The 288358-nt window shown below is 40.3% G+C and overlaps 3 protein-coding genes across 4 annotated transcripts in view; 1 reads left to right on the forward strand and 2 right to left on the reverse strand.

Moving 5' to 3' along the window:
* STARD4 (StAR related lipid transfer domain containing 4) overlaps positions 1 to 281 on the forward strand; it is a 9405-nt gene extending 9124 nt beyond the window's left edge. Inside the window, exon 6 of the mRNA XM_032984069.2 lies at positions 1 to 281. This exon is cut by the window's left edge and continues 3756 nt beyond it. The gene's annotated coding sequence lies outside the window, so the exon portion shown is untranslated.
* Positions 282 to 12679: 12398 nt separating this feature from the next.
* On the reverse strand, positions 12680 to 200388 carry CAMK4 (calcium/calmodulin dependent protein kinase IV). 2 transcript variants are annotated; one of them, XM_042787655.1, is made up of 12 exons: positions 200286 to 200388; positions 198245 to 198446; positions 121237 to 121315; positions 97517 to 97579; positions 96791 to 96873; positions 80984 to 81056; positions 36348 to 36438; positions 34360 to 34434; positions 28196 to 28271; positions 19671 to 19797; positions 17079 to 17231; positions 12680 to 14206 (listed from the first exon to the last, which is right to left on the reverse strand). In XM_042787655.1, the coding sequence occupies exons 2-12, from the start codon at positions 198403 to 198405 to the stop codon at positions 14042 to 14044; spliced, it is 1146 nt and encodes a 381-aa protein (XP_042643589.1). In that variant the 5' UTR covers positions 198406 to 198446; positions 200286 to 200388; the 3' UTR covers positions 12680 to 14041. The 2 variants fall into 2 exon arrangements, with proteins under 2 accessions (XP_042643589.1, XP_032839940.2); XM_032984049.2 differs by lacking the exon at positions 200286 to 200388 and having other exon boundaries at positions 198245 to 198484.
* Positions 200389 to 229833: 29445 nt separating this feature from the next.
* WDR36 (WD repeat domain 36) lies at positions 229834 to 264565 on the reverse strand. Its single transcript, XM_042787752.1, has 23 exons — positions 264363 to 264565; positions 263137 to 263164; positions 259272 to 259372; positions 258693 to 258810; positions 257668 to 257800; positions 255924 to 255978; positions 254961 to 255093; positions 253096 to 253271; positions 252405 to 252525; positions 250342 to 250407; positions 249334 to 249417; positions 247725 to 247879; positions 246504 to 246618; positions 245078 to 245243; positions 244687 to 244795; positions 243852 to 243931; positions 239169 to 239276; positions 237916 to 238013; positions 236309 to 236451; positions 235532 to 235648; positions 235210 to 235291; positions 232105 to 232292; positions 229834 to 230401 (listed from the first exon to the last, which is right to left on the reverse strand). Exons 1-23 carry the CDS (start codon positions 264507 to 264509, stop codon positions 230252 to 230254), a joined length of 2673 nt encoding a protein of 890 aa, XP_042643686.1. The 5' UTR covers positions 264510 to 264565; the 3' UTR covers positions 229834 to 230251.
* Between the last annotated feature and the right edge of the window lie 23793 nt (positions 264566 to 288358).

Consider the following 288358-nt stretch of genomic DNA (forward strand, 5'->3'; position numbering starts at 1 on the left):
TGTTCCTCATCTAAAACCTCCATCATTAAACCTTGTAGTTGTGCACCTTATTTTACATATGTGTAAGATAGAGACTGGGCTAAGTTTAATTTGGGGGCAGTCCAGGGAACCCTAGCAGCCTACTAGGTGGTGAACTAGACGGATACTCAGGGAATGATACAAGCCCTGATCTCAGATTTGATGAATTTATACATGTGAAACATGATGAATTTATGAAACATTAAAAGGGTATGTAATTCCTCCAGTAATCAAAAATAAACAGAACTGTTCTGATGGTGTGAGCTGGTGATTTGACCTAGGAGATTCACTGCTATAAATACAGCCATAGTTCTAGTGAAACGAGTCAAGTTGTGCCTGTGTTCAGGAAGTCAAAGTCAGTCTATCTTAACAGTGGTTTTACCTGACAATGGTCCGCGCTTAAGAGATTGTATTTATGTTTTCAGTGCAATTGCAGAATAAATTAAAACATGGATTCCAACAGACTCATAATGTAGCTTTTTCAATAATTGTGCAGGCAGATGTAGCATTCAGTTACTTTTTGGGGGGTTATGTCTGATCGTGTAGTCCATCTTCAGCTGCATGGTGATCTCTAATGCTATCAATTCGTCTCCTTAAATTTGAAAGCCAAAAAGCCTGTCTTTACTTAGAAACTTGATTTAGATCAAGGAAGATGCACCGCTCAGATTTCTGCTAAACAGAAATCTCTTGCAAACTGTACAAACAGGATTTTATCAAATCTTAAATTCTAAAAATTGATATTTTTTTTGTCATGACCCCATTATTGCAGTGGAAGAACTTTATTTTGTCTTAGTGTTACCTACCTTTTAGCATGTTTAAGAAATAGTTTATTAATTAACAATAAAGATTAAGTTAATCCAAAACACGTGAGCATGTAGCACCTTGAAAAGGGTATATAGATGTACATTAGTGTTATAAAGCATGCTGCAACATGTGTTTTGACATGTATTTAACTAGCTCCTACAGAAACAAAGGAAGAAAATACATGTATCTTTTCTAGAGCATGCATTAAGGCAGGAGAGTTCTGCTGCATTTGACTTCAGAGCAGAGTTGCAGCCCTGTTCTCTCACTGAGAAAAGGAAATGTGACCTCTGAGATACAGCACGCTCTTATAGGGCATATCGTGTCATCCTCTGCAAAGTGGGGTAGGAATAGGATACAGAGGCCACCTCAGATCTTTGGAAAATGCTTAAGGACATTAATTAGAATTCTTAAAAAAAATACGTTTAAACCCATTTCCTAGTGAAAAAGAATATGAAGATGGGAGAGATAATAATAAATCTATGCTAAAATTTAAGTGCTCTTTAGGAGAGAATATATCCTGAAGTCCTAGATCACAATTTAAACTGTCATACATTCTGCCTTTTCCAGTACTCACGGAGCTCTGGTGGTGACTAGGTCTTACAGTACAGGTAGGGACTGATTATTGCAGGGTTAGCCTTCCTTGGGATTGTTCCACTAGCAGTGAGAAAACAGGCACAGTGATAACAACACGTGACAGCAGATACCTGTGCGCGTTTCACAGCTGACCCACATAATAAGAGATGTCACATCTGGGTTAGCATGCAGCGAATCCCAACACATTATCCAGAACTGTCTCTTTGAAAGAGATTTTCTTTAAAATTTCTTCCAGTGAGTCAAGTCAGTATGACTACCTAATGATCCTTGAAAACATTTCTTTGATACAGGCAGCATAGATGGAACTGTTAGAAGATCAGTTGCTGTCCAAAGTGTAATCAGAAACTGACCTTGCTCAGGCCTTCTGTGGAGCAGTCTGGCTGTGCTCTGGGTTGCCTGATCAAAAGCATCTCCTGAGCTCTGTATCTGGACCAGCTGACCCGCCTGCCAGCACAGACGTAGCTCTGAGGCAGGCTATGAACCTGGAGAGCAAATTACTATCCTAAGCAAGATTCCGTTTCTCAGGGTGTCAGTCTGGGTGCTGCCTCTAATTTGGGATCCAATCAGATGGCATTAGAGCTAGGATGTTGGTGTTTCTAATTCAAGCTCCAAGGCTCACTGAGGATGCAGGGCAATGCTCAAGGGGGTGTATCTGAGCAGTTGCAAACATACTTTGTTATTTGGGTACCATACAACCCCTCCTCGTCTGTATGCCTAACAGGATTTTGAGCTCCTCACAGTTCGGAGGAAGAAGGAAAGAAATCTCAGCATGCCTGTTCACTAAAGCATGAGGAATGTCCCTACAAATCAACATCTCTTATGCATACTGGATTAAACATGGAGCCCTTATGTGCTCAACCATCTCTGCTCAATTTTGTGGTCTCCATGTCTCAACCAATCAGGCTAATTTAAAAGATACAATTCAAATAATGAATGTCTGTAGAGAAGCACAGCCCATTATAGTTGAGATGCCGAAAGTTTCCCAAGACCAGCAGGTGTAGTAATCTTCACCAGAAGACTGTGGTACATTGAGGAGTTAGTGACCCACACAGCAGATAACCTGAGCTGGGCCAGGTCCATGCTGCGCTGTGCATGTTCCCTGGCTGAAAGATAAGTTTGCCCAGCTAGTGACAGCAGAGGAGCCTGCAGGCAGTTGTCCTGGCAATTACATCCCCTGCCTGGCCTTCCTTGTACCTGACAGTACAGCAAGCAGTTCTTGTGTGGACATCCTTCCTGCTTGATAGTAGAAATGGTAAGTGGATGATGAACAAAATGATTAACTGTTTAAGAAAATCCCGTAATAGCTTGAATAACAAAAAAGGGGGTAACCCTTCAATGGCCAGGATCTGCACAGCATCCAGTGCCAGAGGCCTGTTGGATGCCTCACAATTCAAAGTTCCCAGCATTTGAAGGGATGCAAAATTTTCCATACTATCCTCTCTTCCTTTATTGTGTTAGCTCTAATAAATAGCACTTTAAATGATACTTTACAGAGGTTGATTGCCTTTTCACTAGACTCATAAGGAACCAGCACTTCCTCCTGCACAACAGTAGGCAAGGCAGAGAATCAAGTTTTGTGTGTGCTCTACATGGGCGAAACATCTTTCTGTTCTGCCTGTGTGCCTTCTAGCCCATACCATAGTAACTGAGCATTTGTGGAAGAGAGATCAAGGAAACCTGATGCCCATCACATGTTTTACCCACTACATGCCTCTTGCCTGAAGAAATGGAAGTATGATAATGAAAATGAAAGAAGCAAGGAAGAGGACTTTTAGACAAAACATTTTTCTTAAATGTCAAATAAAAGTATAGAGAACTCACAATGCATGTAAAAATATTGAATCATTTTCCAAACCATCTGCATCCTTGGATATTTTAGACAAAAAGTACTTGCACATGTACATGTTGAAGGAAAAAGGTGTTTTAACTAGTCAGAAGGACATCAGAACTTAAAAACCCAGGGCTTTATAAAGAAGTAGACTGCATCGGCAATCAGCAAAAATGCAGATTTTTGTTAGTTATGAGGCAGGATGGCTTTATTTAACTCCCCATCAACCCTAATTTATGGACAGTCCCTCTGAGTAGTTCTGTCAGGTTACAGACTTGTCAGTACATTCTTATGTCCCATTGTTTGTCTCAAGCTTGCTATAAAACCAGTGAAATCTTATGTTGTAACACAAGCTTCCACACCACTGTTTGATATGATATTTTTAACAGGTCAGTCCAAAGCCCCAAAATTTTGAGCTCTAGGGGGAACTCAAATGCTGTAAGATCCAGCAGGAATACATGACCTCTTCTTTCCTTTTGACTTGCCACTGCCCTTCTCCAATCTGTTATGGAGATAGGGAGAAGATGATTTAGTGAAACTGTAGTAAGAACCTATGTCTCACCTCAGCTTGGGAAAAGAGTCAGCAGCATCCATGGAAATGACAAATTATACAGTTTTTCTGGAGCACTGTTACCATGCAGAACATCTTGCAGATCTTATAATAATTTTTTTTATATACCCCTCAGGGGTTTTGAAAAATCATCTCTCACAAAGGGGTGTGAAGGGATTCTGCATTCTAGCAGTTTGCAAAGCTAAGGAGTTGTGGGTGGCAGGAATAACAAGCTGCTCCATTACACGTCAGTGGTCAACTAGCCAAGCAGCTGTTCTGCAGACCCATGACAGTTGCAAGCCATGAAAAACTGCGCCAGAGGGAGCACCACGGAGCGTGCTAAATGACAGATAAGGAAACAGAGCAGAGAAACAAAAAAATAGTCCTTCCAACACCTCAGTCTTGCCAAGGCCTCCACCCAGGTACCACATGCAGTTTTGGGCTACATAGCTTTTGGCTACATAGTTCAAGACAGAGAGCACTCAACTGCAGGCAGAAAATCCATATACAAACAAGAAGAGTAGTTCAAGACCTAGGGCATGTGACCTGTGGGGAAGGACTTGGTTTGTGCTGCTGAGAGAGGAGGATGCTAAACAAAGAAGCGTTTTGTCTATAAAACTGGAACTTTATAAAATAATTTCCAGTTGTAAGAGTAGCAAAATGTTTTGGTAGATTGCACAAAGAAGTGGCAGTGTCTTCATTGCTGTAGGTCTTTAAGAACAAGTGAGATGAGCATCTATCTCTCATAACCCTCCCTGGGGCACAGTGATAACCTGGACAACTTTACAAAGGTCTTTCCAGCCCCCTGGCTCTGTACTTTACCACTAAAACCAGATTTAGTTTGCTATCCAACTGCTAAGCTTCTGAGGGAAGAGGAGAAGGGGAAACGCTATGCCAGGTGGGTATTAGTTCAAGACTGTGCTATATAAACAGTTAACACCCATCATTATACCTCCCTATAATAATGACTATTGTCCCTTATCGCACACTGAATATTAGCTGTCAGCAAATAATAGATGTAAGCATTTATAGATTTACTAGTTTATTTAGCATCAGATCAGTCATGCAAGCCACTTATTAAAAATAGACTTTCCACCATCAAAACATATTCTTATGGCTTATAAGCATTTCCATGCAAGCACATGAGCAGGTACATTGGTCCCAAATACAATACACTGAAACAACAAAACTGTAAATTTTTTCTGGTTCCAATTTCTCTCTGGTTCATTTGCACAGTATTAGAAAAGTTACTACACAAACAGGCTTAGTCTGGAGTAAAAGTGTAAACTTAAACAAGCAGTTCGTAGACTTCTATTTAGTTGCTAACATCTTTGTTAGTACAAGCAAACAGTGTTGACAGTACAGGATTTCTTACACAATAAGCAGTAAAAGAAGGTGTAGAGTACACAAGACATGGAGCTGATTTGAGAAAGACTAATAGATATATGACATTTTTCACTGTTATTAAGAATTCAGCCACCATTTCTCTGAGATCAATGAGCTTCTGTAACAGGCTTATAAAATACTTTGTGTTACAAGTCAATAGCACCATTTGTCTGTCTTGGACACATCAGTACATACCATAACCATGCAGCATATGCTCCTCTTGAATTAACAGAAGCACATAATTCCCTGCTTACAGTCTGGTCCTCATCCAGCCTCAAAGCCAAGAGCCACCAGGAGCTTCCAAACTAAGGCCAAGCCAGGCACAAGCCCTTAATTTATCACATTTCTCCAGGTTAAAACAAGCTTAAACTGATGAGCACCTTACTGTGGGTCTGGAGCAGCCAGCCAAATTCTGCTTGGTGCCTCTCAGGCTTGCAAGGGCATGGTGGTATTGCTGCTTGGGACTAACAAAATGCTTCCCCCTAGCTGAGACAGATTCAGTGACTCTTCCCCTCTTCTCTGGCTCCCTCATAAACTGGATCAGCCGCCCCTGATGTTCTGGAAGACCATCCTATTTATCTTAATCTTAGGGACTAGGGTTCACCCTCCCCCTCTCCATCTTTCCTTTTCCCTGAGCACCTAATCATTTCAGAGTTAATTTTCTCATAGGCATAGATCTCTCAACATGGTGTATGCTGAAAAAAAACAAACTCAGCCAAACCCCTAAACAATGTCCCTTATGGACCATTAAATGAAATTTCCACTATTTAATCAGAAACATTAGCATGCCTTCTCATGAGCATGTAGTGTGAACAAGGAAATGGTTCCTGTTGTGCATAATATGAAGACACAGCTGGGGTTAGTTCTCAGCAATTAGTAGTTTAACTGTTCTTGTTTCTAATGACTTTAAGTAAAAAATCTCTTAGTTTGTAATTACTGTTTTCCTGCAGCCAAGATGGTAAAGATATGAGCAGAGCAAACATGGCACCCACCACTACACTGAGGGCAGTAGGTTGATGGTGGCACCAGCCTGGGTCCCATGGATCACTGTCATTACCAAGGAAGATACTTATCAAGGAGGACACTGCTGCAGCAGGGTTTAGAAAATTCTTCAAAGATCCTTTTTTCTAAGTATGCATGTAGTCCACTTGTTTAGTTTCATGAAATGTTTCTTGACAAACTGCTGTTCACCATAAAGATCATTCCAGGCCCCATAGCAAGCTGAGGAAGAGACTGAGAGCCATTTTAATAGTACAAACAAAACAGCTTTGATGTCTTACAAATTAAAAGTGGGGTCAGTGGTGAGGTTTTTCCATCTAGAGGAGGCTGGTGCTGGATAAGTTTGCGCTACTTTCATAAACATGGATGATGGTGATGTCTGGAAAATAACAGAATCAAGGAGTCTGAGACCTTGGAGGAAACACTGACAGACACTTCTCACCTCATTCCTCATCCAGACAAATCTAAGAAGGAGCTGTTTCTGGTGTGCTCTGTAGAAGAATCCTCTGGTGTTTTTGTTGTGGGCGTTTATTGTTTAGTGGTACTTACGGATTTGTGGTGGTGGTTGTGCTCATTCATGTAAAGTTAGCATTTGTAAGTAACACAATCATGCCTTGGGATATTTTTTTTCCTAGATACCCTGGTTCTTGCAGGTATGGTAACTAATTTCTCACAGTGCAGTGCAGCTATTTGGAGCTAACAGGTTTTGTGGCTAATGTTTGTAAAAACTGTGCCTTAATCTGCAAAGGTATTCTGACACAGGTGCCTTTATTGCTGTGACTATTCCAATTAATTTAAAGGAGCCTAGTCATTTTGGTTATCTTCAAGCAAAAGTGTAAGATGGAGCTTAACAGCAATGTCTCAGATATATGGTGGTTAAACAGCCATGGATCTTTGCAATTTACTCTTCATACACCCTGTTCTGTCAGTTAAGTGTGTTACTTTGATCAGGTAATGAGATCACTGGACACGTGCAAAACCTACAGCTCCTCTGGCTTGTCCAGGGGGGAAAGAGAGAATTCCTTGGGCAGGATTAAAACATTACCTCATCACAACTAATGTGGTGCCCAACACTATTGCTTTGACAGGGATTGGAAGAGAGCCTCTCTCGGGGCTGCAGTGTCAGGGAGACGTAGATGAACAACTGTTGACTTTGTGCACAATTAGTTTAAATTTCCTAGATAAATGAAGAACCTTATTTTGGAAGGAGTAGCTCAAAAGGACATGGCAGATGATACTGAGGGCTGGTATGATAGAGCAGACTACTATGCAGAGTTCTGTGGATGAATAAATATGACTCAGTGGCTATTGGAGCATATTGTCTCTGGGATAGGTCACATACCCAATGGCTTGCCTCAGCTTCTGAGTTACCAATATAACTGCCTGAAGTCTATAACACAGTAATTTCAATTAGGAGAGACATCCCAGATCCACCCAACATGGGAATTAGAATTACAGTCCTTTTTCTCTTTGATAGACTTTCCATGTGTTTACATATGCAGACGCAATGATTCGCTCCACACAGTTTTGTATTATAAAGCAGATCATTATTTACAGTTCCAGACAACAAATGGGACCAAGTACTATGAACTGACTGCATTGTTTCTTTTGCTAACATTGGCAGATTTGCCACTAACTAGTGGTAATGCTGCATAAAATACAAGACCAAGTATATCAACCAGTTTTAAGTAAATGATATGAAGATCACTGATCCTAGCACACATGATATTTTTCAGAGTTCCTAAGCCTGACGTGCTTCTTTGGATTGACCTAAACCACATCTTCTCCACAGAAGAAAAAAGGTGCTGTTAACAAAGGAGCTTTCTGGTGATGAGGAGCAGAAGCTGGTATGATGCTGTTCTTGTGCCACTTTGCTCTGATCCCCTAACCCTGAGCGTTAGCAGCTCATAAAGCCAAAGCATCTACACCAGCTCAGGTACCTTCATTTTCTATTGGGAAACTAGGAATTTAATTATTTTCTGGTTCTCTCTGGCATTTGTTGCACAGAACTGGGCTATTTCTGTCAGCCAGGTATAGGCTCTTGAAAAAGGAAACAGAAGGTGTCAAAAAACAGCATGAGCCTAGGAAATGGGGAGGGAAAGGAGAAACATCTCTCCCTGGGTACTAACTGGCAATTACAAATCACACAAAGGGTGACTCACAGAGGAATATATTTATACTTGACCAGTAAAACCCAAACTCTTTTGGGAGCACAAGCAACTCAAAGAGCAGGAATGCAACCACCTGACAGATCCAAGGGCAACAGCAGATTTGTCAGGGCAGTGCAGCTGAAACCTGCCAAGCGTCAGATGACTCTTCTCCCACTGACTGGCAGCTGACAGCTCTTCCTGGATGCCCCAGGGGGTCCAGGACCAGGAAAAAAGATGAAGCATAAATGGGAAGAAAAACAGCAAGCCTTTTGGCCATGTATGCATGTTAACACTTGTTCTTAAAACCAGAATTTCAAATGGAAAACCAAAAAAGATCCCTTTCTTTTAATCTTTACTCTTTGTGTATTGTCATATAATCCTCTGGAATGCTGCAGTTTCTCAGGTGAACAGAAAAAGGCAGCTGATACTATGGGAGGAGCAATATGCTACTTAATAGGAGTGAGCACGTGCTGTTTAATATACCTTGTCCAGTAAACATCTTCCTGGTATACAAGTTAAGGGTTAGATTGTCAGTTCTCGGTCACACGTGCTGTGGATGGAGCATCACTTGGCAGGGACCTCTGGTGCAGTTTACGGCAGCTCTAACCCATCACAAAATGCTGTGCTTGTGTTGTCACCCCACTTCGGCCCATGTCCCGAGTATGCAGAAGGACAAGGGCACTGAAGCACTCATTTCCCAGCTGTGTCTTGGTATGAAGGAACCAGAGCCGGAGAAAACTCTGTGCCACTGTATATATTAATCTTTCATACCTTGATATCCATTACACTGAATTTCATCCAGCGATGATCCATGTAAACTAGAATGTTAAACGCTGTGGTTTCAGTTCCAGCTGAGTAATGTTGGCAAAGGGCAAAAGACGGCTTAAAAGTTGACTGCAACTGTTAATGCAGACATGGCTCTTAGAGACTATTCAGCAGTTTCTGCCTCAGTTTGATAAATTTACATATTTGTGTGTTCATGTACATATATATATTTTAATATATATCTATAATGTTATTGATAAGTTCAAAATTGGGCCACTTTGATTATTCCATTCTGTTCCTACTTCTGTACTACACCTATCTCCACATTATCTCAATGTCTTTTAATAATGACTAAGTTCATGACTGTATTCATGTTCTCTGTTCCACTCTGGAGGTCCAGAAGAGTGCAGTGCAACGCATGTACATCATTCCATCCTTACATAAGTTAGAGGATTCACACTCAAAGGGGTGCTTTCCATATTTGCATTGACCCTCCATAAATCTTCACTGAATTACTCTGGCCAGAGGTTTTACCTCCCAGACATAAAGCAAAATTTTGCTTAGGTGGAGAATCTAGAGTCTTACCAGTAAAAGTTTGTAGATGTTCTGGAAATAAGATCTTTACACTCCAGATATAACTACACTAGGCAATTATTTTATTCCTATTTTTCTCTTAATTCCTTTTCTTTTTACTTTCTTATTTTGCAGTGCAGCTGATGGTTTTTGTTCAATACAACATGGTATTGTGTAGGGGCTTATCAGGGAAGCTAAATTTCTTTACACAAAAGCAGAATTAACTCTCACTGTTGTGGTAGTATGTTCTAACTGAAACTACTCTGAAATGGAGGAAAGGACATTCTTTGAGCTATTATTATTTTATAAAGTAAATTTAAGGATGTTCTGAGCTTTCTCTTAGTTTATCTTTGGTATCTTCAGGACTGGCTTGTATCACTGCCATTGTGCTCTAGGTCTAACTGTGCATCTTGTTTGGCCAGCCTCATTCCTGCTTTTCTCCCATATAAGAAGATAATTTCTGTTATTTTTGTTACTTGAATGCCATGCCTACATAAACTATATATTTTTAACCTGAGCAGCAACAAGGTAGATCCAGCTACACAAAATTTGAGTTCTTCACCAAGAGAAAAACACACCCTCTGCACAAGTCAGGGATCAAGGCACTGTGCTGAGACCCGTGAGCATCCATCACTTTGTAAGCTGGCAGGGTGCAGGACACTGTGCAAGGATCTGCTGGGAGTCCTCCACCCCTACACTTTCATATGCCACTCTCAAAAACCCCCTGAGAGCTTCACTGCAGGACTCTGCATAACAGCATGCCCCAGGATGTGTACGGGAGCCGAGGGACCGTTGCAATTGTTATTTGGAAATGGATGTTTATTCTCCAGAGTCCTCCTGCATTTGGTGCTTAGCAGGCACTGCTATCCATCTGCTATGTTGGACTCTGACAACTCCTAGCTTCTTCTTCCCTTTCCCTGCTGCTGGGCTGCAGAATATGCATTGTTCTCACTTCCTCAACAGCTGCCAACTGTGTCTGGGTTTCACTCGCAGCACAAGTTGTAGGAGAAGGATCTCTATTTGGGAAGTGCTGAGGCCCAGTCAACAATGAGCCGCAGCCTCTTCCTACCTGGGACACCTTGCTGATCTAAGCCCCTTCCAAAAACATATTGGTTGATGGTTTATCCCACCTCTAGTACCACATGACCTTTCAGAGCACTTTGCTTAACTCACCAAGGCATGGGGTCCTGTGCAAAAGGTGTGCTGGGCAGTTTTTGCTACAACACATGCCCAACAGCCAGCTTGCTCAGGGGGACAGAGCTCTTTGTACCTGTCTTCATAAACTTTTGCCTTGATGCTCTTTTGCATTCAAAAGTTTGCTTATGATGTGTCTGAATCTTTAAAACATGCTTGCACAACGTAATGTACAATCTTCAGCTAAAAAAACAGCACTAGGCTCATACAGTGCAATCTACTGTGTCATCCACAAAATTGCAATCAAAAGTGTTTGAAATGACAGGAAATCTGTTCCATTTTGGAGTGAATCTTTCTGAACTTGTAAAAAACCCTGCTGTTGTGCAAAGGCAGGACATTGTTAGCCATTTAACAGCCATCAGATCCTCAGCCTAGCTCTCAAATATTAGACTTTAATTGGTTAATACTACTGCCTCTAAAGCAAAAATTTTCCTAAGTTCACATGCTTCAAAAAGATGGGAAGGTACTTTTGTACTTGAAGGACTTTGCTAATACATTGAACATTTCAAAAACTTAAAGCTTAGGATTTCAAGAGAAAAGAGAATCAGTAATTTTCTACCTATTTTACAACCACAGATGTGGAACTGGTCCACCTCCAGTAGTTTTCAGGTGTGTTCATATTTTTCAGCTGCAGTAAGACACTGGTGTTGCACTCCCAAGTCTGAATTAAGGCAGATAACACCGGGAGGTGATTTTTCAGACAAAACTAATGCACACAACACTCCAGAAAGTTACATGCATACAGCCTAGCATTGGTCTTCCTTCTGTATAGTAGTCTCATACATAAGCCAGGCATACTACTTTACTGAGTCATATCAGTAATTCATTCAGCACAGACATCCTGATTGTTTCATACTGAGCAAAATAGAAGAAAACTAAGCAAAACCAACTGAAGCCCCAGAGCCTTTATGCAAAAGATTGAGCCGCCCCTGCGATCATGTTTTCACAAACAGGACTCTGGTTGCATGGAATCAGTTCATATTTATGATATACTATGGTATAATTTAGCAAAGGATGACTCTAAGAATCAGATGGGACTACTTTTCAGCTCAACAAACCATGCCTCAGATGAAGATATTGCTGCTCAAGCACTCATAGATGCACAATGACTGTGCAGCTGGCTCCACTTCCGCAGACCATAAGCAACTATCACAAATGAAGGAGGAAACTTTACAGAAATTGACCTCTCCCATCAAACCTCCCCACCGACCAAACTCAGATGGCTTCAACACTGTAACCAGGGAGGAGACCTGTGGCTGAGAAATGCATTTGTCCTGCAGTCACCTTCAGGAGATAAGAAAGATAGTAAAAAGTGAGACAGGTGGATGTACTTATCACCTTCTTCAAAGTGATTAGTCTTACTGTACTTGTTCTCAAATGAAAATCTGCAAAAGTGTCTTGTTGGCCTGTTCACGGCTGCCATGCCCCCACCAGCTGTTTCAGCTGACCTCAAAGTGTGTCACCTGGGAAAAGGATGGATGCACGTACTTTAAATTTCAACCGTGCTTAATTAGCAAACCTTTTTGTACAAGTTCAAAGACTTACAAGAAATGGATTAAAAAAATCTCAAGCACAGTACATTCATTAGCATGCATTCTCACCTAGTAAAGACAGTGTCTTTAATCTTCCTTTCTATATTGATCTAGATTACATTTTATTTATCAAACCTATCATGTGAATAACATTGTAGTACCCTTTAGTTTCATCAGGAAATGTAGCTACTGAATGTTTTATTAATGACTTGTTTTTTCAGTAGCTGATATATTTTTTCAAGGCAAGTTGTGCAAGGCCTAACTTAACATAAAAACAAACAAAGCAAAAGAGGAATGTTGAGTGTATTGGGTGTTAGGTAACTATCAGCGTTAAGAAGTTTAACAAACACAAAATGACATTGTTGTACATCAGGTTCTTTTTGCCATTTCTGTAATATATCAATGACATTACGAAATTCATGTGCTATCAAAGTGATAACAAACAAATGTACATGGTCATACATACTGATGCATGTTAGTTTTCCAATTCCTATCAATTACATTCAACAAAAAAATCAAGACAGCTGAAGAGCCTGACCCTAATTTTGCAAGCTGATCCATGCACACAGCTTTTAACTTAAGACACAGGAGCTCTGGGTGGATGCAAGATCTGTGCTGGTGGATCACTTCACAGGAGTGGTCCTTTGTTAGGAAAATCTGAACTAATGATGCTGGCAAGTGGAAACTGGTTACTCATGAGGTTAAACTATCTGGGAAGCAACTAGATTATACTAGTTGCTCCCAGAACCTGTATAAGAGTGTCTCCCCAGAGCAAAATGATTAAGTTGTGGAATAGCTTCCTTCAAGCATTTACAACTTGTATAATTGCAGATTGTTCCCTTAGGACCTATAAAAATGTTTTCTAGCTGCACAGTTTAGAAATTAATGAGTGAATAGAACGGTATTTCAAAAATTTGCATCTACACTAATCCTCTTTTAGTCTATCATTTTGTTTAGCTAACACTTTACTAGAGAATGAAATGGCAGAAATCTGTGTAATTTTGGTTGTCATTAAAATACTGTATATAAACAGGAAAACTCAGAATAAGGCATTCTCAACACAAGCTTGAGGAACGTACATTTTCATGCCCAGTGGAACTAACATTTCAATTTCTTCCCAGAAGTAGTGGAATGTTTTTTGCATATAAATCCCCAAATACTTTTTGAATTTTACAGATAAAAAGCATTGTTTCATACATCAGTTTTAAAAGCATTGGCTTGGTATTTCCTTCCATTTCGTCTGCTGCAGGACTATGAAACTGGAAGGAAGCAGTTCAAAGAAACTCACAACATACAGAGGACACCTACATCCATAAAATCAAATTAAATAGTATTTTGTTTCATATGCCATCTAGAAACACTGGATAGATGTCTATGAAGTATACACATTATGGTAGGTAGTTATTCATCCCCATGTTTTTACCTGCCGGTATTACTGCAAATAACACTGTTTCCATGACATGCCTTATGGAACAGTTTACTATTTTCATAAGCAGTCACATGCATTGAAGGTAGGATCACCAGCCAGTGCATTTGGCACCCCAAAGCAGAACCAGAGAGGCCAAGCTTACGAATCTCTCTTGTTGAATGACAATTTAGCTGGTGTATGAAATGACAGATCTCAGCTGAAACAAGGAAGCACATTGACCTAAGACATTTCTTCTGGAGCTGCTTCTGCTTCCTGAGTGGGTTTCTCTTCAGGTTTGCTGTCATGGATGGGAGACGGGTTACGGCTGGGCTTGTTGCTGTCATGCGTGCTGTGACCGCTGGCACTGCCGAGGCGAGTTGATGCCACCACAGCTTTTACTGCAGCCTGAGAAAGAGAGGATCAAGCAAATATTCCTTAAAGGACATGGTCTGTCAGCACTGCAGCCTTAGCATCATCCTCTTAGGGAATGTAACAGCGTTTAGTCTTCATGGTATGTCACATTCAGGTACCTGCCTGGGCCTGGACAGATTTAGAAGGCCACCCGCAGTACTGGATTGAGATTTAAAAATGCTGCTTTCACAAGGTTACAAGCTGGCCAACATGAACAGAATTTTTTTTTTCAGCTGCACATGCTGCAATTTTTTTTAGAAACTACTTCAGATATCCCATGTTGAAGTTAGATGGCAAAAAGAAAGTTATCTTCTGCAATAACAATAACAATATTATCACTGATTATTCCATGAAAAGTCCACAAGGGGAACTACTGTGCTATTGGATATGCCAAGCACAATAGTGCACAGCATACTGGCAACTTCCTATGTATACATATAAATACACATTGGGGATTGGCTCTCATATCACGTAAAATGTCACAAAACGAAGACATGCATTAAGGGAGTTATCTTAGCCCTTGCCTTTAAGAATTTTATTGCCTCAAAAAACAAACATACAGAGGTGAGGAAAAGAAATACTGATCTCTCTGTGTGATAACTCCAGCTATTTTTAACTTGGCTAGCTTTTTGCTCAGGCATCACAGAAGAAGCAGGTTGGCAGGAAAGGATGAAGAGTATAGCAAGTTTTGTGGATGGTATGGAGATGTAACCATGAAAAAAAAAAGAAAAACAAACCTGAAAAAGAGGATGCTAATGAAAAAACAGACTATATAAACTTTGGCAAGAAAGAAGATTCAGTTAATACAGAATACAAAGTCAATGTACAATGTATGAGCCAATAAAATTGGCAGTAATTTTGAAAGTGAGAGTCTAGACCTCTTGAAGAAAAAATCACAGACATCCACATTAGTGGTGAGTGAACTTGGACAACGGATTACAAACAGAACAGGCCACTCAATGATATTATAATGTATAATGACACTTTTAATGTAATTTACTCTTACTACCCATTTGGATATTTATGAAACAAAATCTATGAAAAAATAAGTTGTGACTGAGAACTGTAGAGTTATTCTATAAAAATATGTCTTTACATAAAGAAAGCCTGTTGCTGGACTTGTATATTGGGAGAGGATAATTTTATATCATTCTTACTAACAAAACAACAACTAAAGCATGTGTTCACTGCCTGGTTTTCTGCTTTGTTCTTATATTTTGGGCAGGAATTCATTGTCTAAAAATTTACGGTTCATTTTACACATATATATGTGTGAAACTCTACAATAAGTGCTAATTCCAGTTAATTCTCTTCATAATTGGAGATTTGGTCATTTAATCCTTAACAGAATAGTAGTGAAGAAATAAACTTATAAAAAGCAACAGCTTTTAGACACAGTAGTACTAATTGGTTGACTGTAGGGATCTAAATAAACTGGGCTTCAAAAAAACCTCATTGGTGATCAAAGCTGTAAAAATATAAATAGAATCAAAATCAAAACATCCAAAAAGGTCATGCATTTCTTTGTGACTACCTGGGCAGGGAATGTAACAGCCCACTCAGAAATAATAAAATTTATAACTCTGCTCATGCTCTGTAATCATTTTAATATAACAATGTTGCATGGCATCTTCAGTGAATACACAACAATCCTGCTGTAAGGCTATGGAAATCTTTCTTAAGAGAACAATGTTAATAGACACGTTTAGTCAGTTCTGTACAGGCAAAGCATCACTGTGAATTATATCTACAGTGTCCGAGACCTTTGTAATTGACAAAACTTTTTTCTTTGCCCCTCAGAGATTCTCTGTCACAGTTCCCTACTAATACTGAAAGAAATGAGCAAACAAAATTAAGGGTCATTTATGAATTTGGTTTTGCATGGGGGTTGTAAAGCTCTCAGACAAGATGCTTTTTACTCTCATTCCCCAGGGCTATGAAGGCAGCTTCACTGTAGCTGTTGGTGATAATTTCTGTGCTGAAGTATCCCTGGAAGCTTATCCTAAGTGGACACAAATCTTTAACAACTGAGGAAGGGATTAAGGGAGAAGAAAGTTTCCCAATGTTATGTCAGTTAGATGCCCAGCTGCCTGCTGTTTGCACCTAAAAATGTTTCCCTGCTTCTTCCCATGGTAGATATGTAGACTATATGGTAAAAGAGCATAGGGATGACTCAAACCCTAATGTAATTTTTAGCACAGGTCCCACCTGCACTTCTGCCTTGCAGCACTTAATTTCCAGATAAAGAATGCTATTGCACATCTGCTCTCAGAGCTACTTGAAAATGCGTGTTTTGGGTCTGTTAATCTCTCAACCCACAAATTTTATGGACTTACATGTCTGAAATGCTGACTCTAGATGATACAGAATGATGCCTTAAGCTTCTGCTTTGTATTGACAGGTATAGAAAATGAGGATGGCTTACAGATCAAAATATGCTATTGTAGATTAAATATTTTCCAGATTTATGGATGCTCATGAAGAAACTACTAGGAACTTTGTTCTGTCTGTTCAGCACTCTAAGGATGTGCAAACAGTGCAAGACAGAGAGATAGACAGAAGGAAGGAAGGAAGAATGCATGAAAGGAAGGAAGGAAGGTAAGGAATTTGTGAAAGCTGTGCACATTCTCAGCAGTTCTGTCTGTGTAAATAGTATTTTCATCCAAGTTCACACACTTTTATTTGTTTGACTGAAGACAATAACTAAATCAGCTTCAAATTTTTCATCTTCATCAGTCACGTTAAAGAAAAAAGCTTCCATACCACTATAGAATGTTGTCCTGAAAAGTGTGCAAGGTTTCTGTAAGGATACTAATTTTACCGCATGCTTTCATAGCCAAAACAGAGACCATGTTCAGAGACTTGCCTTTAGTTTACGCCGGGCATTGAATTCTTGAAGTTTCTTTTGTGCATTGTCCATATGCGCAAAGTTTGCTGCCTTCCCTGTGACCCATGGGTGCTGCAAAGCCTGTAGAGTGGTGAGACGTTTCTTAGGGTCTAAAACAATCAGCTTTTTAACCTGCATCACAAAGAAGAAATAGAGAAGACTGTTAAACTTATTCTTCATTTACATTTATTGAGCTTTACATTTTGGGGCTTTGGTCTTTGTTTGGGAAGCATCTTAGTCAAACACATTCTAAGAAGCCAGCAAGAATTTGCATTCAGATCTTTGCATGTATTTTGTTTCTGGCATTTCTCATGTTCCATAAATAATATCTGAATAAGACAGCCACTAAGGGGGAAGAGGAGAAGGGAAGGGAAGGGAAGGGAAGGGAAGGGAAGGGAAGGGAAGGGAAGGGAAGGGAAGGGAAGGGAAGGGAAGGGAAGGGAAGGGAAGGGAAGGGAAGGGAAGGGAAGGGAAGGGAAGGGAAGGGAAGGGAAGGGAAGGGAAGGGAAGGGAAGGGAAGGGAAGGGAAGGGAAGGGAAGGGAAGGGAAGGGAAGGGAAGGGAAGGGAAGGGAAGGGAAGGGAAGGGAAGGGAAGGGAAGGGAAGGGAAGGGAAGGGAAGGGAAGGGAAGGGAAGGGAAGGGAAGGGAAGGGAAGGGAAGGGAAGGGAAGGGAAGGGAAGGGAAGGGAAGGGAAGAAGAGAAATCAACTGGTTATCAACATTTCTAAGGGTATGTACCCATGCAGCTGAGGCTGTTGTATGTCTGAATTGTCACATAAACCCTATGAGATTCTCAAAATACCCCCCAGCAAGACAGTTCTCTTAGAAGTACCCCCACTTTTGGATTTCAACTGGATTAGAAAGTTTAAATTCTAGTGTATGCAACTCACGCAGACGTGTGCCATGCATTTCTTTCAGTAACCATAAAACCCCATGCACACATGAACTAAAAAGTACTGTACTAGTATTTCTCTCTTAGTAAACTCTGAAACTAATGCTGTTTATGCAATTCTTTCTGTTACTGAGAACAGGGAAGTTGCACCTCTCCAAATAAAACAGTAGAACATTTTTGAGCACAAGGTACTGTAGACATACCCCTTGGAGTGGAAGTGGTACAAACTGCTGGGTAAAAAGTATGTCCAGTCAAGCTGCGTTTCATGGGTTTTGCTGTATGTTGTGGTGTTTTTAAAAAAACAAGCGTGATGATGGAGTAAAGAAATACATGGATGGCACTCAGCAGAGCCACACTTATCCAAATTTTCTGATTGAATATGCTCTTGGAGAGAGTACAAGTGACAGCACAGGGCTCCACCACTGCTGTGTGCCCAAGTGTGAGGGGAGGAAATCCTTTAGAGGAGATTTTCCTCGAAAGAGCTACTAATAAAGCTATTAAAGAAAGTCAGTGCCCTGAAGTGGGTGCATGAGAACAGGCATCATGATGAATATTTGCTGTATGTCCACAGAAGAGGTCAAGTTAAGCAAATCACTTCAACGGAACACCCCAGAACTGCCCACAGCACAGGTTTTGAGAGCCATGGGCTTCATCCTTATGTACAACTTGCTATATAGTGTTCAAACCTGAAACTGAGCTTTACTGTAGCAAAATGTTAGAGACCAGTTTGGACAAAAGCTCTCTTTTTACAATAAACGAGCAGCTTTGTAGCAGGCTGCTGTTTATCTGGGTTTTGATGACACAAGGCAGTAAATAATTTTTTTTTTGACCTTAGAAAAACTTCACATCTAATACAACAACAAAAATTTACTTTGGACTTGTACGGTCCTTCCATTTGAGGGATCCTGAAGTACTTTACAAACACTAATTAAGTAGTATTTTATGGCACATTTTGTATGAGTAATATGGAACTAAACACTTGTGTCTTCAGTGCTAATGAAATAACTGAATTGTGCAAGTTATTCTTGACTAAAAATCAAACACAAGCATACCTATTTTTGTAGATCAGTATCTCCCAGATCCAATTTATTTTATCCAGTAACAAAAGAATATAGTGAAGATAGCATGACAGGCCTTGCATTTTGCTAATGGACCACATTTAAAAGTAATAGGTCTTTCCTCATCTACTGAGAAAAATTTAAATGGACAGAAAAAGGCTGTCAGCAAAAGTGTGGCAAGATGGGGAGGGGGCTTCACTCATTTTTATATTCTTCCTTCAAAGTTCAGACTTGAAAATTGCACAAAATACAGGGCTTGTTTCTATGTTCACCTGAAGGTAGTTGTCTTGCAAAGAGGAATGATGAAACACCTCAGAGCTAGCATGAAGGGCAGGCATACATGAACACTGTGACAGCTGTCAACAGTTTGTGGCTTGGTTCACAGAAGGACCTGAACATCCATGGTTTTGAGTGCAAAATTACAGCATTGGACTAACAGGGGATATCTAACATCCCCATAATATACCAGAGATAAGAAGAAGAAAAGCAAGGAGTCATATGAACAACTAATTAATCAATTATTCTGTATCCACCCCAAAATGGACTCTCTTTCTCAGTGGAAGTGATACTAGTAATACATGTATCAGCAAAGACATTCCAGTCTCAGTTTTGCTGTACTTACTAAATCCTTGGCATTCAGAGACACATCATCCCACCAAGGGGACACAAAGTCATATTCACAGTTCAGGATTCTCTTAAACATGTACTGATCTCCCCTTTCATCATAAAATGGTTCAAATCCACAAAGTCTGCGAGGATAAAAAAGAAGGAAATTTATCAAGATTAATTAGTCTTGGGTTGTTCGAAACAGTTCCTGCTACTATCTTACCCTACTTTGTGTCCTGTAGACACTTTGGGATGTACTTACAAACTCCTAATTCTACAGAGAAGAGCAAAATGCGGTCATAAGCATTCATATGCACTGGGAAAGGTTGATCAAATTCTAAATTTTCCATTTTCTCATGTCTGTAATTGGAACTATTACTATAGAGACTTACCATAAGAGTAGCCATGCAACAGTTGATATCAATTTAACTTCTACATGCAAATAAATATTTTCTAGAACCTCTTTGCTCTGTTTGTTTCAGGCTGAAGTCCCTTGGATTATTTAGTCACTCCTCAGGTTGATACTTCTGCTCATTCCCGCACTCCTGTGACTGTTCTCCAGCTGTGTGTCTTTTTGAAGTGGGTGCAAACACCATTCAGCGTGGGCATGCCACAGATTTGCAAATGAGCATAATGATGTTTTCTATCTCAATCTCCATTTCTTTGCTAACAATTCCTGACCTTGGATCTGCTTTTTTGAATTGTTTATAAATACGGAGTTAACATATTCACAGAGCAATTATCAGAATTCCTGTAATTCTTTCCTGGGGGATAGGACTTAGCTGAGGAATCACATTTTACCTGTGAAGTTACAAGCTTTTGTATGTCCAGTTAGGACTGTTTTCTGAGTATGTTCATCACTACATTCTTTCATCCTATCATCCATAAAACGTAAAAATGTTCAGCAGGTTTTAATAATCAGACCTGATCTTTACTTAGGCAAACTACATATTACCAAGAAATTTTATAATCTCACTAATGACTGCATCTATTAATATACTGAATAATACAGAACACAGCACAGATCCACACTGCTGACCCTGGGGAAAGCAAACTCATAGAAGTGGTTTCCATTTATATAATGCCCTTTTTAGTTGCTTCACTGCACTTTAATCATGCCTGCATACATAATTAGATGTTTTAAAGTGAATTTCCTATTCAACCAGTAAGTGTTTGGAGCTACACAGAAAGTCTATCTGCTACTCTGCCTCCAGAAAATGAAACAAGCATCAAGATGATGACAGAAAAACAACAGCAGACCATAAAGAACATGTCAGCAACAAATCTAGAAAATTTAACCTTACATTTTAACTTGGTTTTATGATTTAAGCTCAATCAGTGTGCTTACTGTCCTGAAAAAGAAGACAGATGTTCACAGAATAAATGTGGTTTGGGGAGTGGTGTGTAGCTGTGGGTGGAACAGCTGCATCACTTTGCACTGCTGAAGAGAAGAAAACCTTCACTGTAAGCATGTTACTAATTTATAAGTCTGGCAGAGATGTATCAAAATGCAAGGATTCAACCTCAAAATACCATGTACTTCAGTAGGTGGAAGCTGGTCACAGTCCCTCTGCTACTCCCCTCCCGTTTGCCTGCCTGTCCCACCACCATTTCTGAGCTTGGTTCAGGTCACCTCCTATCCCCACGGAGCTCCTTTGCTGAACAGGGTTGTTGGGCCACTAACTGTTTCAGCCAAAACTGGCTTCTGGATACCAGGTACCTGATGACATACCATGCTTAAGGCTTGCTGTGACTGTGTTGGACATCTTCAAAGTTATTCTCTACTCCTGAAAATATTTTTATCATAACTCACTACTACCACCTATTGTTATCTTATTAACAATTTCTGTGGATATGCGTCTACCTAAAAAAAATTTCCATTTCAGCAGATAGATTTTCGCTACATGCCGAATTAGATGAATAAAACTAGCAGTGTGATTTCAAATTACATAAGTTAAACCAGGGTAAGACCCAGCATGGATGCTCTTGATTTCATTTTATTACGAAATTTCATTTTATTATGCTGATTCATTTTAAATCAATTACCTACCAAATAAAGAAAAATCAATGTAAACAGCTTCACAATCAATTAGAAATGACCAGACACTGTTTTGTGACCTTTAAAGTAAGTTAGAAAAAAACTATCTTTAATTACATCCATGCAATTTTGACTACAGGCGAAGCCTCTCTATTTGTTGACCATTATCTGTACCTCAAATGTGCAGTAGCATTTCTATCCTGCTGCAGGAATACAAAAGGACTGGTCCTCTCTGCTGTTAAAACTATAAATGTGGCTTCTCTGGAATTATGACAGTTATCATCAGTAGGCCTTCTTATAATTTCCCTCAGGAATAATTGTTCTGTCGAAATATGTGTCAAAGTTTTTCTTAATCACGTATTAAGTCCACTCTGTATTGGTGAGAAGATACAGTTTTATGTACATATTCTGTAGCATGGTAGTTATCTCATGTATCTACTCTATTTTGGAAGCACATAGAGCAATGCATTTTTTTTGACTGTTCGTAAGTGCATTGCCTTTACTAAGCTATGAAACTCAGACATGCAACTCAGTCCTTTAGGCTGCAGGATTAATGAATTAGTTACTGTACACACGCCTTTCTGGTTTTGTCTTCTAATCCATCAGAAATGTTGATTTACAAAGCTTTACACTCAATAGAAGAGTTTTACATGTGGAGTATTGTTAAAGCTAAACAGAAGAGATGGCCAAGTGGATTTGACTAGCACCCTCTTTGCCTGGCTTATTCTTGTAGGTCAAACTGGATTTCAAGAGCGGAGGAGGAGAAGAACAGGAGGAGGAGGAAGTAGAGGAGCATCTTTACTGGTGGTGTCCCACCCAGAGCAGGAGCCCACATGCTTGTGTTTACACTACTGCAGAGGTTTAATGTGGCTTGGGAGCATCTCCTGAACAGTTGGAAGGTTTTGAAAAGCTGCATATAGCAAATGTCACTCCATATATTCAAACAGGAATCTGCTGTATGCTCTCACCTGAAGCTTGTCTATGCTTGAAAGCAAGTTCTGCTTAAGAAAGGCTCTCTGTTTCAAGTACAACAGCTATCCCTCAATTGTTGAATGACTAGGCAAGCCCTTATGGCTTAATTTAGGTATGTTTGTAAAGGGACAACAAAAGGCACCTCTCCAATATCAGTGACAGCCCTGCTGGCAAATTTAATATTTCTCTGCCACATGTGGAGCACTAGAACTGATGAAAAATGATCACTTGGAAAGCAATATCTAAGATATGATCTTCTACAGACTTGAACCAGGGTTTGAGACAAAGATTAACATTTTAAAAGAAGCAGATAGCAAAATTACAAATAGGAATATTGTAGCCTATTATTTACAGGCACCTAAAAGGAGAGTTGTAACTTATTTGAAGTTTATGTACAGAACAAAAGATGTTTCCTGATCTTTCCATCAGAATGTTTATATATTATTACTAGTACTTTTAGTATAAGCCCTAGAAAATGTAATTCTTTCCTTGCAAAAGGCATAAATAAAAGAATTGTCTTATTACACACTGTACTTGCTGGACACTGTTAACGAGTCCTAGAAGGGGAAAGAAAATGGACTGGATGTATAAAACCCTCCATATCTTTAATGTATATGTGTAAAATCCTGTTTTATTCCCATAAAAGGCATCCTGCAAGTATCGTATGCAACTGCATAAGCCAGCTTAGCATTGGTGTTGCCAAGGAAATAAATGAAGTTATTTATTCTCCCATAAAAAGAAGTGTCAATACATCAGATACAATTTTCCCTTCTGAAGATCTTTCTGTCAAAGATTCCATCAATACAATAAAATAATTACAGTGCTTACCAATTGAATTAGAACTAGTCATATTAAGATGCAGACACAAGTGCCTACCTTTAGACACAACTGTTTGAAAATTCTGGTCTGTAGTTGCAACTTCAACTGTTTAAAGTATGTATGACCAGCACTGCTCACAGCCCTCTTTCAACAGTGTCTCTGGTTATCTTAGATCTGGTTTTCTTGTAAGAAGTGAAAAACTTCAACATTGATTATAGAAACATAGAATGGTTTGGGTTGGAAGCGACCTTAAAGATCATCTAGTTCCAACCCCCCCTGCCATGGGCAGGGACACCTTCCCCCAGACCAGGCTGCTCCCAGCCCCGTCCAACCCGGCCTTGAACCCTTCAAGGGAGGGGGCAGCCACAGCTGTTCTGGGCAACCCATGCCAGTGTCTCATCACCCTCACAGTAGAGAATTTATTTCTTACATCTAATCTAAATCTACTCCCTTTCAGCCTAAAACCATTACCCCTCATCCTACCAGTAGACTCCCCGATAAAGAATACCACCCCATCTTTCCTGGAGGCCTGCTTTAAGTACTGGAAGGCCACTACAAGGTCTCCCTGGAGCCTTCTCTTCTCTAGGTTAAACAACCCAAACTGCCTCAGCTTGTCCTCATAAGGGAGGTGCTCCAGCACCCTGATCATCTTTATAGCCCTCCTCTGTACCCTCTCAAGCAGGTCCATGTCCTTCTTATGTGGTGGGCCCCAGAACTGGACACATGGAACCCAGGTGGGGTCTCACAAGAATCCCCTCCCTCGACTTGCTGGCCACACTTCTCTTAATGCAGCCCAGGACATGGTTGGCTTTGTGGGCTGCGAGTGTACATTGCTGGCTCATTGTCAGTTTTCCATCCACTAATACCCCCAAGTCCTTCTCTGCAGGGTTGCTCTCATTCTACTCTTCACTCAGCCTGTATCTGTGCTTGGGATTGTCTTGGCCCATGTACAGGACTTTGCACTTGGCCTTGTTGAACTTCATGAGGTCTGCACAGACCACTTCTCAAGCCTGTCAAGGTCCCTCTGAATGGCATCCCTTCCTTCCAGAATTTCAACTGCACCACAGATCTTGGTGTCATTAATGAGCTTGCTGAGGATGCACTGATTCCCCTGTCCATGTGTCCAATAAAAACATTAAACAGCACCGGTCCCAACACTGACCCCTGAGGAATGCCACTTGTCACTGCTCTCCACCTGGACATCGAGCCATTGACCACAACTCTTTGAGTGTGACCATCCAGCAAATTCCTTATCTACTGAGTGGTCTATCCATCAAATCCATGTCTCTCCAATTTAGAGACAAGGATGTTGTGCGGGGCAGTGTCAAAAGCTTTGTACAAGTCCAGGTAGATGATGTCAGTTGCTGTTCCCTGAACCATCAGTGCTGTAACCCCATTACAGAAGACCACCAAATTTGTCAGGCACAATTTGCCCTTAACAAAGCCATGCTGGCTGTCACCAATCACCTCTTTATTTTCCATGTGCCCGAGCATAGTATCCAGGAGGATCTGCTCTGTGACCTTGCTAGGCTCAGAGGTGAGACTGACTGGCCTGTAGTTCCCTGGATCCTCTTTATTTCCCTTTTTAAAAATGGGTGTTATGTCACCCCTTTTCCAGTCAGTGAGAAATTTGCTGGACCACCACAACTTCTCAAATATGATGGATACTGGCTTAGCCACTTCATCTGCCAGTTTCCTCAGGACCTGTGGATGCAGCTCATCAAGTCCCATGGACTTGTGCACCTTCAGGTTCCTTAGATGGTCTCGAACCTGATCTTCTCCTACAGTGGGTAGTTCTTCCTTCTCCCAGACCCTGCCTTTACAGCCTGTGTCTTGTATGGTGTGGCTGGAGCACTTGATGGTGAAGACTGAGGCAAAAAAGTCATTGAATATCTCAGCCTTCTCCGTATCTCAGGTAAACAAGTCTCCCTCTTCCTTCCAGAAAAAGCACACTTTTCCCCTAATCTTCCTTCTATCACTGACATACCTATAGAAGATTTTTTTGTTGACCTTGATGTCCCTGGCTGGATTTAATTCTATCAGGGCTTTGGCATTCTTAACCTAACCTGTGCCTACCCAGCCAGTTTCCCTGTATTACTCTCAGGCTACCTGTCCTGACTTCTCTGTCAGTCTCATTTTTATGCTTGAGCTTGTCCAGGAGCTCCATGTTCATCCATGCAGGCCTCCTGGCATTCTCACCTGACTTCCTCTTTGCTGGAATGCATAGCTCCTGAGCTTGGAGGAGGTGATCCTTGAATATCAACTGGTTTTCTTGGGCCCCTCCTCCCTCCAGGGCTTTATCCCATGATATTCTGCCAAGCAAATCCCCGAAAAGGCCAAAGTCTGCTCTCCTGAAGTTCAGGGTAAATGAGGTAGTTGTGCACCTTCCTCACTGCCCTAAGGATCTTGAATTCCACCATTTCATGGTCACTGCAGCCAAGGCTGCCCTTGAGCTTCATGCTCGTAATCTGCCGCTCCTTGTTGGTGAGAACAAGGGCCAGCCTAACACCTTTCATTGTTGGCTCCTCTATCACTTGGAGAAGAAAGTTATCATCAACACATTTCAGGATCCTCCTGGATTGCTTATGCTTTGCAGTTTTGTCCCTCCAATGGGTATCGAGGTGGTTGAAGTGCCGCATAAGGACAAGGACTTGTGAACGTGAGGCTATCTATCTATAGAGGGCCTCATTGGTCTGATCTACTTGGTTGGGTGGACTGCAGACCCCCACAATAACATCTCCTGTCCCTGCCTTCCCTTGAATTCTGACGCATAAGCTCTCGGTCAGGTCCTCATCCATTCCCAGGCAAAGCTCCATCCAGTACAGCTGGCCACTGACACCGTGGGCAAACCCCTCTCATAATCTCCCCTGTCTATCCTTCCATTCCAACACTCCAGTGATGCCAGTAAGATTGTAGCCCTGCAGGCATGTGCACATATTTAGCTCCTCTTATTTATTCCCCATGTTATGTGTATTTACATAGAGGCATCTAAGTTGGGCCCCCAGTGAAGCTGACCTTCTGGATGGAATTCTTTTGTGCTGCTCTTGAGGTGCTCTCCTGCTGAGCTGTGACACCCCTCCAGGATTTTGGGATCTATTGCTGGCACTGGCATCAAGCTGGTAGGAGTGGGATGGATTGAGGTTCCCCTCTCTTGGCAACTTTAATTTAAAGCCCACTTCACCAGCTTGGCAAGCCTTTGACCGAAGATGGTCTTCCCCTTCTCTGGCAGATGGACCCCATCAGCCCTCAGTAGGCCATGTTTCTGAGTGAGTCCCATGGCCTAAGTAGCCAAACCCCTGGCTCTGGCACCAGTTCTGTAACCAAACTGTTGATTTGCCAGATTTGACAGGTCCTTTCAGACCCCTTCTCTTTGGCTGGGAGGATTGATGAAGAAACTACCTGTGCTACAGAGTCCCTTACTGATGCTCCCAGGGCTCTCTAGACTTGAAACTCCTCAGAGTGCTCCTGGCTGTACCACTGGAGCCCATGTGAAACAGCAGCACCAGATAATAGCCAGAGGACTGTACGAGGCTTGGCGATCTCTCAGTGACATCGCCGATACAAGCCCCTGGTAAGCCACACACCTCTAGAGAGTGTGTTGGGTTGGTAAATGGTGCCTCTGTACCTCTCAGAAGAGAGTCACCTTCCACTATCAACTGCGCCTCTCCCTCCAGCAACTCCGTCTGGGTGGAGGCATTGATGACCTCTGGGGTTGATGGTGCAGACGCCCGAGCCAGAGCTGCAGCCTTTGCTCTCAGCTGAGTGCCTGCCATCCCGCCCTGGGGGTCAGGCAGGATGAGTGCCCTCAGCCTGTGAAGAGGGTCACAGAACCATGCCCAGTTGCTGGGTTATGTGAACTTCAAGCCTCTCCACTCAGCGAGTGGAATGCCTCTCCTTTGAAGAGGTGCCCTCCTTGTGCACCCTTCCCTGCAAACTGCCACGCCATGCCCTGTTTCCCCGCTCTTGTGCCTGGCACTCCCCAAGTCTGCCTTTTGGTGGGGGGGCTGCCCACCGTTACCCCTGGCCCTGCCAACGCCTCCTCAGCTGCTGGCTCTCATGAGACCTGCCGGTGGGTCTTCGAGCTCCCCTGGGGTTCCCCTGGCTCAGGAACTCCCCTTTGCTCACTGCAATCCCCTCCTCCACTGGGGGATGTACCTGCATTTAACCCATTGGACTGATTTTCAGACAGACACTCTGGGGCTGCTCCCTGTCTCCTGGCTGAAATGATGCGGCTGAAGCTGTAGCAGCATCTGTGGCTGACACAGGCGGGGCAGCTGCATTTGGGAATATTCACAGGCACTGTGAAACTACTGCAAGCACCTTGACTTCTCCTTGCTCCATCTGTTGTTGAGAAGCTACTTAGGATCACAGTATATCTTACAGTTTGTGTCAATGAGAAGAAAAAAAACAAACATCCAATGCTTTCTGACACTCATGCTTGTATTTTTGCTTTCAGCAGCTTTGATGCTATTCATTCATATTAATACCACAATTCTGTGCAGACCTTGTTGTTGTTCTGGAATGTTATATTTATCAAATATATAACCTGAGTGTTTTGTCATGCTTTTCTAGGATTTGACTTAATTAAATAAAATTAGGAATATCATAATTAAAGTTCAGGATCTCATGTTTTCCAATGGTACAGCTCATACTATCATAAAACCCAGCAGATGCTCACAAATCAAGCACTCCATGGCACTGCCTGCACTTACAGGATGTAGGTGATAATCCCCAGAGACCACATGTCCACCTCAGGGCCGTAAGCACATCCCCGTAGTATCTCTGGTGCTGCAGATGATAAAACACTTGTCAGTAAGATGAAAGTTTAATGCAGAAATAACAGTCACAAAGTCAATTTAAACACCGTGCCTCTCATGTCTTTTAAAAAGTTAGGGCCTGCTACTTTAAGTCCTTAATTAGGCAAATGATTCCCTTCACTGAGTATAAAGCAACAGAAGTCATGTCTAAGCACAGCCAGAAAAAAATGAAAAGCAGGCTTTGGTTTCAAATTGCTTTATAGGTCTGTGAAAGCAATCACAGAAAGCTACAGCAGCACTTGAGCTGCAACGTGACAAAGGAGGTGGTACTTTTACTTCAGTATTTTAGTTATTTACTTGGTACTTTATTTGGGCTTTATTTTTTGGTAATCTGTTTTAATTGTAAGGAAAGACTAGACCATTTCAGGCAACTGGTTTTGCTTCAGTACGGAGCAGGTGGAGGGCCCAGGCAGTGTCAGAGGAGTTATCTCTGCCCAAGCAATTTGACAGACACACCTTGAGAAAGCTGAGCATTCTGCTGTATCCCTCGGAGAGCATCTGTTGCTGCTGGGTGTGACAAAAAATGTGCACGGTTGCGCACTCAAACTGTGATGTGCATACCTCAAGTACCCCAGCCCCTGTGCCCCCAGGGCTCATAGCTCTGTGCACCCTCGAGATTTACCTCCAACTGGGCAAACCTCCCTGGGCAAATCTGCTGAGGTGGCAGCATGAAAATGCATCTCCAGAGGAGGAAATGGAAGTGCTTGATACTGGGGGAAGCAAAACACTTCCCTCCCTCACCTTTTGGCCACAGACAAAAATACCCAACTAACTTGGAAAAAGTAATTAAAAAGACACTGATGAGTCACACTCCCACATATCAGTAGTCCTTCTTTTCAGTAAGCAATGTATCTGTATTAATATCCATGAGATGTGTGGGATGGCAGCACAGGCCCTGAGCACACCGACGCTGTGATGCACATGGGATGGCTGCCACACTTTCGGGCCACAGTGGACTTGCTGCACCTATGCGCATCAGTGCTGCGGCATGTATGCATGTCTTCACCTTCCCACATTGCACTTTCACAGCCATGAGAAGCACGGCTAAGAAGGTCTGGTGTTTCCCAAAACGTATGACAGCTCCCTGACCAGCCTGAAGCTTTGGTTGTCCATCTGGACTGACCCAGGCTGCTGGAGTGCTCCTGCTTTGCTCCCAGCCTGTGGGAAGTCTCCTCAAGGGCAGCTAGCTCTCCTGAGGAATGTGCTGCCACATCCCAGGGGAGCAAGGCTTCCCCAAGCATGATTTTAATAAGAGTATACACAACTTCCTAATGACCTCATGACAACTGGCTCAGACTTCAACTTACCTGAAGGATTTACCATGCAAAGAACACATTAAGCATTTTTAAAAAGCATTAATACAGAAGGCAAAGGACATTAATCACTATGTTTGCTAGATACTGCTTGTACAGGTGGCAGATGGGCAAATGCTTGACAGTCTAAGCATAGACTTTCCCTGCCTCCTTATTCTTCTGTTAGGTAATCTGATGAACAGAGAAGGGCTATTTTTGAGGAGGGACACTGGATTCCAACTAATTTTAACTCAAGTCAACCTACAGCTAACAGGACAGCCTATAGGCAAAGCAGCCAATGGCCTCTGAGAAAGAGTTGGAGATGGACCAAGAAAAGAGATGTTAACCACCATTCTCCCTGCCATGTTTTTTAATGTCATGTTGGGGGTTCTGAAGCAAATAGGACAGTTTTTCTGTTTAATGGCCAACATGCTTCCTCTTCTAGAGAACACAATGTTTCTTGGGATGTCTTCTTGCTCAGGATAAGGGCACAAGACATCTTTCGCTTTTCTTCTCCTTCAACCTTGGTATTGTAAAATGGCTACAAAGGAGACCAAAGATTTGTATACATAGGTCTGTCTTGATATCTGGATTGTGATTATACAGTTACATATCTTGTAAATACAATTTTTTAGTATTTCCAGAAGTTTGCATTTGGTGAATGCATTTGACCAATACATTGCTGTTAGTTTAGATGTTGGCTGCAACAGACTGATCATGAATCACTGTTCTGCATTGGCTTATTTTTATGTGCTACTGTCAGAAATCATGCCCTTCTTGTTAAGTTCACTGAAAGCACAATGTCTCAGCAAGTTAAGTTCTTTGTGACCATCTTCTTGCTTTCAGTCCTCTGCACCGCTTTGCATGTCCCAGGGACTGTAGATTGGTAAGTCTTGATGCCAAAGTATCCAGACTCCATTATGTGTTTTTGTTGCAACGTCCTTTCTGGAGAAGCTGCTAATAGCTGGGTGGACAGGATGTGGGAGTTAGCAGCCTGCGACCATCAATTATTCATCGTTTAATTTGGCATTTCAACAATATTCCTCCTGGGTTTCCTCTACTTCTGGAAAGTAATGCTTGAATGTTTTCCAGGCACCAGGAATTCTGCATGATCAGTTAACTCAGGTTGTAAGACAAGGATTGCAGGTCCATGTCTGCAGGGACAAAGATCCTTTCTTCTCAGCAGAAACATTCAGCCTCAACCCTCCCCATCAAGTCGTCATTACTCTGAGCACTCTTCTATGGGAATAAGCCTTATCTTATTTTTATAGTAGAGAAACACAGGCATAAAAAAGGCTAAATACTAACTACAGGTTTATGGCATTTGTAGTATAATTGTCATGTGAGAGGACAACCAGAACATTAATAGCTATTAAAGAACAGTTTTACAAAACCAAGCAGACCAGAATTTAGTGCTACTCTAAAGCATACTTGGCACCTGTGTGCTTGGCAGAGAATGTCATACTAGGTAACAGATGTGTCTTGGGTTTGAGTGAATGGTGGGTTTTTTTGTAGCTGCAGAGGGGGCTACAGCAATGGTCCCCTATGAGAAGCTTCTTGAAGCTTCCCCGGCTCCAGGTGGGCCCACCTCTGCACCAAGACCGAGTCAATAAGCTGCATCTCTGTGATAATGTATTTAACAAGGGGACCTAGGAGGAGGAGTTGGAGCTGTGAGGAAGAGTTGCGACATCTATGTGAACACCAAGGTCAGTGGAAGAACAGAGGATGAAGTGGGGGGGAGATGCGTCAGATCAGAGACCCTCCAGTATTCTGTGGTGAGATGGCAGGGCCGCTCTGCCCAATGCCCATAATGGTCTATGGTGGAGCAGATGCTGATACACAGCCTGTGGAGGGCCCTGTGCAGTCATTTAAGGTGACTACACCTGAAGGAGGCTGGGACCCTGTGCGAAGAAGCAGCCCTCACTGTTGTAGTTTGGTGCTGGGAGGACTGTAACATGCAGGGGTGTCCCACACTGGAGCAGCTCGGGAGTGGCTGCAGCCTGTGGGAGGGACTCAAGTTGGAGAAAATTTGCAGAGGACTGTCCCCTGTGAGAGGGAGACCATGCTGTGAGCAGGGGGAAGAAGTTCCAAAAGTTCCCCCTGCCCCAGCCAAGATGGAAGAAGCAGCAGCACTGGCTGCACCCCCCATTCCCTGCCCCAGTGCTGCTGGGGGGAGGAAGCAGAGATATTTGGAGCAAAGCTGAGCCTGGGAAGAAAGGAAGAGTGGGGGGAGGTGTTAGTGTTTTTAAGACGTGGAAATGCTTCTCACTGCCCTGCTCTGTCTGTTAAGTGTTGTTGTTGTTGCTAATGTCTGTATTAAATTTATGTTCTTTTTCCCTTCCCCTAATGAGTCTGTCTTTTGCCCATGACCATAATGGGTACTCCATCCCTACCTGTCCTATCTCGAATCCCAAGCCTTTCTTTATTTGCTCCTTAGCGTTGGTGGGGAAGGGGTGAGTGAGCAGCTGTGTGGTGCTCAGTTGTCCTCTGAGCTCAAACCACGAAGCCTTTTTCTTTATTTTCTCCTTCTCAGTGTTGGGGGGGAAGGGGGCAGTGAGCAGCTGTGTGGTGATCAGTTGCCCTCTGAGCTGAAACCACAACATGTCATCTGAATTGTACTGTCAGCTGTGCTACGGGGTAACAGAATAATCTTATGGTCTTCTCCAATGTCCTCTTTCCTTTGCTTCTACAGTTATAAAAGCAAATGCCAAGTCTTTAATTTCCACATGGCTTGGCTCAGCTCTGTCCAAAACTATCTGAGACCTCCTTCTTTTGCATGTTCTGTCACTGAAGGATCCATTTCTAGCTCATTTTCTGGTTCTGGGAATCCAGGCAAGATTCTGTGTATGTCCAGGAGCTAGCTGTCCCCGCTCTGACAGTGAAGTTGTGCACAAGGGTGCTGTACCAGGAGTGTGATGGCATGCACGGGATGCCCTGCTGAAAGCTGCCAGGCAGCCTGCGAGGCTCTCTCCAGCTTCTGGCTGCTCAATCTTGCGTGGCTTGGTGCTGCCATAGGAAATGGCCTGTTCTGCTCTGTAGACCACCCGCCCACAGGCAGGCTGGAGGCTCTCCACAGGAATGGAGCATCTTGGAGGCCTGTGCCATCCCCTCTGACCTGGGACACTGCTGCTGAGAAAAGTCTGATGTGTGGAGGGGACAGCCAGGCTGGGCACGTCCTTGTCTGAAGCTCGACAAGCTTTGGTTACGGCCCTGTGGGCAGAGTGACATGCTCCAGCACCACGAGGGAATGCCCCCTGGGTCTTGGCAGCATTTTTAAAATTTTTTTTTCAAGATCAGTTGTTTGCTTGCTTTCTCCCTATTGTGGCAAGTTATGTGCTAGAACTCTGGTTTTAGATTTTGGATTTTTGGGGGGTTGGTTTTAGTTATATCCTCTTTGTATTACTGATATCTGACATATAGCATAGCTATGGCATTGTTTGCCAGACACTGCGCTTACAGCAGGTGTAGTGTTCACTCTCTGCCCCACTTATTTTCTCCCCAAAGCAGTGGAGAAAAACCCCGCATCCTTAATTATTCATGGACTGCTACCAGTGCTATATTTTTTCACTTGTTTACCAAGGAAACATATTTTTACCTAAATGTGATTCCATGGAAATTTGTTTTAATTTGAAGTATCTGTGGTGGTTTTCTTGCATTCCAATTAGATGCCTTACATTATTAAAAGATACAAGATTGAGAAGCATGAACTAGATGTGATATTGGAAAAAACAGAAACACGTAAGAACAGGACAACTGAGATGAAACACCATTTCTAAACTTTGTGCACATCTTCCACAGTTAAACAAGTAGAAAGTGCCACGAAAGGCCACCAACTGAAAAATATAATCCCAGCATAATTAAGTATATAATTCCCTAATTTCTAAATTACTAAAGTAATTTAAATTGCCATCCTTGTGTAATACAGCACTCATGAGATAAGTTAGATGCATGCTCTAAAGTCATCCACAAACTCATGCTTGTTGAAGTATTGTGAATGCACAGGCATATTAGACATTTTGGTAAGCAGCAGTTCAGGCTGACTCTCACCCTCTTGGTAAAATAGAAGTAAACCTATGATTTTGTTTTTATTTTGTTTAAGAGAAAAGAGGATTAGTTAAAAGTGACAAAGCCTTTTCACTGCTGAAAGAGTTGATTAGATCTACACCAATCGCCCCAGTTGACAAGATCTGCCACAAAGTGCTCTTGATTTGACACTCATAATTCTATTACACAGGTCCCACTCCATTGTGGACCAGAACGGTCTGAGTCAAGCCAGCATTTAAAAACTTGCATTTGCTGAAACATTTTGGGCTTAGGGGATTAATTTATGACCCTATTTGATTTTCTCTTTGTTAAAAATAATTACTTTAAGATAAGTTCACCGCAAGCAATATTCAAATATTCATAATTGTTATGAACTCTATACATTTGTAGTGTTTTCCATTATGCCTTTCATAGTCCAAATTTTGGCCGATGCCTCTCCAGTATTATTTCAGTAGTTTCAGCATTTTCACAATGGTCAAACTTATTTTCATGCAAGTAATGAACTTGCCCTGTAACATATATTTTCATTATTAAGCTTCAGTGCTAGAGAATATGAGTTTAGAAAAATTTAATCCAGTCCCCGTTCTAAACTTTATTTTTTTATTTATGCTTTTTAGGGGCTTTTTGAATTTTGACTTTAGGAAGAAGCATGTCACCTTGGAAAGGGAAAATGTAACATCCTCGTGTTAAGTACAGCATACTGAAAATAATAAAACAACGTACCACAGTACCCTGGAGTTCCACAAACTGTCTTCATGGTCACCTGATCTTCCACAATCTTGGAAAGTCCAAAGTCAGCTGTTAAGATTATTTAGGAATATTTATGTTCTCACTTCCTTGTAAAATCACATTTTTTCAACATTGCATATGTCACTACATGAACATTTATGCATTAAATGAACAGTACTGTCACTTCCAGAGACGAGGATCAATCCAGAAGCAAAATTTGTCCTTACAGATGAGTATTCCTGGCTCTTACTTGACGGAAAAGTAGCTTGTATTTTATCCTGAAGACTGCACAAAGCCAATACAACAGGATACCTAAGGCTGTATAGGTAGTGATCCAGAAATAGGTATATATTCAGCTTCCACTCTATGAGTAATCCAATAAAATTAACAGAACAATTTTGGATTAAATAATTGTGTATCAGTGATTTTTTGGATAAGGGTCAGAGTATGCAGTCCCTGCAAGACAAAATCCCAGCAGTATTTTGATAGAGAACTTCTAGGGGCATGGATATTGTGCCAGGAGAAGTACCATTCACACTTTTTCCAGTGTTTCCACCCTGAATTACTACTCAGACAGCAAGAGCCTTCATGACATTACATGATGTACTTGCATGACTCTTTTTTTAAAAGACATAAAAACTGAAGTCTTCACAACTCTTTTAATTTTCACTGAGAATAAACTGAGCTTCTTCAAATTTCAATTTAGATGATGACAACGTGGCCTTAAAAAATGCAAAATAAAGTTATTATTGTTTTGTTACAGTGAATATAAAAGGGAATGTCTTGACTCTAAATCAGGATAAAACAGTTTGTATTTTGCATAGTTAGTATTCACTTGTCCCTAAATGTTTATCATTTATGTATTATTAGTTATCTAAACAGAAATATACTTTACTTTTATAAACACTGCCACTCATTGTAAATCAGATCTCAATTTAAACAAGACAATAATTTTAACCAGAAGATGAAGAATCACAGCATTTAGGAAAATGCTTCAGAAGCCCCTACGCCACTCTAGCCATCAAGCCAAGCCCACTGAGTGCTGCTTTAAACTATCATGTTACAGCTGTTTAGAGTCTTTCCAGGAAAGATAAGAACGAGGATAAAATGTAAATTAAGCTACCATCATCCTGAGATGAAAGACTTTCCTAGAAATTTATATTAAACTGCTTGAGACTAGTTCCTGAAATCTGGCTCCTGAAACCCATGATGAACACTGGTCTGATGAATGTGGCAATACTCACTCCTTGCATGCTCACATGCTCTCACGCTTGCTGATAAGGGAACACGAGGTAGTATTTCCAGACTGGTTACAAACAGCTCAGGAGAGCTGCACAGAGAAACTCTTTGCTCAAGCCAAAACTGGGCATATCCAGCATTTTTGGAGGTCATGCCCCTTGCAAGCGGCCACCATCCCCAACAGAACTGGCATAATACACCTCCGTTCAGGAAAGCCTGCTCTCACCTTGCCCCTCCTTATCCCCCCTGCCCTGTGGTTCTGACCATGCTTCAGATAGCTTCCCTATGCTCTTTGTGAAGATCACTTTTTATCCCCCAAATCTGCCTTCAAAACAGAAGTCAGCCTTGCCCAGTTTGCTTTCTACCACTTGTCTGCACATTTGTACTTGTATGTCAATTAACCTTTTATCTTAAAATACCAGTTTAACAAAAAAAAGGGGCACAGAAGTAGTGCACACAGATGTGTGTTGATCTCATGATCCTTCTTGCTCCCCCCGAGTACTTTATTCTCTGCCACGTTCTGCACAATTTTGGCTATAAATTCTCTAAACAAGCATCTAGTTTTGTATTGGTTTTAAAAACACCATGCACAGCTGTGCTGATGAAGAAGTAACACGCCTTCCATTTGAGTATAAGCTTTAGCTTTGAATAAAGTGGTGGTGAGATGCATATACTGTAAACATCAGTTAGCACATATTACCAGTACAAAGGAATTAGGGAAGCATACATTCAGTGTTCCTCACCGATTTTTAGTGGTGCATCCGGCGCTGGTGTTGCATAGAGTAGATTTTCTGGCTTCAAGTCACGATGCACAATCCCATTTGCATGGAGGTACTAGAAAAACAGAAAGTCAAAACATTTAAGTGAAAATCAAAACGTTAAGAGAAAGATGTTATGGTCAAGCATGAGTTAATACCTTCCTAATAAACTACAGCAGCAGATAAATAATCTGCTATGTGTGTGACACAGAGTCAGTTAACTAAGTTTCAGCAGCTTTTTTTCTGCAAAACTGATCAGCACAGGAATCTTGGATGCATATCGTAACCTGAATAGGACACTAAAATTTATGAAGGCAGAGATAGCACCACATCCATTTGAGAAGAAAAACATCTCAGAAAGTACTATTGACTTTTTAAATACAGTGGTAGCTTTTAGGAAGTAATCTAATAGATGTTGAGATACCAAAATCCTGGCTCAGAGGAAGGTAGTTTGCACACATTATAACATTCTAAAGAGATAAGAGAATGGTCATACAACTATTAAAATATTAAATAGACAGCTTTGAGTAGAAAGGATGCAGTGTGTGTCCTGCCCAACTATAAAATCCTTGCAGTCCCCGGAGTAGACTTCTCAAGGGTCTTAAAACCACCCAATTGCTGAGTCTCAGAAATCCACCTGCCCTGCTGAAGCACATGCAGTATATGTGAATTAATTCACCACTGAATTCCTCTGAAGATGCTGTTCCTGCCTTGCACTAATGGAAAGAATTTCTGGAATATATGGCTACCTCTTACACTGCTATAGACAGACATATAAAAAAATATATAGAATACTGATAGACAAAACAGGATAAACTAGTGAAACAAATTCTGTATTTCTTGTTGATAGAACATTCAGCAGAAACCTGTGAAGCCTTGGAAGAAAGATGCTTAAGGATAGAATCACATAATCTTACTTGAAAGTCTCCTGGTCTACATTTTAGTAGCATCTCTCTCAGCTGTGTTTTCACTATTAAAAATAAAGTGTGTGTGCAGTGTTATGCAGCAAATGACAAATGGTTGAATATCCATCTAGAAAGCACTGCTACAGTGTGCATTTGAGTTAGCATCTGAGATGAATTCTTGACTGTGTTTCTCACTGGAATTTTGCTTTGTATAAGTTGCCAGTGATTAAACAGGATTAAGTAAGAATACATTGCTCTTTCCTTGGGCATTGTTTCAGTGACACTGAGTGCTTTTTAAGCGTGTGTTTCTTACAGTGCAATAAATATTTTTTGTTGACTTTCTCTCAAATCCTAATGCTGCAGTATTTGTCATGATGTGACTTATGGAGCTCAGCCAAAGACTCTCATCTACTTCACAGTGAAATTTAAGTGCTTGTCCCAGCTGTGTTTTCTACAATGAGATAGCTAATCAGTTATCTGAGGTAATAACAGGCAACAATATATGGAAACCGGTGGATTTCACACTGCTACATCATTTATGGTGGTCACACCTGCATGTCTGCACACAATCATGTACACCCTGGATAAAAATATATCTTTATCTGCCAGTGAAGGCATAACTGTAGCAAAGAATTAGTTAAATTAGCACAATCCGTTTTGTATAACACTTATTTCAATTTATATATGCTCTATTTTGATTGCTCTTCACTTTATTTCTCACATATTGATTTTAATAAGCATCATGTTCCTTTGCAGGCAGTGCCTCCAAAGCATAAGTCTGGAGTACAGCTTTGGGCACTGCATACTCTACTATTTATATGCTATGTATCTTAATGATTAAATGATGTGATTAAATTAGAATATCAGGGCCCAGGAATCAAGTCAGAGCAGCATAATGACTCACTTTATGATCTAGGCACTGCTGAATTACATCACTCTCCCCACCTATAAGATATAGATGAGACTTGAAAAACATTTGAATTCTCTGGATGGATGAAGAGTTTTTAGATGCACAGTGCTGCACAACAGTTTAACACAGCATGCACATACAATGCAATCATGACATGATACTCTTATAGTAGTTAAAATGTCCTGTTTTCACTGTTTTCTGATTTTCAGTAGACAATGCCAACCGCTAAAAGAAAATAAAGGCATGAAAGTTCTCTGATTGTGGCTTTGCTAATTTGTGTTAGTGAAATAAGGTGTATATAGACAATTTATATTTACACCAAAATTCTCTATTTCCATGGCAACATTTTGTGGACATATTTAGCTCTCGTTATGTCCTGTAACATCTACGTACTAAATGTAAGATTTATTTGTAGAACAGCACTTCGCCTGGGCTGATGAGATGTAGATGGACGAGAGGCCTCCACAGGATCTCACAACAAGGCCCAGGGAAAAAGACCCTGTGGAAATAGTCTCAATGCACAGCAGTTTCATCCAAGCACCTGGTCAATGACACAGGGAAGAGGCATTATGCTTTCTCATGTGCCTTCTCTTCTGATTTTTTTTTTTTTTTTGATCACCACATCAAGGCAGGTGCTATAAATAGGGACAGTTCTGATTTTAAGGAACATATGGCTATTCCATTTAGCAAAAGAGAATGAACAAGAAAAAGTTAAATGGAAACACTAGAGACCCTGAGCAGTCTGTATTAAATTAGTGAATTTAAATGCAAAGGAAGTAAAATAAGTAGTGAAAAGATATATTTGCACATCCTACGATCACACTTCCTTTTCAATTCCTTTGGTCAATGTGATGTAAGTAGACCAGGTAGGTGAATCGGCTGTGCTTCAGGCACACAGTAGGGTACTGCATTATTAGTGTAGAGCATCTCAGATAATCTGGGAGAAATGTACTCTAGCAAAATTGAGTATGATAGTCTTATTACTCTTCAATAAACGTTGAGGACAGACTCAGCGTGACACTACATGGGAATAATATACAGTCTCTTTTCTGAAAAACTTACTGGTTAGAATAAAGGCAGGCTTCATCTTGGCCTTTATTCCCATAATACACAACAGCAACTCACGACTGAACAATTGCTGTGACTCTAATTGTGACTGCAGCAGAAAGATTTTTTTTTTCTTTTTTGTTTTTTTAAGCTTCTTTCTAATTGCTGCGTGAGAGTTCCTTTTGCTCTTTGTTTTATCCTTTAATAATTCAGGTTCTTTCGACTTTATGACAAAAGAACAAATGAGGACTGCTTAAAACTCTGGCCTTTTTCCTTGATTTTATTTATGGTATCTATTACACAGAACTGTAGAAAAGTAGGGCTGAAATGAACCTGAATTATCTACTCCTCTCTATGCTCCTTGGCAGTATCAATTACCTCTACAATAGTTGTTTGTCCAATTTACGCTTGAGGACCTCTGATACTAGACATTCCACAATTTCCCCAAGCAATTCATCACAGGGCTGTGCTATCTTGACTGTTAGAAAGTACTTCCTTGTGACTTACCTGGATCTTGACAGGGGCAGATGAAGCCTATTACTTTGTTTTTAATACACTGTATAGGCAGAAAGCAGATTACTCCATTTTTGCAATTGCCTTCTGAGTACTTGCTATTCTGTACACAATCTTTCTTCTCTCTGAGACTAAAGGACTTCACTTTGCTCAGTCTTTTCTTACAGACCATCTTTTCTAGACCTGTGATCATTCCTCTTGCTCTCCTCCAGGCCGTATTGACTTGCATCAGTGTGTTGAAAATGCAAAAATGTATTCCAGTTGTGATCCTGACAAATTTTACAGGATGTATTCATAAACCTATTTGCATTTTTTGCGATATATCTCACTCCTGTTTGCTTTTTGACCCAGTGCAACCTTCCGGCCCCTTCTATTTTGTTCCCACTCCCATGTTTTTACTGTTGACTATTCAAGTTCATGTACAATTTTGTCCTTGACAGCACAAAAATTACATTAAATTTTACCAAAGTTATTTTATTTTTAATCTTACTCTCCATCATACTTGCAGTTTTTCCCAATTTTATGTTGTCCAAAATTTTCATAAGTATATGCTCTATTTCACCACTGGAAATAGTCAACAAAAACACTAAAAAAGCATACCAGAGAAGATTTTTTCCTGAACTTCCACTCTTGATCTTTAGATACACTGATAGACATTCTCTGAGTACAGACAACCAGTCTTCATCCAGCTTAAACTCACATCATCGTGACCACATCTCCCCAATTTATTGTGAGACTGGCAGGTGAGACAAGTCCCAAAAGCTTTATTCATGTCAAGCAGGTATGACACCTTCTGTTCCTCTTACTAACAGTGCCTCTTACTCTTCCTGAGAAAAAATCAGCCTGATTTGGCATGACTTGATCTTGACAAAAACATGCCTCGCTGGTGACCTCCCTGCTTTGTTATCTCCCCGGTGCCTCATACTGCTTTGCTTCATTATTTACTGCAGATATTTTCTGGGGAGTGGAGTTAAGGCACTTGGTCTATAATTCCTCCCTTCTTTCTCTTGAAGTGAGTACTACGTACATCTGCTTCTCTGCTCAGCCTCTATCAGAAGTGAGTGTTACCCGTTAGATCAGACTTAAGAAGCCTGCTCTTTAAAGACTGCACTATGAAGGTCACTGGGTGCAACCAATTAAAAATTATCTAAATGATTTGAATACTCTCTGACTTAGTGTTTTCTTATTGTAGACTCGCATCTTATGGCTCAGTCACTGCTGATAATTGAGCTAGGCATCTAGTTATAGCCGAACCTTTACTGAAAACTAGTAAAAAAAAAAAATACAAAAACACTGCTGCCTTCTCCTAGACAACTTTCAATAGGTCTTCACTTGCGTTTCTTCTTACAAGGATGACTGATTTTGCTACCCTTCTTATTCCATGCTGCATTCATCCCATTTTCTGCCCTGGCCTTCCTGACTTTAGCCTCCAAACTCCCACTATTCTTCCAACTCAGGCTTAAACATCCTGACCTGCTCTCTGCTTTCTGAATACTTTGTGCCTGTGTTTAATTCCAGGATGTGCTGTTCCTGCACACCGAGCATCATTCAAGCAGACTGATGAGAAACTAGATGACACCTGACCACACTGCTGTGCTCCCAGGGTCCTGCACTCTCTCTGGCAGGCACAGGGCCACCGCTGGCAGTTTTGCAAGTTCCCTTTTGTCATCAGGTAAGGGAAAAGTCCCAAAATATACGTTTCGACTTCTGAGAGTGATTGTGAGCTGCACAGCCTTTGGGTTTCGTGATGTCTCCTCATTAACAAGGGCATTTTGATGTCAGCTGTATCCCAACCGTGGAGATAATCTCCAGTGTTGGAATGAACAGGGGCCATATGACAGGGACAGCTCCAGCACCAGTAAGTGTTCTCTCACGATTACTGTTGTGCATATGCCCTGACTCCTTTGTGAACCTGTCCTGTTCACTAGCCCTTGGTCTGGCTTACAGACCCTCCTGCCATGTATGAACCCAGCTCCCTTACAAAGTTGCATTAGACAAACAAAGAGATGGTTAAGGGAGCTCCACCTGCACCTCTTGTTCACACTCAGCTCACACCCGCCCTCCTGGGCAGTGCTGCTTTGTAGGGTAGTGCACTCTACCTCTTGGGTTAGTGCTGAACAGCCACTGCTGTGGAAATGCTCTGAATCAAGGATCTCGTGCTCCTTTTCGCCCTGAGACAAGGTGACTGTTTTCCATGTGCACTAGTTTAGTAGTGGGGAGAAACATGTCGTCTGATGTGGCTGGGGCAGTAGTTTATATGAATTTCTGTCCGGGATGCTTATAATATGACTGCCATATTCATGAATACCAGATTCACACATGTTTTCAGAAGGAAGATCTATATCACCTATATTACTCCACAGAATATATTTAGGACTTGCATGCTGAATTTATTACAAAATCAAGCCTGTAGGGTACTGAAGGGAGAACCAGAGCCACACATAACAATTCAGTAATGGACATCTTCAGTTATAAATGCAGTCACTACATCCTTATGAAACTGAAAAGAGCATGCTTTTTTGTCCATTTTCAGGAATGTCTAGACTTGTAATTAAGCTCTTTCTGTAATCCTTACAAAAGTGTGTCATTGCATAATGAAAGCTACTGCACAGTAATTAAGTTTGATTACAGCTATATACTGTTTGATAGAGATGTGGTTAATTGATAAAGTTTCCAAAGCAGTTAAGAGAAAGTTTAAATAAACTTTTAATAATCTAGCAGGACAAAGAAAAAAATGTACATTTCTATTCCATTCCTAGAAAGGTGAGAATGGAAAAGCCAGTCTCCATATACTCTGTGTCTAAAATAATCATTCAGCACAGATCTTACAGAGTACAGAGAAACAAATACGCATCATTCAAAATGTACGCTTAGTCATACACTCCACATTGGTGTAGACTTTGGAAAACAAGACACATGTGGCTTGGGGGAATCAAGAGAAACCTAAAATTTCAGTTAGTGAGCACCTATGCCTGGTGTAATCTTCTGCGTGTATCAGCTGATTTATAATTCACATGTTCAATAATTGCACAAAAATTACAGATTCATAAGAGGATATGATATGTGACCTGTAGTCTTATCCTAGAGCAAACAGTGCAGTTCCTCTGCACCTCAGGTTCCACATCTTTAAAACTGTTGTGACATGTAAGCTGTGTTTTAGATGTCTGAGTGATAAGTGCAAAAGGGGAATGAGGATGCATAATAGTATGTTGTTGAAACGGTGCCGTTCCCACTGAAGTCCATGTAAAATTCCACCACTTCAACAGATTCAGGCTTTACTTAAAAGCACAGTAATATGACTACTATGAGTGGCCTGTTTCTGTGCTTCCATTTACCTCTCAAGCAACACATCACTTGGAATGCAGAACAGGACCTGAAATCCTATATGGTTTGGCTTTGGGAGTTGGATAGTTTGATTTCTGCTGATTATGGAAAAGTGCATTCATCTGAGTTGCTTGCTTATAATATGAACAATTTCTTTAAGGCTAAAATTTTTAATTAAAAAAAATAGAAAACAGTAATTGAAATTATTTTAGAAATGCAGGGATTGTTTGGATAAGTGCTGCAGAAGTGTATCTGAGACTTCCTGCTTAAGGAGCTTTAAAAAAAAGACAGTCAGTGATAGTGGCAGAACCCAGCTCCACAGGAATCAACAACATTCCAGTAATGAAAGTGTGAAACCAAGTTATATACGCAGCATAATTTTCCCTCTGCCACCATTTCCTTACTTCAGTTACATTGGCTTTGGGACCGAACGAACAGGAGATCATTTTACCATTGCAGAAGACAAAACCAATACTGATTTATTTTCTGATTCTTTTTCAGCAAGTTTTGGATTTCTGTATCTGGATAACAACAAAGTGGAGTCTTAGAAAGGCACCAGATAATGAAAGTTTCTCCAGACATCTTGCAGAAAGCCTACTGCTTGCACTTGACTTGCTTTTACTGGTTGCTGTAGGAAACTGGATTATGTCATTATGACTGTTACTTGATATATTGAGTTGCAAACATTTTCGTAAAACTTCAATTAGTTTAGTTAAACTCATTTAACATAAAATTGGTTTAGTGGAACAAAGAATATTTCCCTTTGTACTTTGTATAAGTATGCATTAACACAACTAATTTGATTTATGATTTCAGATAATACATCTGTGTATTATAAAAAAAGTATGAAGAAATGCATCAGCATAGATGCATAAATCCAAATCTGTTTATTTTCTTTGCTGGTCTACTATATTCAAAGTTATGAGATAGCTCTGAAGGGAATTTCTAAATTAAGCAATTAGGTTATATAACATTTTAGCTTGCAATCTCCACAATTATTTTGTTTTACATTTGGAAACAGTATCATCTTTTGAATGTTCCTGCTTTTAGAAGAGTGAAGCAGCCTTAAGGATGACGACACTATACCAGGTGTGATCACATCAAGTCATGTACAGTCATTTCTGTACAATGTGACATATGTAGGAGAGGATAATGCACACACCTTCCCACACAAATCCCAAATGAGCGGGCTTTGTGCAGAAAGCTAACTGCAGTGCCATGAAATTCTCCTCTTAAGCTGTAAGTAGGCCACAGATCAGAGTAGGCAGAAGAGCTTTGCCATAGTAGCTTCTTAAATCCATCCAGAAGAGCCACCTACTTGCAGACTAATTGAATTCAGTGAAGAATTAACATTATATTAACAACGTTCCTCATAGAGACACTCTGCTTGCACTTTTACTTCTCTGCATGTCTCGTGTGCAGAAGACAAAGATGTTGTTTCTCTTCCGGCAATTGCCCAGACTCCTCGTGCAGAGGAACCTTCCCACTGCAATCTCTACACCTACCAGGTACCCGCCTTGTGCCTGCCCTCTCTCTGGCTGCAAAATGAAAATGTGAAGGATTTATGTTCTTTTCGGAAAATTCACTTATTTGTCATGAAATTCAAAAGGACCATGGTATTAGATGCAGGGTAATGCCACAAAAGTGCAGTGGGCAGACCTTAACATGTGTGATGACTTCTCAGAGCTGCCGAGGTGCAGTACACCTTTTTTTTTTTTCCCTCTACAAGGAGGAGTTGGGAAAAAAAAATAACAGGAATGATAAAAATCCCCACAAACAGGACCCTTTCTGAAACAAAAGTCAGAAACTACCAGTCCTGCCCTCAGTACTGGCACCCATTTCTTCTCTAGTTTTGCACAACTCACAGAACATCTCTGCCTGACTTACTTCACTTAGAGTAGCTCTTACAAACCTCCAAGGTGTGCTGAAGTTTTATTTTTTGCGGTCTGAAGACAAAAAGCATTACATGCACTTTACATTGCTACCACTTTGTTCTACTCACTCCCTGTCTTCATAATTTTTTATTTTATTGACCACAGTCATGTTATAAACTGATAAGAAAAAAATTCATAACAAGCAAGAGCCTTTAATTAACTCCAAAATATGAAAAGTATTTAAAAAGTACTAGACATGCAATTTTTTTAAAACCAAGCTAAAAAAAAACCCTCAAAGGCCGTATAAATCTGCTATGTGCCCTTGTAAATGAATGTCATTATTGCAAATTTAAAAGGAAGCAGGGAGGAATTTTGCAAAATCAGGCTTTGTCCTTTAAATCAACAGCATAAATGTGCAGAAGGTATTTTATCAATCTGCCATCCCTGTATAGAACACAAACTTCATCAACATAACTGTAATTCCAGAAAGTCTAAAAAAGAAGTAGATTCTGTATTCTGAACAGGTTACCAAAAATCAAGTATTGTTTTTTGCAAGACAGTAGCATCTTTGGTTTTGCCATTAGGAAATTTAAAAGATGCAAATTAAAAACATAATCTAGAATAGATCTAAAGCTGCTGTCAATGATACCTGGTGCTAGCTCAGCCCCCAATAACCTCCAGCATCAGAGAACCATTTAGCTGTTGGAAAACCCCTGGCAGTGTTAGGTTTCACTAACCACGGAGATTTGCTAACCATTGCTCTAGTATGCCTGTAATGGGCCCATAATAGAATGACCTAATTAGCCACAGGTGCACATCTGTTCATTTTACACCAACATATTTTAATTTTCTTGCAATAATATTTTTGCATTCTAATCAAAGCACTACATTTCATGGCTTTTGATTAATTTATCTCCCTTTTAAAGAAGGATATTTCATAAAATAACATAATTCTTAAATAGGTAGGTTAGAGTCTTGCTTTTGAAGAATAAGGTGATTTTGTTCTGCCTGTACAGTACAGTTACACTAGTAAATTAACCCATGACAAGGAGTGCTCCTGGGTGCTAAAACTCAACTGCCTACACTGTTCAAATTTTTAGAACAGTCCTGTGTAAATTAGTACTGATCGAAAAAATTCCCTGTTAGTCAAGCCAAAGATTATTCCCACCAGGCAATTTGAAACTGGCCAATTTATTTTGAAGGCTGGCACAATTTAACGGTATGGATATTGGCTGTTGCAAGCCAGTTGGCATTGCTGACAGAGTGATCCCAGCTAATTTACTACCATCCACAGAGATCTGATAATTAAAGTGGTGGGGTGCTAGTAAGACCAGGCTGCTGGAATTTTGGAATAAGGATGTGTGTGACCACGTCAGAGCACAGAAAGCCTCACACACATATTTTGGTAGGGTCAGACTTACAATTGGTTCAAAGGTGAGATTTCAGGGTAATAAACCAATGAAGGAGGATGATATTTCTCCTGCCCATCTGTGAAACTCTCTTCCTGAGCTATGTATATAAAAAGTCTGTAATTTTTAACACATCACTATATCTAATGAATAGTTATATTTCTACATTTGAATTCCTATTTATGCATAAATAACACACAGATATTGGTTTTGGTTAATTATACTGCTTTCCTTGAATTGTGAAGCTTGGCCTACATGTAATAACATCATTTGCTAAGCCTAATAGTGATCTTACATTTTAAAAAGGACTATCTAGACTATATATTAAAAAAAAAAAAAAAGGGGGGATTTCTTTTTAAACTTAGACTTTTTACAATACATAATTCTAAACATCACAGCCCTCAAGGTTGAGCAAGCCCACAGTGCACGTTTTTTCATTTATTCACCCACTAGAGGTGAGTCCTCACCCTGCGCAATACAAAGGTCCACTTCAGTCTTCCAGCTGCCATTACATTAAACCATAGCAGTGGTGTAGCTAACTTGAACAGATCCCAGCCTTACAGCATCATGACACATGCACTCTCCTATTCTGAAGCGAGGAAGGAAAACAATATATTATTTCTGGCAGCAATATCATACCTCAGGAGCTTCCTCACTTGAGGCACCTTGCAGACTAGATATGCCAACTATCCCACTCTTTCATGCTTTTGCAATACAAAATCTACACTCAAAATCAGAAAAGAAGTCTACTGTAGTTCTACTATGGTCACTCAGTGCCTTCTTCATCTGAAAAAAAAAGAATAACAAATCTTCATGGGTGGCTATTTCAGAACCCAGAACAGCTAGAATTCGTAAGGTCCATTTCCATTCTAGGTTTCCAAGCCTTAGTTTGTCTCCAGATGATAACATTAAGAACAAACATTTCTGTTGTACGTGACAAGGTACCAGCAATATTTGTGAAGAAACTCTATATTTTAAAAAATAAAAACCATAAAAATGAGCTATCCCTGCAAGAACATAACTAGAAAGAGTTAAAAAATTCTCATATACTAGAAAGAGGAGGAGGTCAGGATGACTAGGCTGTGGGTATCTCTATTATGTAGGTGACTGCTTCCTTTGAAAAGGTATCTCAGATTGCATACTAATATAATTATGAGTTTTCTGGAAAGGAATATTACATGGTTTGTGCAGGCTCTTGAATGAAAAAGAACAAATCACATTCTGCTAGGAAGCATCACAGCCTTATCAAGGCACCCAATGTTTGTTTTTTGAACAACTGGAATTCTGAAATGCCACGTGCTGCCTGGAGAAATGCCAAATTATAAACCTAAATTTGCTATCAGCTCTTCTGTTTTCAGAAAGATCAGCAACAAATCAAAATGGCATGTTTAATTTCTGTCTAACAAATTAATCTCCCTGTGGATTTGGTGCTCTAGTCCAGAACTTTAAGCAACAATGCTGATTTTTAAAACTCCTCATATTATTGATGTATAATGTACAGAAGACTGCAAATATTCTCCTTTATAAGATCTGCTAATACTGGAAGACACAGTAAGAGATTTCATTTAGAATTCTATTTTTGCCAGGGAAAAAAAATTCAGAATTCTGCTTGCACACATTTTTCCTGGTTTTTACAGGAATCTATCTTCATTTAATTCCAAATTATATTATTATAACGGAGATCTCCAAAAGAACCTACAAAAATTAAATTTCTGTTTCTCAATTATTGTGCCATACTCTTCCCAAGGTTCAGAAAAAACCTGTAAAAATATTTGCCTGTAAACAAAAATGTTGTGCTAAGTAACATATTCTACCAAAACTCACAGCTATGGAACTGTGGAGAAAACCTTGGTATTTTGACTTGACTTTGTGGACAGATTGTATTCCCAATGCAAATAAGCCAACTTTTCCAAACATTAGGGATATTTCTGTAGGAAACTGGCAATAATTTATGACAAACTTGTATAATGCAAGTTCTTCCCACAGTAAGCAGTGATAAAGTATGGCCACAAACACGCTGCCACCTCTGGCGTTTGCCTGGGGTTCTGTAGTCAGAGAAGCTGCTGATGGCAGAAGAGCCTGGGGTGCAAAACCAGCTCAGATGTATGTCTCATGGGCCACTGGTAAACAGTAATTTTCAATTAGGATTGACAGCTAGAAAAACCACCAACTACATATAACAAACTGCAATGAATCCTATGAAATCAGTGGAAATGTTTCTGTTATCTTCAAAGAAATCAAAGTGTTCATGCTAGTTTGGGGTTTTGTACCACACTACCATCATAATTCAAGTATCTCTGTAGCCTTGATCAGCCTACAGTCAATGCTGTAAGTTTCAAAGTGAATTGCGGCCTTCGGTTTTAAAACTGTGGAATTAAATGTAATGACCATCACTGAGTCACATATTATCACTGTGCTCTGAGGGACAGAGATAGGCTGGCAATATATTTTTCTTTTTGTATTTTAATTTTGGACTGTGCTTTTTATATCATGTACAAGAGACTTAAAGATTAGGGACAGGGTTAATTTTATTCCACAGTTTGATCTTAGTTTGATTAGTCTGGCAATCATAATGAGATATAAAATGTATTTACTATTACAGAGTAACTTCTAAATTGAGGAGATGATGGTATTACAATCTTCTTTATAAAAATTATTTTACTCAAAATCACAGTAAATAAATGTAAAGCATGTAATGAGAAAGAAGAATGTCAACTAGGATGAAAAACTTTTTATCTCAAATTTCTGAACATAAAATTAAATCAGTGTTAACAGGAACAATCTGTTTTGGCTTCAGTCAATTAAACAGCTAAATTCCTATTGATCAGAATGAGAAAACAATCTTACTGAAGAACTACAAAGAGTCTGATCAAGAATTATGCCCCTTACCATCCTAGCTTTCACCACCTCGTTCTGTATAATGTCATCTTTTATGGGTGTTTGTAATCATAGAGGCCTCTGGTTTGCTGTGACCTGAATTATGAATGTGAAATATGATGAAGAAACATACAATTAAAAATTCAAAGCACTTCACTGTTTTGTATGGCATAAATAAACAAAAGGAATGCAAGCCCCCTTTAGCCTTTGCAGGTTACAGCTGAGCAGATTTGCTAGACCTAAAAGTGCTAATGGAAGATAAATCAATGTTAATTCTAACATATCTCAGAACGTGGGGTAACACTCCTACCTCAGAGGAACCTCTTATCATCAAATTACAACTGCACTGGGTACAACAGCAGATATGGACATAAACACCGATGCTGAAGGAGAAAGCAATATTCTGCCTATGGACTATTTACAGAGCAAAAAATTCTCGTCTTCTGAGGTTCTGATCACCTAAACTTCATGCAACAATCACAGACATGAATATGTCTGGATTTCACTAAGGTATCTGATACTACTTCAGATCAATTACTGGTTTAGCTGACGGTTGCACAGAAGGAAATGGAGATTAGGAGGAGAAATGCAAAATGGACAGGAAATTTAATCCAAGGGCAAAGCAGGCAAAGTACTTCTATGAGGCAAACTTCTTGGTGTGGGGAAACCTCTTCTGGAGAACCAGGGATCAATGAGGGAGTGGAGAGGCTTCTGTGTGATAAGATTATGCCAAACTTGCCTTGGTCAGCAATGCAAAGTAAAGGCTTGAAGGAGGATTTGACCACTGTTTTTAACTACATCACGGTAAACACCAGGCAAGGTGGAAAGAAGGGGTTTAAGCTATGGGATTCTTGGCACAAAACCCCCAGAAACTAGCTATAAATATCTTTAGGCTAGAAATGAGAAAAATGCTCCTCACTGTGAAAGCTGCAAGTGTTCAGGGCAACCTTCCAGGAAGCGTGGGAAGGTCAAATCATGAACTGCTTCTAAGGTGATGATCAGTACAGTTATAAAGAAGACTACATGATACAGCTCCTGTAAGAGCAGAGACTGCAGCAGAGAGTTAAGGGGATACGTGTTGTCTGGGTTTCTGACCCTGCAGAAACTCCTTCATCTTCCTTCAGTAGAGTTTGTGTGAATTGTCAAACCCAGACAGATCATCTCACTCAAAGCAGTCACCAGGGAAAACTACCATACTATCCCATTCAATCTCAGGGGGTGTCAGTGCTGGACAGGTACCTCTGCTTCCTGCCAGTGCTGCAGTCATGTTGTGCTGGGTTCGGCTGGGACAGAGTTAATTTTCACAAGAAGCTGGCAGGGGACACAGCCAGGACAGCTGACCTGAACTAGCCAAGGGGATATTAGATACTGTGCAATGTCATGCTCAGTATATAAACTGGGGGGAGCTGGTCAGGGTGAGGAGGCATCACAGCTCAGGAGCAGGCTGAACATTGGGTTCCAGGTGGCAAGCAACTGCATTGTGCATTACTCGCTTTATATATTTTTTATCAATATTATTGTTATTATTATTTCTTCTCTCCTTGTCCTGTCCTATTATACTGTCCTTATCTCAACCCATGCATTTTCAATTTTTCTTCTGACTCTCCTTCCCATCCCACCAGGGGGGAAGAGTGAGCAAGCAGCTGCATGGTGCTTAGTTGCTGGCTGGGCTTAAACCACCACAGTCCTTTTTGGTGCCCAACATGGGGCACAAAGGGTTGAGATAATGACAGATCTGACCAGAATGTGTTGAAACATATTTGCTATACATATTTCTTATATTAAATAGTCGCTGGTTACAATGTTGGTTCACTTGTTCACATGGTGGTGTTATGTAAATCCCTATATGCCCTGTGTATTCCCTGTGGTGATGTTCATCACCTCTGGGAGAGGGATCAGGACTATCATTTTGCTGTACTGGGTAATGATCTGGATAACAGTTACCCACAGATCCACATGAAGTCCAATCCAAACAACCCATGTGGCAGAAGTTTCTATGCAGTGCACCACCATCAAATGCCAACTCAATGGTAGTAATGTCCTGCAAAGAAGACAAGGGACAAACAGTGGATGAAGTGGCTTGCCAACTCTGCAATAAGAAGGAAGTTTCTCTTCCTCCCTATGGGCCTGTGTCTCAGCTGTGGAGAAACTGTCCCAAGAGTTCTAGCAATTCAAAGAGGACATGTCCTACTCCCCGCCTGTATGGGCCCATATCTCAGCTACTAGGAGTAAGCGTTCTTCTGCTCAAGAGAGAGGAAATAGAGGGTACACATCATGAAGAGGACATGAGGAAGTGGGATGGAAAACCTACCTTCACTCTAGAGGTATAGGTCCATGAGTTGCAAGGAAAAAGAATCACAAAGGGTATTCTTCCTGGAAAAATGCTGCTCCAGTTTCCCACGGACAGTGCCCCAGACAGAGCAGAAGAGCTGACCTCGCTTTTGATCCTCTTGAAGGGATCCATATTTACCAAAGGCGAGTCATAAATACTATGACCAGGATTAGAGGCACCCTGCCTCCAGCCAGGTGGAAGAAAGTGGCAAGCGGGCTTATTGGATTGTGTGGATTCGATGGCCTGGTACATCAGACCCAGAGGAGTATAATGCTCTGGTGGACACTGGTGCACAATGGACCCTGGTGCCATCAAGCAGATGGGGCAAAACCCATCTGTATTTCTGGAGTGACAACGATCCCAACAGCTAACTGTTTTGGAAGCTGAAGTGAGTCTAACTGTGAATGAGTGGCATAAACAACCCATTGTAACTGGCCCAGAGGCCCCAAGCATCCTTGGCAGAGACTACCAGAGGAGAGGGTATTTCAAGGACCCAAAAGGTATTAATGGGCCTTTGGGTATTTCCAGCTGTCTTGGAGACGGAAGAAATTGAGCAGTTGTCCTCCTTGCCCCATCTCTTGGAAGATCCTTCTGTTGTGAGGTTGCTGAAGGTTGAAGAACAGCAGGTGCCGATCACTTCCACAATCACTACCCGTTGAGACTCTCCGATTCCCATCCATAAGCTGATTCTGGATCAACTGGAGAGCCAAAAGGTGATCACCGAAACTCGCTCATCCTTTAATAGTCCCATACGGCCAGTGTGAAAAATCTAATGGAGAGTGGAGACTAACAGTAGACTATTGTGGCCTGAATGAAGTAACGCTTAGTGCTGCTGTGACTGATATGTTAGGGATTCAATATGGACTGGAGTCAAAGGCAGCCAAGTGGGATGCCACAACTGACACTGCTAATGCATTTTTCTCAATCTCTTTGGCAGCAGAGTGCAGGCCACAGTTTGGTTTCACTTGGACGGACATCCATTACACCTGGAACTTACTGCACGGACTGATCCACACTGCACTGGAACACGGTGAAGCCCTGGAACACCTGCAGTACATTGATGACACCACTGTATGGAGCAATACAGCAGAAGTTTTTAAGAAAGGGAAGAAAATAATTCAAATCCCTCTGAAGGCCCATTTTGCCATAAAATGAAGTAAGTTTAAAGGACCTTCACAGGAGATCCAGTTTTTAGGAATAAAATAGAAATACAGGTGTCATCACATCCCAATGGATGTGATCAACAAAACAGCAGCTACATTTCCACCCATTAGCAAAAAGGAAACACAAGACTCCATAGGCATTGTGGGTTTTGGAGGATGCATATTCCAGATTAGTCTAATTGTAAGCCCTCTGTATGAAGTGACCTGAAAGGAGAATGATTTTAAGTGGGGTCCTTAACAAAAAAAGCCTTTGAACAAATTAAACAGGAGATAGTTCATGCAGTAACCCCTGGGCCCGTCCAGGAATGACAAGATGTTAAAAATGTGCTCTACACCACAGCTGGAAAGACTGGTCCTACCTGGAACCTCTGCCAGAAGGCAGCAAGTGATACCTGAGGCCAACCCTTGGGGTTTTGGAGTAAGGGATACAGAGGATCTGAGGCCTGCTATATTCCAACTGAAAAAGATATTGGCAGCATATGAAGTGGCTCAAGCTGCTTTGGAAGCGGTTGGTACTGAAGCAGAGCTCCTCCTGGCACCCCAACTGCTGGTGCTGGGCTGGACATGCAAAGGGAGAGGGTCTCCTCTATGCATCACAAAGCTGATGCCACGTGGAGTAAGTGGGTCACACTGATCACACAACGTGCTCACATTTGAAACCCCAGTTGCCCAGGAATTCTGGCAGTGGTCACAGAAGGCAAGATTTTGGAATACTGACAGAGGAGGCAAACCATGCTGAAGAGGCCCCATTGTATAATAAACTGCCAGAAAATGAGAAGCGATATGCCTTGTTCACTGACGGGTCCTATTGCGTTGTGGGAAAGCGTCAGGGGTGGGAGGCTGCTGTATGGAGTCCTAGACAACAGTTCGCAGACACTGATAAAGGAGAGGGTGAATTGAGCCAGTTTGCGAAAGTAAAAGGCATCCAGCTAGCTTTAGACATTGCTGATCCAGGAAAACAGCCAGTGCTCTACCTCTCTCCTGACTCACGGATAGCAGCAAATGCCCTGTGGGGGTGGTTCCAGCAATGGAAGCAGAGTAACTGTCAGTGCAGAGGCAAACCCATATGGGCTGCCCCATTGTGGCAAGATATTGCTGCCCAGTTAGAGAAGCTGGTTGTGAAAGTGTGTAACCTAGATGCCCACATACCTAAGAGTAGGGCCACTAAGGAACATCAAAACAACCAGCATGTGGATCAGGCTGCTAAGACTGAAGTGGCTCAGGTGGATCTGGAATGGCAACAGAAGGGTGAATTATTTATGGCTCAGTGGGCCCATGACACCTCAGGCCATCAAGGAAGAGATACAACATATAGTTGGCCTTGTGATCGATGGGTGGACTTGACCATGGACACCATTGCACAGGTTACCTATGAATGTGAAACATGCTGCAGTCAGTCAAGCCGAGCAGTTAAAGCCTCTGTGGCACGGAGGACAGTGGCTGAAATATAAATGTGGGGAGGCCTGGCAGACTGACTGTATCACACTTCCACAAACCTGCCAAGGCAAGCGCCCTGTGCTTACAATGGGGTAAACAACCACCGGATGGCTGGAAACATGCCCCATGCCACTGCCCAGAACACTATCCTCGACCTTAAAAAACAAGTCTTATGGTGACATGTCACCCCAGAAAAAATTGAGTCAGACAATGGGACTCATTTCCAAATCAACCTCTTAAAAACCTGGGGCAAAGAGCATGGTATTGAGTGGGTATATCACATTTCCTATCATGCACCAGCTTCTTGTAAAATTGAACAATACAATGGACGGTTAAAAACTACACTGAAAGCAATGGGGGGGTGGGACCTTCAAACATTGGGATACACATTTAACAAAAGCCACGTGGTTAGTTAATGCTAAAGGATCTACCAATCAACGCAGCCCTGTCCAATCAAAACTTCCATGTATGGTAGAAGGGGATGAAGTCCCTGTAGTGCACATGAAGAATATGCTAGGGAATACCATGTGGGTTAGTCCTGCCTCAGGCAAGGGCAAACCCATCCAGGAGATTGCTTTTGCTCAAGGGCCTTTGGGCACTGGGTGGGGGTGTGTGGAAGGATGAGGGATTTGATTTTGTGTGAGAATAGCCAATAATTTAAATTGTATCATGTTAAATGCTAAATAATCCTGCCACAGTATGTCATTGCTACTACAGTTGCTATATGCCATATCAGTGGTATTACAGTAAGAATCATCCAAATCAATGAAGGATGGACTTTGATGAAACACAATGAAGTTTAGTGGTGATGGAACTTGAAGTGGTTTCTGCAACCAGCACCCAGCACCTTCCTCAAGATCAGCATCTTCAACCCACAGACTGTGGGCGTGGGACGTGCCAAATACACTAGCTAAGAGCTCCAGATGTAGCATGCAACAATCCCAACACCACACACCATCTCTCTTGCCCTGAAAGACTATATGACAGATGGAGCCCCAAAGTCATGGATTAAATGAACTCAGTGGATATGTTAAATGGATGGTGCAAAGACTAAGGGAATGATGTCTCTGTGTGCATATATATATATATATATATATATATATATATATATTTCAAAGACAGAGAAGTAGTAGTGATTAACTGGAAAGTGCATGATCTGGGCATAACATAGATGGTATAGAATAAGGGGTGGATAAGGTCCTGGGTTCAGCTGGGCTAGAGCTGATTTTCACAAGAAGCTGGCAGGGGAAACAGCCAGGATAGCTGACCTGAACTACCCAAGGGGATATTCAATACTGTATGATGTCATGCTCAGTATATAAACTGGAGGAGCTGGCTGGGGGAGTGGGGGGATAATGGCTCATGAGTGGGCTGAGCATTGGGTTCTGGGTGGTGAGTAATTGCATTGTGCATCACTCACTTTATATATTCTTTTATTAGTATTACTGTTATTATTATTTCTTCTCTCCTTGTGCTGTCCTATTAAACTGACCTTATCTCAACCCACAAGTTTTTACTTTTTTTGTCTTCTGACTCTCCTTCCCATCCCAACAGTGAGGGGAGAAGTGAGAGAGCCGCAGGTAGTGCTTAATTGCTTTCTGGGCTTGAACTACAAGAGACATAGACAGCCCAGCCCCCTTACTGGGGGGTTTAGGAGGCAACGCCCTCCCTGACCCTAGCTGCCTATCCTCCTCCTCTTCTTCCTCCTCCTCCCTGTGGTTTCTCTGCTCCTCTGCCCACCACAGCCTGTCTGCCTGCCTGCTCCCTCCATTGCTCCCACTGCCCTGGACACCTGTGTGCCCAGTGGTGGCTGCAAAGGGACAAGATGGGGAAGGGATGGGGGCACCAGGGAGTGGGAAACAGTACATGAGGATGGGAGGCTGAACGTTGTACTCTGGATGTTGAGATGTTGCTGCACTTCTGTTATCTACAAAGGGAAATTTGCCTTTAGGGTAGAGGTTAGGTTGCAGTAATTTCTCTCTGAAAATCATAACTTTCCCTTTTTCCACTTTAAAGATTTCTTTTAGAGTGTGTTGGGTATTTTTCTCTCTTCCCCTTTTATAGTACAGCTTTTTGAGTGGTTTTCAGCTGCAGTTTCTTGTGGCTTCTGTGGGCTGTGCTGCTTAGCAGGTTTGATGCATGAGGAATCTTACTCTACACATCAAATCTTATTTCCCAGGTAAGAGAGGACTGCAAGCACTTGTGCAAGAGGACTGAAGGACACTTAGGCTGGCAGTAGGAAGGCCAAAAGACAGTAAGCTAGGAGGACTTTGTTTCACCAATGATCTGGAAATGACAACTGTATCCTTATTTAAGTATTGATCTCAACTGAGTGCTTGCCAAGGCAAGCAGTACACAAAATACTGCGAACAAGTAAGTGGAAGTGACTTTCCTGTCTGCTCAGAACTTCACTGGAAGAATTTCAGATGAGGAATGTCTTTTGTCAGGCAAGAACAGCTCAGGCTGCAAGGCTGTTAACAACATGTCAAAGGGGAATGATTTAAGGGGTTGCTAGCTCCAGTTCAAGGGGGAATGTGGAGCAGAAAGATCTTGAAGCTCTGAGGAAGTGATAAAAAGGAAAGTAACTGCTGAAAATGATGCCTTTCAATCTGTGAGGCTCAGAGAAAACTGGCAAACATATGTTTCACTCAGACTTTTGGCAAACACCAAAGAGCACTGCAGACTGTGAGGCTGAGCTTCTGCACAGTCTCATCTATGACAAGGTCTCCACTTTATGTACATTATTTTTCTTATGTTTTTAATTGTTGATAATTAACATTCTTCATCCTAGCCCTCATAATTCTGCTAATATGATGCCTTTCATCCATTTTTGCTTCTATTGCTTTTTTTTTTTTTTAATTTAACTGGTTTCCAGGTACCTTTTTTTTAACTTCTCTCCTGTTCTTTACCCTTCAGGGCTAAATAGTCAAGCCATTTGTCTTTTCTTGCTCATTTGGTGGCCTTCGCCTCTCCTCTGCTACCATACTGACTCGTTGTTTTAGCCTGTACATCTCCTTCTGCTTAGGTCTCTCACATTCCCTTGCACTGCTTCTGTTACCCAGATACTCTCACCAAGATCTGTATCAAGGACCAGCTCCCATCCACCTTTAAGCATCTTTCAGCATCCTGATAGCACATCCTGTAACACACACAGCTCTGCCATTTTCCTTGCACAGCAAAAATAAACAGTTTCATGTGACTGCTAGAGATGAACAGTGTTCAGTATCAGTGGGTCCACTGATGTCTATAAAATTCCAACTTCTCTCAAGGGTGATAATCATTCCTATTACTGGACATCTGTGTAACACTGCTGAGCACACAAACCAGGAGTCATCAGCTGGAAACGCAGCAGGAGGAAAGAGATTTAGGTGTACTTACACACCACAAGATGTACTACTAGAACATCCTAGATGTATAAGATGAACTCCTAGTGTGATGCCATTTTTGCAAGAGACAAATGCAGTCCTTGGATGTAGCATAGGAAGTATAGCCACAGAGAGAGGTGCTGCTGCACAAGGCTCTTGTTAGACCAGATGCCAAAACAGGCTGATGGCTGCGCTACCATATGCTGTAACACCAAACTTATATATTGAGACTTTCCTGGACTGAAGAACATGCAGGGGTTTTTGGAGAACACAAAAATTCTCATTTTGTCAATGAAAAAAAGTAAGTGGAATGCAATATTTTAAGTTTATAAGGGGATATGTGTAAAGGTAAGTCTAGTTGAGTGATCAGGAGAATTTCTTCCATTTTGAATTATTTTACCTTGAACATGGGTGTCTGCAATGGCATCTGGGATTGGAGTTCTACCAGAATAGCTGAAATCAGGTTCAGATCTCTCAGTAAGAAATTTATTAACCGTGAAGCCCATGCCCTTATGAACAGAGATTAAACATGCAGGCTTATTTAGCTTAACAAAAGTAGGCTTGGAGGGGAAAGAACTGCTGTTTCTCGAAACAGCAAGTAAACATCTGGAATGGAGGAAATGGAAGGAGGATTGAAAACCCACAGCTGTTCCCTAATCACTGGGATGAGAACAGGTTTCCAAAAGGAATTCAGAAGCAAAAAGCTAACTGGTCTTACTATCATGGCTCATCACTCTGTGAGAAGATATATCTATGATGGCAACACCACAGAAGAAAACTGTCAAAACTGGAACTATAGAGAAGATGGAAACACAATATTGACTCTCAGATTTTAGCATCTTTCCCAGGCTCCAAAAAGGAGCATCCCTGCGAAGTCAGGGATGCTTTTTCTCCAAGCTTTGGAGTCAACAAGGCTAAATTTAACAACTGTGTTTGCTCCACTGACTTCAGTGCAGCACTGATGATCCACATGGATGGAGGATCAATTCACAGTAAATCTGTACTTTTATGCAGTGCATGCCTGTGTTTCAGTATGGGCATGTATTTTTTTTACACTGTTAAATCAGTGAACAGAAAGTTTGGGGCTTCAGCTGGTAGTTACATGCAGTCAGCATTCAGCTTCTGTGAGCTTGAAGAGATGAGAGTAGCTGTGTTTAGACAAATATGATTAAACAAAGACAGAACAGTTTCAGATAAACCAGTGCTGTTTCCAAACAAGGAAACAGACACTATCAGGCACACCATCAAATGTAAGATTTAGCAGGAATAGCTAAAAAATATTACACTGATGAAAATGGCAACATTTTCCACCATTAAAGTGACATTTACTGCAGTTACCTTTTCAACGAACTAAATTATCTTAACTGCCACTGTGTTTAAGCTATCTTATCCCATGTTTTAGAAGCTTCTATCACAGAATTTTAACAGTATGTATATAAACCGCTGGCAAAAGCTGATTATTTTCCACACAGAAAAATATTACAGAGCCTACTTAGAGCAGCCAGTGTTAAGTTACAGACTGTCATGTTACAGGGATGAATGTATGCATATAAATATATACCAACACAGAGTACACAAACTGAGTTAAAACAGATGCAGTATTCTTAGAAGAAAGTACATGCATTCAACCTGTTACACATCAGTGTAAAATGAAGAATGTACATCACACTGACATTACTTCCACGTGGAGCTGTGCATTTGTACCTGGTGCTGCACATCAGCCCCTACTACAGCTGAGGGACACCATACTCCACCAGTATTTTAAGACCTGTTTGGTAGGCTGTGACCCTCTTGGAAGGGGACACTAGCTGGCTGCCTACCACGTGACTAATCTGTGAAGAGTTATAAAATCAAAGGGAGAGGTCATGCAATGATGGATACTGTGGCCCCAAGGGAAGTATTACATTTTAGCTGCTCTCTGCTGGCATGTCTCCTTTAAAAAATTCTGAAAAAGAGATGCAATAAGATTTCAGCCGAGTCTTTATTTGGTTTCAGTGGCTGGTGAGAGGGCATATGGGTTTGAATTTTGCTGTTCAGAGCATCTTCCTTCCATTTGAATAAACCTCATGAATTTGAGAAGGATTGATTTTGGAGGTATGATTACCCACTATGAACTAAAGATGCCTCAAAGAGTTAACAAAATCCCTAGGGAAAAGTGTAGTTTTAGGAGAATGCTTGCTAAAACCAAAGTATTCTAAAATTCAGGACAGGACCTGAAACCTGTAGTCTAAAGGGCTTCAGACTCTGAGATAGCTCTACTTGCTTCAGCTAAAGCCTATCAGTATACAACACTTCAGGCTATACGTACTACATCTTAAAGACCGAATATACTTCTCTGTGTGCTGCACATTGGAATATGCGAATCTATGACATCCCAGTTCTTTCCTGAAGACAAGCTACCTTTATTTTGGGAGAAATGCCAAGAGCAAAATACTAAAAAAATAAAAACTAAAAAGAGGCTTTCATTTTAGCAGCCAAGAATAAGTATTTTTTTTTGTAAATGGCTGCAGGCCATTTGTGTTTATTTTTTTTCAGTCATATATGAAGACACTATTTTCTTTGCTTTAAGAACAGCATCTTCTCAAGGCAAGTCCTGGGTAAAAAATTGCTGTTGCAATGGTGGTTGAAGGCAGAAATACGTAAGAAGAATTCAAACTAACTTTCACTGTTACTGTGCTGCTCTCTATTGCATGGCCTTTTAAAATATTCCCTCTTCTGATCTTCACTACACGGAGAAGAGCCAGAAGCTCATGTGGTCGATAAATGCCTTTAATTCTACCAATCAAGGCCAAAATAAGAGTTATATCCACTAACAGCAATGGAGGGCATTATCATCCTCACAGAGTAGGTTTTTTTCTTTTATTTTAAATCTGGGAAGATAAAAATGTAGAGATTTATTTTCTTCTATCAACCAACAGGGCACAACTGAGGCTCCAAGCAACCCTCACTGACCCAAGCAAGGCAGCATGTATGGCTGCTGCTCCTAGTACTTGGACCTTCTTTCTGGAGGGGGCAAATCCATCCCAGACAGACACAGAAGTGAATACTAGGATGCTGCAGAGCAGCTGCTTGGTGACACCTTATTTGTGCCACAAGGTGCCTGGTGGGCACACCCTTCTTGTGGAATCGTGTACATTCTAGACTCAGAAAAGGCTCTGGTAACCTGGCATGGACTCAGCTTTTTTACCCAGACTTGATGCTGCATTTATTCCAGTTTGTCCAGGTCACATCTTCCAGCATACCTGTTTTCTAACACAGCCTGTTCCTCTTTATGTTGAAATAGGATAAGGAAATTTAATGAAATGCTAGGTAAACAACATTTTAAATAAAGTTACTTCTAACAGTGTATTTCAGTAGGCTGCATTTATTTAACATGCAGAATGCTTTGGTCTGAGCAGACTTACTTGAAATACAAAATTGAGCTATATTGCTAAATCACATTAAACAATTTTCTAAGTTAATTAAAACATAAGTTCTGTTCACTCAAAGTCAGCGCTGATGCCTAAGGAACAGAACAAGCCCACTAGCGTTATCAACAAAATCGGCAGCTAAATTCATTTACCTATTAAACTAAACACATTACCTATTAGAAGGAACACTGGGGTATTGTTTGTTAGCAGTCTTCCCCTGCTTAGAAAAAAGAAAATTACACAAAATACAGGGAAAATGCAACAAAAGAAGATCACAACCAGATCACAGGGAAAAGTGGACAAGCCAAGCTCAAAGTGCCTTCCCATGTGGTTAAAGTATGCTCATTCATGAATATATTGCAACAGTTACCTTTAAATACTGTGACTACATTACATGTAAGATGAACTCTACCCATCAAGTGATCATCAGAGCTGTCTGCTGCAATGAAAGGTCCCAGTGGCAGAAAATCCTTTTAGCGTGAACTGAAAACATCTTCATCCTGCTCAGGCCACAGTTGTACGGTCAATGGACAGTGGCACTCAGAAACTCCTTCTTGCCTAAATGCAATGTCTATCATATCTACCGCTTTCTTTAAAGAACCAGGCTCTTTAAAGCTTCTGTGATTTGAACGTGACACCTAAATGATCCTTGGTAGTGAGGATGGGAAAACCAGAGCCTTCTCCAGTGGCTGAATAATAGTCAAGGGTAAAGATGGGAGTTCACTGGAGCTTCTTTCCTTTCCACTGCAACAGGGATACCAGCTCTTAAGTCAAAGCAAACATTACTAGGGCTAGAGGGCAAGTAGAACCAGACACTGTGTCTTGACACTGGACAAAACCCATGCAAATCAGTAAAGAAAGTCAAATTATCTTTGACTTTGAAAAACATTGCATTCCCCATAGGCTGCAAATGATGTGAATGGTATTTTCCTGGGACAGATCTGAAAAAAATCATAGTGGATCTCATTGCACATTACCCTCTGGTTGCTGTACATTAGTAAATCATTATTTAGTGAAACCACATAATGAAAATCATCCAGTTACTCTGACTATAAGGTCCCATATGTCTGTGTCATTACAGAAAGAGCAGTCCCTTAATGTCATTATCGTGAAACGTTAAATACAATTGCCTGCATTGCCAAATATCACAGAAAGAAGAGTAACTTGACGGCTTCTCAAAAGCACAAATCTTGCTTGAATGTTTCACTTTTGTATCCTTTGTTACTTTCAAATAAATTTTACACATTTAAATATAAAATTAAAAGGAAATCAAAATGTTTGGCAGTTGATAATAAATACAGTATGTAAGGTGCTACAGTTTATTCTCAAATCTCATGTGGTTACTCCCACTGCCAATGTTAACAGCTTTAAGGTCCTATACCTGAAGTGGAAGGTAAGGACAACAGGCATAAAGCTAGATTAAGTTTTGTTTCAGTAGAAAACCCAGAGAGGGGCTCAGACCTGGGTCTTTGATCTCCCAACGTTTTACACACAGGCTTCTTTACAGTTCCCTGCTGGGATGCTGGACTCCATGAAGAATGATCCAGACTTTTAGGAACTGGAAAGCATTTATGGCCTTCCATCCTGCATTTTTTTGCATTCACTGATCGACCCAAAAGCATGATGCAGCTTACCCCTCCTCAGGGTTACAGGAGGAATGACAGAGAAGGTCCAGATGGCATCTGATACCTCCAAGTACACTGGTAGAAGATTATGTCTCCCTGCCCTGGAAGATAATCTCCTTTCTCATGTGCAACTCGGAGCTACGAATATTGATAAAATATGAACTACTTTTTCTAATTGGAAAAAACTCCGCAGTCCCCCTTAGTGTTGCAATGTTAAAAGAACAGCATTAAGCTACAGCAGGAGAACTAGAAACACACTGAAGAAGGCCAGTGATGAACATGTCTGCAGTCCCTGCTGGCAAGGACACACTTCTGTGTATACAGTGCTTTTCACACCATTTTTCCTGAGTAGGCTTTTGTGGGCACTCTGGAGTCTTAAGGGTCTCATGTTTGAAGAATTGCCTGGATCTTTTCATCACCTCTGGCTGCAGATGAAACTTTTGGAAGGGGCTGTGTCAGGGATGATTTTAGCTAATCTTTGGGGAAGAGATATGAAGAAGGTTTTTGTTGTTATGATTGCCGATGGGAGGGACAGCAGGAAAGCATAAAGAACTACCTTATTTGGCCACGGTAATTTCTTTTTACATTTCTAAAGCTGCATGAAAGGATTTCAGCCAAAGAAAGACCTTTGCCAAGCATGCAACATATTGGACACAGCTCTGAAACAAACCTCAGCTCTCTAAGGAAGATTGTTAGTGTTTGAAAACAGCAGCCTGGTGAATTACTTCTTTTCTTTTGCTCCGCTGCACCCTATCATATTAAAGAATTGAATTTTCCTTGCCTAGATCAAACACATGAACTCTATGATCTTAAACTTATCAATCAAATTGAAAACTGACAGAAAGTAATGAACCAGTCCATGAATTTTCACTATTTAGATACATTGCTCTCTGTTTCATGCAGAAAAATAACAATTCTAAGGAACACTACAAAAGGGAAGGTCACAACAGAAAAAAAAATAGCCCAGGAAGAACAGTAAGTGAAAGGTAACATAGAGATGAATAATCCATTTTTTAAAAAGCCACATGCCCATTCTGTGTAACTGTTTAACTATGTCATATTGAGTACATCAAACCTGAAGGTCACTATATTTCATGAACCTTTGCTTTCACAGATTAAAGGCTTTCTGGGGAAGATAAGAGTTATATGAGTTACAGATCTATAGCTATATGAATCCAGCTGGCTCTGGCATTTGTTTCGTGGGGAAGCTGGCATCAGGCTGGAGCACAGAGAGGCGCGCAGCCCAGGGGTATGTCTTGCACATCCGTGTGGTAGCAGGGACACCAGGAGCAGAGGCCAGCTTGCCAAAGCCACACTGCTGCCCGTTGCCTCCAGAGCCTGATCAGCAATGTGAGCCACAGAGCATGATCAGAGCACTGTCCAGCTTGACAGTGGCACCAGAAAACAGCCCCAGCATCTGGTCCTTAACATAGACTACTGGGTTGCCTCCAACAGATCTTAAAAAGACCCCCAAAAGAGACATGCTTTACTGGCTATCTCACTAGCTATTTCTCAAAAAATGTTCTTGCAGCAAAGTTAGCCCAACTATATCACTCTTCCGCTTACCTTTCCTGACAGTTACCTTTATCATGTTATTTGAACATTTCCTCACTCAATCACAATTATAAATACATTCCATGCATTTCTGAAGCAGACACGCAAGTTATCTGCTCAGATACACACCTGCTTCAGTCTGCTGCTTCCTCCAGAGCATTAGCAGAGATGGAGAAATGGCAGCAACTCTGAAAAGGAAACAGGACTGTATTCTGGCTAAAGAGGGCATCATTCGCATACCTCTACTTTGAAATTTAGCTTCGGGAAGTAGTGGCTCAAACACCTCCAGTGATAACATGTGTGACAACCCAGTACAGGACTGCAGCAGTCTCATACAGCAACAAGTGCAAGATCATGCAGGGCTGGAAAAAGTTATTTTATATTCAAAAGTGGCACACTGGAATTGATCCTTACTGCAAGTTTCAGTGACCACACAGGTATTTAAAGGCAAAATATGTAAGGTTTAGTCTTTGAGTCGGCTTCTCTGCATGTTACCAGATTTTTCTTTGCACTATCTGATTACAGAATTCAGAGCTTACTAGAGACTGGAGATTTTAATTTTATTTACGCATCTACTAATTTCTTTTGACTGGTTTGTCCTCCTAGACAACCACACATATAAAATCACTACAGGGAGTCATGCTTGCACAGAAAACCAGATAAATCCTTCAAAATAGTGAGATCAACTCTTATTTCTTAACAGCATTTTGTCTAAAACTATGCTGGTTTTATCAACAAAACTAGTCTTATGTTCACCCATTTGATTTACCAACATATAAGTAAACAGCAGAATCCATAATTTACAAAATGAGTAGTGCCAAGGCTTCGGTTTCTGAATGGACACTGAATCACTGCCCATTCTTTCAAATGTATTTCAACCTTCTTGGAGAAAATGGACCTCTCTTTTACACTTCTCCCTCATCAGTTCTGTCACTGAATCCTTACACTCAAGCAAGGGAACAAGCAACAGTAAACCGATATCCCTCACAACCAACATGTCCTGTCCTAGATGGGTTACAAGCAGCATGCTGTGTTGTCAGACAGAACTGCATCCCTTTTTCTTTCTCTTATGTGAAAGCAGCTGCCATGGTTTGTTGCATTTGAACAGCATACACGTGCCATTCCTTACAGATGCACTGAAAGCAGCCTGCTGAGCTGCAACACCCAAAACTGTTCATCATGACAGAGATCATTTCAACTGCTGGAGTATAAGTTAACACTCACATGAGCTACAGCAGCCCATCCTACCTGTTCCTCCTTTCTCTGCAAAAACCCAAAGCTGAGTATAGAGTAACGGCATCACTGTGCTGCATTGTTTGGTGAATGGGATTTGGGGAGAACACCCAACATGGAGGGGAATCAGCAATCCCTGCAGAGAAGGCAAAGATGCTGGCAGACCCCAGCCATGCACATATGCTCTGGCATCTGCACTAGCAGGAAAAGGACAGGAACCTCCTTCTGCTGCTGCATGGTAGTGGCAGGGCCCCTGCAAACCCAGAGTAGAAGCAGCGGCCAAGTGGTGGAAGCGCCTCTCCAAGGGGATGTCAGTGATTTGCCACCAAGCAACTGTCAGTTCACATCAGGTGGGGAGCTGTGGTGCTTTGGCTGCCTGAAGCAGTGAGCCAGAATTTGTCTGCTTGTTGATCCTCCCAACTTTGGATTTGCAATGAGAAATGAAGTCAGAGGGAGGATCTCAGAAGCAAAAACAAGGATTGAGATGAAGACAGTAGGAGAGGGAAACCCTGTTTCCACAGATATGCTCTTCAGTACATCAGCAGCATCACATTTACATCTTCTAGCTTTTTTTTTTTTTTGAGGAAGGAGATATAAGTAGTCTGTTTGCTCCCTCTCACTAATAATTTTTCAGCCTGTTGACTAATTTCAACCACATTTTACAGGAAGCTAACACCTTTGAGAGTTTACCAACCATCTCTCTCCCTGGATTGAAAAAATTAAGCAGCCAGGAAGAGAAAAGAGATCTTTTTAGTCCTGTCACTATGGGAAAAACTACAAGGCAAGATGCACCTTCAGTATATATCCGAATGCTCACATGGTGCTCAAACTAAAGACACTTCACTGAAGTGTGCCTGCAGACAGAGAGAACTCTTATTTATGAGAGACGTGGAGCTGTTAAGTCTCTAGTTTGTGAGTTTGTTCAATTATTCATCCTTCCAGACAGTCACATGTGTGAACTTATTCTAGGGTGTTGTACCTGCACAGAAAACCATGTTGAGTTTTTTGTTAGCAACAATATTCCATAATACTTCTTATCACATCATAATGGAGTTTTAGATTAAATCTTGATTTTTAAATGAAGGACATAATTTTAAGGCTTTAAAACTGATAGAGCTTTTCATTGCATGCCTTTCAAAGTTCTTTATAGCAACATAAAAACATGAATCAATGTGTCATATAGAAAGATACAAGAACATCAGTGAAGCAGGCACAGTCAGATACAAGAAAAAGGACCAGCTTGCAGCCCTCATAGTTCATGGTACCTAACTCTACAGTTGCTGAATTTTGCACACTCAAATAAATTCCAGAATGACTGTATTTTATTATCATAAAGAATGGTAATAATTATGTAGTATAATACTTTACAGATGGGAAACCACAATGGTACAGTGAAGTAGTTTTAAAACCCAAGCAATAAAAGATGTGCAGGTTTACTTCCTAACTGACAGCATACTAATTTTCTGATATTGCTACTTCTCAGATGGACTCAGCTGAGCAGGCTGTTTGGAAAAGCACAGTCCAATAATGAAATACACTGTTTGTTTACACTCCAGCTGCTGCCCATCATTACTATTGTACAAGAACTTGTGTCAGAAAATCCACCAAAGCCTCCACATGCAGCACTGTTCACCAAACACCCAAATTTCTCAGTGCCCAAAAACTGAACTACCATTGGCTGTGCAATACGTTCAGGCACCATGTAATAAATATGAAAGGCCTATGCTGCTGAGAAAGTCCCTTCTGGTCACCCATTGCCTGAATTGAAGAGACACCCTGATTCTTACATATATGCTCTCCCATTATTTCTAGCTCATGAAGTACCATCATGCACCTAAATCTACAGAAGTGGTAAGTGTGAAGTGGTACTGATTCCTGAAAACATCAGCTTCATTACCCAACTCTGATACAGTTTAGGTCTTCAGAAACAGGAGTCTATGAAAACCTCAGCTGAAAAAAAGGGGTGTGTGTAATCTAAAGCCACTCCTTGGTTTTGTTGATAGTTGTTAAGAAAAATTAAAAATTGAGGTAAAAGAGTTTAGAAAGCAACTTGCACATGCTAGCAAACTAGTACAAGAACATCATGTAAAACTAGTCACACAGACATAAAAAGTATCAGGAAAGAGTAAATGAAAATGGAGAAACCCAGACTCATTACAAGTTCCAAAATATCCACAGTTGCTGGCATTTTAAGGGATCAGTAAGGAATATCAAGAGAATAAGTGAGGAATCTTGATTCACTCACGCTGTCAAGGCTACAGAAATGGAGTCACTTATCTGAAACGACTGATAAATTATTACACAGCCTGGTCAAGAGTGATTAACGTCAGTCAATCCTAGCTCATGCCACCCCCTTGGCATGTCAAGAATCTCCCCTGAAGACAGGAGAAATTCTCTTAACATTTCTTCAAATCACAAACATGGAAATTTAGGTAAGTTTCCATATTACCTAATGAAAAAAATGTAATTTTGCAGATAGCCACTTTGCTGAGATCCTGCTATCTAGTCAGTCCAGTACTATGACACTGGAGACTAAAAATTGCACAAGGCTATAATAATACTACTGAGCATTTTTTTTTGCAAATGGCTTTCATTGCACAGTTTCACTTGCAATTTACTTCTGAACAATCAATGTATTTTTATCCTTACCATGATTACTGAGACAGGAACAGCAAGACCCAGGGCAACAAGCCTGTCCTCGCTTAGGTCTGCATGCACAGTAGGTTGGGAAACAGAAAAACACAGCCCTGCAGATGGGGAGAGCTGAAGAAAGGGACCTCCACAGTCTTCAGCAGATCTTTTAAAGGGTAAAGCAGTGACTTCTGCAAAGGTGCTGCTACTCTATGCTGGTTCCTTGGGGAAGCAATTTTCTGCCTGGTAGCATACTGCAGGGACCAGGGCTGCTCGTGTCCTCTGGCTGGTGTCTGCGCAGGATACAGGGTGGAGGCTTCTTCTACACAGGTGTATTCAGGCCCTTCTCATGATACTGAGTTCTCTAACAGTCATTAAACCTCTATATGTTTCCTCAAATCTTAGAAAAGTCTTAGGGAATTTAATGTAACATTTAACTAGATGCCTTCTAGCCCTTAGAGAAATAATGTGATATCTGTCCACACAGCTATCACTTTATCAAGGTCGCACGGTTTGCATGAAGAGCAGGAGTTACTGGTGACACTCTTGCAGTGCCAGTTAGCATTTCTTCTCTATCTGTTCATGCACAGCTGGGTGGTTTTCTACTTCAATATTTCCCCTAGGCCAATTTCTGAGGCAAGACCGCCTCAGTCTCCATTGGGATCTGCTATGAATCCCTCTTGACCTTTTCTGTAGCACCCAGTTGCTATTTTTTTTTCTGTTTCTACACAGTATGTCTGGCTCTGAGGATGCTTTAGGAGCTTCTCCAGCTCAGAAGACTTCAGAGCCCTGCCAGGCTCCTACAGTGACATGTATATTTTGTAGATACAGACTGTACACTATTTATGTTCCATAGGGAAAGATATTTGGATGTCATGTCCCTGCATGACAGTTTGCACAATATACATAATTAAAATTATAACAAAAAAGGAGAATTAGCAGGCTAAAGGCTGAGATAAAGGTAGTTGTTTTCCTTTACTTGTGCTTTATTAATTGCTAACAGTGTGGTTGGTAACATACAGAATAGAAATGGGTGGCTGTCTAAAGTCAAGGCTCAAGCTTTTGCTCAGTGTTGGCACAGAGCTTTTGTTCTGCGCCAGGCTGTTCACCTTCTAAAGGGGATAGCCAGGCCATCACCAGACGATGCCACAAAGATTAGTTAACAGGCAGATAGACCCAGCCTTTGGACTGGGTCAACATTTTCCTCACACAGTATTTTCACCCATCTTATAAATGAAGGTATAGGCAAACAGCCCATCTGCCTGAGATGAAGTGGGAAGAGGGTGAACCCTCAAGTCCTTAATCAGTTCTTAGTCAACAACTCCTCTGTAAATGTCAGTCTCTTGGAGTAAGCATCAACTACAGGCACTGGCTCGAAAACAGCAGCATTTGACATTGTGCTTATGGTGTGTTACAAGTTAAAACAAGAGCTAATTGATCACTTTCACTGCTTTTTCCAAATATTTTTCAAAATTAATACTGTAGTAATTTCTTTCCAAACTGAGAAGGGGACACCTTACTTAGGTGAAAGCATAATTTAAGATTATAACAATCTAGCAAATACAACCCTGACTTTTTACTGCACTGGACATTAACTGCAATACAGTCATCTGCAGCATGATCATTAGTGGTTGTTCCATTTCCTCTATTAGAGATAATAGCAAATACAATACCCTCATTTCCTTATTGCTGATGGCAGCATTGCCAGACTGTTTGACTGTAAATCTTTTCTCCGTGTGCTGTAAAACGAACTTTGCACTCATCTTAAAACAGATCTCCAAAAATATTTTTGACAAAATAAAACTGAATCAAGGTACTGATAAAACAGGCTAGTGTGATAATAAAACCCACTCTATTTCCCTTCCAGCAATTTAAATACATCATTAACAAGAAAAATTAGTTTTAAATCTGTTTACAACAAACAAGAAAAACAAATGAATGTAAGCTAGCAAAATGATGAAGCTCATCATTCAAAATGCCCTCATCCTCTAAACATATGATCCTACATATGAAACCGTTACTCAACACTGCTTCAGAAATGGCACATTTAGGACACAAATGCATTCTTATCCAGGAAGTGGCAGTACTTCAATAGGTTTCTTACATAACTTGACAGTTTACCTACTTGATTGTTTGTTCTTGACAGTGATGTGCTGGAAAGGTCTCCCCAGGACACTCATGAAGCCCTCGTTAAAATGTTGCCACCAAATGGAAGGAAAGGCCGAGGTGATTTCCTGGCTTCCATGGAGCCATCTCTGTAGCTGATGCGTTAAATTACTCCTCTCTGAGAGGATTTACCTTCAAGCCTCACAAATAAATTTTGAAGAAATAAATACTATGTGCCCGGAATACATCAAATGGCAATTATTTTTTTAATTTAAAAAAAGCCAACAGCCATGCCTTAGGATGGAGACTGTTACTTCTCTCTATATTAAGTTGTACACCATGTCCATGGAATACTCACAGTTCAGATTCAAGGGAAGTATGTATATAATTGTCCTGCAAAACACACCTTGCTATCAATCCAACCATTTGTCCTGCCTGCCTTCACTGACTGTGACTATAAGAAGGTATATGCAAGCAAACAAAAAGACTCTCCCTTTAGTTCATTCCTCTTCTCTGTCCGATACCCTGTCTTGATATATAGGGTTTATTATGCACGAGGGATGTTTTTTTATGGAAGTCCTTTTTAGAAATATTGATAGAACCTTTTTATTCTGCAATCTAGTACAATCACTATTAAAGTGAGTGTTTATGCTATTTCAAGAGGCTACAAGCAAATCACATCAGACAGTATTCACTTTTCATTACAGAGGCTAATCTCCATATTTTTTCTAGTGCTGTGATTTGCCTATACAAATATAATTGTATCAGTATAAATGGTTATAAAGAGTAAAATTATAATTACATATGTTCTCTTCCCTTACTGTGTCTTCAAGTGCACTGTAAAACTCCCTGCAGTAAGCTAACCCTATAATAGGATCCTGTTTAGTCACTGTCTCGTACCTTCCTTCAGGATAAAACTTCACAGGGAATTTAGAATACCTGTCAATTATCCAAACTTTGTTAAATCAGTTAATACAACCAGTGTATCTGCTGTGGCATTCCTTGTATTTAATTGCATGACAAAGAAATGTTGCTTTGAGACTTTTTGAAAGTAGTTTCACTTACATATCCATCTTCAGGCCAGGCAATTATAACTCATAAAGCACAACTGTTGTATACATAGTAATCATTATAACTACTGTCCCATTGAGTATAATATAATAAGCATATATAATTTTGTCATATCCACAAAATAAGCTTAATAGAAGGAGATAAAACTACTATTATGGAGGCTTATATTCTTCAGGACATCAGTTTGATCTACACTCAATCATATACAAGTTAAAAGTGATTTGTGTACTAAGTAAGCCACTTTGAAGCTAAAAAAGATGCAATAAAAAAGAAAGCAGTTCTGTTGTGTTGCTTTTTTAACTGAGAGAGTTGGAAGCATATCATATGTTGATATGGTGGATGCAGGTGAGAGAGAAAATTTGGCATGTTGCATGTGACAGAGAAAAAGACAAGCATCCCATTGGAGAAACCACTTTTGGACACAGCCTTAATGGGAAACAGAGACAGATGCATGGGCTGCAAAACTGGCCAGTGGAGCTTGATATGGAACCTACTTGCTCTCCTCCTCCTCTGCCTTCAACAGCCTTTGCAATAATCAGGACTTCACAAAATAACATGCAAGAGGATGTAACTATGCAACTATACAGTTATGTCCTTGAATATAGGGAAACCACTTGGGTGAAGTGAAGATTATTATAATTTCCTAGGTCAGACAGATGTACAAAGTTTTAAGCTCTATATTAATTTTTATTTTTAGAAAACAAAGTATCTTTCAATTAAGCAAAACAAGATATCAAAGAATAGTAATTTCAATGCTTAAATAGATGACAGAGCCCAATTTTTAATTGGAGCTTTACATCTATTTTGGTAAATTAATCTGAATAAAGAGCAGATGTTCTCAATGTAATTTTCAAATTCCTCTTAGATTTATGTATGGCATGCTTGCATATCATGCACATATGAAAATCTCTTACCCACTTAAACATAATTCCAGTTATCCAATTAACTGGAAATGGATAAGAGCATGTATCTGATTTCTGCACAACTCTGCAGAGCTTCATATGCACCATTTGTGCAAGGCCTACTGCTAAACCCATGCAGATGTTGTTAACATGAAATTTTTGACATTAGCAATTTGTAAGCAAAGACAGTATTTCACAAAAGCCCAGTTCCTTAAGTATGGTGCTAGGAATGACCATCGATGAAGATACTAGCTACAGAGAGTAGTGAAATGTGACAAATGAGTGCACAAACACTTGCAGTTAATGTTCAGGTGGTAATCTTCAACTCTTGATCTAAATAGCTTCAAAATATTTGGCACCTAATCTAATTCTTACAATTCGAAATTCAGTACTCTCCTGCATTTCTGTGTCAGTGATTGAATATTAAGAAGAGGACTCTTTTTTTTTCTGTAAGTGAAGTGCAAAGTATCAGTAAAAGATGTCAATAAAAGGAGCAGACTTGGAAAATGTTGGAATGCCTTATTACTTCAGGCCACATTTCTGAAACGACCAGAATTTTTAACTTAGCAAGAGATCTTGCTAAATTTCTTTCTAGGGATGGTTCCACTATCCTCAGTTCCTATTGGCCAGTTTGGTTCTCTGGGAATATTCTGGAATTTGTTTTCCTAATTCTCCACTCAATGTCACTTTCACATTTGAGTAAAATGATTTACATCTAGTTAGCTGCAACAAACTCTGTATATGTCCAGTCATATCAATGTCCTATCATTCATTAATGTTTTCTAAAAATGTCTTAACATTAAGAAAAAGTTAGCTTTTTGAAAAAAGTTTTTGAGAAACACAGAAGAACTTGAATATACAGCAATTTGAATTTTATGTTAGTTTGCTACAGTTATCTTTAATATAAATTCATTTGCCCCAAAAAGCGTTGAAATAGAACAAATGCCAAAAGACTCCCTGTATGCACAGGAATTTTAAAATTTAGGGTTCCATTAAATCCACTCGCCCACTGGGTCCTGTGTAGTTGCATTAGGCTTATGACAAGATCACAAGAAGAACCAAACACTAATAAAAATCTAGAAAGTTACACAGAAAGCTCTTCACGTGTTCCTGTGCAGATTTCCAAAACAAAACAATAGAAGGCCAATGGATTACCCCTCAGAAGACATTTCTGAAAAAACATGACAGGACCTGTTATGGATTGCTGACCCATCTGCTCTTTCTTCACAAGTTACATCCCTACCACAAAACGGAGAACAGCTCATAGCCAAATGCACATGCGTGTTTACACACCGCTCTTGAATTCCCAAGATTAAAAGCCACCATGTTCTTCATCACATCACTACTGAACACTGCAAAGCAAGCATAGGCTAGGCTCTAACCTTTGAGTGCTATTTGAAAAAGTCTTTCCCTGGTGTTAATCTTTAATGGGAAAGGACAGGAGACAATAGTGTTATGAAACTGCTATTGCTTCTTTGATGGAGAACTTGGCAGTGTCAACACCACAGCTATCGCAAGCCATCCCTGCAATCCAGGCTGAGCACATGGCTGGTCACACAGAAGAGTGTGTTTTCCTCTTTATCCTTCTCAAGAAACCAGGAGAAAATATTGTCCAGTCACAAAGGGCAGAAGGGGTGTTTTGGTTTGGCTTGGTTTTGACTTACTCTTCATGGTGACAGGACACCAAATGGAGACAGCTCCATTTGGAAGAGGTTCTTCTCCTTTTCATGTGGTCCAGGGAAGTTCAAAGATTTTTATCTCTCAGTCTTCCTCTTAAGAACAGGAGGATTATATGAAATAACAGCAGCTAACACTAACAACTGCTATGAAGAAACCCAGAAACATGTAGTTTTCTTCTGGTAGCTATTATTCTGGTCTTCCTTCATAGACCACAGTTTTAGGAGACTAGATGGACAGCTAGGGAGTGAATTGAACAGGATTTGGTGACAAAAGGACACTGGAGAGCAAGAACTACTGCTGGGTAAAGTTATGTTAGTAGGAGTTTTCCAGTCACAGCTGCTGAATCAAGAGTAAACTAGCTGGCAAAGATGAAGACCATGTTACAAAAAACTGGTCAGGAGACAGCGTGTCCATTACAGCCCCAGTAAAGACTTCACGTGACAATAAGGCACTCCATAATCACATCTTGCATGTCTTCCACCTGCAGCCCATCTGATATGGCTGAAGTGCAGAACCACCCAACGCATTATATGGCAAAGTGTAAAACAAATGAAAAACAACAACAAATATATAGGGAGAAAGCTGGCAGGCAAAATAATATATCCACATAGTCAGTTTTCCAGGATACTATAGACAATAATTTTAAAAGGAAGAGGTGTACTAAAGGACTTCATGTTTGTGTTTCATCCATTAAAAAAGGGCGCCAAGCAACCCAAGATCTGCTTCACTACAAAAATTAGAATGAACAAGACAGCTCTTGAACGTCTTGGGCCACTGGCACTAACTGCTCTGAACTACTCCCAGCTCAGGCACATGGATATCAACATCACATGCCCTTGCAGGTTCAAGTGCAGTTTCTGTGAGCAATTCTTACCTCCCAGGCAAGCTTACAATTAACAGTGGTCCATGCCACCTCGGTGACACGAGATAGCTAAAGAATTAGCACAAAGAAAGTAAGCTGATTCAGTGTCTAGGTTTTCTGTTGTATTTTCCCCTGCATGATTGACCATAAAAGTAAATATAGAATTTCTTCTGCACACTGATTATCTTTTTTCTTCTAAAAAAGAGAACAAATACAAGTGACCTCATTATACATTTACCCAATTACATTGAAAATGGTGCTTTTAAGTGCAGATAGCTGCTGTGCCTCTTTTGAACTCAGTATTCATCTGCTGCTTCTTCCAAAACGCTGACATACAAACTACCTAAAATGAAGAGTGTGCCAGAGTGCAAGTGTTAAATCTGAAAGCCAACGACCCCTGTGCTTTTCTTCCTGTCCCTGTTGGCAAATGAGGAGAATGGCAAAAGCAGACCATGATGTCAGGGAACACAACACAACATCATAATCCTTAGCAGAGAATTGCACCTCAAACAGCAAATACCTTCCCATTTTACAGTATCAAGAATTGGTCCTTTTACTAACAACCACATACTCAGCGAACATGCTGAATCTGGCCTAAACCTGCAAGTTACTGAAACGCCACTTTCGAGCAAACATTCTGAAAATTTTACAAAATTTTACATTTCTCCTTGGTTTTCTCCAAAACCCATTGCTGGGCTTTGGTAGCTTTAGATCAGAACAACTGCTGTTTCTTAAATGTACCCTGAACAACACTTATGCCAGGAACAGACTCAGAAAACCACTCACTACGACCAGAGGGAAGAATGGAAAACAGTCAGGATTCATCAGGGAATAGGGAAAGATCTGAAGGTGCAAATGTCTCCTCTATTAAAATGGAAATTTTTTGCAAATCTTCTGAAGAGGGGAAATCAATGTTCTTTAATATCTACAATGATGCCTAAGGTTCCTATTCGTACATACACTATTCCCCAATTTTATTAGCAATTTACACAGGTCTTTATCCTGTGTTGTAATACCTAAGCATCCCTGCCATTGTCTTCTGTGGAATTTAACTTCATTTTTTTACAGAACTGAGCCCCACATTTCTTCCCTATTTGTCTCAATACATTCATTCTTCTTAACTGTGTGCCTTTTTAAGGCCTGGCTAAGTATATATTGATAATAAAACACATTTACCTTGTTCAAAATTTCATAATTCTGTGATGTTTATACGTTGGTTAAGTTTACCTCATAGCTGGTGGCTAAAACTAAAATCCATTGGTTGCCTCTATCCCCATCAAGCACTAACTCAAAGATTGTATAGAAAAAATGAAACGTTTTCTTAATATTTACCTAATGTCCATTCATTTGAATGCCAAAACCCTCAAATATTTTAATCAATTCTCTTGGGTCTCTTCCAGTCTTTAAAAGTCTGGTTGCCCTATTTTGTCTGTGCTCTATTTGTTAGACACACCAGTGCCTCAGGATCTGAAAAATATACTTGCAAACTGCACATTCATGGTAGGTTCTTACATACCACAATACAGCTCATTATCAGGCAGATAAAAGCTCACTGAAATGAAACAAAATCTTTAATCTAGATTTTCCCTCTCAAACCTGCAAGAGGCTAAGTGCCCTCAGCCTTTGCAATCACAGCTGTGAATTCAGCATGCTCCCTGTGAATTTAAGCTGACAAGGAACTGAATAGGAGTGCAGGCATACAATGAAGATTGAAGTGGTAGCAAATTGAAATAAAAAGTAGAAATTAAAACAGAGGGGGTCTCACATACAGTTTCAGGAAAATATATCTATCTAGACAAGATAATGGCCAGTCATAAGAAAACAATGTATTATAAAACATGATAGGAAATTAACTTAGAGACTGCTGGATGAGTTCAAAATTACATATAGAAGTTATGCCAGTAACTGCCCTAATTACAAAAAGTAAACTGTTAAAAATAGTATCAAATTTAAATATAATGAAAAGAGTAATTTAACCCTCAAGCAGAAACCTATCACTTTGATGCAATGCAGAGTAATGCAGAGTAGACAAGAAGGAACACAGTTTATTTTTAGAGACAAATATAACATTTTGAAAGTACACATTAAAAAAAATCAGTGTCATTTTCTTAAGTTTGACCAGCTAAAAAGTAGATGTCTCTTATAAAAAAAGTATGTAAGTGTCTTTTTTCTGATCAATATTTTAAGGATTGTTTGAATTCCATAACATTAATAACTCATTCTGCAAGTCAGGCAGTGAAGGTCTGGCCTCAGGGCATCTGCATGTGGAAATTCATTAATTACACAAAATAGAAAAAATGCTACCAGAACAAGAATGCAAGAAAATCACACTGCACAGAACTGGTCCTCCGAGAAGGAGAGAAAGGACAATGATGTGCCAAGAGACACTGTTCTCAAATGCATTCTCTCTCAGGAATGAAACTCACCTTGTTCTGAAATGTCGGGTAGCAACAAAACCTTCCTACCTGTTCTGAACAGTGCAACAAAAGAGCTAAAAAGGTGAACACTGGTTTGCCCTAGTTTTGTACAAACCCTTTATCTTATGAGTGAAGCTATCTCCCAGCTTGAAGAACAATGGAAGAATAATGGAAAAGGCAAAAGTGACAAAGAGAGAAAAAAAGGTAATTTGTTCCCACTGAGGGCAAATACAGTCATGGACTGGGAATACCAGATCAGATATAATCAGCAGAAAGGAAAATCATGGAAAAGAGCAAAATGGATGTGGTAGTCTTCAGAACAATACTGTTTTTATTATTTCCTCTGTTCTTGGGAAGTCAGATGTCTGATATACTTATGCTGGTTTGTGACCTGGACGATTAAGATTAATTTTCTGTGACTACTCTGAATGCTTGCTTAATACTTGGTAAGTCAGTTAAAGCTAGTCTTACAGGTACTCAGATACTACAAGAAATAGATTTACCTAGAAGCTTTGTGGGATTCTATGTTTTTTTAAAGAGTAATAGTCCATTTGGTTTAACAAATTCAAAATGAATTAAACAAAAATGTTTAGGTGCTTTTAAAATCCCACTTTATACCTTCGATTAAATACTTTAGAAGTGTCTCAAAAGAACCTTTGCTAAACGAAGTCAATACTTCCTCGTGTCAGTGACCCACTGCGAGGACAAATCCATTATTACAGTGACAACCCTTAACAAGGGATTTACAAAACAAGTAGATAGAGTAGTTTAAGAGTTTAGCAAAGGGAAGACCGAATGCTTCTCTTGCTAAGAGCAATTTCTAAACATTGCAGAGGGTAGAATGTCTCCCTTGTGCCAGGAGGGTATTTGTTGTCATGGTCTCTTGAGAGGATTGTACAATTATTTGTTTTTAAGGAATGATCTATGGATCCTTTTATTCTGGAAATATTACTCTGCTGCAGCAGTATTTTCTAGATTCTAACAATAACTCCCATTCTGCTCACAGACACCGTATCGTCAAGTTTACAGCCCCAATATACCACAGTATTTCAGCTGGGCTGCCAAGATCCCTAGTTGGGAACCACCATGTCCACAGCTTTCTCAACTTTGGCTTACATGTTCTGTGTCAGCTGTAAGAGCAAAAGTCAATACAGTTCATCCTAGCTAGGAATCTAGTACAAGGATCTATAAAAAAACAAATTATTGCATGCTCATATAAAGGTCAGATTTTTAGCTTTCATACATTACTGTTCCATTGATTTCAACCAAGCTATACCAATTCTTAGAAGCTGAAGATCTTTGTCTGGTTCCTGGCTTTTAAAATAAAGGAGCCTAAACACCTTTTGAAACATCTTTCAACAAAACTTAACCATTGTTTTTGCAAAAGAATTATAAATAATGCAGAGCCATCTGAACTGGGGTACTTCAATTGGAAGAAAAAATTGGTCATAAAATAATAATCTGACTCAATTTTAAGTTCATACAGATGCATTATGCTGTGCACTAAACTTAAATACATGACTTGGATTACTTTGGATGAGAGTGACTCAGGAAGCATCAGATCATTCAGAAAGTATCATGAAGTAAACATGGTAGTCTTGCAGTGTGTCTGATTACTGCAGCAAACACCAGTTCTCACATCTTATTTAACGTGAACAGGCTTACAAGTAATACCAAATCATGATGTACAGGAGTTTTTCACAATGGGGTATTTCATTAGCATCTCAGGTAAATATGCCCAAGTTGGCCTGTTCCTTCTGAATAATTACATTACTGCTGTAACTACATTAACTTTTCCTCACCTCTAGGTACCTTCCACAGAGGTCAATCATCACTACCAGTCCTTTCCTGAGGACAGTTTTTTCAACACTGCAACTCAATGGATGATCTGTACAGATCCTGCCTCACCACCACTATCCTTCAAGAGAGCTCTTCAGGCTGACCTTTCTTTTTCTCATGTGATTAACAGTAGTTTTTAGTTTGAGAAGTCCAACAGTCTGGAAATACACCCTAAGTCAGTCACATCCCATCTGCACTCTCTGCATACCTCTGAACACTTGTTTCTGCTCCAAGATCTTTGCAGTCCTTCTGCTACCTGTCTGCTTCACCCCAAACATCTGCTGCAGACAACCACACAGTACCACTAGATAAAATCCAAAATATCTCATGATGACTCTTAAGTCAGACTGCCAGGCACAGCAGCATGTGAAATCTTTGGCATCTAACTCTCCTTAGGCCTTGCCAACATCTTAGTTTTACAAAGTAAAATCACCTCTATATTACATTTGTCTGAAATATTTCGAGTGTCCCAACTGGACTGTTTTTTCTTGTCTAATGTCTCTCCTCTCTTCTGCACTGGAAGTGATCAGTGCTAGCAGATAGACCAGGCATTTGACAAATTAATCCCTTTCCCAGTATTTGATGGCTGGTTTGGTGAACTTCTGGTGTGAAATCAGATGGAACAGCTACAAATGACTGAGAAGTAGGTACAACACACAGAAATACTGTATGCATCCACTAGAAGCCTTCAGCTTCTTATCTCAAAAATCTTTATACCTTTCTCTAAGCAACAGAATGTGAAATAGTTGTACAAAAATTCGAACGTTTGAAAATCTCACAAAATACACAGGAAGAAGGTATATTAGGAACTGCACAATCTCCTGGCACCAAACTTTATTCTGATCTCTCTCAATATTACTGTCATTCTGTGTATGTATGTGCACTTTGAAGAGCATAAGAATTGATTTTGGTTAGGTATGTTGTAACCTATACTATCCACTTTCCCAGTAGTCCACACTTGCTTGCGATGAAACTTGTTTGTATAAATACTCCTGCATAATGTCAAAAACTGTGTCACCTTCAGACACCAACTGCAACTGAAGCATAACCATTTTCATGGCAATATTCTGCAGGGGTCTCTTGATACAAATTCTTGTAAGTCTGCACACCAGATAACACGTTCAGCCAATCCATTATCCTTTTGAGAAGAAAAGTAATGCACTTTCTTTTGTTTAAGGTTCCAAATAAATTACTGTGATATACTCTACAAAAAATGAATGAGAGACTACACAAGTGCCAGTTTTTCAAATTACTTTGGAGGCTAAAATGATCAGTGCTGAACTCCACAGGTTTTTTAGATTGGACAGAGCACACGATCCACTGTAACAGGTGACTTAGAGCATTAAATGTATTGCTGACTGACATCCAAAGTCACTTCTTGCCCTTCAAAGTGTCACTACTTTAAAAAAAAAAATCAATACAAAATTATAGGAGGGAACTTGTGTGGACTGTCTCCAGTGAACTCTGCTTCTTTCATAGAATCACATAATCATAGAACCTTAGAATCATAGAATGGTTTGGATTGCAAGGGACCTTAAAGATCATCTAGCTCCAACCCCCCTGCCATGGGCAGGGACACCTTCCCCCAGCCCAGGTTGCTCAAAGCCCCGTCCAACCTGGCCTTGAGCCCTTCCAGGGAGGGGGCAGCCACAGCTGCTCTGGGCACCCTGTGCCAGGTTCTCTCCACCCTCACACTCACAGTAAAGAATTTCTTCCTTATAGCTAATATAGGTCTACCCTCCTGCAGTTTAAAGCTGTTTTCCCATATCCTATCACTACACTTTCCAATAGATTCCCTCCTCATCTTTCCTGTAGTGCCCCTTTAAGTACTGGAAGGTCTTCTCTGAGCCTTCTCTTCTCCAGGCTGAACAACTCCAACTCTCTCAGCCTGTCCTCACAAAGGAGGTGCTCCAGCACCCTGATGATCTTTGGGATCCTCCTCTGGACCTGCCTGAGCAGGTCCATGTCCTTCTTATGTTGTGGGCCCCAGAGCTGGACACAGCACTGCAGGTGGGATCTCATGAGAGCAGAGTAGAGGGAGAGAATCACCTCCCTCCTCTTCATGTGTACGCATTTATTGAGCCATTATAGGTGAAAGATTAGGTGCTGAGCATACGATGCTAGATAATACTCACAGCAACTGCCTCCAGTATTTGCTTAACAGCATCAGCAGCATCTCGTTCACTGTAGTAACCCTTTTCCACAATCCTACAGAAAAAGCAGTAAGAGAAATTGTATTCAGGATTATACATTAAGGTAAATAAACCGTGCATGCAAAAGCTTCTTTTTAAAAATGAGCTAGAAAATAATCAAATTTGAATACGACCAGGACTCTGGAGTGCCCCCTAAAGAACAGAAAACAACTGGTTTGCAATTTAGATTACCTTTGATTCCCATTTAAATGAAAAACTAGGGATAAAATATCAACTATGCAAGAAGGTCATAATATACACACATTCAGTTGAAAGGTTTTGGAATTTTCTAAACTTCAGGAAATCTGAATTACTCTTGGATAAAACTGAGATATCCTTTAGGAATTGCTTTTTCACTTTTATATTTAACTTAAGCTTCCCTCCCTCATCTTAGTTATTAAACAAAAGCACTCTGCAAGGCACACACAGAATTAATCAAGAGAAAGGGTTGGTGTAAAAATATACAAGCTTCAAATTATCCCTCAAGTATAATGGACTGAACAATTGTCTTCTTTTCCCCCATCAGTAAAAAACTGGGGGCTCCATAGTCAAAGAAACACTGTTTCATCAAAACTAAAACTACTTTTTTTCTTCTTCTTCTTAACATAAATAGCCAGTATGCTATGTTTATTTTGTATAGATGACACGTAATTGCTTGATTTTGTACACATGCTGACCACGTGCAGTGACCTTGAGTTCAGCAATAGTTATGAGTTCTGGAGATCCTGCAAATTTTATTTCTCCATTTGCTTTTTCATCAGTTCAGTCTTGTAAAACCAACCAAAACCTCAATTTTCTTTTTTAATAATGTTCTCTTCCTGGAACCTGAACAGGATAAAAACATTAAGAAAGAAAATACTTTTTCTGTGTTAAGGTAATGTTCTGGTGTATTTCAACGTTTTGTATGCTATGCTGCACAGAAAGGGCAGCAAGGGTTAATGCAGATTTGTGAGTTGGCATCCCAAAGCCCAGCTGTGCTACTGCAGCTTTTTTAGAACACCGGCAATAGCACAGGGTCTGGGGGCTGACTGAGGATCTGCATGGTGTGTTCTCCAGGAACTGCCGTTACAGAATGAAACATTATATAAATGCACAGTTCAGTTAAACAGAGTCAGCAGAAAATATAGATTTGCACAATGAGAAGATAGTAGGAGAAGGATCTATCACTAACACTTACTAATGCTCCATTTAAGACACCAAAGAATCTTCGTACTATTGTATTTAACTACACACAGTATTTGTGAACTACAATAATTCTCTCTCAGAGAGTAATCTTAAAGGTCAGATCTTTGACCTAAAGTTTTGATTTTTTTACCATATGAATTTTTCAAAGCCCAAGAAAACATAGACGTTGTCTAGAAACAGAACCTGTGGTGCCTATGAAACACTTTATAAAATGATCTCCTGCAAGCACGCAAGCCAGTTTTAAAAACAGTGCCCTAAAATCCTCATGAATCAGGTGAGCAAGAAGCTTATAATATCTGAAATCCAAAGCTGCTGGAAAGACCTTCTGCCTCAGGGTCCATAAACAGACTCTGATTGTGGCAAGAAGGTATACTCCTTTCTCCCCACTTCCCCTGTTTTGTAGTATCTTTTTATTGCTTCCCTTCTCCAAAATAACACTCATATTGAGCTACCTGCAATACAACACCTTACAACTTTAAGAAAGCTGACAGGAAAGGTGTTGATAAATGTTCGCATGAAAAGCATTACTACATACTCATTCTAAGATTAAATGCAGTAAGAAACAATGCAAAGATAATAATCCAACAGAACCAGATGTAACAATCACGACACTGAGGAAAACAGTCTATACAGGGATATTCCTAATCGGCTGCAATTACTTTAACACTCATTGTGTTCACAGATAACTAAGTCTATTCATGTGGCATTGGTAACAGCAAGCAATCCCTCTCAGGCAGGAGAACTTCTATTTCACCATGATTTATTGGCTGCATAATTATGTGGCCTTCTTTCTAGAAGGCTTTTTTTTTTCCAGCAGCCTTTCAGCTACCATCCTATATACACTGCTTTTCCTTTGCATTTTTATACCTCCAGCCCTTCTCCTGATTTGGTTATCTGTTTAAACCATCAGGGAGAGCTTTACTTGAACTTACCACCACAAGAGTAAAACAAAGCAAAGTTTACTCAACGACACATTGCGTTAGGCTTTTAGCCTCAAGTTTAGGAGAGAGGTCACAAAAAATCATAATGTGAACATGAAGGTCAGTGGAAGAACATAGGAGGGCACAGAGGTGTGCTGGAGCAGAGACCCCCCCTATACCCTGTGGTGTGATGGCAGGACAGCCCCTCCCTGTCACCCATGGAGGTCTACAGTGGAGCAGACGCTGATACAGGGTCTGTGGGGGGCCCACCCTGCACAGCCATTTAAAGTGGCTGCGTCCAAAGGTGGCCAGGATCCTGTGTGAAGACGCAGCCCCCGCTGTTGTAGTTCAGTGCTGGGAGGACTGCAATATGCAGGGGTTTCCCACAGGAGAGCAGCTAGGGAAATTCTGCAACCCATGTGAGGGACTCCGGTCAGCGGAAATTTGTGGAGGACTGTCTCCTGTAAGAGGGGGACCGTGCTGGAGCAGGGAGAAGAAGTTCCATAAGCTCCCTCGCCACCCAAGATGGAAGAAACAGCAGCACTGACTGCACCCCCCATTCCCTGCCCCCTGTGCTGCTGGGGGAGGAGGTAGAGATATTGGGAGCCGAGCTGAGCCTGGGAAGAAGGGAGGGGTGGGGGAAGCTGTTTTCAAGATGTGGTAAAGCTTCTCATTGTCCTACTCTGTCTCTTAAGTGTTATTTTTTGTTACTGACTGTATTAAATTTATGTTCTTCTTTTCTTCCCCTAATGAGTCTGTCTTTTGCCCATGACCATAATGGGTGATTCATCCCTCCCTGTCCTATCTTGAATCCTGAGCTCCTACTTATTTTCTCCTCTCATCGCTGGGGGGAAAGGGGGAAATGAGTGGCTGCATGGTGCTTAGTTGCCCTCTGAGCTCAAACCACTGAGCCTTCTGCTTTATTTTCTCCTTTGCAGCACTGTGGGAGGAAGGGGGAGTGAGCAGCTGTGTGGTGCTCACTTGCCTTCTGAGCTGAAACCACGATAATTACACAATAAAATGCTATATTATGCTTGAAAGCACGATTCTTCCTTAGCTATTTCAGGCTGAATTATCTTCTTTGGTAGTTTACACAGTGAGACCTGAGCCCCAGTAACCCTCTTGCTTACGTCTTTGTTCCCCTCTTTGGCTTCCTCCTCCTTTTTAGTTCAAATAAAATATTTAGTGTCAGCCAGCAGGTTCCTGTCTGCAGCATGTGTAAGCATTTCTGAGAATACAGACCTTGCCCTCATCCCACCTTCCCTCTTCCCTGATGCTATTTTGAGTGCTAACTTGCTCCTCTAGTCATGGCACAAGAGGCATGTTAAAACACTGTTCTTGTTTTACTGGATTCTATGTATTAAAGACATTCACATAATCACTGTTAAGCTTACAATCTTTAGTAGGGCATGGGAGATTGTAACAAAATTTCAAATTTGCTCACAAGGTAGTAAAACCAAAAAGTATGCTGCGCTAGTTTGACCCTCTGCTTTCAAACTGCCATAGATTTTGGAATATATTCCACAGTGCACCACAGGAAAAAGACAGGCATTGAAGGACTGCTGCTGGTAAAGTCCTGCATGTAGGCTGAGCTGCCAGGAGCATGCTGGGTTTAATTCCACCATTGCTCAGGCATACATCCCCTGGGAACGGGCCACCCTGCCCATGCCTTGGGTCCAACAACTGCACAATGACCTTGTTCTCCTGACCTCAGAAGCACATAAGGAAGAAAGTTTCAAGGTTTCAACAGGATTTGAAGTTCTCTGATTTCCAACATACATGACTAAGATCAGGGAAAAACAGAGCAATACAGTTACAATTCAATTTACATTTCTCTCTTCAACAAATTTCTAATTTTACAGTATGGTAACCCAGTATTTGTTCTACCCTTTCTTTTTCAAACAGATAAACCTGCGGTGGGGGGAAGGGGAAGACATCTCTTAAATGAAGACAACTTCTTTGTATTTTCCTCCACCCAACAAAATTCAAGAAACAATGAGGTTCTTAGCTTCCTGTCAATGCCCAACCAATGCATGAAAGAAAACCACCAATTACTTAACAGCTGGAAAGAAGAGAGATCAGAGGTGCTCAAGACTGCCCTCTTGACCACAGTATGTAGACCAGACCAGCCTGACTTAGACAACTGTATGTTGGTAAGGATAGGATACTGCTCTCATTATTTACATTAAATACATACCAGAAGAAGCGCACAGACACTGAAGATGAAGCCATTGTGAATTTACACTTTACAGTAAATAAATGTACTGAAGTGTGGGCCCATATTTCAGTAGAGCAATAAAAAACAACTGTAGAATTATTGTGCAATGCACATGACTTATCTGTCAATGTTCCATGTGAATAACATGAATTGGCAAGCCAATTACAGTTTATGTCACATGCAGTTAACTTTCTGTTTTTTCAGAAGTCTAGAATCCAGACTTACTGAGAATACAATCCTAATTCTTAATTAATAATAACCTAGCAAGTAGAAAACCTAATCTTCTGTAACATCAATAAATGAAAAAAGACGTACTTCTTGCTAAAGATAAAAATTTATTTCTAAGGGCCTCTGTTTAAAACTAAAATCTAGCTATTAGGCAATGAAGAAGAGTACTGAAAAAAGATTATCCTGTAGTTTAGGTTCTGTAATAATGCTGGGGGATTGTTTGCATATCTATTTTTTGCATCCTCCCTGTGATAGTTTACATAAGACAAATGGTAGGTGTGTCTGTTTGCTTTATTATAACAATACTCCTATCTGAGACCAATGAATCTTTTACAAGATTTTTTCAATTTCAACCTGCAGATTAACTATGACTCATTGCCCTTTCTTTCCATAATGGGAAGGAAACCTGCAGAAATGACTTCTTTTGTTATTATGGAAGCAAAAACAATTATTTATACCTAGTTTACAGAATGATCTTTAAGAATAGAATGGATGAAGAAAGATTAAACCCTCCTTGAGAGGGCAGAAAGACAAGAACAGCAACAATAAGGAACTAATTAAATACCCTCTTTGATATGCAAATGAAAGAGCCAAGTAGGCCAAGAGTGCTGGAGAGAAAAGCTGTGAGGAAGACAGCACAGAATCCAGAAGAATGGATACAGAAATGCTTAAAATCAAAGGAAAAAAAAGCTTGGAAAAAAACTGAATTTGGTGTTGCAAACATCCAGGAAATTCAAGACAGCACTTCAAATAGAAGATGACATTCTAGAGCAAGCCAAAATGCAATGTTGATGAAATAAATGTTTCATATTCTAATCACATTAGTGTAGAATCAATTTTTCATGCTTGCATGTACACATTTATGGAAATATGCTGATTGTTTACACTTGTACACAGTAAGACACACATCTAACAGAGTATGTACTGATAGATACCAAGCTACAGGTCTCCTAAAACACCGCTCGATTTAGTCTTGTCTTTCCAGTCATACGTGAACATATTTGAGACAAATCTGCCTCTTCGTATAAAGTGCAGCATGGAAGTATCTCCCAAAGGCCCCTCATCACTCCTTCCCCCCAGTGCCGCAGGAGATGGAGATGCCCCTTGGGAACAGCCCTGCTCCCTGTGGTGCTGAGGGACCCGCCTGCAGGGTCCAGTCACCCAGCAGAGCCCACCCCACTGAGCACCCCCAGCAGGAGCCTGTGGCCGCCCCACCAAAGCAATGATAAACGCCCTCTCAGCTGCTGCTGCAGCTCAGAGGTGGAAAAGCCTTGTGCTGTCAGGTAATGGAGCTATAAACATTTTGATACTGAGCAAAAGCACCCTCAGTGCCACCCTGCCCAGTAAGCCTGTGGAAATGGTGTAAAGTATTTCTTGTGATGCATGCTCTTGTATACACAGCAGGTAGTTCCATGTGATTTGGCAGCTTCCATGTGATTGTCAAAGAAGTGTATGCATTCAAGGGTTTAATAATTTGCAGTAATGCTTGCCAACTTCCATCCAGCCTTTCTAGCACTTCTGCTCCCTCTGAGTACTGCAAGTTTTCAAGCAATATAAATCCTTTAGTTTTGCTGGTTTTCAGTGTAGCCTCCCTCTTCCACAGAAGTGCAAAGCTTGCTATGTTGCTTACAATGTTTCCCTTACACACATCTTCATCAGAGTCTACACCAGCAGATGCATTCTTACCAGTGTTCACCATACATCTGCAGCCTGCAGTATAATTTGGGAAGACTATCCACTGGATTTTACTCCTGTTGGTATATTCTTTTTAGGACTTGGTACTATGCTTTAATTCACCACATCTGCATGAAGACATTGAAATCAGTGGGCTATTACAGTAAAGGCCATGCTTGCTCTGCAGAAACTTTATTATTGATAGGGAAAAAAAAAAAGAAAGAGCACACTCCTGCTAAACTAAATACACTTGATCTGAAAATCAACAAGGAAAGACATGGGGAATCCTAATGTGTCATTTTAGAATAAATTTTCAGAGTAGCATTAAAATTATATTGATATACAAATTTACAGTTGACTGAAATACATGTATCTGGGGATTAATGACAAGCACATTAGGCAACAATTAGAAACAATCAATCTCCTTCAAAAATAGACAAGTGAACATTTAATCACAGAAAGAAAGGACTAGACTTTGGGTTTGATTTTTCAATGAGTAACAAAACAGAGAGCCAGGTCTTTCCAAATCCAGCAAGAGAAACAATGCTTGCACAGCCACAGTGGTGAAAAAGGAATCAAAAACATCAGCAACCTACTTTGAACAAAAAGAGGAATCATCCAATGCTGGAGGATGCTGGACTGGGATAGTCACTGATGGCACACACTTCTACATGCAAGACTGACAATACCTTAAATTCTTGGTCAGCGCTGGCTGTTGCCCCAGCAGCAAGACCTCTCAGCTGAGACTGAGGAAGGGTTGTACATCCTTTCCCAGTCAGCGCAGCCCACAGGCACTCCAAGCCTTGCACTGCAGTAACTCCTGAAACTTGTAATCGAGAGCACGGGGGGGTGGAAGAAGCAATGCAGAAGAGGAACCAAATGCTACAAGAAGTGGGTACTTTACTAGCTTCCTGACCATGAAACCAAAGTTTTGGTTTTCCTGGGTATGGGAATCCAGTGCAACAACTATTCCTGCAATTTTAAATGCAAGCTGTTCTCATGGCTCCTTGTGATCATGAAAGTTTGAAATCTTACCCACTTTAACAAACTTACTTTTTCCTCCCCCGCACTCTAAATGGACTAGTTCTCCTATTCTTAGTTTTACTTCACAGCTTCCCTCCCACACAGGCCACCCTACTCATTTTCCAGCCTTGCTTGAAATCTGAGCAGGTAGTCAGTTTTTGCTTCCCTTACCTCAGATTGGTAAATCCACTTAGTTACATGTAATCAGTCTAAACAGTTACTTTAGAATTTGCAATATTTAACCATCATTTAATACTGCTACTATAAATACTATTTCTCTACACTGTGTAGTTGGTTGCATTTCAGTATTACGTGAATCTAAAAACATACCACGTAGCTTGCAAAAGGCCTGCTATATCTATTTAGTCATCCAAAACAGTAAGTTTTTATTACTTTATCAGTTCCCAGCATTGTTTCTCTCTCTTTCTTCGTGCTATGTCTGTATTTGTTTTTTAGATCGTTCTGTATAAATATTGCAACATCAAAAAAAGCCATAACTGTTTTTAAGGTTGTTTTCATTCTGCTTCTAGTTGGCTTTTATCCAAAACTCTTGTACCATATCTTACCTGTGGGAATCCTGTTACATCATGTACAGTCTCAGGCAAGACACTGGCCTGTATAAATACAAGACTGTTCCAATGACAGTATGTGCTACCAATTTTTTAAAATACTTGGTTCTATATAATAAATGTGAATTTACCTAAAATTCTTTAGTTTTCATGGAGATTTTTCTCTGTATGTATTCACTTAATCCTTATGTAAATTCTTACATTCCATTAAAATTAAATGAAAAGATTTCTACAAGGTAAAGTGAGACTGAAAATTAGCATAAACAAGAAAAGAAAATGACATCATGTTATTAAACAGCAAAAAAGTTTCCACAAGGAACACTTCATCAATGAACTATCCACAGATCTTACTCGTTCATATCTGCACCAAGGTGATTCCAATTACCTGTTGCTTTGATGCATTTGTTTAGTTAAAAAGTAAGGTTTCTCCCTAACTATGTATGTATTTTCATACTACTACAGTATTGAAGTGCAGTAAATATTAAAAAACATAGCTCTGATTCAGTTTGCTGATTCTCCCTTATTTTACAGTCATTTTCATAATTCAGTGTGGACTAGCAGTTACTGATGTTCATGACTCAAACTGCCTGTCCATGATCTGGAGAAGGATCATCAGAAAAACAGAACTAGGTTTGGATCTGACTTCAAGTCAAACAAGCTAGCTATTTTTCTTCATTGCCTTGTTTAGAAATTAAATGCAGCACTGCAATCATTCAGGAAAACTATCTTTCCTCCATCGTTACTGAGTAAGAGACAGTTTATGATAAATGGAGCATACAGGAGAATTTAGAGAAAGATTGCATATTTCTTGTATCTCATACTCAGGTTTGTTTTCCCCTCTTTAACTTTCTTTCTACTTCCTACTCAGTGTTTCTATAGCACCCACAGAACTAGAAAAAATCTTGTAGGAAAATCAGGAATTATACATTAAAAGCCTGGGTAAGACTAAATAAATGGCCACATCTTCAAAAGCAGCTATCACCTAGGTGTCTGCAATGAAATTAGTAAGAACAGTTCAGTGCCCACCATTTTTAAAAAGACAGATTCATCTTCGGGGAGCTTAGTTTCAGCAGATATTTTTAAAAATAATAGTATTTGTTTCCAGAGTTTGTGAAACCACAGTGCTCATGAACTAGCAGCTCAGACTTCTCTCTCAAGCAGAAGTTTCTGCGTAGCTGACTGTGTGAGGCAACGCAACAGAATGAATTATTTCAGCATCTTACAGATCGTGTCTGGTAAACAACAGGGAGGGGGCAAAGAGAAGGATCACTGGCAGTTTGCAAAGGAGGCAGTGGGCCTGGGAGGGGGGAAAGAGCAGCACTGAAGGCACTGATGAAGCCACCCTGCCAAGAACTGGTGAAGCTTCCATTGGATTTCTTTGACTAGCTAAGGACATCATGTTGTAAGAAAGATGTGGGAATGCTGAAGAAGTTCAACAGACAGTAATAGAGACATAGAAAACACAACAGGGGATAGAAGATTTCAAGGACTGCAAATATACAGTCTTCTGCAGTCCTCCACTGCGTGAGAATTTGCTATAAAGAAGGAAGAATTTACCTTCTCTCTACCTGCTAGGGACTAGGCAGACAGATTTTAGCCAAATTTGCAGAAAGAAAGTTTTTCCTAATATTGAAGCTGAATCTAATTACTAGGCTGGAGAGCCACTGGAATAGCCTACACAAGAAGATTACAGAGATGTTTAAAAAACAAACCTGAAACCTCTGGATCCCCAGTGATGGTCAAAGGCTTATGCCTGATTTCAGGTGAACAACTCCAGCCCTCCATGCCAAACCAGCACAGCTATAGCTGCCATGACATTTTAAACACATTTCCCCAGAGCTCACCCTGGCACATTGCTTACTTTCCAGTAAGAGTGAAGCAAGCGACCATCAAATTCTGAAGCAGGGCACTGCTTGCATAACATACACTGTGCTTATATCCTTCTATGTCACAGTTTGCAGCAGTATTCACATTTTCATTATGGAGTTCAGGATTGTTTCAGGTTCATCTGTTCCAGTCCTCCTTTGGTGGCCTTGTCACCTCTTACAGTGCGTGGATGACTGACACATTTCTTACTCAAGTGGCTAAAGTTCAACATTGAACCAAGAAGTACATTATCTGAAAAGGATTTGCTTTTCAGGCTTTCATCAAAAAATCAACTTAATTATCATTTAGGACAAGCGCTTTGGTGCTCTGAATATTTAGCATAACTGTACTTCTTCCTAAAACATTTTGGCTTCCCTTTATACTGAAAAAGCAGTAAGAAACAAAATGTACAAAGCACTCACATCCTAAGTGATCTTATAACTTCAGGAAAGGTGTTGAATCAAGGCATAGAAGAAATCATTAGCTTTTGGGTCAGTCAGAGACTTCCTGTATACCTATATGTAGGCTACAGCTATATAGGCTGTAGGTATACTTACCTCAACTTGTCACCTGCACAGAGCTGCTAAAACCTCTCTGCATTTCAAACAAATATGAAAGCTACATTTGTTAATAACTGAGGAAATCAGTTAAGGCTCAATCAGCTTCCTATTTAATTTAACAGGTGTATCTCTCCTAGTTTGTCACCAGGTATGTCTATATTACAGTGGTGAGGCTGTGGCAGAAAACAGAGAACGTGTATGTCAGAGATGCTGTAATCACAAGAGGTCTTGGTATTAACAATACCTAACAAACTAAAAAGCTTCACAGGCACTGATGTGCTCTACCTCCAAAAGGCTTGCTCAGTTCCCAGAGTGGGCTGGTACCAACTAGGACATGCCATGCTAATAGCAATTCCTGTAAAGTTATCTTGAGCAATAACAACAAAAGGCAAGAGGACATTTTAAATTAAAATGTTTTGAGTGAAAAGCCTTCCACAGTGGAGTCAAGAACCAGGCAAGCTGTAATATCACATTAGTTCACATTCAAAGAGTGGCAGGAAGTCAGCCAGTACTGTAATTGCACCATCATCATTGCTTGAGTCATTTATTTTCACCTAATTCTAAGTGCATGCATTGACCACACCGTAAGTAGTATCTTATGCACAAATGTTTACAAAAAATCATTTTTATCTTTCACCTTGAAGAGAATATTGTAGTCTGTCAGTACTGACTTCCTTAGAGTAATTCTGTCAAGCAACAGAAAATAGAGTGCTGACCACAAAAAAAGTGTAAAGGCACTATTACAACTCTGTACAGGAAGGAAATACCGAATTACATTGGAAAGGCTATAAATGAGCATTAATGCACACTTCTTTATTCTTAAATTACTGTTTTTTATCATTACTGCAGCTGAAATCAAGAGACACTAAATGAGCTATTATGACATCAAGGAGCACTTTTACCAGAGATAATGTGTGTGCTGTCTTCTGATTTCAGAGAATACGGCATAGCTGGTGTAGTTGTCAGACCTCTTTTTTTTTTTTTTTTCCATTCCTGAGTGAGGGGACTGTAAATTGCTCATGTGAAATAGAGAGTCCAAAGGACTGCTCTGACCCCTGTTCATAAGACAGACTGCCACCACATAATGAGGCCAGAGCTCAGAAGCAAATAGTTTCTGCTACTAGTTTATAAAAGACCTCCACTTTAGTGGCTGATTAATTCCTTGACTCTTTTTAATGTCCCTTAGCAATTCTAATTTCCATAAGCAGAAACAAGAAGGTGTACCTGAAGCATGGGAAGGCTTCAGGAAATTTTGTCCATAAGCAGTAATCATTCCCACATCTCTTAAAAAGGTAAGTTCTTTAGAAAAAGTGATTAGTATTTTTCTAATGTACGCTCCACTGGCTTCTTATCTAATAAAATCTTTGAACAGTCTAAGGTTTACTGATTAAGAATAAAAATGTGTTTAAAAAGAAACTAGTTTGACAAATGATTTCCCTGTATAAATTAGATTAATCTATTTTTTTTTTCCAGGAAAATTACATAATTTTTTGGTGGTGTCAATTCATTCTACATTCCCTTATGGTCACTGCATTTAAATTCTTTTTTTCCACCATGATCTTCAATTCATATTAAAATGTTTGATTCCATTTATTTGAGCTCAAATTCAGTTCTACCTATCTGAAAGCAACTAGACGGTTAATTCCACCAACTCTGCCTCTAGCTTTCTCCTGTTAAAAGAAGAAGAGCTGAAATAGAGAGATTTCTGAATATAAATCTGCCTTTTGAAAGTATCCACATAAGGCTTATTATTTTATTCTGCATGCACAATATGATGTCATCCAAAAACCTAATAAACCCATATTTCAATATGTCTTTTAATTACTCAAACTTCTCATGTAAAAGATGTGTCTATGGTCTCAACTATGGCTCTGCAACACTCTTCATAAGACGACAAGGTGAGACGGAAGATGCGAGAGAGGCATGAAAATTGACCTTTGCCTGCCACTTTGCTCCCAGTCCTGAAATTTCTTATCCACAAGTGTAGTGGAAACATGGTCCTTTAATGTTCAAATGTTAGAGTGATCAGTCTACCACGGATTTAAACAGCTGTGCTGATTTTGGGGTTTTGCTTTTCAGCTAGCTCCTGCCCCAGTGAGGACCAGTGTGACGGCAGCCTGCCTTTGGTATCACAATAGAAAAACATGAGAAAAGCATGAGAAACATGTGAGAAAAACGGTGTGCTGTTGAGCACACTGCTGTTGGGACACTCAGAGTCATACCAGAGGGCCATCCCCTGTGACTGTCTCAAAACTCTACTGGTTTAATGCACTTCAAACACATGTGTCTGTTTTAAACATGCAGGTATGAAAGAGGAGGGCCAAGAAAATGCCAGTGTCATATGTGCCAGTACTGGGATGGAGATACGGCATCTGGAAAGAACTGGCGTATCAGATAATTTAGACCTACTGCAGTTTTGTCTCTATCTTGGTCAGTTCATCCATTGGTCTGTCCTACTTCAAAAGCTCTTTGTCACTGATCACTTACTGGGTTGGTAAAAACATCATGCAGTCTGTCAGTAAGTATCCTAATTTACACACACTTCTCCGATTTAGTGTAGATATGTTTGTTGTGCTTGGGATGGTGGAATATTGTATGTCAGGGCATGACCTACAATGTAATCTATGAAGTCTGGGAAAAAGGCTTCTTTTTAAAAATACAACCAAAACCAATCTGATTTCAGCTGTATTAACTCAGATGTGTAACTGATACTCCCTTTTGGTAACACAAGTGAAAAATTGTCATAATGAGAGCTCATTTTATCAGTAAAGTGGATGATTTGACAGAAATATTAAATATGGTGAAGGAAGTGAATAATTTTATTAGCCAGAACTTTTATGTCAAAGTGGCATGAAACCAGCAGCACATCAGCTATGCTAATAGGATTCTAGAAAACTAATCGGATCTTGGGTATTTATAAAATTGTCTTCATGATAAGGGGAATGTGTACATGAAAAAATTTACTCATCTGCAGCTCAAATGCTGTTCAAAAGAAGAATGACATCTGGTAAGGCAGAAAATGAGAGCAATAAAACAGTTGATATAAAAAGTACTGGCATATTATCGGAATTAGCAGTAACAGCAGTGAAGATGTTTACATTAAGGAAAGCAGATGCGTTTGTATAACAGATCTAGTCGTATCATTTGCTGACAGCTAATTTGAAAGAGGCGTAAGAGTAACTACTCGAGAGTACAAAAGTTGTTTAGCTGCCTGTGTAGGGACGGTGGCTTACAAAGTCACATACCTGTGCACCAAGCACGTAAGGTCCTCCAAACCCTGGGGTTGTTCTCTGATCACATTAGGGTCCTGCTTGCCCACACATTCTCTGTACAGGGTCTTATCTCAAGGACAACTGTAGGGTGGATTGCAAGACAAGATCTCAGCTCTCCCACCACATCTGACAATCCCACTGCCCTGCAGGAAACTTTCTGGGGTTGTTTTGCCTTCTCCTGGGATGGGAGTCATGCAGGCACAGAGGAAAGAGGGCACAAGGCCTCTCTGTAAGTCAGGACATTTCATTCATACCTGATGAAAAGACTAAGCATGAGAGGGGAAGTCTGCCATAAGGCAGAACGCTAAATGTAACCTCACTAAAACTTAGAGGGCAGCCACTGTATAGCACATTGCAAAGTGTTAATTGTTCAGCCCAGCTGAAAGAGAGGAAAGGGACAGCTAATGGAGTGACTACTGCAAAACATCTTGGATGCATATTTCTATTATTTTTGGTTTAAGGCTGAAGAGTGAAGTAATAGCCCTATTGCTAGCTTAACAGCTGAAAACAGTTTTTAACGTTTTTTTTTTTTTTGTTCCATTGGTGTGTTTTGTTTTGTTTTGTTTCCAAATCATCATGCTTTAACTAGACAGATATTATAACAGAAAAACATCTGCATCTAGCAAAATGATTAGGACTGTATATATAAGTCATCCAATTCACTGTATTGCCAAAGCTTCCACTTCTGTTGTGTATGGAGAAAAGGAAGATACTAAACTCAGATCTCCATAGTATTAGTGCTCATTCATAGCATCACAAGGGGGCACCACAATTCTAGTAAGTGACTAAATGGCTTTGCTTCTGGTCAGGCAATGCCAGACAGCTTGTCTTAGCCAAACTACTGGAGTAAGCGTACAACTGGGGGGAAAAATCGATCTGAGAGCTCAAATCCCATAACCACTGCTGAGTACAGATTACAGAATGTTGAAAATATTGTAATATTAAATTCTAATTCCACCAAGTAATGCAATTGCCCATCCTGGATTCCATGGAGTCTTTTATCTTCAGTCCTTCTACCACATAGGTGGTTGCTGCTCAGGAACCAACGATTTCACTGCCATATTTGTGTTTTGTCTTTTCAAACTCTTCTCATCAAAGACTCCTGTAGAGTATCCAGCCTTCCTGAAAGCCAGCCAATCTGGAATCATGTGGATATATAAAGGGCTGTGTGAAAGTTAAGGCATCTCTAGCTCAGGACTGGGTGCTTGCTGGTTGTTTTAACTTGCAGTATGTTTCTCTTGATTGCTTTGGCTGAGTATTGAGAGAGTATGAACCCTTCTTCTGTCGAACTAAACATGTTGCTTTTGTTGTTATTGTTCAGAAATCTCAAGGTTCATCTCAAGGTTCTAGCTATGACCATGGTACAAGAAAAAGTATGCTTTTGTTTTCTCAAGTCAAAGTCAGACTGAGCCTTTGATACATATTTGTAAAACAGTCCTCCAAATTACTAAAATACTCCTAATATTAAAATACTCTAAAATACTAAACTTTAATTACAGAAGAAGGAAGATCAGATAATCTGTCCTTACATGAGTTGGAAATCACCAAAGCCAGTGAAGTAATTGATTTACTCAAGACAGTATCAAATGCTTTTTGTATCTTCTCTTGCTCTGAAAAACCAAACCCCTACCAGTAAAATATCACCCCAAAGCTATTACAGAATTATTTCACTTTATGAATAAGCATCTACACTACAGGTATGTCCAGCTTTATAAGCAATACATTCAGAACTCAGTAGTTGTCTTGCAGAACCTTTCTAACAAAAACAGAGGTTTTATAAATACAATGAATACCAAAGATAATTTCTTTCTTGTTGCTTTGCTTACCAATTGTTATCTGACATAAAATTACCTCCCTGGCAGGTTGACTGTCACATACCATATTTTATGATGACCTGTCAATACGATTTTTCCATTTTTTCCTGCCTTTTGACTGCTCCAGCACACTCTGATGGTATGCACCTGGTTAGCACCTTCCTTCAGTAGTGTGTACTCTCCAGAATTTACTGACAATCTTTCATTTCCCACTCGTATCTTTGCCAAAAAAAATCTCATGATAATCACATTTCCAAACACATTTTTAAGCCAATTCCTGCAGATGTTTACCTATGGGAATAAACCATATGCTGATGAAATAATTCCAGTAATTACTAGCATGGAATTATGTTCAGAGAAGAAACCTGGATATTAACATCCTTGGGGAAGGTACCGACTGAAGTCTGTACAGGTAACTTACCTGTCAAATAGTTCTCCACCTGTGACCAATTCCAGAACAAGGCTGATTTCTGTAGGGGTCTCAAATATCTCCTTCAGTTTTATCTGGTAAAAGATAACAAAGAGGAATCATTTGCTTATTTGTCTTCTCACTGAGTATATTGCAGGGCCAACAGCAGGAACAAGACCACAGCTGATACAGAAGAGGATGGTACCAAATGAAGTTGGTGCATCATTCACCTTGCAGTTGAGCAAGTTATTCTGCATGTTCTCTCCTACCCCTCTTTTTTTTTTTTTTTGCTAATCTCCTTTGCATTACTTTTTTTGTTGTTATTTTCATACTCCTCATATCTCAGTAGCCTCTATCCAACACAGGAGTTTAACACGCCGCATTCATAAGCACTTGTCAACACTTGCCTGCCAATCTTTGAGAGTAATTGAATGTAAGACCTTCCCCACCCTCAAGGACTGACAACACCAACTTCCCCTTTCATTTACAGAACTCCTTTTGCATAGTTTCTCACTCAACTCTCTCAGAACATCAATAATTTATTTTAAAGTGCAAGTATAATTCAACAGTCTTCCATAACAAGCTGCTAACACTCTCCTGAGAAGAACCCAAAACTTTAATTCAGAACACTCCCAAGCCTGTATAGGTGAACCCCAACAGTCATCCCTCAAAGGAACAAAAAGAAATTGAAAAAAAAGAAGAAACAAATGTGGAGTGGAAAAACAAAGCTAAACTTACAATGTTTGGATGTGAAAGGCGAAGAAGAACTCCAATTTCCGTGCGGACAATTTTCTTGTCGACCTATTTAAAAGGGGGGAGGGAAAAATTGAAAAATCTATTTCTATGTTCACCATAAAAACATCTAGCTGTATTATGCAAAAATATGTGTCAGCAGCATTTCTAGATCTGCTAGGAGAATAAGTTGATGTGAGACACACAAGTCAAATATATGGTACAGAGTAATATTGCTTCAACACGAGACAGATATTATAACAGAAAAACATCTGCATCTAGCAAAATGATTAGGACTGTATATGTAAGTCATGCAAGAAGTATAATATAGGAAACACATCTGAAAAAGGTGCTAAAATTCCAATTTTTACTCAGATTCTGCCCTTGTCTATAGGTACTTACCTTGGTTCAGTTTATGCCAGGATAGCTTCCTTTTGACACACTGTTCAGCAGCTGTACTGGAAAAAGGTTTCTGCACATAGGACATGCACATCAAAGCACAAAACATACTGCTTAGAAGAAAAAAGTGATGCAAGGTCTAACACCCTCAGCCACAGACAGGGTATAAGGTTTAACTTCAACTTGCTTCAGATACATCTAACTGCATGGTCTATTAATGCAAAAGAATATCTGTTCAGTTAAACCTCTGAGAGGATTAGCCCTTCCCCTTCCTTCCCTTCTCAAATTGCAGTCTTTAACAATCCAGGCACAACCTATGGCCTGTTGGGGGACATTGGTCATTTCTCACAGGCTATGCAGACCTAGGGAGTATTTCACTGAAGAAAGACAACTTGCAGCTTTCCTGGAACTTGAATGCTTAAGCAAGCAAGAAAACAAATTATGCATGCTTTTATGTTGATAAGATAATCAATACATTTATGAAGAAACTCTCTAGCTGGATTGCAAGTATTCTCACAAGCCCTAGGGAAATCGTACACTGATGACAATTATAAACAGCAGTCTTCATCTCGGGAGTTATGAAATGAATGAGAGTCAGCAAGTTAAGTGATTACCTGTTTCCATACTGATGACACAGATGACATCCAGCAGAACATTTTGAAGGGGATGGGGGGGGCGGTGTGTGTTTTTTTCTAGTGGAGGCTTTTCATCAAACACATGGTTTAGGTTTCGTTTTTTACATCATATGGGAAATTAACAGTCGTAATACATAAACCTTTGAAAGAGAACTAAAACCACCTTCAAATTGTTAGTGAGGAAGACACATGCTTAAAATATGAAAGAAGAGGTGTACTTCTCAGTATTTATTTTTTTTCCAGCAATAACAAAATCCAAGTATCAGTCACATTCAGAACTACAGGAGAGGTAGAATTTGATTCCCCCTTGTGTCAAACAGGAATGATTCCTGGTTAGTAATGCCATGGTGTTCTGACAGTGGTGTAAATGAGTGGAATACTAGAACCCTTAGGGATTTCTTGAAAGTCATTTACATTTAACCTCTTTTAGTGGCTCTGCCAGAAAGCAAAATGAAAGAAAGATAAAACAACTTTGGACACATTCAGCGTATGTGAGAAGCAGCAGAAAACAAAAATCAAAGAGGAATTAAATATTCCATTACCTGAACACCTAACTGGAGGTAAGGAACATGGTCAGTAACTAAATATACACAGGTAAACACCTGCTCTGGAATCAAACACAGGACCCTTTAAGCTCTGCAACCATCACAGCCTTTATAAACTTTATTGCTTTCTACTCCAAATGCGTTTCTTTGCTCTTGCCTACTACATAATACTGAGCAGCTGGTTTAAGAATGGTTTCCTCCGTAGTTTTCCTAAAATGCTGTGAGCACTGGACCACGGTCTTACTCGGTTTCAACATCCCCCCTTGGCATCAGTGCTGTTATTCAACTCTGGGTAACTGTTGTGAGTGCGAACGCACAGCCACAGGCTCCAAAGCTCACTGCTGGGTAGCAAGGGACTCTTGATGATCCAGAGAGTAATATACGTCTGGACTGTTTTCATATGCTTTGCACCTCAGACAGGATCAGAAAAATTAATGTACAATATTTCATGGACAGTCATTTCCCCAGGAGACCTGTTTAGACTGAGCAATTTACCTTATCCAAAAGCACCACTACAAACTGAACAACCTACAGTCTGTTTTCTGCAGTTTTGAAAATGTTTGCACATCAAGCATGCCTGGCAACAAACATGGAAGAGGCTGTCCAAACTCAAGACACTTCCATTTGGCACTGCGTAGTTACAACTGAGGAACTATAGAGCCCTCCTTTCATCTTGCAGATGGCAACAAATTAAGTGAGAAAGTGAACTGGTGCTCAATTTCAGGTCCTTGCTTTCCTAGATGTTTACTATGCAACTGTAGGCAAGTCCTTCTGAGATCCAACACCTGACCTGACACAAAACAGTAAGCTTTCATAATACTTCCTCAGGTGGTAGCATGAGGAAAAGGTACCTAAACATTCAACATGCTAAGATGCAATGGCAAATATGCCACAGAGAAACACTTAAGAGTGTTACATACTTAAAAGCGTCCTGGAAAAGGGCAATTGGGATAGATTTTACAACAGAAGCATGTGTGCATAAGTGATGTGAATTGTTCTAGAGTAAAAGCAGCAGCATATGTAGTCATGGCATTTTATTACAGGCAGCCGGTTTTATCACTTTTATTTTCTTACCTTCTCCTACACTAAGTATAGATCTGTATCAACACTTAGCTTGTTTCAGCTCCTTCCAACAAAATGTACCTACTTGTATCAGGGCCAAATGTGGCCTATTTTTAGATTTGGCAGGAATATCTCCAACTGAACTACTTATATTCTTGACAAATTATTTGATAGGATGACAGTCAGGCATTTCACTCTATAATGTATGTTGCTAGAGTAATAAATTTTAAAACTCAGATAATTTAATCAAAATATCCTATTAACGCAGATGTTTGGTGAGATCAAATACAGTGTTCTGATTTGTGTAGATGTAATAACTGACCAAAATGAGGCTCTGAAACTGTTTATTTTTGTATCCTCTTCTTTGGACAAAATTTAAATATGGAGTACAATATGTAACAATCTATCTGAGCTTTCCTTAAACTAACATTACTCACAAATGCATCAGTGAGAACTTTGTGAATGTATCACAGTCAAGAACAATAAGGTCAGCAGAACTGATCTGTTTGTGAAGAGAAAAAAAAAATCAAGTGTCAACTTTCAGGTATTCCCTGGTTCTACTAGTTTAGGAATTACCCTTCTACAAGCTTCCTTTACTCTTTGCCTTTAATCTACGCTAAATGGACTAGAGTATACTTTTGGTCAAACATTTCATTAGTATCATTTGATTTCTACTTAAGAGATTACTTTTCTCTGTGTGAAACACTTACACTAAGTCTGTACCAGGTTGTGCAAATGACTGGTTAGCTGATTTTAACACTGGTGTGTTTTTATTGAGCTGTGTTTTCTGTTTGCAAATTTTAAATTGCAAGCAATCAAAAGGCATTTGCTGTGATAGGTCTGTGAAGCAGCATTTTGCTCTGGTACATCAATTTGAGAAGTCATTTGCCGGGTAATCCTGAAACGGTTATTCATCAGTTCTTCACCACTGACACTATGCATAAAGATTTCCCTGTCCATAGATAAAAAAAAATCGAACAAATTTGCTAGATGGCCTGTAATTATTAAAACCCACATCTATACGCTTCTGTGGCTTACCTGTGGAGACATCCATGTGGAGCGCTAAAATGCAGGAAATCTGCAAGAACTGCTTGCAGGTGCAATACAGTCCTCCCTTGTGCTGTGGATGGCAATGCTCCACAGTACACTTTAGTAAGCAAACAGGATCTGTGACTGTAGCAACTAAAGTACCTGCAGCAGCAGAGAAAGATCCAGCAACCAGACATAGATGTGCCTGCAAACAGTGTCTCTGAAATCTGATACGAGTCATGCAGTGAAGTAGCACTAGGTCTATAATCAGTCTATTTCTGATTTATAAATTTCAGACTATTTTGACAAGGAAAAGGTCTGGAAAAATCCCTTATGAAAGCTGTGATACTTCCATGTTTCCATGCCCTGAGACAGTGAGGTGGAGTTATGTTACAAACACCTGAGATGTAAAAGTGTTGCTCCTATCTGAATTAAATGAAACAAGATAAAACTGACTGCCATTGTAAACAGATTAATCCAGCTGATGCCTTGCAATGTGGTACACCACCCTGAAGACAGTTGGCCAACAGATATACAGGCCCCTCCAACTTAGCAGAGAGCAAAAAAGCAGAGCACATTCTTCATCCTGCAAGTCGAGTCTCTGCTGCCTTCCTTGCCCAGGGCACAGTGGACATGTAGGGGCACATCTGGCCAGGTGTGACCACCACACAGGTTGGGTGACAACACTGTGCCCAGGTAAGTGGTGTGAAGCAGCCAATGCAAATGGGTCGCAAGGAGCTTCGTAGTACTGTCCACCTCAGGAAGGCTGTTCACCCCAGCTCTGCACAGGTTCTTATTTAATATCCTACTTATTGGCTCACATGAACACTTCTACTTGAGCAATGAACACATTATCGAAGCACCAGGTCAGGCTCTGAGTATGTACTTCTCTGCACTTGCAGCAAGCATGCTGCAAATCGTTATTGGCATGCCACCACACTATGAAAAGTGCTTCCAAGAAACAACTTTTATGTTCATCTCAGCTAAAGTACCTGCTCTGCATTCTAACTCTCTGTAATTTATGGACTCAACTGCTAATTACCATTTATAACTCTGCCATCATTTAGTTGTCTCATGGTTAAGCTGAAATATTAAAACCTATACAGACATAGACTGCCCACAGAGATGCCAGTTACTTGGTAGTCTGAGAGGTCTGTTCCTAACTGTCACAACCACACAGAGGGCTGCTGGGTTATCCAGGTTCTCTTCAAAGGTTTCAAGGGAAAAAGAAATCAGCTTGAATTTAAAGTTGAATTTAAATAAATCTTCACAAGATGAAGATTGAAAGTACATATTTTCTATACAGTTTTAGGTTTATCTTTTTTATTTCAGAATGTCCTGGGTAACAGGAATACCAGTTTCTGCACAGCTTGTACATAGAATATCTTCACAGAAAGTCTTTCAAGTCAAGACTTTAAGATTAAAACATTCTAAAGAAGACTTCTGAATATGCTTTTTCATCTGTATAAAGCTGGGTAGTACCGCTGAAATCATGCATCTGAGCTGCTCTATGTATCAGTGCAAGATACAGATGTCAGTCTTCACCATAAGTGATACAGATTCTTGGGGGATACAAAAAGTGGTATGACAAGAAAATCCCAGAACAAATGAAAATAGATGCCTTATATATGACCCAGTCTGTCTTTCTGAGTTGCTCTGGTGTGATTCAGTAACCAGCATGGCAGTCGACAGCGGGTAAAAGCAGAATTAAAAAAAGCTGACCCTTCTGAATGAAAGGATACTTCCTTGTTCCAGCTAGGGCATTTATTTAACACCTGCTTCAGGTGATTTGATTCTTTGCATGACCTTTTTTGTTTTGAATGAAAATAAGAGTTTCTCAAGTAAAGAATTCATTCTGTGTTTTAGGGGTTGTTCTTGCTGGGACACTGCTTGACCTTCTCAGCAAGGTCAGTAGCTCTCTCTTTGTATGTGAGCAACCTTTGTACTCCTAATGGACTAATATTACCTTTTTTTTAAAAAAAAAAAAAAAGTTCAAAATCATCTTTTTTGTGTTTTAAGCTTGGCAGACTATTCTGGCTCTAACTCCATTCAAGCTGAACATGAGGTCCCTGAAGAACACATCAAACAAAACAATAAAGCACAGCAGCAATTGCACAGCACTGCAGTATCGTCCATAAACTCAGCAGGGAGTTTTCACTCCGTAGGTTATTGAGAATTTTTATTTTGAGCCTCTACAAGTAAACTTGCATTATTAGTCCAAAGAAAATAGACTATTCATTATTAGATCAACTATTTTCTGTGCACATGTCCACGCTTCCGATTTGCAGCTATAATCCTTCAATTGATGCATATTCTTCAGCCTGAACACACTTGCATAGAATTACTGCAAGCTAGATCAATGTGCTTGCATTCGTCCTGTTAGGTGCCTAAAAATCTGCTTGTACATGCAAACCAGATCAGCAAAAGCAGATCTGCAAAAACAGGTTAGCTGGGCTTGTACAATCATACGCTTTTAAAAAAATGGAAGAGAAACGCACTATCTGCATATGATAGTACTGTTAATCTGTTAAATGTAAATTGTTCCCTCAAAGAAGCAACACTTCTGTTTCTCAGAAAGCATAGTACATTTGCAGGCAAACTATCAGGTGGGTAGAGATGATTTGTGGGATTGTACAGGCTTCAGCACAGTAATTTGCACGCTGACATATCTAATTAACAGTCCTCGCCTCTTGTAATACACGATTTCAATGGTAAAGCTGATCAGATGCAGGTAATACTCCCCAAAGACAAACAAATCTTTGTGAATGGGTTCTACTGCTCACCCATATTGGTGGCATCACCAAAGGGTGAAGGATGGGTCCAGAAGGACTTCAGAGCTTGCACAATACTATTCATTTGCAATAATACATTTTATGTCTGAGTTCAAAACAAGTTATATGTTCATTAGAACAGGCCTTATTATAGGCCGTAGTCTAATCATCTGACTAATTTCGTTGTTATTTCTGTTCCTGACTCATTTATACACAGATTTCTGCTAATATGTTTGATAATTGTTGAACAGTTTATGCAAACAAATTTCAGGCTATTAGGTATTCATGAACTGCTCATTTCAGTCATTCACTATTTATAGTGTGTTACTGCCATCACTACTGTTCCCAAAGCTGGGTGGAGGAGGACACTTTTAAGACATAGGAACAATGTGTAAATCAAAAGGTAAGTACATCTTTTTTTTTCAGTTCAAAATAGTTGCATTTATAGGATTATTTAGAAAATTGTACCTGTCATTTTCTTGACCATTCTTGCTTTTCACCCATACAGTTGTAAATCCAAAAATTTCTTCTCAGTGAAAAATTATTAATCCAGTATTCCCTTAGAAATTGAGAGCTATTAGGTGATAGGACATTTCCTATCATTCTGTTCATTTTATCTTAAAGCTACTCAAATTTCTTAGGAGTTCTCAGCTGTACAATAAAGATCTGGAACACATTATGTCTACTTATATTATTAGACAAGTGCAATTTAAGATTGCTGCAATTTAAGAAATTACACATAAGTAGTGAGCTAGTGTACTCATCTTTCTCTGAATCAACTCACAGACCCATGTGAGCCTCCACTGTTACCTAATGAAGGTTTGATGCATCAGGGCTACCAATAATATTGTAATTTCTACTACAGATATCAAATTATTCCATGTGATCACTGTACCAGTTTTGGCTAGTATAGAGTTATCTTTTTTGATAGTAACTTGTATGGGCTTGTGTGCTGGATCTGTGATGAAAACATTGTTGATAATACAAGGATCTTTTAGCTATGACTGAGCAGTGCTTATGCAGCATCAGGGCCTTTTCTGCTTCTCATGATGCCTCAGGCTGGGGGTGCACAAGAAGCTGGGAGGGGACACTGCTGAGACAGCTGACCCCAACTGACCACAGGGATATCCCTTACCAAGTAACATGGTGCTCAACAATAAAAGCTGGGAGAAGAAGGTGGAAGGGGGCATGTTTGGAGTGATGGCATTTGTCTTTACAAGTAACGAATACACATGATGGAGACCTGCTTTCCTGGAGGTGGCTGAACACCTGCCTGCTGATGGGAAGGAGTGAATGAATTAATTATTTAGCTTCGCTTGCACATTTACCTATTAAACTGTCTTTATCTCATCCTACAAGTTTTCTCACTGTTACCCTTCCAGTTCTCGCCCACATCCCACTAAGGGCAGTCAGTGAGCGGCTGTGTGGGGCTGAGCTGCTGGCTGAGGTTAAACCACGACATGCTGTACCATCCCATTTTGTAAGCAATTACATAGATGATGTTTGGGGAAGGTCTAGTTGTGAGTCTGATGATCAAATGAGACTATTTTGTTCAAAATATTTCAGGTGGGATGAAATCATGACAATGTCAGGTGCAGACTAAGTCTTGCTTGTTTCCTCTGATGAAATCTCTGGACCTGCTGCTTAAATGACACCTGTACTAGAAGACTTGTAATCTCCTGATGCTAGACAATTCCTCTGGTAGGTCAGCCCCAAACACTGATAATGACAGGTCCTGAAATCACTTCAGTGTTGCTTGATAGTATACAGAACCTGTAATTCTACACTTACGGGAACGATATAAACTACTCCATGCACCCAAACTGCTTCAAATTTACAGTTATATACTTTATGATCTTAGGGACACAGAAAACCAGTAGATCCTCAAAAAAAAGCACAGAAGGAATCCCTTGTCAAAAGTTTTCAGGGACTGAAAATGGAAAATATTTTATATAGATGGAAGAGGATAGAGAGAAGCATGTAGAGACGCTGAGATTGTTAAGAGAGGTAGACAGACATGTGAAAGCAAGGCCTTATAACTAATTTAGAGAGCTTGCTTCATAGATTAGAAACTGTGAGCTGAGTTTCTTGTTAGTGCTATGTGTTAACAACTCATGTTAGAATGTACAGGACTGTTTTTCTCCCTACATCCCTGTGGAGGATGTCTCAACTGCATTAATGACAGCACGTTAACTTGCTTCCTCTGCCAGGATCTGTGAGCTGTGCTGGAAAAAAAGGACAAATGACTGAGTAGACTGAGAGCAGCAGGAACATACAGTGACTTTCTCCTCTGAAGATTACCCTAACCTGTGAATTCTGCACACAGAAGTCACAGGATGACTTCCATATTTGATCCTCTGTTCCCTGACACTTCATACAATTCAGGAGTAAATGGAGGAGATGCTGAAAGCAGGCAACTGTAAGTTGTTTGACCAGAGCAGGTTAATATTTTAATTTCAGGAGACTCCCCTACCTCTCTCTTTATCATCACTGAATTCACACAGAATCAGACCTAAAAAACACCTCTGATGCATAAAGTGTGATTTGGGGTGCAATTTTGTTACTCAAAAAAAAAAAAAAAATCATAACACAATCCCTGAAAATCCCATAGGTTCTTCTATTACTGCAGGTAAAATCTGTGGCTACTCAGCTTTTGCTACTCAGTGATGAGGAACTATGTGGGACCTTCAAATTAAGTTTTTTGAGGTCCTTATCACAACTTCAATACTCTGACCATGCTACCATAAACTTTGGGATGAACAAGCTCTGTATGAAGCTCAGTGGTAATAAAGTTGACTCACTTTGAATACATTTCACATATCCACTACACAGGAGGAAGAAGACCTGGCTTAAAACACAGAAGTTCTTAAGTGACATAACACACAAGTTAAAAGGTGACATTATAGTGTGTGTCTGCTATAGGCCACCTGACCAGGAAGAACAAGTGGAGGAGGCCATCTACAGACAGAGCAGCCTCATATTTGCAAGCCCTGGTTCATGGGAAACTTCAGCCTCTCTGATATCTGATGGAAGGACAACACAGCAGGACACAAGCAATTCAGGAGGTACCTACAGCGCTTTGATAATAACTTCCTTCTCCAAGAGACAGAGGAGCCAACAAGGAGAGGTGTGATGCTGGCCCTTGTTCTAACCAACAAGGAGGTCTTCACTGGGGATGTGAAGATCAAAGCCAGCCTTGGCTGCAGTGACCATGAGATGGTGGAGTTCAGGATTCTGAGGGCAGGGAGGAGAGTGGAAAGCAAGATCACAACCCTGGACTTCAGGAGAGCAGATTTGGGCCTCTTCAAAGATCTCCTTAGAAAAGCCCCATGAGATAAGGTCCTAGAAGGGAGGGGGGGGGGTCTGAGAAAGCTGGTTAATATTCAAGGATCACATCCTTCAGTCTCAAGACCATCCCAGCCAGTAATGTAAAAAATGTCAGGAGGCCTATGTGAATAAACAAGGATGTCCTGGCCAAATTCAAACACAAAGCATACAGAGTGTGGAAGCAAGGACGGGTAACCTGAAAGGAATACAGGAACATTGTTTGAGCATCCAGGGAGCAAGTTCAGAAAGCTAAATCCCAAATGGAATTGAATCTGGCCAGGGATAAAGGCAGCAAGAAGGACTTCTATAAGTAGACAGGTGACAAAAGGAAGGCTAGGGCCTGCTGCTGAAGGAGACAGGGGACCTGGTGACACAGGACATGGAAAAGGCTGAGGGACTGAATGCCTCCTTCACCTCAGACTTTACTATCATGACCAGCCTTCAGGAATCCCAGGCCCCAGACACCAGGGGGAAAGAATGGAGCAAGGAAGATGTACCCTTGGTGGAAGAGGATCAGGTCAGGGAAGACTTAAGCAAATTGATCTTACATAAATCGATGAGCCCTGATGGGGTGCACTCACAAGTGCTGAGGGAGATGGCAGATGTCATTGCAAAGCCACTCTCAATAATCTTTGCCAGATCATGGTGACTAGGAGAAGTGCCCGAAGACTAGAGGAACACAAATTCACTCATGTCTTCAAGAAAGGCAAGAAGGAGCACCCAGGAAACTACAGGCCCCAGCCTCACCTTGATCCCTGCGGAGCAGCTAATTCTGGAAACCATTTCCAGGCACACAAAGGACAAGTCAGTCATCTGGAGTATTCACCAATGGCAAGTCATGCTTGACCAGCCTGAGAAACTTCAACGATGAAATGACTGGCTTCATAGAGGAGGGGAGAGCAGTGGACACTGTCTGGCTGGACTTCCATAAGGCCTTTGACATTGTCTCCCATAAGATCCCCATAGATAAGCTGCCGAAGTATGGGCTGGATAAGCAAGCAGTAAGGTGGCTGAATGGCCAGGCCCCAAGGGTCATGATCAGTGGTATAAATTCAAGTTAGAGGTCAGTAACTAGCAATGTACCCCATCAACCAATACTGGGCCCAATCCTGTTTAACATCTTTATTAATAGTCTGGACGATAGTGCACAGTGCACCCTCAGCAAATTTGTTAATGACACCAAACTGGGAGAAGTGGTTGATAGATCAGAGGATCGTGCTGCCACCTTGAGGGACTCTGACAGGCTGGAGAAATGGGCTGACAGAAACCTCATGCAGTTCAACAAAGGGAAGTTCAACAAGAACAACCACTCCAGGTACCAGTACATGCTGGGGGATGCCCAGCTGCAAAGCAGCTTTGCAGAAAAGGATCTTGCAATGCCAGCAGACACCAAGTTGAACGAGCCAGCAATGTGTTCCTGCAGCAAAGAAGGCCAGTGGTATCCTGGGCTGCATTAGGAGAAGAGTTGTCAGCAGGCCAGGGGAGATGGGGCTACACCTACTCTGGGCTCCCCAGTACAAGAGAGACAAGGATATATTGAAGACCATCCAATGAAGGGCCACCAAGTTGATGAAGGGACTGGAATGTCCTTCCTATGAGGAAAGACTGAGAGACCTGGGTCTGTTTAGCCTAGAGAGGAGAAGGCAGATTTTACCTGTGAAATAAAGCATGCAAGAAGGTAGTTATTTATGTGTTATGAACTGTGGTACTTATTTTCTGGATACAAATACAGATCTAGCTCCTAGATTCAGTATTTTGCGTGCTCCTCATCCATAAAACATGGAAATCATAACATGTTTTCTCACTGTGGTGTTGCAGTTGTAACACAGTAGCGCCCCCCCAGAAAATGCTTGGGATTAGTTACAATGGTAAAATGAATAATATTCCTGTAGTTCTGATTAACAGATTTGTGGCCTTTCATTTGTAGAAATCAGGGCTCTCATCTGCAGGAATTAGGTCTTTTCCCACAAATTCTTGAAACCCATGTCACAGGGTTCTTTCAGCTTTTTATTTTCTCATATTTTTACTTTCACTGTTTGCCACTCAATCCAGATACCTAAAATTATTATCATGCTGTTTCTTCTCATAGCACTATTATTTTATCAGTGCATAAAAAGCCAAAACCTGTATAAGTGTTACGTGTCCTGCAGACAAAATCTAAACTTCTGCAGGCTGATATTCCTGACAGTACTGCTTAGAAGTCCTCAGAAGTTAGCATATCACATAATCTTTGCAATTCTAAAATACATTTGAAATCAGAAATCTCCCAAAAAAACTGTAAATTAAAGTGATTTGAATACCATAGGACTGAAATACAAGACAAACCATCTTATTTAAGCTATTTCTTATTATTTATGGAAATGTTTCCAGCTGGTTTCAACTATATCTACTGAAAACATGCCCAGATGGAGTTTCAAACACCTGCTCATTTAACATATGCAAAGTATAACAGAATAGCTGTTGGAAACAAAAGGTAGTATTTGAAGGCCGCTTAAAATGAAGGAGAGGAGTAACAAAGAAATTGAAGTTGGTTTTTTTTTTCATTTGTGGGAAAACATGTTATCATTTATATTTATTCAGGGTTTGGGTTTTTCGGTTTGTTAATTTTTTTGTTTGTTTTGGTTTTGTTTTTTTTTTGTTCTGTTTGTTTGGGTTTTTTTGTTTTGGTTTGTTTTTTTTTTGTTGTTGTTGTTTTTGTTGTTGTTGTTTGTTTGTTTGTTTGTTTTTTTCTTAAGGAAGCCTTTTTTAAGTGATTTGAGAAGAGAGCAAGTTTAGTGTGGCAAAAATCTGGGATGAACCTCACTCATACACAGTAGTCCTGCAGCCATCAACTGGCACAATATCCAGATTAGAAAGTTGTACTGAACTTTAGTTTCAGTCTTTAGAGATGCTCTGACCAGATGACATATCTCATGGAGATCAGACAGCAATGATGGCTTCATTTCTCAAAGAAGCTTCTGTAACCAGAACCCATAGGTTGTGCTTATTACACAGTTCCTGTGTTAACTTCCACCTTTACTTTTCCATTCATCCCTACATGTAGTCAGTCTTTCTCTTAAATGACCTAAGACAAAAGGGGACCACCTCAGCCAAAGAGAATATATTTTATCTTGAAATACACCAGTGTAACCAGTTTGTCAAGTGAGTACATGCTGATTACAGAGTTCTTGGTAAAATAAATCCTCTTTGTTACAGACTTCAGTTAGATTTGCCTCTCTGAGGGTTTACAGAGAACTCAAATTCAGGCCAAAGGAATAAATCCAGTATGTTACATTTTAAGCTGTACACTGTTTTTGTTTTATTCTAATAGCTGAACTGCCAGCATTGGAAAAAACACTGTTGTTTCATATTTTTTACCCTATTCTCTTAATTTTTTGTGCATGCAGCCAGTTTTCCCTTAATACTTGGTTCGACAGCAGAGAACAAGCTCAACTTCTCTCCCCCCAAATGAGTAACTGTCACAATTGTGGTGACAGGATCACAACACACACTTCTTGAAAACAACTTCCTAAAATGCAGAAGACACTCAGAGATCCCCAGCACAAGGCTCATACACCATCCATCTATGCAGAAGCCCTGTTTTCCTTGCAGTCCAGCTCCACCAAAGGCATGCTTCCAGATTTCTTTCACATGCTGTAAATGATGAAGGGTTTCTAAAGAGGCATATAATCTCAGGATAGCTTCATACTTACCTCTGCAACTCCACTCAGCCCTTTTGCAGGGTTGTGTCTTTGCTTTAGGCATTAAGTACATCCTCACACAGCAACACATTTCATTCCTATTCCCTTACTTGCCTCTCTACATTTACGTGAACCCTAGGTACACAAAGCTCCTCCAGGCTTGCTTGAAGCCATGGAGAAGATGAATTACTGCAAGTTGGAAGGGAGCAAAATGTGCGTGGATGGTTTAGTGCAAGAAAATGAAGAAAATGTGCAGCTCAGATTGTTTCACGAAAGTTCCTGTTAAGTTACTCAAAGCTAAATGTGTGTAATTTTTTTTTTTAACTGAATTAATCATCTAAGAGATATTATTTAGTTTATCAGAACTACTTGTTTAACAAGGTGATGTATACAGTAGGTTGAGCTTCCTTGAACTGTGTAATGAGTTGAACTTTGTATTTTCTTCTTTTTATTAGCTGATCTTTATATTTCTGAAAAATAAGCTGTGAACACCAGAAATGAGTGTTAGATAATTACCTATATATTAAATGGAGTAAGACAAAAAGAGATATAATACATACTCTCTGTTCTTAAAATCTTAAGCCAAGATATGACTTACTCAGGAAGAGCATAGCAATTCAATCTAAATGGTGACAGGTAAAAAATATTGTTCTATGTTAAGTGGCTTTTTCACATCACCTGCACTACAATGTGATAGATTACAATACATTGTAATTCAGATGACACATTAAATAACTTTATGTATGCAGGACAGGCTTTTTTCAATTGAAGAATGGGATTTTTTCTTTTTCTGAATAATGTCCTGTCAATACAGACAAAAACAACTTTTTGCTTTCCAAGGACTAAATAGGAATATTACAAAGGTATTTTTCAGTAAAATTTCCTAATGGGTGACTGATTTCATAGCTTCTAAAGCAAAAAACTGTTGGTATCTTACTGCAGGAATAAAATAAAATAAAAAAGAGATCTTTCAGTTCTCTCTTCTTTTGTAGGGCATTTATGTAAAATGAACTGTCTTGTTCTTCTTTAGAAACAATGCATTTTATGGACTTAACTTTTACTTAAAAGCCCTTTCTTTTGGAAAGTAGCAAGTCAGACTGTGGAAGCCAGATTCCCCTTACATATAAGAGCAAACTGGATATAAGCAGTGGAAAACTCAAAGCCTTACTGCCTTATTTCTTCATACAAAATAATTCTGACTGAAATACTTTTTTTCATCTTTCAGAAAAAACATAACAGTATGAACTGCACTTGAATGAGATGATGATATGCATGACGAAAAATGAGCTAACCAGGAAAAATAATCTACATATATAATAGCTAGTACAGCTGATGGAGTAGTAATTAAGAAATCAGCATTTTCCAGTAACTACCAAGCAATGGCACATGTGGGGTATGTGTGTGAATGAGTAACAGAAGAGAATGTGTGAGCTAGTTGTCATAAATGTACCTTTTTAATAGTAAGCACTGATGTGCAGTTGTTTTCATGTAGACATACATATGACATTATTCTTTTTCCTTTTTGAAAAATCTGAAAACTATTAGAACATTACACATTAATACAATGTGCTAATACCAGTTTTGTGAGGGAAAACTGACCTTCAGTATACATATATATGTAAATATACTACAAACATTTGTAATCTAGAGAAAAAACAATAGTCATATCACTTCAGACAAATTGGACTATTATGTCAGATTCTCACTTTCTCTGTGGACCAGGTATGTCTGCTAAACTTCAACACTCTCAGCTATCCATTCAGTGAGAGTACTGACAATACTGTGCCACAGGAGATATATCTGTCTGTAGGTAGTTAAGGCTTGGCGGTCGGAAGATGTCGCGCTGTACGGAAAGGTAGGACCCCTCTCCGGACAGCCAATGGCGTTTGGCTTGTGATGTAAGCAGACGGAAGTGACGTTGTACACCCCAGCTATATAAGGTTGTGCCACATGACAATAAATGCCATTTGCCATCCACCACTTCGGTGTCTGTGAGCTGATGGCCCGAGCGGCCTGGGGTCGGTCGCCGTGCCGTTCCTGAACCAGGCCGCCACGCCTCCAAAAGGCAACAAGTGGTGCCGAAACCCGGGGAAAACGTCGCCTGGAATCGGGTGAACGGCGGCCGGAGCGGCAGGACCAGCCCGGCGGGGAGGACGTTCCCGGACCAGCAAGGAGGATGGAAGCCCTTGTGAAGGTCGTGTTACAGTTACGTAAGTTCTGGGGGACAGTCATCCAGGCCCTGCAGGGGGCAGTACAAGCGCAGGAGACCCGGAGGGCGGCGGAGGACGGTTTGCCGGCCACCCCGAGATTGGGAGTCGGGGCAGCCACGCGGACTCCGCGTCTGCCAGGCGATGACGATTCTGCTGAGCCTGGGGATCTGTGGGAGGGTGATGTGCCCCCCCAATCCCCGAACCCCGACCCGTTTACGGAGGGACAGAGACGAGCAGGGTCCTTCTGGGGTGGGTTAGGCGAGGCCAGGGGCGCTGCGGGGGAACTGGAGTCTGAGGAAGTCTGGGTTAGACCACCACCCTACGCACCCCAAAATGGCGCCGAGCAGGAAAGGGCAAGGCGGGGTGAAGGTGTCCCCGGCGGGAACAGGGAGAAAGCGCTAGAACGAACAAGGGCGCGTAAATGGAAAGGGGCGGAGAAGGGAAAGAAGGGTGGTGGGGGCGACCGAAAAGGAGAGGGGCGGAGGACCAATCAGAACGTCCTCTTGGATCAATGCCCTTATAGGGCAAACATCCCGCCGAACAGAAGGCGGGGCGAGCCAAAAGGGAGGGAACGGCCCGCCCGCGAGGGAGGGGGGCGGGGCCGGAGCCCGACAAAAGGGCATTGGAACCCAGCAGCAACCAGGCAGTCGAGTTCCGACTGTGGATCGGACACTGGCCGGGGCGAGGGGCCTGCAACCGATTCAAACTCAGAAGAGGAGGAAATGGAAATAGACAGATCTAAAAGCCAAAACATCCCTACTCAAATTAAAGGGGAGCCGCGAAGGGGACAAACCCCTCTCACGGATTGGAGGAAAATAAAGATAGCGTGCGCCGGTTGGGCCCCATCGGCCGCGCTGGCGTTCCCGGCCCGAGTGACGGATGGGGAACAGAGGGTCTACTCGCCAGTAAACCCTAAGGATACACAAGCGATTGTTAAAGCAATTGCGGATAAAGGGCTTAATTCGGCTATGGTCTCCACCCTCATAGACGGTGTCTTCAGGGGAGATGACATGCTCCCATTCGATACAAAACAAACTTGTAGATTGATCTTTGACAGGGCAGGGATGATGGCTTTTAAACAAGAATGGGAGGATAGCTGCGCGAGGCGATCGGCCCAAGGAGCCGGGGCGGACCACCCGCTACATGGCTCCAGCCTACAGCGGCTCATGGGTACAGACCTGACAATGATTACCCCCGAGGTGCAAGCCCAGGGCTTGCAGGCCCATGAGATTTTGACAACTACTGGTGTGGCCAGAGAAGCCATTGGCACAGCCTCTAGAGTTATTGCCAAACCATCGCCATGGGCCACAATAAAGCAAAATGAAAGTGAGAGCTTTACACAATTTGTGGATCGCCTCCAAGCAGGGGTCGACTCTTCGACCCTGCCTGCAGAAGCAGAAGGTCCGGTGGTAGCAGAGTGCTTACACCAGCAGTGCAATTCAGCAACCAAAGAAATCCTGCGATCACTGCCGGCGGGGTCAAGCAGCGCGAACATGATGAAGCATGTCATGAATGAAGAGCACTTATCCCCAGTCCAGGCGGCTGTTTGCACTGCAGTAGCTAACGTGATGGCGTGTTCTAAATGTGGCCAGGCAGGCCACGCCACAGCAAACTGTCCTTGGTTGGGGGACCCGCCAACAGCACTCCCTTTGCACCAAAACCGGCCCAGAGGACCGTGCTGGGCCTGCGGGAAGAAAGGGCATTTTGCCAAGGAATGCAGATCTAAAACTCAGGGAAACAGGAGGGGGAGAGGGCACCTGAGCCGCGCACAGCCCACTCCCACCTGGGACACGGGGCGGCCCAACTCTATGCCAATCAACAATTACGTCAACCCCAGATGGGGCGAGATGCCCCAGAACCCACTGCCCCCTCGAGAAGCGACCAACTTTGTGGTTCAACCAATGGTCCAGCGGGATCTGTCCCTATCTCAGGGGCAGCAAAGACCACCCCTTGGGGGCGAAACCCCAGGGTGGCCCTGGTGGTAAAATGGGATAATCGGCCAGTGGTGTGGGGGATCTGTTCCATTTATAATATCTCAAATGATACCACCATTAGTGTTCCCTTTTTGATCGACACCGGAGCAGATGATACAGTTACCCCTGAGACAAACTGGCCCCCGCATTGGAAATTGGAAGATGCCCCCATGGTGGGTGGTGTCGGAGGACTAACACGAGCTCGAAAGAGTGATTAATTGGTAGCAATAAAGCTTCACACTGAAAAAGGACCGGAGAAAACTATTACCCTCTTCCCACATGTCATGTCAGGAGTCCCACCCCTTTTGGGAAGGGACGCTTTAGCTCTATTAAAATCCAGGGTGACAGATTTATTGTGAGGGCCACTGCCGCACACCCACTTACATGGAAGTCGTCCCACCCAGTGTGGGTTGAGCAGTGGCCCAAAAGATGGTAAAGTTAAGTGGTGTCCGCTTAAGTCCATTAAACCGGACCTCCAGAATAAAACTAACGAAAATTGTGAGTTTTTGTCCACAGGACCGGATTATCAGACACCCCCGGAACCCGTATGCCCCCGTGGTAAGAGAAGACGACGAGGCAACAAGCAGCCTGTTCACACCTGGGGAGTTCCCTACCTTCCGGTCGCTGAATCAGTCAAACCCGAATCTTACAAGTTCTTGTTGGTTATGTTATGATGTCCCAGTTATTCCTGGTTACCCCAAGTTACACCCCATGACTCCCAGTTACCCCCCAGTTACCACTTGTTCAGTGTGCCTTATGTATTCTGTTTGAGATTTTGATACACACTTTTTAAAGTTTTTACAGTTTAGCCAATTTACATAGAGGGGGGGGAATGTAGGTAGTTAAGGCTTGGCGGTCGGAAGATGTCGCGCTGTACGGAAAGGTAGGACCCCTCTCCGGACAGCCAATGGCGTTTGGCTTGTGATGTAAGCAGACGGAAGTGACGTTGTACACCCCAGCTATATAAGGTTGTGCCACATGACAATAAATGCCATTTGCCATCCACCACTTCGGTGTCTGTGAGCTGATGGCCCGAGCGGCCTGGGGTCGGTCGCCGTGCCGTTCCTGAACCAGGTCGCCACGCCTCCAAAAGGCAACATATGTCTCATTATAAAGTCTATAGAGAAGCAGGCATATGGAGGCCGGAGGCACTCAAATTGTAAATCTCATGAGGCCACATTGGGGCAAATGGAAATTTTCATTTTATAGCTACAAACATTCATCTTTTTCTCTGAAAGTCAGTAAATACTCGTACACAGTCCCCACCCTGCCCCATGGCACTTGCCTTCTCAATCGGTTGGGAAGGCTTAACCAAAAGCAGCACTCCTCCAAGAAAACAGACCCAATTTTGCATAAGCCTCGTCATTACTGCTTAATACCACCAATTCACTGAAACACAAAATGAAAAACCCAGCCAACTATACTCTGTGTTGTTGGGAATATACTTTATATATACTATAGCGTGTGTATATAAATGTTTGCATGTATGTCTATATATGTGTGTGTATACATATACATGTATATATATGTATATACATGTGTATATATATGTATATACACACACATATATGTATATATATGCAAACATAAATGCAATTGAGACTTTTTATGTATGCCTTTACAGACCATTATGATCTCCTTCAGACCTAACTGATACCCAACCCCACTTACCCAGTGGGAAGCCTGTTACCTTTACATTTGCTCACACTCCTCTCTGCTCCACAGACATAAACTCTCTGTTGTTCTCAAATTACCTAACTGATTAGTACAAGTACATTAATCCCAGCACAACTATTTGCAGCATATGTGTTGCCTGAAAATGGTTCCTCTGTTTCTGATCTGAGGAAGTTTATGTGCCTGAACGTTTGACCTTGAACATCAGCAAGTGTGCATGAAGAATGCTTCTTCATAAATACTGATTTTAATGAAAGTACTGAGGAAGTATTAGTTAAGCATCACAAACCCTGCGAGGGAGGGTGCCCACACATGAAAAAAATGAAATCAAAATGAGAATTCTCCAAAACAGTCTCTGTACTTGCATGTCTCACTGGCTGAGACACAGAGGGCCTAATATTTCATGATATTTAGTTGCTCTTAGGGGACAGTACCTATCACTTAAAACTTGGGAATATTAACTAGACTAATCTTCAAAGCATTGCTGAGAAGCAAGTCAAATAAGTATTATCTAATTTCTGTGGATGAAAAAGCTGAAACCAAAAGAAATGCTTTGACCAATGGCACAGGTTGAACTGGAAATACACCAGGACCCAGGCCCAGACAACGCAAATACATGTCCTGTTCCCTTTTCTGCAGAGCATGTTGCTTTATTGCAATGGCAGCTCCCATATTACTTCATTACAGTTGTTAGCACTTGGTAGACATGTAACGCTGGCAGGTACTTCGTGTCTTAATTTAGAAACCATGGAACAGAGGCAATCTGTTCTCTTCTCTACTTTTAAAACAACTTGTCCAGAGTCAGGTAGGAAATTTAAGGCAGGGGTGGATCTAATTTCTTGGAAGGCATTCTCCTGCACAGACTGTGAGACAATCTCCAGTCTGGCCCTGGTTCATATGCTGCCTAGCTTTCTCAAAACACCAAAAGGAGGCAAAGGTCTGCAAATGAGAGATTTCATTTCATAAATACATTTGCTCCCTTCAAGAATCCTGTATTCTTCCTATGTGATCCATGTGCTATATGTTGTTTGCAACAACTGTTTCAGAAAGACTGGTTGTAAACCCCACATAATTTTTAAATCTCATCTTAAAAGTGGTAACAATCATATTTGTAAAGTGTATCCTAAAGATACTTCATTTTTCTTAAGCATTGAGTCATCAAGCAGAGGTAAATTGTGTAGTGAAAAAGCAAACCAAGCGCATAATTGCATTTGCAAGTGTAAAAGTTCATCATTGTACTTCGCTCATTTGATGAGTTTTTCTGGTTCTACATGATCTGCTTTTGCTTCTTTCTTGCTTCATTAAATGGATTTCCCTACAAAGAAATTACATGATTCAAACCTTTATATTTATTACCTGCATGGAATTTAAAATACCTGCTAAACATAGCAAAAATCAATTATCGAGTATATAATACAATCTTATATTTGAATTACACTTTGGAACTGAGCCATAAAGGTTGGATGAGCAAATCAAAAGCAATTATTTATCATGCTTGTTCACCTGTCCCATAGATATTTTATAAACATACTCATTTTTGTATTGGTTAAGAACAATCCCAAATTTAATTTCTTACACATTATCTGAGAGGTTTTTTCCCTCGGATACATATATCAGTTTTTCTTTGGACCTCTTTAGCCCTTCTAACAGTTATCTTTTAGCTTCTCTGGAAATGATGGTCCTAATTTGCCTGTCAGTTTCCTCACTTTGACAGTCAGACACTTCAGGAGTAAGAGCCAGAAGTGTTCTTTGAACTAAATTTTATTCACCAAAACTGTAACTTAAAGGATTCAGAACTGCTCCTTGGGATGAATTTGACAATACCAAAAGAGGTAACTGAAGCATTCTTTTATAGTAGTTATGAACCAGGAAAAAAACATTTTTCTCCTCCTTCTGGAACTGCATAAAATTTTAATTAATGCTTAAGAATGATTAAACCTCTAAACTGAAATAAAATATTCCCCAAATATTGTTTTATTTTATTGGCAAAAAAAGGGTTCGTATAAACATAGTTTCTCCTGTTTTTCCTTGTTGGCTTAACTAGCAATCAGAAAAAAACAAATAGAACTGAACATAATCTAGGAATACTGTTTTATTAAACTAGATAGTGAAGAAATATTAGTTACAGAATCTCCTAAGAACTCAGATCTCTCCACAAGTGTATATTCTCAGAATTGGCTGATATGTTTTGCCCAAAACTTTATTTGCTCCTAAATTTGAATGCACCAGTCAGGCAAAATGAAAAATTAATCCTATTATTTAAATGAAAAGATCACTGAAAGGCATTTTATGTTCCTTGCAGTCTGTTTCTAGCACACTACTTCAATGCAAAAAGATCATTTATTTCTTCTATGAGCTGTTCCCATGGGACTAAAGTAATAATTTCTAATACTTTACTTCAAATTACAGTACTGTAGTGATTAGCATTCACAAATTTGGAGCTGCCAGTCAGCCACCAGGCTCCTAACCACACGTCACTTGTTACCACTTCCAGAATGAGCTCGACCACCCTAGCCCTGACCCTCACCCTGTTTTTACAGACACTGCTCCTCAGCGAGTTAGTCTTGTTCTGTGCAGAGTTTAAAGTCAGTCAGTTAGAATGGAAAAATCAGGGTATTTGCTCTTTCACCATCTTCGTCTTCTAATTTCCTGTGCTCTTCAGAGCTCCCTTATGTGTACTTAAGAAAGTGAATTGAAGAAATGGGACTCTGCATCAAAAGCAAAGAGTCACAGGCTCTTCCGCTTTTTCTCCCATCACTTTTCCTTCACTATTGAACTGCCATCTGTTTTTTCTAACTGTTTAAAAAAAGCCAACAGGAAACTTAAGCTGATCAACATTTTTGTATATGACTTGTCCCCCACTTGGTTATTTTTACATTGAGATACTCTGAGCAAAGTTCAGGCCTCCTGCTGTGGAAGCATTGTAACACACAGTTACAGTTCTGTCTCTGATAATAATTATGTCTCCAAATTGAAAAAGAGCTACAGTAGCTCATGACAGACAGACACAAGCAGTGGCACATCCTTACAGTAGGACCTCCCATGTTCTAAATTATACAAATAAACTCAGGTGTGTAATAGAATCGCTTTACTTTACAGTAAGTCCACCAAAAGTCTAAACTGACTAATTTCAGATAACAATAAATGGATCTAGTATTAATGTGGCCATTGTGAACATGAATTAATCTCCACAAAGGCCAAAAAAAAAGGCAAAGAAATATTTTAAAGTAATATCATTCTTCCTAGTGCACTTCAGAATGAGAATTATAAGAAAGTATACTCCTGAAATATAATGGAAATTGTTGGCACAAATAACTGATAAAAACTTATAAATTAAGTTCTCTGCATTTCAATAGGAAACATAGAGCACAGGCTGCAGCAATGCAAGGTCCTCACATGCTCCACTTCCTCCAGTGCACCAGATGCAAATTCAAAAGCAGCACACACAACTGAATTTCTGTGCCAGTTTAAACTTTGGCTTACTTTCAAAGATGACAAATTAATGCCAACATTTTACTCATGTGGAACCCACTCATTATGTCTTGCACAGAGACCACTAGTTAATTCAGCATTTAGACATGTTTACGCCTACCCACCCACCATTATGTTGCTACATGTGAACACTCCTGAACTTTATGGAATAATGGATGATTTAACACTGGAATAGACTGAATCAAAACCACTCATGAATAAAAATAATGTCCATGCCTCACAGCTTGTTTGCTTCCTCTCAAATTTCTCCTCCCTCTTAGGAACATGAACTGCTCTACCATATCCCCCACACTCTTTCTACTTGAAGTCTCTCAGTCCATTACTAGTCTTTCCTCTCCAGTCTCTCTTTATGCTTTCCACCATCTATTTTGTAACACATACAAAAATAGCTGTGGTAGAAGTGCGACATATATGGAGCTCTAAAAATAAGTGATGTCTCAAACGGTTATCTCGCAATTTGGCAGGGGCAAAACACCTCCACGAAATATTTAATTTTACTTGGGTTTGAATTGGTGTCTTAATCAGTTTCTGAAAAAGATAAATCATGTAATGATATTTTTTGAGCAAAACAATGTATCAAGCAAAATTACAGAAATCACAGAACATTTAAATGATTCCGAACCTGCTTGTTTGCCACAGTGGAAGATATATTTCTGTAAAAAGTTTTGCTCAAATCTAAGTCTATACAGACAACATTAGATGAAGGTACAAGTAAGATTTGTGGGGATATGGCATTCCCAAGAGTACTGTTATCTCTAAAAGCTGTTTTAAAGATGAGGAGCAGAAGAAGCTCAGTCACAGAAAATACAAGCTTAGTGGGGTCCTTAATCTAGCCCATTTTCACCACACAAAGAAACTGCCCCCCCCCAAAAAACAGAGAAAATCCAAACACATACCAAAGCAAAGGAAAGCAAAACAAAACAACTTACTGTCTTCTTCAACATTTTGATGGCGTAAGGTTTCTGGGTCCCTTTCTGCCTGCATCTGTAGACAATGGATGTAGCCCCACTAAATTTAAAAAAAAAAAAAAAAAAAAAAAAGGAAGAGTGGTTGTACATATGCCTCTTCAAATACGTCAATAAACAGAGTTCCCTAGCTGAAACTGCATTTTCTACTCCTCCTAGTTTGGTCAAAAATGTATTTTTTTTCCCCACGTATGCAACAAAAAACCCCAGTGTAAAACTGCTTTCTGTTGAACCAGTAAACTTCAGCAGTTATTCAGCCAACAGAACTTGCAAGAGCTCAAGATGCCTCTTGGCTACACTCTTTCTGGCTCCTGACACACCCTGGAGGTTTCCGCGGAGTAGCAAGGAATGTAATGTGGCCCCAAGCCTGTGACAACGTATCCTGTCTTTGTTAAGGCAATCCATTTGCAACCATTAGTTGCACTGGGTTTTTTTACTAACTCTTGATGGCAGTAATAGGGAGTGAGATAGAAAGTAAGAGAAGAGATAACTGTTGTGCTGCACCCTGCCCAGTTGCCCAAACATCCAAATTTGGCACCAGATGTAGGAAGCAATACTTTTGGTTCAATCAGTGGAAACTGGTGGTGCTTGTTCACAGCAAAACTGAGCTGTGTTTGAATCTTCTGGTTGCCTTCAAGGTGTACTCACTTGAATATGCTAAATTTGAGCACTCATAACATAAAACTATGATTCTGATGTTTGGAAGGCACTTCCCTGAGTGGGAGGTTGGGCTAGACAGTCTCCAGAGGCAGGGTCAGCTGATGAGGTTACTGCTTGATCTACTTGTCATCACGGAAGGGACCTGTACTCTTACAAATTAGACATAGAGAGGAAAAACCTCTGGCAAAACCATAATGGTTGCAAACTATTCAGGTACCTTCATATTCTACTACATTTACGTTTAGATGCCACTGAGCAAGCCAGTGTCAGCCACCATCAAAATAGATGCACTGAAGTGCTAAGTGTCAGCACTGGATTTAAAGCATTTTTTGAAACCTCCTGTTCTCAGGAGATTTGTCACCCACTCTAAGATTCAGCACTTTCAAATGGCTGCAGATTTTTGAGCTAGAGGGGACTGTCATTATCATACACATTTTCCTGAATAACATACATTGCAGAACTGCACACAACCACTCTGCAGTGAAAGGATTTCATATATACCACACACCAAATTGCACTGAAGATCAAGCTAAATCAGGAGAAACACATCTCAGTATGTCTACAGGAGATGACCACAAGCGGCAGAATGACACAATAAGCTTTCTTTTGAACAGTGAAACAGCATAGCCATGTTTGACTATATGAATAAAGCTGTGACACAAAGTTTGTTATTCTGGGTGCACTGCTGTACAAAACTGACATGAATGCTCTGCACTTCTCCCTCCTCAGCGTGGGCCCAGGTGTCACATAATGGTCTGAGTAGGCATGTCCATATTTTTATGAATACATAAGTGAGCACAAGAAGTGGCATCTGACTGAGAAGTCTTATTTCACAAAGACCTCTTCATCAGGAAAGGTCACCTATGGCAAGGGTTACACAGATCAATCAACTGAGCACTTGTGTGCATCAAATACACATAAAGTAATATTCACTTCATCTCAAATGCTAAAATGATTTGTCTCTCATAACAGTGTATTGATAAATGTGTGGGAGTACTGCAAGCCTCAGTGACTCCCAGAATCATTATATGAATTTAATTAGATCTCCTCTCCTTGGCCAAGTCTCAAAAGGCTCTATTTAGGAAGAATAAAAAATATACCACATTAAAAAATCTCTCACATCTTTTATGTACAACCAAACATGTTAAAAATAAATTTTTAAGGACCTGCTGTGATAAGGGTTATACCTCCAGTATTTCACTACAGCATTGTAATGGAGAAGTCACTGCATAAACCGCACATAGTTCTTGTGTCCTGCTTCACAGATTTCGAGTGCAATACAAACATTAAACTCGTTAGTCTACATATGCTCTTACTAAGTAGTCAGAAAACCTTCTAGAAATTGTTTTATTTGGTTGAGGGCAGAATTGGATAAACTGTGCAGCTGATGATCCAAATAAATAGATTACCATTCCTGTGCACATTTCCAGGTGCTTGCTGCTGCTGTGGCCATGGAGGGCAGTCAGTGCCTCTCAGTAATTCTATTGTCAGTGTTTATTTTACCAGTTTGTAACCTGGCTCTGCAAAGTCTTCCATGTGAAAAAAACCCTAGCCACTGAACACCTCTGATGATTTAACAGAACTTGCTTAGTGATAAGATGGACAGCTACACCAGCAGGGGTAGCATGACACCACCTTTAACAGTTCATTTGACTGTACCTGAAAAGAGCGGCAGCACAATTCTCGAAAGAGGCATATGACAGCCCAGAGAGACAGGAATATATGATTGCATGTCCAGATGAGCAGTTTGCCATCAGGCTTGTAAGTCACCACTCAAAACAGAGGGGCTAGTTTGGATATTATTCCCTTTTGTAAAGATTTCTGACAGCATGTGCCTGGAGTCCTAACTGGGGAAAAAATTATTACAAGATATCACAAGACTTGGGAAAGCTTTCAGAGAGTTCTCTTTTGGTTTATCTGCCTATGCCCAGCTGTGACAGGCATGTTCCCACCAGCCAGGAAAGAGATCACCTAGCTAACAGCTAACGCTGCCTTTCTCTGATATGCCAGCACTGGTACTCAGGAACAGGATGGCAACCTGCTTACACCATGCCGGGTGCAAAGCTTAGCAGACACGTATTGCTAGTACAGACCCGACTCCTTGTCTTTTTGGTGGTAACAACAGGATCTCTTTGCTTTTCCCTATTTTAAAAAAAAAAAAAAAAAAAAAAAAAAAAAAGGAGTTGCAAGGAAGCTGCCCATGGATCTTAATGTAAATGTGCGAATAGAACTGCCTTGTGCAAATAAGGGAATTTTGCTTTGCTTATTCTGGCTTCCTGCTGGAGCTCATAGAGCTTTCCACTGAATCAGCACATATGGCTTTCCTGAGTCTGTATGACTTGGAAGGTCACCAATATAACTGGAGCAATTCAAGCTTTAATCACCAAAGAGCAATGGGAAGCTTCAGCTTCAAAAAAACTCATGTGCAACTGAAAAGCTCAGAGAGCTGCTGACTGCAACCTCTTGCCCTTATCTGAAGTTTTTCAGCATCAAAACTTGACTGCCATCAACCTGGCTCTCAGAACTGGACTAGAATTTGTACCTACCATTTCACTGATACATTTGGACAGAAAACACAAATATGCAGAAACCAAAAATTCTTGTGGCAACATGACACTTTCTACAGGCATGAAATTTATGGCTAGGTAGACAGACCATGAGCCTCTCAATGTCGTACTCTCTGCAGGTGGTGTTCCGCTTCATCTGAATGATAAACATTAATGGTGCTATAGAAAAAGGTCACCTATAGTCAGTGGTTAAGGCACTTACCAAATAAGCAGCAGATAGAAATACTAGAGAACATTTAATCCTACAGCATGAACAGAAGAAATTAAGACCAAACAGCTAATAATCACTTGCAGAAGTACATTGCAGTGTGTGATTGACAAGCAACCCGTTCTGAATTGAGACTAGAAACCAGAAATTAAGTCTCCCATATTCCAGATGAGTCCAACCACAAGATTACTCACTATATTGTGCTGGCATATTTAGAATTGGACCTGCCAGCTCTTCCTTCTTTGTAGTTGGTGAATACACACATACATATATATATCTTTGCATATATACATACACTTACATTTATATGAAGTATTTTGTTATATATATATATTTGTGTATGTACATGTGCACTTGTTTGCTTCTAGAGAAAATGAGGCTTAAAGCAGCATCCAGCTGTTGCTTTTATGCATCTCTGCCTAGAGCAGACTGCCTGAACTCAAACCATAAATTATATGAAGTTGGCTGGATGAAAAAAGGCATAATCTTGGAATACAGAGGTGGCCAAGCTAGAGAATAGTAAAAATTACAATTCCGACATTGTTGGAAACATTGTAATTTTCTTTTATTGACGTATGTGTTTCTGCCTGGAAAGCTGCTTAATTATTCTGTCCAAGATTTACTTTTAAAAGCCCACATAAAACTATGAACATGCTAAAGAACAAAAAAAAAAAAAACAAACCACTTAACTGTGTATGCTATAGGCTTTGCTACACAAATATATTTCTATATCCAGTTTTGAACTTAGAAAAAACCTAAAAATAAAGTATACATCTTAACTATTGGGTCATAATGGACAATAAAAACACTCACTTCTATGTGATGGCACCTACAACGACAACTCATGAGAGACTTTATGATATCCTGTGCGTGGAATGTATCACAGCTGCTACACACATAACTCAGTATTAGCAGAGGACTAGTCTTCCTGCAGTACAGATACTTCAGTGACATGATAAACTCACTCAGCCATCAGTCCAATTATTGCATGAAAAATTTGAAGTATTAAAAGTAGCACTTAAGTGAAATTGGAATAATATTCAATGGCAGATCTCTGTATGTGTGTTATTTTCCACATAAATTTGAAAAATGTTTTAAATATATTAAAAATGCATCTGTAAAACTTTTTGCCCCCCCTAATATACACTTTGCTGAGTGTTCTGGATTATTTTTCTTATTGTTATCCTCAGGTGTTATTGAATTTGCAATTCTTTTAGAAAGATACTATTTTAGAGATTGGGCAACAGCACCATAGCACTCTGCCTGTGCTAAAGAGTCTTGACTGCAAAGCCAAGAGAAAAGGCATGGTCACACTTCAGGTACATGCAGTCACACACGGTGGTGTCAGCACAGACGGAAGGATGGCAGGGACACCCAGGATGGGTGGAGGTGGAAGTGATCAGCAGAATTTGCACATAAAGGAGAATACAGAATTTGCAAGATCAGGCTGGACCCACGGTGGAGACTGGCAGAGAGAGAAAAGCTAAAGCAAGAAAAGACACAGGATTTGAGCCAGGTTGGAAAAAAACTTTCCTCCTCCACACCCGCAGAAAGCTTCTGCCTCTGAAACAGGAATGGGAACCAAAATGAAACACAGCTGGATGTTTATTTGGTCACAGGCTGGTAGGAAAGGTGAATTCCTAGAGCTGCAGTTTTTCTAATAAAATAAACAGTCACTGACAGTATTTTCACTGACGTAGGAAAATTGGTCCTTTCAAAAGTAGGTCAGCATCTCCATACCATGCCGGCTCATCCTGGGTTTTATACTGCATTTTGAATCAACTCAGTACAAATACAGTCCTCTGTGTAATCTCCTCTAAATTTCATTTGGATTAAATGCCTTAAATTCTCAATTGATTTTTGAAAAAATAAATTAGTTTGTGCTTCATGCAATCAAAGAATGATTAAACAATCTAGTTTGTTCAAACAAATCAGGTGAAAGAATTAATGGTTTTAAATAAACAATAATCATAAACAAAAATAAATAGTTGGCAATGGTCTTGGACCTGTAACTTCCACAGATAACAATTTGTGCAACTATTGTCCTTTAGATGTGGGCTAGGCTGGCTGGTGAAATGCTAATTAAAATGCAGCAGTCCAAGCCACCCCTGCTGAGGTGGCTGAACCAGTAGCTGCTAATTCCTGATGGGACTGCAGCAGCATATTTCTCACTAGCTTCCAGTGGGGGTCCTCTCTCCAGTATTGCAGGAAATTTATAGCGAAAGACCTCTAACCCACAAGGAGTCTAAACATTTAATTACACCTGGTATCATTGCCTTTTAAAACAGGGCATTCAGCTAGGGATTAAATTAGCTGCATTCTATAATATCCATGTTAATATGAGATTATTTCCCCCACATCAAATACTACTTCTTAAACCTCTGTTTAGCTAGCGGGTAAACACTGAGAACGAGAAACAGACCACCAACACTGCATATCTTAAAGCATTTTGATGAACCTGGCTTCCCTGCCTTTCACTGAATGGAGGAAAATAGCTTACCAAGACTTAATAGAAGAGCAAGAATCACTATCTCAGACCATAATCTGAAAACTTGGAAGCAAAATTTGGACTACATTGAATTTCAGAGGTTACTGCTTTACTGTGTGTGCATTGTTCTTCCTGGTCTAACTCAACTTTCAGAAAGTTGGTTCCTGAGCAAAGCTTCAAGGAAGACTGTTGAAATGCAGATACAAGGTGAAGATCAGAACACTTCATACAGCACTGTGGAAGGAAAAAGTATAGAAAATACTTTATTTCTTTCTTCTTTTTCCTTTAGCGTCTTTAACAACTCGGGTTAGACTGTACATAAGAGCAACTGTATTTCTAAAACAGCAGGGGAGTTCTCAACAGGAAAACCAATTTCTTTCCTCCCAAGTCTGAAAAAAACTTGTAGCTGAAAGTTGGCTGAAAATGAACTTGAAATAGCGTCAAGTTGACTTTTCATCATGAAGCTCTTGCAGTCCAATAGATCCAGAAATTGATTTTGAATATTTTATTTAGAATGGCATTTCCTTTGAGACTGCTCCTCTCTTTTCAGGGACAGAAGAGTACTTACCTACTCACGTTTAGTCAGTGAAATGAAATAGGGAGCGCAAAGAAGAGGAGGTAGAAGAATGGACTAAGTGAACTGCTGTTGCTTACAGCGGGATGCATATTTTTGTCCTTGGTAGTGATCTTCGGGAACATTGACTCAAATTTTCAAAGCCATGTGCTCTGACTACCCGTGCACGATGCAGACCCCAAATCTTTGGATTGGCAGTCTCAGATATATTGTCAAGGCCACTGACTCTGTGCATGCACTTTCCATCTATGTGTCATGCCGAGCAGCCACCCTCCCTCCCTAAGACGCACACAAAGCCTGATGACTGGAACAGTTCAGTGAACAAAGCTCCCCTGGAAATACACATGCCTCATTTTAAGAACTGTTTAAACCATTACCTCATAAGCAGCACTTCTCCCCCTCCCTTCTCTTAAGAGATACTAATGAAGACTCAACATTGTTTATTTAATCTTAATGAAGAGTATCTGTGAGGAGAAATAGCGATGAGCAGTAAAAACTTTTAAAAACCTTCAAAAGCGTTTCCTTCCTGCTTCACAGAAGAACTGCCTGCCTGTTTATCTCTGGTGACATGTTCCTTCATCAGGAAGTGTTTTAAACAGTCTGTACTTTGAGTAGGTGTCAACATCACTGATTACTGCTCTTCATGACAGTCTCCAGGTGCAGAAGGCAAACTGGCCTTTGCACTAAGTAACATGCAGCAGAACAGCTTCACACATCCTGTAATGACTCGGTTTTCCTGGTTGAGGGAAGGCAAGTGGAAGGGAGGTTATGAAATCTGGCTACTAGCAGCTTGTTCTGTATATAAAAAAAAAAAAAAAAAAAAAAAGTAACCTTTTAAAATCAGACTGGGAGAATTTCATGGCTATGCACATCTGCATATCTAAAATAAGCTTTGAACAAAATTCTTTATCAGCTAACTTAGGCCAAGTCATTTCTGGGATTCTTCAAGTTCTTGTGCCCATGCTTATCCTGAATAGCACTCATTTTAGTAAGCTACACAGCTATCTCCTTGGAGGTTTGTGTTGTGCTGAATCAGCAACTCCTATGCAATGGCTTCCCTGAAATAAGTTGCCTTTGCCAAGAAGTTTACGTCCAGTGCCAACCCAGGACTTCTTAAGACAACAACCAAAATTTTAATATACAGCAGATTTAAAAGTTCTTTGGCTTTTTTCTAGCTACTGTGTGTATTTTCTTCTTTAAACCGGGTAGGACAGCCATTTTTAATCATAAGAGGTAAGACTGAAAGCCAGGCAATGCAAAAGAGTTTGGAGGAGTGTGTTACATTTTGCCGATGCTTCCTAAATAAACATTTTTTATAATGTTTTATGAATTCTGATCACATATATACATATATTCTCCATTAAAGAAACTACATTTTTGAAGTAAAAAGATAAACTGAAATAACTGATTTTCCATAACAGGGAGTGCTTTTAATCTGTCATTTCTAATATTTTTCTAACAGTCAGAAAATCTAATTTTCCATCATCACAACATTAACAAGCAGAGTTACACTTGGTTGTAATTTTATTGCAATAAAAAAGCTACAGTAGAAAGATGAAGCTGCAGCAGGGAGCACACTGATACTATCCCTAAAACTGAAAAAAATACGTCCTGAGAAAAGGAAGATAGGATTAAAGCAATGTACTCTGCTGCACACTGTGTCAGTGCTGGGTTACTTCCACCAGAGCAGTTAAGTTTCGCAGTCCTGCTAAGTCTGATGACCAAATACCAACTTACTGCAAGTGTGGGGGAGGTATCAAGTCAGGTCTGATCTTCCAAAACTATAAAGCCTGACCTTTCTAGATAGACAGACTTTAGTTGTGGTGGCTGGGAAAGACCTAAGTAGGTCTAGCCCTTCCCTAAATGTTGGATTTCCTCTACGTGCACACAGGAACAGTCCTGAGCTATCCCTGACACCAGAAGGCAGCCACTCTGGAGCACACCCCACCACTCACCCTGCTGCCACCTCCCACCCTCCCCACGGGACAAAGCAGGCAGGAGGCTGGGGTCACCCCACCTTCCTTCTCAGAGTTACAAGAACTACATGCATGACTGAGGTGGGTTGACCTTGGCTGGCTGCAGCTGCCCGCCAAGCTGCTCTGTCACTTCATCAACAGGATGGCAGGGAAGAAAAATATGATGGAGAAGCTCATGGATTGAGGTGAGGGCAGGGAGATCTCTTACCACTTACCATCACCAGCAAAACAGAATCAGCTTCGAGAAATTACTTTTAATTATTGCCAATTAGTAACAGAGTAGGATGGTAAGAAATAAGAACAAAACTAAAAACACCTTCCCCCCACCCCTCTCATCTTCCCAGACTCAACTTCTCTCCCAGCTCCTCCATCTCCTCCCTCCAAGTGACGCAGGATGATGGGTAGTGGGGGGTCGCATTCAGTTCATTACACGTTGTCTCTGCCGTTCCTTCCTCCTCATGGTCTTCCCCTGCTTCAGCATGGGGTCCCTCCCACAAGACACAGGCCTTCATGAACTGCTCCACTGTGGGTCCTTTCCACAGGGTACAGTCATTCAGAAACGGACTGCTCCAGTGTGGGATCCTCTCCACAGGGCCTCAGCACCTCCTAGGAACCTGCTCCAGCATGGACTCTCCACAGGGTCACAGTTTCCTTCAGGGCACGTCCACTTGCTCTGGCATGGGATCCTCCGTAAGCTGCAGTCTGGATGTGTGCTCCACTGTGGACCTCCATGGACTGCAGGGGGACAACCTGTGTCACCAGGGTCTCCACCACGGGCTGCAGGGCAATCTCTGCTCTGGCACCTGGAGGACCTTCTCCTCCTCCTTCTTCACTGACCTTGGTGTCTGCAGGGATGTTTCTCTCACACTGTTCTCACTACTGTCACACTTCTGCTGTGCAGTGTTTTTTACCCTTTCTTAAATACGTTATCACAGAGGCACCACCACTGTCACTGATCGGCTCAGCTTTGGCCAGAAGTGGGACTATCCTGTAGCCAGCTGCAACCGACTGTGTCTGACATGGAGGGAGCTTCCAGTGTCTTCACACAGAAGCCACCCCTGCACCCTCTGCTATCAAAACCTTGCCACATAAACCCAGTAAAACAACCCTGCAGAATCCACCAGAAATCAAGGTATACTGTATTTATCACATCCACCTTGTTTCCTAGGCCATGCACACTCTGCAAATCAAAAAAAAAAACCAAAAAGCACTCACTGACTCAAACACAGACTCAAGCCAGGCTAGTATTGCCTGCCTCTCTCTTACTACTCTCTAAGCTCTTACAAATTGATCATTTAATAACTTCTTTCAGTATTTTTCATGGTGTTGATGTGAGCCTTACTGAACTACAATCTATGAACTCAATCACTCGACGGCCTTTTTTCACTAAGATGTATTTTGCTTTCTTCTAGACTTTTGGGATCTCACCTATCTATATCTACTTCCCAAAGATAATAGCTGAAGACTCGGGTTTTGCTCTCTAAGAGTTTCCTTCTTCAGCATTCAGCAGTGAACATCACCAACTCACCATCAACATGAGCACTCTGACTTAACTAAATATTCTCACATCTGCTCTAATTGGGCCTTTAATATTCGATTAACCTTTTACAAAGACCCCCTGCTTTCTCTACACAATGTTTTATTTGCTTGTCTTCCCTATTAAGTAAAGGACTTAACTTTTTCTTCTTTTTCCTATTCACCCTAGCACATTTCTCAAATCTCTTCCTTGGTAAATTTAATCAACAATGCACCTTCACCTTTCTCCCGTTCCAGAGTTACAGCTGGGTCTTCTGTTCCACGTTGCTTTTTCTGCTTTTTCTGAAATTCCATTTTTTATCTTCCTATCATCTGACAGCTGCCAATGCAGGTATTTATACCTACATGAACTTCAACAGGATGTTCAAGATGTCACAGAAACCATTCTCAGTGATAGTGATCACAGACCATTCTGGTAACTAATGACATACATATTTAAACAAGTGCTTGTACAGTGAATTATGTTTTCAAGAAAGTATTACCACTACTCAGTGCTTGAGATGAGGAAGCTCTTTTCTATCATTATGAGAGTTTTCCAAGAGAAGATTCCAGATCTTCTCATCCATGAACATCTTTTATCTATTCTTGAAGCTCCCTATACAAACCACTGACCAAGCCACTGTTTAATTGGCTGTGTTACAGAGAGACTGCAGTTTCCAGTGGCTGCAATTTCCATTTTTAAAGGACTGGGGCTTTTTAGCTGTCAGAGCTGCTCTGTAATCCAGGATAATGATTCTAATCTAATCTATGTCAGTCTGTACTCCTGTACATAAAGAATTCAGCACAATGGCATATTACAGATTTAAAAATAAATTCTTTCATGTTCTCCCCATCGTACTGAAACTTCAAGCACAGCATGTGCTTGACACATCTGAAGGCTGGCACTTCCAACCTGTATTAGAATGTAAAATAGAGTCACAGATAAGCAGTATTTGCAACATAGTCTGTACAGGACTTGGAGAGTCATGACTTATTTTTAAACATATTAAAAAAACAATTCCCCCTGTACTTTCAGAGATGTTTGGAATAAAATGTGTGGTCTGTTATGTCCGTGCACTGGTTCATGCACTTACAAGCGGTAATTAGGTTACAGTCATACAATTAGCTGTCGATGTAAGCAAACAGCTGGTGCCCACCCTGCACAGCAAATGTCCTCTGCAGGCAGGCATGGGCTTCAGCACCCACATGAGCCACAGCCTGATGCCAGCAGACCCGTGAAAAGAGCTGTGATGCACAAGCAGGGAGGAGGGCTTTGGCACAGACCCCCACAGACCTTCCTGAGGCTGTTAGACCAGCAGGTTCATCGAGAGGGCTGACCAGCCATGCTGCACAACTCTCTGCATCCCACAGAGAGATGACTGCATTCACATGTGGAGCATTTTCCTCTGAATCAGAACTAAGCTCTGAAAGGTACCGTGTACTCCTGTCACCCTCACCCATGATTTGTTTTTTTGATGTTTAAAAAGAAAATACCCGTAATGAGATCTTATGTGCTGCCAGCTACTGAAGTCAAACTCTGTAAACTTAGTGAGCTTTACATATGTCGAAATGCTGCTTCTGAGTTGGGACTTTGTGAGTCTGATTTACCAAAACTCATCCAAAATGGAACAAGGAATTTTTTTTTTTAAGATTTAACAGACTATGTACAGTACTCATTGTGATCAACAGATCAGCCATTCAGATTGTTTACAAAATATTGTATTTACTGTGTTTTCATATGCAGTGCAAGTGTCTAGTTAATAATGTTTTTATCTTTCAAAAGATGCATCACAAAGTTTTAACATGTATCAGTTATACCAAGAACTTTAGTAAGGTCAGGCTCTCTAAAGCTTTGACTTCAAAAAGGAAGGCAAAGTATAATTTTAAATTACTTGATACATCCTGGGGAAAAAAAAAATAATTTTAAGGTTCACTATAATGCTGAGAAGTTTATGCAGGTTTTCATTGAGAGATTCTTTCCTTTGACTGTAATCTTTGAAATGAGAATTTCTCCCCCCACCCCCCACCCCCCCACTGGCTTATTAATAAACCTGTCAGCAATTGCAAATTTGGAAATCCAATCAGGGAACTAATGTTTTTAATGAAACAACACTAATGCTTTTTAAACACTGAATACACTGACAAACTTGAAAAACTTTTGTACGCACAGAGATCACAGAAATTTGTGGAGGATTGTGTTCTATCGTGACAATAAAGCCAAGAGGTTATGCGTGACAAAATATTAATGATCATAGCTAAATGCAGCCCTCAGTGCAAGCAGTTTGTATTACATTTTTTTATAAACACCCAGAGACCAAGAAAGTGTTGTGCACAATGCAACCACAGTCTCAAAGACACTGGAAGCTCTGTCCCACTCTTTATCCCTCTCCTCCTGCAGTCTTCTACTTCTTCCATTTACCTGCTGGAGCTATCAGCAGTTCTGTATTCTACTACTCATGATTCGTATTGCTCTTCCCTAAGCATCTCCATATTTTTGGAAGACTGCACACCGTTTATCTCAGCAACTCTTCCAGACCTGTTTAAGGTTAGTTAGTAAATTAGGTAAGCAGCATGTACACTAAAATGCATCATAGTAATAATGTTACAGCCATAGGTTACACCTAAATGTCTGTCCTTTCACTGGTTATATCAAAAATGTAGTTCAGAATGATGGAAACTAGGGTATATCTACCAACTAATTCAGGTACTTAAAAATGTTTAGCCATAGCAAGAGAAAGCAATGAAGACAATCTCCATGTGACTTGAGGGAGGTTGAGGGACTACACACTGAGACATGTGGCCATGATTTTGTCACAGAGCACTGAAACATGCACAGTATATGTGCTCTGGTGCTAATGAGGGTTAAACCACTCCAAACATCTTTCTTCTCCTGGTAAACCCATACTGGATGAAGAAAACTCATTCAGAGCTAGGTTGAGTAACACTATGCCACATTGAAACCAGTAACACTGACAATCTAGATTTTTCTGATTTCCTGGGGAAAAACGTTATGCAAATAAAAGCAGCAAACAGAACCATCGGAAGGTCCAGTAAGGTGTTTTTCTAGTAATTACAGGAAAACAGAAGTTTTCAGTACAAGCACTACTCTTGGACACTGTTTTCCCAGTAAGAGAGAAGTTGAGCACTCTTTAGAGTTGACAGCTTCAAATGCATTCTGCTGCTACTTGAGAATGTTGGAAACGCTCTGTTATCTCCTTTTAAAGACAATAGAAAGTCAAGGCACGATATGAAGAGTGGAGAGTGGCTGAGTTCTACAACAGCCTTTCCACTGTGGACATCTGATGTAGGTCTGAAAAATAGTTTGGGTCAGAAGTGGGACATGGTGATGTCATGCAGTTGTACATGTAGACAATGACTGCATAATGTAGAAAAATACGTCAGTTAGGAAAAGAACAAAACACACTCAAAGCCACCTAATGTTAAAGAGCCAGAACTGGCATTCCAGCATATGGAAAAGCTAAGAAACACCTGCCTAGCTCTATCTATTGATCTTTCAGATACATAAGCAATAAATTCACTCCAAAGCAAATGTTACTGAGAAATGTTTCTATCTGTTACATACTCTTCTTCTTACATCAAACTAGTTACAGGCTATTGCAAGCCACTTAGGAGTTTCAGGTCATATATTTCAAATATTCTTTTTTCTTCAAAGCCATTGTGTCAGTTCCCTTAGGAAAAAAGCCTGGTACCTGAACAACACGCTGCAACCTGTCACGTCACGCTCAGATGAAGGAGACAATTGACTTAGATTCATAAATCCCCGATAGAGTGGACAACAGTGAGACAACTCTCAAAGTCATGCACAAACATTTATTAATTTCCCACAATGTACCAACTGGATGCATGATAATTGGCTAAGTATATAATAAATTATGGTAAGTGACACAGTTTGCCTTGTATTACTTAAGGGTAATAAGTGGAAAGGGGAAAATAAAAGAAGAGAGGTTGAGAATAGAGAGGTAGAGATCACTGATCTGGGATCCTGCATTGATCCTGTCCAAGTTCATCAGGGTTGCATCCATCTTGCTTGCTTGCTTCTTTCTATCTATTGCTTGCTCGCTCGGATGCTTGTTCACTTGCTTTCCTCACTCCTCGTCCCACCGCAATTTATTCACACTTTCCTTGGGTCCATCCCCTAGGCTGACTCACATACCTACATATGACATGTATGGGGAGGGGTAAAGTTCTTATTCAGGGGTGTCAACTTTAATACGCATTTCGTGGATAATGAAGCAAAGGTCATTTACTGGACAGATGGCCCTTGAAACCTTACAAGATGCACCAGAGCAGAGCTGTCCTTCCTTCACAAGACTCCCTCCTCCAGCTGTATCCTGTGCTAATAGGCTGCCTTATTAGCTCCAGACTCCGCACCATTTACCCCAAGACTATAGTTTCATTATGTGTGAGTATTTGAGGCATTCCTCAGCTCAGAGGGACTCTGCTCCCCCTATCCCTTATCTCTTTCTCAGGCTGTTTTTCTCAGTCCCTGTTTTGGGGAGTTACAAGTCAGCTCTCACACTATCCTACATTTACTCCATCATCTCTGGTTTCCCCCTATGGCTGTATTTAGTCAATTAGAGCACTTTTGAAGTCTCTTGTCTTTGGTAAGCCTTTCCGTGGCAGCATTAATGCAAAATTTATATACAGGGAAAATTTGCCATCAGCAGCAGAGCAGGATTAGGATCTAATTGCATGGTGTGGTAGTGTAAAATCTGTGAAGATGAGTAATTAGAGTATTAAATTTATGCTTTCATTGCTCCAAAAGTAAAAAGCAAAAGACACCTTTCTTTAGAGGCATCACTCTCCCAGGATGGGACTACTAAAGCCTTAAAAAAAAAAATGAGGGAAATGAAAAGGAAATGAGACATGTAGTTCAGATACCTCTTAGCTTTTATCAAAGGTCAAAAAAACCTCCTCATCATAGACCTCACAAATAGTTCCAGTAAGACCTACGCTTATTATGGGGGTTGTTTTGCAGTGTCAAGCTACAATAATATAAAATTAAGTAAATTTCCTCAATTATTGCCCTGAGACAAAAGCTCTCCTTCTTGTTAAAATACAATTTTGGGGCCAGTCTGTGTCAGGGACATGATTATCTGAGAAACTGACTTTCAAGTACTGCATTATTCTTTTGAGTTCTTTGGGGAAGTCAAGTTAGACCAGCTTCTTAAGAAGTGGCATATTGCCCTTTTTGAAAGGTAAACCCAAGGTATTTAAATATACATGTGTTGCACCTCCAGTGAAAATCGCTAACTTCTGACATAGTCCTACTGCTAATCTATCAGCAAGGTGGGCCTGGCTACAGAGAGAGAAATCAGATGCTGCCGCTGCTGCTGCTTCAGAGATGCTGAAATTGCCTGGCCACACAGTGAAACTCTGTAGAGAGAAAGAGGGAAAGAAATCCTATAAAGGTCACTCTCACTCAGAAGACCCACATTTTTCTGGCTGATTCATTTGGGTCATGAAACAGCTCTTAGGTTTGGTCACTGGACTGCCCTCAAGGAGTAAGCATGCAGGGCAAATACTATGAAGTTACACTCAGCAAATACATCAGTATGTCTCAATTCCAAACTACGTTCTTGTTTATTGCAAATCCTCCCTCTCAAAATAAAGGAAAGAAACAGGACAGTTGGAATTAGGATATTTCTAGTGTGCTTATCGGCAGGAAAAGTGAAGTACATTTACAAATAACCCTTTTGTCAGCCAAATGAGAGAAGATGAACTGTAATATGTGTACCAGGTCAGACATTTTCCCTTTGTTGAACTGGTCTGAGACCATATTTCCCTTGCTTGAGAATCCACTATCGACTCACTGAGCTTCCACTCCATGGTTTGCTGCCCATGAATTCAAACAAATTCTCTCCACTTCACAGAGGGACAGTCAAGAGCAGCAAACACAAGAGTGAACTGCAAACACTGCAAGGAGCTGAATCCGTTCTTTGCTGCAGCATGGAAATTAAAACCTCTCACCAACACACAAAGACTGGAGGCAGCACTTTAAAATCTAGGTGCATGAATTTTAGACAGATTCTTTCATTCTACATTTAAAAGAAAGCAATGCATGTTACATTGCATCACCAGACTACAATGGGAACAAAAATGCTAATGTGGGACGCAAGAGGATGAGAGAACAGGAGAGTGCTATTTATGGAAGTAGAAGTAAATGCAGCATACCCAGTCAAAGTGCATTTTTTTTACTAATTTCATCTGCACTTTCAAATATTGAATTATTCACACCCAAAAGGTAATCTAAAGAAACCTCACTTTGTTTAGTAATAGCATTTTGCCATTGTCATAATTTCTAGAAATCTACTTGATTTCCTGGACACTGGTGTTTACTGCAGCCTACTGTCTCCTAGTAAACATACATGAATTTGTGATGGAGAATGTCCATTGTCATAGCAGATAACGTCTTACAGTCTCACAATACCTCATGGATAATTCCCCAACTTCTGGTAATTTCCTTATGCCACAGCATTAAAGTATTGTAAAAAAATACATGTTATGCATAAAAGAGTGCTCTGAATGCAGTTTATAATCAGTTGTATTATTTCTCTTGCAGGTGGAACAGAATTATCAGCCATATAGTATTACCACCTTTCACTTGTATCTGCCCAGTATTTGAAATTCAAAGGAGAAACAGATTGCTAAACCTAAGCTACCCTCAGGACCAGACAACAAATCATGCTACCAGAGGCCATGGCACAGCCACGTTGATGTGTCCTCTGATGAACAGAGGATCTCTGAGGCTTGAACACCCACCCACACTCGAGCACGATGCTGTTCTGTGGGAAAAGCACACCATGCCCACACTGGCTCTTGAGATTACTTGTTCAGAGTTGACTCAACCTAGCCAGTAAGTTTTTGACTATTAAGAAAACCAAGCAAACAGGAAGACATCTTTAAAGAAAACTTAGGAGGCATTCAGACAATGGTCAGCCAGTATCAAGCTACCACATGTTTTAATAAGCCATGGATGGGAAGAGGGAAAAATGCACAGCATGGTCATTACTATTTACGAGGTAACACAGATAGCTATTGTGCCTAGCTTTAGGAAAAATGAAAATCTAAACAGAGGAAACCCCAACTATTCAAATCTGAAGAAAGATACATGTGCTGCTTGTTCAAAGGCATGACTATGAAGATAAATGATCAGAGTAATCAACTTTTGAGAATACTGTTAATGCTATCCAGGGCATTAATGAGCTCCAAGCTTATACTTCAGACTATTATTTCACCACATGTATGACATATTTTATACACAGTTACTGGTAACAATAATTATAGAAGTTATCCTAGATTAGTACACTATGGCTTAATATGTTGCTTGACTGTATGCATTCACTGCAGTCATACTACAACAACATAGGCAGCAAAAGTCATTCCCAGTTATGGGGAACTTCTAGACTCACTTGTTGATTTCTGTGAAATAGCATAGATTTTCTGAGAGAGGACAGAGAAAACTTCACAATGCTAATGTTTTTTTAAGCAAACTGTGGCTGGAAAAGACTGATTTCCAATGTCTCAACAAATGTGCTTATCTTCCTGCTGAAACGAACAACTATTGCTAACCTACTACTCAACATAATTTTGTAAATATTAAGAAAAAATACAATAAAATCAGCAAACTTCCCATTTAGTATGTCTCACAACTAACCACCCCAGTTCGATCTCCATTCCCCTTGTCCCACCAAGGGTCTATGTAATTTTGTAAAAGCATCACATTTTGTTCCTAAAGGAGGAACGCAGCATTCTGCACATTTTCTACAGTTATAGTTAGAAAGTTGGTACAGAAAAGTCTAGTGCCAATATCATTAAGAAAACCAAGAGATAGCTTGTTTTCTCCCAGTTTGCTCTATTAATGTCCCTGACTAGAATTTGAAGATGTGAAATTATTCCCCTAAATTTCAAATCTACTGCTATCAACTGTAATGGTAGAAAGTCAGAGCTTCATAGTTTGTCTATCAGAGTGAATTTAATTTGCAAAGAGTTAACAGTAATTACCCATAAACAAAGATTTATGGGTAATCAGATTAGGTGCTTAGTTTATAGAAGTGTAGTTTGTCCAATAATGAAAAACACTGGCTGTGATAAATGAAAGCCTGTTGCCTCTACTAAAGTAAAAGAAAGGAGGAGATTACTGAAAAAAAGAAGTCTGGTTTTGTAATTTCATTACTCCATGATCATAAGGACGCACCCATTAGTCTGAGACAGGAGCGCTGCCCTAAGAGCCGGCATCTGAAGAGGGCGAGCTCCCGTGAGAAGCACGTTCTGCCAACTCCCCGGCTAGAGAAGGAGAGGAGATCGTGCAGCACACCAGCAGCCAGCCCCGGGGAGGGGAAGGTGCCGGACCATGGCAGGCAGGCAGTCTCCTGCCAGTGGAAGCACTGGAACTGCAGGGCTGCCCTGCCTTAACAGCCAGCGCTGCCATTGCCACTGCTGCTAGCAAGGGGCTGCCTTCCCATCCTGCAGCTACCACTGTATTAACAATCCCCACAGGGGACCCTCTTGGGCTTACTGAAAGTTCACTGTTACATGTACCATTTATAAGCACAATCACCTCAGTTACAGGAACGACAGAAAATACAGCTATTTACAGCATGGTTGCCTCTAGCAGGCTCACAGTCTTTTGGCTGAAGGAAATTTTTTTTTTTCTTTCTGTTTTGCTTTGAGTTGCTTTTGAAGTTTTGTTTTAGATGCTTGTTGTTGTGTTTGGTTATTTTTTTTTTAGTTTATCCTCAAAAACTTAATTTTGTAAGAGCTATTACAAATGAACACAGTACTAGAAATGGGCAGTACATAGCAGTAATGTGAAATTATTTCCATTTACTCAAATACTTCTGCGGTGCTACACAGCACTATAATGAAAATTGCTTTTCTGGTTCCATTTCAGAAATTTATGCATGAGTCAAAAAGGAAAAAAAAAAAGAGTCCACAGTTATTTCAAGTAATGTTCATATAATAAAGTTAACATAATATTCCATACAGTAATTGTAAAAGGAATAATATTATTTTAGCTATGACAGTCTAAAATGGCAAACTTTGCAGGAAGAGGTAATATCTCATTAAATATACTGACACTGTTGGGAAAAAAAAAAAAAAGACAATCTTTTAGTTCTTTCTTCAGATACATCAGTTAATGTGATCTGAGCGTATGATTAAAATGCCTAAGGTTTCCTTGTAAAGACCATTTTACTGAGCACCAGAAAAAACTTTAGCATATGGCAACACTTCGAAAATTGGCTGTTCTATTGATTTTTTAAAGCCTTGACTTATCTAGCACATCTCAAGTCTCAGAATGAACCAGCTCTTCACCTTCTCATTTAGTTAAAGTTCAGGAAGAATTTGGCCAAAGCACATGAGACGCCAGCCATGAGCACAATGTATTCTGACAGACCCATTAAAACCTTCAAGAGCATCAACAGAATAGCCTCAAAGTTAGACAGCCTCTTTTCAGATACATTTTCTTCCCAGCCTAACCCGGAGGAGGATTCTCAAGTGCACCCAGGGAATTAGTTCGCTTCAGAGAGGAAAAAAAGAGCAAAAAGCAAACAATGTCAGTTCAAAGGAATTTAGAAAGATGTGCTATTGTAAAGTAAACTTGGAGCTGAGATATTAAGTATTAAACTCCTTTAACTCCCCACAATATTTACATCAACTCTTGTTAAAACATAGGACTTTGAGTAATTCTTCCTTATTAGCAGACTCATCATACGCCTCATCAGCCCAGCCTTGCTCTACATCAGCTTTATTGCCCCATTTGTGTAACAGTCTGCAATGCTAAGAGAAGTGCTGAATACTTTTTCTGAACCATCAAATTACTTCTCTGACTCAATACAATTTTCTTTTTTCTGTCTGAGTCTGTACAAAAACAGTGAGCAAAACTCATCTGATCAAATGTTGGTATTTACTTCCCCAATAATCATCTAAATTCCCTTTGCAGTTAACAGAAAAAATGGGAAATTCTGGAACATGATTCATTCCATTCTAAGGACCTTTGGAACAGGTCAGGTGAAACATACCCTGCAAGTGTTTTATTTTATCTCTGATCATCAAGGAAGCTATATATAGGCAACAATAATAGTAACTGTCTGTGGTTAGGAGGCATTACTCCCATCCTTTCTAAGTATTGCAGCCCATTTAGCAATGACTTGGTGAATGACGATCACAACAGTCTCTTCTCAAGACTATCAACAGCAGCAGAAACGTCACCACGATGACCTTCCCTCATGAACCAGAGGCTTTCTATGTCTCTATCAGGGAACAGTGTTTGATACTTCCTTGATATAACCAATATAAAAAATTCATGGGCCTCTCTGTCCTCTGCCTCCCCATGTCCTGTCCCAGACAGCACAGATCAACATAGATAAAACCATGCTGAGAAAGCAGCTACCTTGTGTGGTGGGGCACGGACCAGGGAAGTTCCCCATAGCATACCACCACTCACAGCAGAAGAAGAACGAACAGAGGGAAAGACGCAGGGACTTCTGAAAAGAAGGAGAAGGCACTGCAGATGGGGAAATGGAGAAGGACATGTATATGTGTATCTATATTTATCTATATTTCTGGAGATGAGATAGGCAGAGACGGCGAGACAGTGAGGGAAGCCGAGAAGGGAAGCATGCTGAAGTGAGAAGACAGGCAAACGAAGACAAGGTGGTGAGAGGAGCGGGCGTTTGGGAGCGTGCAGAGTGGGCCAGGAGACGTGCCAAGTGAAGAGTTGGATAGTAAGAAAGGAAGTGAGAAAAAGGACTTCAGAATAGAAAGAGTAGCAAATAGAAAATATGTAGATAGGCTTATGGTTTCAGAGTTTAGGGAAACAGAACATGCAATGACAAAAAAGTACAGCAGAGAACAAGAGCTAGAGAGAAAACTGCAAGCAAAGTTTGAGGGAAGTGACTGTATTGCTTTTCAAGCTTAGAAAATGATGAATAGTACAGGAAAGAATAAAATGAAGAATAGAGAATAGCTTGAGTCTTTCTATTTCCAGCTTAGCTTAATCATTAATATCTTAGGGAAGATGCAAAACTTGCCGAACAGAATTAAATGTGATGCCAATTTTTTAAAGCTCAATGCAGTGTCAAAAGTAGTTAAGTGTGAAAAAACAGTGCTGTAGACTTGTTACAACCAATGCCATTTCAAATGTTACACATTCAGCAATTGAGGGAAAAAAATCCGCACAAAATACAAAATCTGTGGCACCTGCATCAAGCTAAAGTATCAAACCCCACGCTTGCATGTGAGCATAACTCATGACATGTTCACTAAAATACACCCTAAATGAGACTGTTCCAATTATACACATCTCTGTTGTTCAACCTAGCAGTCTGTGGTATGACAGATGCTACTGTGGCTAACTTAAAGTGAACAAATTTATTTAAATCAGAAACACCTGAACAAACCTGAAATATCACTATCCTTAAAGAAGGTCTGCCTGCTCTCCACATAAACATAAAGACATGCTCTAATCTGAAATAAATCCCTGATTTTTAAAGAATGCAAAAAGTAACAATATCAATCTACCTTTAACAGGTTGCCTATAATCTTATCCCTCAGGCCCATCCTCTCTTGTACAAGAACAGAAATTCCCTTGTACTCCTATACGTAAATGTAAGTAAAAAATAAACCATTTTAATTTTATATTTTACTACTAACAATCGATTTAGGAAGCAAACTTTGCCCTCTTGCACTATCTTTACCTATCTACTGTCATTCTGTAAATGTCAGCTTTTTATGCCAACTGTATCATTTAGTTTCAAGTCCACTTGCAGCATATCAGTTAACATTTAAATAAAAAGGGAACTGCTTTTACTATTGCTTTTGTTGTTATTGATCAGGTACAGCTTTCTTGCCACAGTAATGAAATCTTACAGTCATTCATGGCATGACAAGAAGACAGGAGGGTCTCATGGTCCTAGACAAATCCTGGCTGCACAGAACAGGGGTTCTACAGGCAATGGCTGGAATATGTACTTTTCAAATCTTGCTAATCTTGTTACTTTAACGAAGAAGAAAAAAAAAAAAACAAAAACTGAGTAACAGTTCATTTTTACAGTAGATGACTCACTACTGATTGCCATGAATTTTGAAAAATGGCACTGATACTGCACAACAACTGGATAAAGTGTGATAACTCTCAGTTTTTATAGAGTGAATATACAAAGCACTGGGTGGTTTTACTTTAATTCCACTGGTTTATTAATAAGATACCCATTCATCACTGAATTGGGTAGGTACTTCTGGAAGCACTTTCATGCTTTCCTAGCAGACCAGCTGTAGATATCATGGCTGAAACACAGTGAGCAGCAAGCCTAGTCAGGGTTCTGCCATTTATAACAGTAAAATGTACACTGCACATACTAACAAGGTTTATTGAACAGTGTTAAGAATGGCTTATCCAGACCTCAGTGACAGGGTCACTGTACCTTCTTCTGTCACTGGATTTGAAAAAGAGATACCTGCACCAACTCATTCACTCCTTTTACTCTGTGGGTTATAAAAAACTGTAACATTCTAGTAAATACACTTTTTTTTTTTTTTTTTTTTTAAGGCTGCTGGTTCGACAAGCTCATTACACAAAGGAACAGTGGCTACAGCAAGACTGTCATAGCTGATTTCTAAATAGCCAGCATCTGTGCCAAATGGGTAGCGTAACCTAACACTGACAATAAATAAATGTACTTTTAAAAAAAGAAAGAAAAAAAAATGGAAGAAATTCCAGAAAAAAAATGTAACAAATACTTCAAAAAAACCCTAAGTAATTGTGAAGTGATTATGAAATACTAGATTTGAAATACCTATACAGTCATACACATCACCAGTACTATCTGAACAGACAACTGCAAAGCAATAAAACAATGCTATTTTATCTTTCTAGTTGCTTTATTAATGCAGCATGGTGACAAATATGATGTTTATAGCAAAATTATCTCTATTTGCATTGTTTACCTCTACCCTTGTGTTTTCAAAAACAAAGATATAATAACATTGCTTAAAAGCACGATGTATCCACTATCTCCAGCTATTTCATTAATGTCTGACCTCAGGGGAATACACTGAGTATCCAGCACTTGTGCTTAAAAACCACCGAGATCACAAATCCATAAACATAGATTTTGCTTTAAGCACTGAATTGCAAAAACACAATTTTAATTCCATACTAGTTTGCAGTAACTACTTACTGGTATATCCGTGTTTACAGCTAACTGGGAACACTTCAACTGCAGAAATTTATTGGACAAATCAAGACTTATCAGCAAGCCATTTGAAAATATTCCTAACAGTCTTTGTTCATTGTAGATTAACACAACATACTAATAAACTGAGAAAGATTAAAAATATCCAGTTTCAAAGGCAGGACAGAAAACTGTTTGTTGAACATCATGAACTAGACCTAGATAAACCTAATCTGGGTTTAGAAGAACAGATTTTCATGTATAAAATTAGTCTGTTAATATACTAACAGAGATTGCAACCTGTTGCACAGAAACCTTCAAAATTGTTCCACGTCTTCCGCAGCCATGTATTACAACTTACAATAGATCAAAAATAGGAAAAATTTGAATTTAAAAATATATGCAATATAATTCATGGTATATGTTCTTATTATACTACCTAAATTCCGTGCAACCACTTTCTGGGAAAAGGGGATGACCTGTGTTTTTTTCTGACAAACAGTCAATTTTACTTTCTTGACTCTAGTTATTCCACAAGTGCTGCAAAACAAAGCTTTCTATTTGAGCAACATACCCTTTTCCCCAAGCTAGATAAGGAGAAAAATATCAGAATTATTTAAAATGCTTTCAGTGCACACATTATTTCACCAGGTACATATTAATCAAATAATAAATACTACCACTAGTATTTGTTTTTTTATACTCTGCTCGTGGGTAAGTCTTTGTTACCTGAATAGACAAGGATTATTTTGCCAGCCACTTAATTATTTTCTGTAACTGAATTCAGAGGTTTAAGTCAGATCCTCAGTTCTTGCCACATACCACTTGAAGGAAAAAAGCACTGCATTTTTACCAAAATTCTCTTTTCCAATCCACTTTCACTTTGGAACAAATATTCTTGTAACGAGTTTTTGTTATTACACTGATGTGTGAAAAAGGCTACAGAATAGGTTTTCGTAGAGTGCACACTTCTGCTGCTTACCAAATTCCTCATGATAACCATGATAATAGAATGTAGAAGGATGGCAAGACATCAGCCTTTTAAGAACTCGATGGGCTACGGAAGTTTTTATATGAAGACCTATGTTTGCTTTTGAGATGGGAAAGCAGCCTTACTATTTCTTTCTTACATCTGTAACAGGTGTCCTGTAAACATTTCCTCTATTTTTCAAATTTGTTTCTGTCTTTGGTAAATCATCAGGATTGAAGGGGCTAGCTGTCAAGCCTGTTTTACCTGTTGTTTCTGGCTCCATTTTAAAAAGAAAATCGTGTTCTACATGGTAATCAATTGTACCTGATTGTTTTATTCACATTTTTCTCATGACAACAACAACAAAAGGTATTTAACTTGAATAACAGGAGCTATCATTTCAGAGTGTTTCTCTTACAACCATTCTCGCATATTTGAGAGCAGAAGTGAACCACATCATCAGAAAGCATTTTTTAAATTAATGCTGTTCTCCACTAATTAGGTGACTGATTAGACTCTGAAAGCTTTTATCTACCATGTTTTAAAATCTGTGCGTGTCTCAGGCAGGCAGGCAGGGGTTTTAGGTGAAAATTCCAGCTGGGACATAGACTTAAGTGCGTTGGCAGAACACCACAAAAATGTGGATGGATGAACTCCACAACCTCACAGCACATTTCTGCTTCAGACAAGAATTTGCAAAACAATTGGAAAATATATCTGAAATAGTCTGCAACAAATTAATGAATTTATGAGATGTGGCATACATTTTCCATTTTTCTCTGCACTGTGTAGATTGAAAGAAGAGAAAACTGAGAATCAAGCACTTGGCTTTGAACTTCTAAATTAAATCCAAGCATGTGTTTCTGATCATTCTTCAGTCACAAGGATCCTGAGGTTCCAAAATAAATACCTATGTTTTAATCATGCTAAGGGGGTAAGAAAAATTAGCACTCTTCCTATGCATTATTTACATTCCACTACAATACAAAACTTTTTTTTTTTTTTTTTTCAAAATGTGTTTACGGTTCTCTCATCTTTCACTGAACTGTATTTAATTTATTATGACAATTTCTTGTTGATGCCATCAGGCAGCCAAGAAATAAAAGGAAAGTTAATCTTTTAATTCAGTGACTTATATGAATCATTAACTTTGTTTCAAACATAATAAATTCATAAAAAGTAGACTGAATCCTTATTTAGATTCCTTGTATTTCTTATGACTGGGAAAAGATTCTAACTGTGCAGCAACTTATTATGTGAGGCCTGAGTTCTGCTGTGTCTTAAGGCAAAGGTCAAATGTTTCTTTTATTTCTATACACTGCAATTCTGGAAGCTTTTTTTCTAGGTCAAGAGCAAAGAAAATTAAATTTCTTGGCATTGGTAGAAAGCTGCCATTTATTTTCAGGCTCTTTTCCTTTAAATAGTGCTACATAACAAAGAAGAAATAGACCTCTATTATTGCCTAAGGTCTGTGCCTTGCAGCAACTCTTGTTCACAAATATTTTGTTCTTGCAAATACAAGCATACCTTCAATTATGTTAGGCCCATTCATTTCAGCAATAGCTTTTTCGCACTAATTTTTGCAGTATTTCCATAGTGACTATTTACTCTCAAAACCTAAAATTTTGACTCCAATTATTTATGTACAAATAGTGTGTTAACTGCATGCATGACATCAAAAGGCATTTATCATCCATCATTTCAAATATAAAGTTTCAAGATATTTTACTGATGTACTAAACACATCTATCTTTATATTTTTGAAGTTATAAACATTTCTGCATGCACCTTTTATTTTTCCAGCAACCAAACAGAAGCAACTGAGATACAGCCACATTCTTTTGTTTGGCTGGTTTTCTTTTGTTTTGTTTTGTTTTTTGTAGTTGGTTTTTTTTTGTTTTGTTTTGATAAAGACTTTTTTATTTTAACTTTGTCTCACTGTAAGAAATACTTGCCCAGAAATTATTCTGATCAGCAAGAGTGGTTCTTCAAAAACAAGAGAAATTAAAGCTCAAGGTCAGTGAAGCAGGAGGGGAGGAGGTGCTCCAGGTGCCGGAGCAGAGATTCCCCTGCAGCCCGTGGTGCAGCCCACGGTGAGGCAGGCTGTGCCCTGCACCCACGGAGGACCCACGCTGGAGCAGGTGGATGCACCTGAAGGAGGCTGTGACCCTGTGGGAAGCCTGTGCTGGAGCAGGGTCCTGGCAGGAACTGAGTCCCCACAGGGGACCCACGCTGGACCATTCCTTTCCTCGAGGACTGCAACCTGTGGAAAGGACCCACACTGGAGCAGTTCTTGAAGAGCTGCAGCCCATGAGAAGGACCCATAGTGGAGAAGGTTGTGAAGGACTGTTTCCCATGGGAGGAAACCCACACCAGAGCAGGGGAAGATTGTGAGGAGGAAGAAGCGTCAGAGACAAAGTGTTTTGAACTGACTGCAACCCTCTGAGTTGAGCCTTGGAAGATGGAAGCTGTGAGAGGAAGATGTTTTTTAGATTTGGTCTTATTTCTCACCATCCTACTCTGTTATTAATTTTCAATAAAATTAATTTCCCCAAGTTGAGTTTGTTTTGCCCTTGATGGTGGCTGGTAAGTGATCTCCCTGTCCTTAACTAAACCCCTGAGCTTTTGATTGTATTTTTCTTCCCCACATCCTGTCAAGGAGGGAGAGTGATGGAGCAGCTTGGTAGGCACCTGGCACCTAGCCACGGTCAACTCACCCTATCTTCAAAGACTGCTTTTCAGTTTCTACACCACAGGTATGAAAGAACCATCTGAAATACATCTGGGGTCTAGTTCAAAATCCAAGTTTATAAAGTGACTCCAATTACATTTAGGTCAGAAATTAGGCAGATTTAACCACCACAGGAATCAGGTTTTGATCTAGCTTCTAACTGAAACAAATGGCACAAAATACTGAACCCATTTTAAAATTGAACATGACTGATGTATGAGAAGGGTTATAAAATGAGACTGCAAAAAATGGTATTGGACTGAGAAACAAGAAGTCTTTCCAGAACAAATGTTTTAGCACTTCTTTTATGATATAGTTTATTGCTCCAAATGACAGATGATGCACAAAATACTGAGATTCAGGTTTGGAAACTGGTCTTGTATTTGAAGTTAAAAGAACTGGGAGCTTCATTTCAGTTGTGGAAGTCAAAACTTCTATCTTGATGTTACAGGCAGATCTGGAGAAGATGAGACAATCCTAAATCCCCAATTACACAAATGCTTTTCAGGAGGCAATGTGGGAAAGTCAGCCAAAACTGCTAATTGTAAGCACAGATTCACTAACCTTAACAGCTCTAGAAGTAAGAGTCCCTTGTGACATTTACTCTTTTAAAGATTGTCCTGGTTTGGGCTGAAATAGAGTTAATATTCCTTTTCAGGGACTAGATGAGTGCTGTGTTTTGGATTTAGCTTTGGGTTTGGTGTGAGAAGAATGCTGATAGCACACTGGTGTTTTCAGCTGCTACCGAGACTTCAAGGACTCTCCGACTCCCCATGTCCTGCCCGTGCGCAAGGGCACAGGGAGCAGGGAGGGAGCACGGCCAGAGCACCAGACCCAAACTGGCCAGTGAAATATTCCATATCATGGAATGTCATGCTCACTATAGAGAGGAGGGGTGGTCGGGAAGGGGCTCTCTCGCTTCTGGGATTGCAATTGTAGGATCTTGGTATTTTAGGATCGCTAGTCAGGAACGGGCTGGGTATTGGTCGGAGGGTGGTGAGTGCATTGTGCATTGCCCGTTTATATTTTCTATTACTGTCATTATTCTTGTTTTATTGCCATTATTAAACTGTTCCTATCTCAGCCTGCGAGTCTCCCTTCACCCCTCTAATCCCCTCCCCCATTCCCAGGTGTGTGTGGGGGAGGGGTGGATGATCAGCTGCAGGGTGGTTGGTTGTGACCAGCTCAAACCACGGCAAAGATATAACATAAGAATGGCTTGCAAGAGACTTTTGTTTAACTTAGAATTGAAGCTGATGAATAACGTCAGACATCCCTTGAAACTGAATTTTAACATTAAGTCATTGGCCAAATGAGCCACTGTATTAGATGACAAGTGTGGCTTGCAATCTATCCCCTTTGCTCATTTCTCCATCTTCTCTTCCTGCAGTGCTAAGGACAGAAGAGCTCAGCAAAGTCAAATTACTATGTCTAAGGAAAGACAAAACTCAGAAAGAGAAAACTTTCACAAAATACTTCCCAATGACTACTGCCCTAGTACCTACGGCCTTTGTTGTGCATGCTTCCTTTCATCTCACAGAAGCACCAAAACACATTATTTTCAAATTCCCTGGTCTATGGTAGTCAAGTTATAAAACACCAAAATCAAAAAGAGCAGCAACACAACAGGAAAAAATATAAGCAGGACTATTGCTGACCAGCAGAAATGCAGAACTTCTCAAACTGAATACACAAACCAGAACTGGTTTGGGATTTTTTTCCTGAAGTGTATTAGGGAGATCCCAGATGACTTGTAATCAGAACTCATGGCCTCAAACCACCCACTCGCTGCCTGCTTGATCAATATGTCCGTGGGTTCTGACCTTTCGGTGGACAGGGAGATTCCCTGGGGCAGAGACTCTCTTTCTGGTTATACACTGTTTTGTACAACATTCATAATCTTGGATTTGTGCTACACACATCAACATAAAGTAAAAGCCACATCAATAATTACACACATGAAAGGCACAATAAGATACTCCCATCCAAGCATTAAGCTAATTTGACTAAAACCTATCTTGATGGAAGATTTTTCATTTCAGTTCAAAGAAACCCCTCTGCTTTGTTCTATTCCATTTCAGTTGCAGAATATTTTATTTCCACCTTTCCAGAAGACACTCCACAGTCCCATCATGTTATTACATTAAACAAAGGAAAGCCTTAGTGAAACTCCATGACCTATCCTATGCAGGTGGTTAGATTCAAATAGTACGCTGACGTGTTCTGACCTTAAAAACACAGTGAATCTCTCTTATCGCTAGAAGGACTTGTAGCATATATTTCTCACACATACCTAAACTCTATGTAATCATCTTGGATGCTAACAAAGCTTGCAAACAAAATACAATACAGACGTGCTCAGATAGAAATTCTGACTTCATGTTTATGTAAAATATAAATCTGTTCAGATATGCTGAGTCCCACAGGCACATATCATCATGTAAACTCTCTGGCTACATTTCATATGCAATACTACAATTGGAAACCGTGAACACCCTACAGAATTCTGTTCAGCTCCTCCAACTTGTATAGCCAAGAGAAAAAAATTTGGATTTTTCGGGTGAAAAAATGTTATTGTCTGAGAACAATATTAAAGTCACTGTTAAGATGCATTATGAAATGGTAACGGCATGTCACATCCCTATTTTGAAAGCAAGAAACATTCATGGCTGGATTAAATGACATTTAGGATGCATTCCTATATTTCCACTGAAAACACCAAGCAGTGAAAGACAGAACCAGCTTTAATAACTACTTGGATTTACTTTGCTAATCGGTAGGGTAGTTTCCCCATTCCTCCATGTGGCCACGCACTCTAGTTTCAATCATCCATAGCATTACCACTTTATTTGAGTTTTTCAGTCTGTAACCTGTCATGCACTTACACAACTAGGCAAAAGCTGTGGCTACACCAGACAACTTCTGTTTGGGCAAAATATCTCCTTGAATTTACAAGTACATGTGGCACAGCTGGCCACACAAAACAAACAGCAACAATCACATTCTCTTGCCATAATGTATCCCTCAAATGAGTTATGACTTATTCCCTGAATCAGTAACAATTAATAATTAATAGTCTTTGACCTCACTTTTCTGTAACAGAGATATGGACTGTTTTAATTTGCTGATTCAATGTTTTTGTCTTTTTCCCATCTTACAAGCTAAATTTGCAGTATTTTAAAATTCTCTTGAAGACCACATTTCTACAAACTTGAATTGCTCAGACATCACAGTCTCTCATTCTTGGACAATATATCTTGCTCAAGAAAACTATCAACTATAACACAGAACTAGATAGAGGATTCTAATTCAATCATGTGTTCAGCAGATTAGTTTAACTGCAGGGAAACTGCTTCAAATATGAGTGAGAAATAAACATAAAAAAAATTCCCTCAAACCAATAATAACAATACTGCCAGGGGAGATGTAAAACCTAATAAGACTTTGAGCATGAGGGTCATTGGCATGGGTGGCCAGGCATCCTGGGCTGCATTAGGAAGAGCATTGTCAGCATGCTGAGGGAGGTGTTACATCCTCTATTTTCAGCACTGGTGAGACACATATGAAATCCTGGGTTCAGTTCTGGGGTCCCATTAGAAGACATGAACTTACTGGTGTGAGTCCAGCAAAGAAGATGACTTAGTCAAGCCCTGACGATGATATAGGGGTTGGACCATCTGACATACAGAGGCTGAAAAAGCTGGGGCTGTTCAGCATGGAGAAGAGAAGGCTCAGGGAGATCTCATCAACGTATACAAATACGTGACTGGGGTGAGGGGTAGGGTAGTAAAGATGACTCTTCTCAGTGTTTCCCCATAACAGGACAAAAAGCAATTGATACAGCATGAAATACAGGAAATACCATTTAAGTGTACGAAAAAAATAATTCACTGTTAAGTTGCATAAGCACTAGGGCAGGTTGCCCAGATAGGTTGCTGAAGTTTCCATCCTCAAAGATACTCAAAAGCCACCTGGGTACGGTCCTAGGCAACCTGCTGTAGCTGCACCTGCTTTGAGCACAAGGGTAGGACTAGATGATCTTCAGAGGTCCCTGACAGCTTCAGCCACTCTGCAGTTGTGTGATCCACAGTTGTTAGCATATTCTTAACCTTCATGAAACTCTTGTCAGTTGTATTTGTCTCAGTAAAACCACTAAACTCTGGTCCAAATGAGCCAATACTTTCTAGATGCAAGTGATGTTATAAAACCTCTCCTCTATTTTCTTAGCATTTTCTTACTACTTTCTAGCTTGGAGACCTATGAAAAAAGGCTCCTGACTGGTAATAACTTTTAAGGAGAAACTCCTTAGACAGCCTCTATAAGATAGCATCAAATCTCCTGACTTGGAGGGAGTAACTTTTATGAGGCTGTTTGAATGGAAGAATCTACTTTTCAAATAAATCTTCTTGAAAATTCATAGCATCCCTCCTATTTACACTTAGTTTCTAGTAGAGTCAAGTCCAGCTCACTACATTATCAAAAAACAATTTCAGTCAGGTTTCGTATCGAAACTATCCAACACATTTAAGAAGGATCAATTCAGGTGTCTCTGAGACTGAGTGTCCTGGGTTGAGTGAGTGGTGGTTTTTTGGTGGCAGGGGAGGGGGCTATCGGGGCAGCCCCCTGTGAGAAGCTTCTCGAAGCTCTCCCAGCTCCACGTGAGCTCCACTTCTGTTTGGGAAATGAAATTGAGCCAATCAGCTGCACCTCTGCGATAACGTATTTAAGAAGGGACGTGGTGACGTGCAGTGGGACTTGTGAGGAGGAGCTGCTGCAGCTGTGTGAACACCAAGGTCAGTGGAGGAACGGAGGAAGAAAGGAGGGGGGAGGTGTGCCGGAGCAGAGACCCCCCTGTATCCTGTGGTGAGACGGCAAGGCGGCCCCCCCCTGCCACCCGTGAAGATCTACGGTGGAGCAGACATTGATTTATGGCCTGTTGCTCCTGCTCGCCTGATAAAGGTTCTGTGCCCGAAGAAGGCTGGGATCTCATGGGAAAAGGTAGCCCCATTGCTATAATTCAGCGCTGGGAGGATTGCAGCATGTGGGGGTGTCCCACATTGGAGCAGCTCGGGAAGGGCTGCAGCCATGAGAGAGAATCCAGTCGGAGGAAGTTAGTGACCCATGATGGAGCAGTGTGGGGAACGCTGCGGCCCATGGGAGGAATTCAAGTCAGAGAAAGTTTGTGGAGAACTGTCTCCTGTGAGAGGGGGACCACGAGGGAGCAGGAGGAACAAGTTTCGGACACTGCCCTCACCAAAGGTGAAGGAAGTGGCAGCGCTGACTGCACCCCCCATTCCCTGCCCCTGCGCCACTGGGGGAGGAGGTAGAGATATCGGGAGCAGAACTGAGCCAGGGAAGAAGGGAGGGGTGGGGGGAAGGTGTTCTCCAGATGTGGCAATGCTTCTCACTGTCCTACTCTGTTATGTGTTGTTAGTGTCTGTAATAAATGTATGTTCTTTTTTTTCTTCCCCTAACGAGTCTGCCTTTTGCTCGTGATCATAAAAGGGGGATTTTTCCTATCTCTGACCCCAAGCCTGGCTCTCTGTCCCTTCTCATTGCCGGAGGGGAAGGGAGAGAGAGCTGCTGCATTGTGGTTGGCTGCCAACCAGGCCTAAACCACAACACTGAGACAGGATGCATCCCTCTCTAATTAATTTCCTAAAATTTAGGGAGTAGGCAGTAACTGACAATTTGATAAATTTTTGGTTGATATGTATCACAGTGAGAAACACAAATCAAACAAAGGAATGGTTAGATTGTATAAGGCTCTGAGATTAATTCTTAGTACTTTTTTTTTTTTTTTAAATAGGGATTCACATGTAAGAACATTTCATTCTGAAGCCAGAAGCTCAGATACCACTTCATTTAAGTCCATGAAGTTAAGTAACTTTATCTAAGATGAAGTCTTGATTCATGAAACCTAGCATTTAATATCTTTATTATCTTTCCATTGAAGTTTATCTCTCATGGAGGACAACAGACTGAAAAAGCAGAAGAATTTGCAACCAAAAGCACCAGCTGATTAGCACTTTCAAACACTCCCAGAGCTCAGCAGGATTTAATTAAGAAGTTAAAGGTAATAGGACTGATATCACACTGCCAGTTCTCCGAGCCAACTACTCTCCAGCCACCTTGTAAAGCTTTAAAGCACTCTAAACTTGTTTTAAAAATAAGATGGACAATATGTGACTGTACATCTATCAGTGACTAATGATAGCAGAGAAAGAAAATATGATTAATAACTGATTTTTTGAGATGCTACATGCTTTTGTGTGTTTTGCACATCAGTATTCCACAAGTTTATATCACCCATGGGCTTTTGAAGGTTCAAAACATCTTTCTAGTTTTTCTTTCTCAAAAATCTATCTATACTTTTTAATCATGAGTAGATTTGACAATACATTTTTGGCCAACATCTTGTAGTACAATAACACGAAGCAACTGTATAACAGAAAGCTAATACATATTTTGTCAATCGGACAGATTCTGCTCAGCAGCCACTCAAGGCACAGAAAACATGGTTCTGGCCAGGATCAAGACTGTATGAACTCATTATACATTTAAGTCTACCAAGTGTCAACCTATGCTGCATCAGGTCACATAACCACAATGCAATATTTAGAAAAGAAGAGATACATCCACAGGAAAACTTGATAGTTTTATGCAGCAGAAAACCAGAAAATACAGGGAACCATGGGGTTAATTATCATCTTCTGCAGCTTCAAAAGCTGTGAACAGCAGTATTTTGCAAGGATCCAAACTGCCATGGCAGCCTGCAAGGAATAAAAAAACAACAGGAAAAAAAAAAAAAAAAACACCAACAACAAAAACAACCAGTAGGGTGCAAAATCATAATAGCAAAAAAAAAAAAAAAAATCTCAAAAATCAACTTCATTTTTCATAAAATTCAGGTTTTACAAAAATAATGTCATTAGGTAGTCAAAAAATGAGAACAGCAAGGATATGATACTTCCCACCAACAGTATGTGTTTTAACTTAACTTTCCCTCAAGACTATTTTTATCCAGTGATGTTTTCTGAGAAGGAAGATAAGTGACATTTTATTGTTTTATTTCTGATTCATCTATTATAAATGTGCACACACAGAGACAGCAATAAACAGAGACAACTAAAAACACTGAGGAAATAAACAAATAATATATACTTCTGATTGTAATACAAACCAGCAACAATCCTTAGATTTTCTTTCAGGGTTATGCAAATACAAATGTGCTGGTAACAGAAATAGTTGTGTCAATATAGCAGTTGATAAGTCTCAGATGAGAGATTAGAAAAAACAATATATATCCTAAAATGTAAAGAATTAAAATTATTTGAATGCCTGGATAGGTGTTAATAATCAAGAGTAGAGTTGTCAGTGTGCAATAATAAAATAAACATTCAGGGTAGAAGCAAATACAAGATCTCTCAGATGCAAAATATACTTGAAAAGGAGCTTGAAAAGGAGCAAAACTCACCTCAATTTCAGAGTCACACATTAAGGTCCACAGGGGCATGGACATATTTCTACCTCCTACTATTAATGGAATAAACCCTGACAGCTGCCCTAGCTTGACAATAAAAGTTTTTGCTCAGATCCCAATGCACGGATATTCAAATCACATAGATTCTGCCACATACGTGCTGTAATAATTGGTTTAGAATGACATAAACAACTTTGAAGATTAAATTTCCCTGTCAACACTTCGAGATTTCCTCTCTGCATCATCTGCATATGAAAAAGCAAGAACCATTTAGTGTTTATTCTATACGTACTTGAAGGATTTCACACCTCTAGGATGATTTTCCCATATTTAATGGTAGGAAGAGGCAAAATGGGACTTTGTTTGACGTGTAAAAATACATTTCTGAAGACAAGGTGCTTTTAATCTTGTAGTGCCCAGTATATTGGATCTTGAAACAGTAACTGGCTTTTCTCTGCCAGATGAAACTGAACATTTGGACATTAGCAATGTTTGCAATCAGATAAGCATTAAAGAAGGCAGGTTTTATTCCAGTGAGTGCTCTGAAAATGTTAGCTCTGAGTGAAAATGGAGAGAGGTAAGGAACTCCAGTGGACAAAGAATAGCTTCAAAGCCATCTCACATTGCTACCGTTTGTGTAAGAACGCCTTGCTATACTTTGATTAACAGTTAAGAAGAACATATGAAAAATTTGTCTCTAACCTCAAGCCCACTCAAGCTGACCTTGGATTTAAGATGCAAGATGATGTGTGAAATTAGAAGGAAGAATTGCACAGCTGAGAAACCAATCTGGAACGCTCCTTCTCAGTTGGCATCCCCTCTTTCAGATTTTTTTTCCCCAACCACACTAAAAGCTGCAATTTTGTGATGCACTTGAAGGGTGGTTGATTTTGTCCTCCCTTTATCTTCATTTACTGTCCTGAGGGTCTTCTCAAAGGTTGTGACACATGTAATTTGTTTTCATACATCCTAACCTTAAAAGCAACAAACATATTGTTATTCAGAACACAGGACTCATTTTGAGAAACCTGGTCTACTGGGGGCTGATCTCTCAGAGAAGGGGAAGAGCATCTTTGGTCATAGGCTTGACAAGCTGATGAAGAGGTCTTTAAACTATAGTTGCCAGGGGAGGGGAACCTCAATCCATCTCACTCCTACCAGCTTGATGCCAGTGCCAGCAATAGACACCAAGAGCCTGGAGAGGGGTCACAGCTCAGCAGGAGAGCACCTCAAGAGCAGCACAAAGGAATTTCAGCCAGTCAGTCAGCTTCACTGGGGACCCCACTTAAATGCCTCTGTGCAAATATGCATAGCATGGGGAATAAACAAGAGGAGCTAGAGAAATGTATACACCTGTAGGGCTACAATCATACTGGCATCATGGAGATGTGGTGTGATGGCTCCTATGACTGGATTGTTGGAATGAAAGGACACAGGCTCTTTAGGAAGGGCAGGCAGGGGAGATGATGATAGGGGGTCACCCTCTGTGTCAATGACCAGCTGGAGTTAATGGAGCTCTGCCTGGGGATGGACAAGGAGCTGACTGAGAGCTTATGGGTCAGGATTAAAGGGAAGGCAGGGACAAGAGACATTATAGTGGGGGTCTGCTACAGACCACCTGACCGGGATGACTAAGCAGATGAGGCCCTCTGTAGGCAGATGGGAGCAGCCTCACTTTCACATGAGCCCCGGTCCTCATGGGGAGACTTCACTCATCCTGATAGCTGTTGGAGAGACAAAACAGCAGGGCACAGGCAATCCAGGAGGTTCCTGGAATGCACTGATGATAACTTTCTTCTCAAAGTGATAGAGGACCCAAGGAGGAGAGGTGTTAAGTTGGCCCTTGTTCTCACCAACAAGGAGAGGCTGACTAGGAATGTGAAGCTCAGGGGCAGCTTTGGCTGCAGTGACTGTGAAATGGTGGAGTTCAAGATCCTTGAGGCAGTGAGTAGGGTGCACAGCAAGCTCACTACCCTGGACTTCAGGAGAGAAGATTTTGGCCACTTCAGGGATTTTCTTAGCAGGGTATCATGGGATAAAGCCTTGAGGGAAGAGGGGCCCAAGAAAGACGGTTGATATTCAAGGATCACCTCCTCCAAGCTCAGGAGCTATGCATTCCAACAGAGGAAATCAGGTAAGAAGACAAAGAGGCCTGCACGGATGAACAAGGAGTGCTTGGATAAGCTCAAACACAAAAAGGAAGACTAGAGAGGGTGGAAACAAGGACAAGGAGCCTGGGAGGAACACAGAGAAACAGTTCGGGTAGACAGGGATCAGGCTAAGAAGGCCAAAACCCTGACAGAATTAAATCTGTCCAGGGACATCAAAGGCAACAAGAAAAGCTTCTATAGATACATCAGTGATAAAATGAAGACTAGGGAATATGTGGGCTCTCTCTGGAAGGAAGACGACCACCCGGGATATGGAGAAAGCTGAAGTACTCAAAAGATTTTTTTGCCTCAGTTTTCACCACCAAATGCTCCAGCCACACCATACGAAATGCAGAAGGTAAAGGCAGGGACTGGGAGAAGGAATAACTGCCCACTGTGGGAGATCAGGTTTGAGACCATCTAAGGAACCTGAAGATGCACAAGTCCATGGGGTTTGATGAGATGCATCCATGGGTCCTGATGATGATTGTAGGCAGATGAAGTGTCTAAGCCACTTTCTGTCATATTTGAGAAGTTGTGGCAATCCAGCAAAGTTCCCACTGATGGAAAAGAGGAAGCATAACCCCCATTTTTAAAAAGGGAAATAAAGAAGACCTGGGGAACTACAGGTCGACAGTCTCACCTCTGTGCCAGGCAAGATCATGGAGTGAGTCCTCCTGGAAACTATGCTAGGGCACATGGAAAATAAGGAGGTAATTGGTGACAGCCAACATGGCAAACCAAGGGTAAATCATGCCTGATGAATTTGGCGGCCTTCTATGATGGGGTTACAGCGTTGGTGGGTAATGGAAGAGCAACTGATGTTACCTACCTGGACTGTGAAAAGCTCTTGATACCGTCCCACACAACATCCTTGTCTCTAAACTGGAGAGACATGGATTTGATCCACGGTGGATAAGGAATTGGCTGGATGGTCACACTCAAAGAGTTGCGGTCAATGGTTTGATGTCTAACTGGAGAGCAGTGACAAGTGGCATTCCTTCAGGGTCAGTGTTGGGACCAGTGCTGGTTGGATACATGAACAGGAGGACTCAGTGCACCCTCAGCAAGTTCATCAGTGATACCAAGATCTGTGGTGAGGTTGAAATGCTGGAAGGAAGAGATGCCATTCAGAGGGACCTTGACAGGCTTGAGAAGTGGTCTGTGTAAACCTCATGAAGTTCAACAAGGCCAAGTTCAAGGTGGATCAAGACAATCCCAAGCACAAATACAGGCTAAGCGAAGAGTAAATTGAGAGCAGCCCGGCAGAGAAGGACTTGGGAGTATTGGTGGTTGGAAAACTGACAGTGAGCCAGCAATGTGCACTCACAGCCCAGAAAGCCAATCATATCCTGGGATGCATCAAGAGAAGTGTGGCCAGCAGGTTGAGGGAGGTGATTCCCCCCCTCTACTCCATTCTTGTGTGATCCCATCTGCAGTACTGTGTCCAGTTCTGGGGCCCACAACATAAGAAGGACATGGACCTGCTTAAGGGTCCAGACGAGGCCACAAAGATGATCAGGGGACTGAAGACCTCCCTTATGAGGACAAGATGAGGGGGTTGGGGTTGTTCACTCTGGAGAAGAGAAGGCTCCAGGAAGACCTTATAGTGGCCTTCCAGTACTTAAAGGGGCCCTACAGGAAAGATGAGGAGGGACTTTATCAGAGAGTGTAGTGATAGGATGAGGGGTAACAGTTTTAAAATTGAAAGAGGGTAGATTTAGATTAGATGTGAGGCAGAAGTTCCTTACTGTGAGGACGGTGAGACACTGGAACAGGTTGCCCAGAGAAGTTGTGGCTGCCCCCTCCCTGGAAGGGTTCAAGACCAGGTTGGATGGGGCTTTGAGCAACCTCATCTAGTGGAAGGTGTCCCTGCCTGTGGCAGGGAGGTTGGAAAAAGATGGTCTTTAAGGTCCCTTCCAATCCTTGATTCTATAATTTTTATTGCTACATATATAGTTCCTTATACTGCCACGGTTACAATCTTTGGAACACATACTGCATAAACACACTTTCACAGTCCCTACTACACAGGGGGTGAATTCACTTAGCCAATGTGTAGTGGACTACTGCAGAAGACACTGTAATAAGGATATAGTGATTTCAAGCTGAATCTAGGTAGATTTTAGCCATAAGCCTTCGTTGCGGAGACCCATCTCTTAGCACAAGTGACTCAGTATATACCCTTGCATTAATATGTGCTGACTTTAAAAATACTACTCATGTACTGCTTGTAAGAGCATGTTCCTCTGGAGAAGTGTACGACCGTAATGAACTTGATGAACCTTGGCGTACCACCTAGTATATTCAGTATTGTACAGGTAAAACCATTCAGCTTTGCTTACTTGGTGTACTGCAAAGATGTGATGACTAGTGAAGCTGTTGAACCTTACCACTGACAGCATCAGCATGCCATGATCAACAGGAAGTTGCTTGCCTGATGCCACCTACACTAGACTACCCAATATCAGAAGGGACATAAGAAGCAAACACTTTTTCTGTCATTTATATTCTTCGTCAGTTTTGCGTGTCTGCGCCTTTCATACTGACACCCCAGAAGAACTGACACCTCCTCAGTGCAAAACACCATGAGACACAAGAAGGTGAATAATACCATAAAGCAATGAGGAGCTCATGAGGAAGAATGATAAAAAGACTGGAGGCCAGTCTCAGGGTAACTGATTAGATGTCAAACAAGCAGGAAAAGAAGTCTGGCATCACATGGCAATCAGAAGCATAAGCTGACATCCTGCTAGCTAAGATTGAGCAACAAAGGTTCTTAAAAGTAAAAACAAGCTAGCAAAACCAGACAAAAAAAGAAGGGTAACATGATCACCTTTTGGGGATTTTGCTTTAGAAATACAGGACTTAACAACGTCACCTAATGAAAAACTGGGGAACAGAATCTGATCTTACTAGCTGTGTTTCCCACATTTCAAATACTGGTGATATTGGTGAACTGGTGAAACAGCAACAACTAGAACTCTGGCAAGTCAGCATCTTACAGAAGCATATACTATCAACTGGCTTGTGCTATTTCATTTAAGAGAATATGAGAATTCCCCTACCACAAAATAAAGTCTGCCTTTAGTACAGGGCTCAAAATCTGTGTACCTCCATAGCATGTAATGGTCTGGATTAAGCAGAAGGTAACATTAGATGATCTAAGGATCCTTTCTGGCTTCAGACTGTACTAAATCTATCAATACCAAAATTAAAACCAAGTAGTGTAGAAAGGTTAGCAAAATAATCAACTTTCTGCAACCAATTTTGCTTTTGACATCATGATGAATATTTTTCTGCTTCTCAGAACTTTAACCAAAGAAAACGAGTAATTCATTGTGGTTTATTGAACTAAATTGTGTTCTAATTTCATAAAGGAGATATTTGTTAATAGCTACATTACCAACAGTAAAGCAAGATGAGCAGAATGCCTTGATCATACGCATCTCCTAGTATAAATAAAAACCAACTTGCAGCCACTTAAAAAGGAGAGGACTTCAACCACAGATGGCTGGCTGCAAAGGTGGATATCAAAAAATAATGTTGACTACTAATTCGTTCATGTGGGAGAAATTAAGTGCAGGCTTGGCAAATGCAGACACACTGCCAGAGGAGGTTCTTCCAAAGTGTTCAAACCTGTCTTCTCATTCTAGCATGTTCAGATGAAATGAGATGGGATTTGTCTAAATGCTGCACAGCATACAGAAACTTAAGTTTTAAAACCATTTTTTCTCAGGCTGGAAAGGGAAAGACACTAGTAGAAAGGATTTCTGTTCTGTTGAAGTTTTCCCAATGATTTTTTATCATTGACATATCTGCCACTCACTGATGTTGCAAAGGAATAAAGAAAAACGCCTGTGATTTACAAACAGAGCAGGTCAGCATATAAGACTTCATATGTTTCTTGGGTAACAGGGAAGAAAAGTGCTCAGGTGTGCCATTTCACTATATAACTTGAGAAAACAGCAGAAAAATTGTTCTCTCAATTAAAAGCAAGCACAAGACTAGACATGTCTCAGCAGCCAACTAGCTGAAATTCTTTGCTCTTTCTCCTTTTCTCCTACTACTTAGAACCTCCAACTCCCTCCAACTCTGTCTGCCCTAAGTAGCCATACAGCTCACAGTTGAAATTATTGTAACAGCAACTCTGTAATATGCCTGACCAAAAGAGTGTTTAAATTCAACGGAGGTTATTTACCCAACAAGTTTAACGAAGTTTTCAGTTTTCTAATTCTGTGTTCTTCTGCATAGTAATGTCACCCTTGCTTACAAGGAAATGAAACTAATGGAACCATGTGACAATCTTTATTTTCTCAGTTTCTCCATGAGACACACCTGTCCCCTTCCTCTTTCTCCTCCAGCAACTGCTGTGGCGTTTCTTCCGCTCCAGCGTAAGGGCACCGCGTTCTCCCCGCCCCGCTCCAGTCAGTCCCGCCGCCGGCGGCACTCCGCGCTCAGCACCCTGGTCAGCACCGCCCACCCCTGCCGCGGGTGACGACGGGAGGAGGTCTGCCCTAACGACACGGTGACGTCAAACGGAAGTCATTTCTCTCTCTCCTCACTTTTGTCTGCTGGTATATCAGACACGTCAGTAATAACATATGGGTGCCCTGGTGCAGTGCTGCTTCAAAGCAGCTGTTCTTACTCAAAGCCACTGCACTACATGGGGAAAAAAAAAAAATCCAGGGTAAATGTTGTTTGCAACCAGACACTGGTTATAATTTCTACAATTTTTGTTGTAATTGTGGAGAAAGGATGAAGGGTGGAGTGTGTGTAAATTATCCACCTTTCTTGGTGTTGTCATGATGTTATTTTGGCCTTGCATGGGGAATTCTTGTTGATGATGTAAGTGAAGTTTGTGAAGATGGTGACGAATGTGTATTTCAATTACAGTTCTGGTTTACTCTCATAATGATAATATCTGGTTTATAAAATGATGCTGCAGACAAGCACGTACTGACCAGGGTTTTACAGAGCTGTTATTATTCACGATCTCTGTTTTTTCAGTTTATGCTAATTTCATTATGCTCAAAACAATGCCCTTGGGAAAAGCATCTGGAGAGTCCAGAACACAGCTGTTCCAGATCTGCTACATTAATGTATATACACTGTTACATAAATGCACAGTGCTGTAGAAATAACTTAAGACTAATCTCATCCTCTGGTTCAAATACAATTTGCTGACATTGCTTTTTATGGAAGGGAGCCTTAGTTCTAAAAACGCAAAACTGATTTTGTATAACTTCAATTAGGAAAGACTTACCAACACATCTTACTCACTCTCCTTTTATTAAAAGAAAAACGTAGGCAACCTGCACAGTTGGTTTTGATCCCATATCCAAATTTGGTACAGTTACAAGGTTTCTGAATGACAGGTATATAAAAGCTGCTGTGTTTCAGATCACACATTTTCTGGACCTCTACTGCTACTCAGCCTCCACCCCTCCTCCATGCAGCTTTCTAAAATAACTGCTGTTCTGTCAGTTACTGACAGAAGACACATCTGCAGTTACTGTGACTTTCTAATTTTCCTGCCTATTTAAAGATCTTGGATTTGAGTTCATAAATCATTGAAATTATCTTTCGTCTCAGGAAAAAAATAATGCATAGAAGCAAACAGTTAAATTTCAAGTCAGCAAAATTACAAGTTGTGGTGAAAAGCTCCAAAGGACACATATTTAAAAGATATCCATGCAAAGCTGTTTAGAAATTAAAAATAACTCACTCTGAAATAAAGTGTGCTTTAGGTTACATAAAAGTACCTTTTCCCACAGCAGAGGCCTAGAATCTACCAACTTCTCTGTCTGACCAGATGACTACATTAGCAACTGCTTCAGTGGCACTGTAATCTGTAGGAGTCACGCTCAAGTCATGTGAGCTGCATCTGTCCTCAGTAAAATGCAAGTACCCATGCTGTATTATACTGTTATGAAAGACAGACTTAATTCACTATATTTTACTAATCATTGCAGTGCCTTACAGACTAAAATTAAATGTACAACAGACAACTGTGGCCACTTATCTTGCAAAGAATCATTTTACTCAACATACCCAGGTGCTGATATTGGAAGTTGCGCTTTTTTTCATGGACTCAGAGAAATCATGGCAAATTTTTACATGTTTCTTCAGCAATGCAAGAGCAAACAGAAGGGACAGTGAGCTCATACTATCTTATTCGAACATCCTCAGTTGCACTGTTTCGTGACCCTGACCTATCACAGCTTGTAAACCCATGCTAAATTTTAATCATAAGAGTAATGCTATTGACTTCAGTTCTCAAGTGCCTTCACAAATTGAGGCTTCAGTTCAAACTGAAGAAGCATTATTATTGGTCAAGCACTGTAAGAAAGAGTAGGAAAAAAAAAATCTTATAAAAATCAGAAGATCTGGGGACTCAAGAAAATACAAAAAGAATTTTTATCTGTCCATACAAACTCCACAGTGCTATTCACAGTATTGCTTTTCCAAGCAGAACCGCATCTTTTTGTTCTCTCTTTTTACAGGTTTCTATTTTTATACTACTCTCCTATCTGCAAAGCCTTTCACTCTTAAAAATAAGCTTATTTTGTCATTTAAATCCCTCAAATCTCCATAATTTTCCTCAAGTAAATAGTATTGGTTCACAGCAAACCAGTAATTTTCACAACTATGACCAATCTGAAAGCCTTTCCTTTTGTTGCAAATTTAGAGCAGATAAGTACACTTATATAAACTTCTAATAAAGAAAATGGGGTTTAAAGGAAGGCAGAAAAAAATATCTATTTTGAAGAAAATTGAGTCTACTCCAAAGCTTAATTTAGGAAAATTTCCATGAGAGTCATACAACTAATCAGAAAAAAGAAAGAGATGCATTTTCTACAATGTTTTCTTGGTATCGCTGGGACATCCAGAACCTCAAAAAGTCCTGTGTCTTTCCTGTGATCTACCCCTTTCAGGGTAAGTTCAAAATTTCTTTGAAAGTACATTTTGACAATTTTGACAGCATGAACATGAACAGCCTTAGGCTGTAAGTATATTCCTAATTAATCCCTTACCATCTGGGGGCTACTCCACTCCATGCGTTTTTAAGCTCTCGGTCAGCATTTCAAGACACTATGAGGGAAGTACAAACTGAGGACACCTACAATCTTACTAAAAATATGTTCAGTGTAACAGGCCAAAGAAAGAAATTTATTCTGAGAGCAGACGTTTGACATTTACTAGCTCACTTACCTATTTTCTGTCTGTACTTTCTCAAGCATTTGTATTTGCCCTTTTCTGTGCTTTAATATTAAAGGACTATATATCTCCTTCTTGCAGTTAAAATCAGAACTTCACTGAGTGGACTGCTGCAAATGCAGAGAATTCTGTAGATTTAAGTGACAAATTTATTTCAAATACTGTTCAATAGAAATATTTAAAGATTTCAGAATATGTGCTCCTGAAAAATCTTTTAAGGTAATCTTGATTGTGCAACTGTCTGCTCTTCCTGTCGACAAAACTGGACAGCCACCCAGTGACTACTCTCAAGTTTTATGTATAATTTGAATGAATTAATTCTTCCACGTCACTGTCAATCTTACTGAAATGTTTAAAATGCGTATCTCATCTTCTTGATGCTATACTTTTCATAAAACCATATGAAAAACTGCATCTCTTGTTATCAACATTCCTAAATGTTTTTCACTGCATATCATACCTTTCTCTCATCTCGGGTGACACTGCTGTTGGACTATTACCTTCTACTTGCATATAGGCCAGCAGGAGACTGCGGAAGAGCTTCTAGCTTTACAACAAATTTATTCCATGCGTGCTTGACAGCTGCATCACAGCAACTACAGACCACAGACACTACCGACCAGGTAATGGGGAAGAAAATAAATCAACTTTCACATCTTGTCATAGCTGCCATTATTTACTTACTTACATTCCTAAATAAGGAAGTTAATTTCTTGAGTAAAAAGACACAAACACACACGGGTTGAGTGAAGTTACCTCACAATACACCATACTGGCTTATGAAATTTCAATGGAAACTAAACAGTGAGGTCATTCTGTATGATGTCACTGTTCGAAAACTGATTTAGACAGACAGTTACTCATATCTCCACAACACAACTAAAAATTAAGCCTAATATTAACAACCACTTAGAGTTTATTTTATAACACCTGTAGCCAGATATTTCTGAAGGTAAAAGTTGATATAATTAAAAGGTTCAGTGGTGCCTTGCAGAAAGAAATGTTCCTTTGGGATGTGCATGGATATTGCAGTCACATGCCATTATCCACACAAAAAGGAATCACCTCTTAAAAATGAATATAAGCAGAAGCTTATGTTGGATTAATTTTTCGTGGAACATTAATTCCTGAAACATGACAACCAATAAATCTACACTGAACAAGTCAACATACTCTCTATAATTCTTTTGTGTCGCATTTCCTGTGAAAAAAACATAGCTATTGTAAAGCAGTGATATAAATTGGAAATCTTCATCCTTAATGTTCAGATGCTAACGACATAATGGTGTAGGAGGACCAGCAATCATTGCATTAGCAACTTCAGAATGTGGAAGTAAACTCTGTAGATGATACAGCACTTGCACTGCTGTGGTACCACTTTAGGGTCACCTACACACGTATTTCACAGTGTTCCTCCAAAAATGTTCCCTCCCTTAAAAACTGAAGGTAACACAGCCCTCCTTTTCTGTTTTCTTCGTTAAGACTTTTCCCTCTTACCTAGATTTCTTACAAAAATACTATGTTTTTTCCTTTTTTAATATTTAGAGCAGAGAAAGTTCAATAAAGGCTAACTTTCTCTGAATTACAGACAGTAAAGTTTGCGTCTATATTCATGGAATTAGAATGACCCAGGAAAAGCTGTATTAAAAGTTCAAGAGACTTAAATCTTATATTCACAGTGTAGAGCAGAAACACCACCTTAAACCAAATTAAAAGCTTCCAACATAACCCTCCTAAATGTATTAAATCATACTCTGAAGGATATTGCTTTTTAGGAGAGCAAGCCTTTTCACCTCCCAGAATTTTTCCCACCTCTAGAAATGCAAACAAGATATAAAACTATTGCCAAAGAGCATAGTATTTTTGTAAATTTCAGATTTGTTAAAGCTTTTTGTTCGTTTGTTTCCCCTTAAAGGTATTTACCAACCTAAACAATTCTATGAAGTTTTTATTCAAAATTACTGAAGAATATTCTGAAAGACATGGTAAATCTGCATCTGAACTCATAATAACAGTCATTATTGTAAAACAGCAGTGGTATAGTTGTGTCTCATCTAAAAAGTGTGAACTTGGCTTTTATAACGTGAGAGCAGCTGATTAAAAGTGCTTACTCAAAAAAAGACTCCCAAACCTTGAAAGGGACAGATTTTGAGTTAGATAAATGAGCAGAAGTTAAATATTTTTTTAGAAAAATCAGAAGTACACACACAAGCACTGTCAGTTTTATAAGGATCCAAAAATCTAGTATTCAGAAGCATCTGGTAAAATGAAAAATTTTTTGTTAATAATGCTACAACTACTCAGACTTTACAGGTTTTTGTTTTTTCTTCTGTATCATCAGCTGTAGATGTTATCACCATTTCATTCTTGGCTTTCCATTTGTCTCAGATGAAACATCAAGCACAAATAATTATGTGAATTATTAAGAGTTTGTAACATCTCACAAGACCTGGAATTCTTTCACGTGAAATGAAAATTATTAGTTTATACTGCTTAATAAATTACTTTCTTAATAAGCCCAAAGAAATATATTACTGCTGTGCATCTCTCCATTCAGTCAAAGAGTATGATTGCACCCAGTATCTTGTGAAAAAGAAACATAAGGCTGTTAAGATTGAACAAAACTGACAGCACACTCTATGCAAAAGGTACTGACAATGTGTTTTACTTTTTTATGTTTATATGTAGTTGCTATATAATCTAAGTTTCTTTTTATGGAAACTAGCTCCCTGAATCTATCTGGAAAACTCATCTGAATGAGTGTAGGTATACAAGATACCTAGCATGATTACTAACAGACTGCTCAGGAATAAAGGCAAATCTCTACATTTGTGAATAGTATATTCTGCCATTTGTGAACAAGTATGTCCCCAAAGTCTCCATTTGTTCAGTCTGGAAAAAAAAAATAAATCACAGTATCTCTTTGCTAGACGTTGCAATCAAAAGTAATAATTCCCACTGACTAAATTAATCCAATTAGCTAATATTTACTCTATTTGCAGTTGACAGTTATGCTGTACGGAGGGCCAAATTTATAAAGCAATCAGTGTCCTTCCAGTTTCAAAGAGAAGGTACTGATTGGTACATCATCAAATAAAAGCCCTTTCAATGTTACATTTCCAGCAATAGCCACTGATTTGCAGCATGCCTCAGCTCTGTGAGAAACCTCTGCCTTATTAACAAACTACAATGAATAATAAAAATGGCATTTCAGTAAAAGAAGTCAAATCCCCGTAGCCTAACTTTGTGTATATTAATAGTTCCAAGTGTTTAGAGGTGGAGCAACAGGATCCCATTGGGAATAAATAACAGACCCAGAAGTCAGGAGAACCAAGGGCTATTCTCAGCTGTCCCACTGACCTTCCCCGTGATACAGTAACAGCTTTATTTCTGTTCCTCACTGTCCCTTGGGAATAACAAATATTAATTATAAATATGAATGATATCTCAGGTCATTAACTGTAAAAACTGACTGCTATGTATACATGCTAAGTGACTTAAATACTACTATATGCAGTGTTTCAAATATGAACACTATACTAAAGAGGTTAAGCATATGGCTTCAAGGAAAAGCAATGCAAATAAATAAATAAAATGAAAAAGGAAAGAAAATACAAAACCAAAGTAGTTTGTCTGTAAGTTACATTTGTTCACTGCTGAATACGATATGGGTTTGAAAAATCACCAGAAAAAGGAAAGAAAATACAAAACCAAAGTAGTTTGTCTGTAAGTTACATTTGTTCACTGCTGAATACGATATGGGTTTGAAAAATCACCAGAAAACAATTATGTATGCATAGTGTACAGGCTACAACAGACAACAAGCTGAATATTGCATTTACTGTTTTGAAGTCAAACTCAAAACTGGTTAGATCACAGGCAGACAAATGTAAGGCAAATGAGCATTTAGGACAGTTGACAGAAAGCACAGCTATGAGCAGCAGTGCAAACTATTCCAATGCAGCACAGGGATGAGGAAGTATAGCAAAAGACAAACATGGCAAATTCCACTCTTCTTCAACCACAATGAAGAAAAAGCAGAACAGGAAAAAAAAAAAAAAAAACCACAAACCAAAAAAACACTCACCCAAGCCCCTCAAAATAAAACACGCCATGTTACCAAAGATGATTGCAAAAGTAAACAAGCAATCTGAAAAACAAGGTCAAACAGTGAGAATTGTATCAAAGACAAGGGGTGTTATGCGGAAGACCAAAAGCAGCGCTGGCCAGCTACTTGGTGCAGAGGGAAAAAACCCAACCATAAAATCTCTACAAGGCAAAAGTTTAATGTCTTTCTTCCACTAAAGGGTCAGCTTTGTTCAGGTGAGCAGAAGAATTGTAACAGCTTTATAACAGCTTAAAACTGGGGAGAGAATATATCAAAAAAGTACTTCAATAAATTACATATTATTGAATTTGCTGCTCTTCATAAGTTTTATCTCAGAATAATAAAAGAGTGATCTGAAGACATTTCAAAGCCACAAATGGTAATATCTGATAACTATGGGAGAATAAGTGAGGAAGTAGAAGACTAGAAGAAAGCCAAATTGTCACTGTCTCTAAAAGAAAAAAGAATGTGAGAGTAAAACAGAGTCCAGACAGCTTCACACCCTGGAGAATACCAGGGGGAAAAAAAATTAGGAAAACTATTTGTCAGCACCAGACAGTGAGGAGGAGATGACTGGCAACCAACTTCCATTTTTCAAGAGCAAATCATTATCAAACTGAAAATCTTCTCCTACACTGTAACAGGCCTCATTACTGGCAGAGGCAGCAGATGTCACACTCTTTTTCTGTGCAGCTTGTGACACTGACTTGCACAACCCTCTCAGAAATAATACAGGGAAAGAGTCTAGAAGAAAATGCTATAGGGTCAGTGAAACACTGGGCAAACACATAAATGGTTTGATAGTTAAAAATAGTTACAATTTGTTCAAGTGGACAGATGTGTCATCAGTCCTGTCTCTGTTCCTGTGTCTGATGCTGCTTAGTGTTTCCATGAATTACCTAAATAAAATAGGTCATTAGTGGACAGGTTATAAGTGGTTTAGCAGGATAAAAATATGGGTGTTTTAACAGGACACTACAATGCTGGGAATATACACTGGAGAGCATGCAAGAATTAAACCTCATCTTGACAAACTAGAGAAACTAGTCAGGAAGACCCTTCCCCAACTAACTAACTTTAAAAGACGCAAATGCCTTCCTGAGCCAAAGTGAACCTTTGTTCTCCAGATGGAGCTACATCACACGATCTGTCTCTTTACACCCACATGCCCTCTTCAACACAGAGGTGAATCTTAGCAAATCTGGAGATAGCTGAACCTATTTCCTGTTTTTTCATATTTAGAGAGAAATTCATGTTTGTCTCAACAGTTTCCTGCAAGCTACTGCTAGTACAAGGAGGCACTTGATGCTGTATGCTAGTGCACTTTGAGCTGGTCCTGGCACTCTGGAGTGCCCTCCATTATTCCCCATTCTTTAGAAATTAGATTTGTTAGTCTTTTAGGCATAGTGCAACATGCTTTTCCTTCTTTCTGTGCAAGAATTTAGTAAGGGTACCAAAGACTGCTGTACCCTATTTATGAATGGTGTCAGAAGTTCATTCTGAAAAGGAAATCAAAGACTTAAATAAAAAGTAAAAAGAAAGTAAGTCCTCCCAGTCTAAAGTAAGGCCCAGCTGAAGAGCTGAAGGCAGATATTTGTGTTTTTAAAGAACAAAGCTTAGCTCTGGTCACTGGCACACTTTCAGCTCTTGTATAAGCAACCTGGTGAGCTACAAAAGTCACAGAACGGAAGAAGCTGACCCAGTAGAGTGAACTGGTATGAAGAACTGAAGGAGTTAATGCCTCGAACATTCACCGATGCAGAAAGCCTGAAGGATGAGCTATATGCCCAAGGAAGCAGAGGGCATTGAAGGGTGCACGACCCTTATGGCTGTATTGCCAAGTTCTATAGATAAGTCTCAAAGAGAGGGGATGTAGACTGAGTAAAACCATATGATCAGGTTAATGTCCACATTTTCATTCAGGGCAGCACTGATCTTCTAAGGAGGACTGCTAAACATTGGCTCTGTTGTGTAAGCCTGATACTTTGTATAAATAATGCAGTCCTTGCTAATGAGTATACCCTTGAAGAGGAGCTAAAAGATTGGTAAGAGGGAAAACACCTGGCATCAGGTGGCACCAAAGGCTATATGGTCGCCCAAGGAGCAAAAACTGAGGAAGAGGTAAAGGTGGCAGGAGGAGATCATGACCACTGACTCAACTGGACAAAAGGCTTAATGCACCCCAACCCCCCTCAACGCATGCACAGAACCCATACTCTACATTTTCCTTGCCTCTCATGTAAGTTAGTTCATGGAAAATCCACCTCTCTTTGTCTAGTATGCAAATCAGATGAGAAGATGAAGTTAAAAGGCAACAGAAAACTTTGCTGGGTGTGCACCCACCACCCAAGACTACCTAAGACAACACTGGAACCTGGGGTGGTGATATGGATTCTTTGACTCTCTTGCTCTCCCTTCTTTCTCTCTTATTTCCTTTCTTTTCTTTCTTATAGATTTATCAGTAAGAGTCCACACTGCTTACTATCGTTTCCAACTTTAATTTGTTTCTACCACAAGCAAAGCATTTTAACTGGTCGTTTCACCTTAATTTAACCCAAAACCTTTTACGACTCTCTGGGCTACCCAGTCCTGGTTGTAACAACTGGCCAACAAAAAAAAAAGTCCTCAATTGATGTAAGATAGCATAACTCCAATACAGTCAATTTTTATTTTCATTTGATGAAATCCAAATGCTTTTTCTTCTGTAAAAACCCTGCCCCCAAACAGACCTGTATGCATGTCTGAGGATATAGTTTATCACTTCAGTCTTTGTTCATAAGTATCTATACACAGACATTAGCAACTCACAGAAAATGTCGGTGCAAGAGCTAAAGGACAATGTCATAAAGATTTGAGGCTGTGCAAACACCACGTTAGAGACAGCAATCATACAAAGCAGTACCATATGGAAACATCTGAAAATACTCTCCTTGCAACAATGAAGCACAACTGCTAGGAGAAAATCCAGAAAATAGCACAAAAAACAATAGCTAGAAATGGACTATGCATTTCATAACTACCTATAAATATCTTGCAGGTTTTGGTACAAGCCCTTTATAAGCACTGTCTCAAATATCACACTGCATGCTACCTTAAGAAAAAACAATCTTATAGGCCTGAAGTACTTCAGGGAGAATTACCACGTCTAAATACAAAATTAAATACCTCCTTCAGCCATAGGATTACAATAGCATGGAGCATCTCTGATGTATCAGACTTTCAATATTTTACTACAGAACATGCCCATATGTTGCACTCAAAAGGATTTATTCAAACTGATGTAATTAGCACAAAAACAAATCAAGAACTTATTACAGGGTTTTTTTTTGCCATGTGAGTTATTCTTGTATCATACCAGACGAAGGGATAAGATCAATATCTCAAGGAAATTGATTTCTTCCACTTCCTGACAAATGCACAATATTCAGAAACTGTATTTTACACAGACCAGGTCACATAACTACAGTAGGAATGGACAGTCACGTTGATCTTACAAAAGCCTTTAGTAAAGGAACTTCAGGAAGGAGACAGGGAACAGACTGAAGCTTTCTGAGTTGTCACAATGATACATAAATAACTTGCATTTGACATAGCAGAGTTTATTGCTAATTGGCTGAGAAAAAAACTCCTTCCAAAATGTTAATTTTTTGGTCTGGAACTCAGCTAGGAGGCCATGAGGATATTTCAGTGTTGGATGACAAGGATGTCCTCCTAACACTTTAGGAGTGTTATCCAATAGTTTAGAAAAAAAGTAAAAATGGGGGGGAAATGTTTGCTGGTAGAACTCCTACTAGCTTTCTGGGTAAACAAGCTCTTTCAGTTCTGAAAGAAACGGGTTTAAAAACTTGGATTTTCATCAAGTCACCTTCCAAGGTTCAGCTTCACCGTAAGAGATTTGGCCTCCACCAAAAGTTGCTGCTTTTTTGTCAGTATGAGAATAACAAGACTAGGACTTCCACTACCTTTAAATCCCCTGATTTACTCAAGGGCCTTGAAAAAGTTGCAGCCCTGGCTGATCAATGTAATTATTTATTGTGAAAGCTAAATAAATGCTATCTACACAAAAAAATGATACACATATCTTAATGCACACATGCATATGAAGCACTTAGGCACCTGCAGCCGCTAGACACACAGAATGGTGCTGACAGAGGCATTAATATCATCTTTCTTTGCCAACCTAGGCCACAAAAACTCTCCACTGACTACCTCATTAAAAGCCACCTTGTGAAGCTTGTTAAGCAGAGCAGAGAGGATCCTTTCATCCTGGACATAAATGAAATTTTAGGTATGCAGAACACACTGCAAGAGGTTTATCCGTGCACCTGTGCAGCTACTCTAGCTTTAATGAAAACTAAAATTACTGAAACCCACAAGTTCTTTCCAGAATAAAAAAAAAGTCTTCAGATTTGCAATGGTATATATACACCACTCCTCATGGTATATTTTCATTACTCATTTTAGCTGCCTGAAACAGACATCAAGCTTAATCATTCCCAAAAGGCAAGGCACACCACCATTCTGGATGAGGTTCAATGCGTAAGACAAACCAATCAGCTGTCTTTGGGTTATGAGTGGTGGCTGCACACCGGGGCCAGCACTGCTGCAGAGTCACACAGAAAGTAGACCTGAAAAGGGGCAGAAGTACTTTCTGCCTGGGCTCCTGATTCCTCAGTCTCCCAGGGCTCCTGAGCCCCTTGCTGAAGGGAAGGGAGAGAGAGAGGAGCAGCAATAAAGGCAAGCAGAAGCATGGATGGGGAGGAATCCAAGTATTAATGAATTGACCGAGGAGACAAAGGCTGAGGGATATGGGGGCAGCAGAGAGGAAGGAGATGGATGAGCATCTGAGAGGCCCATTGGTATAGACCATTCAACAGAGATGTTCCAACTGCAATCCTGGACCACCTCATAAAATCTATCCTGCACTTTCCCAAAAGCTCATCAAAATCAACCTTACTGCGAGTCAACCCAATGACTTGTCCTATTCCTTGCCACCAGTCATTGTGTACTTTCTCATCTTTAGAGACTGTACAGAGCAATTACAAGGAGTCATCTCTGTAAGGATCTGTATGTACGGTAACAAAATAAACTGTAGATTCTAATACCAAATCACAACTAAAATGAATACATTTTGCAAAAGGGATTAAAAATGTTTTCTGACAAGACTGAAAATTCACTCATAATTTTGAAAGTCAATGAAAAAACAACCAAAAAAAGGCAGGGGTGTGTGTTTGTGTGTGTACATTCCATATGTGCCTGTATTCCTGATGATCTGCTGTTTTCTGAAAGTTCCTTCCCCAAGATATTTGAAAGGATGGAATGAAATTGCTGTTAGTGATATGCAGAAAGATACTTTCAAGATAATACATTTTTGTCTGTAGAAACGAGCATGAAGGCTGAGAAATTATTTGATCCCTATCAAATCAAGCTATTTGGAATAAACAAAGCTGTGACATATTCCACATGCATTCTTAAATTTAAGTCTCTAAAAAAAGACAGTTTTGCAAATTTGAAGCTAGCCAAATTTCCAAGTTTCAATTATGTTTCAGGGTACTGTTCAGTTGTAGATATGTTTAACTGCAAATCTGCCACAACAAAATTCTGGGTAAAAATTCTCCATTGCAAACTCAGTCTAATACATCAGTATTTTTATATTTTTCCAATCCAGGTCTCAGATGTTCCTAAGAAACTCTGTCAGAAGTGCATTCACCTGCAATGCTTAGATGTTCAGCTTCACCCATGCTTAACTCTTTTACTGAAGCTGCTCTCCCACTTCTTCCCTTAGCAAACAATTTTTTGATGTATTTAAAAAAAAGTAAAAATTAAAAAAAGCAAACCAAAACTTGTATTGAATTAAAAATAATTAAAGAACAAAACAGCTCATTAAAAACAGATCCAGTGAAAGACTCTTCCAGTCAGATTTAAATGATATAACGCCATTCTATAAACAGAATTCCATCTGTCTAGTGGCAAGCTGGTCCACACAGTCTACATCCAGAACATTACAAATGCTCTGTTATTCAGTAATTTGCTGCCAATGCTTAATTTTCAACTCAAATAGCTAATTTAGGTCATTTATCCTATTCCATATAATATTACTCAAGTTGCAATGACAAACTAGGTGAGTTGGCCTGACTTGCTTTACTGATATTCTTGGATGCATAAAACTGCATTCACATACCCATCATAGCCAGGCAGACAGGACTATCCAGCAGGAAACAGTTTATAGCAAAGATCTTGCAAAGGTGCTGCACAATTTCTTTAGACATGAATCGCTTAATGTGAGCTATGCAAAAGTATTTGGTTTAATCCTGCTGTCAAAGCATCCTCTGCAGCTAATGGAAGCACTTTCAGAAGGTGACCCATCTGTTTGCAAAACAGGTGTGCAACACCAGCAGGATGAATTGCTATTTGCTTCTTTCTAGTGATAGCAGCAGGGGTCTATATAGCTTGAGAAGCTAAGCACCTTCCCAAGGCACGTGATAATTAGCTAGATAAAATTTTGGATCTTCTAAGTTTGATCCAACTCTCAGAGCTTAAAGCCAGACTGGCATATTAAAAAAAAAAAAAAAAAAAAAAAAAATCACACTTTCTTTCAGGGTCTTCACTAACCATCTTTTCTTAGACTTACTTTAGGTTTTTACATTCAAAACCTTCAGTGAATGGTCAGTACTAAAGGTAAGCTGAAGATCTAATACCAGTTAGTGCCATACAAATGATACCATATATTTGTTTACTTCAAAACCCCCATTGTTACCACAACAGACATTTAAGTCATATTTCGTACTGAAAAAAAAGCAAACAAACAAAGAATAAATTCTTGTTTGACCTGATACATGCAATGTTGCATCTCAAAAGTGTGACTACTGTATGCATGGGCACATGGATGACAGGTTCAATTGAGCTTGAGAAGGTAACTCTTGTGGTGGCAAATTAACAGGAAGAACTTCAGTGAATAGTAGATATCCACACGCCTCCAGGAAGGTGGTACATCTGTGCCTTCCCTTTGCAAAAGGCAAAACAATGGGAGCTTCACAGCAGTTTTTACGCATTTTGTCTTCCCAGGAATTATCAATGGGAGCCTTGTGCACCTTCAGCTGTAACTACCTTTGCACTTCCAGATGCCAAGGGCACAACAGGTCTCCAAACAGTTTTCAGAATCATCATTATTTGGGCTTCCCAAATAACTTGCATGGCACTGTGTAACAGAAACAACCACCATTCCTCTACAAGAAATCTGCTAAGCAGGAGGAAGAGAATGATAGAACCAATGCACAGAAAGAATCATCATCATTTAAACATGCAGATGGTGCAATAAAGTTCCTACTTGCTGAAGCAGTGAGCAATGAACTTACTGTAGAGTAGCAGATAAACAAGAAAAGTCTGTTTTCCAAGTAGTATCTTCTTTTAACAACTGTGCCTACCCAAGCAATCATTTGAAGGAATTGAAGACAGCTTTCAAGCTAACATTTTACTTTACTGATTGATGGTGAGAAAGGAGAAAAACAGGCTCAAGCCAGTTTTTAAAGATGAAATTTAGGGAATTCTGGGAAAGTTTATGCTATATGAAAGAGTATTTTATGTTATTTTTGCTGTGTCCCTAACTTTGTACATGTTACTATGGGCAAAATTTCTTATATACAAACCAAAAAGGTGTTTTATAATAAAAGGTTCCCTTTTGTAATTTTAAATAAATCACTTTTTATATTAAATGTATTCTAAATGTAAAACAAATCAGCTTTGTTCATGACTGTAATGACAATCTAACCTGAAGAGCCCTCTCTTTGGGGATGAAAGAGTATACTCCCCCATTCACAGCTTTTCAGACTTAGAAGCTAGAAAATAAGGGTTCTGCTGGTAGATTCACCTCATACTCGGAGGAGGGAGGAACAAACTCAGTGAACAACTATCACATTAGTCATGCCAATCTCGTCCGACTTCAGTCCTGTGAAAGCCAGAGGAAAAAGTCTGCATGACAAACTAACAATTTTGGTACTTCATGTTAGTCTTTCAAGGCTAGTTTAAACAGCTTCAGTGGAGAGTCTGGCACATGAGAATCATATGAAAGAAAAGTACAATTAAAACATGTATTTTGCATTGGAGTTTGAATTTAAATCATTGCCAGGATGGCATAGCTCTATCTCACTTCAACTACATGGCAGGGCAAATCCTGACATGACTCCCAGTTCAAGGTAGAGTCCTCCATGAAGCTTGACACTATACAACAGTTACTGAGTTACATAAGGTTCATTTCGTTTTCCAGTCTCCTCTCCAAATTTTTGAGGTCAGTTCATTTAACATGAATAACTCTTCTTTTGGAGTGAATGAAAATGTTCATTTCTGAGTGACTGAGGGATGAGATTACAATGTACTGCTTCCCAGCAGCGGAAAGTTCTAACAAAATTCAGGGTTGTGGAAAAGGCAAAATCAAGGATAACAGACTTCTGGATTTTCTTTGAAAAACTTAAAAGTGAGGAAGAATATTCTCACAGTGGCTTTCCTCTCTTCACTGCTCACAGAAGTGCAGTGTGGCAGCTGGAGAAGAAAGGAGGATTTTTCTTCTGTCATGTTATTAGAAGGGTGACCCTAAGAAGATGCAAAAAAAGGATAATTTAGCTGGAAAAATATGAGAAATTGTCAAGTGACCTGTAGCTACTACCAGACATTTACTAGCAATTATGGACTGCAGCTGTTGGCAGAAGTTTGACAGTCTGAGAAGAGATCTGCAGTCAGCAAAACACAGGCACAAAAGGAGGAGTGGATTCAATCCCAAACATCTCTTCTGAGCACCTCTGTACTACGTGGGAAAGGAGGGCAACACCAGTAGAGGTGCTGACAGTGCCTCAGAAATTCCTGATACCTTGAGCATCTCAGGTATGGAGGAGCACACGTTGTCCCTGAGATACTGCTATGCACAACCACTGCAGCAAAACATACCTTCAGAATCCTTCATCTGCTCAGGCACAGAGGAAAGCTGTGCATCCCCTGCACTTGCTGGATAGTGTCAAAAGCACTTCCACCAGATGAGTCATCTCGGGGTACCCAGCCTGCTGAGCTGCAACACAGATGGAGAGCACAACGAAGCCCCCATAATCCAAGCAGAAACGGTTAGCCACCTGCTACACCAGTTAGACACACACAAGTCTATAGGGCCAGATGGGATCCACCCAAGGGTACTGAGGGAACTTACAGAAGTGCTCAGCAAGACATGTTCCATCATTTATCAGCAGTCCTGGCAAACCATGGAGGTCCCAGTTGACTAGAAGCTAGCAAATGTGATGCCCATCTACAGGAAGCACCAGAAGGAAGATACAGGGAATTACAGGCCCATCAGCCCAACCTTGGTGCCAGGAAAGGTTATGGAGCAGGTCCTCTTGAGTACCATCACACACTCAGGGTGATCTGGCCCAGTCAGCATGGATTTATGAAAGGCAAGTCCTGCTTGAATAACATGATCTATGACAGGGTGACACCCTTAGTGCACGAGGGAAATTCTGTGGAAGTTTAGCTGAACTTTAGTAAAGCTTTTAACACAGTTTCCCACATCATTCTCCTGGAGAAACTGGCTGCTCGTGGCTTGAGTAAAAAACTGGCTGATGTCCAGGCCCAGCGAGTTGTGGTGAACGGAGTTATATGCACTTGGTGGCCAGTCACAAGTGGCATTCTCCAGGACTCAGTATTGGGTCCATTTCTGTTCAGTATCTTTATCAATGACCTGGATGAGGGGATCAAGTGCACCCTCAGTAAGTTGGCAGGTAACATCAAAGTGGGCAGGAGTGTTGATCTGCTTGAAGGTAGAAAGGCTTTACAGAGGCATCTGCACAGGCTGGATTGATGAGCTGAGGACAATTATATGAGGTTCAACAAGGCTCAGTGGCGGGTCCTGGACGTGAGTCACAACAATCCCATGAAACACTACAGGTTTGGGGAAGAGTGGCTGGAAAGGTGCCCAGCGGAAAAGGACCTGGGGGTGTTGGTCAACATCCGGCTGAATATGAGCCAGCAGTGTGCCCAGGTAGCCAGGAAGGCCAGTGGCATCCTGGCTGGTATGAGAAATAGTGTGGCCAGCAGAATAAGGGAAGTGATCGTCCCCCCCCTACTCAGCACTGATGGAGGCTGCACCTCGAACACTGTTCAGTTTTGGGTCCCTCACTACAACAAAGACACTGAGGTGCTGGAGCACATCTAATGAAGGACAATGAAGCTGGTGAAGAGTCTAGAGAACAAGTTTTATGAGGAGCAGCTGAGGGAACTGGGGTTGTTTAGCATGAGGCTCAGGGGAGACCTTACTGCCCTCTATAAGTACCCGAAAGGAGGTTATAGCGAGGTGGGTGTTCATCTCTTGACCCAAGTAACAAGCAATAACACAAGAGTAAATGGCCTTGAGTCGCACTAGGGGAGGTTTAGATTGAATATTAGGAAAAATTCCTTCCCCAAAAGGGTTATCAAGCACTGGAACAGGCTGCCCAGGGTGGCTGAGGCACCATCCCTGGAGGTATTTAAAAGACATCTAGACATGGCACTTCAGATCACAGTTTAGTGGTGGACCGTCACATACCTGTTTTACTTCCAAGCAGTTAAACAACACTGATGTTTTTTTCTACAACAAAATAGGTACTGTAATGTAAGGTCACAGATGAACACTAACACAATGAAAGCTGACAGAAAGGACTAATAAGCCAAGGAGCTACCATTTAAATTATTGATTAGTAGATACCAAAACACTCCTTACATAGCTTAGTCAGGCTAAACTGAGGCAATTTAGGCACAAATTTCGATGTCTAACAATTACAGTATTTTTTCCAGCCATTCAGTCACATGCCTGTCTCCTACAAGATGAACAAATAAATTGTTACCTGAATCATTTCCAGCACCAATGGAAAACAGTAGACTTGATGGAGGCTCGTGATCTTCATTCACCATTTCTATACCAAAAAGTATGCTTGTAACAGAAAATACATTTTCTCAATCTGCCTATTAGCTGGGAATTCAGCTTCTATCCCTCAACTTCCCAAACTGTTCTGTCCTTTGCACAGTTCATCAAAAAGACAAATGAACTGATTAGTCACAGCATGGGGATGTAGAATAATTTCACAAAATTTTGCTTATCTTTAGTCATACAGATTTCTCCTTGGCTGGACTTATGAGTAGCAAATGCCATGTGGACAGATATAAAAACCAGTAAAAATATGTGAAGACCTTCACCTCGCCCAAACTGTGCTGAAGTATATTAAAAGGAAGGCGTAGGATGAAATCTCACAAAGACAAACAGCAGTCATCTGCTTCTGCTTCATTCTTCCCTTCAGATCTACTATTTACAGGCATTTGCCTCAAGGGGCAGACAAGCAACCTCTCACCTGTTTCACCAAATGAAAAATATTCTGCATTGAAGGTAATCTCTAGAGCATTCTGCAGCACAGACTGGCCATAATACAGTGAAATGCAGCTGCACTGTGATTATAAAATTTTAATTCTTTAAAGACTTTTTGTCTACTGAACAGCTCGTGATAAATCTGATATTGAACAAACTGAAGTTTTACCAATGCTAGAACCTTTCTTTATTCAGATGATAAATAGAAAAAGAGTCTTTAATCCTCCCAAAATGATGAGAGAGAAAGAAGGCAGAAGAAATTATGTAACAAACAGATAAAACAATCAACATCACATTGTGGGCACTGGTTGAAACTCACTTAACGGGTTAACTTGAACTCATGGATGAAACAGCTCAAATTAAGGTGATATGTAACCTCTGGTACACTACTTACCTAGTCTTTTTAGACTGGGAAGAAACAAATGGGACAACAATTTTTAAAAACGGTTACAAGAGGCATCTGGAGAACCGGAGGATTGTATACTTGCTATTAAATAAAAGCAACCCAAACCCCAACAACTGTTAAGCCGTATTAAGAAAGTATTAAGCATTATCCCCTGTATAAATTCACTGCATGAGTATCTCCATCTGTGGAGATACTGAAAACTCCACTGGACACACTCATGGGAAACATTCTCTAGCTGACTCAGCTTAAGCAAAGAGGTTGCACTAGTAAGAGTGAAGTAAGAACTTCATCCATTCTATGATTCTGTGTTACATCTTGAGCACTGCATGCAAATCTACATTACAGAATAATAATGTATCAGTAGTAGTAATGTAGACATGAGGAACAGAGATGAAGCTTCAGATTTGGCCTCATATTTATGAAGGTTCAGGGACTGCTCTGGGCAAGTATCCTTAGATGCTTGCCATGTTCTTATACTCCTTTTCTAGGTATGTGCTTCTCACTACAAATGGAGACAGGGTATTGGCCTAAACGTACCTTTGATTTGACCCAGCCAGCACTGCCATTCTTACACTATAAAGACTCAACTCATTTAGGATGACCAGTTACTTTTAAATTTATATTGCAAACCTATATGCATACATTTGTCAGTATAAACATGATTTTCAGATGTGGGGTTTTTCTGAGATTTTAAAATGGCTGAAAGTTCTGAAAACAAATACTTACGGTTTCCAAACAAGATGTCTCAACAAGCAGAACGGAAAATGTATCCATGCTATCATAAGAGCTGATTCTTACTGAAAAGCAAATTTAAGTTTTCTATGAACACAATAATGCACATATCCAGTGCGCTACATGCTCATCTCTGAGAGCAACAGCTCCAGTTTAGATAAATTTTTCACTAGCCGGGCATTAAGGATATAGAAGAACACAGCATCAAACCCCAAAGAGATTTTGATTTCAATTTGAGATAGGAATGTGACTAGGAGAATTTGGTCGATCACTTGGTGATGTCAACAGATCAATATTGAACTTACTGCTATTAACAAGCGGACCCTGAAAATCAATGCAGTTATTCTGAAGGTAAGTGGGAAGAACTCCCCCAAGTCGAGACTGCTCCTGGTAATATGGGCAACCATGTTATACAGTCTCTTTCACAAGATGATCACATACCAGTTTTAGGCATGTTCCTTGTCTCTCCTGCTCATATTGAAAAGGCTGTTACAGAACTACAGATGGTTAGATACTTTCTTCCAAATTACAATTTTTATCGCAATCATGGTCAAGTTACTTCTCTACTGCTTTGCATGAAGGAGGAATCCTTAAATTTAAGTGAATTGTTCTGCTTCACAGGTGTGATTCTCTGTTGGAGAACTATCATCACCTTTTCCCAGCACCATCTGTTGGACTAAAGAAACTCAATTCCTCCACAGTATATTGTCAGATGAAAAATTTACAAATTTAAACAGGATTTTTCATAATACGTATGAAGGTAAGCATTTTATTCCACTGTTGCAGTCACATCACAGCTGCAATTATTATGTTGGCTGGATAAAAACTGAGGACAAATCAGGTCCTATAACTCACAGACCCATGTAATTATCAAGTGCCATTGAAAAACATGCTGTTTTTCATTTTTGTTTGACAGTGACCCGAGCCGAGTCCTTCTCCATTCAGGAACCATTAAATTTATCCACATTCCAAAAATGGGAGGAGGAAAATGGGATCATAGTAGAAACCTATCTGCATAATGAAATCTAAACTCTCACTTCCCCTGAAACATCAAGATTTCTCTCATCTTTCTGACTAGCATACCAATTATACCGTTTGGCACTCATTGCAAAAAGATAGGTGTAGAATGCTCAATTTTCCAGCTTCTGAAGTTGTACCCATTAAATAAAAATCCCTTTACATAAAGATGATTGAGAGCAATTTCTTTAGAATTTCTTTAGAAAATGCTAGGAACTGAGAGGGAAGGAAGGTGAGAATAGCCCTAGATGTCCTTAGCTAAAGGAACGAGTCACCAAAAGAACATAAAGGAACAGATTCATCCTTGGTATGGGTAATGCTGCAAGAATTGTGATTTTTTTTTTTTGTTTCAATTTGAATGGGATAATGGTATAGATGGGTACAGTTTTATAAACCATTTGTGTTTAGGATAGTTTCCCCCCCCTCGAGAAAATTTGCCTATGCAATCTAACCTTCATCAAAAGCTTGCCAGAAACACACTGCTCTTTACTTCGTTGTTTCTATTTTTTCCCAACATGTATATCTGAGCCGTATTCCTTTGGTTTGTTATACATCTTATTTAATATTTTAATTACTGACTTTGGCATAAACTTAGAAGTATGCTGATTCAATTTGCTGATGATAAAGGTGGGGAGGCACTGCCAATATGGGAAAGGGCTGTAATATCAGAAAGGAAAAACTGTACTTAATAGGGGAGTAGGAGCAAGAGAAAAGGGATAAAAATTAGCTGAATTAATTACAAAGTCATGCATTACAGACAAATAAAGAGAACTTTGTTATAAAATACAAGTCTCATCAATTGTAAACAGAGAAGGAAAAAGGAAGACATACAGTTTGGGCAATAAACAACCGGATAGCTACATGCTACCAAGATAGCAGCTCTGGGAAAGCCAAATGTAATTCCTTCCCATTCAATAATGTTTATTGTTCATGTTAGAAAAGTCTGAGAATTATATAACTGGAGTCAGCAGATAAACACAGCTTCTGAAACCTCCCTATGTTCCAGTAGGAAAATATATCATATGAAAGCTGCACCACATTTGGTGTAACATGTAAAACACAGTCCAAGCAGAAACTGAAGACAGAAGGTGAAAACAGTTAAAAGAGCGTCCTGCATCAAAACTCTCATAAGGCACCATGGTACAAGAGATAAACTAGTTTGTTCTTGCAATCTGGTTACTTTGAGTCAAGAACGTATTTAATTAACACAAAATGTAAAATGTGAAAGTGTTTGTGAATTTTAATTTAAAATTGTTGAAAAATTCCATGCTGTGAAACTGTCCCTTATCTACATCATGCCAATACTTCAATTACTCATTCTAACTCGAAACAAAAACAAATGCCAAAATACTGAAACTTATCATGGGATGGAAATTCTGGAGTTTCTAGAATCTGCCAATTCACTATTGTAAAAATATGAATATATGGATAAAACAAACTTTAACAGGCATGACTCTCAGGCATGAAATGATGTCTTCCAATGGCCACATGCCATTGTGGATGACTAACACATCTTGCTGTTATTATTCTGTTTCGGCTGTGACTAGGGAAAAATACAATAAATGGTCTTACTAGGTATTCAATGCAGCCAAAACACATGGTTCATAAGAAGCACCATGGTAAACTATTTAACCAAGCTATCCAGTAAATATTTATTATATTCACTCACAAATAGCAAACATAACCAGTTCACAAAATAGGGCTTTGTGACAGGAGGAAGAAGGTAGGGTCTGTTGCACTACTTATTTAAAGAATAAATTTTGACAGCTCTAATTTAGGCGGTCATCTGCAAGGGAAATATATTTAATGACTGTTTCCATCACAAAAGATGTTTTATCTTTTCTAAAGTCATGCAGAAAAAGAACGTGAAGAGGTTAAAATATTTTGGTTTCTTCTTTTTTTAATACATAAATGTTGCAAAGACAATAAAAATAGTCTTTTAACTAGACAAACTGGAGATTCAAATGGTCAAAAAGATACTGTTGTGCTGAGGAGGGGGAGAAGGCGTAGGAAGAGATGACCAAGGTTATTTTGTCATTTGAAAGGAAGGATTCTCAGGAAGCAGAAGAGTATTCTCTTTATGCTACTGCCAATCAGATCAACTCTGTGAGCATGTTTTTACAGTAATGAATAAAACTGCTTTTTTCACTCAGTTTTATTCCTGTTCCACCTACTTTTGAGCACCTACGATATGAATTATGCATAGAGATGGGATTTGAATTTAAATTAAAAAAATAATTTACCTGCATATTTATTATGGAGGTATTACAGAGATGGATTTCATCTCTATGAGAGTCAGAGCAGAAAACATGACAGTGAATTTTAGGGTACCTCTTTCATCGCAGATTTTCCATTACACATTGACCCAATCTGGCAATTGATTACTCATGTTACTTGGCATTCATCGATCATTAATTTTAACTGCCCATCCAAATTCTGTTCTTGTTTGCTGTTCAGATATTCTTGAATTAAATTGCTGTAAAGGGAGAATCAGATGCAGTAAATTTACTGGCCCTTCTCTCCTCTGTGGCAAACAAAATGAATTTATTATTGCCTTTTTAGTGTCAGAAGTGTTGCTCCACTATTACCAGTTACTTGCACTGATTTTTTAGCAGTTCTAATAGTATTTTGTTAAGACTAGACCTGTTTTCCTCTTTCAACTCAATTTAAACCCCTGACAGTCAGCTAACACATATAGTAAGCAGCGTACTCCATCAGCATTAGCCACTTCCATCAGGCTGCAACGAATCCTAGGGGGAAAAAAAAAAAAAAAGCTCGGGATGGGGAGTGTGGAGAGTGGGGGGAAGTGGGAGTGGAAGGACAGGAGAGGGGAAAAACACCAACCTTTATTATGTTTCTTCATCTGGTCACCTGAAACCAAAAGTCACTAAACAAAATCATTAGTCGTTTCCTAAATGACCATCAGTACCTACACCAAAAAGTGTTTCTCCCATAACAAAATCAACTTTCCAGCCCTTCCCTTTTTAATTTTCCTAAGCTAATCACCCAGCAAATCATGAGGGTTTGGTCTCTCCAAACTTAGAGAGATGGATCACTCAGTGCCCCTAGAGCAACAAGGGGGGGTGGGGGAGTGGGGAGGCACACAGGGAAGCTAGCCAGTAAAAACATTCATGCACACTTATCTTGCAGGTCTCTGAACTTAATTATGATAATGATGTCAGAGTTTTCAACATGTTTTGTGTTCACTTTTAGCAAATTATTATTGCACAATATGGCAAGTTGACAAGCAAATGTCCTCCATCAGGAAAACAAACCTCTGTAAAGCACTGTATACTAGACCAGAATTGTGGTTCATTAATCTAGAAAACATGTCAATAGGCTAAAAAAACATAAAGAAAAAATCAGCACTCATCCATGAGAGACTTAATTTTGAGGCTTTATAAGCCTTACCAAGACATGAATTTTCTCTGCAAAAGTATAAAACAATATAATACCACCACATTTGAAAAAATATTAATGTGTGCCAAAAGAATTGAAATAATTTCTGACCCAAAGCATGTTCTTAAAACACTCTCATTGGTCCATGATGTTAGACTAGTGCAGGATACCTAATAAATCAGAAAGAGCAAACACCATCTTGTATACACAGAGAATCTGAAAGAGGTACTTTCTCGAGTTTGAATAAAATTCAAATAACTAACCTAACTATAAAGAATATAAACAGCTAGAAGGCCATAGAATTTCTGGTCAGCCTTCCACAGAAGGGGTATGAAAGTCCACTCTTTTCAACACAGTATTAAAATTTTTTTACAGCTAAACACAAAATAAAATCACATAACACATTCTTTGGTACTAGCAGTGTGCCTCCATTAGCAAGAATTATTTCAAGAAAAATCAACATGAATATTCAGAAATACTTTAAGATAATATCTGACTTCTTATTCCATGGATATGCATTAAGATCTCACAAACTTTTTTATTTCCATTCATTTATGAGTGCAAAATTGATCACTGAAAGTAATTTATTTAATTAAGTTGGAATTCCATTTCTGAGATAATCCCAACTTCTTTACATTAATTTGTTACTAACTAATGTCAGTGTTTGAGTTTTTTAATAAATGAACAAATGTCAACAAGTAATTCACAATTTGTGGCGACTGATGTGATTGACTGACACCCCTTGGTCACATGATGCTATGCTGACTCATTAGAAAACATAAAATCAAGACATTTGTAGAATGTTTTTGTTTATGCAGTATTCAGTTCTGTTAAAGTCTGTGGAGCAATGAGGGTCATCATCATGAATAAAACCACAATCAACTGAGTATTTTAAGATGCAGCATCAGTTGCTAAAGGCAGTGAACCTGGCAGAAATGGATATGCTTTAAAGATCAAAAGACTGAAAACAAGTAATGCTATTGGTGTGTCTATGATGATCTGAATTGAGAAGAAACAATTAATGCCTGCAAGAAGAAAAAATTACTGCGGGGGGGGGGGGGGGGGGGGGGGGGGGGGGGGGGGGGGGGGGGGGGGGGGGGGGGGGAGTGGTGTGGCGTGGCGTGTAGGAAACCTGTTTTAGAATGATGCCTCCTCCTTAAACCCAAGCATCCTTTTTTTCACGATGCCTGGAGAGAGGTATCACATGTTTCTAGTGAGGAGAGTTTGGGGAAAAGGACTGTGGAGATGACATCAGTTCTGAGGTAAAGTTGCAGTTTTGGCATCTTATCTGTGGCATATGGATGCTCACAGCGAGGTATGCATTGGACTACACATTTGTTGAAGGGCTTAAATGTTAATGTTGTTGGTTTTGAGGCTGTGCATAATAAATCTTGTACTTGCTTTTACCACTGCTTTATCTGCTCCAAAAAGCCATGATAAATCGATAGCAAACTGTCAAGGGGCAGCATGTTTTATAATGATTTTTTTTTTCCTCAAAGGGGTTACCATTTTCCTTATCTTTTCATTTTATGGTTCTTGAGTTCTAGCACAGATAAACACATACATGAAAGGAGGCCAATTTATAAGCTACAGCATTATCTTGTTCAGGTGATTACTTCACTTGCGTCAGAATTAGAATACAGTTCTGACATGTAATTTGGTGGTTCACACCAAATAATTTCTCTTCTGTTATCCCCTGCAGATGAAATTCAAAGAGACAAAAGCTTTGGTTGCTACAGATTAAATGGTCCTTTTCAAAATTACATTACTATAGGGTCTCCTAATTTAGAATTACTTTACAAGGAAAGCAACAAACACCTCAGCAATCTGTTCTCAGGACATGTGCAAATATTGATGGTTCACAACAGTCTGGGTGTTTTAACTGGTAGTAACCTACAACAGTAACAACATCATTTTTGCATTCATTCTATAACCAAAAGATAGATTTGCAATGTGTACTGGTACAGTACTATATCACCACTACTCCAACTTTCTGTTTTAAACATTACATAGTCTAAGAAATTGAGCACATATAATGTATATGTTGATCAAAAACCCCATGCTTGAAAATGGTCTTGGAGAGCTCATTCTCAATGACCTTTCCCATTGCATCATGCTAACAGATCTTTAAAAAATAAAGCACAGCTAACCAGGAAAAAAAAAAGGCTTCCATGTGCACAACCACAACCTTCTTACATACTCTGGTAAACTCAAGGAAAATGTCAATCTGTCCTTAACCCATATAATCCTCAGCAGTTACAGTACGTTTGGGCTGCTCCAAAGCACAGTGCTAGCTGAGATACCATTCTGAGCAGAACCTTCCCTACTAACCCCTCCACAACAAAACATCCATTTGTCTTCCAAAACAGATCTTACTTCCTAGGTCAGAAAGAGCTGTAAAAGCATCACAAGCAATGGACTGTACTCTTGGAACAGAACAAGGAAGAAGTATACTTTTCTTGCCTCATTCAGGTGGTTTCTGAAGGTTTAAAAGCTAACACAGTTAGTCTGGGAAAACACATCCTGTGCACTTTTGCCAAAAGACGGGTCACTCTGAAAAACTTTTCTTAATATTGAGATACAAAAGTAAGGCAAAGGTGGCAAGAAAACAACATGCTTCCACAACACAAAAATTAATAAACTAAAATCTTAATGATTTGCCAGCTCGGATTTCACAAAACTGCTAGCTCAGACTCCAAACGACAAGGAAGAAAAAAAAAAATTCTTAAATCAGAGATGAGTTTAGTTTTTAAGAGCAATAACCAGTAAGTTAAAATGCATTTTCTGGTGATTACTGACTGGCTAAGGACATTGACAATGCAAAGCCAAATGAAGGATCACTAACAACAAATGTAAGGTATTTCTACAGTATCAATGACTGGTTGTAAAAGCTGCCATGCTCACCCATTTTTTTAAAATGAAGCAGTTAGGGAAACCATAAACATTGAAAAAGACATTAGACAAACCAAGAACCAAAAGCAGCATCACCATTTGGAAATACACAGAACATTTGGTTACCCTTTCTCAGAATTAGCATCACTGTACTGTAAAAATAATATCCCTTGTGAAATTAGTGTTTGTTCAGACAATAAAGGTCTGCTTATTGTGAAGAGAGGCAGCAGGGTAGGAAAGTCTAGATGAAGAATTCAACAGCAAATACGCTAGTCTAAATGTTTAAATTCTGTTTCATTTTAAAAGCTCAAGAGGCTACATGTTCTTTCTTTTTATGCAATCTTAACTCCTGATAATGGTTCACACGTATTGTACATACATAGATTTCCACACAATGTGCAGTGTCAGATCACTTTCCCAAAGCCTGGCCAACCTTCTGGCCAGCAGAAGACCACAGAAGAATCATTTGGGTTTATTGTAATAAAGTCAGCTCAAATTGTTGGACTATAAATAAAACTGGGGCTGGGAATGAGTATTTTTTTTATTTCTTGATTGACCTTTTGAGACAATATTCAGGAAGATAAAACTTCTTTGATCTGAATGCCTGAAGAGTATAGCTAGTCCTTCCTAGCAAGCACTTGGACTTACACAGATGGTGCACATACTACAGCAAACAGCGAGTACTTTCTCACTGACCACCATTCATAATTGATGGTCTTTTCAAATGTGGCTATTTACTATGTGAGCAAGCATTTAGACATATGTTACTGGTAGAATTCTGCCTATGAAACTGTGTCCATTGCAATCCCTTACACAATACTTGGACATACGTGGACACACTTGAACACACACCTGAAGACAAACTGGAATGAACATGTACTGGGGCTTCAGTAAATTTACCTGCCCTGCACCCAGAATTGTATAGGCTTATTACACAATCACACTTAGGGAACTGCTTTCAACAGAACTTTAAAATACAGATTCAATTTCAGATGTACTGTCTCTGTTACAATCTAAAAGAATGAGTTCGTTTTATCAGACCCTTTGCAGACTACTGCAATGTTTTTCAAGTATGACAATTCTCATATTAGCACAAATGATGCCATTACATTCAACTCCTAAAAGCTCTATGTGCAAAAAACTTTTTCAGTGTTCTTACGATACTTACTTCAAGAGCTACTCATTTTCTCCATTAGAAATATAATTTTTTTAATTAAAAAAGATAATCAAAGCCAATGACAAAAATGTATAATGGCTGACAGAAGAAATAACTTGAAAATAAAGAAGGAACAGTCCTCTGTATAATCTTCCATTATGAATAACTCTTTTTTAAGCACAAGAAAGCTGTGAAAATTACACAGAATGATCATCTATTCATTCCAGCTATTCAAAAACTGCTCCAGCACTTCTTTTACAGAAAAAAGGTAATGGCTCAATTTATTGACAGAACAATGCACTGAGTACACAGACTACTAAGAGTACAGAGATAATGCAGTACTCTGCAACGACTACTCTTTCACTGCCCACTCAGTACTGAGTTTTGATTTATATTCCCTTTAGCTTCCAACTTAATTAAAACTTGAGCAGACAGGCATTAACCTGTGCATTATGTTGAATGTATGATATCGCAAGCATTCTATCAATCAACTTGCAGATTAACTACCATTAGATTCAAATACAGTATCACTAGGACATATATTCTAGGTACGTACTAGAAAGTAATGCAATGCAGTAGGAGCACACCACTGTTACAGATGGTGGCAACGTGATGATATCAACACACAAACTTTTTGCGGGTTTTACGTCAGATGAGCCCTGACCTGTGAACTGACTGTTCACAGAAGGTTACAGTGGATTAAGTGCTCCTGAACTGCATCTTCTGGTTCAGCTACAGTCTGCTCTGTGTGCTCCAAGAACACCCCTTGATGTGAAGCAAAGAACAGTCAGGGGGGATAATTGGGACATTTGTTTCACAGAAGTCACTCCCAATCCAAATTAAAACTTCAGGGTAGACACACCTAAACATTGCCTTTTAAAAATAGGAATGGTGAAATACAACATTAGAAATAAAATCTCAGTGCTTCTGTAATTGGAAACATGTAAATACATGCCACTGTCTATTGAAGTTCATATTTAGAAGAAAAGCTTGTTTCAAACTATTTTTTATATAATACAGTTATCACATATTACTGGTTGTAATAAAAAAACAAGTAATCTGTATTTACAGGAGGGCAGGGCCGTTCCTTCCACAGAAACAAGCGTTAACATATTCCTGAAAGAAGGTAGCCACAATAGTGTTAGCTTCTCTGACATGACTGTCCACAAGTGTTGACAGTTAAAGACTTTATCCATATCTGACTGAATCAACAAATATATTTTGTATTATGGCATAACAGAAACACTGCCACAGTATTAACAGAAATCAGATATACACATAAACCATTGTGGAAAATGCATATTTTATCATCTGTTTTCTGAGACGTAGTGAAGCAGGCGTTGAGTTAGCAGTTCAATGCAAAACTCCTGGCTGCAGCAGAACAATGGTTTTGCCGCAAATCCCAACTGTAAAGGGATTTGAACAACTGTCGGTAAAACTTAAAACTCATTTTTTAACAAGAATGGAATGTCAACTGTGACAACAAATATTCAAAAAAAGCTTTCTTCTTTTCTAACTATGAAACATTCAGAGCAAGATAACGTTTACACAAGTAATTTAGTGTCCAAGATAGGCATCCGGACAACAGAGTCAGTAACAGTCTCCCATGGAAAAGTTCAGAATATCTACCCTAAGAGCCCATATCTCTCCATGATTAGAGATCCTCAAGTGAAATGGTATGCTTGCTCTCAATTGTTTTCTTTTTACAGAACGGTAGAGGAAATTTTCTTTTCTTGCTTTTTCAACACACAGTTTTTTAATTCTGAATCAACCAACGTTTGAATTAAACCAGACAAAACTGAAGAATATACTCTCCCTGCACTGAGAAAAGAATTTTAGTTGTTAAAACTCAGGCTATACACTGCAGGTTCTGGTTTCTGGTACCTAAGTAAGGAATTTCATCCAGAACACTGGATTAAGAAGTTATAGAGCTTCCACAGAAATCATTTGCTGCTTGCTATTAATTTTATTCATGACTGTCTGTAGATCAACATGCATTTTGACAGGGACTGACTGTTCCCCTCTTAGAGCAGTGTCTTGCTTAACAAAAATCTGACATCCTTTCTGGCCAATTTAGCATTGGATTGTCTTCCTCACAACAGCATGGATTCAGTAGCAGGAGCAAAGCACATGTTCAACATAGAAGTGTCTGCGGTCAAATGCTTAGGACATTTTTCAAGGGAAAAGTTGAGATGGACAGAACCCCTTCCAGAAGAAGAGGAAGTGAAAATCTTCAACTAGGGTTATGCCGGTTGGTGCAATGCATGGAGATGACCATTCTCCACATCCACCTGCATCCTTGGCCATCACCAAAAGGACATCATGCCCTCTGTATCTCCTATCTTCCTACCTCAAATCAAGGTACAACATACTGTCCTGGATTTGAGTGAGTGGTGGGGTTTTCTGGTAGCAGGGGAGGGGGCTACAGTGGTGGCCTCTGTGAGAAGCTTCTCGAAGCTCCCCCAGCTCCAAGTCAGACCCATCACTGCACCAAAACTGAGCCAAATAGCTGCGCCTCTGTGATAACATATTTAAGAAGAGACCTGGGAGGACGAGCCAGACTTGTGAGGAGGAGTTGCTGCAGCTGCGTGAACACCAAAGTCAGTGGAGAAACAGGAAGAAAGAAGGGGGGAGGTGTGCCGGAGCAGAGACCCCCCTGTATCCTGTGGTGAGACGGCAGGGCAGCCCCCACGCCACCCATGAAGATCAACGGTGGAGCAGACACTAATTTATGGCCTGTGAGGGGCTTTGCATAGTCGACTAAGGTGACTATCACTGAAGGAGGCCAGGGTCCTGTGGGAAGAAGCAGCCCCTGCTGCTGTAGCTCAGCGCTGGGAGGATTGCAGCATGTGGGGGTGTCCCATGCCAGAGCAGCTCAGGAAGGGCTGCAGCCATGGGAGAGAATCCAGTTGGAAAAAGTTGGTGTCCCATACTGCAGCATCGTGGGGAGCACTGAAGCCCATGGGAGGAACTCACGTGAGAGAAAGTTTGTGGAGGACTGACTCCTGTAACAGGGGGACAACGAGGGAGCAGGGTGAAGAAGTTCCAGAAGTTGGCCCCACTGAAGATGGAAGAAGCAGCAGCACTGACTGCAGCCCCCATTCCCTGCCCCTGTGCCACTGGGGGTAGGAGGTAGAGATATTGGGAGCAGAGCTGAGCCCGGGAAGAAGGGAGGGGTGGGGGGAAGGTGTTCTCAAGATGTGGCAATGCTTCTCACTGTCCTACTCTGTTAAGTGTTGTTGTTGTTAGTGTGTAATAAATCTGTGTTCTTTTTTTTTCTCCTCTTCCACTAACGAGTCTGCCTTTTGCCCGTGACCATAATGGGTAACTTCCCCCCTCACAGTCCTATCTCGAATCCCAAGCCTAATTTATTTTTCCCTTCTCATCGCTGGAGAGCAGGGAGGAGTGAGCAGCTGTGTGATGCTCAGTTGCCCTCTGAGCTCAAACCAGGACACATACCTACCACAACAGTCCCAAAAGAGGCCTCAGACCTACCTCCTCAACCACCTTCCCTATCAGCAGGAACTGCCTGCATGAAAATGCTTGCTCCTTGACTGAAGGTGTGCGGGTAACAAGCAAGTTGCAGTTCATGGCACAATGTGACCTGTAGGACAGGCAAATCTACACAGGCAGTTTCAGCTCGAAGATAATTCTCATCCTGGTAAAGCTAAGCACACCATGCTCACATTCAGACAGCTAGCACCATGTGCTGTTAGCGGCATGCCTGCCTCTCTTTGGAAAATCTTCTGGTCCAATACTAAAAGTCACAGGCAAGTAATCAAAAGTGTAATTGAAGGAGGGACTCACCTACTTTCAGTGCACCCCAAAGCAAAATGAGCAAGTGATTTTCAAAATATTCTTGAGATGAATGGAAAAAAGGCCCATTTATTTATTTTTGTTTTAAATGAAGGAATGGAAGGGAACACAATTGACATACTTTCAAGCAAAAACTGTTTGAAGTTCAAAGCATCAAGTGCAAAAACAATCCATTTCTGTAAAATCATACTTGTACAAAGGAGTTACCTAATTTCATCTACTACTGCCATTACAGGAGTAGGTGCTACTATGACAGCACTCATAAATAGGATTGACAGTAAGACAAAATTCTGCACACTGAAATCTTGAGTTCAAACCACACACTGGATTTAAACTGTCTCTGTGCTAAGAGCTTCAGGACAGAAACCACCTGTGACTTAGCTCACACTGTCAATTCGAGGTAAATTGCAAGTAGTGAGCACCTTTTAGTCTCAGGTCTTTGGTAAGGATCACGCAACTGAAAGATTGCCCATGAAGGAAAAGGTAACCTCAGAGTATCCTGATTTATCATTCTTACACAAAGAAAAATGCCTATAAATTTTCAAGGGTTTTTTTGTTTGATTGGTTGGGGGTGTTTTAATTATTATTATATTATTTAATCTTTGAAACTGAAAGGCCTAAGGATTTGTTTGGAAATACTTCCAGCTGCTCTTGACTATGTAGTAGATCTGCAGTATGCCTACAACATTAGACAATTTTAACTCAAACAGGTATATAGTTTGGTACAGAGTTAGGCAAGACAGTGCATGCTAAGTAAAATTCCATAACTACATTTCCGACAAATTCCTTATTTGTAATATTGCTGAGCATCAAAGAAAAATTGTTACTGAATTTCCTCTTCACTCAAATACCATTTTTAGACTAATACTGAACTCAGAGACTCCGTACCAAAAGATACAAGCATGAGTTATTTAAAGCTACCAAAAGGTTTTAGTCATTAAGGAACATACATGTTTAGAATCTAAAATTATTAAAATCTTTTTCCAAGGGAGTGTGGAAAAAACACTTTTATATGAAATACACTCAGAACAAAATTCCAGGTTCCACAATTGACCAATGTTGCAACCTTCAGAGAAGGAACAGATACTCTTTGTAAAACAAAGATCAAGATTTCATCTTGACAGCATTTTGAACTCCAGTTACGTGGTACACACAAACCTCCTTGTCAGAAATGGACTAAAAGGAAGGTGAACTAGCCAGGCATTCAGCAGAACATAAAAATACCTGTCCTGGATCAGAATAAAAGCATGTCCCATCCAGAATATTGTCTCTAACAATGGCCAAACACAGATGCCTCAAGAAGAATATAAGAATAGAGCAAACCTACATCAATACAGTCAAAGAATATTCTCGTAACATTCAACAGCTTACAGTTCAATAGTTATTATCTTCACGTTTAATCAGTCTTAACGGACTTCCTGAATGTAAACTTGACTAGTTGCCTGTTAAGCCCATGTAAGGTTTCAGCGTTCATAGAATACAGTAGCCAAGAGTTCCACCACTTAACAACACACTGCACTGAAATGGTGTTCCCTCCTGTGGTTCATTTTGACCTGCTAGCTTTGTCTGATGCCCTGCAGAGCTTGCATCAAAGAAAACAGCAAACAAGCACCTCCAACCAGGTGTTCCATCCATGCCACGTGTCTCCAGAGATTTCTGTCTTAACCTCGCTATAGGATTTACTAGGGAAAGAAAACATGCAAATCGTTTCTCCTCCACCCCCATTTTACTTATATAAACTGAATTTCATCCACCATTTAGATGCTTTATCAGTCCAATAAGGTCTTTCTGTAACTCTTCATAGGCAACGCTATCATTAAAACCCTTAATAATTTTGTAAGACCAGCAAATATCACCGTTCAGCCCCTTTATTTATGAGCATGTTGAGCAGCACAGACCCTTGATCCTGTGGAACTCCACTGTTGAAAGAAGACTGTTTGCTCCTGCCCAAGCTTTTAGGTATTTATTATTTTTCTTGCTTGCACAACCTTCCCCCTCTTCTCCCATGACTCCTTAGTTGATCATACAAGCAAGAATTAGTATGATGTCTTAGGGATTTGCCAGTCATAGTTTGCAGAAAGGGTACTCCTTCCGAAGGGGAACTCCCATACTTGTGGCAACAGCCACTCCAAGTGGAGTTCTTTGAGATCTGACAAAAGACATCTTCCAATCCCTGTATTTGTTAAAGGTATTTTAGGATAGTGTCTCCTGTTGGTTATTTTATCATATTATTTTGATTTACTGCATCTAAGAAGATCACATACCCACATTTTTCAGTCTCACCTGATATACTTTCACCACCACTAACCTAAGCCATGAGTACTTTCTTGTAAACATACTCAAAATCATCTCCCGAATCAAAAGGTTGGAGACACAGTTACCAAGAGAAAATAATACAGTTCTATATTACACTTAGGAACCAAGAAGGATTTTGTGATCTGCCTTATAGATTTGCTAAGATACAACTAGGCTATCAGAGGGTGTCCAAGAGGAGCATCAGCACTCTGGATGCTGGCTCTGAAAGGATCTCAAAGCTAGCCTTGGGACCTAAGGACCTAGATCTGCTGCCATACCCATTAGTGCAATTTTCTCTCGCAGCATGTACCCCTCCAAGTTCTTCTCTCTCATTTCCCTACCTCACAGTCTTTGATTAAGGTGGTTCTTAGCTCCTGTTTTCTTTCCGCACAGAGCAGACTTAGTGACTCACATCTCTACACTAGTTGGGTGTCGTTGTCTTCCTTATTCAAACCTTTTGTTAGGGTTTCAGCATCTCGTGTCTCACCTTGTAAGGCAGAAAATCCCACTGCACCTTGGCTTTCATTAACTCTTCCTTCCTCAGACAGGAGAGTTCACATTTTAAAACGCCTTCCCAAGCAACACAATAAACCCATGATGTATTACCAATACAGACTATTCTTAAAGGAAGCCCACAGTCACTACAGACTATATTGAAAGGATTCTAGACAGATCACACAAAACAGTTATTAATCCAGGTGAGACAGCTGGCATCAACTATTGTTATTCAGCAGTACATATTTTTTCTTTTTTGTGTCAATTCTAGACACAAAACTGACACAACAGTATTTCCTGCTTTACGTGTTTATGTCTCTGCATAGGTGTACACTTAAGTCAAGTATAAATGTAGTCAGCATACATAGACCTATGCCTATTTAAATCTGGCTAGCATGAGTAGTAATAGTGACAAAATAGGTAGCAGCAAATGCTTAAGACCTAGTCAGCAAGCCAGGAAGGATACTATATTGTATTTCTACAGCCTTTCCTGCCCCTGTGTTACAGTACAGCAAATACAGGTATGCTTTGTAGCAGTAACTTTCATCACATGCCCTTTCTGCAAAAATACTGTACGAAAGCAACCATGTTATTACCTGCAATTCTCCCACAGTCCTCTGGGATTTTAATACTCTATCATCTGCAAAATTAACAACTGCTATTTGTTACCTAACGACTTAAAGATTTAAGTCATTTACTGTAGCCCCCTAAAAAAGCTGCCATTTTTCACTAGTTTTTCACATTATTTCCTACCCGCAAATTCAAGATGAACCAAAACCATACTCAGAAAGTGAAAATCGCACATTAGATATCGGCAACAACATTTTACACTGGACTTAAGGGTTTTTTTAGGAAACTGAACACCTGGGACCTTTAAACTGCCAGGCAGAAGCATCGGTAGTGCAGAATTCATGAATGAGCACGTACCAGCTCACTGCACTCCAGTGAAAAGACTCTGCTTACAGAGGCCTATTCACAGACTCCTGTCTCAGGTGGGAGTTTTGTCAGTGCAAGGTCTAAAGGTACTTGGTAATGGCAATAACGATAAAAGGTCTTGTACGAAGTGAGGCTGTGAACAAGCTGGCATTTGAGTGCTCTCGAAGTGATGCCTACCATTCAGCTGGGAAGAGCAATAGGTCGAGAGTCTGCAAATATACAGGTAACCTGACTAATGTAAAGCTGCTCACGTGGGCCATCATTTACCGAGACGGACTGATGTTTTCTCCTGAAGATCATTCGTTTCTTTTGTGGATTTGCCCAGCTTGGCTCCCAGGAGGTGCAATTTTCATTCGAAAGCCTACATGCCGTGAAAGCCGGCACGCTCCCTCGGTGCCGCTCACGCAAACCAAAGTTTTGCCGCTTTCGCCACAGCGACGCAGTGCCGGCGGGGAGGGGAGATGCCAGCAGCCCCGGCCCCGACCCCGGCCCCGGCCCCGGCCCCGGCCCCGGCCCCGGCCCCGGCCCCGGCCGCGCCCGAGCCCCGCGGCCACCCCGCCCCGTCCAGTCCCGTCCCGTCCCGTCCCGTCCCGCCCCGGCGCCGCCTCACCGTCCCAGCTCGGACTCCAGCTCGAAGTAGTGGGCCAGGGTGTCCTTGTTGGAGCCGTCGATCCAGTAGTCGGGCGCGGCGGACGCGGGGCAGCTGGCGGCCGAGGAGCCGGAGGAGGATGAGGAGGATGATGAGGAAGAGGGCATGGTGACTTTCAGCATGCCGGGACGACTGCCGAGGGCTGCCCCCTCCTCCGCACTGGCTGCAGAAAGCAGAGCGACAAAGCGGCTGGCAGCTGCACCTCACCTCCCTCCCTCCCTCCCTCCCTCCCTCCCTTCCTCTCTCCTTCTCTTTCTCCCTCTCTCTCTCCCGTCCTCCTCCTCCTCCACCTCCACCTTTCCCCCCCACCAGCCGCGCCGCGCCGCGCCGCGCCGCGCCGGGCCGGGCCGGGCTGGAGCGGCGGCGGCGGCGGGTGCTCCCCCCCAGCCCGGAGGGGCGGCGGGGGCGCCGCCGGCGGGGCGGGCCCGGCGGGGCGGGGCGGGGCGGGGGGGCGGAGCGGGGCGGGGGGGGGGGGGGGGCGGGCACGGCGGCGGCCGCCGCGGCGCGGGAAGCCGCCCCGGGCGGGGGTCGCGCGGCCCCCGCCGAGCCGAGAGCGGCGGGCAGCCCCTCGGTGCGGTCGCGGGGGATCGCCCGGCCGGCCGGGCAGCGACCCCCAGGGCCGGCCCGGGACGGCGGGCGCCCTGCGAGTTCGCTGAAAGCATCCTGCGGTCACCGGCAGCGCGGCCGCCCGCAGCCCCGTGAACGGCGGGACCGGGCTCCACGGAGGGATAACTTCACGAAGGGAGGAACGTCATCCCGGTGTGGAGGGACCTCTGCGGCGTTTGCCGGGGTCGGGAGGCCCGGGCTGGGCCGGCCGGCGGCGGGGCCGGGAAGGACACGTAGCCCGTGGCGAGGTGGGCGCCGCCACCCCGCTGCGCTGCACCATTTTGCCGGTGCCAGATCTGGGATGCGTTATCGGGGTGCGACACGGGAGTTGAGGCTTCCTCTCTCGGCGTTTGCTATGAATTTGGGGAGGAGGGTGTGGAGGCAGAGACTGAGCAACACAGGCAGCAGTGGGGAAGAGCCTGACAAATGCTCAAACATGACTGCAAAAAATGCAAAAAATACAGCTTCCCTTTCCCACCACAGAACTAAAAGAAGCCATAAAGAAATAAAATTGCCATGCTGCAATGCCACTCTTAACAGGTTATGAAATCTCAGGTTATGAAATGCATGCAATTGCAATAAAGTATATCGTATGCCTTGACTGTAAAAACCTTCGCCAGGAGTGTCTATATAAGGGCAGTTTCTGTTGGTGTAGTGGTGAAATAAAACAGCAGCAGCTGTGTGTGCTTCGCATGCATAGTATGCCAGATCAATCCTACTCACATCCTCTCCATGCTATTACACCCACACAAACTGCCATGCAAGCACAGGCAGGAGGTAAAGCGGACTATGTGCAACAGAAGAGACAGAACTATTGTACTCTAATTTTCAACCACAATCCACTAGCCTGTTTTTAAACATCGTATTCCTTCTTCAGATAAAGCACAGTATCCTGTTCAGTATTTTGTTAATTTAGTTGTGTTAATGTTTTCCAAGATGTTTTCCCACCTCCTCCCTTCCCTCCCCCCCCCCCCCCAGAAATAAGTGTGTCTCTTACTATTCCCTAGCTTCCTTACAGTACCCGGAGGGGGCAAGTAATCGTAAGTCTGAATCTCTTTAACTTCTCAAAGACATTAAAAAAAAAATGCTCCTCTTTGCTGAACCAGATAATAAATATCTGCCAATCTGTTCCTTGTTGATGGTAGGAAAGAATGAAAGAGATAAATGAGATAGATAAAAGAGAGATAATGTCCTTTCCTCTCAAGTTTACTTTTTGCCGTTATAAAATTAAAATGTAGATCCCAATCATGATATGAGATTTTATCATTTTCAAATCCATATTTAAAAGTCAGGAAGAAGTAACAAAGTCCTATTTTGCTAAGCAAGTTCTATGCAAGACAGTTTTGACAGAAACTCCAAACTTCATTTGAGATAACTTTGTGCCCAGAGCACCTACCGTAACAAGACTGAGATCAGTGCCAGAGCAGCAGACAAGCAGCCTTTTCACTGTTGCTCATGCCTCTTCCCAACTCCCCAGCTCGCTCTGTCTCTGCTGGTCAGCGTGGAACTTTTCTTCATAAAGCTTTGGTTGCTAGGTGACATTTTTTTCTTCTTTTCTTACGACTTTTTCTGACAGCATCTCCTGGGAGAAGAAATGGTCACTGATGATGAAAATCACACACACACAAAATGGCCAATCAGCACACTTAGAAGACAGTGGTATTCCACATTTTATTTTTGTTTAGTCAAATGACTAACATACTCTGTAACCCAAAGGACAGCTGTATTTCTGTTGTGGTGGCATTTTTGTAACAATTATTTTATTAAGATTATGTTTACCCAGGTACCTGCAAGCAGATTCACATCTCAGATGATCTAGATATGCTTACCATGATCCTCTATGTGCTCCTTGCTAAATGACATAGCACCAGGGGATTTTTTTTTTTTTGTACTGGGCTACCTATGTGAAAGTCATTTGACTTTCCTTAAAGGAAACTCTGTCTCAAAGTGATCTAGATCGCACCATGCTGACAAACTAGTACTTGAAAACTGGCTGGACTTTATTCTCCAGGAGCTAGACTTCCTTAAAAATTTAAAATAACAATAGCCAAATATGTCCATATGGAATTAAATAAAGTCTTCAGATTGCACACTGCATATAGCCAGCACATGAATGCCTCTCTCAGTCTCCAGGAAACCAAAGGCAGCATTTCAAATGTGTGGTGCTCCACTCATATCAGATCTATGTTAACAATGTGAAGATTTGCACTGCCGTTACTGGGTGTGAAACTAAGCCACTGATAAAACTTCATTTATGTCTTTGTGACATACTACCTGTGACATTTTATTATGGAGCTACAAATTTCATCATTTTTCCTGCCAACAAACCCAGGTTACAAACTCAGAGGAAAAATGCAGGAAAAGGAGACATGCATCTTTTGTAGAGGAAGCAGTTTTTATGAACAAAAAATACATGCAAGAGATGTCCAACATCCTGCCCCCTCCTGCTACCCATCAATTTAAACCCAAAGCAGGAGGTTTATCTGGTGTGTTGGCAGAGGGCACTGGTAATCTTTCTGCCCTCCTAGAGTCTGTGGTTCTGTTTTGTGAATGCTCTTGTCCTTTTGTACAGACATCAGTGCATCGGGTATAAGCAGTCGACACTTTCCACGGTGAACTTCAAAAGTAAGTACAGGATAAGAACCTTTTAAACTTGACTTGTGAAATTTTCATACAATTCTAGCATCTAGACCTTGGGTAAAAACTTGAGAACAAGCAAGTTTTGTCCAGAGTTTGAATAAGTCATTCCCAGTTTCTGGGCATTGTTTGAAAGAGTAGCATGTTAGTCCCTTGCCAGTTTAGGCTCATATTTCTTCCTGGACAAACTGCAGCATGTATCTTCAAGATACTTAAAAAAAAAATGGTTTGTTTTTCCTGTGCTGTTCTCTTTTTTGGTTTTTTTTTTTTTTTTTAATAATGCAGCTTCTTATTGAAAGTACAAGGTGTCTACATCTATATTAGAAAAGGCAGTGTCATCTATAAGAGCCAAACGGTCAAATACTGTCCTCATTAAGAAATATTTATCTGAAAATAGTTTGCAGATACTAGACCTTCCCTCTCTGCATAGATGATCCAGTTTGGATTCCACGTTTGCACTCACGCTAAACCTGATGCTTATCTGCTATACATATAATGTTAATTAGGTTTTCTGAAACAGAAGTTACTGAAACCATGTCACATACAAGTTAAAGAAGTTCAGATCAGGGCAAATCCCAAAAACTTTTTCTTCCCTTACCTGTCACTGATTTTCCCTGCTGAATACAAAGCCTTGCACTGCATTTTATTTTCTGCAACATCTTTCATCTTGCACTAAACTTCCAGTACCTCTGGGTAACTATTCAAACTTCCATTGAATGCCCTTCTGCTAATTTCTTTATTTTTATTTACATGGAGGAAGCCTTATGACTTGTGTTGAACAAGTTTATCACTGTCCCTTAACTTGCCATTTTTCATGTTGTTTTATGTTTAAATCTAAGCCTACTTAATGATGTATAGAGGTGCTGGATAAAGATGGACTCTTTCATTAACTGCGTATGTGAAGAGATTAAATCAGGTAACAATGAACACTGCAGGGAGAGGCCAACAGAGGAGTGGTGGTGGTGAGATGCATTTGTACAAGAAAAACAAGGGAGAGGAACAGAGATCCTTTGTAGAGTGTCAGTAGGGGAGAAGGACAGTAGCAACATGCCCTTCTGCCTCAATCCCTACTCGTATGTTTTGAAGTCAAGGCCATTTTTTTCCATTGTCTGAGGAAACCAAACATGTAAGTGGGGATTAAAAAAATGATTGCCCCAGGATGAACTGCTAGAAAACAATGTGATTCAGCCATCCCTGAACCACATTATGTGAGCCCCAGGTATCAAGGGGGTCATTTTATAGTCACTGCAGGAGGACACACAGAACAGTTGTCTTTGCAACATAGTCAAGGCACTTATCTTTCCAATCCCTCTTTAAGTCATTCAATCAATCCTTTGATTTCTACAATGCAGAAGGATACTTGAAGCATTCCCTTTCATTTTGCAGAATCAAACAGCATCCTTTGGTTCACTAAAGAAAATAAAGTTGATCCACACGCCAACATGAGTCGTTATATCCAAATAAACCAACCCCTTGAGGGCAGGCTTCACAAACCAAAAGCTGCCTAGTAGGACCTACAGAAGTTACACATAGCCCTTACTGAGTGAAGCCCACTTAGCTGCTTCTGCCTCTCTAATCCTTACTCAAACAAAATCCAGCTGGAGGTCCTCTGTCATTATTAGCAGCTCAAGAAATTTCTTGAGGATAAAATACTTCCTCATTTCTAATGCAGAATTTTTAAATTATTTTTTTCCCCCTAGAATGCTATTATGCAGTTTAAACTCACTCCAACACAGAGTGGTGGAAAAAGAGCCCCCTCTTCACCCCACCCCTCAAAAAAAATCAACTCATGAAGTGAAGTTTAAAATGTACACATAAGAATACAAACTTTCTGCCAGGGTTAAGATGATAGCCATGCAGAAAGTTGGAAAAAAAACCCAAAACAAAATAAATTATGGAAACAGACATCAAGAGTCCTAGTTACAGCCAAGCACTCAGAAAATAAAAAAGTTGACAATGTTTAATATTGTTTTTTTCCCTTTCAAGAAGGAAGAGACAATTTCATAATTGTTTTGGTATTTGGAAAAAGGCATCTATGTACAGGAAATTACAGAAAAACTGTAAAAGAGAGGCAAAGTTAGTAGTTTCTGAGAAATAGTAATTTGTATGAAGCAAATTCACTTTCACAGAGTAGACTGGAGTCCAAACTCAAATCAGTAGTAAATAAATAATTTTGAAGGAAGCTTATAAGAAGCCTTAGGCATGAGTGCATTAGCAGCTTGGGTGGATATTCAGTGAATTGAAGAACTAGGAAACCATACTTTTAAAAACTTAATTTTTTCTAATTCCTGAACTTTATATTTTGTCCAGAATCAGAGCAAACAATAAGGAATCATATGAAGCGAAACAGCTGCCATTCAATTTTAAAAGTTACTCAGTGGTTGTGCACCTCCTTTTGCTGATTTGTGAAAAAAAAAAAAACAACAAAACAAACAGCTAAAACTTCAGCAGATCCCTCTGTGTTACATTGCCCAGCAGAGAGAAGCAGTCTAGGCTATCTGTTTGATTTTCCTATATAACTATATCCAGATTCAGCACTGCAAGGTTTCTTACTACAGATTTAAAGAGAATTCTTCACTGCCAGCACCTCAGCACCTTATCTAGCAGTAAAGTGGGTTCAGTATCTGTTCCATTAACAGAGAAATTAACCATCATGGCTATTGGCATAGAGGTAGAATTAAAGATTCATCCCTACTGCTATTCCATACGGCAGCTAGTTTACTAGCTAGGCTAGCTAGTAATTCTTGCCTTTCCAGCTGTATTATTTTGAAACCTCCCCTCATCCCAAACAAAATACATAAAACCTCACTGAAATATGACCATCAGTTCTGACTGTTGCTGTCTAGTATGACCATTTCACTCATCTGCCTCATATTTGAATGGCTACAAGCTGAGATGGCTCTAGCTGTAGTGTTGTTGTGACAGGGCTTCTTGTGACTTGAGTGCCAGTGAAAACAGTGGAAAACACAAACTGGTTTTACTCAGGACATGGTACAGAAGAGGAAGAATAGCTATCATTATTTACTTCAGTGATTTCTGACTGGATTTCTGCCAGTTCTGTATATTCTGGAAAACTGCAGCTTTTATGAGCAAGGAAATGGCTGTGGTTTGTTGATATTGTTTTGTACATCATTCTGATTAAACATCCAGATATGGCCTTGCTCAATTGCAATTTAATCTCTTTGAGTGCCCTGCCCGATACTGATGATAGCAGACTTGCTATGTTTTAGCAAAAAGGTTTCTAGAAGAGATAAAATTCTGCAGAGAAAAACCCCAAAATATTACAACATCACACCATTTAAAAAGAAAAGTTAACTATTTAGCTATGTATATTGGTCCAGGGCTAGACTGCACCTTCGGTCTTCATGATGACAATTGTTTCACATGGCAGACCTGATGCTTCTGTGGATGGATCTCACAATGAGAGAGCAGTCATGGGGAAAAGCTTGCACAGAAAATCAAAGGGAGTCAAAATGCTTGCACTTGAGTATTTCAGAGAATAATTTCTCCATTTACTCCCCTCTAAGCTGAACATCTACATCCTTTTTTTTTTCTTACAAATCCCTTCATCCTTTGGATCCACATGGCCCTAGTCATCACTATAGATACCTCTCTGGCCCAGGTTGACCAGAGGCACAGTAGAAGAGCATTCTTGTCCTACGAAGTAACGTTTATAAGCCTATCTGTAGACAAATGCCGAGGAAAGGATTAGGAAAACAATCTTAAAGTCACATTGTCTCACCTAAATGCGGTGCTGATTTCAGGCCTGCTTGAGGTTGCCTCCACTTTGTCTCCTCAGACATGTAACTCTTACCTAATTGCTCAGCTCTTCAACAGTTCTTGTATAAACGCCTTGGGGCTCCAAGATAAAATTTTTCTCCCTGTGATCGTCTTTCTCCATCTCATCACTGGGTTTATCCAAAACCATTCATTTTTAGTTCCTGAAAACTTACTGCAACTCATTTAACTCTCAGAGACAAGAACAGGTTACTGTTAGGTAAAGGAGGACTTACAGCACCTCATCTGCTCTGATAAGCATCCACATAAAGACTTTTTACCCTGTATTTATTACAATTCGAGAATAATTACTGTAATTCAAGACTGTACACAGGGATACCTTACAATAAGCTGCTGATGAACTGCAAGGTCTTAGCATTATTCAGCAACTCAGTGTCATTAAACCCACTGACAGAAGTGCAGGGCTATATACACAGAGAATAGATAACTTATGCAATTTTCATAAGAAACAACTTTAGTCGAAATACCTAACAAACTCACTCATGACTCAAGATCATATGAGCTTATACTTTCATAGAAGATATGCTACATCTTGTAAAACAACAAAATCTGAATCCCTCCAAGGCAAAACAGATCTTAGTATTTCCAAGTCACAGCACTGTAATTTCTTCTCTAGATGATATACTTATATATTCAAGCAAGTTATACGAATAAAACTGCATTTTCAGGCACAAGAGATGAATTTTATTTGCACTTTGTGAACATCAGCTGCAGTTCATTTTGTATAAATTCTGATTTAGCTAAATTTTTAAAATCTGTCCCCCTCATTTAATTACAGTAGTGGGAATTAACAATGATCACATTTGCAGGCTGAACAAATGTATTATTCTATTATTATACTTGTCTCTTCAACTACAGTTTTTCCAATAAAATTGAGCAAGTATTAAATGAAGAATTATAAAGCAATCTGGTAGAATTTCCGATAGAACTAGGTGGGTATCATGTATAGAGACTGTATTTCAGAATATTCTCCTTCATGTTGCAGTATGACCTCTGTAAGTGAGGTGGGTTGACCCTGGTTGTATGCCAGGTGCCCACCAAAGCCACTCTGTCACTCCCCTCGTCAACTGGACAGGGGAGAGAAAATACAATCAAAAGCTCATGGGTCAAGATAAGAATTGGGCGGGGGGGCAGAAACAACGCGACTTGGGGGAAAAAAAAAAGCAATTAAATTTGTTAACAATCAAATCAGAGTAGGATAATGAGAAAATAAAAATCTTAGAACACCTTATCCCCACCCCTCCTTTCTTCCTGGGTTTAACTTCACTCCTGATTGCCTCCTCCCCCCAAGCAGAGCAGAGGGGCAGGGCATGGGGGTTGCGGTCAGTTCATCACCCATTGTTTCTGCCGCTCCTTCCTCCTCAGGGGCAGGACTCCTCACACTCCTCCCCGGCTCCAGCACCGGGTCCCTCCCATGTGAGACTCCTCCACAAACTTCTCCAACGCAAGGCCTTCCCACAGGCTGCAGTTCTTCACAAACTCTTCCAGCGTGGGGTCCCTTCCACGGGGTGCAGTCCCTCAGGAGCAGACTGCTCCAGCGTGGGTCCCCCACGGGGTCAGGAGTCCTGCCAGCAAACCTGCTCCCGCGTGGGCTCCTCTCTCCACAGGTCCACGGGCCCCGTCAGGACCCTGCTCCAGCACAGGCTTCCCGCGGGGTCACAGCCTCCTTCGGGTGCAGCCACCTGCTCCAGCGTGGGGTCCTCCGTGGGCTGCGGGTGGAGACCTGCTCCCCCCTGGACCTCCGTGGGTGCAGGGCACAGCCTGCCTCACCGTGGGCTGCACCACGGGCTGCCCGGGAATCTCTGCTCCGGCGCCTGGAGCACCTCCTCCCCTCCTGCTCCCCTCACCTTGGTGTCTGCAGGGCTGTTTCTCTCACGTATTCTCACTCCTCTTACAGCTGCAACTGCCATCACGCAGCAGCTTTTCCCCCTTCTGAAATACATTATCCCAGAGGTGCTCCCACCATCACCGATGGGCTCAGCCCTGGCCAGCAGCAGGTCTGTCTTGGAGCCGCCTGGAACTGGCAGTCTTGGACGTGGGGGAAGCTTCCAGCAGCTTCTCACTGAAGCCACTCCTGCAGCCCCCACCACTACCAGAAACTTGTCATGAAAACCCAATACAATAAGTCAAAAGCAAATCAAAAAGCAGAGCAGTTTCACTGCTTATGTAAACAGTTTTTCTTGTTTATTTCCTACTCGGTAATTTGCTACTATATACCCTTACCATAATTTAGACCCTTAATTTACGTAATATATCTAAAAGCTTTGGTAACATCTGACTTGTATAAATCACTTTGCAAGTATTTAAAAATTCCTTTTGTTGCCATTAAAAATTGTAGATACGTAATTAAGGGCATTTTGGTTTCCTCAAGTAGTATGTCTTATGTCTCTTTTGTTAATCCATACTGAAATGCAGTCAGTGAAATACTGAATGTTGACTTCGGTGAAGAACTCTTCACTAAATCAGAATGCTATGATCACAATTCAGTATATTGTTCAAATAAATCTGTCAATTTTTTTCTTGAATATTCATTGATGTTCAAAATATATATATAAAACATAAAGCTGCATTGGGCCAGTCTTCATGGTAGAGCTGAGTTCATCCAGAGGATATAAATGATCCTTCAGCCCTTACAAGAGTAAAAAACAAGATATGTGTATGTAAAAAATCATGCATAATTTGAATGCTGATCTGCGCATAATTCCTGTAGGTGTACAGAAATCTTTCGTACTTATAAAACAGCTCCTCCTGCTTCCATAGAGCTCCTGTGCTCTCTGTGCAGGAAGGAAATATTAAAATCACTAGCCAGTATATGGAAACGAACAAACCAAAATATTAAGAACTCTCCAAGCTATTATAGCTGCACGTTTCTCAATGCTTCTTGCCATCTGTCTCTTGGATAGAGGCTTTTGATAGTATTTTTTTGTCTTGTTAAGGGTTAAACAATTATTTGTATGGTTTAATAACAGATCAGAAACTAATGTTGGTTTTCTTTATATTTATGCATTCCAGTGAACTCGGAGCATATTAGCAGATGTAAGTGAAAGAAATATTTGGCCAGCCACCTTGCATGAAGATCGTCACCAGTTCACTTCCGGTGTCAGCAGTTGTACAACTGATTTGGAAAAGGATGGGGTTTTTTGCAACACCAGATGAGAACTGCCATAACCATCTGCTAACCAGCTAATCTTGCCTTTTTCTACCCAGTTTCCAGAAAATAATCACACAAGACTGCTCCCATTTTACTTGCCACTTTCACATTTCTCTAGGAGTTGTAGAAGACACTGTTACAAAATGTCAGCAGTTATGTAGATAAGCATCTTAACTCATATAGGGAAGGAAATGTGAGCTATCTAAAGAGAGCTGAGGAATAGCAGAGCTCATTATGTTTTGCTGACTGCATTTGGAAAGAAGTGCTTTCAATCTGAAACAAGAGAAAACAACAAAGAGTCTCTTAGCCCTTCACCAGAGTGAAGACTCTGTGTGTTTGCTCTTTGTCTGAGGCTCGCTCTGCAAGAGACTTCTTTGTTGGTTGGCCACATCCCATACAAACTTATTCAAGGCAACTAAAAATCAGTGTCTTTGGGTCTTGCAGTAAAATGCAAATTACTTATTTCAAGTAATCAAAATACTTCATTTGACTCAGTTCTGGTAATCTTAAATAGAATTTTTATAACAACAAAAGTTAGTTTTGAAGCAAAATCTCTAACTTCAAAAGTAACTATGCAAAACATTTGATTGTTTCCAGCATTTTCCTTCATACAAAATTATTTACTGAGTTTAGCTCAAATAGTACACTGGGTTCCTACGAAGGCTTTTTTTCTGTGGAGAGGGTGTTGGTTAAAAAAGTCCCCAGTTCTATGAAAGACAAGCAGGAGCACAGACAATAAAAAGAAACTTTGTCCCCAGCAATATAGAGCCTAAAAGACAGGTAAGTGAAGAACCATCCGTTTGGTACATTTATCTTGGCTGCAGCTTTTTACATCTTTCAGAGTCACGCAGCTTAACATGGTAAAACACAACATGCTTTTAGGTAGCACTCGCAGCCATTTTCTTGGGTAATTCTTCCCTGTTGGCATGCCAGTGGGAAAAACGTTCAGCAAGTCATGAGAAGAGAGACCAAGAAACCTTGCATCAGCCACTGTGACATTCAAACTAGTGGAAATAATGCAAAGAAATGTGAGTGCTGTGAAGGTGTGAAGGTTTTGCAGGAGTAATGACTTAGAGTTTAAGTCACAGCCAGGTTAGCACCTTGTCACGAGAAGGACTGAGTGAAGTGGATGCTGTAGCATCACCATTAATACTACGTCCCCAAATGTTATTTTACTCAATACACCTACAGTTATTAAGTAGGAGACTTTGGAAGATTTACTACTTTGGAAACTACACAGGTCATCTGTATCTTGATCCATTACTTAGCCTTACTCTGCTCCTAAAATTGTACAGTATTTCTGCGCCAAACCTTGAAGTTCTTACAGGCAGATCCAAGATCCACTGACACCAATGAGAATCTTTGCTCTCAGAAGTCAACATTTAAATTGTATGTTTCTCCTTGTACCTATCTTCAGTAGCCTCACCTGGGACCTGATGGTCCACCAGAGGAAAAACAGTTTTCTAGTTAAAAAGGTGCTAATGGCAATTAAAAGCAAGACATAAGTGCAACATTTGGCCAAGTCATAATTACCATTTTCAGGCACAGTAATGAAGAGAGTGTAACTGCCAGTATAACTATTCCTAATATTTTCTGCCTGTATCCTTTATGTATTGTGTGCAGCTTTTCCATAAGAAATGGTTTTTTCAGTATTTGGCCTGCATTTTGACTAATTGAATGTAAATAACAGGAACAAGAATTCTAGAAAACTAATAAAAGTAAGTTAACTTGGAGGCCACATTGATCACTTGTTGTTAGAGGAGAGAGCTAGGCAAATAGAGTACTGAAATTCAGGGCATCCTTGGATTTACAGCAAGTCACTCAATTCTATATGGGATGTTTTTCTCAAACCTCCAAACTTAAATTGGGGCTTCTTCTACCTAACCTACCAAAACCAGAATTTTCCTATGTAAGTCACCGTGATGTGTGTAAAATGTTTAAAACAAAACAATGAAGCTAGGCCTGAAGAATAAAGGATCATTGAGGCAGACATGTAAGATTGTCTTAATTCTAAATATAACTGAACCATCTACATAAACAAGTATAAAACACAGTTTTAGAAGTGCATGTTGTGTTTATGTCTCTTAAAGAATCTAACCTTCCTGTTGTACTACTGTCAAACTGGTAAATGCTCAGCAATTTGGTCAAGAAACATAGTATTTTTGTAGGGCAACATGCCAGCTTATACACCTAGAATGGCATACTTCTGCAGAACTCTAATATTGTTATTAGATCTTGGAAAAAACCAACAATTTCAACCCAAACTGTGTTCTCAATTAAAAAAAACAACCAAACTAAGGCCAGATCTTGATTCAAGACCACTTAAGGAAGTACTTTTTCTCTAGAATTCCACTTACCATGACATAAGTATTTTTCAAGGATACAGGTTATACCACTGATACTAGACTAGTGATAGATTTTCAGAGCAGAAACCTTTTCTTTTTCTCTAACTGAACCCAAGAATCACTTCCTCAGCAAAAATATAAATTTTCTAGTACACTGATACATCTAAAAAAAGACAGTGCCAAAGGCTGCAAATGAGAAAAGCAGAACGAAGTTCTGACAGCCAGACTAGCATTACAGAACAGAACAGAAAGAACACTTCTTAAGCACCCTGTATTTGACTTGCGTGTGTGACAAATCAGAGACAGGCAAGCAGGAAGCTGAATGCCTGGTCCCACTCACGTCAGTGAAATTTGTTGCCATGGACTAACCAAAATAACTTGTGTAGAAGGTATCCACACAGACCATGCACAGTTTCGTAAATACAGGTGCGTGTGACCAGCTCTTGTAAACAGGCTTATCTGCTTTCGGTTTGGTCGGGGCAGCACAGACTGTACAAATCTGCTGGAACAACATGAATTGGTTTCAGTTGAATTTGGATCGTGACCCAACCTATGGAACTCTGAGAGTGCACCTGCGCTCCCCTCCCTTGTAATCACAAGTAATTTTGTCATGATCCATTCTTCCCAGAAATGCTTCTTTAAAGTTTTTGATGCAGGAACAGGCACTCGGGTGCTTCAATTCCTTCTGACTGATTATAGGTGTCTAATTAGCATGTACCACACCAAGAATAGGGCAGGTTCCCTGCTTTTCAGTTCACTTCCACTGCATAGTCATCCTAGAAAACAGATCTCATTATAGATCTAGTATCTCTATTTAGAAAGGCATAAAAAATAGGCTTCAATTCATGCCATTGATTTTATTGGAATTTAAGCATGAGTGTACATCTTACTGAGCAAAGACAAAGGCTAAGTGGTTTGGTGAATACAAACTTGGGTTCTGACCCCCAGCAGCAAAATTTTCAAATTTTAAAGGAACAGACTTAGTTCCATGCCACTGGATCATCTAGCTTCCCTTGTCAACTTCCTAAAAAATGCAGATTGTTTCAAACAGCTAGATGAACTGCAAATTTTTTTTTTAACAGACAACAGAAAGTGTCACCCACACCCAGCAGTCTCTATCATGTTTTCTTAGATTAAAAAAGTGACCAAAGGATCAGATATGCATATATTTTTAAAAAACCCAGAAGCCAAGAAAACAAAAAGGCCATCTGCCTACATTATCTATAGATATTACAATTTTCTGCCACAATCATATTTACATACTGAATTCTTAAAAATGCTGATTTTAAAATGGAAGCACTGTCAACCCCTAAACAAGACAGGAGCAGCAGGAGCTCATATAAATTTCAGTGAAGGAAGACTCCAGGGACTGGCTCTACAACTTACTGTACATTTGCTGTAGAAGTTCTCTGTGACAAGATTTAATTACTTCACAGTAGTCTAATTCATTAAAATACATCTATGAACAATCAGCCATAGTTCACATACTTGAAGTACAGGCAGATTCAATTTTTCCATGAAAAGAATAACCAAATGACAAATAGAAAGCTGTTTCTGGAGCTGAGTCATTTATATTTATTGCTGAAAACAAGGAGTCCTGTGCAACGATGCCAGATTTAGTATGTTGTATGCAGCACATCAATACAAGACAATAATTTTTCTCTGCAGTCCAACATAGCAGTGATGCAATATATTGTTTGGGCCATGCTGGCTACATTTTAGTTTAGAAGGCTACTGGTCTGCAGACTGAATAGGTACAAATTGGAAACTGGCCGAGGAGACAGGAGGAACAGACCATTGGAAGTGATGGAAAACCACTTCCAGGCCATGCCCTTGCTCCTGAAGTCCTCTGGCTGCTGCACCAAGAAGGAGCATCTGCAGCTCAGAAAGACAAGCACGACGTGGCTAGCCCCACTGCCACGCACCCCCACAGAGCCGTGGCCACCCTGGCACAGGCAGCACTGACACTACCACCTCTCGGGAAAGAAAAGGGGAAAGAGGCCACCTTGGAGGGGAACCAGTCCTGGGAGCGGGCAGAGCTTTTTCAGTGGAGGACAAAGAGGCTGTGGATGGACACAGGTGCTGAGACTGCTGTGATGTTCCATGGGGTAGGGGAGAAATGTTTGTCAGGGATCTTACCTGGGAAAAAAAAAACAGACAGTGCAACAGACCAGATCTAAACTTCTTGGGCTTCAGGGTCCTTCAGGCAACTTCCAGTGGTGGCGAGTATGTACACCATGCCGGTCTCCCCCGCTTGCTCTTAAACTGCCTGCAATATATCCAAGAGTTATAACCAGAATGCAAACTAGGAGATGAAAGCAGAAGGATACTTACAAATACATGTGAGTTACAAAATTGTTTTCAAGTGGTGTCTCATCTTCTCATTAACTGGTAGGGCAAAAATATCTGTTGCCTCCTGGCAATGCAAGGAGAGTACCACCAGTTAGATGCTATCAACATGGTCTTTTTTCCCCCCTTCCCCATCCAGAACTTCCTGATCAATTTATCACATATGGTTTATCATTAAAATGTGGTAATCTTCATCACTTCAAGCCTGCTTAACTCCCTGAAAAACTGTAATACTCGCACTTAGTGCTCAGATCATTGCTATTACCAATATAGCACACGCTCATTTTGTAACAGTGTTAGCTACCATGCAATTTTATTCCCAGCAGGGGTCAAATAATTTACCATGTGCAATTACCAAAAATGATTTAAGACCATGAGATAGCAGAGTTGCTGAAAATGTTCTCTAGGCTAAAAAAGATAAAGGCAGATGTGCTGGGTTTGAGTGGCAGAGTTTTTGGTAGTGAGGGAGAGGTCTACAGTAGTGGTCCCTGTGAGAAGCTTCTCGAAGCTGCCCCAGCTCCAAGTCAGATCCACTTCTGGCAAAGACCGAGCCAATTACCAATGGTGGCTGCATCTCTACAATAACATATTTAAGAAGGGGAACCTGGGAGAGGGTTGGGACTTGTGAGGAGGAGTTATGAGAAGGACACCTATGTGAACACCCAAGTCAGTGGAAGGGAGGAGAAGGAAGTAGGGGACGTGTGCTGGAGCAGAGACTCCTGTATCTCATGGTGAGACAGCAGGGCCACCCCCCCACCCCCCTCCCCACCACACATGGAGGTCTGCGGTGGAGCAGGTGTTGACTTGAAGTCTGTGGAGGATCCCACAGCAAGACAGGCATCTGCACTTAAAGGAAGCCGGGACCCTGAGGGTAAAAGTGGCCCCACTTTTGTGGTTCAGCGCTGGGAGGACTGCAGCACACAGGGGTCACCCACGCTGGAGCAGCATGGGAACGGCTGCGGCCCGTGGGGAGGACTCACTGTGGATAAGGTTCATGGAGGATTGTCTCCAGTGAGAGGGGAACCACATGGAGCAGGGGAGAGATGTGCAGTTCACCCCACCTCCCAAGAAAGAAGGAGCAGCAAGTTCCCTGTAACCCCCATCCCCTGCCCCTGTGCTGCTGGGGGAGGAGGGAGAGAGACTGGGAGCAGAGCTGAGCCCGGGAAGAAGGAGTAAGGGGAGGTGTTTTTTGGATGCGATGGCGTTTCTCACTGTCCCACCTTGTCTGTTAAGTGTTGGGGTTTTTTAGTATTTGAATTAAAATCATCTTTTTTTTTTCTTCCACTAACAAGTCTGTCTTTTGCCCATGACTGTAATGGGTGAGCCACCTCTCCCTGTCCTTGTCTCGATTCCCAAGCCTATTACTTCATTTTCTCCTTCCCATTCCTTAGTGCAAAAGGGTGAGTGAACAGCTGTGTGGTGCTCAGTTGCTCTCTGGGCTCAAACCGCGACAGCAGAAAACAGTATGAGTTAACATGGCTGCAGATCCTTGCTGTGTTGCAGCTGGTGAAGTTCCCTTGGTTTGAAGAGCCAAGTATTTTAAACGGGTGATGTTCTCCTCCAGTTTAAAATCAAATCCTGAGCAGATTTTAGTCTGTGAACACATAACAAGAACCAGCTAACACACTGCAGACAGCATACAAAGCATTATTAAAAACTGACTAGGTACACAAACTTGTCATTACCAGCACAACTGAGTCTTGTGGTATTTCATCTTTTCTCTACAGCCCCAGAAGCTGCCACTGTACTGTATCAGAATTCAACTTTCAATTTCAGAAAGTAAAAAACTGGAAATTTTAATGATGAGTCTTGGATTAGGTATCCAAGCACGAAGTGGGCTGCCAAAGAGACCACATTTTCTTATTCAAGCACCACAGACTTGCTTCTGCTATTATTGTTAATGTCACTCTTTAACACCAGCTTCACAAGTGAGTACATTTTTTGCATTCAGTATCACATATGATGCCTGACCTCCAACTCCACTGTATGCTACACCAGATTTTCCTTTTCTTTCTCAGACAGTATCTTAGCAATGGTGAAGTCACTAGCTTTTGCAAGGTAATCCAATTGCTTCACATAGCTATAAAGTGTAATAAAATCATCATTCTTAAAACATGATGATGTTTACAACAGTGGAAGAATGTGTGGCCTTTTTTGAGACTAAGAAATTGGTCCTGAACAGACTGACTACTACTACTTGTGTCCCCAAGGCTCTCCTGGACTGGATATACTGAAGGAGGGGAAGCTGTGCAGTGATTCATTGCTGTGGGCACGTACACAACAGGAACTTGTCTTAATCATCAGAAGTTCCAGATGTAAAAGGGAAATGGGTAGGATGACAGCAAGCTATTACTGCAAGGCCTAGGACCTTCAGAGCAGATGGGAAAGCAGGAGAGCTACCTGCCACCTTGTGTGTCAAGAAGGAGGAGTGGGGAGATTACGGAAAGTCATTTTAGCAGATGGCAAAGGAACTGGATGTGATTTTTAACACCTGATTTCTACTCATAAAAGCACTCTGAGAGCAGTCCTATTTGTAGATACCTTCTTTCAACAACATTACATCTACTACCTGCTACTAGATGGCTACCACATCTGCCTGCCATCTGGGTCTCATCTCTAACCCTGATCTCCCTGGCCACAAACCAGACTGTGTCTAAGTCTTGCAGATTCTTCCCAGATAGTATTTTTGGATATGTTTTTTACTACCTATCCATGAAACTCAAACTATTAATATCTTAATTAATTCAAGTTCTGTTCCTGGACTTCAGCAAATGCAATGTAGCCTTACTCTGAATGGTGCTGATAGAAATAATTTCCCTACCAGACTGTTGGTTTATTTATATAACTCCTCTAATTCAAGTTACCAAACATAGAAATTACATGTTTATGCCTCCGAGTCCCTTCAGAGCCTATGACCACACTCCTCGCACCTCTCACTCACCATGAGGATGACAGCTTCCCCATTCACTAGATGGGGCCAAGCCACCAACATTCCCTTTTTAAGTCTGCGTAGAATTTCAGTATTCTTTCATGGTCTGACCACATGCATGGGATGACTGTCTTTTAACCACCCACCATCAGAATATTATTTCACTGTCCCTAATGAAAAAGGCCAAACATTAAAATTGTTCAGGAACCTTAATATGCCTAAATTTGACACTCATGATCAAGAGCTGACAATATAAATCTATAACAAACCATATGCTTCTCTGGTTTGAGTCAGGTCCAGTGATGTTTCCACCAGTTCCTGTAAAAGAAATTCCTGGCAAATGTTTTTCTCCACAACACACTCAATCTGAAACAATCTAGGTTATTGGGAAAAGAAGAAGCCTTGGAAGGTATCCAAACTACTCAATCATTCTGACAGTTATGGGAGGCCAACTGCTGGAAAGATTGTGTGAAAGCTAATTGAAACTGTTCTAACAAGACATGTATAAACACAATATAATACTCCGGCAGAGAGAAGGCCACAACCTTTAGGTGCCAAAGTATTACTTACATGTTGAGCAGGATGTTCCCTTCTAGTCTGCCACTTTGTTTTGCTCATTTTTTTTTTAAATTCCCTTGAATTCCTGGTAACAGTACACACTGAGCATTGCTTCACTGATGAAGGAACTCAAGAATACATTACTGATTTATTTATAGGCACTGAGAGATGGTGACAGATCTGAGAACAGAACTTAGAACTTTCTTTTCCAGTTTTGCATGCAACACAAGAAAATTCTGCTTTTCCACAACTCTAGTCTTAACTGCAAGTTCTTATCTTTTTCAACTCTACTCTTTCTTTTTATCCCTGCCTAATGTATTTGTCCTTACAGGAGTGGAACTGATTAGGGGAATTGGAAAGACTTTAGGCAGCTCAAACTGCTATACAGATAAAAAGATCAGACAAAAGCAGCCTGAAGTGCTAGTGAGAACAAGTACCCTTAATGGGAACAACTACAGGCCATACTCTGTAATTTCCATTAGCTCTGGGTCAGCAGAGAATCTAGCATAATAAATGTCACATATAGTTTATCAATTCCCAGCATTCACTTTGCAGCACTTGAACATTAACAATGAATATGCTTTTTAAAGTTTGTACAGAGCCCCAGAGCAGCTACGGAGTTCTCAAATACTGTAAGTGATCCCATTAAATAATAAAAACATTGAGATTTGTATGCAAAAGAGAGAACACAATAAACTATTTATATTCTCAGTGATCTTTCTACCTGTTTAAGTGTTAAGCACCAGGTCATACTTTGAACACAGGTGCTCTGAGATAGCAGTCCATGGCCAAACATGCTTCACCAACTGCCAGCTAACTCCTCTACAGTGGAGACGAAGAGTGCTCTGATCATGACATCCCAAATGGGGCTGTCCACCATTACTGTTAATGGCTCCATACACTGCAAAGAACCTGCAAAAGCACAATCCCCATCATTTAGAGGGTCTTCACAATTTGAAGACCTGTCCTCCCGGGCCAGGATCTCATCCAAAGCACTGTTTACTATAAAACTTCCAAGGAAAATCAATGTTACTGTGAAATGGTCCTCCATGCAATGAAATGAAATGGAGATTTTGGAGTCTGACAAGCTAGGGCATATTACTGACAGAATGCTGATACATTCTGAATGAGCATTTTTTTTTTCTTTATTCCAGATGCAGTACCTGTTAGTTCATGAAGTATCTGAAAACAATTTAGTTTGTTACTCACAGTTTGTCTCTCATTTGTTGCTTTGTGAACATTTTTTTAAGATACACCTAGAAACCAGGATAGGGATTCCAGAAGGCTTGCCTGTGCCTTCTTTCCAGATTAAAACACTGCCAGCTAACTAAGAGGATGATGCAGCCAGTGACTTACTCTCTGATGTTTAAAGTTATCCTAAGCTGCCTACAACTCAGGAAATAATCAGCCTTCATAGTTGTTTATCAAAGCATTCAAAACATGAAGTCATATAAAAATTTTTTGTTTTCTAAATAGGAGTGCCTACACTGTTCAGCATTTATACATACCTGTATCTACATTGCTTAAGTAGAATTTTTTTCTTCACATTACAAGATCATCTGTGCAATTTGTTACTTTTTAATTTTTCCCCAAACCGAAGACCTAGAATACCAATAGGAAGCAGGGGGTGGGGGAACCCAGGATGTATAAGGATTAGTTGTTTGCTGCTTTTTTCAGTGAAAGAACTAAGGGGAATAAGGTAGAATTAGCAAGCAGCCAGCCTCAAAGCAAGCAAGAGGAGATAACTGTGAGCAGGCAAGCTGTGGAACTCCCTGCCATGGGATACTACAGATGATACATTTTTATGTAGATGGATTCAAAAGAGTCCAAGCAGATTCATGAAAGACAAGTCCACTGTTTAATATTCCAGAACAGTTAGAAACCACCTTTGCCTCGGATAGTCCATTTTTTCTTACTGATTTTTCCTATCAGTTATTTTCCTACATAACTTCTCTGCTCATCACAGCAGAGAAAAACTTTGGCCAAGAAAATCTTCTGTGTGGCACTTCTGAAGACTGATGGATTTGACTCATGGTAAGGCATTTGTACAGCTAATTAGTTAGTTACTAATTGTTTATGTCTATATCCTGAAGCCCACCAAATTTAGAACTCCATATGGTGCCTCACTATGGACTAAGAGTTGCAAAGTCTGACAGGGAGTTTCTGATGCCATGTGGTACATGTGTGATTGAAGTTATAAGAAACTAAAGCCAGAAACTTATGGGAAATTTTAGACCACTTTAATAATGGATCACACTACTAGATCCACATATACTGAATGTCCTGAAAAACAAGCACACTAAAAAGTCAGGCATATGAAAAGAAGTTTATTGCCTTTTTGTTGCTCCTCCACGTACATTTACAACCCTTCATTAAATGAACTTCAGGGATATGATTTATGGGCTCTAAAGCAAATAGTCAGGGCCCCACATCACAGGAAGGGAAGTAAATGCATGGTTACAGTTCATCTTCAGCTCTTTGTCCCCATCATTTAAATGTAAACTTCCTTTCATCATATGTAAAAAGAATGAAATGGCTGAGGAACAGCAAGACATTCTTTACTATCACTTTGGCTATCCAGATAGTAGTCTTCATTGGGGAAAAGGAGAAAGAGAGGGGACTTTTTTTAACCACACTGACTAGATTTGTTAGCACTCACATGACAACACGATGACTCGCATGACTGAAATGATTTGAATTCACATAGCATTTCCTCATTCATTGCATTTCTGGGTAGAATCAAACCTGGAGGTTGCTGTCTATCCCTCTATGAATATGAGCTGGTCTTACTAGGAGCCAGACTTGATCATTTAGTCTTCTTTTATTCTTGCTAGAACGAAATGGGCTTGAGTTGAATTACTGTAAGGCTGTAAGCATTTGACTGGGTGGGTAACTTATTTTATATAATGGTGATTTATCACTGTATTTCCCCTATAATCCTATAAGTGCTGCTTGGAGTTAATACAAGAAAGAACTGAAGGCTTTTGCCAGAGATGGAGAAGCTATGTTGAGTTATTAGGAACTCCTAGGTAAAATGCTTGAGCAGTGATCTTCACAAAGCCACAGCTGGTCAGATCTCAAAACCAGAGTTTGTAAGATGGAAACTAAAATAGGCAGTTTGCTCTTAACCAAATTACCATGAATGAAGAAACCTTGATTTTCATCTCTTCTCTTCCTCCACGCACAACTTTCTCAAGACAGGACTAATACTGAGCAGCAGGACAAGGAACCAAGAGTTGGAATTCCTCTGTACTATTTCTGGACGTTCTGCTGACTTGTTAGAGGACATTCAGCAACAACGGTTGTATCAAGATTGCATAAAGCAATGAATAAAGCAAGAGAGACCAAGCTAGTACCAAACTATATAGGCTGTGAAGCCACAGCTGGGAACCCAACCTCTGGCTAAAATTCCTACATGACAACACACAGGTATTTATACATGGCACTATGCTACATGGTCTCATGCTACATTGTCCATTTCCCTACACACCACACAGTTCTTGTAACACCTTTATTCATGGGTTGCTGCCAAGCTAAATTTTTTTCCATGTCAAGCGCTTTAAGTCTTTGGATTAAAGGACCTCCCATCAAGCAAATGGAAATTATTACCAACATTATAAAATGAGTGGGTGCTGCTTAGACTGAGAATTAGCTCTTCAGAACGTGGTTGCTAATGAAATAACAATGGGAAAAGAAGCACTTGCCTTTCAAGTTAGTCTCTAACAGGAATAGAAGCAGACTGTAACAAAGGATAATTGTTACAGTTTGAATCCTAGAGTGGAAATTAAAGAGATTAATGGAATAAATAAGATTTTTCCTTTATCTTAGTACAATCTGAGGAACAATGCTGTCATTTTAGTAAGACAACCTCCCTTTTGGTTAAAGGAGAAAAGCATAAGCAATGTAAAGAATGAATCTTGTTTAGAAATATGGAATACAAATGAGAAAATGCTGAATTGACCAGATGTGCCCACAATGTTTTATTCAGTTCTTAACATTTCTGCAGATGATACATAGAAGCAGTGGGGTGAATACTGCAAGAACAATTTCACAGAAATTGAGAGTGGATTTCCAAAAGTAATTGGAAAGGTCATCAATTAATGGTAGTAAACCTTTGCTTTTCTGGTTTGGGGAGGATGATACAGCTAAGAAGAAGATCTTTAGAATTTCTTTTGGGAAAAAGAGTAAAAGATGATTGGAAAAGGAAAAAAATGATACAATTATCTTAATCACAGAATTTTATATTTTATTAGATTTAAAATCTGTTTTCATTTGTCTGTTGTTATCTATAGGTATTTCCATTACCTAATGAGGTTAATATTTGTGAGAGGTGTTTTTGCCTCTCACATTTTCCACATGCCTGTGGCAATGTAGACTCATTTCAACAGAACAACAGAGACTGGAACATCAACCAAAAGTGTCAGTTGTCCTTTTCTATTTAAAGGCAACGGATTATTACATTTAACATTCTCCCATGCACATAATGCTGATGGTGGAGAAGGAGCCAAACCCAGACTGCAGTGGTAGAATATTCTTACCTTTTCTTATTGTGGTTCTCAATCCTGATTACTTAAGATTCAAGGAATTTATTTAGAAATCTTGTCTTCATAAGCTTTGCAAAAGCCTCTCTTTTTAAAGCTTTTACCCCAATCCATTTTCAAAATAACATACTGTGTTATTATGGAAAAACAGTAGAAAATTCATTCGTGTCTTATGATAAAAATTACTTTTTTTTCCTGTTACTACAGCAGACTGTCTTATAGCATGGAAGCCTGTTTCTTGTCAGTGTCTAGAGGTTCACTGTAGATATCTCTAGTCAACAGGAATCTATCATTTTAATTGACAGTTCACTTAGGGCTGTCAGTTATTAAAAGCAGAAAGCTAACACAGTTTAATAGTTACCCAGACCACAGCATTTCTTTTAGGGCTGCGTCTAGTCTTTAAAACAGTATTTAAATCAGAAGAACAAAAAATCTGGACTCGCATATGAAGCTGCAGTTTAGAGGGGCTGTTGTAACCACCCTCTTGCTCATGGAACACACTGAGATGGTCAGAATATTCTACCACTGCAGTCTGGGTTTGGCTCCTTCTCCACCATCAGCATTTAGCTTAACATTGACACTCCACTCCTAGGTACCAGCCCACAGCTATTGCTACATTAATTTAAATGAGGCTAGATTCATCTTATCTGAACCATTTTCATCTGATGCCACAGTCACTGCATTATGTTTCTGTTTAGGCTGAGCAAGCAGATCAAGGAGTCCATAGTCCATGTTTAAGTTGCGTATCAACCTACAGGGCCAACTTCTGCTAATCCCAGAGCTCCATCTGTGGTTCTAGTCCAGAGATTTAAATGGATTTGAGGCAATAAAGGCAGATTACTTTAAGATTACTGGTAACATCTGTAATGATATGGGGTTCCAGGATTTCCTCCTCCAACATATCAAGATGATAAATAAGCTGAGGAATGAGTATCTGAGCTGAGCTATGGTTCTGCTTGAAAAAATTTACAAGACTTTTCAAAGCCTCTCCTTTCAGCATGAAAGGAAATGGCATGTGCCAGAAGAACGGCACCACCTCAGATATGTTGAAATAGTCTGGTTTATACGTGTATGCTATAATGAAAATTTATTCTTTAACTGCCAGACACTGGGCTCAGTTAAGAAATATTCTCATATGCATGGAGCAGAGAATCTAACATGGTCAAACCTTTATTAGCACATACTGTTTTCAGTATCATTATCCCTTAGGATTAAATCTTACTTCATTATTTTACCTCCAGTATTTAATTTTTTCTTTCATTTTGACAATTTCAGTATTTTCTTTCTTTACAAAGTAGATTAATCAAATACTTTTAAAGTAGGTTAACAGATGTTTTAAACTCACAAAAACAGGTATTTCCATGTAAAAATGTATCTTACCTTAACTTTCTATTTTGTAAAGACGTATCTGTTCAAGCCTTGACAGCCCTTAGAAACATTCAGTTTATCTCACGAATAGGTTTCTGCTGGGGAGAAATCAGTCCATTTTCCACATAATTTTATCACGTAAATGCTTTGGCAATATTTTTGTATTTGTCCACTACCTCATTTCTTTTGTTGTCCTTTCAGATCGTGACATCAGCAATTACAATACGCAGACTAGAATTCCAATTTATATAGAAAACCAGCTACAGTTCTCCAAGAGGCTGAATTCCAGCTTAGGCTCCTCTGTTTATGAGGAAATCATTCCTGTCTGGCCCCTGAAGGAAAGTCAGGAGACATCCTGCAGCTTGAATATTATGACGCATATGATATCCTCAGTGTTATTGGGCAGCTGGGGCCACCTTTGGACTCAGTGACCCTAAGCAGAATTGGCCATAGGTACTCTGTAAGGCATAAAGGCAAGATATGGCAGTTACCCTGCTGTAAAGGAAAAGAGGGCTTCTACAGCATGGTCACAATGCTCCCACTGCTAGGCAGTGGAGAGGAAGAACATGTGGATGCCCATCTCTACACACTGTGGGCTCTTAGCAATCAGATCCTTGCTTCCCTGCAGGATCACCTCTATTTACTTCACTGTCTCCCATTCCTCATGTGTAAAGAGAGGCTCTGTGTTCCTTTCTTTCAAGTAGTTATTTTGTCATAACTCCTGCTCTGATATTCAGGTATGTGCTCTGGTATTTTCATTAATTGTTGGGGGAGATGCTGCAAAGGGGACAGCATCACTAGAGGATATCCTCTCCTGGGCCAAGTACCACTGTAGCAGAGTCCATCCTGTTCCTGAGAACTGACAACCTTTCTTCTGACCGCACAGCTTCTTTACAACACCTCAGGCGTTTTCCTTGCTAAGGAATGAGATTTAATTGCAGTAAGTCTCCAGCTCCTGAAAAGATACATCCCAGACTGTTTCTTTTACAATTTTGAGATTCCTACTGTCTCCAAGTCTAGCAGCAGAGTCTTTCTCCAGAAATACATTTCTAGACGCTACCTGTCCCCTAAGAGAACCGCACTTTGTGTCTTTTTCTCAAATGGCTACATGCTTTTACAGTCTCTCTTAACAGTGTTTCTTGGACTTCTCACCATTCCCAGACTAAGTGCCTTGTACCCTAGGAAGAGGGTCTTTGCTTAAGCACAAATTGTGTTACCAAATGGTTATAAAATAGTCAGGCTGTAGAAGGTATTATAAAAAGAAAGATCTATAGCTGCAGCAGGGGACATAATATGGTGGTGATGCACGAGAATGAAACCTCCAGGGATAAAAGGCAAGAACTCGTAAAACAGTCAAATGTGTTGTGGCACCCACCAATTTTAGAGTAATTTTTCTTACCAGACATTCACTTGAAATACTTTCAACTCGTTTGGCAGTTTAATTCTTCTATGCCTCACTGCAAATCTCTGGAATGCCAGTAGCATTATTCAACATTGCTGCATCTAATTTATTAAGCTTCTTTGCTATGGGATATTTAACAAAATAATAATGCATTAGGCATAATTAGAACGTGACTAAATTAATTTCTGTAATGCCAACTGTACTGGATTACTGTAAAAGTAATTCACACCTCTAAGCTGTAGACCCAGTATCACCCATAAGCTAACTCACAGTATAAAAGGTACATGGCACACAGAATGCAATGAACAAACACCAAAATTTGAAAAATCTTAACTGACAGCATGACTGTTGACTTGAATGGTAGCAATTTAGCAATTTTCAATGTTTAATAATAGTTACATACTGTTATACTTGCACTGAATTTTATCATTATATTTATGGCTCTTCCTTTGCCCACCTAACCAGTCATTTCATCCCAGAAGGCAACCAGCTTGGTCACACATGATTTGCCCTTGTGACTCTCTGCTGTCTATTCTTCATCATCTTGTCCCTTGTGTACTGGAGATGGATGCCAAAAGCACATGCAGCACATGGTCCACGATTGTTTTGCAGACTGAGATAAGTTTGATCAACCAATAATTCCTTGGATCCCCCACTTCACTTTTAGAAACAGGTACAACAGCCTCAATCCAGTTGTCAGGGACCTCCTTGATTACAATGCTTTCTTATAGCTGGTAGGCAATGGTATTATATTGGACAGTATTTGTGCCTAAGTCCTGTGCAGTACCATGGCTATGAAGTGACTGCAGAGCACTGCACTCTGAAGTCATTCTAACCCATTGCTCCCCAGTTGCTGGCAGCTCCTCTCCTTCAGAAAGGATGCTGGTACACATAGAAAAGGGAAGCAGTCTTTGCCTGTGAATACTGAAGCAAAAAAAGGCATCAAGTGTATCTGCGCTTTCCATATGCACCAGTAGGATGTCATCCTCTGCCATCAATGTGAAGGAAGCTGCAGGGATTTCTGTACAGAGGATGCTGTTTATTCTAGCACCATGGATAAACCACCTCAGTTAAGCACTGATGTAAGCTCTGCTGAAATAACTTAGGTTTATCTTGATTTTGTTGAAATGGAATTCTTCAGAGAGAATTGGGCAACCATCCCTCACCCTTTCATCAGCCCAAAGCAATGGGCAAATACAAAGGTTAATCTCAAATGTGAGCAACCAGCAACCACCAACTGCACAACCCTGTGTGACCAAACCTTATTTTCAACAAAAAAATGTAACCTGACACACTCTAAGAACACATGTACCTGGGCTTTAAACTTTGGCCCACCTGACAGGGACATGTTGCATTACAACAGGCTGATGACTTTTCAGTTCCAGCCATGCCAGAGATGCTCGTTTCCAAAGCAGTAAGGAACATTATTAGTTGCGAGAGAGGAAAGTCAGAACCACTTTTTTAGTGAGCTAAGTTTACAAAATCCTTTTGAGACATGTAAATCTGAATAACCCTTAAGGAGAGTTTGGGGTGCTAATGGATGGAATGAAGTGCTAAATCCACGTCTTACTCCGAGACCAACATTGGGCAACTCAAGAGACAGTAAGTGCTAGACCTTCAGCTGTGAGCTGCAAGCCAACTAGCACCTTGGCTACAGGCTAACACAGGATGAAGGAATCCTCTGGATCTAATTTAAGGAGGCAAGTTTCTTTTAATTCCCATAGCCTTTACAAACATAGCAACAGAGTGAAGATTCTAGAAATACACTATTTTATTCTACCTTATTCTGATTTATGCTGTGGGTGATTTCAGGTAGCCGCCAGTCACCAAGGTGATCCTTCAGGGGGATGACCCTTAACACTGGCATATGCTAATACTCACAGAGCCAGCACGTCAGTCATTTTAACACACTGAATTCAGGGCAATAGTATGAACCTCCACTTAGCCACATGAACTGTTCTGTGAACTAGCAGTACGCACATCAGTGGAGGAAAGGTATCTTTCAGAGACTAACCAGCAAAGCTCCATGATGTGCAACAGACCATCAGAGAGCTCACTCAATCCTTCTGGGGAACATTTAACAGCCATTTAGAAGGATCTTAGTTATTCTGTCCGTTATTTTTCTTTCCTCGGTTTATCACTGCTTCACAAAAAGAAAAGCACAGGTGCTAAGGACATTTAACAACAGCATTTTATTCTCCTCTAATGCATACTGCAAACCCATCCAAAAAGTAAAGCAGATGCCTTGCACTGACATCAAGTAAGGCACTGATTGGATTCCTCATCTCTAAAAAGATTTTTTTTTTAATTATTTTTTAAAAAAAGATAACTTTTCTGCAAACAAGTACTTCTTCAGCAGAACAAGTTTTATAACCTGTGACGTGCTGAAAAGACTGATATGCTAACACACCATTCTCAGGAAACATGCGGATGTCAACAGTCAAAAGGAGAAACTGCTTATTTCTTAGTAATCTTTAAACAATGCTAAACTCCTTCAACACAGCTCATCCAAAGAGTTCAAATATGCCAACAAATACTTTGGCTTTTCTTCTTCACAGAATGCAAAGGAGTATCTGGCAGTTTCCTTACTCTGTGACGATGACACTTGCATTACAACAATTTGCACAGACTTGAGACATTTCCTAACATTTTTGAAGAAGAAAGAGTTAAATTTCAAATGCACAAAGTGTTCAAGTGCTTTAAGTTAGTGGACTAAACTGGCTGCTGAACAACACGTAAATATTTGCATCCCTTTACTCTCACTTCATCTGCATGTTTTTCCTCATAAAACTTCAATTTGTACTTGAAAGAAAAATTAAAGATTGTAGTGAAGGCTTATTATGGCTCAGAGAGCAGCAAGCTTCACTGTTCCAGTCTGAATCCAGCCAGCAATAAATTCAGGGAACAAGATCCAACTAATCAGATTAGTGTCAAAACAACTATGTACCACATCAGTTTGGAAAGCACAAAAGATAGAACAGTGGAAGTACTGAGACCTAACTTGACAGGACTGCTGTGTGCAGGAGTTGCTAAGAAGGGCAGGTATGCTCAGAAGCCAAAAGAGCAGAGAACATCATGGTGAAAATGGAGCACAGAACACAAGCAAGCAACAGACTTGGGAAGAAGCTGGGAGGAGTGCAGTGACACTCAGTAACATGGGAGAATTGTACAGCAAGCTGCTAGTCAGAGCTAGCCTAAAACAGGCTTGGCGTTGTTTAAGAATATAAAATCTTCCGTTGTCCTGCTTGGAAGAAAACCTAGGGTTAACAATCACTATATCCCTTAATCCAGCTAATGATTCTCTCACACCCTATTGCATACGCCATTACAATGCCAATCGCCTAGAGTGAGTTCTTATGGGTAACACAAAGCCAGATCTATCAAATTCAACTGTAATGTGTCTTACCACTTGTAATCAACAACTTTTGACTAATATCACAACGTATTGTCCTTGATGTCTTGGGTGAAGAAATAATACAGGAAGTAGCAGGTGAAATATCCATTTGCATCCACTAACAAGTGGAAATTGTTTTTTATTTCCAAAGAAGTTATTAATGGCAAAAGGTTGCTCACCATATTGATGAGGGGAAAAAAGGACACTAAAAGGCTAAGAACAAGAAGCAATCAGAGCTATTGCTGTAAGACTGGAACCAGCTTTAAGAATAGTCAAACACTCCTGAAATAGCAGTACTAGAAATGTTGAGGAAAAGATGAAAGAATAAAGGAGGTGGGATATCACTAACATCTAAAGACTGCTTTCTGAAGGAAGTGACTGAAGTGTTCCAGGTATACTTAAAATACACCTGTGTATGATCTAAGAAACTGCTTTAACACATTTAATGAGAACATCCAGACTGCAAATATTGTATCAACAGTGATATATATATATGAACTGTTTACAAAAATTAGCTTGTTGGTTCTGCTTTCAGAAAAACGGCCTGTTTGTCAAAAAGTATCTTTTTTCTCCTCACTATATCAAGTAGTCCATAAAAAAAAAACCCTCCTCTACAAATCTTACAAGTTTGTAGACAAATTTTGCACATACACATTTAAACATGTCCACAAAAGGTTCTTGTAGGTCAGTGAAAAAACACATGTGCCACTCACTAAAATGGAGTGTCTCCTTGAGAAGTAGAAACAGTTTGACAGCTGCTCTGTGGCTGAGAGGCAGTGAAGCATGAAGACTAGAGTACAATTACGTCTCACATTCAAAAAGTACGAAAGGCATATATTGCAAGACAGTAGGTCTAGAGTATACAACCAGAAATACATTATTTCCCTTAGCATTTAATTAAATTGTAGGTCCCATTACTGCAGGATGCTGTGCAGAATAAATAGGTTCTAAAAGAGGTTAGATGAACTAACAGAGAATAAACAAGTCTGCCACAGTGTACTAAACATAACAGTTGGAATACACCTGGCTCATGAAGTATCTGAATAGATGTCTGATGAAAGCTGGTGTGATGTGCTTGAGAAATGATCACTATACATGACCTGTTTGCATCTATTCCTTGCTCTAGCTGGAGACAGGACCCTAGGCTCGATGGACCTTTACTCTGATCCAAGAGGAAAGTTCTTCATCCACTGTTCCTTCTTCTACTGAGGCAGGTCTGCAACTACCAATTTACCCATCTTTTAATATTCTAATGTCTTGGTTCAAAAAATTATTCTTTAAGATCTTCTCACTTAGTCACAGTAATGCCTATAAACTCAGAGGTTTATTATATATTACATTGAAGTTTGAGGGATTTAGGACTGCTTCAGATCCATTCAAGAAATTGGGAGTAATGGGTTCTCGAGAACTGTATCACCAGAAACTAACTGTTCTATGGTAGAAAGATTTTCTTAAATCTCAGTCGTGAACTTCATAAAAACCCTCAGGTGTACATCATTCCCATGGACTCCACGTTTTCAGTCTTAATGGCTAGAATAACAGTCTGTAAACTTCCATAAAATCTCTGTTCTCTTCAAGCTTTGATGCGAGTCAAACTTATGGATAAAGAACAGCCAGAACAACACAGAGAAGTTGTAAAACCCGACTTCCCATCACCTCTGCACTCCTTTGATAACCCTGATGACTTTTCTCACACATATGAGCAGCCAACAGGATGCTGATCTCATGATACATGTGGAATTGTTGCTTGTTTCAGGCAGGATTCCATACTCTACACTGCATGTAGATGTTTGCAGATAATTTGTTCCAGGAGATAGGACTACAAAGAATTCCATAATGTGATGGCATTAAAAGATATCACATATATAGAACAACAAAACCACACTATTTTTTCAGTCTTCTGCCAAATGCAATGAACTCATCTTTCAAGTTTTCTCATCAAAACTGCGTACATTTGTATTAGTTACTCTGTTAATCTGTGTCTGTAGCTGGAACGTCTGAAATACAGCAAAGGCCTTGTTCAGGAGATTGTTCTGCTGTGGGGCAGTACTCTCAAATCCCATTCAAGAGTTCCCAGACTCTGAGCAAACCTTATAATTTGAAACCTAAATATCAATTCATAAAAACAAGATCAGATTCCATTAAAAATTACCCACAACTCAAAGCTTTTACTCTGGCAATCTTTATTTCCTTAAGTAAATAATACTATTTTTTGTAAGAAACTGAGACTCAAAAATGGGAGCAAGAAACCTGGTTATAAAAAAATGGGTTTAGGTTTTTTTCAAGTTCAGTCATTTGTAGCACAGCTAGAAATCTTTACTTTCAGAAATAGGTGTTCGAGGCAAAATAGTGAACGCAGCTTACCAAAGTGAGAAGAAAGCTTTATAGGAAAAGCTCTCTGAATGCAGAGGATTGCAGTTTTTATATTAATTTCTTTTAAACTAATGTTAACAAATTGCTAGTAAATCAGACTTTTTTATTTTTGCATCAACAGTAATTGTTTATTAAGCACAATATAGGTTTTGGTCTTCTGCACAGAAATTACATACCTTTTTTTTTTTTTTTTTTTTTTTGCACAAGTAATTTCTTCATTCTGGTTTAGATTTTTGGTCAGGAAAGCATAAAGTAACTAGCTGCATTACCTATAGCCATCCAACTGTTTGTTCTTCAACAGCACAAACTAAACCAACATGAATATTTAAGCTCAACATATTAATTTTTGCTCAGACTGAACTGAATACTCAGTTATGTGCCTTCTAAAATACTTTGCCAGACACAGATGTACAAAATACAGCAGCAGAAGTCCCAGTATAACTTCTGGAGTCCAGTATTTTTAGTAATAAATTGAACTCTTATTCTGAGGGGAATTTTCTGCAGACAAAACCCTTTTTCATAGCAAAGCACTTTTCATGTATGTTAACACACACAGACTCTGATTGAAGAGAGTCTGCAAATGAATCCAAGTTTTCTCAAGTTGCATTGACAGTCTGGATACTTCTTCCAATAGGTTCGGTTCTGATGAGAGAATCTTAAGATGTAACTGAAAATGAAAACAAGCAGCTAGTGAAACAAATACAGATAATAATAAAAAAAAAAATATAAATCATTTTCCTCATTCAATTCCAATACTTTGCTTCCAGGACTGTACCAAGTAAGGGAGGGACTCTTTTCCTTCAATTAATTCCCTCCATTTAATGCTGTGTCCTTTTGCTAGTCTTTTACAAGCCATTTTACTACTACATATGTGTTAGATGGGATAAGGCAGAAAAATGTCTTAAATATGTTATTGCTTTACTAGATCTTCTGCTGCTGCTGAATCTATCCTAATCACTGCTCGAGAGGGTAACTTTCTTCTCTTTCCAACCTGAATCACAAATTCCTGTTTAGGCTAGAAAGGCTAAACAGATGCCCTGAGGTCAATCAGGATTATTATTTTAATTATCCACCTTGCCCAAAGCAAGAATGATGCTGGCACACTCTATACTGATACAGGTGGATGATTTGTCTCTCTCTAATAAACAGTAATTGTGGTAATGCATAAAGAAAAGCAACCTCTCAATCTTGTACAGAAGCAATACACTGTTACCACTTAATGGATGGAATAGTTATTTTCCTAGCTACAACTCAAATCTAGGAGTCTTGTGAAGCTCAGAGCTGTTTTACTTGGAACCTACAAAAGAAGATACTTGTGTTCATGTGTCACAGGAAGAGTTTGTATTATTCTAGTGTAGTTCAGATCAGGAGTATATTTCTGAGGCAAATTACCTAGCTGTCCCTAATCTACTCTGCAAGAACTTAATTTCTTTTTTATGAAGCTAAACAGAAAAATTAATTCTAACATCTAATATTGCAACTGTTAATCACATCCAGTCCATGGGACCAGATTAACAAAAAGGACTAATAAATAGACAGGATAAGAAGCTACTGGTAAATGAGTATCAAGACCTCAACTCTAGGTTGTTTCGCACTACAGATCTACTCCTATTTCCCTGCACTACCTGTTCTTGTGGAATCTTTAAAACCAATCCTTGCAATATTGCTGTTAAGAAATACTCAGTTCAATAGACAGTATTACATGTGTCTGAATGTTTATAACAACCTTTCCCTAGTAAACTGTAATTAATTGCTTTCCCACAGTTTAATAAATCTTGACAAGCATTTGTACATCAGAAGGGTTTCAATCTTCTGCAGAACCACTTTCTCTCCAAGAGTAACTGCTACTGTATTTTATCACAACGACTTTCTTCCACACATCTGCGAATAATTTAACTAGCTCTGTGATGCTTAATGGCTAACAGAAGAAAGGCAGCCCACTGACATGGAAAATAAGTCAGGCTTGCAATGTCTAGTGGCAAGTCCAACAAAATGCCTATTTTACTTCCCCAAATATGGTGCACTGAATTGTTTTCTTACTTAAGGCATAGCATATCTTAGCTTAGCAATTAACAACCAGTAAGAAGTTGGGCATGTTACAAAAAATAAAAACAGTTCTAAGTAACAAATACTAGAGTAAAACCTGTCTGGCACAGTCCTCTTCTTAATACCTGTTTTTCACAAGTTTTTCATGACTATGACCAGATGAGTTGTCAAATTATCCAATATATTCAGTTAGTCATTTTAAAACCATCCCCAACAAAAAGAATCACTTAGGAGAATTATTTCAAGCACACAATTTACATCCTTTCACTGGACAGTCATCATTTTAAACAGGACTAACATACAATTTTATAAGAAAATCATTACCTTTAAAAATAGTGCAAGGTATGCCTGAGCAAGTTCAAAGTTGTACTTCTTCTTCAGCATCATCCCAATCATTCTCAAAAAGCTTAGCATCACCTCCATTGAGCCACCACCTTCAGGGGCCAAACCCCTCAGTTCTATCTCAATATTTGATGGTCCCAAGCTCTTCAGTAAGCTAAGTGGAGCTGTATCTGTATTAAAGAATTGACAGATACATTATCAGTAACACTTGCAGAAAAGAACCTTTCAGAACCTTCACGTGGTCAGGTTTATTCCAAAATTCTTAAGTAGTGACTGTATCTTTCAAGCTTCTACTGTTTCCTTACTTTGTTTTCCACAAAATGCCATCCTACCTTTAATTTACTGTCCCATCACACACTACAGAGAAGTACATTCCTAGTAAGACAGTTGTATTTTATTTGTAAGTTCACTCTGAAAAAGACAAGTAACATCTTTGTATTTCTATCACTTTTTCTCTCATTTGTATTTTAAGCTGAACAAAATTTCTTATTAACAATGTAACACTGTAATTTTACAACTCTTGGCAAAAAGAATGCATGTAACTTGGGAATTCTAGGATATATTTGCAGTAACAGCTTGAAAAGACAAGGTGGTACTATTAGTGGGAATCTTTACGGTGTTTACTCTTATTGACATTAAGCTAAATTGAGGATCATCTCGTGCATCTAAGGTAATTATTGCTTTTAAGTGAATTCCTCCTGTTTTTCCTGGGACCTGAGGGGTAGTGGGCTGGGGAGAAATATATGCAATCTACAAACTCTTTCCTCCTATTTCTAAATGTTCTTCCTCGGGATTTCTACAATCCTACCTGATCTTTGAGAATTCCATCCATTTGCTTCAAAAATGCAGAAATACAATACATATGGTTGCAAACACAGTTGTTGGTAAGAACATTTTAAAAAATGTCTTCTAATCAACATTGCTTTTGCTAAGAAGTTGCTAAGAAGAGCAACTTCTTATACTCTTACATCATGATGACCAATGCTATCAGGCATTAGTTAATATACCTTAGGTGGTATAAATCTGTTTCCATCTGTATTTGATTCCTATGAAAATCACTAGCTAGTTTTATAGGTAATTGTGATACTAACAGTACAAAACAGATGCATTAACTCATTTTTGTGCTGCAACATTAAAAAAAACCAAGCATGGAACATACTATGAAGTTGGTACACATACAGTATGGAAAAGGTGTCCAGATCAACCTATGTTCCACAGTCCTCATCTGAGGTATGAAACCCTGTCTCTATTTCAACCATAAATCACAATGGCTTCTAGTATACTGCTATTTATTTGCCTGGTCTAGTCACCTTTGGGAAGAGATGTTTGTAAACTAGGAAGCACAGAGTCATGTTACACACCAGCAGTGTCCTGAGTCAGGATCAACAGGCTGCCTGGATTGGGATTACAGCACAAGCCCTGAAGCACACCTGCCTTACAGCAGAGAGGTGGCCTGAGACCCACAGGACCACTACCGAAACACATCAAAGAGGACACTTGCTCCCTGGTATAGCCAGCCTCTAGGTGCTTGGTTAGGTTTTAAAATATTCACCTGATGCTTCACTCTTCCCTGAGCAGCTCTGAAGCAGTTTAATAGAACTGATGAGAAGCTCAACACGACCCAGCAATGTGCGCTTGCAGTCCAGAAAGCCCAACTTATCATGGGCTGCATCAAGAGAAGTGTGGCCAGCAAGTCAAGGGAGGGGATTCTTCCCCTCTACTCCACTCATGAGACCCCACCTGCTGTGCTGTGTCCAGTTCTGGGGCTCACAACATAGGAAGGACATGGACCTGCTTGAGAGGATCCAGAGGAGGACCATGAAGATGATCAGGAGGCTGGAGCGCCTCCCTTATGAGGACAAGGGAGGCGCTCCAGGGAGAAGAGAAGGCTCCAGGGAGACCTTCTAGTGGCCTTCCAGTACTTAAAGGGGCCTCCAGGAAAGATGGGAAGGGACTCTTTATCAGAGAGTGTAAGGATAGGATGAGAGTAATGGTTTCAAACTCAGTAAGGGAAGATTTTGATTAGATATAAGGAATAAATTCTTTACTGTGAGGATGATGAGACACTGGCACAGGTTGCCCAGAACAGCTGTGGCTGCCCCCTCCCTGGAAGGGCTCAAGGCCAGGTTGGACGGAGCAACCTGGTCTGGGGAAGGTGTCTGGGTTGGAACTAGGTGATCTTTAAGGTCCCTTTAGATCCAAACCATTCTGTGATTTTCTGAATACTATCAATTGGAATACTAAAAACACAGGATAAAAAACACACCTTGTTTGTGGTAGATAATAAAGTTCTGCACACAAAATGTTTAAGTGCAGTTGAGGAAGCTGGACATATCTCAAAAGAGTTTAAGGTGTAGAAAAAGTTCTCAGCAGAACTGCCTTGTGGACAAGCTACCAACCACCCTCCATTTATATTTTCAAACCAGCTGTATCAGCAAGCATTTCCAAAAATCTGAATTTCAACAATTCTGTAGGAGCACAAGTTAAACCAAGCAAACAGCAGGTACGTTCCATGGGCAATTTAAGTGACTGAATTTCAAAATGAATTAAGTGTTAAGAGAAATCCAACATCTTGTTTTTATATCAATTATTTATTCTTAAGATTTAAATTATAAAGCCATCAATTAAAGCTCTAAGTTTGCTGAATATTTAGTGAAGTGGGCCTTGAAAATAGAACTTCCTAGGCAAATTATGTTTTTCCTGTTTCAGCGAATCAGACTATTCCTTACCAGATCATTCCTTTCCTTTCTTACCTTACGAATAACGCATAGCATCTTTTCTGGGTAAGATCATCACAATCTCCAAAAAAGTCTAACAATTTACAAAAGTAAAACATTACCTTCCCTCTCTACATAGGTTTTAGCCAGAAGTGGGCTTCATGTTGCAGGCAAGCTACAGTACCAATGGATCTCTGAGCTAGATTGGCTACCTATGCATCAGTCAGCTTTATACATAACAGGACATCCCTTTGCTACTGTACTATGCATATTTTTTTCCTTGCACATGTTAACAATTCTAGCATTAAAAGTCAAATGTATATAAAAATACTATTACCATCTACATTTTTAGTGAAATGTCTTAACTTACATTCATTAGTCCTCAGGGCTTCTTCAAGATGAATGTAGAAATCAGACTTCTGTGCCAGTACTCCAAGGTTTACTACCTTTGACTAGACCATGGAAGTATAAGAGAGCATACATGAATATGCAAACGTGTTTTTACATCTCAGTTAGATTATTTTCCTACTGACAGAATAAAAGACTTTAAGAAAGAAAGCATTAATGTAAACATGTTGGAACCAGTACTTTAAAGTTTAGCACGATTTCACTCAGCATTAAAAAGCATTTAAAATTTTTCTTTTAAAATACACTAAATATTTAAACACTATTATATTGTTTCTTATTTTTACCTGGGTATCATTTTCTTCCTCTGGAGCAATGTATCGAGGTATAAGACCAGGAACTGTTGGGATGAAGAAAGGGGCTGACTTGGGAACTTTTGGTGGCTCTCTTGGTTTATTTTTTTTCTGTTAATTAGACATTTGAATTAAAATCATCATCGTTGTAAGAACACGTGGGAATTTTTGTCAAGAGTTTGACTTTTAAAATACTATGAAAACTGTAAGGACCAACTGACAACTAAATACATTGGTAAAATGTTTTACACCACTAGATATGAAGCTACTATTCAGAAGAAAAGCAGTCCCTCTTCCAGATCCCAGAAATTGTGAAAAGCATCATATAGTCATCTACTGCAAAATCTTGAAAAATACCTGAGAAGTGAGATCAAATTTTGTGATTAGGTAAATGCAGCTTATAGAACATGGGCAAATACACCTGGCAGTATACTACTATTTTTTTGTGCATTCTCTCCTCTTCTTCCACTTATGGGAATGTGTGACAGTGATTTGTAAGCATAACTTAGAACAGCTTTACAGGCACTTATTATCTGCATTGACATGGAAATATCTGCCTTCAGACAGCTATTTTGCATGTTGCAGAAATAGTAATGGCAAAAGTTATGAAACAGTTCCTCCTTAAGATTTCTTGAATATCCAAAAGAATGGTTAAGACAACTGTCTGGCTCACATTACAGGAGAAATAGCCCTCATTTCACATCCTTCTTAAAAAATACAGTCCAAATATTGTATGTAGTAGATAAGCAACAGTGTGCCTACTATCGTTACCTTGATAATATCAAGATTAAGGAGATTTTTCCACCTTGATTCCGGTAATGAGGAAAGGGTTACCAGCTGCTCCCCCAATTGCTCAGGTGAGACATATTCTATCATTTCATCACACATTTCTTCATCTCCTGCCACATTCACATCTTTTAAGAACAGATATTTTTTATGTACATACTTCACACATTTTTTTAAAAAATCAAAACAGCATGATTTTTTTCTTTTGCAATTTTTGAGAAACATATGCATAACAAATATATATATAGGTGCTACCATAACATATGAAAAGGTACATAAACAACCCTTATTAATTGTATGAAATATTAAATTGTGAACAACTATAGCTAAAAAGCAGAATTAAATTTTAACAACGTTTTAAAGATTAACAAGCTTTATCTGCTTTGGCAGATGATATAAAACCAATTTATGTAAGTCCTAAAGGAGAAACAATGAATTACTTTCAAAATTCTGTAAACTGTTTTAAAATATATACACAGCAATTTTAGTTTTAAGTTACAAATGTGTAAAATCTTTGCAAACTGTTTATAGGTATTACTGAAATAGCACATAAAAATGAAGAAAATCTCAACATTAAAGCATAGCATTATAAAAACAAAGATATGCAGCCTGTGATTAGGTTTTCTCTAGACTTCCTATATGGTCTTGACCAAACACCTCTACTCTTCCTTCCTTTTTGCAAAATACTACATGTCTGAAACCATGAATGTGATTGAAAAGCCTAAAACAACAAGGAAATGTAAATCATTAAAAGCTCAGAGCATCTAAACAGGAACTTCACATTTGCTGCAGGCAGAAAGTGAATTAAAGTGTTCAGCCAGAATCAGTTTATAGTATTAAAACATTCAAAGTTTTGGGATGAAATCCTGTCTCCCTAATTTAAGTATCTAAAATAAGTATGTACCTAATAAACCCATCATCAAGTATGTTCCTCACTCTTTTACACTGTCAATAGCTAGGCGTGTTTCTCCTCCAGATGGAGACCTAAATGTATGCACTGCTAAACTTCGGTAGACAAGATCTCCATCTAGAGGCCTTCAGAAGCACAACCACTCCTATTAAATGTACCAAAATGCAATTTAGGCCTTTCACCAGGAATCTAGCAAAGGTACATGGCAGGTCAGCTGAACCCAATTCTCTTGCCAACAAGACAATATAGAACAGTGAAATTACCACGGCATCCAGGCAAACAATAAAGTTGTGGGGAAGTGGAACAAAAAACAATCCCCCTTCCACCACCAAACAGTAACATTAATTTTAAACTGGCCTCACATGTGTCAGAAACAAAGGTATTTACACAGGTCTGGGATTGAAGAGTGCCAGCAAATAGCACAAATGTTTTTATTACCTACAAAATCTCCTTGAAGATCTGGAGATCATAACAGTGTAATTCTTTATGCTTGAACATAGAAACATAACCAGATTTTAGTAAATAATATTAACATATAAGTATGCCAAAAATTATAGAAGCAATAGGAACAGTTCAGAGAAAGAATGCTAAGACAGTGAATCTTCACTGAGGAAGAAAACCATCTTCTATTTAAAATATAATACCAAACTGAAAATAAAATGCTTTTTCATCTGAAGATTACCTTGCACAGGGCAGGTGCTAGGGCGTGTCACCACAGAAGGTTCATAATCTGCTGGAAGGGGCCGTAAAGAGACAAGTGAATATAAAGAACGGTTTGACCTGAAAAATAAGACAGGCATTTTAAAAACAACTTTCAGGTGAATGGAAACAAGTGTTAGACATTATTTTACTGCAGTCTAATACTACCATACTACAGCAATTTACCAGGTTCTATTCAAGATTAGTTTTCCCCATCTACGAGATAAACAAGAAATGGAACACAGTGATATATGTCATCTTTAAGTCTGAAACATAAAAGTTATGCTGAAGTATTATTGCCAAGAACATTTAATACATATGACATTATGAAGTATGATTACTTCAATCATTGCCAGTTACTGTATTTACTTGAAATTGCAAAATTGTCTATCTAAAATGCCTACTTTGTACTTAATATATACAATACGTTATGCAAATATAAATGATTCATCCTGCTCTCACAGAACTTCAGAGTAGCAAACTTGGCAGATTTTCTTAAGGTTTGGAACATGTACACAATCCATTCTGGCAAATTATTTTTTCTGTCAATATAAACCAGGGCTACGTAAAAACATTTGCATTATTCACAACAAAGCACTTTTACTTAAGCACAGGAAGGTCTAACAGCTGAACACTCCTCTGGCAAAACTACAGGCAACAAATGTAACCTGCAAGATCTATCTATCTATCAAAAGGAAAAAAAACTATGAACTACTTAAAAGGTGTGTTACTTTAGTACTGGACCTAACACCAGTCATTTGCCTTAAAGCCATATCAGGAGGAAATTGAACTAAACCACATTTTACATCTGTGCTGATCTATTATTAATAAACAGAAATAACTGCAACTTCCAAATTCTACTTAGGAGTCTCAGAGAACACTGTACGACAGGACAAGAAGAAAAGCCCTTCAGAAAGTACCATTACACAAGCACTGACATTTCAAAGGGTGTGGAAAAAAAAAAAAAAAAAAGAGTCAAAGAAAAACTTTAGGGATGACGTAACAGGAATTCTTCTCACTTAGAAAAAAGAGATCATTTAATTACCAGAATAAATATCTTAACTGCAAGAGATTTCAAGATTTACAAATCACAATGCTTGTCTTCATTAGAACCAGAGAAGACAAAACCCTGGAGATCATACTTTACAGAACAATTCTTTATTTGTGATAAAGGTGATTAAAAGAATTCTTCCCTATCTGAAATTCTGTGTAGAAATAGATATATTACATACTTACCACAAATAAATTCCAAGATCATCCACATGTGTTGATGCTAGAAAATCTCCTGTAGGAGACATAGTAAGGCTCACAGCTGCGGAGTCTACCAAAAAGCAATCTATGAGGCTAAGGTGAGAAAACACAACAGAGAAATTCTCAGCAAGATGAACTTGTTTATCTATGCATAGCTGAATTACAGCACAAATACGACTGAATGCAAGCAGGACACTGGATATATACAAACTAATGTATTAAAAATATTCGAATATGATATATAAACTTGGCAAATGAATGGCACTGTGCAACAAACCACTTAATAAAATTCTCCAAAATCTGCTACATTTATGTTGTGCATTTATGCTACCTCCTTAGACATCCACATTCAGTGGAAAATATGAACCAACTGTCCACATTCAATTCCTTATGCTTAACACTAACCTTTTTAGTGGCCATGAAGTTCGTACTTCAATCAGCCCCAGGCTGCTCTGACCTCATCTTTTATGCTCTACCTTTAATCATTAATTCTCTCTCAAGATACTTCATACACACCTGGATAACACTAGGACCTGATGTTCCTAAAGTAAAGAATGAATTGTACACTGCAAAATTATATTATCTGCCAGTTTGTTTTGACATTATATCTTCAGCCTGATATACCATTCCTGGATCATTCATTTCCCTATTGCAGAAAACTGAAAAAATACCACATGAAAAGAAAGTTAAAGTATTCAGTAGTATGTGACTATTTTAACAATAAGCCACTTTTGATTATCTGGAGGATGCCACAAGTCCTAGATGATGCACACCCTAGTAGACTTCCACTCAAACCCAGATTCATAGAACTGCTTGTCACTTGATGAGGTATAGATTTCAGTTACTTCAAACTGTAAGAAGCAGTTGAGTTTGACAACTAACAGTTCATCAAGAGAAACAAAAACCAAAACTAATTTAGAGCTTGAATACTTTGCTCTTGTTTACAGACCAAAATCAAAGTGAGAAGTGATGAGAGCAGCCAGTTTCTACAACCCAGTTCTGTTCATTAACCATAGAAAAAAATATTGATACAACAAAGCAGTTTAAAATGTAAAATCTTGTGGTCATGTATTTTCTTCTGTACTGAGCACTTCTGCAGTGGTTTGACAAGCCATGGTCAAAATAAAAGCTGTATTTTAACCTGAATGGAAAGTTTTATTCCATCTACATGCTCTTGGACCACGTTACAAGTAAAAAGTAATCAGGCAAGAGTCACATCATTCATTATTTTCAATGTAAAATACAAACACTAAACCCATAAATGCCAGGACATGTGTCAGTTACACTGATACATTTTGCACACAGTGCACAATGGCTAGAAGATTTACCATAAATACTGGTTTTAGTTTCAAATCCATCCTTTTACCACAATCTTTATCAGTATCTGAGAAATATTGTTCAGTAAAGAAACAGTAAGAAACAACTGCAAAACAAAGTTAACATTAATTTTTTTCTACTTACTGAATGTAACTCATGATCAAAATTACAGAGGGGGGCAGGAGGGGCATGAAAATCAATCCACTATAGGACAATGAGCGACATGCTTTTAATTTTTGCAAAAAAGGTACAGTAATTGTCAAATGAATCCTGCACGGGGGCTGAAGACATTCACCTTTACACTTCCTACCTAACTACCAAAGTGAGACAGTGGAAAGGGTAAAATTGCTGAGCTCACAATATCAACATTTCTCACACCATACTGTCCCGAGTACTCCATCCAAACTATAAACAGTCAGCTTGTACCTTTGATTCCTTGATTTGTCTACGCAAGCTGCACTGCAGAAAGAAAAATTTGCATAATGCCAAGGTTCCTGCTTTCAACTTTCTCTACACCAGTTGGTAACTTTTTTCCCAATTGTCAAAAAGCCCTAAATAAAAAACATGCACTAAGAATGTTTATTTTATGCAAGGACAGTTAAGCAGCTCTCCCAAGTAAAAAAAAGACATTCAGTAAGTAAATGGTACGACATCTGTTGAAGTCCATTGGTATTTTTTGCAGTGTAAGACTTAGTCATCTTAAAAACATGAATTCTACCCTTTTATAAGGACAGTTTCAAAGCTGAATCTTTAGAATGTACAGTTTGTAATTTGGTAGTTCTATTTATGAGCAAATATACCACAGTAGAAGTAAAACAAGCATCTGACTTTTTATTAAAAGCCGTTCTCCCTTTTTGATACGCTCCTCTGCATATAGTTATGAGAAAACCTTTCCTTTAATTTCTGGAAGAATAATTTAACCTAACTACTTTCAAAAGCCAGGTTTGCAATGTACCTGCCTAGATTTCACCTTGACCACAATTTCTTGCAGTTACTTAGAGGAAAAAAAAAAAAAAACAAAACAACAACAAATATTTACTTGTGTGTTACAGGCAAACAAGAACTACTGTTAGATTACTTCTAAAAAAACCAGTATGAATGGATTCTTATTGCAAAGTATTATACTATTAAAGAAATTAGAGAATGTCCTGGGTTGAGTGAGTGGTAGAGTTTTTTTGGTGGCAGGGGAGGCGGCTATAGGGGCAGCCCCCTGTGAGAAGCTTCTCGAAGCTCTCCCAGCTCCAAGTCAGCTCCACTTCTGTTTGGGAAATTGAGCCAATCGGCTGCGCCTCTGCGATAACGTATTTAAGAAGGGACGTGGTGACGGGCAGTGGGACTTGTGAGGAGGAGTTGCTGCAGCTGCGTGAACACCAAAGTCAGTGGAGGAACGGAGGAAGAAAGGGGGGGGATGTGTGCTGGAGCAGAGACCCCCCTGTATCCTGTGGTGAGACGGCAGGGCGGCCCCCCCCTGCCACCCGTGAAGATCTACGGTGGAGCAGACATTGATTTATGGCCTGTGGCTTCTGCTTGCCTGATCAAGGTTCTGTGCCCGAAGAAGGCTGGGGTCTCATGGGAAAAGGCAGCCCCGCTGCTGTAATTCAGTGCTGGGAGGATTGCAGCATGCGGGGGTGTCCCATACCAGAGCAGCTCGGGAAGGGCTGCAGCCGTGGGAGGGAATCCAGTCAGAGGAAGTTGGTGACCCATGACGGAGCAGTGTGGGGAACGCTGCGGCCCATGGGAAGAATTCAAGTCGGAGAAAGTTTGTGGAGGACTGTCTCCTGTGAGAGGGATGTCTGCATTCTCCCCTCTGGCAACGAGAAGGGAGAGCAAGCTGCTGCATTGTGGTTGGCTGCCAACCAGGCCCAAACCACGACAAGATCCAATTAACATTTCTTAAGTTTTACAATTAATGTTGCAATTTTTTGTAGGCATACCATTTTGGAAGGGAAAGAGGGTTAGAAAGTCTAAACAGAGTGTTAATATCCCTCCCATTTATACTGCAAAGAAGAGAGCTAATGGCCATCCTGTTCCATTTTAGAACAGTGTCATTTATCATGCAAGAATAGGTCAATTGTCTGTTGAGATTCAACAAACTTTTCATAGTAAAATGAAAACTTTTACAGTGTATAAAATTATTTACCAAACCAGAACAACAAATGTAATCAACCTAAATGAAACCATCCAGTCCCAGGTATAACCAGAGCTTCACACTGTATAGATTTTTAGTAATTTAAAATAGTGCTACCCCATGTGCTGTTGCAAGAATGCACTGGCAGAACTCAAAGTTACTTTCCAGCCCGTTTCTTCTGGGCTCCTGAACTTCTTGTGTGTTCTTATGTATTTCTTGGTCAAATTTCATTCTGGGAGATTACTTACAAGAGGAGACTTTTTTTGGCACTTGCAAGCATGCACAAATGAAAAATATAACTGAAGTAAAGACCTACTGTGTTGCGAAAATTAATGTAATTGAGATCAGGCTTCTCTTTACAAAACCAACTTGAGTACTGCATCCAACTCTGGGACCCCCAGCATAAGATAGACATGAAGTTAGAGCAGGTCCAGGAAAACAATCAGAGGGCTAAGACATGTTTCCTATGAGGAAAGGCTGAGAGAGTTGGGGTTGTTCACCCTTGAGAAAAGAAGGCTTCAGGTAGACCTTCTTATAGCCTTTAAATACTGAATGGGGGCTTATAAGAAAGACTGAAACTAACTTTTTAACAGGACCTGTAGTGACAATATAATGGGCAGCAGCTTTGAACTGAAAGGAAGTAGGCTTAGACAGGATATAAGGAAGATATTTTTTATGATGAGGGTGGTGAGACACTGGAACAGGCTGCCCAGACAACTTGTGGATGTCCCTGCCTTGGAAGTGTTCAAGGCCAGGTTATATGGGGCTTTGATCAACCTAATGCAGTGAAAGATGTTCCTCTCCATGGCAGTGGAGCTGGACTAGATCTTGGAAGGTTGCTTCTAACTCAAACCATTCTACAACTCCATGAATACTTGAGCGTATCACAAAGCAATTCACCTTAAGCAATCTCTTGTAATTGAGATTATAGCGCTGCTTCCAGACAAAGAACAAATTCACACTCATTTACACTACATGAAAACTCTAGGTTTCATCATTAGATCTTCAGGACATTGATAGTCTGTATGTCCAGAAAAAGGCACATATTGCTAGCATCACACGCAACTAAAATACTGGGTACTGAGTTGTTATACCACGGACAGCTCTGAGTATTACACAGTACATGTTGGTGACAGATAACAAAGCCAGAAGGCTTTCTCTCACTTAACAAACAGAAAGGGGATTATAATAAATTTCCGCTATATGTTTTTTAATAGACTCACCATCCAGAGGGAAGGTCCCAAGTCTTAATGGTACAGTCCATTGATGATGTTATTAGCCAACGACCATCAGGACTGAAAGTCTAAAATAAAATAGTCAATTTAATGGCACAACTGACAAGTCAGGAGGTCCTGTTTTACACAGTTCAACATCAGCCTGCTCCCTAACACCAGGATGAAACGGTCTGGCCGTAAAACAAAACTGACACCACCTTAAAGTGAGAAAAGGACGAAAATGGAACCTATTTCAGAACAGGGCATGACACAGGATACACCTGGCTGTTAGTAAAAGCATTTTGGTCCTCGCTTTTACATTAATGATGAAAATCACTAAGCATAACACTGAAGAAACCAAATAAATACCTACTAAACACTTAGAATTAAATCAGAAGCTAAAAACTATTTCAATGAACAGTACAAAGCACTATTACACAAGATGTAATAAGGAATTATCAGTGCGTTGCATAATCTCAGAACTGTTTACATTTTTTATTTACCTGACTCATTTTTTCTGCACATGAAGACTGTAGCACAATTTCGCTCCTCAGCACTGTTTTCATTATTCCTAATGCTTTTTTTTGTTAAACCCAAAATTAGCTTGTTGCAAAGTTACAGTAAAACCCCAAAGCAAACTAAAAATACATGGGCATTCAAACACTACATGTTTTAACTTGCAAGCTAACATGGCCAAAACTACTGTAGAGCTGAATTACAACTTTACTATTCATAGCTGAACATAATACTCAGTGGCTTCATATATGTAGAGAAATCTACCATCATTAAAATGAATTAGGTATTTGTATATGTCACCTGTTACAGAAAATGAATTAACAATTACCATGTCATTAATCCGTCCATGGTGTCCTGAGAACGTCCTGACAATCTTCCTGGTTTCTATGTCCAAAACACTAATACTGAAGTCATCAAAGGCAATTCCCAGAATACCACTGCCAAGAATCATTAGCACAGGATAGAGAATACTCAGAGACAAAAGATAAAAACAACATCCTAACATTGCTTCAAAAATCTTTTATCTTGAGATAATCTCAGATAAACAGCATTACTTTCTTTCAGTCTAATAAAGTGTCCTGTAGTCATTTTGTCAACTAGTAGTCAGCTGTATTTCAAAGCATCAGAAATTTACACTTTATGAGACTATTTGGTTGCCATCCTAGATTCATGTACTTACAGCAAAAGAATATGCATGTGAAATAGCTTCAGTTTCTTACCTGTCTCTGTGAAGCAGAAGTCCACTTGGAGAAGAAGAAAGCTCAGTGGAGTAAACTAGGTCTTTAGTTTTGAATTTCCAAAATTTAATTAATCCTTCACTACCAGCTGTGATTATCAGCTGGTTTAATCCATCCACTGCTACCCCCCTAATGGCCCCCTCATGTGCTGCAAATCAAGGGAAAATAAAGTTGTATTTCAGAATTTAAACACAGCATAGAAATCAGCAGAATGCCAAGCAGTATTCTGTATGTCTTCGCCTACCTACAGTATATGAACAGTAAGCATGTGACAAACAATTCTAAAGCCACCTGACAAGACTGTTCAAATATCAGAAGTTTCCTTATCAGTACAGAAACCAAATTGTTTTCAAGTAAGCACCTAGAATACAATAAAAAGTTGTGAATAATTGAAGCTGAATTTTAGCTTTTATTTCTGCTTTCAGTTTGGGGGGCTTTTCTGAATGTGAGATTTGGGGGACTTTTTGAATCACTTATGGAATGCCTCCAGCGGGCCTGACCAATCCCAACAAAATTTACAGCTTCAGTTCTGTCATGAAGTCTGGGAGTCTCCTCAGCTACTTTACACTGCAGTGTAAAGATAATGCATAGCTCCTCTGATTTTGGATCATTTTTATTTCTTATTCTAAGCCTAGGGCTATTGGCTTGTAGCCAAACTTTAAAAATTCATCCCACTATCAAGCAATGATGTTATTAGGAGACCACTTCACGTGGCTTTTAGAAACCCAGTAAGGCTTAAGGGTTCATCCCAGTAAGGCTTAAGGGTTCATCAGGACTCTTTCCTGGTTTCTACAACAAAAAAAAATCAGATCATAAGGGTACTATTATAAATTTCAGACTTAGAAAGCAACAGCAAATATCCGTGAGAATACATGACATGAAATATGTATGTATGCACTGTCACTTACATTAAGCTGTAAGTTTGCAGCTGGATAACTGAAAATAATAGCATATACAAAGAACTGGACTTGCTTAAGATTTCAATTTCCCATGCATGTAAAGTATTCTTTCATTTTTAAGCAGGAAGCACAAAATAGATGGTAAAATTTATCGCAGCGATAGAACCCTAAAACAAGAAGCCAAGTACTGGAAAGGTGATTATCTCGAAAAGAGCTGAGGCCAGAGGATCTCATTTTAGTGCTAAACATTTTGGTAACGGACAATTTTGTGTTAACTGAAACCAAACATATGCTAACATCAGAGCTGCTAAAACTATCAGGGAGCCTGTCCTTCAGAGCAGGTTTCAAATTACTTCTCATTACAGTGCAAGATAGGACAATTAGGGTAATTAGAGAAACTGAAAGATTCCCAAATTCAACTCAGAAGCTATGTTAAATTCCCTAGACAGAACACCAGGTTGTTGCTGTTCTATTAAGAGTCAGCATTTTAAAAGCATAGGAATTCTTACCCCTTTCTTTGCCGTAGCTACCTCTGTGAATGCCAGACTGCATGTTATACATATCTACCCGTCCAGTTGACAACCCAATTACAGCAAAGTTCCCACAAGAGGTAATGTCAACTGCCTTTCAAGGAGAAAGAAAAACAAAAAGCAATGAAAAACAATGTCTGAGTGTATATGTAATTATCAAAGTTGTTAGAAGAAATGTAACATATGAGGAATACAAAATACCAACATATTTTTATTAGACTTCTTCAAGGAAAACTGCATAGAACAAACAACAGATTAAATCTCAAAAAAGTAGAGAGAGGATCTCTTAAAATAAGTGAACAGTCAACAACTAATAAATATGGCAATGCATGCTCATGAAGGATAATAAAATACTGACCTAGTGACATCCATCAGAAGTCAGATCTAATAATATCAATACTGTAACCTAAAAGACTAACCTATAAAATCAAGACATCCATAAATTCAATCCCTAAGATAAGGTCCAAGCACGACAAACTAAACAAGAGTTTAAATTGTGAGAAACAAAGAAACAGTGGTCTAGCCATCTTTGGAAAGATAGACCAAAGTATCTGGTAGTTAAAAGAAAACCAGGTATTTACAACTGCACTGATCTTGTCTACTGCTTAACTACTAAGCTTAAGGTCAGAAACACACTTTATCACAAGATACAGTAGTAGTATGAACACCCAGCACATGAAGTATGACATAGTAACTACTCATCTTGCAAGCTCATAAGCCTCAATAAACATTTATATCTCTTTTATTGAGTGTTTGACTTTCATGGTGTCCAGCTCAAGTTGTACAGCTTTTTAGAGGAATATCCTGCCTACAATTTGGAAATACATTTTTCTGTATTGCCCAAAAAAAGCATCTTCAGAAATTTTCCTTCACAAACCAAGTTTATCATCACAGACGCACAGGCAACTCTACATCACTATGGCAGACTAAAGGTCTGTCCAACCACCTATCTGAGTTAGAAAATAAAATCTGCACCTAACCTGGATGTTTAAGGAACAAAATGCATATGCAGCATTCTTCTTAAGACCGCATGCATTACAAAACAGCTATTAGGACACACTGATCTGGCAGAAAGTACTTTGCAAAGCAACTAAATCATGCCTAGATAGTGTTTTCATTCTGAATATTGATTCATTACAAATACAAATCAAAATAACATACTCTGTAATGCTGAAGAAACATTATTGTAAATAAACTTACTGTTGCATATATATCAATAGGTTTGTGTTTGCTGAATTCTTCTGGCCTCAGTTTATGAGCTCCCATGGAAGTCTTCTGATAGTTCCAGGTTGTACAGGTTATATACCCTTGATGGCAGGCAACAATATTGTCCCAGTCACTCTGATGTGCCACTTCTGCAATGTAACACATGCTTTTTAGAAACAATCATTCTAAAGTCAAATAAATTCTTCTGCTATCACAAGGAGTACTTTGAAATACTTTTAGGAAGAACAGTTTGTAATTTATAGTTAGTGTTCTTGTGCTATCATTCAGAAAAATCACCTGGCAAGCCTTTGTGCATATATATGCTAGTGTAACTGAAATGCTAACAAAGCCATAAGCATTTCTGGGGCATACTTCATGTCTTTGTGTATTTGCATCTATGAGGTTTGAAAAACATATATAAACTTAAATGGTTTAAGCTACTCAATCTGTACACATTTGCAGATGACTAAACTGTTTCTTCAGCTGCTGAAGCTGCTAAATTACCAACTGAAACTCAGCGTTTCAGAGCTAAGTCTGCTTCACATAACAAGACTTTTCAGCATTTGCAGGAGAATTGTTCCTCAAAAGCTCAGTATCCAAACTTTGTAGTCAAATATGGTATGTAGGGAAGTAAATAATGAGCAAGTTTGCTTTTTGTTTCTAGAATTCATACAATAAAAAAAAAATTGAGAACTTGAAATTGAAATTCAAAGAAAACAACAACCAGATACAAACTGGTTCACTTCACCAAACAATGACAGTGTCACAAAAAAGAAACAAGTCTAATTAAAATGTACTTAAATAAATGTTTTCTTACGTTTCCAAGCACATTTCAGTTCTACTACCTTGTATCAATCAGACAGGTCTAGTATTAAAAAGTGTGCACATATATATATACACACAACATACATATCTGCAACAAGTACGTACAGATAGTCTGTGTCAATGAAGTATGCAATCTAAATACCACATGTAGTCAAATGGCTACAAAAAATTGTAAATCCAAACCTTTCAGCACATGAAACAATTAAACAACCTTGAAATACAAAATTGCTACACTTAAGACAAAACAGATTTCATGTCTGAAGAGATGGTTATTAATTTAAAGAAACACATTTTGATGAAGCAAAGACAACTGCAGTTCTGCTTCAAGAAGTTAGGTTCATTATTTCCTTTCTGTATTACAAATGAACAGTGTAATTGAAATTTGACTTTGAACAATGACTTAAATAAAGGAACTGGGGAATCAAAATCAAGCACTGTAGCTAGGATTTCCTCAGCTGACAAAGATCTTCATTGCCCCTCACTGCTGGTTCTCCAGCCTGGAATAATACGTACACCAGAAGATTCTGGCTCCCAGGCTGGATATTTTCAAGCCAAGAGCCAGTTAAACATAAAGACATTTGAAATAAAATGCTCTTTTTTTAAAAACAATATAAAAGTTTACCAAGTAAAATGGCACTCAACAGCTCATGAAAGGCCACAGAACCTCAATAGTCTGATCTTTATACAGCATGGGCTTTCAAAACAGTAGTGTCTTGAGAGTTAAAAGACAAAACGAAGACATGATGAGCTCTGTAAAAGTATCTTAAAGACTACTTACCTGAAGCAAAGACTGTAATTGGTGGAAGTGCCATCGTATCAAGCTTAAGACCTTTCTTTTTTGATTTCTTTTTGTTAATTGAACCTTAAAAAAAAAGAAGTTGTGTCTCAATCTCATGGCTAGACCTGAGAATAATAGTTTTAAAAGGTTTACTAAATATAAAGTTCCTAATAAACTTAGAAAAATTTGGCTTACGTTGTTACCTAGGGTTTGAAGAGCTAAGAACATTAATAGTGTCCCTATCAAAATTCACATGATACTGAGCAAACCACTAGCCTACTACATTCACAGATGTATTAGTCAACCCGTTTGTTCCAGGATCTTGTGCTGACATCCCGAGACAGAGATCCCCCCATCACAGCTAAAACCCTGGTCATACAGACATGACCATATAAAGCAATATATCACACCCAGCCCTTTCAATAACCAAAGAGTCAGGAATTTCAAATTTATGTTCAAAGGATATACATAATCAATTAATCTATGCCTGTCTACTCAAATCTATCTGAATAAATATATATCAATATAGATATTTTAAAATAATTATTAGTCTTTCTGAGCTTTGCTCTCTGAACTATACAAGAAAGTGTTGCTTAACCATGGCATTGTTTAGAAGACATGTTTTCTAAATTAAACCCTACATTAAATCAAATACAAATTAACTAATAACTTAGTCAATTGAACAGAAGGGGAATGAGTTGTAACTATGCATGCTGAAATGTCAGCTACTGCTTTACACATTTTTAATAGAAAAATCATGCCCAACATTTCTCACAGTCAAATAACATACACTGCCAACCTACAGAAATTACTTCTAGGTACAAACAAGTCTGAGCCTACACTTTATATACATCAGGAAGGACTGTAATTGCAGAACAATTATGATGAACAGTTTTCAAAAAACATTTAAAGTGAAAGTAAGACCTACCTAATGTTTTAGTTCCTGTTTACATAAATACTTTTCAGGGCTTTTCTCACCAATATTTGTACTTTCACTGAAATACTTACCACGTCCTAAACTTTTATTGAACTTTTCATGAACTGTTGAAAAAGACTGCAGTGTTCCATCTTGACCTGACAAAATATTAGCAGAGAGCAGTGAAGGGCACAAATCAATTTTCTGTTTACTCATAAGCTATCTGAGCAAGAAAAGCAGAATGTATAAGCACTAAGAAACCTCAAACACCGTAACAGAATATTTACTAAAAATTCTGATCCAAGAAAAATTACAGATACACTATAAGCAGCAGAGCTAACGGAGCCTAATTCTCTGTGGCCTATATCCCACTCCTACTACTTTACCCCAAACACAGTCAGAATGACACATTTTTTATGGACATCTTCTCCATGTTCAATTGCTCTGTCCCTGCTCCTTTCTCCACAATATCCAGTTGTTCCCAGCTTTCTATGATTAAAACCTTAAATAAGCTGTCACATCCTTCAAATACCTCCATAATACTTCCAAAGCTTTTTTCCATGACCCCATATGCTCCCTCACCAACTACAATATTCCTTTCTTTATCCTTTGCCTAACCAACACATACTGTGTCTGGTTAAGAACTACACCTAGGCTTGCCAGTAAGCTAACCCAAACAAAAATGGTAAAAGCCAAGTTATCGATCTTTCCTGTAAACCAGGACACTAATGAGACTTCCCTTCTCTACCCAGTGACCAGTGTTCACAGAACTGATAGGAATTTAATTTAATAGAACAGAAGGCTCAAATTTGAAACTAGCAAACAGGTCCACTCTGTAGGGGACACGGACAAGACAGAACCAGAAACTAACAGAAAATGAAATTGCACAATGCATGTAAAATTAAAGGCACTGAGATGCTTTTTTAAAAATCAGAAGAATGCCAAAACATTTTTACTAGGCCAAACTAGTAAGGAAACAGAAAATTAGTCAAACCGAACTTAAAGAATCTGAAAGACAATGGAACAACTGTAGTATTCAAGCAACCTTTACTTGCTGCTATAATACAAAAGTAAGGCAGCATGTATATATACTGGGAGCTGGCAGAAACGTTAAGCTGGATGAAAGCCAGCGGCACTGGTGTTAGTTTGTGGAGATGCCTGTTTTGTCTCCTTGCCCTCTTCATATGTTTCAATACAGCTGACAAAGAAGTAAACTGCAACACACAAATGTGAGGATTTGTTAAGCAACTCTTGATTGTTGCTGTGGTTCACCTTGTGTGAACTGAATTAGTATCAAGTAACCAGTTACTTAAATCCAAGTTACCAATTGGACAAACAGCAAGCCATTTTAGCACAGATGGGTTTAGCAGCGTATTGCTGTGCTGTATTAGGTGTAACATTCATCAGAACGTAGTGTAATGTTTTCAAACATTGCCCATGTAGACAATTCTATTACTTCCGAGTAATTAAAGATTAGGTGAAGAGTCTCTATTATTCCATTACTGAAGTGTTCTGGGCCACAAAACAATCTGACCCCTTTATTTCTTAAGGGGTCTATTTATAGATTTTTAAGTATGCTAGTTCCTAAGGAAGAGTAGTCACTTACGCATTTTTACACTTCTGGATTAATATCTTGGTAACAAGCAACCTTAGGAATACATACTACCAACACAACTGAGTTGTGGCAAATTACGAAGACACTGCAACCCACAAAATTCGATCAAACTAGTGGGAAAAGTGGAGTGGCTCCTCTAAGATATTAAATGCATTATACTGCTTATTTTTTCCCTGTCACAACAGAATTTCCCTAGTTGTTACAGGTTTTCATTTTGACCAGCTGATCTGTTCCTTAGCAGATAATGAAACCATTTTTATTCATCAAACATATAAATATGGATGACAAAACCAGCTCCTAAGTTTTTATGCTTGTAACTACTTTTAGCTTACCAGCTGGTCCTTCAGGGAAACTGTGAAATAGTTTGATACAGTAATAAATTATATTGTCTACACTAATGACTTACTATGTTTTATAAATACACATACTTAACACATGGAATATAATCTACTGTATTAATAAAACAAAAATACTTAGCTCTGTATGTTTTCTTTATCACAGCAGGAAATCAGACTGAAAAGTAAGAATGAGAATTCATACCCGCACTAAGAATTTGCTCTCCGTTTTGTCCATGGTATCTGATTTTTGTTGGTGGTGCACTATGTCCCATTCGGCTTCTCAATATACGTCCTGTACCACCAGGTCCATCAAAAATCCACACCTGCCTCCCCCAAAAAAGCAGAATAACAAAGCTGATAAACATTGCCCTGCCAGTAATCACACCTCTTGGCAGTGGAACAGGCTTAGCTGGGAACTGATGCAGCAAACTTCACACATTGGCTTTCGTCCTTGATCCTAAAAACCCAAAGGTTTCCACCACGGCAGCTGATTGTTTCTTGATGTTCATTCTGTCCCTCCGCCTAAGGCTAATGGCATCAGGGGACACACAACATTAGGGACTTTTACCAACAGCAACTGTCCATGATCCAGAACATCACAAGATTTAAGTTAGTGCACCAGGATATAAAGTATGGTTCTGGAAAAGTGGATCCAAAGCCTTGTTCAAGGCTATCATGAAACAATAAATGAAGCAATGACATCATTATAGCAAATCCTTAAACTGCCCCACTACAGATCAACTGAGAGCCAGCAACTTCAGTAACTTGAGTTTTGTTGTATTTGTTTAATTTGAGAACTGCTACTTCAATCCAAACTAAACATTTACACTTCTGGAAGACTAGAAAAGAAAAAAACAACATACCAGCAGATAGCAGCAGCTATTCTAACTTACCCGTATAGCGTTATCAGCACCATTAGTAATAAGAAGTGGCTCTCCAGGGACAAACGACATACCAGCTATTGCTGTGGAATGGGCATCTTGCATCTGACAGATTAATTTCTTCTCTTCTAGATCCCACAAAGCAATGTGTCCAATTGGGCTACCAGCTGCCATTACTGGGTGTCCATCTGTTCAAAAAAAAAAAAAAAGTTCAAAAGGTTTGCTTACTCATCCTTATTCACTCCTCACATCTTAAAACTGATTCAAGAAAAGGCTACAATCACAATTAAAAAAAAAATTCAGATTCTAAAAATAAGGTATGTTTTAACTGAAATATTCTAGTATTTCAAACGGAAAATAAACAAAGTGCACTGATAATAAAACCAGGTTTTCATATCAGATAACAATAAATATATATAAATCTAGCAGCCAATGCTAGAAGTTTTGCTTGAAAGCGCAAGACGTATTGTACCTGTACCTTTTTTAAAAGTTACTCCATGCCCCAGATTCTCCCCAAACTTACTAGCCTTCACACTTCAGGATGTGAGAGCTACTGTATCACCATTCTATAAATTAACACTCCTTTTTTTAAATCCTCTCAAGTTTTTGGCTCAACAGCTTGCAAAAAATAAATTCCAGAAGTTGATTAGATGTTTATCAAATCATTCTAAGCAATAATTAAAATCTCAATTCACAGAATCTCTAATTTTGTTCTGTTTGCTCTATTGTGTCCAATATTAAGGAGATAAACACATCATACTAACTCCTAAAACCATACTACAAATATTCAAGTAAGTTTTAAAGCTTGTCATATCAAGATAACATTCCACCAAATATCCTGCATAACTGGTAACTAATCTTTTTGCTCCAACAAAAGAAAAACACAGTTTCCAATTTGTAATTGCACACATCACAGATAACTAAATCAGACAGGTGTACGGTCTTCTTTCTCAGTGAAGCTTCACACATATGGAAATATGCCAGGTTTATTTTAATTTAAATGAAGAGCACTTTACTCAGACTAAAATGGGTGCACAAGTTTGAAACAACCAGGTTATATTTACACTAAACTTCCTAACTGCAAAGACAAGAGAGAGATTAGAGAACATCTGAAAGCCACACATTCAAACAGGCAATTGAAGTTATTTAACTTTATTAACATTTTGAGTTAAATGGCTGACAGAAAAAGGCACACTTTCCACTTCTCAGATGTGTTTCCATCAGTCTCTACAGTAACATTCTTCCTCAACAGGGTTTATATCAATCTATATTCTGTTAAGATTTGCAAGGTTTTTCTATTCAAATGAGTGATTAGATTCAGTATCAGAAGCTCTGTAGGCAGCATAAATATTAAAGTAACTAGATTTAGTAATTATATGCTCATTTATTAAATACATGCTCATTATATTCACAGCTTTTTTTTAATCTAAACAGTGTTTCCCCAATGCCATCCAATCAGTAGTCACCCAACTACTAACCTTCTAACTTTGTTTTGGAGAGGGCAGACACTCCTGAGGAGTAGGTTTAAATACTAACTTACAGTGTGCTGATTACTCTGCGCTGATAACTGTGTACTGTGTTAGCTCTTGGCATACTGTAAACATAAACCATCTTACTTTCACTTGAAAAAGAGAATACTGTATGTCACAATTCCTGTGCAGAGTTAGTACAGAAGGAATCGCTACAAAACAGCCAGTATGATGAAGATGCATGATCTCCCTTACTTACTGGTAACTTTCCTAGATTATCTGCAGCCTTTGAAAACTAACTCTCAGTCCAAATTTTGATTCTGAAATGCTTTATTAAAACATTTTCCCACCTCCCATTTAGTTTTATGGATTTTTATACAAATTTTCACTAAAAATGATAAGACTTACCTGTACGAAAAGATATTGATGTGATGGGACCCCAGTCTTGATGAAATTTCATCAGAGTTTCATTAAACTTAATATTATGTACAATAATATGACCAGATACAAGACCAACTGCAACAACATCCACTGCAGGAGCCTGCAAGAAATATTGAACAGCAACTGAAATGAACACGGAAAAGCTTGTTGCTACACTACTAATACCAATACTTAGAAGACAATGTATCTAGGTCCAAGAAAAATAGTAAAGAAACAAATAAGGCATCTTGCATGAGATCTTCTATCTATATTACCTTAAATGCACAACTGATAATGAACATCCGATAAATCTAAACAAAAAATGAGATGTAAGATTTTGTGCTCAGTCAACACTGGATGAAGCAATTCTGTTTCCAGAAGCTGGAATTACTTTGAAAAACACCTCACTAAGTTTTTAGTAGTTCTGATAGACCGTTATACAACCTACCACACACTCCCATATATACATGTTTTATTCAAGACAACTGCAGACCATTTTCAAAGCTGTCATCAATGCTACCAGTAAGTTTTAATTAATTTTTGTAGGTACAAAAATATAGCAAATGCAGTTACAAAATCTTTTCCTGAATACGCAAAATCTACATTTTATTAATCTCCAAAGCAAAATAAATTTAGCAAAAAGCTACCAGTGTAAGAAGTTACACGATATGCATGCATCTCGCAAACAAACTATTTCTGTAAATTAATTACATCAGTCAGTGAATAAAGATGAACACAAAACAGCTAAGACACTAAATGCAACAGAACTAGAGGAAGGGCAAATAATAAGCCTCCGAGTCTACCTCTCTCCAGTATCTAAAATGCTCAAGAGAAGATTATTAAAATTGCCTGAGAGAATATGTGTCTTCTTCATTGCTGTAATTTTAAACAATATTTTGCCTGCTATTCTTGACGTGTAATGTAAGAAAATAGGATACCAAAAATACTAACCTGTTCAAGAGTTGTGACTGCTAAGTGCCATCCTGGAAACGAGTATAAGAGTTTGCTGGAAAACAAGCAAATAAAAATCATAAATCAATTAACCCTTGGGAAATTTACACAATAAAATGGATGTGTTTATGCACTTACACAGAGAAGTACATCAGCTTTCTGTCCTTACAAATCAGTTAAAACAAAAAAACCAAATTGTGATACTATTATGTGAGATTAATAATAAAATTTATAGTTAATTTTTATTGCGAAAGTTACTGTCATGCATTAATATCTCAAAGGTGACATAATTACATAATATGAACAGGAAGACCCATTCTATGCCAGTTGCTCCTCACGCATTTCTGCTCTGAACACACTTCTGGCTTTTTATGCTGATGTTAAGAATTCTGTCTTGGTCCAATTTCTAGTAAGAACAAATCCTTTATTTGCGGAGTAACTTCCCTAAAGGAAGACACTAACATATACTACAAGCAAACCCCATCTTGTTTCTTTCAGAAATGGTAACAGCCAACATGTGAAGCAGGACAAGGTAGTCATGAAGTACTTACTAAAGGTGAAATTATGAAAACCATATTTAAGAACAGACATGATTAAAAAAATATTCCATCACCACAGAGATAGGTTGTCATTCTTAAAAGACTGTTAGAAGTCATGTGTCAACCTCTCACTTTCCCTTCTTGACAGAGATCATCAAACTCTCCCCTCAGTTCTTCCAAGTTAGATTTTTGTCTAATGGTGCCCATACCTATCTACAAAATAATCCATGTAGAGAACAGTCCAAAATAGAAATTGCTTAACCTAGCAACATTGCTAAAATATCAGTAACAACCCCAAAAGTTTTTACACAATTAGGAGAAAAACTAAGCCATCTAAGAAGACTTTTTGTCATCTAGGATGTATCGCATCTCAGATGCTGCGACAGACATTGAAGAGATGTAAGATTACTATGAATAGACGTTTCCTTTTTTTTTATTTTGAGGTTATTCCTACTTCCTGATTTATATGCCATATAGAGCACCTCCAAAAGATTAGCATATGAAACAAAAAAATAGCAGTGATATCATTAAAGAATACCGTAGTTATGAGAATAAAACACTGAACTAGACAAGCTGAATTAACATCTATTTTCAGTATGTACATTAAAATGCAGGGAAGTTCACTGTAGCTGTAATTTCACGAGTTAGAAAAGCAGCTGATTGTGTTAGGTATGAAATACTGCCATTATGGACAGAGCTCTACTTGGACATGCACAGAGACAACTACACATCTATATGTCTCTTATTTGAGTATAAGGATCAGAAGCTAATAACTACCTCCACACTCCCTGCCAGCACCTCCTTGGACCCACAACAACCAAAAAATTAAGCTTGGAAGAAGGGAGGCAGAAGGCCTGAGCATGCATTTACTACGTTTTTAATTGTTTTCATGGGAAAGCTATGTGATTCCAAGAAATTTAAAAAAAAAAGAAAAGCCAAAAAAAACCCCCACATAATTTAAAAGAAAAAAATCCTGAACAATCCCTGCCATTTTGCAGGGAGAGTAAACAACACGCAACTTGAAAGGCGTCAGCATTCAGGGAACAGCAGCATTCTTTCTTCCTGGAGATGGACCAACTGAAAACTTCTGCCAAAGGATTCAGTAAAAGATTCCATGTTCAAAACCTACTGTACTTAAAAGTATTATTAGTTACATATGAAACTACTTGGAGCATGAAGTATATCCAAGTTATTAAGAATCTTACTTGGATCTTATATTCCATAGCTGCAAGCTCCCTTGTTCACTCCCAAGTAGAATTTTATTCAAATAGGTGCTGGGATGCAGAACTGCAGAAACTGCGAAAGTGGCCTTATCAAAATCCACTTGAAGATACTCCTCTGTGAAAAAGTAAGAAGTAATGTTAGCGTTGCTATCCCTACAAAACTGCAGGCTTGTCATCCCTTGGCAAATGTAAAGGCAGAACTGATGTTTACTCTGTGCAAATCCCATAACTGGTGTTTCTTGCATTAAAGGATTACCTTTAGTGTAACAGGACAGGCTAAACTTGTTTACGTTGTAACATCTGTTGGCTTGAAGGTATATTTTTTCCCTATAAGCCTACCTAGCACAACAATGCTGGCAAAACTGTAGTGATTTATATCTTTCTGAAGGATTCCTGCTCCTGCCTGAGCAAAACACCTCATCTGATTAGCATGCCTTTTGTTTGTTATAGCAACTTCTAATCTCTAAAGCCTGTCTGTGGCCACTTTTGAGACCTAGCATCCAAGGAATGACACTGGTCATGCCAAAGAGAATGCTCTCTAAAGGAAAAATTTCAGGGCACTGAAGGAGGATTTCATAAGTCACTTTACAATGACATGAGAAGATGATGACGCAATCAAAAGATTATTTGTAAGAATTCAGTCTTATCCAGGCTGGTAAATATGAAGGAACTACAGGATTTCAGAGATGGTGCCAAAGCTGCTGTACCACAGTCTTTACCAGCAAATGGAACACTAAAATGCTATTTCCATATAAGCACGTCTCTTCACACCTAAATGGAACCTTACTGGGTCTCTGCATGTGATGCAGGATCCATTCATGAAAAATTAATGCAGGATCAGAATTTCAGTTACCATTTAAGTACCACTGTCATTTACAGACTTTTCTTTTTTTTTTAAGAATAAACTGCTTTTGAACATGTGCTTTAAAACCCCACTTCTTAAAAAATTACTGAATGTTTAACAATGCTATCCTATAAAGCAGTAACAAAAATAAAGTGCCTCTCACCTTCTGACTGTACATTCCAAACAATAAGAACATTGTCAACATCCACAGAGATTACATGATCACCAAAAGGCTGGAGAAGGTGTATCCTTGCCTTGTGACCTTCATAGGTATGAACCACCTATAATTTCAAAATAGAAGTGTTTTCAATATAAGCTGTTCAGGTAGCATATCATGTTAACATGATACTTTAGGACACCTAACACGTCAGCAACAAGTTTAAATAAAATACATGGAAAGGCCACACAACTTTAAGTGGAAGATACATAATTTTTTCTGATATTTATAACCGCTGGCAAAAATATTTTAACTAAGTATTTTTAATTATTTGGCTTAATTTGACTTCATTTAAAAAATAAATTGTTAATTCACATAAATTATCTTTAAATAACTACTTAATTACTAATATATTAAACACAAGACAGCCATTACAGAATTTGCTCTTTTTATTCCTTCTTCTACAGTTTTTGTTCCTCTACAACATCTATAGAAACAGATGTTTGTAGAAAATTAACTGTCTTGGAAACACAAATGCTACACAACTGTTTTGTACTACTAAGCAATGAGTAAACTAATAAAAACCTCTTTGTTCCTGGCAAAAGCATGGAGAATATTGTCGTATGAAGCAAATATCAACATGCGGTCTGCTGCCAAACATGTAATGTCTTGTGGCAAAGCATTACCTGTTAATCAAACAGAAGAAAAGTTGAACAAGTTTCAGGTTCATAACAAAAAGAGAAAGCCTGACGGTGTATGTACTTAGCACACTGCCCCACCAAGAAAGTTTTCCTGTTGAGCATTCTGTTGAATTTCTTAGAGAAACACACACATTTCAGATGAATGCAAGTATTACCACGGGTAACAGCACACCAGTACCAAACATCAGATTGATATATCACAAGGTGGTTCTTTTGAAAAACATTTAATAATAAATTACTGCATTATCACTCTAAGTTAAGGCACACGTTAGCTTTGCCATAGATTATAAAGTATTTAAGTCAACATAACACTTCTGCAGATTGCCAGAACCCCACAGCCCACTGGACTAGAAACATGGCTGATAAGTCAGTCTCAGCATTAGCCACTCCTGTTAGGTTAAGCCATTCTGCAGACCTGGAAGCTAGTGACCCACTCCAGCACCCGTTTCCTGATTACAGCTAAAGACACCACGAATTTACTGCTCTAAGAATACATCTCACTCCCCACCTTGTGACTGGCTCAGAAAGAGTATCTACTGTTGTGATTTGCTACTTTACTAATTCAAACGAAAAACACATCAAAGCTCCAGACCACACTGAGAAGCGGCTGGTGTGGTCCCAAATGGCAGAAAACTGAAGCAGTACTTTAGCGAAAAATACTCTCAATCTAGGGAAACACAAGAATGAAAGTCACAGCACTTAATGATTGTACAGAAAAACGCCAGATCAAAACGCAGACACTGTGGGACTGCACCTACGATATAAACTTACATGATCACACAGCAGCCTTCCTTACAATGATGCTTTGCATCTGAATTATTATCAGACACAAAGAATCCTGTACCTCTTGCTGTACTGCAGCACAGCTTCAATGCAAAGAACTAAACTAAGAAATAAGGTTGCACTTTATGAGAGTTTTCATTTGTTTGAACGTATGAGATACCTTCCCAAAGTGCCTCTGAAGTGATCTATGCCTACAATCACGTTACAGATACTGGTACTCCACATGACCTCTATATAAGTCTGCTTAGGCCAAGACAGTTTTAGGCACACCCCAGTCAAAAAGTTAAGAGCACCAACCACATAACATCAATAAACCAGCAACACTGCAGAGGGGCACACCATTTATCTTTTCAATCAAAATTTTGTATGTAAACATCAAAATTTCTCAAAAAACTTAAATGATTATGTCTGTGTGAAGATGTAGCCCACTGAAAAGGATTTCACAGAATATGCAATGCTTTTATGATTTTGTAAACTGAAAACAGAAGTTACATTAATGTGTTTACTGCTGTAACTATTCGCTGATGAACTTAGAAATCTACTCCTGGTTGTGTGAGTTATTTATTCTCAAGTTAACAGCTGCTCTCTTAATGAATAATATTTTGCTTATGAGGCCTGTGCAAAAACTCTGTGATAAAGAGAAGTAAAAAACCTTTTCAAGATAGCGTGCATCTCACTGGAGAAGTAAAAAACCTTTTCAAGATAGCGTGCATCTCACTGAATCATCTAAGTGTTGGTTGTAAGGAACATCTGGAAATCACAGAATAGAATCATAGAATCAGAATGCTTTGGGTTGGAAGGGACCTTAAAGATCATCTATTTCCAACCGCCCTGCCATGGGCAGGGACACCTTCCACCAGACCAGGTTGCTCAAAGCCCCGTCCAACCTGGTCTTGAACCCTTCCAGGGAGGGGGCAGCCACAGCTGCTCTGGGCACCCTGTGCCAGGGTCTCACTGTCCTCACAGTAAAGAACTTCTGCCTCATCTCTAATCTAAACCTACCCTCTTTCAGTTTAAACCTGTTGTCCCTCCTTCTATCTACACTCCCTGATAAAGAGTTGCTGTCCGTCTTTCCTGGAGGCCCCTTTAAGTACTGGAAGGCCACTACGAGGTCTCCCTGGAGCCTTCTCTTCTCCAGGCTGACCCCCAACTCTCTCAGCCTGTCCTCATAAAGGAGGCGCTCCAGCCTCCTGATCATCTTCATGGCCCTCCTCTGGATCCTCTCAAGCAGGTCTGTGCCCTTCTTATGTTGTGGGCCCCAGAACTGGACACAGCACAGCAGGTGGGGTCTCAGAAGAACAGGGTAGAGGGGGAAAATCCCCTCCCTCGACTTGCTGGCCACACTTCTCTTCATGCAGCCCAGGATATGGTGGGCTTTCTGGGCTATGAGTGCACATTGCTGGCTCACAGTCAGTTTTCCAACCACCAATACTCCCAAGTCCTCCTCTGCAGGGCTGCTCTCAATCCACTCATTGCCCAGCCTGTATTTGTGCTTGGGATTGCCTTGACCCATGTGTGGGACCTTGCGCTTGGCCTTGTTGAACTTCATGAGGCTTGCACAGGCTCTCAAGCCTGTCAAGATCCCTATGGACAGCATCATTGAGTTCACCCTCTCACCCAGCTCCTCTCAAAACTGGATTATCGTATTAGATCAGGTTAACTGCAGCTATGCTGAACTGAGTCTTGAAAACTTCTGGGGAAGGAGATCACCCAAGTTCTACACTGTATTGCAGTTTCCTCTTAGTCAGAGCCATTTTTCCTAACCTCCACTGTGACCCTCACATGCTACAACCTGTGACTTTTGACCCTCATTACTCTGTCTGCCACAAATTCAGCTCTGCCATCTTCGTAACTGCCCTTCAGGTAACAGGTTGCCTCTACGTCGCCCTATAACTTTTCCTTTGCAAGACAAAACAGATACAGTTACTTCAATGCCTCTTCTCATACTGTGTGCTGTAAGCCCTTGACATTCTCCAGTTCCTCAGCATCCCTCCTGAGAAAGGGGAGCAGTGGGAAGGGGAGAACCACACTAACTGGATACTGCAGTCCAGCTTACCAGCACAAAGCACAGGAGAATAACAGCCTTCCCCGATCTAATGGCTGCGTTCCTAATGTAGCTCAGTACATAGCTTGCCTTACTCACAGTTACCGCATTGTTGGTCCGTGTTCAACCTGGCACCAGCACAGTCCCAGCTCCTTTTCAGCGGGATGCTATGCACCCAGTCAGTTCCCAGCTTGTTCTGTCCCAGGTGCAGGATTCTGCACTTGCCCTCACCGAACTTGGCAAGGTTTCTGTTGGCCCACGCCTAGCATTTTGCAACACCTCCCTGGACTGAAACTCTGCCATTTTGGGTGTCAGCAACTCCTCCTAACATAGTAACGTCGGCAAATTTTTACTAAGAGTGCACACCGCCTCATCACTCTGGCTGTTGGTGAAGGTGCTGAACAACATGGGCCCTGCTGTTGACACCTAGGGTGCTACGCTTTGTTACCAACTGCCAACTGGATATCAAGCCATTGATTTACATCCTTTATATCCAGCAGTCCAGCCAATTTTTAACATTCCCTGAACACCTTTAGTCCCATCCACACCTGCTCTGCTCCTGGATTTATTGTAACGCAGCCTTCTAGCAACCATGTTGTTGTTTTCAACAAAAGAAGGGATCTGGAATTAACAGCTTTATTCACCGCTCACTCCTTAAGGCCTAGGGGTGTTCTTGGAAGAACAAGGTAACAAGGACAGAAGGTTCACAAGGTATATCCCTAAGAGAATGGAGTTACAGTTGCAACATCAATCTTATTTTCAAATTGATATCATGTATTTCTGAGACTCCTTTCAACATATTTCAGTATAAATATCAGTACATACAATTAACTTTCCATTTTTGAGTTAAGAATCAAGTGTCAATGTCAGATGTGTTAAAGAAAAAAACACAACCAGGAATGAACAATCTGTGCGTACTTACTCACAGCAACAATACCGAGCTTCTGCACCTGCAATGAAAATGTTCAGAAGGCATGTTTAATGTCTGGTTGCAATTAATTTTCTATAAACAGAAATTCAAAATTCTAGGAACCAACTGAAATGAGACAAGGAATTTGCATGCCTCACAAGACAGAAAAATTATTCATCTTAGTTTACAACAGTATCTACAGGAAAACCCACAGGCAACTGGTCAATAGGAAGGGGACAATATATTTGCCAAAGACAACCATTCAGCAACAGTAAGTTGTGCTTCTTGATATACTTTACCCAAATCCACAGCAAACTAAGCACACTTTTAAGACACTTTGCAGAGCTTGGCCAATTTTGTTTTCATATCACCTCTGCTTCTACTTTATTTCCACTACAACCACACTATCCTACTATCTATCTCTGTTCACACAGAAGTTGATTCAGTTACAGACATCTTTGCTCAGTGATGACCATTACTACTTTAGATCAAAGCCTGTGGAGAAGATTGACAGGAGTGAACACCAAAAGAGCACCGTAAGGGCACAGGAAGACCTGTACTGCCTGCACTCTGCTGTTCACTGTAACCACTGGATTCAGTTCTGGTCTGTTTCTGTTTCTATAGGCTGAAAATGCTTTTATCGTACAGCAAGAAGTGACTCAGTATCACAGGCTCTCATCTTGCAGAACTGAATTATGCTCATGTTTCCACACAGGTAAAATTTTAACGTGGCCTAATGGATTGACCCCCGCCCCCCCCCCCCTCCCCCCCGGAAATTGCAGCCTTCAAGCGTTATTCAAACTGCTGGTGAGCTCTGCTTTATTTAGCAACGAAGGAAAAGCTTCAGCCTTTGGGTGCTCCCCTGCCCGACGGATGGGCTGCGCTGCACCCGCCAGCGCACACAGAAACCTGCCAGGGCTGCCCAGAGGGCTAAACAAGCCCGTTCTGCCCTGACGGACCTGCACCCTCCCGCCGGCGAGGCAGCCCCGCTTGCCGCCGAGGCCTGCTACCCGGCCGCCGCAGGCCCTCCCTCCTCACACGCTCCCGCCTCACGACAGCGAGGCCGGGGGAGGGAAGGGAAGGGGGAAGGGAGAGGCGGCGGCCCGGCCCTGCCCGGCGCGGGCCCGGCCTCCGCAAGGCCCAGCGGCGGCCGGCAGCGAGGCGGGCCGCCCGGCAGAGGAGTTAAGAAGAGACCGGGGAGCAGCGCGGGGGGCCGGAGGGGGGGGCCGCGTACTCACGTTGTAGGTGTGGACGCTGCGCCCGACGGCAGCGGCCAGGTAGAACTGGCGGTGGCGGCCGTGGTAGCGCAGGGCGTGCGGAACGGGACCGCTGAAGCGGCCGAGCGCGCGGAACCCGGCGAACAACCCGCCGCCCTCATGCGCCATGGCGCCCGCACGCACGCGCCCGCCCGCCACGCAGGAAGCGTGTCCGTGTGTCCGTGTGTCCCCCGTTCCCCCTCCCCCTGCTTCCGCCCGGCACTCCTCCCCCCACCCCTACCCCGGCGTGCGCCGCCCAAAGCGGTCCCCGCCGCCGCCCCAGTTCCGCCGCAGAGGCGGCACCGCGCTCGGGCGGCCGGGACGCTGCCCCGTGGCCGCGCCCGGGGCGCGGGGGTGCGCGGCGAGGCGCGGAGGGGAGCGTCGGCGCCGCCAGCGCTGCAGGCGCGGTGCCAGGCGCCCTCCCCCGCGGCACGCAGGGGGCCGCCCCCCGCGAGCGCCCCCCACAAACACTCCCCACAGCCTTTTTTTTTTTTTTTTTTTTTTTTTTTAATAATAAATTATCTATACTATAAAAATAACCCGCAAGATGATTGCGTTGCGATGACTGCACGGCGGACAATAAATATTCGGCAAAGTCCGGTGGTATTGGGGGGCGGCGGAAAAAAAAAAAATGCCACCCGCCACCTATCCCAAATTCATGTAGCTTCTCCACACCGCCATCAGCTCCCCGGCCTTGCTCTCGTCGCACGGGCCCGGCCTCGCCTCCCCGGCGGCGCCCGGCCACCACCGCACACGCCTCGGCCTCCCACCGCCGGCCGCGGCGGAGCGCCCGCCGCTCTCCGCCGGTGTCCCCGCGGCGGGGCCGCCCCGCCGCCCCGGGCCCGCCCCCGCCGGGGGCGGCCGGTAGCCTGGGCAGTGCCGCCGCAGGACGGAGAGGGTGCTCCGCCACAGCGGCGGCCGCTCGCCGCAGCCCCACGCCCGCTCCAGGACGCACTCCAGCAGCCGGCCCGCCCGCTCCGCCCGCCGGGAGCCCTGCGGGCAGACGGCCGGTCACGACCGTGGGACGCGGTCTCGGACCCGCCGCAGCCCTTATCCCCCAGCCCCCGCTTTCCCCTCCGCGCCTCCCCTCGCATTCTCAAAGAAAAAGGTCGCCCACCCATCACTTCTCCCCTCTCGCTCCCCATCCCCGCCTCCCGCCTCCTTGCCTCCGATTCCCCCCCACCTTTTTTTCCCCTCTCCCCCCTCTTTTTCCCTTCTCCCCACTCCCCCACCTCCTTTTCCCCTCATTCCCCCCTTTTCCCCCTCTTTCTACCCTTTCCCCCCTTCTTCGCCCCTCCGCCCCCCACCCCCCCACTCCTTTTTTTTTTTTTTTTTTTCATGTTAAGGGAATGCCACCTAGCCGCCGGGGGATGCGTGCACCCGGGCGAACCTCGGACTGCTGCGGGCCCGCCGGCTGGGAAGGCGCATCCTCGCAGGTGTGAAAATCGAGTTGTAGCTCCTGGAGGGAAACAACAACAGCGGGATGCTCATTAAAGCCACGGCCCCTGGCGTCGCCGTCGCCGGCTGCCAGCCCGCCGCGGACACCCCGTTATCAGACGTCCCTACCGCACCGGCGGCTCGTCGCTCCCCAACCCCACCACCCCTCCCCGGGGCCGCGCCGGGAGTCGGGGGCGGTGTTGGGGGGCAGCCGGCTCTGGGCTGGGCTGGGCTGGGCTGGGCTGGGCTGGGCTGGGCTGGGCTGGGCTGCTCCGCCCGAGGCAGCGGCGGGGCTGCTCTCACGCCGCACCGCTCCGAAAGCCGCCGTCTGATCTTCCCGCTCAGCGCCGGCGGCGCGTTTGAACCATCCGCGTAGCTGCTGAACCACTTATCACCTTTGCAACCGTGACACCATCTTCAGCGTCGGTGAAGCATTACACAAAACGACTTTCAGTCCTACGGGTCTGCAAGGCGCCGGGAAGAGTGGGGTAGCGCTCTGGCAGCAACCGCCCGGGCTCCTGCTCTCCGTCCCTGCCAGTCCCAGCTTCAGCAAAGCACATTTTAGGAAGGTCGCCGGAGGAGAGTAGGACATAACTTCCCCGTCCTGTTTCACAGGCACTGGTTTGCTAAACTAGCCAACTCCCGGCTTGCTAATCGAGATTTTCAGTAAGTAGCTGCCGGCGGTCAAGGGTAAAAACGTGGAGGCAGTGCCGTCCCGACAGTTTCCCTCCGATGCCACCAGAGAAACCACCAACCTCTTTTTTAAAGGTCATGTTTGGATCCAAAACGTTTAGGAGATCCTCTTGTATCTCGTCGTGGTTACAGATGCTGAAATTGTAGGTGGATCCCCGCAGTAGGTCGGCGATCTGAAGAAAGATGATCAAGCCACAAAAGACTGTGTAAGAAAAAGCCAAAGGTTAATTCTTCCGCACCGCTACGTGACCCGACAAGGCACGGAGGACGGCTGAAGAAAGGGATGCCGGTGCTTCGGGAGCACTAAAAAAACTGGTTGGTTACCCTTGTGATTATCCATGGTGTCTTTACACGTTGTTTTTCTCCTGCTGGGCTTCAGATCGTTGCTGGCTTCATATATGTACCTGTACGCCTACGGAAATGAAGGTTTCCAATTCCATAACCGGGGCTCATTTGGAAGTCTCATGCACCTCTTTCCAGAACTGTAAATAATAATTATTCAGACTTGAAGTTGTGTCACTGATTCGAAAAGAAAACCGGGATAATGAATATTAATCAAACGCCGCATCCAAACCCAAGACAAAATAAAACAAAAAACTCCCCAACAACCAATCTTGCATGAAACAAGTGTGGATAGCCCTCCCCGTAACTGCCACCTCCGGCGTGGACTATTGCATTAACACGCGATTTTCTCTCAAAAGAGAGACGAAATTCTTCAGGGCACCTGCAGATGGACCGCGCGGGGATGGAAGCTCACACCCTCCATCCTGAGATCGCAGGGGCATCTCTAGTGCGTTGTTTTAAAGCGCTAGCGCGGGAGTGGGTTGAGGGTACCGGTCGTTTCCCTGTGCCCCCTACAAGTTTATTTTCTCTCGAAGGTGAACGTTTTACCTCACAAACCGCTTTCCCCGGGGAGCCCCTTTGCTCGCCCAGGCTCCGGGGACCACACTTGCTTTTCCGTGGGTACAGCCTAGCTGACAGGGCAGTCGGCTGCCCCGGGCACTGGCGACAGGGATGCCCCGGGGTGCCGGGGGCCAGGCTGGCGAGAAGCGCCGTGGCTCCGCTGCCTCCCTCGCCCCGAATTGTGTCCCCCGGAGCCCTTTCTCGGCGGGCGGCCGGCACCGACGCCCCCGCCGCGGTCCTCACCAGGGGTTCCCTGGTCCCGCGAAAGCGGTTCACGGAAAGCCCCGGCCGGGGCGGCGAAGCCCTCGGGACGCGGCGGGGCAGGGGTGCGGGGGGTGGCACTGCAGAGCCGCGCCGAGCCGAGCCCAGCCGAGCCGCACCTAGCCGCGCTTCCCATACCGCCGCGGGCACGGCTGAGGACGCTTTAAGCCCAGCCTCATCTCCGTTTCAGAGAAAGTTCCTGTTCGCTTTCAGGGAATGCTTCTCCGGCATGAGTCATTAGGGAAACCCGGGAGGACTGCCACTGGCGCGGAAGAAAGGGCTTTTTTTTGGCCAGGTGAGCGGAGGACGAGCCAGAGCGGATTAGTCAATACTGCGTGCCTGTCCGCTTGAGTGGGTTCTCCCCTGCCCGCCTCCCGGATTTCTCCCTTCTCTCTGACTTTTCGTCTTCCCGTCCGTCATCCGGCAGCCTGGCCGGTGCTGCCTGCCGCCCGGCCCGGGGCTCGGAGCGGGGCGGCGGGAGGCGCCGGGCCCCGGCCGGGGAGTTGCGGAGCGGAGCGGGGCGCGACGCTCCCCGGGATGCGCCGCTAACAGCTCCCGGTCTCTGCTTCGAAGTGTGGCAGCAGCCTTGTGACTCTCTCTGTGTGCATATAGATCTGGTTCTAGTCAGAACCAACGTTTTAAAGTCGACGGTTTAAGAGCTATTGCGCTAATCTGAGATGCAGTGGCAGAGCAGGTGAGCTGAGCTTTAGCCGAGCTCCGGCAGCCCTTAGCACTTCAGAGAGTCTTGTCAGGGCGCTTCCCTTCATCACTCTGTGTTGCCAAACAAACCAACACAACCTCAGTTTCCTAGAGGATGTCTTGTTCTCATATTCCAGAAACTGTTGAGGTTTCCTTAATTTGCAAAGTCCTGTGCCTTCATCTTTCTCCGTTTTGTTTTTTTTTGGTGGTTTTGTTTGTTTGTTTTGATTTGTTTTGTTTTGTTTTGTTTTGTTTTGTTTTGCAGAAGTTGTTAATAGGCTTCATAAAATCTGGCAAGTTAATAAAAAGACAATTCCTCCAGATAGCTTTCTGTTTCTCGCTTTACGACTGCATAGACAGAGGTGCACCCCAGCACAAATTAAGTCATTTTATGTGAGTTCTATCGTATTCCTGAAAACCAGCAGCATAACTGATGAAAAGCCTGCTCCTGTCATGAACTCAGTGTAATACTGATCTAAGGAAGGAATTCAGGACCAGGAACAACTTACTTTTTACTTTGGATTGTTCATTTGTCTTTACTGAATGGGACACAACAACCCTGTGAATAGTTAAATAAAGGTGTTTATTTGTCCTTACTAGACAGGACATGGTAATTCTGTGTATAGGTAAAGGATACAACTTGTTTTAAGGCAAATAACACTGGGTTGAGATTATTTTCCATCACTGATAATACACACATGCTTTTATTTCCGAAGTTGTGTCTCTGAAGTCAGCAGTAGAATAAAGTTGGCAATATAATCAGATCAGCAAATGAAAAATGTGTTTTTTAAAGGAAGCAGAAATGTATATGGCTGTAAAAGACAATTTGCCTCTCAAAACATGCTTGTAAGTTCAAATGAGAGATTGGTAAGAAAAAAGAAATTCACTTTTTTTTTTTTTTTTTTTTTTTAATCATGTTTTTGTATGTGAAAAGTTCTGTGAATAAACAGTATCCACAATTTGTCAGTCAACAATTTTGGTAGTCTCTAATTTCCACCCAGTAGTAACCTCAGAAATAGAAAATGATGATGAATAAGTTTTAAGGTTCATTTTCTATTTTAACTTCTTCAGATATACAGGTTCAAGTACTGACATATGTGCCAGAAAGGCAGGGAGGGGGAAAAAGGAATTTAGAAAATCTGTCTGTTTTTATAACTATAACAATTCAAAACCTTTTTCACTTGCTCCAGCCATAAGAATGCTGTGGTCTCACCTCTGACAGCTGCTTTTGACCTGAGAAGCTGGCCAAATTTGAAGGATTTGGAAGTGGTTTCCATTAAGAGAAATAGCTCGTGACAAGAGGCGTTTTACTGATGGAATTTTATACTTACAGAACATCTACTTTACTCCCTGCTGCCTGGTTGTCTTGAAGACCTCACATTTGTGACCCTGCTTGAGCAGCAGAAAGATGAGATTGAGAAATAGCTGTTGCTATTTCGCTGAAAGTGGAGATAGTATCTGTGTGGGTGGGACTGCTGCCAGCCCTCACCGGGAGAGGAAGAATTGAAGCCAAGAAGTAGTCACTGACTTTGGTAGACATTTCTGATCAATATTATTATATTACTGGCATTATAATTTGTCAGTTTGACTTGTATTTGCTGAGCCAATTTTTTATTCTTACATCCTGGTACACGTAGCTGAAAGGCAAATCTTATAAGGTTTTTTTGTTGTTTTTTTTTTTTTTTTTTATTTATTGTGCACATGAGCAATATATTCCTTCCTAAAATAATCTTCACTACTATGGAAGAGCTGTCATATCCAGGATGTTTGACATAATTATACTTAGGATATGTAGGATTTGGGAATTTCTTAAATTATGAAATTACGTACTTGGAAAGGAGAGGTGGGGGCGGGCAGTGATTACCTGAGGGAAGCTGGGGAGGTGGGAAGGAAGTGTGGTGGTGGCTGAGGACGTGTGGTGTATGTCACAGCCTCAGTGCCCAGCACAGGTTGCCCTGGGGCGAGGCAGATGCACACAGCCTGTTTGTGACATGCTCACCCTTCCCAGCAGCTGCACCGGCAGGAGATCTTCCATCTGCCTGGGAAAACACTGCTCAGGTTTCCATTTTCATGGATCAGGCTGTGGCTACAAAGCCTGATGGGTGTTCATTTTCTGTGAAAACTCTTAGCTGTAGCTAAAGAGTTCCCTGCTTTCCCCCCTCCACAGGTGCAGGAGGCACTGCACACTTCCGTGGTGCCCAGCACCATCTAACTGCTGATGACAGCACCCAGCCAGCCAAGAAAAAGTTCCCTGCCTGTAACAACTTAGGTGTGTGAAAGCCACCATCAAGAGGCCTGTACTTAAGCAAAGATGAAGATGTTAGAGACATCCTTCATGCACTGAGCATGGTGGTAAAAGCTCAGTGGCCCCACATTTTTCTGTATATTTTTGTTAAAACAGTTTTATATCAGAAAAATATGTGGGGTTTTTTTGTTGTTTTTTGTTAAGTATCATATTTTCCAATGCAATGGAAATTCAATGTGTTGGCCACATTTTTTTCCACATTCCCATCTGATGCCTGGACCCTGCTTTTCTGGGTCCCAGACACAAAAGCCTGTCTGGTTGTCGCTATACGTGTTTAGGTGTTTACCTTCTCAAACACAAGTGACAGCTGCATGCTGGTGATGACCTCCACATGTCACTTGGTTGAGGTGTGTGTATCCCTGTCAGGAGCACCTGAGGTTGGCTGGTGGCTGGCAACTAATAAAACAGCTCTGAGGCAGTGTAGCAGCTGTTGCCTTTGGTACTTCTCAACTTCCCCCAGAGATCAAAAGACCTGTTAGCAAAGCACTGGAGTATGTCTGCATTACTGGGGAAAAAAAAAAAAATCTCACCTGTTTGATCCAATAGGCTGTGATGATGGTATTTGTTTGGGTAGTTGCTGATTAGACCATCGGCACATCAGCAGGATTCAAGCATGTGGGTCCTGAGATGAACACAGAATACCTTTCTCCCAAACCTCCCACTACCGATGGCTTCTACATGGCCCATAGAAAATCCCAGGGATGAACACCAAGGCATTCCACAACATCAACAACTGGCACATCCTTTTTTAAAAAAACTACATACAGATCTTAACATTATCCTCAGGACTATTTGTTTCTAGAATTAACTTTTGGGCTCTTTTGGAAAATGAACACCCATCAAGAAGAGAAGCTTCAGCACCAGGAGCCAGACTGATGACCACCTTCCTTTGGCAGGATCCAGACTCTCAGCTGAGGTCCTTTCCATCCAGGCTGACTAATCACAGCAGTGGGGATCTCCTATTCTCTGTGCGGGTCAGTTGCTAGAAGGGAGAAAATTGACATTCCCAGGAGGAGTCACGCTGATTCACTGCCAGAAGAAGACTTCAAAGACTCAGCACACTTGTGGTTATTAAGGCCATTAAAGGGTTGTAGTCTGTGGGTTAAACACATTTGTCCCTACTGTTGTACCCACTGCCATCCCCCGTTGTCTTGCCATTTCCGTTTCATCTGTACAAGCATATTCTGCCTTCACATCTCCAATGTCAGCCTCTAAGTATTTTACCCTTCTATTCTTATCCAGTCCTAGCCATTTCACAAATACACCCTTAAATGCTTATTTTTAAGCTTTTACCTTTCCTAGCTAGAAAGGAGTCTACCTGCTGTCAAACACCTCCCTTGCTTTCTCCTACTCCTCATCTTTTGTTATCCCATGAGAAGTTATAAACAAATGTCTTCAGACATGACTTGTACTACTCTAGTTCACAAATTCTAAAATATCAGAACTGTAACCGTGTCATAGTTTTGGGGATTCTCAGCTCATCTGAGTTAAGGCTGTTTAGTCTTGCATGTTTGTACCTTATTAACATTTAACATTCGTTGAAGTGTGGCTTGCATTTCCTGAGTTAATGAATGGTCATTGCAACAGCTTTGCTATCTTTTGTACTCCTTTCCTTCAGCAGTTCTCCAGTTTAATTCTGCTACACTTCCCTCTCAAATTTAATATACTTACACTAACCTACTCTTCCTGTGCTTTGAAATATAGTGTTTAAGGAGAAATTGAAAAGAAACATATGGAAGTACTTCAGTCAAGTCCAGTGTGAATGCAAAATCTGAACAAATGGAAGACATCACTTCAAACTGGCAACAAAACAACTCTCAGCATGCTGCTGGAGTATAATGAACATGCCTTGCATCATAACTGGATAACTGCATATTCACTAGCTGTCATTACAACTGGATATGCCTGACCATATGAGAAACACTTTTTCAAATCACCAAAGCAGGGTTAGGAAACACACCTGACTCCTCAACCATTTTTTTTCTTCAAACTCTAGCTTCGAAGCCACCACATTTAGCTAGGTCAGTCAGAGATTTTCCAGCTAGCAAAGATCAGGATACATCAGTTCCCTACATCTGAGATATTTTACCAAATGTCTGGGGTTTGTCTCATCCAATAATTATTTCAGTAGAACCCGGTTGGATTACTGATGTGGTTTGTCAAGGGAGAAACCCCGAGGCCCTTATTCAGCAAGGTGAATTAAAAACTGATTTCTTGAGAAAGTCAGTCTCATTGCTGTTGAAAGCAATGAAACTGAAAGGACATCCTTGTCCTTGATCAGTCACTGGATCCACAACTGGAGAAGCTGAAGATTGATATATATCCAACTTTGTTTGCTAATTAACATTTCATTTTTCTGATACATAACTGATAATCTTTAAAAAACCAACAGTAGCCCATTCCTTCTCGTATATTTGCTCCTCCATGTACTTTGTTGATGAGTTTAACTTTATCCAATTATCATTTTATAAAATGTTTCTGAGCATTTCAGTTGCACACTCTGTAACAGGAATATAACCAAACAAACACTGCTATGAATTTAACATTATCAGTGTAATTAAAGGGCACTGTAAAGAAAAAAATACATTTGTAAGATTTTTACGTCATGAGTATTAATAAAGTAAGCAAATTATTTCAATCACACATGACTGAATGAGAAGATAAGCTCTAAATTAAACAGTAATCATACTGAGTTATCATATTCACTATGGGGATCAAGATAACATTAATATTACAAACAACTTGCTACAAAACAGCTTCTTGTCTTGCCATTCCTGACAGAAGTGCAGTGTTGACAAGCTTGTCCCTCAGTGATGATTCGGGAAAAATTTGGAGCACCTTCACTCAGAGTTGAAGCCCTCAGTTCTGCTGCTCAGCTGTTACATATCCCAGGGATATGCACACCCTATAGGAAGCCCTCTACCCAGAAATCTTCCTTAATAACATCTCCAATAATGTCAAGGACTCATGCATCTCATGGCTTTGGATTTACACCTGGTGCTTCAAACAACCCATGGTCTCAAGGCAGTACAGGGAAATTACAGCCCATGACAGCAGCTTACAGGACATTGTTTTGGGCTGCCCTGCTTGTCAGTCTGAGAGAGTTGGAGGACTATCTGCATTGAGAGCATATCAGTTGATCTATTTGTCCTGTGTTCATGGCTCTCTCCCTCGGTCTCCAGTCCAACAGCAGAGAGAGGCAGGCTGCCTGTCCTGCACTTGAGGAGGGCAGCAGCATTTCCTACCCACCCCGGAGTGCAGAGCAGCTACGCAAGGAGCTGCTGCCTTCCCTCCAGACATGGTGGCTTCTTTGGCCTATCTGCTGGTGGGACTGGAGCCTGAAAATGGAGCTTTTGCCTCCTGCCAGAACCCCCTGCTCCTGCTGTTATTTCCTTCGCTAGATGACCCGGTAGCACACTCCAAGATATATCTATCCCCAAAGCCACTGGAGTATTACATTGGATAAGGTAACCTGTAGCTTGTGTGAGGCTAACAAAGCTGAAGTCTGGGTAAAATGTACATATCCCTTTCACCTTGTTCACATATTGTGTCCTGTTTGAAGTTTCACATCCCCACCAGTCCCTGGGAATGCACCACATCTCTGTGCAGTCCCTGCTTGCTGGACCTGAGCTACTCCCCAGTGTGGCCACAGGCAGCCACACACTTTCTCAGCACTACTACCACCCCTTCTTGCTGTCTCCAAAAGTCTACTTTCAGATAGCCTGAATATCTCCCATCTCTCTGTCTTTAACTTTCCTCTTACTTTTCTACCTGTGCCATCTGTTAGCACAAGCCAGGCTGGGTGAAGTACAAAGGGCTTGTGCTAACAGATGGCATGAGTAGAAAAGTAAGAAGGGCTTTTGCACCCGTTCCGAAGCTGGAAGCACCAGTTCAGACCTGCTGCTGGTGTGGGTCGGTTGCAGTCATGGCTTGACTGAAGCAAAACATTTCCCACATGAGCTCTGTGTGATTAGGAAACATAACATGTGGTAGAGGCATCGGAACAGAGCTTGAACCCAAGACGAGTTTAATTTGGCAGAGGGGGTGAACACTGAGCTAGGGCAAAGAAGAGCTCAGGTCTGTACACAGTCTCGACAGCTGCAGCATGGAGGTGCCCAGCATTCAAAGCAGGGTATGAAGTGGGATGGACAAGAAAATAAGACTTTGAATTTAGATCTGTGCTTAAGCAGTGCTAGGGAGAAGGTCCTTCCCTGCAGAGACAGAAACCTCATCCCAGACGACCCATGGGAAGCATGATGGGAGCCATGCGGCAGCACAGTGCCGAGTGACTGAATGCAGCCCGACGGGTGGCCACATAACAAAAACACCTAGGTGATCTACGGCTGAGTAAACCTGAATCCTCTGCTGTCACAGTGAGGGGGCTGTTTCACTCGCAATGAACTGGGGAAGAGGGAGATCGTAGGCGGAAGAAAGGGAAATCATGGGGATTTTTTCTGTCTCCTTACTCATGGTACAGGAGGTGTGGGATGCCTTACTGGGAATTGCCCTTGGACAGCAGGGCCCTGACCCGCAGGGAATTAAAAGCCAAATATTTGTTCAACTACAACAGTTCTGTGCGAGCTCATAGGCAGTGGGGACTAAGAGGAAATTTGGAGCCAGTCCCTGCTGCAGATGGGAATGAGGTCTAGTAAGTTAAACTAAACTGGGGGGACACCGCTCTTACAGTCTAGATGAGCAGGTTCAAAAAGGTTGCTACTGGGAAATGCCTGCTTACTCATGCAAGTGTATCTCTGTTTAATGTCTCTCCATGAAAATTATGAGCAGCTGGAGCAAACTCACTCTGACATTTTAAAGTTATAACTATTTATTTGTAAGTTGGCAGCCAATTTCTTAATCACACTTTTAAGGGCTGTTCCGAAAAGAGCGTAAAGCTGTCTGGCATTGACATTTGTGTAAAACCAGCCATTTCCGTAGCTCATGAGTTGAAAGACTGGGCTAATCTTTTTCCTGCTCTCATGGGTCTTGATTCACTGTGTGTTATGTAATGTTAAATAAATCAAAGCTGCTGCTTCCAACTCCAGCACTGTTTTAAGAGAGCTGCACTCTGATTTTCCAGTTGTGGGAAGAAGAATGAGAAGCAGCAAGTCATGATTTGTGGAACTAGAAGAGACCCTGCTGCCTGGGACTCCACATCAAGCAGGTACTTCGCATGCTGCGTGCCAGCCTTCAGAGTGTGCCACACAAGCATTCACACAGGGATAGCTCAGTTAGAGATTGATTGACAACAGGTCTTTTTGCTTTTTCAGTTCAAAATATTCTTTTCCTATTAAAAAAAAAATAATAAAAAGAAGAAAGGAAAAAAAATAATAGAAACTGAAATTCACCCTGATCCTGTTATATTCAATACGCACACATGGTCTTAAAATAGAGAGCTACTGAAAAACAGGCAGAAATATTTGTGACAATAGTCTTTGGAAAGATTAATGCAGTATTCTATAGTGTAAAATAGTGCAAAGGAAACATTAATAAATAGAAGTGCAGCATACTGATTTAATAACTTAACTTCAAATCAAGAGCTACTAGAAATATTAACAAATGTTGTCCAGACAGTAACATATTTTACTGGGAAAGATAGATTGCAGAGTATAAATCTAAGTACATTTTTTTCCAGTAAAATTTGGTGATATATATAACTTCAAGAATAAAAAACCAGGAAGCATTAGGCAATTTAAATGTGATAACCTTTTTGAATAGACGTAGTCTCTAAAAATTTAAGCTTTTTGAAAGATGAGCCATCATTATCTATGAGCATTTTCTAATTTTTCAGTTTACAAGTTGCTATCATTGTGCTGGAGCTAAACAGTATATAACTCCTATTTAAATTAAAACATTGCCAATGCCAAGATATGTTTAAAAGAGATATTTTGTATATTGAAATGTAATAGTTTTCATAATAATAACTGCCTGAATGGTAATATTTGTTTCTCTTAGGAGAAGAAACATAGGTGACAAGAATAAATTACTCCTTTTGTGCAGTTCTACTTAGTTCCAAGAAATGTATGTGCAATCTCATTTTCCTGGAGGCTGTGGAAAGAAGGTGTGGAAAGAAGGAAAGAAGTGTTTGTGCCTCTGCTCTTATCTCATGACAGGTATCAAAGCAGGAGCCTGAACCTGCTAGGTTTCCAGCTGTCTCAGAAGTCCCTTTTTTTCTCTTGAATCCCAGAGAAAGATGCGCAGGCAGGTCTCCCTCTGGTTTTGCACTAAGAACCGGCTCTGTAGCAGAAATGACTATGTGTCATTCTAATATCATCCTTCATCCCAACTTTATCGATTTTTCTTCTGTTAAACTATAAAGTTGACATTCCTAGTGGTTCACAGATCTGAAATTTTTTGGAAATAAAGCTGTGTGTGGATTTGGATTTCATGTCCTGCTAGGTTACCTCTACCAACTCAAAACTTTGAAAATAATCTCATCCTGCTCAATTTCATTTAGAAATGCAAGTATTAAGCTAAGGGTAATCACAAAGACTGTTTTCAGATTTTGAAATTGTAAAATCAAATATAGTTTGAGCCATTAAAGCAGTTATTGAAGCTGCAAAGGTCCCTGTAAAAACCCTATTTCAGGAGTGCTTGGAAAGCTGGCAAGTCATGCACAGCTTCAATCTTCTTTTTATTAATAGACATACATTGTCTCCTCAGTACTGACACAGCAGATATTATTTTGGAACCATCCTCATAGATATTGAAATCTCATGTTAGTCCTTCCCTTCTTTATAGAATGTTTTATGATCTTTTCTTTTCCCCTCAATATTTCCCAATTTCCAGAAACTCTGAGTAAATTAATGACAGTCTGGTTCACGTACACAAGAATGTTGATAGCTAAAGCTTCCCAAAACAGAAGTTGTAAAGTGGGTTTTAAATAGTTCACCCCTCTGCCTTAATGAGTGCTGATGATGTCATACTTTATCTTTAGCATTAGAGCAATTTTCTCTGTGTGAATTAGCTGCTTCTAAACTATTTCATTCACTTATGGTTGAAGAAAAAATAGCTATAGACTTCATTTATAAAACAACTTTCCTGATATTTAATACATTATCTATTAACTTCATAAAGTTCAGACATTTATTAGCTCACGTAGCATAAACTGTCATTTTGTACAAATTCCAGAGGGCCAGCTTTTGCATACAACTTTCCCATCATGAATAGATACAAATGTGCTGTCATGGGGAATGTCTGCATGAAAGCTATTGGGAGCTCATTTTAAAAAACACGATTTTCAAACCATTTAAAATCTTTTCCAGACCATTTTGCTGGTTTGCTGTTGCTGGTATAGAGTGTTTAGTTCTGGCTTCTTCTCAAGTTTGTTCATATTTTCTTATGGCCTCTTCTGGTCAGCGTTGCATCTATCTAAACTATTCTTTCTATGTCTGCATGGTTCTCAGACTCCCAAACCACATTTAATGTTTCTAAAGCTCCAGCAAGGCCGTGGGCAAGAACAAAACCTGGATTCTCAGGGCTGTCGTCGTTTGAGCCTGGTTGACAGACAACCACCACGCAGCCACTCTCTCTCCCTTCTCTTCCAGCAATAAGAAGGGACAGAGAGCCAGGCTTGGGGTTTGACATAGGACTGGGATGGGGAAAAAAAAATCACCTTTTATGGGCATGAGCAAAAGGCAGATTCATTAAGGGAAGAAAAAAAGAACATACATTTATTACAGACACTAACAACATTTAACAGAGTAGGACAGTGAGAAGCATTGCCACATCTTGAGAACACCTTCCCCCCACCCCTCCCTTCTTCCCAGGCTCAGTTCTGCTCCCGATATCTCTACCTCCTCCCCGCAGTGGCACAGGGGCAGAGAATGGGGGGTGCAGTCAGTGCTGCCACTTTCTGCATCTTCGGTGGGGGGAGCTTCTGGAACTTCTTCCCCCTGCTCTATCGTGGTCCCCCTCTCACAGGAGACAGTCTTCCGCAAACTTTCTCCAACATGAGTTCCTCCCATGGGCTGCAGCATTCCCCAAACTGCTCCGTCATGGGTCACTAACTTTCTCCAACTGGATTCCCTCCCACGGCTGCAGCCCTTCCTGAGATGCTCCAGTGTGGGACAGCCCCGCATGCTGCAATCCTCCCAGTGCTGAATTACAGCAGTGGGGCTACCTTTTCCCGTGAGACCCCGGCCTTCTTCGGGCACCGTCACCTTGATCAACTAGGTGGAAACCACAGGCCATAAATCAATGTCTGCTCCACCGTAGATCTTCATGGGTGGCGGGGGGGGGCCGCCCTGCCATCTCCCCACAGGATACAGGGGGGTGTCTGCTCCGGCACACCTCCCCCCCTCCTTTCTTCCTCCGTTCCTCCACTGACCTTGGTGTTCACGCAGCTGCAGCAGCTCCTCCTCACAAGTCCAACTCCTCCTCACCACGTCCCTTCTTAAATACGTTATCACAGAGGCGCAGCTGATTGGCTCAGTTTTCCAAACAGAAGTGGAGCTGACTTGGAGCTGGGAGAGCTTTGAGAAGCTTCTCACAGGGGGCCGCCCCTATAGCCCCCTCCCCTGCCACCAAAAAAACTCCACCACTCAAACCCAGGACAAGGACTCAGAGCAGTCATCTTCCACCACATGTGTTGGAAAGTATTTCTTTCTCTTCCTGGCTGATAGGAGGAAAACCTTTATGTTCCATAACAGGTTGCATAGCCCTCCAAAGGATTTTGTGATTGATCTTTCTCAGCATCCCAGCATCATACTTTACAAGTGACAGTTTTCTTTTAAATATTTGCTGAAATCTGAAAGAACAAAACAAAACAAAACAGGAACACAGGTTTCCTCATACCCTCAGCTATGATATGTAACAAGATTTATCTTCTTTCTCCAGTTACTGCTGGGAGAAGACAGATTGCTCATGGATCTCAAGCCATTTCTCATGTTCTTAGTGCAAATGTCAGGATTAGTCTTGTTAAAGTTTTGCCAGTTTACCGGTATGCAGATTTTATTGTCTGGACACCCCCAGTGTTTTAATAAACCCTTCATGTGGGCTTTCTTGAAGTTCTTGAGGAAGTATGAAATATCTGCCTGGTCTGTTTCTAGGACACAAACTGAATAAAGACATCAACATGTTAGTGAGACATATCAAATATGCTCTACCAAAAATGTGCCCTTGTGGCAAAGGCAGACATTGGTACTCTGGGCTATATTAGAATGAATGTTGCCAGCAGGTCAGGGAGGTGATCCTTCCTCTCTTCGCAGCACTGGTGAGGGCACACCTGAAGTACTGTGTTCAGTGTTGTGTTTTCCAATACAAGACAGATATGGACATACTGGAGGGTTCAGGGAAGGGCCATGAAGGTGATGAAGGGACTGGAGCATCTCTCCTAGCAGCAAAGGCTGAGTGAGCTGGGACTGTTCAGCTTGGAGAAGGGAAGGCTCGGCGGGATCTCATCAATGTATATAAATACCTGAAAGGAGGGTGCAAAAAGGACAGAGACAGGGGCTTTTCAGTGATGTCCAGTGACAGGACCAGAGGCAATGGGCACACACTGAAACACAGGAGGTTCCCTCTGAACATCAAGAAACACTTTTTCACTGCAAGGGTGACCAAGCACTGGCAGGGGTTGCCTGAGCAACCACTGGCTTGAATGCAGTTATCTGGGAGAGAAAGCACACATGACAACTTTTAGACATTCTCCCATTCCTATGTTGGGACAGATACCCAAGTTTATAATGCTAAATATCGGAAATAAATAAGACATTTTAAAAGTATAGACATTGCCTTCCATCAGCTTCCAGACATGGCTGCTTCTATCAGAAATAAGATTATGAGTACCACACCACTTGGATCTGGACAGGGCAAATCATCTGTGAGGTTGTGAAGTCTGTGATACAATGTCACTTCATGAGGTTTTTCTAAAAAATTGAGATGAAAAATTTGAACTTCCTAGATCTAATTCTGCATCCTATGAGCTGGGTTAACAATTTCTGAAGGAGACTTGTGCTTTCTTACTTGCAAGGATCAAATCTAATGGGGAATTACTGTACTTCAGTGAAGAGGACTTAATTACATTTTTACAGATAACTCCAGATAAGGTTTTTATGACATTTTTATTTTGTAGTTGCACAGAAGTGGAAAGAAAATGTTGATGACATTATACACATAGAAATAACAAGGTATCTTATATCCCAGTCACTAAATCACTCAAAAGACTGTATTCAACCCATCTTGCTAACACCACACAACAGATAAATCAGCTATTTGTAAGGAGAGTTAGGTCTTAAATAGTTTATCGGGAAGGCATTACAGATGAAACCATACCATTCTGAAGCTGTCTTTTGTTAAAGACAGAACAAAACTAGCCCCCAGTGAGTACAGATTATGAAATAATTTTGATTACAGATCTTCTGAAGCTTGTTGTTGAGAAGTTTCAAAAGAAAGCATGCCATTTGAGCTCCAAAGTTTGGTAGGACTGGAAACAAAATGTGTTCTAAAATAGCTGAGATTATAAAATAGCTCAGGTTACCTGTACTAAAGAGGTATTGAGAAGACATCTGTTAATTTCTTGAAAAAGTTGTTTTCAACAGAAGATACATGTATGATTAAGTAAAAAGGTTCTTTATTATATTATTTTCCTTATTATCTTTAATTCTCTGTGAATTTGCCATACATTTTCAATTTAGAAAACAACACATACCATACATGGGCTAAAGCCCTATGAATATATAGTACATTCTCAACTTGTCACCAGTAAGAACAAAACCAGTGACCAGTGCCCTGTTCAATCCTAATAGCTATTGCATTTTAGAAAGTGTCAGAATAAGGCTAACTTCTTATTCAGTGGAAATCAAGAGAAATAGTAGTGTAAAGAAGTATATACAAGCCATTCCCACTTCCTAGTGACTAATTTATTGTTTTCTGGGGTTGATATGTTAATTTTCAGTCTTGTTTGACAAACTATCTAAACAGTATGCTATTATACTCAGCATATATGGATGGATGTGCACTCTGTGTAAAGGGGAACAGCACTAATGCACGAAGCTTTGCTTCAAAGAGGTTGGTTGAGAGCTTAGAAGTCAGAAACAGAGGGAAGGACAACACAATGGGTGTCCCTTACAGACTATCTCATCAAGAAGTAGTGTTGGATGAAACCTTCCATAAACAGCTGGAAGAAACCTCAATATTGCAGGTCTTAGTCCTCATGAAAGACTTGAACTACCATAACATCTTCTGGAAGACTCTTGCATATGCCACGTCCAGTGCATACATATGCAACACATGAGATCATTGTTTCTGTGGGCTGCAAAATTACTGCATTCAGTGCTGCTTGCAGTGCTACTACATAAGCGGTATTTTAACTGTTAACTTACGGCTAACTTCGGTACACCCATCCAGACTGTGGTGACCTCAAGGTAGCTGCAGCCTGTTAACTCATGTATTACACTTTCAATCATAGTCAAACACAGTCCCTGTTTTGCTTTATTTTTGTTGTTTACCAGAGAGGATGAAAAGCCAAGCCCTAAAAGTAATTCTTTGAAGTTGACTTTGCCCCTAAGACACAGCTGAGGGTACAACGGTGGCACTGGTAATCATACTGCAGTTCCTGAGGTGGCTGCAGAAGGCAGCAGGGCTCCTGAGATGGATTTAACCTAACTCCATTGGCTACTTGCAATAGCATCATCACAACGTGTGCAGCTATGGCAAGGACTGAGTTTTTTAAGTACCCACTATGAAGCTAGTGTTATTAAGGCTACATAGAATCAGCACATAAATGAGAGTTCATGCTTATGCCTGTTTCATTTGGTGAAGTACTTTTGGAAAGTCTGATTAGATCACAGTATCAAAATGAAAATTAGGAGGTTTACCTTTCAACAAAAACATCCATTTTCAGCCTCCTAATTAAGCATAAAACAAAATAAATCTGAGTAATATAGTGAAACAGAGCTAAAAGTGGAGGGAAACAAGAAAGTTCTCCATTCTTTACCAACAGATAAACTTCTGTATAACCATTTTAGCCCACAAAAAGAAATGTGATAGAGGGCCCAACCACATGCCCTCAGATGTTTTTATTCTACTCTAGTCTTCCAATTTTTTGATGTAGTGGTGGATGAGTACAAAGGGGAGAGAAGACAGACTACCCACGTAGTCTCTGAGATCATTATAGACTACAAGTTAAGAAAAGATGAGCAACAAAGAAGAAACCACAGACTGAATAGTACAGATTTTCCAATAATCACTGGCTCATATACTTCCCCAAGGCAACACCACTTCGCCTGTGGGGAAGCCTGTTTTCCGGTGGGGGATGAGCATATTTTGGGGGAACAGAGGAAAACTCTGGATAGGCCTAGAGCTGAAGCCATATTTAACACAGCGTTGACATGAACTATCTGCAAATCTCTGATTAAACCAACATGATCTTCAGCATCCAAAAAAATAATCAAACCCAGAAATCTAATAGGTATTAGGGTCATGATAGTCTTCCTCTCTAAATATTTGTTGTATTAGAAGAGTGATTTTCAGGGAAATCTCTTGAGACTGCTGTCCCATTCTGACAAAGACTTTTCCCCCATTGCTGAATACTGGTAGAGAATTAAATATTTACCTAGAAGAAAGACAGTTTTTGTCAAAGAAGATTTTAATGTAGAAGCTGGGCTAGAAGCTGTCTGGAGAGGAAAAATCAATGATGAGTGAAGAGAGTATTGTGATTATCTTCCCTATTTTGATGATACTACTTACAGCAAGAACTCTGCCTTGGTCTCTTTGGAGTTGATACGTATCATAACTAAGTACAAGTATGAAGGAATAAGATTATTTTTAAAAATAATATATTAATGGGTAAGTTTCCAAATGAATTACAACTGTCAGGGATTACAACATGAAAAGGCAGCTGTTTCTACAAATCTATTAGCAGTTAGTGAATGAGGGAAGGAAGCACATACCTAGTAATTAAGAAGGGAATATAAACAATGGCAACACTTCATTATTCATAAAAATATATACAGCTAGAACAGCTGTCAAGAGATGATCTTTTAAATCCTTCCTCAAGGCACAATCAACTTACACTAATTACAACAGAGGACCTGTCAACGTGTTCTTGATTGCATCAAGTTATGAAAATAACATGACTGCTCAAGACAAGCTTCTGTAGCATTACTATTCAAATGATGGTTTCTAATGCCTGTGATATGCTACCCATAGCATAGCTTAAGGGCATTAATCATTATCTTCCCTATCTGGGAGAAAGAACACACCACTCCTTTGCTCTTTGCAGATGTTTTCTGTACTCTTGAGGGATGTTATTTCCCCTCAGGATTCTTGTATTTGGACTGAACAACCAAAATCTGTTCAAGCTACTTTTAAAGGTCAGTTAGATTGCTGACCATTTGTGGTTAACATTTTTCTTCAACAGAAACTAGACTCAACATTGCAGCCGAGAGATTATCGGTTTCATTTGCCTTTGAAAATGACATTTGAGTTTATACATTACATTACGCTGTTTGCTTTTTCTTTTTCCCGCAATCTCGCATTGCCGAATCATGCTCAGTTTTAATAGCATTTTTTGCTTCAGTCCTAAAAATAAGAACTTAAACTGTGACTAGACATTTAATTTAATTGAAATGAAGTGAAGATAGAGCCAGAAGCCAAAATAAGGAAGGTAATTTCCAGGTTTTTTAAAAAATGAGTACTATGTTTATCACTTTCCTTTTCTCCAATGCAAATGATGTTAGAGTAGAGTTGTTTCAATTCCTTAGAAAAAAGGAAATTTTGGGGATTTCACAAATTTCATAAACATTTCTCTCTTTGTTTTAGAAATGATCTACATTTTCCCTTTCTGAATCTTGTTTTTTTTCTTTTTCTCCTTTTTCTTATTTTCAAAATGGTTGTTTGATTTGACATTTTCATCTTCAGACTCAAAACAATTCCATCATTAAAATGAAAGTGTAAGAAGCTTTGATATTGAAGGAAAATGCCTCCATAACTGGAAAGTACAAGAAAGATAGATTTATAAATGTCCTTGAATAGTCTGAGGAGAAAGATAATGTTTAGTATAACAGAACCCAGATAATAAGGAGTGTGGGAAGCAGAATGGTCAAGAGCTGTTATGTGTGAAGATAATGCTCTGTGATGCTGACACTCCTCTTGTGAGTTATGATCATACACTTTTAAATTATGATATATTCCTTACTTAGGCAATAGACTGATTTCATATGACAACATCTTTATTTTTGAGCTTACTGCCATGGTCCTGGAGGACTGACTGTGTTGAGGCTTGCTTTATTTCTTACTTGGATTGACCCTTTTGTGTCTCCTCATGCGCGTTGCTGCTTTAAGAGCCCATTTTGTGTAGCAGGGCAAGCACCCATTTCGGGAAGGTGAGCATATTGTCAACTGGTATTTGTGTTTCCCCGTGGAAAAATCCTGGGATTCCTGGATGTTTGTAAAAAGTGGATGACCTGGTTCTTGTCCTAGCAGAGCCATGTACTTGTCAAGCAGGAGAAGCTGGGGAGGACAAATTCCTGTAATGAGAAGAGCTCCAGGGAAGCTGTGGAAGTAGAAGGACAGCAATGAGACACCCCAGAAATCATCTCTTTACACCTATCATGAGATAAACTATGGTCTTGTCAAGACCAACCTCCAATATCTGATGAATGGCAGCAAGGGACCCAAAACCTAAGCCTAATCTCTGAGGGTACTTTTGTCCAGCACAGGCCTAAAATAGACCCAAGAGAACAGAAAATCAAGATTGAGTTCCACAATGCTGCAATTATTCTATTTTTATGTCTCTATTAATTAATGCTTTGGAAAAGAGTGTTAGAGACAGGTCATGTACAAAATGGATGTTGCCTAAGCTTACTAATCCAGTTTCTCACAGTTGTTCAGGGGCTTCCTTAGCTGGAGGCTTCATTCAGGCACTGACTTTCAATAGCCCTCTTTGGACCTAATCTGCACAAATTTCTCTAAACCCTGCCTGATTTCATTCATATGTTTGGTTTCTATAGCTCCTAAGGTGATTTATGCCACAGCCTGACTATGAATTTTGTAAAAAGACACTTCCATTGTCTGTTTTAAATCTAATGCCTGAGAGTTTCATGTCCCCCTTTTGGTATAAGAAACTGCATATTCATTCCCTAGTCACTCCTTTTCCTGTCCCTCAGGAGTTTTATGAATCACCTTCCCCAGTTGCCTCTTACTATCCATAAACCTTGCCTTCTTAATGGGTGCCAGTATTATATTTGCCTTTTTGAATGCTCCTGTATATTGAGTTAACAGCTCTAACATCTATGATCTGAACAATTATACCTAACCTAGAAAACACAAGTAGGGCCCTTTCTTCACATATACATTATGTTTCATTTGTCACTATTGAATGGCACCTGCCATTTTAACAGTTTATCACTCCATACTGTGCAAATCTTAGTCAAGTATACGACTAATTACCAGAAATTGTGCTGAAAAATGTCAATTATTTTTATACCATTCACAAAAGTTGTCATCTCACCATTCAACCCTTTATTCTAAGTCCTATTTGAGAGGTCAGCATGAATTCCTGAGAGATCTTGTGAAACCTCACAGTTAATTCCTGGCATTTATTTCTCAACATTTAGCTGGTTGTTAACCAACCTTATTCTCCCACGACAAATTAGTTTCTTCAAGAGACTTTCACAGGACACCTTGTCAAAAGCTCTTTGTAAATCTAACTATCCTGTATGAGTTGACTCACCTCACATCAATGCTTGCTTCAGAGTAAACTAGTATGTTGCTGAAGCATGATCCCTCTTACAAAAGCCACACTGTTTCTTCCCGAGTATAATGTTTATCTTTGCTATCCTCAGATTCTCTTCTTTACTGTTGTAGTTACAAATTTACCCAGCACTGCAATTAGATTTACCAGTGTTTAGATTTCTGGTCCACTCCTGGAGCCTCATCCGAGAATCTGGTGCCATGTTTGCCACCTGCCAGTCCTTCTGAGTAGGTGTATTTGACCAAAAGTTTCACACTGCTGCTGCTATCTCAGCTATTTCACATCTTGGTTCTTTCAAACTCCTGGGTGAATACCAGCTGTACTTGACAATTCGTTGCTGTTTAGTTTCTCATTGAAAACTGTTTTTTGAGAAAACTGAAATTTTATTTTGAGCCAACACTTTAAACTTCTCCTCTGCCAAAAATGTCTTTGGTGAATGAATCTGCATTAGACAACAGCACAATACTTAGCTGCTATGTTTTTTGTTTTTTGGTTTTTTTTTTTTTTTTTTCAGTAGAGCATCGTTTTATATATTTTTCATCTGTCAACTCCACAGATTCCTTGGTATGCTTTCAGTTTCCAGAATAAATGAGAATATATTTGTTATTTTATTTTTATGTCTTTAGGTAGGTGTTCTGCTCTTTGTCTGCCTTACAGTATTTTTGTGTCTAATATCTCAAGAATTCACTGGTGACTGTTTCTCATTTGGACTTGATCCCTGTGTTAAAAATTTCCCTGTCTTACAACTGATAACCATTCTTCAGCGGTTGAGCCCAGTTGTTTTTGTGTGTGCACGTGTTGTCTTTACAGGCCTTCTGGATCTGCCATACACGTTTAGTTTACCTGGTTTAGTGAATAACATATATCTATGATGCTTGTAAGTGTCTTATACTTTGACCTGTTACATCAATTTTCCTCTAACAAGCTTCATTACTTTTATGTTGATCAATGAATCCACACCCAGCCCATTTAAATAAAATGTGAATTCTGCAGATTTTTTTATAGCTAATGTAACTTTGTTTCTCTTCTTGTGAGTTCTCTGACAAGTTGATTCAAGAGGTAACAATTTACAGTGGCTAAAATTTCAGTCCCTGCGTCATAATCCAATGTGATATTTCAATTGTTCATGCAGTGGCACAGGAACAACTGAAGTATCCCATTGCTAGAGTATATTGCATTTTCTCAATAACATGAAACTTCAGGAGAAGTAAATCGTTCAGTAAGTGGCCTATTATAACTTGCTCAGACTTTCTGCTTTATCTACCACCTGATCTGTTAGTTCTCTTCTCAGTGAGTCACACTGTGTAGTTTTAGAAGAGGATATGGACAAACCGGGGATCTCAGAAACTCTGATTAAGGATTGAAGTCATCGTGAAACCATGAAGGTAGATCTCAGATTGCCCAGAGCCAGCAGACTGTTCCACACTCTTGGAGCAGCTGCTTTCCACTATGGTAAGAAGATACACACCAGAGAGAGTTGTGTCAGATTGGTAGTAACAAATCCCAGTGGATCAAAATCCCATATCTGAACAGGAAGGGAATAACATTAGGACGGTAGTTCTGCCCACCCAACTGGGATGGAGAGAGTAACTGCAGCATGTTAAGAAAGAGCAGAGAGGCTGATGATGAAAAAAGATGAAAAAACACATGTAAAGTAGAGAACAAATACAAAACAGGCAAACAAATTTTTGTGCTGGTTAAATCATGAGGAAACATTCTTAAAGCACTAAATATTCTTGAGCTGCAATAATATTCTGCTTAAATCTCCAAGTCTATTGAAGAGCTACATGACACTTGAAAAAGTTTTTAAAAAATATTATTTCAACATTTTGCAGCTGCTGGCACTAAAATTAAATGAGAAGGAAAAGATAACTTCTGAAAATTCTTATTTCATGAAAAGTACCATACTATGTTAGACATGACTGTTTACAGCCAAGCAGCTATGATTATACTGCTGCTTACACTGGTATTTGGTGCAGAGGTCTCCAA

Source organism: Tyto alba, unplaced genomic scaffold (assembly GCF_018691265.1).
Source record: "Tyto alba isolate M040663 unplaced genomic scaffold, T.alba_DEE_v4.0 Super-Scaffold_13, whole genome shotgun sequence".
NCBI classification, from domain to species: Eukaryota; Metazoa; Chordata; class Aves; order Strigiformes; family Tytonidae; genus Tyto; species Tyto alba.

What these genes read in the sequence shown, in the direction of transcription:
- CAMK4 (XM_042787655.1), bottom strand. Translation starts at nt 198,405, where the DNA reads ATGCTGAAAGTCACCATGCCCTCTTCCTCATCATCCTCCTCATCCTCC. An exon ending in TCAAAATGTTGAAGAAGACA is followed by an intron (nt 97,580 to 121,236) that starts GTAAGTTGTTTT and finishes CCTTTTAAATAG; the next exon opens with GTCGACAAGAAAATTGTCCG. An exon ending in GGATGCACCACTAAAAATCG is followed by an intron (nt 34,435 to 36,347) that starts GTGAGGAACACT and finishes TAATCTTAACAG; the next exon opens with CTGACTTTGGACTTTCCAAG.
- WDR36 (XM_042787752.1), bottom strand. Translation starts at nt 264,509, where the DNA reads ATGGCGCATGAGGGCGGCGGGTTGTTCGCCGGGTTCCGCGCGCTCGGC. An exon ending in TAGCTACGGCAAAGAAAGGG is followed by an intron (nt 245,244 to 246,503) that starts GTAAGAATTCCT and finishes CTTGATTTGCAG; the next exon opens with CACATGAGGGGGCCATTAGG. An exon ending in TAGCACCTGCCCTGTGCAAG is followed by an intron (nt 236,452 to 237,915) that starts GTAATCTTCAGA and finishes TGTTCTTAAAAG; the next exon opens with ATGTGAATGTGGCAGGAGAT.